At 52.1% G+C, this 269,757-nt stretch overlaps 3 protein-coding genes and 1 long non-coding RNA gene across 5 annotated transcripts; 1 reads left to right on the top strand and 3 right to left on the bottom strand.

The window, feature by feature from the left end:
• Positions 1-26,896: 26,896 nt before the first annotated feature.
• LOC147104916 (uncharacterized) lies at positions 26,897-28,927 on the top strand. The gene is made up of 2 exons (XR_015072403.1): positions 26,897-28,256; positions 28,378-28,927. It is a non-coding gene; the product is annotated as an uncharacterized LOC147104916 (long non-coding RNA).
• Positions 28,928-35,253: 6,326 nt separating this feature from the next.
• On the bottom strand, positions 35,254-51,631 carry LOC147104917 (protein PML-like). Its single transcript, XM_085962053.1, has 4 exons — positions 51,222-51,631; positions 47,351-47,403; positions 45,460-45,580; positions 35,254-36,236 (listed from the first exon to the last, which is right to left on the bottom strand). Exons 1-4 carry the CDS (start codon positions 51,325-51,327, stop codon positions 35,683-35,685), a joined length of 834 nt encoding a protein of 277 aa, XP_085818179.1. The 5' UTR covers positions 51,328-51,631; the 3' UTR covers positions 35,254-35,682.
• Positions 51,632-77,170: 25,539 nt separating this feature from the next.
• LOC147104918 (protein PML-like) lies at positions 77,171-150,093 on the bottom strand. Of its 2 annotated transcripts, XM_085962054.1 has the most exons (10): positions 149,614-150,093; positions 140,059-140,570; positions 125,399-125,982; positions 123,388-123,434; positions 122,340-122,415; positions 105,463-105,671; positions 95,167-95,395; positions 89,930-89,985; positions 85,973-86,186; positions 77,171-80,599 (listed from the first exon to the last, which is right to left on the bottom strand). In XM_085962054.1, the coding sequence occupies exons 1-10, from the start codon at positions 149,926-149,928 to the stop codon at positions 79,785-79,787; spliced, it is 3,057 nt and encodes a 1,018-aa protein (XP_085818180.1). In that variant the 5' UTR covers positions 149,929-150,093; the 3' UTR covers positions 77,171-79,784. The 2 variants fall into 2 exon arrangements, with proteins under 2 accessions (XP_085818180.1, XP_085818181.1); XM_085962055.1 differs by lacking the exon at positions 123,388-123,434 and having other exon boundaries at positions 125,484-125,982.
• A 3,473-nt stretch (positions 150,094-153,566) lies between these two features.
• ddx51 (DEAD (Asp-Glu-Ala-Asp) box polypeptide 51) lies at positions 153,567-241,636 on the bottom strand. The gene is made up of 16 exons (XM_085962056.1): positions 241,518-241,636; positions 235,993-236,405; positions 232,919-233,124; positions 229,435-229,585; positions 224,846-224,991; positions 221,682-221,753; positions 214,482-214,588; positions 211,412-211,520; positions 210,881-211,026; positions 206,215-206,428; positions 205,198-205,313; positions 204,982-205,098; positions 201,405-201,506; positions 198,477-198,540; positions 179,952-180,086; positions 153,567-153,762 (listed from the first exon to the last, which is right to left on the bottom strand). Exons 1-16 carry the CDS (start codon positions 241,538-241,540, stop codon positions 153,736-153,738), a joined length of 2,148 nt encoding a protein of 715 aa, XP_085818182.1. The 5' UTR covers positions 241,541-241,636; the 3' UTR covers positions 153,567-153,735.
• Between the last annotated feature and the right edge of the window lie 28,121 nt (positions 241,637-269,757).

Consider the following 269,757-nt stretch of genomic DNA (forward strand, 5'->3'; position numbering starts at 1 on the left):
TCATGTTCTTTCATTGGCACAAGCCATGCCCTGACAGGGGGCCTAGAAGTGACGTTCAATAAGCCGCCGACGGGCGGCCCTTGGACTTTGTGCCTCCCTCCTGGCCTGGTACTCTGCCTCCTCCTCCTCCTCCTCCTCCTCATGCTCCTCCTGCTCCTCCTCCTGAGGTGGTGCTCCAGCGTGAGGTGGCAGTGCCTGAGTCCTGCGGATAGCCAGGTTGTGCAGCATGCAGCAAACGACCACGAACTGGGAAACTCGCTCCGGCGAATACTGCAGAGATCCGCCGGAACGATCCAGGCAGCGGAACCGTTGCTTGAGGACGCCAATTGTTTGTTCTATGATGTTCCTAGTCGCTTGATGGCTCTCGTTGTATGCCTCTTCAGCAGGGGTCCTGGGCGCGCGGAGCGGGGTCATGAGCCAGGTACACAAAGGATAACCTTTGTCCCCGATAAGCCATCCTCTTGGGTGAGGCTGTGCCTGGAAGATATCAGCCACAGTAGTCTGTCGCAGGATAAAGGCATCGTGGCTGCTGCCTGGAAAGCGGGCATTGACAGCTAGGATGCGCTGCCTGTGGTCACACACCAGCTGTACGTTGAGGGAATGGTAGCCCTTCCGGTTGCGGTAATCCTCGGGATGGTCCAGAGGTGCCCGCAAAGCCACATGCGTGCAGTCAATGGCGCCCTGCACCATGGGGAAGTCCGCGATTCTTGCAAATCCCACTGCACGCTGCTGCTGCCTCTCCAGGGTCATGGGGAAGGAGATGAATTGGCGTCTCCTTCTGAAAAGGGCATTGGTGACCTGGTGGATGCAGCAATGGACGGTGAACTGGGATATGTTAGCAATGTCCCCAGCAGCTGATTGGAAGGAGCCGGTGGCATAGAAGTTCAGAGCCACCGTCACCTTCACTTCCACCGACAGAGACGTCCTGCAACTCAGCTGTGGACGCAGATCTCTGTGAAGCAGATGGCAGATCTCTGCAACCACCTCCCTTCTGAATCGCAGCCTCCTAACACATTGCGCGCCAGTCATGTTGAGATACGAGACCTGCTGGCGGTATTGCCTGAGTGGGTAAGGCCCACGTTGCCGACGCCTGTTGCCCCCTCTGCGTCTAGCCAGGGCTGCCCCTCTAACCCAGCGTCTGCGAGCCCTTCCGACACAATCCTGAAACTCAGCATTGGCACCCCATGCAGCCCCCATAATATGCTGGCAAACAATGAGATATCAGTGAAGGTGAATTGCCAAGCTCTGGCCTGAAGCCAAAAATACCTGTCCTAGTGTTGGCCCAAAGCAGTAAGCTCCCTTCCTTGGTTTTTTTCAAAAAATCCATTGCACAGGAGTGATTGCTGCAAAATGGCAGCCCTTTATAGTGCAGGGTAAGTGCCCTTTAATTTGCGCTCCCCGCGGCCCGCTTCGGCTGTGTACCGTTCCACTCCACAGTCGTTAGGGCCGCCCGGCGCACAATGGGCCGGCGCAACTGAAGTTCCGGTTTGGGGCGCACAAAGGGCGTTGCACGAGGAAATGACGTCATAATCTGCGCGCGCAGCAGGGCGCGCGCAAAGACTTTGCGCCGGCGCTAAATGTCTACTGAAGTTGGGGCGAGGCGCAGATCGCGCTGCGCCCGGGCGCTAAGCGCCTAGCGCTCGAGATCTACTCCTCCTAAGGCGCTAACGGCTGGCGCACGCTACTGAATTTCTAGGCCATTAGATTTAGGACCTATGGTGAAGCGTATGGGCTCTCTACCCACCTCGAAAACTTGGTGTAGGGGTGGCGCCACACTTACAGAATACGGAGATAAGGGATTTTCCGTTAGATTAAATCAGAAAATAACTTTCAACGGACTCCTGACAAGAGAAGAAAAATTGGAAGCAAGAACGTGGCTATGCCAAGAGGCTGAAATGCTTTTAAAACAAGTACCCGATATTTTGTGGGCAAAACACCCAAACGAAGTGGGAAAGATGTATACTGCGCAGCCCTATAAAGTTACAATTAATCCAGCTGCACCATTACCCAAAAGGTCACAGTATCCATTGTCAGAGAAAGCAGAAAAAAGGAATTGAGCCAGTGATGGAATCATTGTTAAAACAGGGAATTAACACCGGATAGAATAAAGGTCGTTTGCAACACGCCGTTGCCAAAGACTAAAAGAGAAATGAAGCATTTTCTAGGAATGACTGGCTATTGTAGACAATGGATATTGAACTATTCAGAAATAACCAGACCACTATTAGACATGAGCATGTCATCACTTCCGGAAGAATTAAATTGGATACCTGAGTCACAGGACGCCTTTCGTCAACTGAAACAAGCCATGGTTTCAGCCCCCGCGTTGGGACTGCCAGACTATGCTAAACCCTTTAATCTATTTGTCCACCAAAAATCTGGCTTTGCCCAATCAGTCCTGACGCAGTTATATGGGGATAAGCAACGACCGGTAGCTTTCTTTAGTATTCAGTTGGATCCAGTGGCAAGAGGATTACCTGGATGCCTTCCAGCCCTGGCGGCAGCATACTATGCCGTCCAACAGGCACAAACTATCAGCTTAGGACATCAAACCACCTTATATGTCCCTCATTCTGTAGAGATCCTCCTTACCAAATGCGCTACACAACACCTTACCTCCGCCAGAGCCACTAAATACGAAGTTGAATTGTCGTCAAATCCGAGACTGATAATCAAAAGATGCACCACTCTAAACCCAGCTACATTATTGCCAACAGAGGAAGATGGAGATCCACATTCATGTGAAGAAGTTACGCAATCAGTTTCGAAACCTCGTATCGATCTAACCGATGTTCCCCTGTCCAGCCCAGACTTGTTTATTGAAGGACATTGTGCCTCGCTTTGGGATACCAGCAAAATTGTCAAGTGACAATGGGTCCCACTTTATGGGGACAGTGATTAAAGAACTATGCAAAGCCTTACAGATTAACCAGCACCTTCATTGCATCCACAGTCGGCTGGACTAGTGGAAAGATACAACGGGATGCTAAAAAAAAAATAAGCTTGCAAAGCTGTGTAAAGAAACTGGACTTAAATGGGTTGAATTGTTGCCCATAGCTTTAATGACAATGCGGTCTGCTACCAACAGAACTACAGGATTGTCGCCTTACGAGATCGTCATGGGAAGACCACAGAGATTGCCCTTCTCGGCACCTTTAACAGCTAAACAAATGGACATTCATAAAATGGAGGAAGATATGTTGAGTTATTGCATTGCACTAACCAAATGCATTTCTAGTTTCCATCAACAGGTAAAGGAAGCCCAGGTTGACCTCGCTGAAGGAAAGTGCCATACTTTCGAGCCAGGAGATAACGTCTACATAAAAATCTTTAAGCGAAAGAATAGCCTTCAACCCAGATTTGAGGGACCCTTCCAGGTACTCCTGACCACAAACACCGCTGTAAAAGTAAAGGAGCGACCAACATGGATACACGCGTCCCATTGTAAGAAGGCATCAGCTGGAGACGATACACTGCCAAGATGAACTGGACTTGGACTCTAATAAGACTGTTCCCTTTGTTAACGATAATTGAAACTGCCATATTGATTTACCCAGATCCCCTGAAGGGCAAACCATGCACAGAAGAATGTGTACTTTTAAATAGTAATCTCTTTTATATTATATGCTATAATGAGACTATGAAGGTTCAGCTTCAGGATCACACTATGCAGGTACCCCCGTATCAACCCCTGAGTCTTAGGATTAGGCAGGATAAGATAGTAGAAGAAGATAGTGGACAGAAGCTTGATAAGCTATGGGTTACATGCCCAGATACTGTGTCACCAAGTGAAAGAATTGCGAATGAAGGAGTTATCTGTAGTGGTAATCCAAAGGGTGGACTGGCCCTGACAGCCAGGCCAATGTTTTTGTAACAATCCAGTTACACAGCCCTTTATTTCAACATTAGCCACTCAGAAAAGAAAACTTAATAGGACAGATAAGAAACAGGGAAGAAGAGGAAGAAGGCTGTTAAACAAGCATGGCTATACATGAGTTATTTGTATGCCAAAAGACAGAACCTTACTAAATGCTGGATATGCAGTCACATCCCTATACATGCAGAGGGTGGAATACCCCTACGGCCCATTCCCTTTGGAATGGAGGAGATGGTAGGGTGGTTATTACAATCTAATACTACCTGGAACAATGAGGATGCCCCTGGTACAGTGTCCCAAAATAGTTTGAATCCAGAACAACTGGAAGATGAGTGGAAGGAAGCAGGATATAACCTAACGAAATTCGAAGGATGGTTTCATCCCCAATATGATAATCAAAGGAATCCAGAAAGTTTATTAGTCACCTCAATGGGGACGTTAAACAATACAAAAAGAGAGGTCTGCCTGGTCAAGGGAAGGAGGCACATGTGCAATCATAGGAACTGAATGTTGCACCTATATTCCAGATAGCTCAGGAAATATCACCAATTTGGTAAACCACATAAAGGAGGCCGTAAAGAAACTATACCAAACTGAACAATGGTCCATTTGAGATTGGATTTCAGGATGGGGAGGAGCACTAGGAAAACAAATACTGGAAGTCCTGATTGCAATAGTTATAATAATCATTTTGATTAGTCTACTAATTGGATGTTTAAAATTGTTGTGTACTAATGCCCTCACAGTGATGACCTCAACTACCCCAGCCCCCATGATGACAGTTCAGGAATATGAGAATATTGATGGAGACACTTTTGAAACAGAATTTGCTAAGTTAGGACAGATAGAAATTCCGTAAGATTGTCCTTGGTAAGGACAAAAGGGGGGAATGTGGAAATATAAAATATCCTGTATAGTTTTGTGTCAATTTCGTAAAGCATGATGGACTAGTTGACCTGCAGCGGGTAGTCAAAACTGCCCAACGCATTACCGGCACCCGGCTACCGACCATAGAGCACATATACCAGAAACGCTGTTTACGGAGGTCACGGTCCATCATCAAAGACCCTACCCACCCCAGCCACAGTCTGTTCACCCTCCTGCCATCTGGGAGACGCTACAGATGCATTTGCACCCGTACGACCAGATTTAGGAACAGCTTCTTTCCCAGGGCTGTCATCCTACTGAACTCCACAAATAAACTCTAAAGCCTGCACATCTGCCAATGCACTTTATTATGGTTATGTTTATGTTAATGTATTACAAGCCAAATGTATGTTGAATGTTTAAATGTCTTAATCTAAATGTACACTCTCGGGAGCCGCAAGCCTACATTTCGTTGTACTGCACTTGTGCACTAACAATGACAATAAAAGTTGATTTGATTTGATGGGTTAAAAGTTCAAGTATTGAAATAGCTGATGCAAGACTGTTGGAACATGGCCAGAACAGAATGTGCTAGGTACCAAAACCGCTCCCAAGGTACAGCCTGTAGATAAAAGGAACTGAAGAATGTAAGAAGAACAGGAGTAAGTCTGTGGTGACAGATGTCTTTGTGTATGTAGCAATGATTAACTATGTGTACGTACAGGAATGTGATAAGATGTTCTATTCATTGTTCTTGTGCATGAAACGGTTTGATGTATGATAATGATGTGTCAATCAGGAGTTGTTTGTTACACTGTATAAATATAGAGTCCGAAAGAGTGCTCGTTGGAGTTGTTGCCTTAGCCATTGACTGAGACACGCTTCCCTTGTGCAAGTAAAACATTAAAGCGTTACTTTTCTGACGGAACCCGGTGTCTAGAGTCTTACTCGGAGTCGAGATTTCGACACCCCCTCCTGCTTCCATTCTTTTCTACCATCCATGCTTCCCTTCATCTTGCGTATTTTTCCCTTTTGTTTATTCACCTCCCCTCGGTCGGATTTAAAAGTCAGAGTCAGTTTCCTTAACACGCCTGGCTCTGTATTATTAACATCCTCGGAGTCAAACCATGATTCCACCCTAGCCCTGATCCGTGGCAGGCTGTTAGTCACTAGGGTCCTCAACCAATGATTCCTGGGAGCCCCTAACAACTGTGCTCAGGCTAGATATCCCCCCGTCGCTTTCAGATACACGGGCCACAACCTGTCTGCGAATGCATCCGGTGCCTCGCCAGCCCACTGTCTGGTTTGCTCGACCTGCAAGAACGGGCTGTCCTGGCTATGTCCCAGCGCCATTAAAATTTCATCCTTTACCCCATCCAGGGTACCCCCTCCTAACTGAATGGCTGCCGACAAACCCTGGTACAGCTTCCCATCTAGAGAGAACAGTATCAGCTTTTTCCGTTCGTCGTCGTCACAATTATTGATCCACCCTACCTGCTCTACATTGGCAAAATGAACAGAGGCATCCCCTCCCTGCTTCAGTCTCGGCACACTGGCCAGCATTTCCTGCAACTGAAGGGACGTATAGGGCAGCCCATAATCGCTCTGTAATGGCCCCTGACCGCCATCTTGTGGGGGTGGACCGAACTTTTGCTGTCGCAAGTGACACATCGGTCTCGGTGGTCCCTGTGCTTCGGGAATCGGTCAAACCTCTCTATACTGGATCCCATCATCGGGCTCCTTTTCCCCCCTCATTCCAGTCTACCCCAACTTCCCCTGGTGCCATGAGACACACCATACCCCTGGCCCTGGATAATACTCGGGTCAACTTACGGATTTTATCATTACAGGGCCCGTGATCGGCCTCTTCGTGTACCCGGTGTTTGGCTACCCTGTATGCCACCTTTATATCTTTTAACTGCTCCTCAGCCTTGTCAGCTCTCTCTGAGTTCCTATTACCTGCCTCACGCTGAGCCTGACACTGCCTTCTACTTTCAGTGACCTGACATTGCAGGTGCTCGAACGTGTTTCTAGCTGTTTCTTCCTGCGCTTTTCTCTTCTGCCTTTCAAAGCTCTAATCTTCTGTCAGCCAGTTCGCTACGGCCTCTCTCTCTCCTTCCCTACTTTGTGATTCCTGTTTCTCTTTTCCTAAATACTCAACTTTCTCTGTGAGCATCTGAATTTGCTTCTGCATACATATTAGCCAAATCGCCTTTTCCTTTGACTTCTTATGTATACCACTACACGTCCACACTACCGCTTTCTCATACGGACTGTCAGAGTGTAACATTCCCCGCACCCAGTGCTCGGAAATGTTTACTTTCCCAAACACATATGAGGATATCCTATCCTCCATCGCAGGTTTCTTGCACTTAACACTGTTCATAATTTTGTTCTAAACCTTGACGTCCTGCCGCGGTCGCCAGATTCTATAAGGGGTTTTCTCCGATACTGGTTCCCCGTTACACACAGTTCTTGGATGTCAGGATTTATAAGAACAAAATACACACGGCACAGGGTGTTGGCTCAACCTTTGATTCGTTTGTTTATTGAACACACATACACACAATTACCTTCCCAGTATAAATCCCTACAATTTATATCAGGCTAACAACCCCAAAATACAAACCCCTACGCAAGGGTCATTTGCATCGACACAATATGACACAGTTAAGCCCGTCCGCGATTTGATTGTTACATATAAAGTTACCCAGACTCAATCACAAAGCTCTTATTGTGATCTGACTGAAACTCACAAACTTACTCAGACTCAATCATAAAAGCCCCCTCTATGATTTGGCTGAAACATACAATCACCACTCCCGATCGGCCGTCTCTTGGAGTTGATTGTCGGCCAGAATCTTTCTGTTCGCTGTTCTGCCGCCGGCTTCCCCCACACGCTGTCTTTGAAGTGATCTCACTTTACACCAAAACCAACTTGCAGTATTTCCTGGCCCCCTCTTGAGCATACGATTCGTTTCAAAATGTGTGAATTGTTCCTGGTATTGTCCATTGATTTGAGATATCTTTCTGACAATGCAACCCTCCCAAAGTGACTGCATGTGTGAAGTTGTTGGTTTCTGTTAGCATTCGTATTCTAGAGGTTCGAGGCCCGGCCCAGTGTCTAGGCCTGCACTGAAACTAGTTATTCAGGGGCCATGGTCTAAGGTGGACAATGTAACCCCTTAAGGTAAATTAATTTGCAAATGTTCTTGTTCAGAAGCATTCATATTTTAGATTGTCTGTGATCCAGTTTCAGCTGCAGTGTTTGAATTAACCCTTTATTGCCGAGCCCTTTTTGCTGGCTCGGCAGTTCTAGGTTTTTATATTTCATTGTGCAATTTTTACCATGGGGGGGGGGGGAATCCTACAGAACTGACGATCTGGTTAAGACCAACACTGATTGGGTTTGCCTGCTATTCTGATGGCCATCCGTGCCACACCAGTGAGCTCTACGGAAACAGCCCATTTGAGCTGATGACAGGCCGACAGGTGCAAATTGCTCATCCAAATGGGGTTCCGCTCCCCATTGCTACTCACCAGATCCATAACCAGTTCCTCCAGAACCTCCAACAATCTCTAGAGTCCACTCTGCTCCATGCAGTGGAGAAGATGGGTGCCACTCATTTTAACACCACCAGGGACAACCACGCTGTGATAAAAATAATAACTTCCGGGAAGTTATGTCATCACTTCCTGTGAACTATGAACTGTGTACATACCTCACTTCCTGTCATGTGTCACTTCCTGTTGGACTGGTATAAATACTGGTCTGTTCAGTATTGTAAGAGGCTTCTACCAGAGGCATGGTAAAGACCTCTCTTGTATATAGTGTGTTTATAAGTTACTTAAAGCTTACTTTAAAGTTACTTGATGGTAAGCCTCCTTTTTCTTACATCAATTTAAGTAACTTAGTATTTACACTCACGAATACTAGACCTTCGGACAAACTCGGAATTAAGGATCCAGGGAACCACCCATCATGGAGAAAATCCTTAGACCTATTCGTCTGGACTTGGACCCGAATGCACCAGCAGCTGGCAGGGTATGGAAGCATTGGTACCGTACTTTTGAGAATTTTCTGGATGAATGTGAAGCGGATGCTCCTGCTAGATTGAAGATACTTATCAATTATGTGACCCCAAAAGTGTTCGAATATGTTGATGAATGGGATAATTATGATGAGGTGATTCGGGCACTTAAGAAACTGTATGCCAAGACCCCAAATGAGGTCTATGCTAGACATCTACTGGCCACAGCCCGACAAGGGCCAGGGGAATCAATTGACGAATTCCTGCAAGAACTTCGCAGGCTCAGCGTAGATTGTAACTTTCAGGCAGCCTCAGCTGAGCTGTACCGCCAAGAAATGATTCGTGATGCTTTCATCTGCGGGATTGCCTCTCCATTTATACGCCAGCGTCTACTAGAAAGTAAAACACTTGAGCTACAAAAAGCTTTTGACCTAGCTTGTTCACTGGATTTGGCAAAGAGAAATGCAGACCTCTATCAGCTGCCCAGATCTCGATCTGCTGCTGTAGCTGCAACCAGACAACTCAAGCGGTCTCAGGTGAACCCTATCATGGGGGAATCTAATTCTGATAATTCTGATGAAGAAGAGGAGGACGACCCCACTTTAGCAGCCTCTTGGCAATCTAGGAAGGAATGTTTCTTTTGTGGAGATGCTTTTCACCCTAGGAAAACCTGCACTGCTCGCAATGCAATCTGCAGTTATTGCGGGAAAAAAGGACACTTTGCTAAAGTTTGCCTATCAAGGGCCTCTACGAGGGCCAATACAGCTAAGGCCTACCGAACTGCCCCAATTAGGGCCTATCAAGATGCTCCAGCTAGGACCTATCAAGCTTCCTCTTGAGCTCTCTCCCGAAGAAGCACACCGAGAGTTTTAGCCACTCTCTGTGCAACGACACCAATTACAGCTGCTTGCCCACAGAATCTGTCTCATGCTGCCACAAAAATTTCAATTAAAGGGCATACCTTAGATGCCTTAATTGACTCAGGAAGTACTGATAGTTTCATTAAGGAACAGATTGTTGCGAAATTGAAACTACATGTCTTCCCATCGGACCAGGCAATTGCGATGGCCCAGTCATCACTTAATACCAGAATCTCCGGCTTTTGTGTTGTTGATATGACACTTCATGGTCGTATGTATCCCTCCACCCGACTTTCGGTGCTCAAGGACTTATGTAGTGATCTCCTCTTAGGATTGGACTTCCAAAAACAGCATAAGAAACTCACCATTGAGTTTGGTGGATCCAAACCCGGACTTACTATTTCTAATATACCGTCTAAATTACCATTTTGTGCATTATCAGCAGCTTCACTTGATGAACCCTCATTATTTGCCAGTATTCCGCCTCAATGCCAACCGATAATAACGAAATCGCGGCGCTTTAATCAGGAAGACCAATCTTTTATTGCGGCTGAAATCTCTCGACTTCTAGCAGAGGATATCATTGAACCATGTTCGTCGCCCTGGCGGGCTCAAGTCGTCATTGTCAAGAACCCTCTAAAACCTCACAAACAGCGACTATGCATCGATTATTCGCAAACCATCAATCAATATACCGACTTGGACGCCTACCCATTGCCACGCATTGATGATATGGTTAATAAACTGGCCGAATACAAAGTGTTCTCAACTTACGATTTAAAAAGTGCCTATCATCAGTTACCCTTGAAGGTCTCAGATAAGCAGTGCACAGCCTTTGAGGCTAATGGACGGCTGTACCAATTTCGTCGCCTCCCATTCGGGGTTACTAATGGAGTGGCTGTCTTTCAACGGGCAATGGATGGCCTGGTTAAGCAGGAAAACCTAAGGGACACTTTTCCCTATCTTGATAACATTACCATTGCAGGTCACGATCGACAGGAACACGACTCCAACCTCCAAAAATTTCGGGATGCCCTCCATCGCCGTAATTTGACCCTGAATGAATCCAAATCTGTTGAGTCGCAACCGACCATCAACATCCTTGGCTACTGCGTAGGCAATGGTATCATTAAGCCAGACCCAGAAAGACTTCGCCCGCTCCAAGAGCTCCCGTCACCTAAGAATCCGGCTTCTTTACGTCGGGCTCTCGGTCTGTTTGCATACTACGCTAAATGGATTCCTCATTTTTCGGACAAAATCCAACCCTTGCTGCATGCTAGATCATTTCCACTGGGAACAGCAGCTGTTGCAGCCTTTAACCTTCTCAAAAAACAGTTGGAGAAAGCGGCTCTTCACTCCATTGATGAGAATCTCCCTTTCGTGGTTGAATGTGATGCCTCGGAGGTGGCGATCTCGGCTACTCTGAATCAGGAAGGTCGTCCTGTAGCATTTATGTCCAGGACCTTACAAGGTGCCGAGCTACATTATCCTCCGGTTGAGAAAGAAGCCACAGCCATCATAGAGGCAGTACGGAAGTGGAACCATTTTCTAGCTCGCCAGCACTTTACATTGATCACGGACCAACGATCAGTCGCCTTCATGCTCGATAATCGAAAACGAACCAAAATTAAGAATAATAAAATACAACTTTGGAGGATGGAACTGGCCTCTTTTGGTTATACCATTCTCTATCGGCCTGGCAAGGAGAATGTGGCCCCGGACACCCTCACATGGGCATTCTGCTCCACTATGTCATCCTCCACCCTCATGGATGTCCACAATGGTTTGTGCCATCCTGGCGTTACGCGCATGCTACATTTCGTACGATCACGGAATCTCCCTTTTTCCACTGGAGATGTAAAGAAAATATGCTCAGAATGCCGGCTTTGTGCGGAATTAAAACCTCAGTTCTTCCGCCCCTCAGATGGCATACTCATACATGCAACCCAACCGATGCAACGACTTAGCATCGATTTTAAGGGCCCAGTGCCCTCTTCAACTCGGAACACATATTTGCTCGCCATGATTGACGAATATTCACGTTTTCCATTTGCCTTCCCCTGCTCCAATATGCTGGCGTCCACAGTAATCTGCTGCCTTGAGCAGGTATTTTCTCTCTGTGGCATGCCGGCTTATATTCACTCAGATCGGGGTCCATCCTTTATGTCGAGGGAACTCAAGGACTACCTCTCAGAACGGGGAATTGCTACAAGCAAAACAACACCATACCATCCCATCGGAAATGGGCAGGTAGAGAGGTATAACGGTATCATCTGGAATTCCGTACGTCTCGCTTTAAGATCTCGGGGCCTACCAGACCAGCAATGGGAAACAGTGCTTCCGGATGCATTGCACTCTATACGGTCCCTGCTTTCTACAGCCACAAATACTACACCTCATGAGCGGTTCTTTGGATTCCAGCGTCGCTCATCTCATGGGACATCACTCCCGTCATGGCTAACTACTCCTGGACCTGTATTACTCCGAAGATACGTTCGGACGTCTAAAAATGACCCTCTTGTAGACGAGGTCGAACTAACCGATGCCAACCCCACCTATGCAAACATACGATATTCCGACGGCCGAGAATCTACCGTATCATTACGGGATCTGGCTCCCTGCCCACCAGGACCTAGTGGGACGTCGGGTGATGGCATTTCACCAGGAAACTCTTGGGACCTATCGGGTACCCCTCTCCAGGATCCTGATCGGACACCAACTAGCTTGGTGCCGGTAGAACCCCGTGCTCAAGGTTGCGACCCTCCCAGTACCACGCATGAAAGTACTGGTCTGCCACAGACCAGCTCTGCACCTCCCTCTGAACAGAGGCAGTCTGACTTTGAACCTATTGGGGCTCGTACTCGAAGCCATGATCTCCCCGACCCTTCACAGGGCAATCCAGGCCACACGGACTCTGGCCAATGGCCAACCGCATGTAAGCGGACCAGCGACCCTCTACGACGGGAATCCAAACGGGTGCGACTCTTCCTTGTTCGGCGGCTGCAGACCAAAAGGTAGACCACAGCCTCCTAAACCTGCAGGAGGGAAGAATGTGATAAAAATAATAACTTCCGGGAAGTTATGTCATCACTTCCTGTGAACTATGAACTGTGTACATACCTCACTTCCTGTCATGTGTCACTTCCTGTTGGACTGGTATAAATACTGGTCTGTTCAGTATTGTAAGAGGCTTCTACCAGAGGCATGGTAAAGACCTCTCTTGTATATAGTGTGTTTATAAGTTACTTAAAGCTTACTTTAAAGTTACTTGATGGTAAGCCTCCTTTTTCTTACATCACACGCTGAACACTTTTTTAAAAGGGCGGGCCTGGGAGGCTAATTGGGAAGGTCCGTATGAAATCATGGACAAATTGGGAGAAACAAACCTTAAATTGGCCATTTGCAAACGAGGGAAGAAGCCACAATATGGGTGGTATCATGGACGTCAGTGTAAACTGAGCAAGAAAAAGAGGTCAGATAACTAGATGGAGAATAAATGCTGCGTTTGATTTGATTTTAACAGGAACAGGATGTGGTGGGTCATTGTACTACTGCTGACCTCTACCAGCGTGAAACAACAACTGGAAAGAAGATGGAACTGTGTAACAAGCCCGGTCGGGCTGGACGGGTCCAGTGATGAAACAACTGGAGGGTACAAGTACCAGAAGGGGATGGGCTATAAATACAATGTCGTTTTATGGGAAATAATACTTTCGGTGCAGCTAAGAACACTTTTAAGTGGATCCAAACTCAAGGACCTATCAGCAGCAAAATAGGGGACTTGGGGATCCCGTATAAAGGAGTCTTAATAATTAATGCTAATTACAGTGAGTTGAAACAAATATTGAACTGGTGGAGAATCTGGAAACACAGCTTTCCCAAAGACGCACTAGGAGTGGGATGCTCCGTCATGGACAGTGCTAGCCATTTAACTGCAGTATCTGGAAATGTTGTTTATAATGGCCCAGAAATTCGGGTCGGGGGCTTCCTGTGGGTGCAAGCCTCTGACCTGCACTTACCTAGCGCGCCAGCCATTGAGCTGTGGGCCCACGTGGGATTCCGATCCTGGGCCTCCTCCAACTGCCGGCGCGCAGTGCTTGCGTATCCCAGGGGCGCAGTTAGTTCGATGCGTCCCCTGGGATCACGTGGGCCATGGAGAGCCAATGGTAGCAGGGAATGCTTCATTCATAAGTTTGACAGGAAGAGCTGTCAAACCTATAAATACTATAAGCCCCAAAACATCACTAAATCTTCAAATTTTTTAAAAATCACATTTTTAAAATAACTATAAATTACATGAAATAACTATTTTAAACAATCATTTAAATTTTTGAAAATATTAATTACATTTTCTAACGGGGCTAAAAATAAACTTACCTTTCTTTAAAGTATTTAAAAATAATAAACCTGTGGAAAAATGTTTTAATTTTAATTAATTCACCACTTACCTTGTTAAAAGCAAGCCTTGCGCCTGCTTTTTATATGTGTAACTCCTGGAGACTTACCCTCCCGGGAAAACCTGCAAAAAAAACGTACGTTCAATGCGCACGCGCTGCCTCTCCGGCGCACGCGTTCCACCTCTCAACCCCTTCTTTCAGGGGAACGGAAGTGCCGGTTTCCCACGCATGCGCAGTGCATGCAGGAAACCGGCACTTCCATTGGGCTTACGGCTAAGTACCCTGTGCGTACTCACCCGTGGAGACCTGAATTTCTGGGCCATTAATGTAACAGTTGTTGAGAAAAAGCTTGAGCATGTGTTCAACTCAAGCTCACAAGATTATACCTGCCCACCTCAGCGACCAAACCCAAATAAAAACAGACTCAAAGTAATCGAATCTGGGACTGTGCTATTTAATGATGTCCGTTTTGAGATTGTACCAGTGTTATTGAATATGAAACTGGACATGCCCAATAAACTCTGTCATTGTAATTATACAGATCTCTTGCATAGAACGTTGCAAGCCTTGGTGGAAAAGGAGACAGAGAAGTGTAAGGGATCAGAAGAAGAGTCAGACTGGTGGGAAGGTCAACACAAGGAGGGTAAGAAATGAAGGAACAGGGGGCTAATGGATTGGATGGGCACAGGAGCAACAGCAGGTTTGTCTGGGATGAGCCAAGCTGATATAGAGGGAATGTGGGAACATGATAAGGAAGCAATTGAAAGACATTTTATCCAAAATGAACCAAGGAGGGGGAGATGATTTAGTGGAACAACAAAATACCTTATTATCTACTGAGGAGTTAGTGAGAGAATTGGGCAAAGTACAGAAGAGAATTAGTCAGTAAATAGATAATAATGAGGCCAATGAAAAGCAGGAGACAACGAGAGGCATTATGTGTAGCCTGTGTACTGCTTTGTGATGAACGTAATCCAGAAAGGAATGGATCAAATAAAGAGACATGAGGAGCCCCTGTTTATTCATGAGACACAAATGAGAAGGTGGTTTAACAACTCGAAGAATTCAGAGAATGAATGGGACTATGATTTGATGCAGCAAATGGGAATGGTGTTTCTGGCCCCTAGGGAAAGGGAAAGAAATGAAGATATTAGGCCTGTGGGATTGGCCTTGCCTTTGTTAATGAAAAATGGAAATGAAACAAAACCTTGGAAAGTGTATAGGGCAGAATCGTCTGGAATGGGGGAAGACTCTGAGTTTGGTCTGATCCATAAACAGAATGAGGAATAGCCAAGATATCTGATTAATGGAGGAACTTGGATAGCACCAGATCTGCAGTGTTGTACTCTGAAAGGGACAACATGGGTTTGTAGATGTGACGTAGTCCATCAACCTACTGTTCCAGCTATGGGTTTGTGGTAAACCACTGTTATACCTATCTGTATGTGTATGTGTATTCCACTAGGTACAGGTCTGGACATGCCTCGGCTGACTCCTCCCACTATTCCAGGTATATAAGTGACTACCTCCCAGTCCCTTAGTATTCTGGACGGGTCGACCACTCGAGACTAGACCTTCATTCTTTAGCTAATAAAAGCCTGGTTGTTACTCGCTTAACCTCAGTCTTTTGAGTAATTGATGGCGCATCAATTTTATTAACTAAATTTTTTATAATGGAGAAGATCCTCACACCAGCATTTACGAGATCTTGTACCGGCCTGGGAAGCTCAATGAACCCCCAGATGCCCTATCGCGTGGCACCTGCGCCAGCGCGCAGATCGATAGGCTGAGGGCCCTCCACAATGACCTCTGCCACCCGGGGGTCACCAGGTTCTTCCACTTCATCAAGGCCCGCAACCTGCCTTACTCCATTGAGGAGGTCAGGACCATGACCAAGAACTGCCAAGTCTGCGCTGAGTGCAAACCGCACTTTTATAGACCAGACAGAGCCCACCTGATAAAAGCCACTCGCCCTTTCGAACGCCTGAGCGTCGATTTTAAAGGGCCTCTCCCCTCCTCCGACCGCAATGTGTACTTCCTCAACATCATTGACGAGTACTCCCGTTTCCCGTTCGCTATCCCCTGCCCGGACATGACCAGTGCCACGGTCATTAAATGTCTGAACAGCCTCTTCACCCTGTTCGGTTTCCCCAGCTATATCCATAGCGACCGGGGCTCATCGTTTATGAGCGACGAACTCCGCCAGTACCTGCTCACTAGGGGTATAGCCACAAGCAGGACCACCAGTTACAACCCCCGGGGGAACGGACAGGTGGAAAGAGAGAATGCAACAGTTTGGAAGGCCGCCCTACTAGCCTTAAAGTCTAGGGGCCGTCCGACCTCCCGCTGGCAGGAGGTGCTCCCCGATGCGCTCCACTCGATTCGGTCACTGCTCTGCACTGCCACCAATGCCACCCCTCACGAGAAAATGTTTGTCTTCCCAAGGAAGTCCACATCGGGGATAGCGTTACCGCCATGGCTGACGTCCCCAGGGCCGGTACTACTGAGAAGACACGTGAGGACCAATAAAATGGACCCCCTGGTCGAGAGGGTCGACCTCCTCCACGCCAACCCCCAGTACGCTTACATTGCGTATCCGGACGGGCGGGAGGACACAGTCTCCATACAAGACCTCGCACCCTCGGGGACCGCTGTAACCCACTACCCATTACCACCTCCCCCCCCACGACACCCTCGGGGACCGCTGTAACCCACTACCCATTACCACCCCCCCCCCACGACCCGATATCCAACCCCAGCAGCTGGCTCGCCTTGGACCGTCACCCACGAGGACTACACTCCAGTGCCCCAGCCTACACGGGACGCAACGCCGGAAGCTGCACCACCCCTGCCGTCGCCACGTCGATCACAGCGGCAGACAAGACCTCCGGAGAGACTCCAATACACGAACTTTTAAATACACTTCACCCCGCCGGACTCATTTTTAAACAAGGGGTGAATGTGGTAAACCACTGTTATACCTGTCTGTATGTGTATGTGTATTCCACTAGGTACAGGTCTGGACATGCCTCGGCTGACTCCTCCCACTATTCCAGGTATATAAGTGACTACCTCCCAGTCCCTTAGTATTCTGGACGGGTCGACCACTCGAGACTAGACCTTCATTCTTTAGTTAATAAAAGCCTGGTTGTTACTCGCTTAACCTCAGTCTTTTGAGTAATTGATGGCGCATCAGGGTTCACCCTCGACAAAGAATCACCAAAATGTCAGATTGGAATAAATAAATGGGGCGAAAACCAAACTAAAACCATGTATATAGGAAAAGGACAGTGTTGTGTGACTACCACGGCTACTCATATGATTGTGGGTTCACCCCGATGCCCATACTAGAACGCCAGTTTGTTTAACTCCAATGAGAAACACTGGTATCGGTGCTAAAACACTGGTACCGGTACATCATCATAACACCACTTACCTGCAGATGAGACTGCCTCTGGAGGATGAAGCCATTCGAGCCATTCCACATATGGGACACTATATACCTCCTCTGTCTCTGGCTTTAAAGGGCATAATTGAGCGAATTAAGACATCCCAGAAACACACAGTGCAAATGATACAGACAAATAGAGAGACAGAACAGGCAATCCCCAGACTGGTTGCCGAGAGAACGTTTGTGAAGATAAAACTGCTGTGGTTGTAAGCTGTGTAAGTTTCATGGAACAGTTTGGCCCCAGCATAAGGGCATGAAACGGTTAAACTTCAAGGCACAGAAAAGGTGCCAGTCATTAAAGTCTGCAGTTCTTGGAGAACACATTGATACTGGACAATGAAAGCTTTGACTTATGATTAACTCTGAAAAGGACATTGACATTGAACTGTGAGGCCTTGAATCATGATTGGTTTCTATAGTGTATGTGCCTTTAAGTCAGAACTACTTTTACAGCTCCTGTATACTGTAGTACCGGCAGTGACCACACCGGTATATAAGCTTTGCGCATGCCTCTGTACCCCCAGTCTAGAGATTACCCTCCTCCAGTAAAAGACCTGTTATTTGTTAATGTACAGCATCCGTGTGATTATTTATCCATTGAACCACGGGTCCAACAGTGGCGACGAGTGTCGATTCGAATCTACCTGCAACATAAAAAAAGAAAAAAAAAAATAGTCGAGGCCAGGAACACGGGCGTCGACCACGAGCAACCGCCCAGCAGTCAGGCAGAGATCCAACTTCACAGGGGAGGCTGTGGAGAGCCGGGCTTGGTTCCCCAGCCACAACGAGCAGTAAGAGACCGACGACAGGTCCAGCGCAGACCCTTCCCGAGCAGCGGCGGCTGGAGCCGACCGACGGCAGAGAGAGAGCCGAGCAGCGTCGACAGGGTAAGACAGAGGGTGAAGAGCGCAGGGCGCAGCCGGGGGTTGAACACCGAGCGGCGTCGAGGAAAATAAAACAAACCGGAGAGAGAGAGGGTAAGAAACAGCCGGGTTCTAGACAGAGCGGCGTCGAAAAATATCAAAAGAAGAACGCGCAGAGCACAGCCAGTGCTCACGGGCTGAACAGGGTCTGCGGGGCGAAGAAAGGGGAGACGCCATTGAGCCGCGGACAAGCAGGGAGAGCGCGGGAGACGCCATTGAGCCGCGGAGAAGCAGGGAGAGCGCGGGAGACGCCATTCAGCCGCGGAGAAGAAGGAAGAGCACGGGAGACGCCATTTTGAGAAGCCGCAGCGGAGAAGAAGGGCGAGCGCGGGAAGGAAGGAAAGCACGGGAGACGCCATTTTGTGCCAGCGGAGAAGAAGGGGAAGCGCGGGAGGCGCCATTGGTGATAGTTAACGCACACCCAAGGATGCCGAAGAGTGGCAGTATCTCTACGTTCGACAATGAAGTCGAAGATTGGACGACATATGTGGAATGTATTGAGGTGTACTGCAGGGCAAATGAAGTGCCAGATGCTAATAAAGCACTGGTTCTGTTAAATTCCATGGGTGAAAAAACTTATGGGTTACTGCGAAATCTAATTGTGGTAAACCACTGTTAACCCTGTACATGTCTGTGTGGTAAACCACTGTTAACTCTGTACAAGTCCGGGCATGTCTCCACCCCTGGCTCCACCCCTAAGCCCGGGTATAAAGGTGACTCACCACCCTTCCCCCGGGAGCTCTTAGGATGGATCCACTAGCAGAGGCATGCTCCAGTTCTTAGTCAATAAAAGCCTACTTCGTATAAGTTCAACTCGTAGTCTTTGGTGTTGTTGATAGTGCATCAATTTTATTGACTAATTTTCGACGTGGAGCAAATCTTGAAGCCGGAACGTTTAGACCTGGATCCTCAAGCAGCAGATGCAGCCAATAACTTTGAACACTGGCTGAGCTGTTTCGAAGCCTTCCTGGAGGCCTCCAGCACTACCGTCACTACAGATGACGCGAAACGGCTTGTCTTGAACTCACGGGTGAGCCACCGAGTCTACTCGATCATCCGAGACGCCACAACTTACGTGGCCGCCATCGCGACGCTAAAGGAACAATATGTGAGGCCTGTTAACAAGGTCTACGCCAGACACCTCCTGGCTACCCGAAAACAGCGCCCCGGGGAATCGGGCGCCGAATATTTACTGGCACTGAGAGTCCTCGGCCGGGACTGTAATTGCAAAGCGGTGACGGCCAAGGAATGCACGGAAGACCTGATCCGAGACGCCTACGCAGCCGGCATCAGGTCCAACTATACTCGGCAGAGGCTGCTGGAACAGAGGGGGCTCGACCTGCAGAAGACAGTGGCCCTCGCTAACTCGTTAGACGTGGCCCTCCAGAACATGGACGCCTACCCCCCTGACCGGATGGCCACGTGGATGCCACGGGAGCAGCCATCTTGGGACCCGGTAAGGCCACAAGCCGCCAGCAGCCCAACTACAGCTGTAATGACCAGAGGCCAGAAATGCTACTTCAGCGGCCAGGCCAAGCACCCCAGACAGCAATGCCCAGCAAAGGACACGACCTGCTCCAAATGCGGCAAGAAAGGCCACTACGCGAGAGTGTGCAGGGCGAAATCGACCCCCAATTCCAGCAGCGCCGCGTGTGTACCGTACAGGCCGCCATTTTGGACCCCACCAACCACGTGTGAGCCATGCGGGCCGCCAGTTTGGGCACCGTCAGCCGAGGGGGAGCCGCCATCTTGGACACCATCTCGGGACCAGGCCCCCGGCGTGGGCGAATACTACAGCGACCCACCGACCTTGACGATGGCCTCCATCACCCTGGACCAATCTAGGCCCCATCAACTAGCCAGGTCCATGATGAACGTAAAGGTAAATGGCCACGCCACAAATTGCCTTTTCGACTGCAGAAGCATGGAGAGCTTCATCCACCCCGACACGGTGCGACGCTACTCCCTATCGGTTATGCACACACACCACCAGGTCTTTATGGCCTCAAAGTCCCATACGGCGGACGTCGGCGGCTACTGTGTAGCGACTCTGACAGTGAACGGCGTGGAGTACGGAGGTTTTTAATTCCTCGTCCTGCCACAGCTCTGCGCTCCCGTACTGCTAGGATTAGACTTCCAGTGCCATCTGGAGAGTGTCACGATGGCATATGGCGGGCCCCTGCCCCCACTTACAGTTTGCAGCCGGCAGAATTTAAACACGGTGCCGCGCAAAGTATGCAGCCTGTCCACCCTGAAGGTCAAGCCCCCCCCCCCGTTGTTCGCTAACCTCGCCAAAGACTGCAAGCCAATTGCTACTAAAAGCAGGCGGTACAGTGCCGGGGATAGGAGCTTTATTAAATCAGAAGTAGAAAGACCCCTGAGGGAAGGGATTATCGAGGGCAGCACCAGCCCATGGCGAGCCCAAGTGGTGGTAGTAAAGACTGGCGAAAAACAGCGCCTGGTTATTGATGACAGCCAGACGATCAATCGATACACGCAATTAGACGCATACCCACTTCCCCGCATATCTGACATGGTCAACCAGATAGCACAATACCGGGTATTCTCGACGATTGATCTGAAGTCGGCATACCACCAGCTCCCCATCAGGCCTGAGGACCGCCAGTACACGGCCTTCGAGGCTGACGGTCGCCTCTACCACTTCCTCCGAGTCCCCTTCGGCGTCACCAACGGGGTCTCGGTCTTCCAAAGGGAGATGGACCGGATGGTTGACCAGAACGCGCTGCAGGCCACCTTCCCCTATCTAGACAACGTCACCATCTGCGGCCATGACCGGCAGGACCACGACACCAACCTAGAAAAATTCCTCCGTACGGCCCAACGGCTGAATCTGACATACAACAGAGAAAAATGTATGTTCCGCACCGCGCACCTCGCTATTCTTGGCTGCGTGGTGGAAAACAGAGTCATCGGCCCCGACCCCGACCGAATGCGCCCCCTCCTGGAACTACCCCCCCCCCACTGCCTAAAAGCCCTGAAGAGATGCCTAGGGTTCTTCTCTTACTACGCCCAGTGGGTGCCCAACTATGCGGACAAAGCCCGGCCCCTCATCAAGTCAACCTCCTTCCCCCTGACGGCAGAGGCCCGTGCGGCCTTTACCCTCATAAAAGAGGACATTGCGAAGGCCACAATGCACGCAGTGGATGAGTCCATCCCTTTCCAAGTGGAGAGCGATGCATCCGACTTCGCCCTAGCCGCAACCCTTAACCAGGCGGGGAGACCCGTGGCCTTCTTTTCACGGACCCTCCAGGGCCCCGAAATTCGACACTCCTCAGTCGAGAAGGAGGCCCAGGCGATAGTGGAGGCTGTACGGCACTGGAGGCATTACCTGGCCGGTAAACGTTTCACCCTGCTCACTGACCAACGGTCAGTAGCATTTATGTTTAACAACAGACAAAGGGGGAAAATCAAAAATGATAAGATATTGCGGTGGAGGATCGAGTTATCCACCTACAACTACGATATCTTATACCGGCCCGGGAAACTTAATGAGCCCCCAGACGCCCTATCCCGTGGGACATGTGCCAACGCACAAGTCGATAGGCTACGGACCCTCCACAATGATCTCTGCCACCCGGGGGTCACCAGGTTCTTCCACTTTATTAAAGCTCGCAACCTGCCTTACTCCATCGAGGAGGTCAGGACCATGACCAGGAACTGCCAGGTCTGCGCTGAATGCAAACCGCATTTTTATAGGCCAGACAGGGCACACCTGATTAAAGCCACCCGCCCCTTCGAACGTCTCAGCGTCGATTTCAAGGGGCCCCTTCCCTCCTCTGACCGCAACACGTACTTCCTCAATATTATTGACGAGTACTCCCGTTTCCCCTTCGCCATCCCCTGCCCGGACATGACCAGCGCCACAGTCATCAGGTGCCTCAACGACCTGTTCGCCATATTTGGCTTCCCCAATTACATCCACAGCGACAGGGGCTCGTCGTTCATGAGCGACGAGCTGCGCCAGTACCTGCTCGAGAAGGGCATAGCCACGAGCAGGACTACCAGCTACAACCCCCGGGGTAACGGACAGGTAGAGAGGGAGAACGCAACGGTGTGGAAGACCGCCATGCTCGCCCTAAAATCCAAGGGCCTCCCAATCTCCCGCTGGCAAGATGTCCTCCCCGATGCGCTCTACTCCATACGATCACTGCTCTGTACTGCCACAAACGCCACCCCTCACGAGAAGATGTTCGTCTTCCCCAGGAAATCCACCTCGGGGACATCACTACCGCCATGGCTGACGTCTCCGGGACCCGTCCTGCTCAGGAAACACGTGAGGAGCCATAAGACGGACCCCCTGGTCGAAAAGGTTCACCTCCTCCACGCCAACCCACAGTACGCCTACGTGGCGTATCCTGACGGGCGGGAGGACACAGTCTCAATTCGAGACCTCGCACCCTCAGGTACCACCCGAAACACCATCGATCACCATCCACTACCTCCACCCACCACCACTACCCACGACGCACCACCGGGGTGTCTACCACGAACTGACGACATGCCGGTGCCATCCCTACCCCGAGAGGACGACACGCCAGTGCTCCGTCCCACGCGAGAAGCGGCCGCGGGCAAAGAACCGCCGCAACCGGCACCACGAAGATCATTACGGCAGAAAAGACCCCGGAGAGACTTTCGTATACGAACTTTTGAAACACTTCACCCCGCCGGACTCTTTTTTAAACGAGGGGTGAATGTGGTAAACCACTGTTAACCCTGTACATGTCTGTGTGGTAAACCACTGTTAACTCTGTACAAGTCCGGGCATGTCTCCACCCCTGGCTCCACCCCTAAGCCCGGGTATAAAGGTGACTCACCACCCTTCCCCCGGGAGCTCTTAGGATGGATCCACTAGCAGAGGCATGCTCCAGTTCTTAGTCAATAAAAGCCTACTTCGTATAAGTTCAACTCGTAGTCTTTGGTGTTGTTGATAGTGCATCACTAATAACCCCAGAGAAGCCGGTAAACAAGAATTTTGAAAGCATAGTAGAAATCCTACAGGACCACTTAAACCCCACACTGCTGCTGATAGCAGAACGATTTAAGTTCCATAAAAGGAACCAACACAAAGACGAAAGCAATGCTGAGTACCTAACGGAACTGCGCAAGCTATCGAAACACTGCCAGTTTGGAGCGGGACTAGCAGACACGTTAAGGGACAAGTTTGCGTGTGGGCTACAAAGTGAAGGAACCCAGAAACGGCTTCTATCAGAAAAGGACCTTACGCTGGACAAATCTTTCAGTATGGCAGTATCACACGAAGCAGCCGCAAGGGGCGCTGCAGAGATACAACGGAGACCGCAAGAATATGGCACCAATGAAATGTCCTATGGAACAGGGAAGTGCTATCGCTGCGGCAGAACAACACATGACCAGAAAGATTAAAAATAACAACAGAAAATGCTGGAAAAACTCAGCAAGTCAGGCAACATCCGTGGAGAGAAATTTGAGTTGACGTTTCGGGTTTGACCCTTCTTCAAATTTCTCTCCACGGATGTTGCCTGACTTGCTGAGTTTTTCCAGCATTTTCTGTTGTTATTTCGGATTTCCAACATCTGCAGTATTTTGCTATCTGACCAGAAAGATTGTTGGTTCAAGGACCAAGTGTGCAGACAGTGTGGGAAAGCAGGACACATAGCAAGAGTCTGCAGGTCTGGGAAGAAAACCAACAGTAAGAAATCTCCACAGGAGAAGTACAAAAAGGTACACCAGGTGATGGACAGTGGTTCAGACGAACAGAAAAGTGACACAGACTCTGGAAGCAAGGAGCTGGGTTGTCTGAAACTACATAAGGTAACCGAAATGGAGGATCACCAGACTATCTGGGTTACACTCAAGATAGACGGAGTCCAAGTGGAAATGGAATTGGACACAGGGTCAGCTCTAACAGTCATAAATCAAAGAGACTACAAGCGGCTATTTTCACACATACCCTTGAAAGCTACAGAGATTGTCTTGAAGGCGTATACGGGGCAAAAAGTCTACCCCAAAGGAAAAATAAGGGTGAAAGTGACATATAAAGGCCAGGAAATACCTAAAATGGATATGTATGTATTGCCAAATGGAGGACCACCACTGCTAGGACGTGAATGGATCCGGAAGATACAATTAGATTGGCATTCCATACAGGCACTGAAGGTTGAGGCCAAAAAGGATGACGACGTCACACCTGGACGACTGTCAAAAATGCTAACTGACGCAAAAGAAGTGTTCCAGGAGGGACTAGGAACACTAAAAGGAATAACAGCAACGATTAAAATAGAGGAAAATGCAAGCCCAAAGTTTCTGAAGGCCAGATCAGTGCCTTATGCGATCAGACCAGCTGTTGAAGCAGAGCTGGAAGGGTTGGAATGTTCAGGAGTACTGTCCAAAGTGGACTGGAGCGAGTGGGCTACACCCATCGTTCCTGTAATGAAGAGGTCGTTGAGTAATACGCCTGGGGAACCAAAGAAGGTCCGCATCTGTGGGGATTTTAAGGTGACAGTGAACCCAGTCCTTCACACGTGCAATATCCGCTTCCACGAATTGAGGATATTTTCGCCTCGCTATCTGGAGGTAAACGCTTCACCAAAATTGATCTAGCCCAGGCGTACTTGCAAATGGAGGTAGAAGAAGCTTTGAAACATTACCTTACGATCAACACTCATAAAGGTCTCTATCAATACAACCGGCTGGTGTTTGGAGTAGCCTTGGCTCCGGCTATCTGGCAAAGGGCGATGGATCAGGTCCTGCAAGGGATTCCAGGGACCCAGTGTTATTTGGACGACATCTTGGTCACGGGCGAAAATGATGGTGATCACCATGCCAACTTGGAGAAGGTGCTCACCAGATTAAAGGAGTATGGGCTATGAGCTAATCGCCACAAGTGCGAGTTTTTCCAGAAACCGATCTCGTATTGTGGCCACGTCATCAATGAAGAGGGGTTACATAAGTCCCCTGACAAGATTGAGGCAGTAGTCAAGGCTCCAGCACCGGAAAATGTGTCACAACTGAGGTCGTTCCTCAGGCTGGTAAACTATTACCACAAGTTCTTACCAAATTTGTCTACGGTATTACACCCGCTGAACACCCTACTGCAAACAGGGGTACCATGGAAGTGGGATGACGACCGTAGACGAGCTTTCCAGAAGTGTAAAGAATTGATCACACCAAAAGAGGTGTTGGCCCATTTCAACCCAGCACTACCAATTCGTTTGGCATGTGATGCATCACCCTACGGTATTGGAGCGGTGCTGTTGCACAAATTCCCAGGCGGGTTGGAGAGGCCAGTAGCCTTTGCGTCTCGGTCACTAACCTCAGCCGAGCGCAACTACACCCAGATTGACAGGGAGGCCCTCAGCCTAGTATGGGGAGTAAAAAAATTCAACCACTATCTGCATGGGCAGAAGTTCACCTTGCTGACTGACCACCAACCACTTGTCTCCATCTTTAATCCTAAGAAGGGCGTTCCAGTGATGACTGCACAGCGGTTACAAAGATGGTCCCTGTTTCTAGGGGCGAATCAATATGAAATAGAATATAAAGGCATGAAACAGCATGGGAACGCTGATGGGCTATCGTGCCTGCCACTGCCTACTGTGGAGGAAGCACCAGCAGTGGACCCTATCGAGATATTTTATTCGTCAATAATTGAACGATTGCCAGTAACAAACGCGGATATAGAGAAGGAGACCCGCAATGATCCAACGCTGTCACGGGTATATGAATTGACGGTGAGGGGATGGCCAACACATGGCGACTCACTGTTGCCAGCATTCTCATCCAGAAGAGAACAGCTGTCAGTATGCCAGGGGACAGTGATGTGTGGATCCAGAGTGGTGATTCCACCCAAGTTAAGGGAGAGAGTGCTAAATGAACTACATGAAGGTCATCTGGGGGGAGTGAAAATGAAAAGCCTTGCTAGGGCTTATGTGTGGTGGCCGGGAATCGATCAACAAATCGAAGACCTAACTAAGAGCTGCCTAGGATGCCAGAAGGTCCAAAATGCACCACCACATGCCCCTCTACACTCATGGGAGTGGCCCGCCTCTCCATGGCAACGGGTGCATATTGATTTTGCTGGTCCATTCATGGACTCAATGTTCTTAATAGCAGTGGATGCTCATTCAAAGTGGCCTGAGGTGATAAAAATGTCTTCAACCACTACAGAGAAAACGATTGCAGTCCTACGGACCATATTTGCCAGAAACGGTTTGCCAGAGCAGATTTGCTCTGATAATGGATCACAGTTTGTGTCCGCCGAGTTCCAAAAATTCATGAAAAGGAATGGGGTAAGGCATTACACATCCGCCCCGTATCATCCAGCCACAAATGGATTGGCTGAGAGGTTCGTACAAACCTTTAAGAAGGCGATAAAGGCCATGTGCGACGATGAAATTCCACTACAGCATAAGATGGACAATTTCTTATTAGCCTACCGAAACGCGACACATGCAGTTACCAACCAGACCCCGGCCATGATGTTCTTTAACCGAAGGTTGAGATCTCGTCTGGACTTGCTCAGACCAAATGTGCGAAGAAATGTTGAGGACAAACAATTCCAGCACATCAATGAGAAGCCAACAAGGAGCTTCAATGTAGGGCAACCAGTCTTGGCCCGGGACTATCGAACAGAGAAGTGGCAACCCGGAACGATATGTACAAGGCAGGGGCCATTGATGTACACAGTGGATGTCGGGGAGAACATTGTGAGACGCCACGTCGATCAGATCTTAGCGTCACAGGAACGCATCAACCCCATGTCTCGAGTACCTGGGGATGAGCCCGACATACCGGTAGCATCTACTTCAGACCCAGTAGCAGTGGAACCCGATGAACTACCCGATGAAAAGGGGTCAGAATCGCCCCTGCACCAAGAACAAGAACCTCTGGAAAGGCGCTATCCCAAAAGGATCAGGAAGCCGCCCCAAAGACTGAATCTATAAATGGACTTTTGTTGTTTAATGTACATGTAAAAATGTTAATTGTTATTTGAATATTAGGGGGTATTATTAATCTAAAAGGGGAGGAATTGTCGTGTATGTGCCTTTAAGTCAGAACTACTTTTTACAGCTCCTGTATACTGTAGTACCGGCAGTGACCACACCGGTATATAAGCTTTGCGCATGCCTCTGTACCCCCAGTCTAGAGATTACCCTCCTCCAGTAAAGACCTGTTATTTGTTAATGTACAGCATCCGTGTGATTATTTATCCATTGAACCACGGATCCAACAGTTTCGATGTGAAAAATTAACATCTGGACAATGCTCTGAGTTTAACTGAAACAATGGGGTCACGATCGACTTCCTGACATGAATGGAAGGTACACAAGTCAATCAGCTAACCGGCCATCAACAGTAATAGAAATCACATTGAATATGCGTTACAGAAAGCGGGAGAGGAAATAAGGAGTTATCTTCGATCTCGCAACTCTGTACACCTCCGGTGATTGAATTACAGGTTGACGAGGTGTGAATGTCGGACAGTTCAGCAAACCGACAACTGAAACTGGTTGGGGGAGGCCCAGCATGGGGCCAGATGACTAAAAGAACTAACCACACCCACAGCTCTCTCTCCTTTTCGCTCGGAAGCTCTCCCTCTCTCTCTCGGAAGCTAGCTCTGACTACAGGATCTGCCAGGTGTAAGAAGGAAGCGAAAACGGTCATCTCCAGCTTCCAGCCTGCAATCGACGTTGGCCACAACCAGCCGGATGGGTGACTGTAAATATCAGTTGACTCTACAAGGGGTTTGCGCTGTGTAGGCAGCTGCAGTCAGATAAAGGAGGACAGGGACAGGTCATCCCCGATCCAGGCCTACAATCCACAACGGTAACGACTGGCCGTTTGGGTGATTGTAAGTTTCAGCCAAATCTCAACAGGTTTTTGTCTGTGTTTTGTTGGTTTTAATAAACTAACAGTTTTGGGTTGAATCTAAACCTTTGTGTCATCTACCATTTTATTCCTGTAAAACCCAGAGTCAAAGAACCCCTGTAAGGACGAGGAAACCAAACACCTTACAGCTGTGAAGTTCTTCCCAGATAAGTAACAGACCTTGAGAGTTCACTGCAAAAACAGGAACATCTTCAGACCATGAAGTAACCGGCCTTGAGGCACACTGACTAACTAACAAAACAGATAAGGAAGAGAGAGAGAGAGAGAGAGATAACAACTGCTGACCATTATTTGGGACATGAATGCTGTGGGCGGGTTGCCAAGTTTTAGTGCTGCTAAAAGAGGCTCGGGGCTGCAGCAAGTCGGGCAACTTGGTCAGTTGCCAGCTGAAGAAGTACTGCTCGTCACCGCCGAACCGAACCGAACCGAACCAACCACTCGTGGGTGTTAGTGTAAATGTGCTTGCTTATGATCACTTGAACTTAAAGTAAATGAATCGATCCATGCGTGCTTACTTGTAATAAGTGAATGAACGAGTACGGGTTGTAGACTTTTACTATATGTAACAGTTTTGTGTGTGCTTACTTGTAACCTCTTGCTGATTTTTAAGTAAAGGAGTAGTTTTCCCTGAAATCTTTGTCTCGAGTTGTTTGTTCCGCTGGGTCTGAACTCGATAAACTGTTGGACGGGGTAAAGGTAATTTGCACGTCCTACATATAAAAAAGTCATATAAAATCATAGAATCATAGAATGATTACAGCACGGAAGAAGGCCATGTGGCCCGTCGAGCCTGTGCCGACTCTCAGCTAGTCCCACTCCCCTGCCCTTTCCCCGTAGCCCTGCAATTTTCCCCCCTTCAGATACTTATCCAACTCCCTTTTGAAAGATAAGATTGAGTTTACCTCCACCCTTTCAGGCAGTGCATTCCAGATCTTAACCACTCGCTGCGTAAAAAAGTTTTTTCTTGCGTCGCCTTTGGTTCTTTTGCCAATCACCTTAAATCTGTGTCCTCTGGTTCTCGACCCTTCTGCCAATGGGACCAGTTTCTCTCTATCTACCCTGTCCAGACCCCTCATGATTTTGAACACCTCGATCAAATCTCCTCTCAATCGTCTCTGCTCCAAGGAGAACAACCCTAGCTTCTCCAGTCTATCAATGTAACTGAAGACCCTCATTCCTGGAATCATTCTCGTAAATCTTTTCTGCACCCTCTCTAAGGCCTTCACATCCTTCCTAAAGTGCGGTGCCCAGAATTAGACACAATACTCCAGTTGGGGCCTAACCAATGGGCCGGATTTTTCGATCGGAGGCTTCCTACGGGCGGATGCCTCTGATCAGAAAAAATCTACGAACTTACCTGTTGGCACCGCAGGTCCCGAGACTTCCGATCCTGGGCCTCTGCTCTACGAAATGCACTTAGGCCCAGGTATCCCAGGGGCGCATGCGGTTCACAAGCGTCCCTGGGATCACGTGGGCCAGGCGAACCAATGAAAGAAGGGAATCCCCCTTCATACTTTTGACAGGTCTCTACGGACTGATCTGTCAAAGGTATGAATGGGGATCACTTAAAAAACAGTTAAACATTAAATAATTTTTTTAAATCACGTATTTAAAATTAGTTAAAATTACATTAAATGAAATATTTTAAACAAAAATTAAATTTTTGAAACAAAGAATTAAAGTTTTTAACGGGGCTAAAAATAAACTTACCTTTATTAAAAGTATTTTTAAATTATGAATGAGTGATTTAAAAAAAAAACTCTTATGCTGGTAAATGCAGGCCTGATGCCTGCTTTTACCAGGCGTAAGATTTTTAAAGGCTTTCAGCGGGCGGAGGTTGTGCAGAGAGCGGAACTCTCCGCCCGCGGAGGCCCCTTTCCCGGGCAGGCATGCGATCTGTCAAGATGCGCTTCGCATGCCTGAAACCGGCACATGCGAGGCCCCTACGGGCGCGTACACGCATCGTACCCACCCATGGGGGTCAGAAAATCTGGCCCAGTGTTTTATACAGGTTCATCATAATTTCCACACTTTTGTACTCTAAGCCTCTATTCATGAAGCCCAGGATTCCGTAAGCCTTTTTTAACTGCTTTCTCAACCTGCCCTGCCACCTTCAACAATTTGTGCACACATATCCCTAGGCCTCGTGCACCCCCTTAGAATTGTGCCCACTAGTTTATATTTCTTCCCCTCATTCTTTCTACCAAAATGTATCACTTCACACTTTTCTGCAATAAATTTCATCTGCCACGTGTCCGCCCATTTCACCAGCCTGTCTATGTCCTCTTGAAGCCTATCACTATCCTCCGCACTGTTCACTATACTTCCAAGTTTTGTGTCATCTGCAAATTTTGAAATTGTGCCCTGTACACCCAAGTCCAAGTCATTAATATATATCAAGAAAAGCAGTGGCCCTAGAACTGACCCCTGGGGAACACCACTGTATACCTTCCTCCAGTCTAAAAAACAACCGTTCGCCACTACTCTCTGTTTCTTGTCACTTTGCCAATTTCGTATTCATGCTGCCACTGTCCCTTTTAGTCCATGGGCTTCAATTTTGCTGGCAAGCCTATTATGTGGCACTTTGTCGAACACCTTTTGGAAGTCCATGTACACCACATCAACCGCATTACCCTCATCAACCCTCTCTGTTACCTCATCAAAAAACTTGATCAAGTTGGTTAAACACAATTTGCCTTTAACAAATCCGTGCTGGCTTTCCTTAATTAATCCACACCTATCCAAGTAACTGTTGATTTTGTTTACTGTTTCTAAAAGCTTCCCCACAGGTTAAACTGACTAGCCTATAGTTGCTGGGTTTACCTTTACACCCTTTTTTGAACCAGGGTGTAACATTTGCAATTCTCCAGTCCTCTGGCACCACCCCCGTATCGAAGGAGGATTGAAATATTATGGCCAGTACCTCCACGATTTCCGCCCTTAATTCCCTCAGCATCCTAGGATGCACCCATCCGCTCCAGGTGATTTATCTACTTTTGATTTATCTACTTTAAGTACAGCCAGCCTTTCTAATACCACTTCTTTATCAATTTTTATCCTATCAAGTGTCTCCACTACCTCCTCCTTCACTATGTCTGTGGTAGCATCCTCTTCCTTGGTAAAGACAGATGCAAAGTGCTCATTTAGTACCTCAACCATAGCCTCTGCCTCCATGCGGAGGTCTCCTTTGTGATCCCTAACCGGCCCCACCACTCCTCTTACTACCCGTTTACTATTTATATGCCTGTAGAAGACTTTTGGGTTCCTTTTATGTTGGCTGCTATTCTATTCTCATACTCTCTCTTTGCCCCTCTTATTTTCTTTTTCACTTCTCCTCTCGCCTTTCTATATATAGCCTGATTTTCAGATGTATTTGCAACCTGACATCTGTCATATTCTCTATCTCTTTCGTCATCCAGGGAGCCCTGACTTTAGTTGCCCTGCCTTTCCCCCAGTGGGAATGTACCTCAACTGTACCTGAACTATTTCCTCTTTACTTGCTTTTACTTTACTCCTCTTTTACTTTACATTGGGGAAAGGATTTCCAAGGGGCTTCTCCTGATGTCCCGCAGGGTAACTTCGGCAGAAACCTTGGAGTAACAGTGTGCCGCTCTAAGTGACTACAAATTCCAAGATCCCCTTCAGCCATGTCCAGTTTCTGGTGTTTCTGGTGTGATGGGCTCTATTTCTTTCTTCCACTGGTGCTTCCCATTGGTGACATTACACACTGAGGGGTCGATTTTCCCGCAGGTGAGGGGAATTGTCGGGTTCCCCGAATGTCGGGGCTCCCACACGAATCTAAATGGGTCTGCCACATCGATGCAATTTTCCCTCAATTGGCCAATTCATTTCCAACGTGTGGGAACCCTTGCTAATTGACTATTTCCAGTCAGAAAGTCCCACAGTATGATGTCATCATTCGTGGTGCTTTCAAGGTCCACAGCAAGCACTGCATCCTCTGAAGGCTTCCAAACGAACCATACAGGATGGCAGATGAGCCTGCAGCAGCTGTGGTCAGTGCCAGACCCCGAGCTGCCTCCAAATTCAACGAGGCTTCACTGCAGGCATTATTGGATGGGGTTAGGGCCCACAGGGAGGTCCTCTTCCCTAGGTCAGGCAGGAAGAGGCCTCCCACTGAGACCAAGGCTGCATGGATGCAGGTGACAGCAGATGCCAACTCGCTGGGAGTCACCAGAAGAACCTTGGCATTACATCTCTAACTCCTTCCTTTACTCCCCCACAGTACCATCCAGAGCCCCCGTCCCCACTGTGGAGGAGGAAGAGGCTGTGCAGCTAGACTCCTCAGAGGAAGCTCCAACCCCTGAGGGCGCAGCGTCAGCAGAAGTAAGCGCACCCAGCACCAGCGCAGACACTCACACCTCGGGGGGACCTTCGGGACATAGAGTAGTGTTGTCACCTGGTGTATCGCAGCTCACAAGTGAGCATCAGCAGATTGTGGAGACAGGGACAGCAGTGGAGAGTCCTCGTCAGAGGGCGCAGGACTCTGCCAGCTCAGCTCAGCTGCGCTGCATGTCGACCCTCTGCCTCTGGGTCCACCCGCAAGAGAAGAGGTGATGGATCTCCATGCACAGATGCAGGAGTCTGGCAGGTTTTGTCTCCAGGGTCACTGCGAGTGTGGAGCGAATGGAGGAGTCCATAGCGAAGATGAGCTGAGCCTTTGCGTAGTCATTGGCGCATGAACGCATCACCATGGAAAGGTTGGCAACCTCCATGGCGGAGATAACTCACCAGGGTATGGAAAACATGGTGAGTGTTCATAATAGAATGACATCTCTTGAGGAGCGATGGGCATCTATTGAACAGAGAAACCAGACCTTCATGGAAGTCCTTCTGAGTAGGACTGCCAGTGCAGAAACGGGTCCCCATGGCCCCCTAAAGCGCAGCAAAGTGCTCTCAAGCCACTTCCAAGCGCTGGCCCCTTCTGGCCTGTGCAGCTTCAAGTGAGTGAGCAGCAGCCTGGTGCTCCTGGTGCTCATCATGCTGTTCCTGGTTCTGCTGCTGCCGCCTCTGCTGCTGGAGATCCTCTAATAGCATGAAAGGAAGGAAGAAAAGGCCTCCCATACTTCTGGTAGATGCCTCCGTTGAGGAAGCGCTGAGTGAGGGTGGCGAGAGGTGCTTCCCAGGAGTTCACATTGGAGAAGTGTGTGAGGCTCCAACCTGCCACAGCTGTGCCTAAGCCTGGAACAAGTTGCCCCAAGCCTGAAACAACAAGGTCCTGCAACCTACAAATGATGTCTGATTAAATCTCTTCTTTCCTGATTGGCCTGCAGCTGATAGTCAGCAAGCCGATATTGTTCACACCAGGTTTAATCAGCGGGGTTCCCACCAGGCGTGTTTAGCGTGGGAAAAGGCTGAAAATAGCAAGGGCCCCTTAAAATGGCATTATAGATGCCAATTATTGGTGATTAGGCTGCCTAAAGACCAGTCCCGCCTGCTGCGGGCGGGACTGATTCGGGTCGGATTGAAACGCCGGAGTGAAAGTCGGACGGGGCGGGGAATCAGGCGGGGGGGGGGGTCGCGACCCCTATTTTGGAGATTTCCCCCCCCCCCCCCCACGCCTGAAACCCTGCCTGACGACTCCAGGAAAATCGGCCCCTGAGTGTCTCCTCCAGCCCGGCCCCAGTCCCCACCCTCCAGCCCGGCCCCAGTCCCCACCCTCCAGCCCGGCCCCAGTCCCCATCCTCCACCCCGGCCCCATCCTCCACCCCGGCCCCACCCTATAGCCTCCCGGCCCACTGAATCTCCACCAGTTTGTAGACTTGGGCTGGATTTTATCAATGGAGGCGAGTAGCTAGAGGTGGGACTCCCACTTTTGGGGTTGTAGTCCCGCCTCCATCGAGTTGTGGCCAACCCACTCGATTTTCCCTTGATTGACCTTGTTGAGCCCACCCAGCAGGCTCAGCAGGCCAATTAAGGGCCACCCGGCAACAGGTGACGTCACAGATTGACATTTCATCTGTCAAGAGCTTTTGACAGATGAAATATCAGCGTTCGACAGCTGTTTGTAGCTGTCAAACACTGACAATCTGTACTCTAAGTTAATTCCTTCCTCTCAGGCTGATTCAGAGATCTCTCCAGACCAGAAAGCTGAATGCTGCAACTTTTGACAGCTCGCGGCCATTCTGCTTTCTGTGCCGGTGAGATGAGGGACTCCCGAGACCTGAAGGAAAGAAGCCTGCATTAGTAAGTAAAGGTAAGTAAAACTTCTTTAAATACGTTACACAGACCAAACACACTTACCTCTTCACTCATGCACCCATCACTCACCTGAACACCGGACATCTCGAACCCTCCAAGCCCTTCAGCCCGATGGTCCGCCTCCTCTAACTTGCCGTGGTTTGGAGCCATCGGGCAGCCCACACTTCAGGGATAAAAATAGGGATTAGGCTAAAAGCTGCCTGCTGACTACCTGTTAACAGGCAGTTAATTGGCACTAATCCCCTTCCCGCCTCGGGGAGGCGGCTCCCAGCACAGGTCGGGTACCCGCCTCCTGGGAAATGGGCATGGAGGTGGGTTGGGGCCGGGATGAGTTCATGCCCCCCGATTTCACGATTTTAACACCCCACACACCTCCATTACCGCCTCCACGGCCCTGGGAAGTTCTAGCCCCATGAGTCTAAGCTCACATCTGAAGAATGGCTCTTGGACAAGATACCTGGGGCAGGCTTGTGCCTGTGGAACTTTGCCCGAGCAGGAGTCAGCACCTTCAGCCTACATGAGGGAGCATACGGTGCGAGCCCTCGTGCCTCCGGTGTCTGGCTGCGATATTGCCCAGTAATGTCCCCTCACCAGGCTTTCCATTCACTGACCCACTCACACCTCAGCACTGCCCTGCTGCCCTGAGTCAGGCAGCTGCTCTCCGGTTTCTCTCACACACTCACTCTGTGCCCACACTGCAGGCGGGTCCGCAGGCTACCCTTAGTAAACAACAGTCACCATTTAAAAAATATTGTTTATTGAAGATTTACAAATTGTAACTTTGCATCGATAAAACAGTAAAATGGGTTCCAATTAGCAAGCAAGTTTAAAAAAAGGTGAGGAAGTGGTATGTGTCTTGGGAATTTGGAAGAGGATAGTTTGTGTACGTTGTTTATTGGGAGGAGGACGCAGTGATTGTTAGTGTGTTCTATCTGTCAACTCCGTGGCAGGTTAACAAAGCCTGAATAAAACTGCGGCCCTTTCACCTACTGAAAAAGTTTGAGAGTCTGAGGCAGGTGGGTGCCCAGTGTCCCAGAGTTTGGAAAAGGGTTCTCAGCCCTGAATCACCGCCTTGCTGGTGTGCTGACTGTAGCTTTTCCAGACTAACTTCCTGCATGGCAAGTTTTATCAGTTAACTGATAGAATAGTATTTTATCGTCAACGAGAGGCTACAGGGACACTTTGTGTTCCAGCCGAGAGAAGGAAAACTGACTGCGCCGCTTCTGTTCTGCAGTACATTTCAGAACAGAGTACAGCTCCTGCAAACTCTTTACATCTGCTATAGCATTGTGAGATTCATAACTTTTCTGAAGAAAAGTTTGCACCAATTCAATTTGCTTATAGCTGTTGACCTCTGACCTGGGAACAATAATCTTGGCCAGCCATAATGTATCCAGGAATCCAGTCACACATCTGGCAAATTGATCTTTCATGGAGAGCTCTTCCCAGACTCTAAAAATGATCGGACTGTCAAAGTTCCAGATGTTGTGGCCTGCTAACAGAGGCCTGTCCATGGACTGCAGGAACTGGAGGAAAGCAGCCATGGCGTCCCGGAGGCTGTAGGTCATCTGAGGTTCTCCTCTCAGGTACACGGTTCCATTCATGACCTCCAATCCATGAACGGCTGTAGCACCTGCCGAGATGGGGCAGCGAGGCATGATGTACTTCGCAAACACCTTCTCACCACTCACAGCTGCCAGCTGCACAATATCACAATTTATTCCTAGAAGACAGATAAAATGTTAAAGTACAACTTTCACAGAATCACCAGTGCAGATAGAGGCCATTTCGGCCCATCGAGCCTGCACTGACACATATCCCACCCTATCCCCGTAACCCCACATATTTAATCCCCTAACACTAAGGGTCAATTTATCATAACCAAATCAACCTAACCTGCACATCTTTGGACTGTGGGAGGAAACTGGAGCACCCGGAGGAAACCCACCCAGACACGGGGAGAATGTGCAAACTCCACACAGACAGTCGCCCGAGGCCAGATTGAACCCGGGTTCCTGGCGCTGTGAGGCAACAGAGCTAACCACTATGCCACCGTGCCCCTCTTTACAGACTGGATTTTACAGACTGACCGATGCTGCACTGCAACATCAAATCCCCACTTTGTGGTTTCATTTCGATAGTTTCTGGCTGGAGAGTGAAAGGGAGTGAGCCTGCAATCGAGATAGTGAAAGTCTAATATTAAACCTCCGCTCCAGCAGTTTCAATAGGAGCCCCTCAAAGCTCGGTGAATGAGCTCTACACACACCACAAAGGAAATCAATGGCTCCCAGCGGATGAGACACAGGTAGACTGGGCTGGGAGAGAGACACGGGTAGACTGGGCTGGGAGTGAGACACGGGTAGACTGGGCAGGGAGTGAGACACAGGTAGACTGGGCTGGGAGAGAGGCACGGGTAGACTGGGCTGGGAGTGAGACACGGGTAGACTGGGCAGGGAGTGAGACACAGGTAGACTGGGCAGTGAGTGAGACACGGAGAGACTGGGCTGGGAGTGAGACACGGAGAGGCTGGGCTGGGAGTGAGACACGGGTGGATTGGGCTGGGAGTGAGACACGGGTAGACTGGGCAGGGAGTGAGACACGGGTAGACTGGGCTGGGAGAGAGACACGGGTAGACTGGGCTGGGAGTGAGACACGGGTAGACTGGGCTGGGAGAGAGACACGGGTAGACTGGGCTGGGAGTGAGACACGGGTAGACTGGGCTGGGAGTGAGACACGGGTAGACTGGGCTGGGAGAGAGACACGGAGAGACTGGGCTGGGAGTGAGACACGGAGAGACTGGGCTGGGAGTGAGACACGGGTAGACTGGGCTGGGAGTGAGACACGGAGAGACTGGGCTGGGAGTGAGACACGGGTAGACTGGGCTGGGAGTGAGACACGGGTAGACTGGGCTGGGAGTGAGACACGGAGAGACTGGGCTGGGGTGAGACACGGAGAGACTGGGCTGGGAGTGAGACACGGGTAGACTGGGCAGGGAGTGAGACACGGAGAGACTGGGCTGGGAGAGAGACACAGGTAGACTGGGCTGGGAGAGAGACACGGGTAGACTGGGCTGGGAGTGAGACACGGAGAGACTGGGCTGGGAGTGAGACACGGGTAGACTGGGCTGGGAGAGAGACACGGGTAGACTGGGCTGGGAGTGAGACACGGGTAGACTGGGCTGGGAGTGAGACACGGGTAGACTGGGCTGGGAGAGAGACACGGGTAGACTGGGCTGGGAGTGAGACACGGGTAGACTGGGCTGGGAGTGAGACACGGAGAGACTGGGCTGGGAGTGAGATACGGGTAGACTGGGCTGGGAGTGAGACACAGGTAGACTGGGCAGGGAGTGAGACACGGAGAGACTGGGCTGGGAGTGAGACATGGAGAGACTGGGCTGGGAGTGAGACACGGGTAGACTGGGCTGGGAGTGAGACACGGAGAGACTGGGCTGGGAGTGAGACACGGGTAGACTGGGCTGGGAGTGAGACACGGAGAGACTGGGCTGGGAGTGAGACCTGGAGAGACTGGGCTGGGAGTGAGACACGGGTAGACTGGGCTGGGAGTGAGACACAGAGAGACTAGGCTGGGAGTGAGACACGGAGAGACTGGGCGGGGAGTGAGACACGGGTAGACTGGGCTGGGAGTGAGACCTGGAGAGACTGGGCTGGGAAACATAGAGAAACATATAAACATAGAAGATAGGAGCAGGAGTAGGCCATTCGGCCCTTCGAGCCTGCTCCGCCATTCAATGAGATCATGGCTGATCATCCAAATTCAGTACGATAGCAAAATACTGCAGATGTTGGATATCCGAAATAACAACAGAAAATGCTGGAAAAACTCAGCAGGTCAGGCAACATCCGTGGAGAGAAATTTGAGTTGACGTTTCGGGTTGGACCCTTCTTCAAAACTGGAAAGAAAAGAAACTAGATCGAAGGCAGGGCTGCGATCGGATAAAAGAATAAAAGAAACAAAAGAAGTAAAAGAGATTAGAAGCTAGACGAGATGGTAATAGGCTGGGATTAGGTGTAAAGTGTACTGGCAAGGCAAAAGATAGCTGCCAGGTGTGAGAGAGAAACAAAAGGATTTATAATGGAAAAGATCCTCACACCAGCATGCCTGGACTTAGACCATCGGGAGGCGGACGCATCCACCAAGTTTGCTCACTGGCTTAGGTGCTTTGAAAGATTCCTGATCGCCTCCGCTGCAACGGTCAAATCGGATGAGGACAAACTGGATGTCCTGACCTCCAAAGTGAACCACCGAGCGTACTCGGTCATCCAGGACGCGACTTCGTACACGGCTGCTCTCAAGCTCCTCAAGGACCAGTACACGCGCCCAGTGAACGAGGTGTACGCCAGGCACCTCCTGGGGAGTCGTAAACAACAACCTGGGGAATCGACCGAGGAATACCTTCAGGCACTGTCCCATTTCATTTTCTCTTGTAATTGTTCCACTCCTTTCCCCCCGCACCCCCCCTTTCCTTTTGTTTCTCTCTCACACCTGGCAGCTATCTTTTGCCCTGCCAGTACACTTTACACCTAATCCCAGCCTATTACCATCTCGTCTAGCTTCTAATCTCGTTTACTTCTTTTGTTTCTTTTATTCTTTTGTCCGATCGCAGCCCTGCCTTCAATCTAGTTTCTTTTCTTTCCAGTTTTGAAGAAGGGTCCAACCCGAAACGTCAACTCAAATTTCTCTCCACGGATGTTGCCTGACCTGCTGAGTTTTTCCAGCATTTTCTGTTGTTAATCCAAATTCAGTACCCTGTCCCTGCCTTCTCCCCATATCCCTTGATCCCTTTAGCCTTAAGAAGTATATCCAACTCTTTCTTGAATATACTTAATGAACTGGCCTCCACCGCCCTCTGTGGCAGAGAATTCCACAGGTTCACCACGCTCTGGGTGAAGAAATTCCTCCTCATTTCAGTCCTAAATGGCTTACCCCTTATCCTTAGACTATGACCCCTGGTTCTGGACTCCCCCGCCATCGGGAACATCCTTCCTGCATCTAGTCTGTCCAGGCCTGACAGAATTTTATAGGTTTCGATGAGATCCCCTTTCAATCTTCTAAACTCCAGTGAGTAAACTCCAGTGAGTCCTGGAGAGACTGGGCTGGGAGTGAGACATGGGGAGACTAGGCTGGGAGTGAGACATGGGTAGACTGGGCTGGGGATGAGACAGGGGTAGACTGGGCTGGGAGTGAGACACGGGTAGACTGGGCTGGGAGTGAGACATGGGTAGACTGGGCTGGGAGTGAGACAGGGGTAGACTGGGCTGGGAGTGAGACAGGGGTAGACTGGGCTGGGAGTGAGACACTGGTAGACTGGGCTGGGAGTGAGACACGGGTAGACTGGGCTGGGAGTGAGACACAGAGAGACTGGGCTGGGAGTGAGACACGGAGAGACTGGGCTGGGAGTGAGACACGGAGAGACTGGGCTGGGAGTGAGACACAGGTATACTGGGCTGGGAGTGAGACACAGGTAGACTGGCATGGGAGTGAGACACGGAGAGACTGGGCTGGGAGTGAGACACGGAGAGACTGGGCTGGGAGTGAGACCTGGAGAGACTGGGCTGGGAGTGAGACACGGGTAGACTGGGCTGGGAGTGAGACACAGAGAGACTGGGCTGGGAGTGAGACACGGAGGGAATGGGCTGGGAGTGAGACACGGAGAGACTGGGCTGGGAGTGAGACACGGAGAGACTGAGCTGGGAGTGAGACACATGTAGACTGGACTGGGAGTGAGACACGGAGAGACTGGGCTGGGAGTGAGACATGGAGAGACTGGGCTGGGAGTGAGACACGGGTAGACTGGGCTGGGAGTGAGACGCGGGTAGACTGGGCTGGGAGTGAGACGCGGGTAGACTGGGCTGGGAGTGAGACACAGAGAGACTGGGCTGGGAGTGAGACACGGAGAGACTGGGCTGGGAGTGAGACACGGAGAGACTGGGCTGGGAGTCAGACACGGAGAGACTGGCATGGGAGTGAGACACGGGTAGACTGGGCTGGGAGTGAGACATGGGTAGACTGGGCTGGGAGTGAGACACGGAGAGACTGGGCTGGGAGTGAGACCTGGAGAGACTGGGCTGGGAGTGAGACACAGGTAGACTGGGCTGGGAGTGAGACACGGAGAGACTGGGCTGGGAGTGAGACACGGAGGGACTGGGCTGGGAGTGAGACACGGAGAGACTGGGCAGGGAGTGAGACAGGGGTAGACTGGGCTGGGAGTGAGACACGGAGAGACTGGGCTGGGAGTTAAACATGGGTAGACTGGGCTGGGAGTGAGAGACGGAGAGACTGGGCTGGGAGTGAGACACGGAGAGACTGGGCTGGGAGTGAGACACGGAGAGACTGGGCTGGGAGTGAGACACGGAGAGACTGGGCTGGGAGTGAGACACGGAGAGACTGGGCTGGGAGTGAGACACGGAGAGTGGTCTGGGAGTGAGACACGTGTAGACTGGGCTGGGAGTGAGACATGGGTAGACTGGGCTGGGCGTGAGACACGGAGAGACTGGGCTGGGAGTGAGATAGGGGTAGACTGGGCTGGGAGTGAGACACGGGTAGACTGGGCTGGGAGTGAGACACGGGTAGACTGGGCTGGGAGTGAGACACGGGTAGACTGGGCTGGGAGTGAGACACGGGTAGACTGGGCTGGGAGTGAGACACGGGTAGACTGGGCTGGGAGTGAGACACGGAGAGACTGGGCTGGGAGTGAGACAGGGGTAGACTGGGCTGGGAGTGAGACACGGGTAGGCTGGGCTGGGAGTGAGACACGGGTAGACTGGGCTGGGAGTGAGACACGGGTAGACTGGGCTGGGAGTGAGACACGGGTAGACTGGGCTGGGAGTGAGACACGGAGAGACTGGGCTGGGAGTGAGACAGGGGTAGACTGGGCTGGGAGTGAGACACGGGTAGACTGGGCTGGGAGTGAGACACGGGTAGACTGGGCTGGGAGTGAGACACGGGTAGACTGGGCTGGGAGTGAGACACGGGTAGACTGGGCTGGGAGTGAGACATGGAGAGACTGGGCTGGGAGTGAGACACGGAGAGACTGGGCTGGGAGTGAGACACGGGTAGACTGGGCTGGGAGTGAGACACGGGTAGACTGGGCTGGGAGTGAGACACGGAGAGACTGGGCTGGGAGTGAGACACGGAGGGACTGGGCTGGGAGTGAGACACGGGTAGGCTGGGCTGGGAGTGAGACACGGGTAGACTGGGCTGGGAGTGAGACAGGGAGAGATTGAGCTGGGAGTGAGACCTGGAGAGACTGGGCTGGGAGTGAGACACAGAGAGGCTGGGCTGGGAGTGAGACACGGAGAGACTGGGCTGGGAGTGAGACACGGGTAGACTGGGCTGGGAGTGAGACACGGGTAGACTGGGCTGGGAGTGAGACATGGGGAGACTGGGCTGGGAGTGAGACACGGGTAGAATGGACTGGGAGTGAGACACGTGTAGACTGGGCTGGGAGTGAGACATGGGTAGACTGGGCTGGGAGTGAGACACGGGTAGACTGGGCTGGGAGTGAGACACGGAGAGACTGGGCTGGGAGTGAGACACGGAGAGACTGGGCTGGGAGTGAGACACAGAGAGACTGGGCTGGGAGTGAGACACGGAGAGACTGGGCTGGGAGTGAGACACGGAGAGACTGGGCTGGGAGTGAGACACGGAGAGACTGGGCTGGGAGTGAGACACGGAGAGACTGGGCTGGGAGTGAGACACGGAGAGACTGAGCTGGGAGTGAGACACGGAGAGACTGGGCTGGGAGTGAGACACGGAGAGACTGGGCTGGGAGTGAGACACGGAGAGACTGGGCTGGGAGTGAGACACGGAGAGACTGAGCTGGGAGTGAGATACGGGTAGACTGGGCTGGGAGTGAGACACGGGTAGACTGGGCTGGGAGTGAGACACGGGTAGACTGGGCTGGGAGTGAGACACGGGTAGACTGGGCTGGGAGTGAGACACGGAGAGACTGGGCTGGGAGTGAGACACGGGTAGACTGGGCTGGGAGTGAGACACGGGTAGACTGGGCTGGGAGTGAGGCACGGGTAGACTGGGCTGGGAGTGAGACACGGGTAGACTGGGCTGGGAGTGAGACACGGGTAGACTGGGCTGGGAGTGAGACACGGAGAGACTGGGCTGGGAGTGAGACACGGGTAGGCTGGGCTGGGAGTGAGACACGGGTAGACTGGGCTGGGAGTGAGACACGGAGAGACTGGACTGGGAGTGAGACACGTGTAGACTGGGCTGGGAGTGAGACACGGAGAGACTGGGCTGGGAGTGAGACACGGAGAGACTGGGCTGGGAGTGAGACACGGAGAGACTGGGCTGGGAGTGAGACACGGAGAGACTGGGCTGGGAGTGAGACACGGAGAGACTGGGCTGGGAGTGAGACACGGAGAGACTGGGCTGGGAGTGAGACACGGGTAGACTGCGCTGGGAGTGAGACACGGGTAGACTGGGCTGGGAGTGAGACACGGGTAGACTGGGCTGGGAGTGAGACACGGGTAGAGTGGGCTGGGAGTGAGACACGGGTAGACTGGGCTGGGAGTGAGACACGGGTAGACTGGGCTGGGAGTGAGACACGGAGAGACTGGGCTGGGAGTGAGACACGGAGAGACTGGGCTGGGAGTGAGACACGGAGAGACTGGACTGGGAGTGAGACACGTGTAGACTGGACTGGGAGTGAGACACGGAGAGACTGGGCTGGGAGTGAGACGCAGAGAGACTGGGCTGGGAGTGAGGCACGGAGAGACTGGGCTGGGAGTGAGACACGGGTAGACTGGGCTGGGAGTGAGACACGGAGAGACTGGGCTGGGAGTGAGACACGGGTAGACTGGGCTGGGAGTGAGACACGGAGAGACTGGGCTGGGAGTGAGACACGGGTAGACTGGGCTGGGAGTGAGACACGGAGAGACTGGGCTGGGAGTGAGACACGGGTAGACTGGGCTGGGAGTGAGACACGGGTAGACTGAGCTGGGAGTGAGACACGGGTAGACTGGGCTGGGAGTGAGACACGGGTAGAGTGGGCTGGGAGTGAGACACGGGTAGACTGGGCTGGGAGTGAGACACGGGTAGACTGGGCTGGGAGTGAGACACGGGTAGACTGGGCTGGGAGTGAGACACGGAGAGACTGGGCTGGGAGTGAGACACGGAGAGACTGGGCTGGGAGTGAGACACGGAGAGACTGGACTGGGAGTGAGACACGTGTAGACTGGACTGGGAGTGAGACACGGAGAGACTGGGCTGGGAGTGAGACACGGAGAGACTGGGCTGGGAGTGAGACACGGAGAGACTGGGCTGGGAGTGAGACACGGGTAGACTGGGCTGGGAGTGAGACACGGAGAGACTGGGCTGGGAGTGAGACACGGGTAGACTGGGCTGGGAGTGAGACACGGAGAGACTGGGCTGGGAGTGAGACACGGGTAGACTGGGCTGGGAGTGAGACACGGAGAGACTGGGCTGGGAGTGAGACACGGGTAGACTGGGCTGGGAGTGAGACACGGGTAGACTGGGCTGGGAGTGAGACACGGGTAGACTGGGCTGGGAGTGAGACACGGGTAGAGTGGGCTGGGAGTGAGACACGGGTAGACTGGGCTGGGAGTGAGACACGGGTAGACTGGGCTGGGAGTGAGACACGGAGAGACTGGGCTGGGAGTGAGACACGGAGAGACTGGGCTGGGAGTGAGACACGGGTAGACTGGGCTGGGAGTGAGACCTGGAGAGACTGGGCTGGGAGTGAGACACGGGTAGACTGGACTGGGAGTGAGACACGTGTAGACTGGACTGGGAGTGAGACACGGAAAGACTGGGCTGGGAGTGAGACACGGAGAGACTGGGCTGGGAGTGAGACACGGAGAGACTGGGCTGGGAGTGAGACACGGAGAGACTGGGCTGGGAGTGAGACACGGAGAGACTGGGCTGGGAGTGAGACACGGGTAGACTGGGCTGGGAGTGAGACACAGAGAGACTGGGCTGGGAGTGAGACACGGGTAGACTGGGCTGGGAGTGAGACACGGCGAGACTGGGCTGGGAGTGAGACATGGAGAGATTGGGCTGGGAGTGAGACACGGAGAGACTGGGCTGGGAGTGAGACACGGAGAGACTGGGCTGGGAGTGAGACACGGAGAGACTCGGCTGGGAGTGAGACACGGGTAGACTGGGCTGGGTGTGAGACACGGAGAGACTGGGCTGGGAGTGAGACATGGAGAGACTGGGCTGGGAGTGAGACACGGAGAGACTGGGCTGGGAGTGAGACACGGAGAGACTGGGCTGGGAGTGAGACACGGGTAGACTGGGCTGGGAGTGAGACACAGTGAGACTGGGCTGGGAGTGAGACACGGAGAGACTGGGCTGGGAGTGAGACACGGAGAGACTGGGCTGGGAGTGAGACACGGAGAGACTGGGCTGGGAGTGAGACACGGAGAGACTGGGCTGGGAGTGAGACACGGAGGGACTGGGCTGGGAGTGAGACACGGAGAGACTGGGATGCGAGTGAGACACAGGTAGACTGGGCTGGGGTTGACTGAGTATTGGGTTGACCTCTCGTTCAATCTCTCTCTTAATTCACACATTGACCTCTCACTCAGTCTCTCTCCTCACTCACACACTGACCTCTCACTCAGTCTCTCTCCTCACTCATACACTGACCTCTCACTCTGTCTCTCTCCTAATCCTTTCACTACCCCTTTCTGAGTCTCTCTCGTCAGTCATATACTACCCCTTAGCCCGTCTCCTTCCTAATTCTCATACTATCCCTCCGTTAGTCTCTCTGCCAAGTTCTAATTTGCTCTCTCTCTCTCCTGTGATGTTCCTATGTTTGTTTTATTATGGTGAAGTCTGTGCCCGAAGGCAAACTGTTGTATCCAGAAAGCAAAACCGTGTCACCGTGTGACGCAGCACCTGAGCACAAAGCAGAGGGGGTCTCCCTCAGATCAGACAGTCGGTACCTAGGCCTGTGGTTTCCAAGTCAAAGAACACCAGGGTCTCCTTCTCCTCTGTGCTCCCTGGAGGGGCGCTGGCTCTGTCACTGGCTGCAGCCCTCACTCCATCCTCTGGAACCTGCAGTTTCTAAAGTAAACAGACAGGGTTCAGCAGCCGAACTAATTCTGTAATTTTTAGTCACCTTAATAAGATCATTTTGTAATTGTGTGGGAGCCAGATGGAGTGTTCTGCTCAGATCTGGTGGTGACTAACTATCTAACTGGAGCAGGACCTGTGCTGTGTGTGTCGCAGTCACGGTGCTGACTGTCATGCTGCAAGAACAATCCTAAATGCTTGTTTACTAAAATCAACGTTACCGCCGCTGGTTACCACTAAACATCAGGGATAAAGGTTAAACCCCACAGAATAAAGAAGCTTTATTTTCTTTCCAACATACGCTGTGAAAAGCATTTTGAATACTTTGGACAGACTGTGATTAAAGCTAAAACAAAAGCACAATACTGCGGATGCTGGGAATCTGAAATAAAAACAGAAAATGCTGGAAACATTCAGCAGGTCATGGAGCATCTGGAGAGAGAAACAGAGTTAACGGTTCAGGTCAATGACCATTCGTCAGGGCTGGAAAAAGTTAGAGATGTAACAGATTTTTAAGGAAGTACAGGGGCAGGGGGAGAACAAAAGGGAAGGCCTGTGATAGGAAGGAAGGCAGGAGAGATTAAATGATAAAAGGGATGATGGGGCAAGGTGAAAGGGGGTGACAATGGGACAAGTAAAGGTGGGTCTAGAGGGTAAATAGTTACAGCAGAATAGGGGTGGGGGAGCCTAGAAAATGTGACAAAGAGGAGAAGGCTCTGTGGCCCAGGAGTGTGGCAGCAGTAAGAGCACAGCTTGCCCTGTCTGAAAGGGTTAAAAGGGCTAAGATGAGGGGAGTACGGAACAGAGCCTATATCCAACCATATAAGGAATTGGTATGAACAATGTCCAGAAGGAAAGTCTGGTGTAGTTGTGGCCAAAGTGCACAAACCCTGAATCACTAACTGAGGAATGTATTGAGAGATAACGTATGGGGTCACAAGACCAATGCACACAGGTCACAAGAATTTGCACCCGAAGCCAACTGTATGATGAAAGAAATGTATACGTGTAATGCACCAAATTGCAAACAGTAGCCACGACTCAGAACAAAACCTGTATATAAGGCAGGAGATTTTCAACGATCAGGGAGCATTCATTCCAGCAGGAGTGTCTTCCCTGTTGACTTGTAACTAAAGTTGCTTTACTGAATGAACCTCCGGACTCCGAGTGATTGATTGGGAATAAGGTGGACGTCGACCCTTTATATCAGAGGGTCCGTCTCGGGGAGAAGAAGCTCTCCCGGTTTACCTTACACTGTCCTAATAACATGCCACAGTCCCAACAGCAAGAAAAATGCCCTCGACTGCACTAAAGTAATATTTTCCATTGGTCACATCCATGGGGGTTCTCCCAACCCCTGTAGTTGGAACCCCAAGGGGAAGCAACGGTTGCTTTCCCCCGGGTGTTGGTCCAGTCTCCCACCGGAGCTGTGCCGAGATCCCAATAGAAAGCTCACAGTATTTCTGGCCCTTTCCAGTTAGTGCCCGTTTAACTCCATCTGCAACTAGACTGAGCCTGCTGCAAACTTACAGCAGCCCCTGACGATGGAGACTTTTATCCCGGTATTCTAGCCTGGGTCTCAGCTGAAAAGGCAGTGAAATCTCAGGGGTACCGAGATCTATAAAATACATCATTTATTTCCACTGACACCAGCCTCACGAACTGGTTTGCGAATGGTCTAGCGATAAGGCGCCCAGAACCCTTTTATATATTTCCCAGCCTGACAGGCCAGGTGTGCAGGAGCCTCTCCCAAACGCTTACCACAGCAGATGCCATCTCACGCTCAGCGATATCGCCAACTCTCACCGCAAGACCTGCAACAAAAAACAACTCTAGCTCAGAGATGAACCATTTCGCCCTTTTTTTTCCTCTCAGTTCTCTCCCCTCGTCTCCCGAAAACTCCTCAGGAATGCCAGTTCCACAGCTATCAGCAGCCATCCAGGACCTTCTCCAAGTGAAGGCCTTAGAGAGGGTGCAGAAAAAATTTACCAGAATGATTCCAGGGATGAGGGACTTCAGTTATGTTGATAGACCGGAGAAGCTGGGGTTGTTCTCCTTGGAGCAGGGAAGGTTGAGAGGAGATTTGATAGAGGTGTTCAAAATCAGGAGGAGTCTAGACAGAGTCGATAGAGAGAAACTGTTCCCATTGGCAGAAGGGTCGAGAACCAGAGGACACAGATTTAAGGTGATTGGCAAAAGAACCAAAGGCGACGTAAGAAAAACTTTTTTACGCAGCGAGTGGCTAAGATCTGGAATGCACTGCCCGAAAGGGGTGGAGGCAGATTCAATCTTATCTTTCAAAAGGGAATTGGATAAGTATCTGAAGGAAAAAAAATTGCAGGGCTACGGGGATAGGGCGGGGGAGTGGGACTAGCTGACAGTCGGCACGGGCTCGACAGGCCGAATGGCCTTTTTCCATGCTGTAACCATTCTATGATTCTATGTTTCTAAGTGGTCAGTTTTCATGTGTGGGTCCAATGAGTGTGTCAACCATGTGAAGCGTCCCACCCGAGCCTGGTCCCACTCTCGCCCGGTCCCACCCGAGCCTGGTCCCAGCCACCAACACACCTACACTTGCCAGTGTTGTCTTTGTGTGAGACAGTGAGAAGGTTCTGAGGAGCTGCTATTCCACCACGAGGTGGAAATAGTCCAGCCTCCCACAGAGAGAGACACCAGGAGCAGGATGCACATTCCCATGGGGGAGCACTGGGCCCTTACAGGCGCCTTAGTGACAGTGCAGTCGGTATAAAGCCCATCATTCCAAGGGTGCTAAGCCGCCTCGGTCACACTGGCACCAGCTCCTGGTCGCCGTGTAATGAGCAGTCCTGCTTCCCAGCAGCCGTTTCCTCGTTGGTCTAAACTTTGTGTTGTCTTTCATCCCCTGAACTCTCCCACTGCATCAGTGTGGCCTTTCCCCATTTCCCACGCCAGCTGTCCTGGAACCTCGCTGAGTCAGATTGCCACTTCGGGCTGGGTAGGCGCAGACATGCCCACAGGGAACTGAACTGAGACTGCCCAAGCTCATTTGGCACAGGAACTGTGCAGCCCGCAGACAGGGGAAGCTTTCACCCCACCCAGCTGGGCTCGATCCAGACTGAGGTGTGGAGAGCAGCTTCTAACCTGCTGCCAGATCCACCTCTCCCCTGTGACTTGTGGCCCCGATTTTCGGCTTGTCTGGGAAATGGTCGGGTTTCCCCAAATGTGGGGTTTCTGACACACATAAAAAAGTGTCAGCCAGCTCCACGCAATTTTCCCTCAATTGGCCAATTAATTCCCAGCATGTGGGAAGCCTTGCTAATTGCCCAATTCGTGTCAGAAATCCCCACAGTATGATGTCATCATCCGTGGTGCTTTCAAGGTCCATAGCAAGCACTGCATCCTCTGAAGGCTTCCAAACGAACCATACAGGATGGCAGAGGATCCTGCAGCAGCTGTGGCCAGTGCCAGACCCCGAGCTGCCTTCAAATTCGACGAGGCTTCACTGCAGGCATTATTGGATGGGGTTAGGGCCCACAGGGAGGTCCTCTTCCCTAGGTCAGGGAGGAAGAGGCCTCCCACTGAGACCAAGGCTGCATGGATGCAGGTGTCAGCAGATGCCAACTCGCTGGGAGTCACCAGAAGAACCATGGCATTACATCTCTATCTCCTTCCTTTACTCCCCCCACAGTACCATCCAGAGCCCCCGTCCTCACTGTGGAGGAGGAAGAGGCTGTGCAGCCAGACTCCTCAGAGGAAACTCCAACCTCTGAGGGCGCAGCGTCAGCAGAAGTAAGCGCACCCAGCACCAGCGCAGACACTCACACCTCGGGGGGGCCTTCGGGACATAGAGTACTGCTGTCACCTGGTGTTTCACAGCTCACAAGTGAGCCTCAGCAGATTCTGGAGACAGGGACAGCAGTGGAGAGTCCTCGTCGGAGGGCGCAGGACTCTGCCAGCTCAGCTCAGCTGCGCTGCATGTCGACCCTCTGCCTCTGGGTCCATCCGCAAGAGAAGAGGTGATGGATCTCCATGCACAGATGCAGGAGTCTCTGGCAGGTTTTGTCTCCAGGGTCGCTGCGAGTGTGGAGCGAATGGAGGAGTCCATAGCGACCATGAGCAGAGCCTTTGTGGAGTCATTGGCGCATGAACGCATCACCATGGAAAGGTTGGCAACCTCCATGTAGGAGATAACTCGCCAGGGTACGGAAAACATGGTGAGTGCTCATAAGAGAATGACATCTCTTGAGGAGCGTTGGCCATCTGTTGAACAGAGAAACCAGATCTTCATGGAAGTCCTTCTGAGTAGGACTGCCAGTGCAGAAACGGGTCCCACTGGCCCCCTAAAGCGCAGCAAAGTGCTCTCAAGCCACTTCCAAGCGCTGGCCCCTTCTGGCCTGTGCAGCTTCAGGTGAGTGAGCAGCAGCCTGGTGCTGTTCCTGGTTCTGCTGCTGCTGCCTCTGCTGTTGGAGATCCTCTAATGCCAGGAAGGGAAGGTACCAAAGGTCTCCCATACTTCTGGCAGATGCCTCTGTTGAGGGGGCGCTGAGTTAGGGTGGCGAGAGGGGCTTCCCAGGAGCTCACACTGGAGAAGTGTGTGAGGCTCCAACTTTCTACAGCTGTTCCTAAGGCTTCAAAAAGTTCCCCCAAGCCTTGATCAACAAGGTCCTGCAGCCTGTAAATGTTGCCTATTTAAATCTCTTCAGCCCTCAGCGACCTGCTGCTACAAGCAGGCCAACTGTTTTCGCGCCAGCTCCTTCCGGTGGGGTTCCCCGCAGGCGGGTTTCATGTGGGGAAAGCCCCAAAGTCGCAACGGCCCCGGAAAATCTTCCATAACAAGGTGATCACTGGTGATTCGTGCTCCGACCAGCAGCCCCGCCAGCGGCGGCCGGGACTGAAGCGGGTCGCGGGGAAGCGGCGGTCCGAAAGTGGGATGGGGCGGGGAATCAGGCGGGGGGGTCCCGAACAGGGGGGGGTCCCGAACCGCTTTTTCGCCGATTTCCGACCCCCGGAAATCGGGGCCGTCATGTTTCAGTAGGTCCTGCCCGCGGCCGCCCACACCCCATTCCCTGCCCTTTCCAACATTCCCTGGACAGGGGACAGAACTTGGCCACCACCCCCTAACCCAGGTCAGTCCTGGCCCCAACTCTTGTCCCACTAGGGACCGGTGAACTGAGTGCAGGCCGGGGACTGAGACTGGCACCTTCCAGTTACCCTGATCTTAAATTACAGGTCAGGGAAATAAATCACTCCCTGCTGCTGCTGCTGAGTCGCTGCTTAACCCATCACCTGCCCCAAGGTCCCATAGCTCCACTGGCAAAGGGACAGAGAGAGACAGAGAGAGAGGGGGGGGGGGGGGGGTCTTGCTGGTCCTACAGCGATCTGCTGCTGCCTTAGCCCATTGCAACAGCTCAACCTTCCCCTCATGAAGCCCCCCAGTCCCCTGACTGAGAATTACCCCCCATCGCTGAGCACCGCCAGCCCGCCCGCACCCCTAGTCTGACCCTCTGTCTGCCACCTGTGATCGAGCTGATGGCCTGTAACCTTATTATTGTATAAAACAAGGGAAATAAAGTCTCTCCACAGGCCGGTAGAGCACCTATCCCCAACACAGGACCCCCCAAAGACCCCTTCACTTCACAGCAGTGCCACTCACAGCTTGGCGCCGGTCCCCTGCTCCCAGTTGCTGCTCCTGTGCCTCCAGCAGTCCCTCGCCAGATGCTCCCAGCCTGTTTCAGAAAGGCTGAGCTGAGTGAGGTCATGACAATATGTTATATCCCCTGTGATTGGTTTAGAAACCCGCGTCCTCACTGACTGCCGAAACAAGCCGGGACATGCACCGAGCAAGTGTCATCTCAGAGGCCCAGACCGAGGAGCTTGCAGGCACCGACACTGCCTCGGACATGCTGCCGCCAAACTCCAGCCCCTTCCCCACTGAGGACTGCTTCCCCTCCAGCTGTGTCCTGTGTCCTGTGTAGGCGGGAGGGAGCGACTCCACAATGTCGCAGGGCTGTAACTGGGTCGGCCGACAGCGAGAGCGGAGCAACAGTAGAGGGTAAAGGATTCCAGAGAGTCTTCCGGCAGTGACAGGATCGTCAACTGTCAGCACACAGCACAGCGGGGAGCATGAGACAGTATTAACCGCAGCTCAGAACCCAGACCCTGAGCTGGAGAGACTCCAACACCACCCTCACTGACCCCCCCCCCCATCACCATCACTGCCCCCCCATCACCCTCACTGCCCCCATCACCCTCACTGCCCCCATCACCCTCACTGCCCCCCATCACCATCACTGCCCCCCATCACCCTCACTGCCCCCCATCACCCTCACTGCCCCCCATCACCCTCACTGCCCCCCATCACCGTCACTGCCCCATCACCCTCACTGCCCCCATCACCCTCACTGCCCCCATCACCCTCACTGCCCCCCCATCACCCTCACTGCCCCCCATCACCCTCACTGCCCCCATCACCCTCACTGCCCCCCATCACCCTCACTGCCCCCCATCACCCTCACTGCCCCCATCACCCTCACTGCCCCCATCACCCTCACTGCCCCCCCATCACCCTCACTGCCCCCATCACCATCACTGCCCCATCACCCTCACTGCCCCATCACCATCACTGCCCCCATCACCCTCACTGCCCCCCATCACCCTCACTGCCCCCATCACCATCACTGCCCCCCCAATCACCATCACTGCCCCTCATCACCCTGACTACCCCAATCTCCCTGACTACCCCCAATCACTGACTGCCCCCAATCACTGACTGCCCCCCATCACTGACTGCCCCAATCACTGACTGCCCCCAATCACTGACTGCCCCCCAATCACACTGACTGCCCCAATCACTGACTGCCCCCCAATCACTGACTGCCCCCCAATCACACTGACTGCCCCCATCACTGACTGCCCCCCAATCACTGACTGCCCCCAATCACTGACTGCCCCCCATCACTGACTGCCCCAATCACTGACTGCCCCCAATCACTGACTGCCCCCCAATCACACTGACTGCCCCAATCACTGACTGCCCCCCAATCACTGACTGCCCCCCAATCACACTGACTGCCCCAATCACTGACTGCCCCCCAATCACTGACTGCCCCCCAATCACACTGACTGCCCCAATCACTGACTGCCCCCAATCACTGACTGCCCCCAATCACTGACTGCCCCATCACTGACTGCCCCCAATCACTGACTGCCCCCCAATCATACTGACTGCCCCATCACTGACTGCCCCAATCACTGACTGCCCCCCAATCACTGACTGCCCCAATCACTGACTGCCCCCAATCACTGACTGCCCCCAATCACACTGACTGCCCCCATCACTGACTGCCCCAATCACTGACTGCCCCCAATCACTCTGTCTGCCCCAATCACTGACTGCCCCCAATCACTCTGTCTGCCCCAATCACTGACTGCCCCCAATCACTGACTGCCCCCAATAACTGACTGCCCCACAATCACTCTGACTGCCCCCAATCACTGACTGCCCCAATCACTGACTGCCCCCCATCACTGACTGCCCCCAATCACTCTGTCTGCCCCAATCACTGACTGCCCCCAATCACTGACTGCCCCAATCACTGACTGCCCCCCATCACTGACTGCCCCCAATCACTCTGTCTGCCCCAATCACTGACTGCCCCCAATCACTCTGACTGCCCCCCATCACTGACTGCCCCCAATCACTCTGTCTGCCCCAATCACTGACTGCCCCCAATCACTCTGTCTGCCCCAATCACTGACTGCCCCCAATCACTCTGTCTGCCCCAATCACTGTCTGCCCCAATCACTGACTGCCCCCAATAACTGACTGCCCCCCAATCACTCTGACTGCCCCCCAATCACTGACTGCCCCCAATCACTGACTGCCCCCCATCACTGACTGCCCCCAATCACTCTGACTGCCCCCCAATCACTGACTGCCCCCAATAACTGACTGCCCCCAATCACTGACTGCCCCCCATCACTGACTGCCCCCAATCACTCTGTCTGCCCCAATCACTGACTGCCCCCAATCACTCTGACTGCCCCCCATCACTGACTGCCCCCAATCACTCTGTCTGCCCCAATCACTGACTGCCCCCAATCACTCTGTCTGCCCCAATCACTGACTGCCCCCAATCACTGACTGCCCCCAATAACTGACTGCCCCCCAATCACTCTGACTGCCCCCCCATCACTGACTGCCCCCAATCACTCTGACTGCCCCCCAATCACTGACTGCCCCCAATCACTGACTGCCCCCAATCACCCTGATTGCCCTGTAGTTGTGGGCAAGAGGAAAGTGGAGGCTCAATCCATCACTAATGCTCCACAGGCTGTGTTAAACCTAAGAAGTCACACAACACCAGGTTATAGTGAAATCACAAGCTTTCGGAGCGCTGTCAGGTGAAGTGACGAAGGAGCAGCGCTCCGAAAGCTTGTGATTTCAACTAAAGCTGTTGGACTATAACCTGGTGTTGTGTGACTTCTTACATTTGTCCACCCCAGTCCAACTCCGGCATCTCCACACCATGTGTTAAACCTGACTGCAAACTCGGAGAAAACCCTGAGCTGCTTCCACCGATAGCTCAAGTAGTTTATCCATTGCGTAGCCGAGTCCGAAAGACCAGGAACCCCTGGGTTTCATTCCCAGTACGGGTGGAGATTTCTGATCTCAGTCTGGGTGGTGATAGGAGTTCCACAATTGGCCTCAGTGCCCCTGTGTTAGATGGACGGGTCAGTATTTCCCGCCTCCCCCTTGTCAATCACTATCCTGGACCCTGTGGAAAGGGCCTGTTTGTCGAGAGAGATAAAAACCCGCACTTGGGTGCGGTGCTGGAGAGCACCGCCCCCACCATGAGCCAGCGCCCCCCGAGCAGGGGCAGCGAAATAAACGCCCCAACTATTCATTAAATAGAGATAGGCATTCTTTTATCAGTATTAACCTGTTGCTGCGGGTTAAAAGAAATCGACAGAAAGTGACAGACTGAGTGACTTCCTATAGGTGAAACCGACATGTCATTGACAAAGTGGCGGGGAGGGCAGTTTAACCTGCGTCACTTCTACAAAAAATAACTTTCAGTTCCTGCGCTACACACTGAAAATGGAACTGAAATTCCAGTGTAACTGGGAGAGTGGATCTTCTCTTTAACTCTCTGTTCAGGGAGGCCTGCTGGAATGTACTTCTCCAGACATTGGCTGAGGGCAGGCTGTGATTAGGCTGTAATGCCTCCTGCTGACACTCACTGTCAAGACATGAAGAATGGCCATTTGGGTGGTGTATCCTGGAGGGTCAGGGATGTACTTGGAACCGTACCCCGCTAGTAGCCAACACCTTCAGGAGGAGAGGGGAAGATTGGAGTCGTGGATAAGCACATGGGTCAGAGCAGTACTGAGCCACACAGAGCAGCCCAGTTCAAAGCAAGGTAGCTGGTCTCACCCTGGATCTAGGTTCAATCCCCACTGTACTGTAAGAAATAGCTATTAGATTCATAGATGAAGTTTGACTCTTAGAACAGAAATTAAACTGCAGTCAGGAACAAATGGGGGAAGTGTCAGCGAGGTCAATTAACAAACACCAAAATGACAAGAAGGTCATAAAATGCAAGAAAACACCGGAGGATAGTCATAGCTGGACAATAAGGAGCCACGAAGCCATAAAATGTCCTTAAAGAAACATAACAAAACATTCCTCAGAAAGATAAGAGAAAACCTCTGCAGCCATGTAGAAAGAGGCAGTGAGGGATGTTTTCCTGCACCACACTTGGGATATAGATGAGTATAGGTGATTGACATTAGATAGATCATGGCCCACCGAAATAACGATTCAAATCAAATCAACTTTTATTGTCATTGTTAGTGCACAAGTGCAGTACAATGAAATGTAGGCTTGCGGCTCCCGAGAGTGTACATTTGGATTAAGACATTTAAACATTCAACGTACATTTGGCTTGTAGTATATTAACATAAATATGACCATAATAAAGTGCATTGGCAGATGTGCAGGCTTTAGAGTTTATTTGTGGAGTTCAGTAGGATGACAGCCCTGGGAAAGAAGCTGTTCCTAAATCTGGTCGTACGGGTGCGAATGCATCTGTAGCATCTCCCAGATGGCAGGAGGGTGAACAGACTGTGGCTGGGGTGGGTAGGGTCTTTGATGATGGACCGTGACCTCCGTAGACAGCGTTTCTGGTATATGTGCTCTATGGTCGGTAGCCGGGTGCTGGTAATGCGTTGGGCAGTTTTGACTACCCGCTGCAGGGCTGAGAGAGGGAGTCAGACAGCGAGGGGCGAAGGCTTCTTCGAGGTGGATCAATGCTGGCTCACACCTAACACCTCTAACAGCTCGGGGAACGAATGAACAGAAGTGACTGCTGTTACTGACTGCAGAGACCCGCTGGCCCAAGACCTCCACGCTGTCTCATCAGGCATCTAGCCAACCGTCCGTCCAGTCGTGGCGTTCCGCTTCGGGAGTTGTAGATCACTCTCTACTGTCACGGGTTGTGTGTCTATTATACTCAGCTTAAACCATATGTAATACTGGATTATGCTTTAAAACTGTAGCTCTTTAATAAAAGCCTTGCAACTTCTAAAACCCATTGGGTAATCTGTGTGTGAGCCTGTGATCCTAATCTTACAGTGGTGTCAGAAGTGGGATCACAGAGTTGGGCGTTGTAAGGTTCCGGTCGGGGTGACCAGAGGGACTCGGTCAAATGCACATGATCATTGTTTAGACTGAGTATAGTGTTTTATTCTCTCTGAAAGAAGGGAGCAGTAAAGAGCTTGTTGAAAGGTTAAACCAGACATTCAATGGCTTTAGCCTATCATCGAGAATTATTAATAGACAGCCTGGCAGAAAAGGTCAGTAAGGCTGCGGCCATGGGAGCTCAGGAACTTGAGAAGATAGTAGCGGGAACTATGATTGCATGCTTGACAAACTTTCAGCAGACATCCACCAACACAAACTTAAGTTGAAGAAGGGCCGGGGACAGTTGGCGTATGGCGCACACCTATTTGCTGGGCAGCTAAATCAGGAGGCTAAAGGGTTAAGGGAATCAATGTGTCAGCTTCAGCAGGACAACTCCAAGCTCCGCACCCAGCTGGCCTGGGAGCAAAGAGAACATGAGAAAGCACAGCACGCCCAAAGGAAGCTGGACCAGATCCTAGAAAATGACATTGAGTTACAGGCAGAGAACCGTAGGCTGAGGGAGGTGTTGGAAGATGCGAGAGGGGCAGTAAGGGAATCAACAGCAAAGCACCATTTCCCCTGGGGCAGACCACGCCCTGTGCCTAGAAAAAATCCAACAGCTTCAGGCACAAATTGGCCAACAGCGAGCAGTAGTGGTTCCAAAGTTAAACTGTCAGACCCCGACTCTTGTTGGGACAGTTTGGGACAGAGCCTTCATTGTTAAGGGGGGGCGAGGCAGACAAGATGCCAGTGTGCGTGGTCACCCGGTCAAAGGCGGAATCGGAGCCCAAGGAAGCAGAAGGCGCGGAGACCCCCTCGTGCACTGGCAGGATAGAGACAGTTATCCGACGGCCCCTTACTGCGGTCGAGGTCGGGATACTAAAAACGAACTTGGGAGCGATGGGAGTCTGCACCGACCCCCTCGAGCTCAGGCAGCATTGGAGGATTTTTAAAATTACTCATCCAGAACTAGAAGGGAGTGACCTTAAACAGGTCCTCCTGGAGGCATGTTCCACAGAACTGAAACAATAAATGGGTCAGGGCACTTTAGAAGAGGGCGATGTTGAAGATATTGAGGTGGAGCTATGCTGAGTGTTGGGGGAGGAGAGCCTCGACTTCCACCAACTCCTTGTCAACACCAAGCAGGGCCCTACTGAGAGCCCGAGCGCTTTCGGGCAGAAACTTCACGATATCTTTCAGTGTACCAGAGGGGGACAGGGGAACACTACGACAACCCGGCTTCAAAACCCTCTTCCTTAATGGCCTCCAACCATTGGTCCACAAGGCGCTAGGCATTTACATCTCTAAAGACACCAGGCTGCATAGGACCAGATCCGTGCCAATATCCCCCAACGTGCAGTAGCGGCCATTGAAGGCCTGCTGACTAACCAGAGGTCAGGGGAGTCCAGAACATCTGCGCCGGGGAAAAACAGCTCAATACGCTGCTATCGCTGTCACCGCCTAGGCCACTGTGCCCGTCAATGCCACAATTCCCCAAGGCAGTGTAACGATCAATAACATGTCATTCTATAGTGGACACTAGGTGGAGCCGAAGAGCTGTATATAGCTGTATGTATAAGACTACACTACCCAGCTGTATATATATTAAGACTACATTACCCATGAGGCACTAGGCTACCCACAAGGCAACAGTCAAGATGGCAGCCTGCACACAGGAGCACACATGCTGCATCTCTACAGATACTGTACCTAGAGAACATGTACTGAATAAATGACTAGCTAGAAGCTAGCTGTGTTCATAATAAGAATGTCTAGTTATTAATGAACATAACATGGTACCAGGATGGTGAAGATCTGCTGAAAATTGTGAAAAGCGACATGGAGAATTTGAAGCCACCAGAGCGTTTGAATCTCACAGAAAAAATCGACTACAATTGGCAGACTTTTAAACACCAATTCGAACTCTACATTGCTGCCATCGGATTCGGTACGAAGCCAGACGCAAGGAAGATAGCATTGCTGCTTATGGTTGCAGGCCCACAGGCGATAGAGGTATTTAATACATTTGTATTTAATCCAGCGGAGAACAGAGAAAAATTTGAAGATGTGCTAAAAAAATTTGATTCGCATTGCTCTCCCAAAAAGAATGAGACGTATGAAAGATACATCTTCCGTTCTCAGACACAGCAACAAAATGAGACTTTTGATAGCTTTATAACTGATCTGAAACTGAAAGCACAGACATGTAATTTCTCTGAGCTGAAATCATCCATGATTCGTGACCAGATTGTGTTTGATATTCATGATAAAAAAGTCAGGGAACGTCTGTTGAGAGAAACCGAACTAAATTTGGAAAATGCGGTGAAAATATGCCAAGCCAGCGAGCTAGCTCAAAAGCACGCGAAGACTTTCAGTGAAATCAATAATGATGCGATTGTAATGAGTGAAAATGCTGCTGTCGGTGCTGTGTCCTACAAGGGGAAGAAACGTGGGCAGAACAGAAATGAAAAGCAATCGGAGGATGACATTTTTAATTGTAAGCGCTGTGGTTACAAACACCAGTTAAGACAATGCCCAGCATTTGGAAAAATGTGCACAAAGTGTAATGGAAAGAATCACTTTGCCAAACAATGCTTTTCAAAAGTAAAAACAACGAAAGGGCAACAAGTTAATGTGATTGAGGACACTGATTTAAGTGAGACATTTTTTGTAGGAATGGTGTCATGTGACGATATCAAAAAAGATACAGAAAATGTGCAGCCCTCAGAAATGGACAATGCTGAACATAAAGTCAATGCAGTAAAAGTGGACAAATGGATGATCCCACTGCAGATAAATGGAGCATTAGTTACATTGAAACTGGACACTGGGGCAAAAGCAAACTTAATCAGTATGAGTGACATAAAAAATATGAAAGAAAAACCCAAAATACAGAAAAAGTCAGTACTACTGAAGAGCTATAATGGACAGAAAATAGATAGCTTAGGTGTATGCAGACTTAAAGTGACAGTCAAAGACAAAGTGCATCATCTCATGTTTTCTGTTGTGGCTGAAAGACTTGGTTCGATACTAGGTGACAAAGCTTGTGAAGACTTAGAACTGGTCAAGAGAGTCTACCATATAAACTGTGCCATAAGCAGACCAGATGACTCAGGTGATGAAGCAGAGAGCCCATCAAGGATGAAAAGGCCAAAGGGTATCCATGTCTTCAAAAAGTCTAGTTTCTCCAAGAAGAAAGAAAAAGACTTTAAGGTCAAAGAGAAGCCAAAGGAAGAAAAGCACAAAGAGGAAAAACACAAGGAGAAAAAGTCCAAAGATATAACCGCAGCAGATGTTGTTAAGCAGTGGAAAGAGAAAAAGAAAAAGAAGAAGCCTGCACCAGAGCAGGAAGCAGTTCCGGTGGATACTCCTTCTTCCCTCAGGCCAATCTTTGGTGTTCCATTAGCCGAGGCTGCTGAGAGGACTATGCTGTATGATGGGATCCAGCTGCCAGCAGTTTTTTGAGAGTGCATTGACTACATTGAGAGTTATGGCATGAAGAGTGAAGGAAACACTGAAACCCTCTCCAAGCAAAGATCGCAAGGAGACCTCGATCTATACAAGACCAGATTGATGACAATGCCGCAACTGCATCTTGTCATTCACCGCCAGAACAATCTCATGAAGACACATCAGACTTACCCATGTTGAGAAGATCCACACGTGAAGTAAAAGAGCCTGATAGACTTAATCTTTGAGTACAATGTAAAGCTTTGAAAATGTGTTGACTGTTTTGAAAATGTTTATGTTTATAGAGCACTAACAAAAGTGTTACTGATATTATCTTTATTGTTTTCTTGAAAGTTGATTGATATTGATTTTGTTAAACCTCAAAGAAAGGGGGATGTAACGATCAATAACATGTCATTCTATAGTGGACACTAGGTGGAGCCGAAGAGCTGTATATAGCTGTATGTATAAGACTACACTACCCAGCTGTATATATATTAAGACTACATTACCCATGAGGCACTAGGCTACCCACAAGGCAACAGTCAAGATGGCAGCCTGCACACAGGAGCACACATGCTGCATCTCTACAGATACTGTACCTAGAGAACGTGTACTGAATAAATGACTAGCTAGAAGCTAGCTGTGTTCATAATAAGAATGTCTAGTTATTAATGAACATAACAGGCAGGTAGGCCCCGACACAGTTGACCAGTGGCTTGAGAGGGCAGAGGCAGCCCTCGCCACCCTAAGCGCCAGTCAGAAAGCCCTACCGGTCTCTGTGGTACAACAGCAGAATGGGTCATTTCCACCGCCACCTTCATTATGATTCACAGTGTTAACAGAAGGAGGAGGGGCTTCCCCTCTCCAACACAATGGTCACAGGTGGCCGGTAGTCCACAGTGTTAATTCAGGAGGCCATCAACAACTAATGCTGGTCGACTCTGGCTCCTCTGTCACCATCATCCACGATCCCCACCCCGACCCCACTAAGGGTGTGGCCCAGCTCCTATCAGGCTTCAACAATTCAACCCAGGCGACAGTACAAGGGTCTCTTCCCATAGTACTGGACATAGGAGGGGCGCAGGTCGCGGTTCAAAACCCTGTCTATATGTCCATGCATACCAGCCAGGGCCTTTTGTCTCCACGGGCCCATTACCATCTCATCTGGCTTCGCATACCTTTTATTGTCTCTTTTTCTTCTTTTGTTCGATCGCAGCTTTGCCTTCGATCTTTTTATTTTCTTTCCAGTTTTGAAGAAAGGTTTCAACCCGAAACGTCAAATCAAATTTCTCTCCACGTATGTTGCCTGACCTGCTGAGTTTTTCCAGCATTCTCTGTTGTTATTTTGGATTTCCAGCATCTGCAGTATTTTGCTATCGTACGAATATTAGATAGCGATGTGCTCGACTGTCATCGGGCAGTGATTGATTATACCAACAATTGTATCTGGTGGAACCTTCAAAATGGACCCCCCACCCCAGTGTCCAGCGCGCACTCGGTATTCGCGATTTAAAAATCAGAGGACTACGAACCAGTTACCTCTGCAGACCCGGAAGTCCGGGCGATCCTAGAGTCAGTCCCGGGAGTATTCACAACCCACAAACATGATGGCGGAGGCAACGCCGAACCCGAGGAGATTAACGGTCTGGTCCACGCCCCCGTGAAACAGCCCTCATACCCAGCCGAGAGTAGACCATCCATTCGAGCTCCCATCGAGTCATTGTTAAAGCAGAGTGTTGTCCGCAAAGGCACATTTACAACTAACTCCCCCGTCTGGCCAATCAAAAAACAGGATGACAGTTGGCAGTTAACTATCGACTATCGTAAGCTCAATTCAGTTACCCCCGCGTGCGCTCCGGTGGTTCGGGAGACACCCACCCTACTCTCACAGATCCCCAACACCAGCAAAGTCTTCTCCACCCTCGATATCTCTAATGGATTCTGGAGTATCCCCGTAAGGCAGGAAGATCAGTTTAAGTTTGCTTTTACGTTCGAGGATCAGAGTTATACCTGGACATGCCTGCCACAAGGGTTCCATAACGCCCCCACCATTTTCCACAATTAGGTGTCCGAATTGGAGCTTCCGGCATCAGCCCGGATCAGCATCAGATCGAAACCATTCAGCGCCTCCCCCTGCCCACTTCAAAGACCGCCCTACGTTCCTTCCTCGGGCTGGTGGGAGATCAGTGGACTTTCATTCCACGATTTGCAGAAACAGCTGCGCCGCTTTACCAGCTACTTAAAGGAACGACGACCAAGTCCGACTCGGCTGGACCGAGGACTGTCCAAATGCAGTGACGCTACTGAAGCAAGCTGTCGCACAGGCTACGTGTCTGGTTTCACCCAAGCCCAGCGAGCCCTTCCACATGGAGGGAGGGGCCACAGAGCAAAGCCTCGCAGCCGCCCTATGCCAGCGTGACTTGGAGGTCACTCCCAAACAAACTACTTTGCTGCCCCAACGACCCTTATACGACGGACCCCCGCACGAATGTTCCCCTCCTCCGCTGGACTTCACACCTCCGCGGTCCAGGCAGAACCGATTATGGGGGCACCGGATGTCTTTATTGCCGGATCATCATTCCACAAGGATGGCAAACCACACACCGGGTTTGCTGTTATCCTACCGAATGAGGTTATCCAATACAGTTGCACCCCTCAAAAAATATATAAAAATGGATTGTAAAAACTTCTATAGGTGTGTGAAAAGGAAAAGACTGGCGAAGGTAAATGTAGGTCCTTTACAGTCAGAGATGGGAGAATTTATAATGGGGAATGAGGAAATGGCTGAGAGATTAAATAAATACTTTGTTTCTGTCTTCACGGAGGAAGACCCAGAAATAGGAGAAAACCAAGGGTGTGACGAGAATTAGGAACTTAAAGAAATTATTATTAGTAAAAAAACAGTACTCGCAAAATTAATGGGACTAAAAGTCGACAAATCCCAAGGACTGGATGACCTACATCCTAGGGTTTTGAAAGAGGTGGTTAGAATCAATGATAGAACAGATTCAGAGAACGAATGAGTTCATAGCCCAGCAGACCGGGAAAAGCCAACAGCAGATAAAAAAGTACTTTGACAAAAAGGTTCAGCCCTTGGAGTATCAGATTGGGGATGTGGTTACGGTCCTAAATTACCTAAGGAGGGAACATGCCTTTGAACCTAAATGGGTGGGACCCTGCCCGATCATAGACCGAGCCAGCCTCGCGGTAAACTTAGTCCAGATCCCAGATAAGAGGGGGATGAAGAGGCCCAAGTGGTACCACATTAATCAGCTGAAAACTGTGAAAGAATAAATATTCCACATCTTCTGTCGTAGGTCACGACACAGGATGGCTCCGCTCAAGATTCTGATAGAACTGGCAGCAACCATCGTCATCATTCACCCGATCATCGTGAGACAAGGATCGATCCTGCGACCTACTAACGAGTCCACAGAGGACAACATTTGGACTATTCCAGAGGATGGGTGTAATATGACTTTCTATTGTAATTATTGCAGCTGGGAGAGGCCCTATGCCGACGGACCCCCTGTAGTACAAGCACAGGAGGGAGAGGGGCTAAAGGTAGCGTGTCAGTGTATTAAAGATCAAATTAGCGCAACACCAAGATTCCAGCTGGGAAAGGGGAGCTATGGAGTCCGGGGATTCGGGTTCGAGGATTCGGTTAGGATCACCCCAAAAAGCGTAGGAATCCCCTACCTAGGGCAAAACCAGGACACACTAAACTGGCCAAAGCTGAGCAAGAGACACAGAGGGATGGTAGGATGTTTTACTGCAGGCCCCCTGGACCATATGGGTAGCAGGCAGGGAAGGATCCAACAGATTGAGATACAGAACGAGGAAAAAGGCAAGAGCCAGGAAACAAGCTGCACCAGAGTGAGGAAATGCCCACTGCTAGAGAACGGGCCAAGGAATGGGTTAGTGGTCACCCGCACCTAGAAGAAGCTGCACAACGACGTGAGGTACGAGATAGTGCCCGTTCTACTCCACTTCAGGAGCATCCCTCTCCCACGGGGGGGTGTCCCCACAGGATACCGTACCTACTTCAATCAGCTTATGGGGAAACAGTGAGGGATTTCTTAGCAAAGAACCAGGTGCAGGATAACTGGGGATCGTGGGACGAGAAAGAGGTAATAGCGGAAGTAAACGTGGCCAAAGCCAGGAGGAAACCAAGAACGAGAAGGGGATTGGGGGAGTGGGTCGGAATAGGGGCAGTGGCAGGGACAGCTGCCTGGAACCGGGTCAATGTAGAGAACATGTGGGAACACAACGAGGCAATGAGGCAACGAGGAGTTAATTAAAAGGGATTCTATCAGGAACAAACAAAGAAGGGCGGGATGTGATCCAAGAACTATCCCAAAGTCTCTTGACAGTCAGAGGCGAGGTAAAGGTGTTCCAGCAAATAGAAAAAACAGTTAATAAAATCATCAAGGGTAAAGAGGAAGCAGAGAAAAACATATCCAGGGCTATAGTCTGTTCTGTTTATGGGAGTTATATGGTCAGTCAGATCGCAGACGGACTCAGAGATATAGGAGACAATCGAATTCCATCCTTCATAAATGACAGCCTGATTAGTAGATGGTTCACTGGGCACAACTACACCAGAGCCCGACAGCATGGGCTATCTTACCGAGTCAAAGGGAACAGTGTTCAGGGAAGTGTGGTACCAGTGGTCTTGTGGCTACCCCGCCTCCAGGTAGAAGGCGAGTGGGAAGTATTCAAGGTAGAATCCATAGGGACCATGGACTGGGACATTCACACGTCATATGAAACGCCCCCCCCCCCCACCGATCCTGATCAACCAAGCTCAGGCATGGGATAGCCGCAACACCGAGTGCTGCTCCGATCGAGGAGGGGCCTATTTGTGCCGATGCGATGTAAGGAACCGGTAAAGCCAGCCTGTGGCTTCACCCTGGACCTGGAGTCACCCACGTGCAACATAAGCATCCGGCGGTGGGGGCTAGATAGCGCAAAATATACGTACCTCCAGATGGGGAAGTACTGCGTCACTACCAATGCCGGGACGATGAAACATGGGAATCAGGAATGTCCCATCCAGAGCTCTACATTCTGCTTTAAGCCGACCCAAACAACCATAATAGGGGGTCAGGTCCTACTCCCATCTCAACTCACAACATCACAGAACTCAGAGTTAACACCTCCATGCAGAACGAGGCGCTCGAGGCCTTAGCCCAGTTCAACCACCGATTCCCCCATTGTCCCTGAGCCTCAAATCAATCTTAGATAGGACTAGCGCCTCGTAAGCTCATCCAGTCAAAATGACCCAGCAGAATGAGGAGATGGAATCAGAAATCCAAAAGCTAGGGGAACGGAAGTGGTATGAATCAGTCTACAATGTTAGCCAAACTCCTTGGTTAAGGATGCTGACCCTGTTCTCAGTAATAGGGCAAGGATCCATACTGATAATCTTGGTAATCCTGGTATGCTACCCACGGCACCTAATCAAATGGATGGGGAGACGAGCCAATAACTTAGAATTAGCTAGAATAGTTAGGAGAAAGTTGTGAGAAGTCAATCAGGATATTTCCTTCTCAAAGAAGGGATTTGTAAGAAATAGCTATTAGATTCGTAGATGAAGTTTGACTCTTAGAACAGAAATTAAACTGCAGTCAGGAACAAATGGGGGAAGTGTCAGCGAGGTCAATTAACAAACACCAAAATGATAAGAAGGTCATAAAATGCAAGAAAACACGGGAGGATAGTCATAGCTGGACAATAAGGAGCCACAAAGCCATAAAATGTCCTTAAAGAAACATAACAAAACATTCCTCAGAAAGATAAGAGAAAGGCCTCTGCAGCCATGTAGAAAGAGGCAGTGAGGGATGTTTTCCCGCACCACACTTGGGATATAGATGAGTATAGGTGATTGACATTAGATAGATCACGGCCCACTGAAATAACTATAAATATAGTGGGCTGAGAGAGGGAGTCAGACAGCGAGGGGCGAAGGCTTCTTCGAGGTGGATCAATGCTGGCTCACACCTAACACCTCTAACAACTCGGGGGACGAATGAACAGAAGTGACTGCTGTTACTGACTGCAGAGACCCGCTGGCCCAAGACCTCCACGCTGTCTCAGCAGACATCTAACCAACCGTCCGTCCAGTCGTGGTGTTCCGCTTCGGGAGTCGTAGATCACTCTCTACTGTCACGGGTTGTATGTCTATTATACTCAGCTTAAACCATGTGTAATACCTGGTTATGCTTTAAAACTAGCTCTTTAAAAGCCTTACAACTTCTAAAACCCTTTGGGTAATCTGTGTGTGGCCTGTAATCCTAATCTTACAGTACCAAGGAAGCTGGTCTCACCCTGGATCTTGGTTCTAAAAAGCTAGGTGGGCGTGTGTGCTGTGAGGCGGATGCCGAGAAACTCCAGTATGATTTGGACAGGTTGGGTGATTGGGCAGATGCATGGCAGATGCAGTATAATGTGGATAAATGCGAGGTTATCCACCTTGGTGGCAAAAACAGGAAGGCAGATTATTATCTGAACGTCAATAGATTGGGAGAAGGGGAAGTGCAACGAGACCTGGGTGTCCTTGTGCACCAGTCACTGAAGGTAAGCATGCAGGTGCAGCAGGCGGTTAAGAAGGCAAATGGTATGTTGGCCTTCGTAGCAAGAGGGTTTGAGTACAGGAACAAGGATGTCTTGCTGCAGTTGTACAGGGCCTTGGTGAGACCACATCTTGAGTATTGTGTGCAGTTTTGGTCGCCTTATCTGAGGATGTTCTTGCCATGGAGGGAGTGCAGCGAAGATTCACCAGGCTGATACCTGGGATGGCAGGAATGACGTAGGAGGAGAGATTGGGTCGATTGAGCTTATACTCGCTGGAGTTTAGAAGAATGAGAGGGGATCTCATTGAAACGTATAAAATTCTAACAGGACTGGACAGACTAAATGCAGGAAGGATGTTCCCGATGGCCAGGGAGTCCAGAATCAGGGGTCACAGTCCAAGGATAAGGGGTAAGCCATATAGGACAGAGATGAGGAGGAATTTCTTCACCCAGAGAATCACAGAAACCCCACAGTGCAGATAGAGGTCATTTCGGCCCATCGAGCCTGCACCGACACATATCCCACCCGATCTCCGTAACCCCTACATCAACACATATCCCACCCTATCCCCACGTATTTAATCCCCCCTAACACTAAGGGTCAATTTATCATAGCCAATCATCCTAACCCGCACATCTTTGGACTGTGGGAGGAAACCGGAGCACCCGGAGAAAACCCACGCAAACACGGGGAGAATGTGCAAACTCCACACAGTCACCCGAGGCCGGATTCGAACCCGGGTCACTGGCGCTGTGAGGCAACAGTGCTAACCACTATGCCACCATGCAGAGAGTGGTGAACCTGTGGAATTCTCTACCACAGAAGGCAGTTGAGGCCAATTCATTAAATATATTCAAGAAGGAGTTAGATATATTTCTTAAGGCTAAAGGGATCAAGGGATATGGGGAGAAGGCAGGGACAGGGTATTGAATTTGGATGATCAGCCATGATCTCATTGAATGGCGGAGCAGGCTCGAGGGGCCGAATGGCCTACTCCTGCTCCTATCTTCTATGTTTCTATCCCCGCTGTGTACCAAGGTAGCTGGTCTCACCCTGGATCTAGGTTCAATCCCTGCTGTGTACGAAGGTAGCTGGTCTCACCCTGGATCTAGGTTCAATCCCTGCTGTGTACCAAGGTAGCTGGTCTCACCCAGGGCGGTGGTGGATTCCTCGGTCTAAAGAAGGAAAAACAAAATCCTGATCGCTATCCAGTGACCAGCTGCTGAGAAGTACATTTGGGGAGCACTGGATTGGGACTCGCTGTGATGCTTTCAACAGTTGAGCAACCTCTTAGTCTTAATGTCAAGGGGTGGATGACAATTGGAGGTCAGGTGCTTCCATACAGAAGCGACAGAAAATTAATTGTCCAGCACCTCCTACAGTCTGCCTGGCTGCAGAAATGGTTCGATTATAGCTAATAAAAGGGAGTCACTGTGTGAGGTGAATGTGAGTTCACTGGAGTGTTTCACTGGACGGAATCCAAACATTCCCATCATAACTGAAGTGATGAGCGCTAAAAATAAAATGGCTGCTTCTCATGGGGCTCCGCCAGCTCCCACTGGAAAGGTGCTGCTCGGACTCGATCCAACAATGATGGGTCTGATAACCTGAGGCAAAGAGCAACTCAAAAAAGCACCTATATGTTTATTTTGAGGACTTTTACAGTCATTCAAAAACCAACATTAGCAGAGACAGGATGTGAGCCTGCATTCACTCAACACACACCTTCCAGGAGGCACAGCTGTTGTGAATTTCAGTTATTGCTCAGTTCAAGATCATGTCTTAACAATGAAAACAGTCACTGGGACTGCAGTGAGAAAGGGAATTCGATTACAGTCAGCACTGGGACTGCAGTGAGAAAGGGATGTCGATTACAGTCAGCACTGGGACTGCAGTGAGAAAGGGATGTCGATTACAGTCAGCACTGGGACTGCAGTGAGAAAGGGATGTCGATTACAGTCAGCACTGGGACTGCAGTGAGAAAGGGATGTCGATTACAGTCAGCACTGGGACTGCAGTGAGAAAGGGATGTCGATTACAGTCAGCACTGGGTCTGCAGTGAGAAAGGGATGTCGATTACAGTCAGCACTGGGACTGCAGTGAGAAAGGGAATTCAATTACAGTCAGCACTGGGACTGCAGTGAGAAAGGGATGTCGATTACAGTCAGCACTGGGACTGCAGTGAGAAAGGGAATTCGATTACAGTCAGCACTGGGACTGCAGTGAGAAAGGGATGTCGATTACAGTCAGCACTGGGACTGCAGTGAGAAAGGGATGTCGATTACAGTCAGCACTGGGACTGCAGTGAGAAAGGGAATTCGATTACAGTCAGCACTGGGACTGCAGTGAGAAAGGGAATTCGATTACAGTCAGCACTGGGACTGCAGTGAGAAAGGGATGTCGATTACAATCAGCACTGGGACTCCAGTGAGTAAGGGATGTCGATTACAGTCAGCACTGGGACTGCAGTGAGAAAGGGAATTCGATTACAGTCAGCACTGGGACTGCAGTGAGAAAGGGATGTCGATTACAGTCAGCACTGGGACTGCAGTGAGAAAGGGATGTCGATTACAGTCAGCACTGGGACTCCAGTGAGAAAGGGATGTCGATTACAGTCAGCACTGGGACTGCAGTGAGAAAGGGATGTCGATTACAGTCAGCACTGGGACTGCAGTGAGAAAGGGATGTCGATTACAGTCAGCACTGGGACTCCAGTGAGAAAGGGATGTCGATTACAGTCAGCACTGGGACTGCAGTGAGAAAGGGATGTCGATTACAGTCAGCACTGGGACTGCAGTGAGAAAGGGATGTCGATTACAGTCAGCACTGGGACTGCAGTGAGAAAGGGAATTCGATTACAGTCAGCACTGGGACTGCAGTGAGAAAGGGAATTCGATTACAGTCAGCACTGGGACTGCAGTGAGAAAGGGATGTCGATTACAGTCAGCACTGGGACTGCAGTGAGAAAGGGATGTCGATTACAGTCAGCACTGGGACTGCAGTGAGAAAGGGAATTCGATTACAGTCAGCACTGGGACTGCAGTGAGAAAGGGAATTCCATTACAGTCAGCACTGGGACTGCAGTGAGAAAGGGATGTCGATTACAGTCAGCACTGGGACTGCAGTGAGAAAGGGATGTCGATTACAGTCAGCACTGGGACTGCAGTGAGAAAGGGATGTCGATTACAGTCAGCACTGGGACTGCAGTGAGAAAGGGATGTCGATTACAGTCAGCACTGGGACTGCAGTGAGAAAGGGATGTCGATTACAGTCAGCACTGGGACTGCAGTGAGTAAGGGATGTCGATTACAGTCAGCACTGGGACTGCAGTGAGAAAGGGATGTCGATTACAGTCAGCACTGGGACTGCAGTGAGAAAGGGAATTCGATTACAGTCAGCACTGGGACTGCAGTGAGAAAGGGAATTCGATTACAGTGAGCACTGGGACTGCAGTGAGAAAGGGATGTCGATTACAGTCAGCACTGGGACTCCAGTGAGAAAGGGATGTCGATTACAGTCAGCACTGGGACTGCAGTGAGAAAGGGATGTCGATTACAGTCAGCACTGGGACTGCAGTGAGAAAGGGATGTCGATTACAGTCAGCACTGGGACTGCAGTGAGAAAGGGATGTCGATTACAGTCAGCACTGGGACTCCAGTGAGAAAGGGATGTCGATTACAGTCAGCACTGGGACTGCAGTGAGAAAGGGAATTCGATTACAGTCAGCACTGGGACTCCAGTGAGAAAGGGATGTCGATTACAGTCAGCACTGGGACTGCAGTGAGAAAGGGATGTCGATTACAGTCAGCACTGGGACTGCAGTGAGAAAGGGATGTCGATTACAGTCAGCACTGGGACTGCAGTGAGAAAAGGAATTCGATTACAGTCAGCACTGGGACTGCAGTGAGAAAGGGATGTCGATTACAGTGAGCACTGGGACTGCAGTGAGAAAGGGATGTCGATTACAGTCAGCACTGGGACTGCAGTGAGAAAGGGATGTCGATTACAGTCAGCACTGGGACTGCAGTGAGAAAGGGATGTCGATTACAGTCAGCACTGGGACTGCAGTGAGAAAGGGATGTCGATTACAGTGAGCACTGGGACTGCAGTGAGAAAGGGATGTCGATTACAGTCAGCACTGGGACTGCAGTGAGAAAGGGATGTCGATTACAGTCAGCACTGGGACTGCAGTGAGAAAGGGATGTCGATTACAGTCAGCACTGGGACTGCAGTGAGAAAGGGATGTCGATTACAGTGAGCACTGGGACTGCAGTGAGAAAGGGATGTCGATTACAGTCAGCACTGGGACTGCAGTGAGTAAGGGAATTCGATTACAGTCAGCACTGGGACTGCAGTGAGAAAGGGAATTCGATTACAGTCAGCACTGGGACTGCAGTGAGAAAGGGATGTCGATTACAGTCAGCACTGGGACTGCAGTGAGAAAGGGATGTCGATTACAGTCAGCACTGGGACTCCAGTGAGAAAGGGATGTCGATTACAGTCAGCACTGGGACTGCAGTGAGAAAGGGATGTCGATTACAGTCAGCACTGGGACTGCAGTGAGAAAGGGATGTCGATTACAGTCAGCACTGGGACTGCAGTGAGAAAGGGATGTCGATTACAGTCAGCACTGGGACTGCAGTGAGAAAGGGATGTCGATTACAATCAGCACTGGGACTGCAGTGAGAAAGGGATGTCGATTACAGTCAGCACTGGGACTGCAGTGAGAAAGGGAATTCGATTACAGTCAGCACTGGGACTCCAGTGAGAAAGGGATGTCGATTACAGTCAGCACTGGGACTGCAGTGAGAAAGGGATGTCGATTACAGTCAGCACTGGGACTGCAGTGAGAAAGGGATGTCGATTACAGTCAGCACTGGGACTGCAGTGAGAAAGGGAATTCGATTACAGTCAGCACTGGGACTGCAGTGAGAAAGGGATGTCGATTACAGTCAGCACTGGGACTGCAGTGAGAAAGGGATGTCGATTACAGTCAGCACTGGGACTGCAGTGAGAAAGGGAATTCGATTACAGTCAGCACTGGGACTCCAGTGAGAAAGGGCTGTCGATTACAGTCAGCACTGGGACTGCAGTGAGAAAGGGATGTCGATTACAGTCAGCACTGGGACTGCAGTGAGAAAGGGATGTCGATTACAGTCAGCACTGGGACTGCAGTGAGAAAGGGATGTCGATTACAGTCAGCACTGGGACTGCAGTGAGAAAGGGATGTCGATTACAGTCAGCACTGGGACTGCAGTGAGAAAGGGATGTCGATTACAGTCAGCACTGGGACTGCAGTGAGAAAGGGATGTCGATTACAGTCAGCACTGGGACTCCAGTGAGAAAGGGATGTCGATTACAGTCAGCACTGGGACTGCAGTGAGAAAGGGATGTCGATTACAGTCAGCACTGGGACTGCAGTGAGAAAGGGATGTCGATTACAGTCAGCACTGGGACTGCAGTGAGAAAGGGATGTCGATTACAGTCAGCACTGGGACTGCAGTGAGAAAGGGATGTCGATTACAGTCAGCACTGGGACTCCAGTGAGAAAGGGATGTCGATTACAGTCAGCACTGGGACTCCAGTGAGAAAGGGATTTCGATTACAGTCAGCACTGGGACTGCAGTGAGAAAGGGATGTCGATTACAGTCAGCACTGGGACTGCAGTGAGAAAGGGATGTCGATTACAGTCAGCACTGGGACTGCAGTGAGAAAGGGATGTCGATTACAGTCAGCACTGGGTCTGCAGTGAGAAAGGGATGTCGATTACAGTCAGCACTGGGTCTGCAGTGAGAAAGGGATGTCGATTACAGTCAGCACTGGGACTGCAGTGAGAAAGGGATGTCGATTACAGTCAGCACTGGGACTGCAGTGAGAAAGGGATTTCGATTACAGTCAGCACTGGGACTGCAGTGAGAAAGGGATTTCGATTACAGTCAGCACTGGGACTGCAGTGAGAAAGGGAATTCGATTACAGTCAGCACTGGGACTGCAGTGAGAAAGGGATGTCGATTACAGTCAGCACTGGGACTGCAGTGAGTAAGGGATGTCGATTACAGTCAGCACTGGGACTGCAGTGAGAAAGGGATGTCGATTACAGTCAGCACTGGGACTGCAGTGAGAAAGGGAATTCGATTACAGTCAGCACTGGGACTGCAGTGAGAAAGGGAATTCGATTACAGTCAGCACTGGGACTGCAGTGAGAAAGGGATGTCGATTACAGTCAGCACTGGGACTGCAGTGAGAAAGGGATGTCGATTACAGTCAGCACTGGGACTCCAGTGAGAAAGGGATGTCGATTACAGTCAGCACTGGGACTGCAGTGAGAAAGGGATGTCGATTACAGTCAGCACTGGGACTGCAGTGAGAAAGGGAATTCAATTACAGTCAGCACTGGGACTGCAGTGAGAAAGGGATGTCGATTACAGTCAGCACTGGGACTGCAGTGAGAAAGGGAATTCGATTACAGTCAGCACTGGGACTGCAGTGAGAAAGGGATGTCGATTACAGTCAGCACTGGGACTGCAGTGAGAAAGGGAATTCAATTACAGTCAGCACTGGGACTGCAGTGAGAAAGGGATGTCGATTACAGTCAGCACTGGGACTGCAGTGAGAAAGGGAATTCGATTACAGTCAGCACTGGGACTGCAGTGAGAAAGGGATGTCGATTACAGTCAGCACTGGGACTGCAGTGAGAAAGGGATGTCGATTACAGTCAGCACTGGGACTGCAGTGAGAAAGGGAATTCGATTACAGTCAGCACTGGGACTGCAGTGAGAAAGGGAATTCGATTACAGTCAGCACTGGGACTGCAGTGAGAAAGGGATGTCGATTACAGTCAGCACTGGGACTGCAGTGAGAAAGGGAATTCGATTACAGTCAGCACTGGGACTGCAGTGAGAAAGGGAATTCGATTACAGTCAGCACTGGGACTGCAGTGAGAAAGGGATGTCGATTACAGTCAGCACTGGGACTGCAGTGAGAAAGGGAATTCGATTACAGTCAGCACTGGGACTGCAGTGAGAAAGGGATGTCGATTACAGTCAGCACTGGGACTGCAGTGAGAAAGGGAATTCGATTACAGTCAGCACTGGGACTGCAGTGAGAAAGGGATGTCGATTACAGTCAGCACTGGGACTCCAGTGAGAAAGGGAATTCGATTACAGTCAGCACTGGGACTGCAGTGAGAAAGGGATGTCGATTACAGTCAGCACTGGGACTGCAGTGAGAAAGGGATGTCGATTACAGTCAGCACTGGGACTGCAGTGAGAAAGGGATGTCGATTACAGTCAGCACTGGGACTGCAGTGAGAAAGGGATGTCGATTACAGTCAGCACTGGGACTGCAGTGAGAAAGGGATGTCGATTACAGTCAGCACTGGGACTGCAGTGAGAAAGGGAATTCGATTACAGTCAGCACTGGGACTGCAGTGAGAAAGGGATGTCGATTACAGTCAGCACTGGGACTGCAGTGAGAAAGGGATTTCGATTACAGTCAGCACTGGGACTGCAGTGAGAAAGGGATGTCGATTACAGTCAGCACTGGGACTGCAGTGAGAAAGGGAATTCGATTACAGTCAGCACTGGGACTGCAGTGAGAAAGGGAATTCGATTACAGTCAGCACTGGGACTGCAGTGAGAAAGGGATGTCGATTACAGTCAGCACTGGGACTGCAGTGAGAAAGGGATGTCGATTACAGTCAGCACTGGGACTGCAGTGAGAAAGGGATGTCGATTACAGTCAGCACTGGGACTGCAGTGAGAAAGGGATGTCGATTACAGTCAGCACTGGGACTGCAGTGAGAAAGGGATGTCGATTACAGTCAGCACTGGGACTGCAGTGAGAAAGGGATGTCGATTACAGTCAGCACTGGGACTGCAGTGAGAAAGGGATGTCGATTACAGTCAGCACTGGGACTGCAGTGAGAAAGGGAATTCGATTACAGTCAGCACTGGGACTGCAGTGAGAAAGGGATGTCGATTACAGTCAGCACTGGGACTGCAGTGAGAAAGGGATGTCGATTACAGTCAGCACTGGGACTGCAGTGAGAAAGGGAATTCGATTACAGTCAGCACTGGGACTCCAGTGAGAAAGGGATGTCGATTACAGTCAGCACTGGGACTGCAGTGAGAAAGGGAATTCGATTACAGTCAGCACTGGGACTCCAGTGAGAAAGGGATGTCGATTACAGTCAGCACTGGGACTGCAGTGAGAAAGGGATTTCGATTACAGTCAGCACTGGGACTGCAGTGAGAAAGGGATGTCGATTACAGTCAGCACTGGGACTGCAGTGAGAAAGGGATGTCGATTACAGTCAGCACTGGGACTGCAGTGAGAAAGGGATGTCGATTACAGTCAGCACTGGGACTGCAGTGAGAAAGGGATGTCGATTACAGTCAGCACTGGGACTGCAGTGAGAAAGGGATGTCGATTACAGTCAGCACTGGGTCTGCAGTGAGAAAGGGATGTCGATTACAGTCAGCACTGGGACTGTAGTGAGAAAGGGATGTCGATTACAGTCAGCACTGGGTCTGCAGTGAGAAAGGGAATTCGATTACAGTCAGCACTGGGACTGCAGTGAGAAAGGGATTTCGATTACAGTCAGCACTGGGACTGCAGTGAGAAAGGGAATTCGATTACAGTCAGCACTGGGACTGCAGTGAGAAAGGGATGTCGATTACAGTCAGCACTGGGACTGCAGTGAGAAAGGGAATTCGATTACAGTCAGCACTGGGACTGCAGTGAGAAAGGGATGTCGATTACAGTCAGCACTGGGACTGCAGTGAGTAAGGGATGTCGATTACAGTCAGCACTGGGACTGCAGTGAGAAAGGGATGTCGATTACAGTCAGCACTGGGACTGCAGTGAGAAAGGGAATTCGATTACAGTCAGCACTGGGACTGCAGTGAGAAAGGGATGTCGATTACAGTCAGCACTGGGACTGCAGTGAGTAAGGGATGTCGATTACAGTCAGCACTGGGACTGCAGTGAGAAAGGGATGTCGATTACAGTCAGCACTGGGACTGCAGTGAGAAAGGGAATTCGATTACAGTCAGCACTGGGACTGCAGTGAGAAAGGGATGTCGATTACAGTCAGCACTGGGACTGCAGTGAGAAAGGGATGTCGATTACAGTGAGCACTGGGACTGCAGTGAGAAAGGGATGTCGATTACAGTCAGCACTGGGACTGCAGTGAGAAAGGGATGTCGATTACAGTCAGCACTGGGACTGCAGTGAGAAAGGGATGTCGATTACAGTGAGCACTGGGACTGCAGTGAGAAAGGGATGTCGATTACAGTCAGCACTGGGACTGCAGTGAGAAAGGGATGTCGATTACAGTCAGCACTGGGACTGCAGTGAGAAAGGGATGTCGATTACAGTGAGCACTGGGACTGCAGTGAGAAAGGGATGTCGATTACAGTCAGCACTGGGACTGCAGTGAGAAAGGGAATTCGATTACAGTCAGCACTGGGACTGCAGTGAGAAAGGGATGTCGATTACAGTCAGCACTGGGACTGCAGTGAGAAAGGGATGTCGATTACAGTCAGCACTGGGACTGCAGTGAGAAAGGGATGTCGATTACAGTCAGCACTGGGACTGCAGTGAGAAAGGGATGTCGATTACAGTCAGCACTGGGTCTGCAGTGAGAAAGGGATGTCGATTACAGTCAGCACTGGGACTGCAGTGAGAAAGGGATGTCGATTACAGTCAGCACTGGGACTGCAGTGAGAAAGGGATGTCGATTACAGTCAGCACTGGGACTCCAGTGAGAAAGGGATGTCGATTACAGTCAGCACTGGGACTCCAGTGAGAAAGGGATGTCGATTACAGTGAGCACTGGGACTGCAGTGAGAAAGGGAATTCGATTACAGTCAGCACTGGGACTGCAGTGAGAAAGGGATGTCGATTACAGTCAGCACTGGGACTGCAGTGAGAAAGGGATGTCGATTACAGTCAGCACTGGGACTGCAGTGAGAAAGGGATGTCGATTACAGTCAGCACTGGGTCTGCAGTGAGAAAGGGAATTCGATTACAGTCAGCACTGGGACTGCAGTGAGAAAGGGATGTCGATTACAGTCAGCACTGGGACTCCAGTGAGAAAGGGATGTCGATTACAGTGAGCACTGGGACTGCAGTGAGAAAGGGATGTCGATTACAGTCAGCACTGGGACTGCAGTGAGAAAGGGAATTCGATTACAGTCAGCACTGGGACTGCAGTGAGAAAGGGATGTCGATTACAGTCAGCACTGGGACTGCAGTGAGAAAGGGATGTCGATTACAGTCAGCACTGGGACTGCAGTGAGAAAGGGAATTCGATTACAGTCAGCACTGGGACTATAGCTCCCATCAGTCCATTTTTCATATTCTGTGCACCTCGAGTTTTAGGTTGTGATATTTTCCACTCCTGTTCAGGAAATGCCGTTAATACACGAGGACAAAGTGACGAGTGACTGAATGCCTCCGAATAACTGTTTGTATAAAATCTACAGAGAGCAGCACAGGATTTAATCACAACCTGCTCAATGTATAAGATTGAAAGGAAACCCTGACATGTGATGCGCTATCGATTCTAATAAAAGGCTGAGCAGAGTTCAGAACGACAGGCTTTTATTAACTACTGAATTGCACTTCAGACAGATCAGGACTATGCCTCTAGTGGACGACCGAATGCCAGGAGCTGCCATGCGGCCGCTCTTATACTCGGTAGCCCAGGGGCGGAGTCAGCTGAGGCATAGTCAGGCACAACAGTGAAACAAGAGTGAACGACAACAACAAGTGAACTACAGTGGTTTACCACAACATGTAACCACCATCACCCCTCAGTAACAAGAACAGCTAGACAGATTCCCCAGTGACCCAACTGACCAATAGAACAAATATTAAACCACTTTTATAGTATTTAATGAATACTTGTTTATTTCAAAAATTGCAATGAATACGTTTGCATATTTTACATTTTGACGTTTGTTGATCTCTATGTTCCAACGCAGAGCCACAAATTTGGAAGAGCGAGTGCAATAGATTTAATGACTTCACACTGAGGCCGGTGACTGTATTGAATGGAGTGTTGGGCAGACAGGGGCAATCAGCCAATTCGAGGGAGAGGTATGTAGCCGTGATAAATCTGGTCGAGGGGTATGGCTGGCACCATGGGAGACGTGCCCAAATGGCCTCGGCAGTTGTGCAGGCTCTCCCCCAATCCTGGGGGAATCCTCGTTGCCTTTTAAGGGATGCAAACCCTGTCCACTCCTTAGGGACGGGGACTCCCTACACTGGGAGTTCCTGCTTCTCAGGCTCAGTGCTTCACACCAGACGTATCCGTGGAGGATGGAACGGCCAATGAGGTGATGTGGGCCCCACAGTGCCAACCAGGCCAGCCAATTAGCCTGGACTCCTGAAGAAGAGGTTTTTATTTTCTAATTTTGATTTTGCACATCTTTACCAAGTGGGCCGAGCGGAATGCTGCCTGGAAACTCTCCGCACCCGTCCCCACAAGAAAGGGCATGCAAACCCCAAAGATTCCAGTTACAATGGGCAAATGGGCTCCATACTGGTGCTTGAGCCCACTTGCCTCTTGCCAATTAGAGGCCCTCGCACTGACCCCACTCCGGTGGGATCAGCGCTGATGATTGGCCGAGTAATCAATGGGATCTTGTCCTGAGGGCCGTGATATTTCTACAACACGGTACTAGGCAGGTGGATGCGATGGTCATTTCTGATCCTGTACATCCCTCTGTTCCTATATTAACCATTCAGCTTCCTCTCACTGATGGCCTCCTGGCTCCTGACTGAACTTTCTAAACCCCTTGTGCGACTGTAACAAGGGGGGAGGAGCCCTGACTGACTGAGGGGCGGGTGGGGTGGGGGGAACCTTCAGGTTGGGCTGGGGGCTGGTTGGAATGATGGAGAAATCTGAGCCTTGCTCAGATGTTGGTCCCAGGCTTTCCTTGTCCTGCTGTCCTTTCTGTGGGGGTCAGGGTGGTGGTGGTGGGGGCGGGGCAAGTGTCCCAGTGTGTCCGGGATATACTGCTCAGTCTGGCCAATACCCAAACTGATCGCTGATGGGCGATCCATCGCCCTGCTTGTCATGTGCCCAGCTTTAGGCCCTGGTGGCTTTGACTGCCGAACGAGAAGCCAACCTGGCTGAAGAACATCCTTCCCTACAACTCCCGCTAACACCCACTGCATTGATTCCTGCTGGCAGCAAATCTGAATATTACATGTTAGCGCCAGAATGGCCAATATCCAGGTACAAAAGAGCTTGGCTTTGTGCCCACAACTCAGACTATTGGGTGAATGACCTTCAAAGTAGTCAATGTGCGTTTTCTGAAGATTGTCGGCCCCCTCCTCTCCTGACATACTGCCTCCTGCTGGGATACAGGTGCTGACCGCCCTCTGTAACCTCCACCCGAGTGGCCATTCTTCATGTGTGAATGTCAGTGGGCTATTGTACCACTTGGGGCATCACAGCTCAGCCCAATCCTGTTCTCGCCCAACGTCTACATGCACTTTCCACTGCCGGGACGGTCACTAGACAGCGACCAAGAGCAGGATCCCTAGCTGATTCTCTCCACCCCCCCCCCCACCACCAGGGGTCCTGAGATCAGTAAACTCAGCACAGACGGATAATTGAGCCTGAACCTTTCTGGCCTTACACCAACCTAGAGGGACATGGCCTGGAGGGTGTTGCACGGAGCAGTCCCGTGCAATAAGGTTTTAAGTAGGTTCACGGACTCCCAGGCCGCCCGCCTTTTCTGCGGCCTGGAGGAGTCCGTGTTCCACGTATACATGGAATGAGAGAGGTTGCAGCCCCTCTTCCATTATTTAAAGAGGCTGCTCCTCGATTTTTGGCTGCACTTCAGTCCCACGCTCCTGGTCTTTGGTCACCCGGTGCGGAGGGGGAGCGGGCAGATCAGGGGAACCTCCTCCTAGGACTGCTCCTGGGCCTGGCCAAAGTGGCCATCAACTGGTCCAGGCAGCGGGCGGTCGAGGGGGGATGTTCGGCCTGACTATCTGCCTCTCTTCCGCGGCCATGTTCACGCCCGGGTGGCCCTGGAGATGGAGCACGCGGTGTCCGCCGGCACGCTCAAGGCCTTCCGCGACCGGTGGGCGCCGTGGTGACTGGAGTGCAGCATTACCCCCGGAAACCAAATTCCAATTTAAGTTGTTAAGTTTCATTTAATGGTTTTTTAAGTTACAGTTTATTTGTTTATGGTCCATACAAAAGAGTACACCATCCTAGAATGGAGAGTGAAGGACCGCTGTGCTGCCAGGCGTCAATCACAGGGCTTGCCCCAGGCACGCAAACCATCTAAGGGCCTCAATCCAGCACTCGAGCGCTGAAGGGCTGAGCCTCACTTAATGATCTGCCCACACTCCAGAACACAGCTCAGCAGACAATCTACTATCAGGAGCTTCCTGCATCCCACAACTGGATAATCGAGTGACTCTCTGACCTCCCGCAGGGGTCACACATGCCGCAGCCCCCGGTTGGCCATTGCTCTATTCAGTCTCTAACTTCAGGCCCCAGCACTCGCTCCTGCGCTGTCGGCACTTCTGCTTCCGAAGCTGTAAGAAGGACCGGATTTTGCTAATGACCTGCTGGGGGTTTGTGAGTCGCAGGTTGCCGTTGGCGCGGACCAGGTTCCTCAGGCCGGTCTGTGGGTCACTGAGGTGGGCCAGCTGCAGGATGTTCAGGCTGATCTCCTCAAAGGCAAGTTTATCCGCAACCAGGCGGGATATCACTTCCTGGTCAAAGAGAGGCTGCAGGCTCATTCGGCATTCAAGCTGATAGAGAGAAAACTGACTCCTCTGTGTCTGCCCCGGAGTAGGTTTTAGAACAGAGTACAGCTCCTGCAAGGCCCTCACATTGTCCAGAGCACCATCGGCAAGAACTAACTCCCCAACGCAGGCCGCTACTAAATGCTTCAGCTTATAGTTCTTGACCGTTGACCTGGGAACAATTTCCCTGGCCAGCCATATCGTATCCAGGAATCCAGTCACACATCTGGAAAACTGATCTTTCATGAAGAGGTCTCCCCACGCCTTGTAAACAATTTGACAGTCGCGGATCCAGATGTTGTGACCTGCTAACAGAGGCCAGTCCATGGACTGCAGGAAGTGGAGGAAAGCAGCCATGGCGTCCCAGAGGCTGCAGGTCGTCTGAGGTTCTCCTCTCAGGTACAAGGTTCCATTCATGACCTCCAATCCATGAACGGCTGCAGCACCTGCCGAGATGGGATTGCTAGGCACGATGTACTTCTCAAAGATCTTCTCACCACTCACGGCCGCCAGCTGCACAATATCACCACTTCCTTCTAGGAATAAAAAATAATATACTGTGCGTTAGTGATATTGTGAACACAGCGGGAGGAATTATTCAGTAGAGGTGGCTTTACTCTGTATCTAACCCGTGCTGTACCTGCCCTGGGAGTGTTTGATGGGACAGTGTAGAGGGAGCTTTACTCTGTATCTAACCCGTGCTGTACCTGCCCTGGGAGTGTTTGATGGGACAGTGTAGAGGGAGCTTTACTCTGTATCTAACCCGTGCTGTACCTGCCCTGGGAGTGTTTGATGGGACAGTGTAGAGGGAGCTTTACTCTGTATCTAACCCTGTGCTGTATCTGCCCTGGGAGTGTTTGATGGGACAGTGTAGAGGGAGCTTTACTCTATGACGATAGCAAAATACTGCAGATGTTGGAAATCCGAAATAACAACAGAAAATGCTGGAAAAACTCAGCAGGTCAGGCAACATCCGTGGAGAGAAATTTGAGTTGACGTTTCGGGTTGGACCCTTCTTCAAAACTGGAAAGAAAAGAAACTAGATCGAAGGCAGGGCTGCGATCGGAGAAAAGAATAAAAGAAACAAAAGAAGTAAAAGAGATTAGAAGCTAGACGAGATGGTAATAGGCTGGGATTAGGTGTAAAGTGTACTGGCAGGGCAAAAGATAGCTGCCAGGTGTGAGAGAGAAACAAAAGGAAAGGGGGGGGGGGTGGAAAAGGAGTGGAAAATGCTGGAAAAACTCAGCAGGTCAGGCAACATCCGAGGAGAGAAATTTGAGTTGACGTTTTGGGTTGGACCCTTCTTCAAAACTGGAAAGAAAAGAAACTAGATCGAAGGCAGGGCTGCGATCGGACAAAAGAATAAAAGAAACAAAAGAAGTAAAAGAGCTTTACTCTATATCTAACCCGTGCTGAACCTGCCCTGTGAGTTTTGGATGGGGCCGTGTACAGGGAGTTTTGGATGGGGCCGTGTACAGGGAGTTTTATTCTGTATCTAACCCAAGCTGTACCTGCCCAGACGGCTGAAGGCACAGCCACCGATGGTCGGGTGAAATGAGTGCGGGATTCACAAGAGGCCAGAGTTGGGAGAATGCAGAGTTCTCGGAGGTTTGTAAGGCTGGAGGAGGTTGCAGAGATAGGGAGGGGCAAGGACTGATTTGAACACTAAGAAGTGAATTTTAATTTGAGGCGTTGCCGGACCGGGAGCCAATGTAGGTCAGCGAGCACAGGCGTGATGGGTGAACGGGACTTGGTGCGAAATAGGACACAGGCAGCCGAGTTTTGGACCAGCTGAAGTTATGGAGGGTGGAAGCAGGTTGCCGTGGTGATGGAGAGGATATGGGAGTGAAAGCTCAGCTCAGGGTTACGTAGGACGGCGAGGTTGCGAACTGGTGGCGAGGGTATGGAGTTTGCAGGGGGGGGAAGGCGGAAGATGATGGCTTCGTGAAGGACGAGGAGGGATAGTGCACCAGGGTCACAGTCACTGGGGATGTCATTTGTGATTTCGATTTGGGCCGTTCTATATGAGCTACTTCTACAGGAATGAATAACACATTCTTAAAAAAAAGCACATTTATGATTTGACATGGGGTTTACAATCTGCCTCCAACATCTGATCCCTTCTAACCCACAAATGAACTGAACAAGCCACCAAAGATCACACTTGACCCCCTGTCCCCCGCCCCCGCCTCCAGCTAAACAACTGTCACAGCAGAAAAAATACTGATCCTGGCAATTGCTCCCAGACACGGTTCACCGGGCTGCAGAGACAATGGGTGGAATTTTAACCCCCATAAACGGGTGGGTTTGGGTCAGGTGGGAAGTTAAAATATTAAAAATCTCAAATCTGAACCCAACCCGCCTCGAACCCGCCCACTTCCAGTTTTAAGGGAGGGCGGGCAAGGGGCGGGCGACCGGTCACTCTCGGGAGGTGGGTAGGTCATTGAAAGCTTTTAAGGAGGCTGTGTGCCTCCATTTTAACAAGGTTTTATATTTTTCAATCCATGTCAGCTGGGATTCCCGGGCCTCGGGAAATCCGGCAGGTAAAAGGAAGCGACAATGGCTGAATCCATGAGGTGAGTGCCTTTACAGCACAGCTTGTGGGCCAGGAGGAGCAGGATGTCTCCTCCCAGCCAAACAAACTAACCTGTGAAACCCCCTGCGATCTGTCCGCTCCTGCACCCTCCCCTACCCCCCGTGATCACCGACTCCTCCGTGATTTCGCCCCCCTCGATCTCTCCGCTCCCCCACCGATCTATCCGCCCCCCGATCTCTCCGCTCCCCCCGATCTCTCCGCTCGACCCCCACCGATCTCTCCGCTCCCCCACCGATCTATCCACCCCCCGATCTCTCCGCTCCCCCCGATCTCTCCGCTCGACCCCCACCGATCTATCCGCTGCCCCCCGATCTCTCCGCTCCCCCACCGATCTATCCGCCCCCCGATCTCTCCGCTCCACCCCGATCTCTCCGCTCGACCCCCCGATCTCTCCGCTCCCCCACCGATCTATCCACCCCCGATCTCTCCGCTCCCCCGATCTCTCCGCTCCCCCCGATCTCTCCGCTCCCCCCGATCTCTCCGCTCGACCCCCCGATCGCTCCGCTCCCCCCGATCTCTCCGCTCCCCCCGATCTCTCCGCTCGACCCCCCGATCGCTCCGCTCCCCCCGATCTCTCCGCTCCCCCCGATCTCTCCGCTCCCCCCGATCTCCCCCCCGATCTCTCCGCTCGACCTGATCTCTCTGCTCCCCCGATCTCTCCGCTCCACCCCGATCTCTCCTCTCCCCCCGATCTCTCCGCTCCCCCCGATCTCTCCGCTCCCCCATCTCTCCGCTCCCCCCATCTCTCCGCTCCCCCCCGATCTCTCTGCTCCCCCATCTCTCCGCTCCCCCGATCTCTCTGCTCCCCCGATCTCTCCGCTCGACCCCGATCTCTCCGCTCCCCCCCGATCTCTCCGCTCGACCCCGATCTCTCCGCTCCCCCGATCTCTCCGCCCCCCCCGATCTCTCCGCTCGACCCCGATCTCTCCGTTCGATCCCCCGATCTCTCCGCTCCCCCGATCTCTCCGCTCGACCCCCCGATCAACCCCATGAGCCCTTATCTTGTATAACAACCTTTTATTACCTTATCGAATGCCTTTTGGAAATCCAAATATACTACATCCACTAGTTCCCCTTTATCTAACCTGCTAGTTACATCCTCAAAAAACTCTAATAAATTTGTCAAACACGATTTCCCTTTCATAAAACCATGTCATCTCTGCCTAATCATATTATGAATTTCTAAGTGCCCTGTTACCACTTTTTAAAAAATGATTCCAGCATTTTCCCGATGACGGATGTCAGGCTAACTGTCCTGTAGTTCCCTGTTTTCTCTCTCCCTATTTTCTTGAATAGCGGTGTTACATTTGCGACCTTCCACTCTGCTGGGACCGTTCTACAATCTAGGGAATTTTGGAAGATCACAGCCAATGCATCCAGTATCTCTGCAGCCACCTCGTTTAGAACCCGAGGATGTAGGCCCTCGGGTCCAGGGGATTTGTTGGCTTTTAGTCCCATTAGTTTCTCAAGTACTTTTTCTTTACTGATATTAATTTCTTTAAGTTCCTCGCTCTCATTAGCCCCTTGGTTCTCACTATTTTTGGTATGATTTTTGTATCTTCTACTGTGAAGACAAATACAAAATATTTGTTTAAAATCTTTGCCACTTCCTTATTCTCCAATATAATTCTCCTGTCTCAGCCTCTAAGGGACGAACGCTTACTTTTTCTACTCTCTTTGTTTTTCCATACTTGTAGAAGCTCTTCTAATTTGTTTTTATATTTCATGCTAATTTACTCTTATATTCTATTTTCTCCCTTTTTATCATTTTTGGTCATCCTTTGCTGGTTTCTAAAGTTCCCCCAATCCTCAGGCTTACTACTATTCTTCGCAACATTATAGGCCTCTTCGTTTAATCTAATATTATCCTTAATTTCTTTAGTTAGCCATTTTTCCCGTGGATTTTTTATTTCTCAATTGAATGTATATTCGTTGAGAATTATTTCTTTAAATGTTTGCCACTACCATCATACCTTTTAATCTAATTCCCCAATCTACCTTCGCCAACTCGCCCCTCATACCTATGTAATTGACTTTATTTAAGTTTAAGGGGGAAAAATTCGGTTGCTTTGCGTCTCCCGTTAGGCGTTAATGGGGCGCAAAACAACTAGCGCCCGGGCGCGGCGATGTTTGCGCCGCTTGCAAAATCGACCAGACATTTTGCGGCAGCGCTAAACGCTACCGCCATGATCTCCTGCGCCGGCAGATCGTGACGTCAGTCGAGTGTGCAACGCCCCGGACCGGATATTAAGTGGCGCCCCCTACCTTACCGCCTGCCGCTAGCAACGACAGGTTGAGGGGAGCGTTTTGCAGTCGGGAAGGGACTGGGGGGGGCGCTATTTAAAGGCGACCGCTTCCTGCCTTTTTTTGTCGGCGACATTTTTGCACCACCCATTCTGAGAGAGAGAGAGAGACTTCTGGAGAGATTCAATGCTGTGTGGAGGAGTTTTGGGTACTGAGCAGCACTTTGCAGGTTCATTTTGATTTGAGCTTCCTTGCATCGATTTAGAAGAGACTGTGGGGGCTGCACTCTGAGCTCTTTCCCTGGGCCTCTCCATTGTTCTTTCCAGCAGAATTGATGTACAGGTCTCTCCAGGCCAAGATTCAAGGCTGCAATGAGCAGGGTGAGGATGGAGAGCAAGATCGACCCTCCCCTTTAAGAACTGGCCGGCTCTAGTGTGCCTGTGTTCCATTGCTGACTGACATCACATGAGCTTCGCCAGCGCTCTGAGGTAGCGCCTCGCTCCTTGGCGTTAGTGCCTTAAGAGAGGTGTGTAGCGCCTGATTTAGTGCTCCAATCACCTCCAGGGGTGATAGAAGCCAAGTTTGCAGTCAGAGGCGATAATTAGCGCCAGGTGCTAAACTTTGTGCTCGGCCGATAATTGCGCCCCAAACGGGGCGGTACCGAATTTCACCCCCTAAGACTCTAGTTTTGGACTTAAGAATGTCACTCTCAAACTCAATGTGAAATTCTATCATATTATGATCACTCTTCCCAAGAGAAGCCTTTACTATGAGATTACTAAACAAAATCTAAAATAACCTGTTAGCTGGTTGGTCCCACGACATAAAGCAATACTATTATGGTACAAGGAGATGTGGGACACTCCAAAACAGCAACCTCCTGATTAAAGAGAAAACCAGAGCCCAGACTAACTGCATCACCCGTTAACCAGAGCCCAGTCTAATTAATTATTCCACTAACCAGAGTCCAGACTAACTGTATCTCCCAGTTACTGGAGACCAGAATACCAGCCAGTGACAGTACACAGCGGGTGGAAGGGGGAAACTGAAAATTATAAAATAAACTCACCCATTCCTGTGGTTTGAAGTTGGAAGAACACCAGTGGATTTCCACCCATCTCCTGACAGAGCTGTATCCCTGCCGCCTTACCTCGACACTGGTCTCCACTGCTCCAATTAGACATATTGTGCCCCAAGTGACCATGTGGTGTCACAGTGCTCTCACTAGTTATCGCCGCTGAGGATGCCTCGTTCTGCACTTCAGTCTTGGACACCAATACGTGCTGAAAAAGATGCACAGAATATCGGTCAAACCCCATAACCCCAGGATATCTATCAATCCTAGGCCTAGGCCCAACCATCTTCAGCTGCTTCATCAATGACCTTCCCTCCATCACAAGGGCAGAAGTGGGGATGTTTGCTGAAGATTGCACAGTGTTCAGTTCCATTTGCAACTCCTCAGGTAATGAAGCAGTCCATGCCCGCTTGCAACAAGGCCTGGATCACATTCAGGCTTAGGCTGATAAGTGGCAAGTAACATTCGCGCCACACAAGTGCCAGGCAATGGCTATCTCCAACAAGTGGGATGGCAGTACTGGTTAAGGAGAATGTTACAGTGCTGGAGAGAGAGGATATCCTGGAGGGGTCAAGGACAGAATCTATTTGGTTAGAGTTGAGAAACAATAGAGGTGCCATTACACTACGAGGTGTATTCTATAGGCCACCAACTAGTGGGAAAGATATAGAGGAGCAAATTTGCTGGGAAATTACAGAGGTGCAGGAACTACAGAGTAGTGATAATGGGGGATTTCAACTATCCTAATATAGACTGGGATAGTAATAGTGTAAAGGGCAGAGAGGGGGAAGAATTTCTGAAGTGTGTTCAGGAGAACTTTCCTGATCAGTACATTTCTGGCCCAACAAGTAATGAGGCATTGCTGGATCCGGTTCTGGGGAATGAGGTAGGTCAAGTGGAGCAAGTGTCAGTAGGGGAACATTTAGGGAACAGTGATCATAGTGTCATATGGTTTAGATTAGCTATGGAAAAGGACAGGGAGCAATCTGGAGTAAAAATACTTAACTGGAGGAAGGCCAATTTCAGTGGGATGAGAATAGATCTGGACAAGGTAAACTGGAATCAAAGATTGGCAGGCAAAACTGTAATCAAGCAATGGGCTGCCTTTAAAGAGGAGATGATTCGGGTACAGTCGAGGTACATTCCCACGAGGGGGAAAGGTAGGACAACCAAAGTCAGAGTTCCCTGGATGACGAAAGAGATAGAGAGTAAGATGAAGCAGAAAAAGGGGGCGTATGACAGATGTCAGGTTGAAAATACAGGTGAGAACCAGGCTGAATATAGAATGTTCAGAGGGGAAGTGAAAAAGGAAATAAGAGGGGCAAAGAGAGAGTATGAGAATAGATTGGCAGCTAACATAAAAGGGAATCCAAAAGTCTTCTATTGGCATATAAATAGTAAACGGGTAGTAAGAGGAAGGGTGGGGCTGATTAGAGACCAAAATGGAGACCTATGCATGGAGGCAGAGGGCATGGCTGAGGTGCTAAATGAGTACTTTGCATCTGTCTTTACCAAGGTAGAAGATGCTGCCAAAGTCATAGTGAAAGAGGAGGTAGTTGAGGTACTGGATGGGATAAAAATTGCATCCTAGGAGGCTGAGGGAAGTAAAGGTGGAAATTGCGGAGGTACTGGTCATAATCTTCCAATCCTCCTTAGATATGGGTGTGGTGCCAGAGGACAGGGGAATTGCAAATGTTACACCCTTGTTCAAAAAAGGATAAACCCAGCAACTACAGGCCAGTCAGCTTAACCTCGGTAGTGGGGAAGCTTTTAGACAAGTGTGGATTAGTTAAAGGCAAATCGTGTTTTACTAACGTGGTTGAGTTTTTTGATGAGGTAACAGAGAGGGTTGATGAGGGCAATGCAGTTGATGTAATGTACATGGATTTCCAAAAGGCATTTGATAAAGTGCCACATAATAAGTTTGCCAGCAAAGTTGAAGCCCATGGAATAAAAGGGACAGTGACAGCATGGATACGAAATTGGCTAAGCGACAGGAAACAGAGAGTAGTGGTGAACGGTTGTTTTTTGGACTGGAGGAAGGTATACAGTGGTGTTCCCCAGGGGTTGGTATTAGGACCACTGCTTTTCTTGATATATATTAATGACTTAGACGTGGGTGTACAGGGCACAATTTCAAAATTTGCAGATGACACAAAACTTGGAAGTATAATGAACAGTGAGGAGGAGAGTGATAGACTTCAAGAGGACATAGACAGGCTGGTGGAATGGGCGGACACGTGGCAGATGAAATTTAACACAGAAAAGTGCAAAGTGATACATTTTGGTAGGAAGAATGAGGAGAGGCAGTATAAACTAAAGGGTACAATTCTAAAGTGGGTGCATGAACAGAGAGCCCTGGGGGTATATGTGCACAAATCATTGAAGGTGGCAGGGCAGGTTGAGAAAGCAGTTAACAAAGCTTATAGGACCCTGGGCTTCATAAATAGAGGCACAGAGTACAAAAGCAAGGAAGTTATGAAGAACCTTTATAAAACACTGGTCTGACCTCAACTGGAGTATTGTGTCCAATTCTGGGCACCGCACTTTAGGAAGGATGTGAAGGCCTTAGAAAGGGTGCAGAAAAGATTTACAAGAATGATTCCAGAGATGAGGAACTTCAGTTATGTGGATAGATTGGAGAAGCTGGAGTTGTTCTCCTTAGAGCAGAGAAGATTGAGAGGAGATTTGATAGAGGTGTTCAAAATCATGAGTCGTCGAGACAGAGTAGATAGAGAGAAACTGTTCCCATTGGCGGAAGGGTCGAGAACCAGAGGACACAGATTTAAGGTGATTAGAAGAACCAAAGGTGACACGAGGAAAATCTTTTTTATGCAGCGAGTGGTTAGGATCTGGGATGCACTGCCTGAAAGGGTGGTGGAGGGAGACTCAATCACGGCTTTCAAAAGGGAGTTGGTTAAGTACTTGAAGGAAAAAAATTTGCAGGGCTACGGGGAAAGGGCGAGGGAGTGGGACTGACTGAAGTGCTCTTGCAGAGAACCGGCACGTATTTGGGGGGCTGAATGGCCTCCTTCTGTGCCCTAACCATTCTATGATTCTATTCTATGATTCTAAGCGAGAGTCTAACCACTGCCCCTTGACATTCAATGCCATTACTATTGCCAAATCCCCCACTATCAATATCCTGGGGGTCACCATTGACCGGGAACTTAACTGGACCAGCCACATAAATACTGTGGCAACAAGAGCAGGTCAGAGGCTGTGTATTCTGCGGCAAGTGTCTCACCTCCTGACTCCCCAAAGCCTTTCCACCATCTACAAGGCACAAGTAAGGAGTGTGATGGAATACTCTCCACTTGCCTGGATGAGTGCAGCTCCAACAACACTCAAGAAGCTCAACACCATCCAGGACAAAGCAGCCCGCTTGATTGGTACCCCATCCACCACCTTAAACATTCACTCCCTCCACCACCGGCGCACCGTGGCTGCAGTGTGTACCATCTACAAGATGCACTGCAGCAACTCGCCAAGGCTTCTTCGACAGCACCTCCCAAACCCACGACCTCTTCCACCTAGAAGAACAATGGCAGCAGGCGCATGGGAGCACCACCACCTGTAAGATCCCCTCCAAGTCACACACCATCCTGACTTGCCATTCCTTTATCGTCGCTGGGTCAAAATCCTGGAACTCCCTCCCTAACAGCACTGTGGGAGTACCTTCACCACACGGACTGCAGCGGTTTAAGAAGGCGGCTCACCACCACCTTCTCAAGGGCAGTTAGAGGTGGGCAATAAATGCTGGCCATGCCAGTGATGCCCACACCCCAGGAACAATTTTTTTTTAAATCTGCATAATCCCAGGATATCTCCGAGGGTTTGACTGATATCCTGGGGTTCTAGGGTTTGGGTGTAATGCTCTTGTGTATATATACAGCCAGTCTCTTCAGTGTGGTGTAAATAGCTTCACCCAGAAGAGCAGGGAGTCCTTACCATGCAGGAGAGCCCATCGTCTTCACTCTCTTCCGATGATATTTTTATTGTCTCCTCTGTGTAAAGATAATAAAGCATAATTATGTAGGCAAGGCTGAGTTTCCAACACTAGATTTGCTTGCTCCGTGTTTTACTGAGTGGTTATATGCTCCACAACCTGTGGTTTACAATCAGTGATATCAGAGGTCCTGTCAATCCAGGGCTCCCAAGGTGACTCAGAAAAACACTTGCTTTTAAATGCTTCACTTATTCCTCTTTAAACCTAAAGTAACTGCATGCGGAAACTTCAGGACTGGTGTTTTACTGCAGCATTTACTGGAATTAATGCCAGATTACACGTTCAATCTATGAAAAGCCTTTAGCCAATCATAGCAGAATGGGTGGTGGATGTCGCAGCAACGTCGAGAGAATTATTTGGCTAGATTTTCCAATCAGTATTATTTCAAGATAAATGAGCTGCTGCTGGTGCTAAAATAACAGAATGGGAAAATCTAAAGAACTTGCGTTTATATGGCACCTTTCACATCCAGAGAATGTCCCAACGTGCTTCACGTACAATCAATTACATTTTTGTAGTCATGGTTGTTGTGGAGCCAAACATGACAGCCAATTTCGAGGCCACTAACTGCCTACAATTCACACGCTGGAACACTTTGAGATGTTGTGGCAAATATTGGGATCGCAGATTGCAAAAAATATAGGCCACAGCGCACACTGAATGGAACTGAATTAACACAGAAAGACTTAGAAAGGCCCCTGCGAGTAGACTGATCACATTTAATGTGTGTTGAAGCAGGTAAAAAAAACTAATAGGACCAGGATAGTGCACGCCTATAGAGGTTACGCTGAGGCTTTGCAACACACTGGTCAGGCTCACTTAGTGCACTGTTCTCAACGCTGATTACCGTGCCACAATAAACGTAGACAATCACTGGAGAGAGTGCAGACAAGAACAACAAGACTGATCACAGTGTAAAGGGGATGGACGGGCAGTAAAGATTGGAGACCCTTCAACTTTCCATTCTAGAAAGAAGCTGGGGTTAGGGTACTGGAGGGCTGGGGGTCAAAGGGAGAGTTGGGGAACTGGAGGGCTGAGAGTCAAAGAGAGAGTTGGGGTACTGGAGGGCTGGGGGTCAAAGGGAGAATTGGGGTACAGGAGGGCTGGGAGTCAAAAAGAGAGTTGGGGAACTGGAGGGTTGGGAGTCAAAGGGAGAGTTGGGGTACTGGAGGGCTGGGGGTCAAAGGGAGAGTTGGGGTACTGGAGGGCTGGGGGTCAAAGGGAGAGTTGGGGTACTGGAGGTCAAAGGGAGAGTTGGGGTACTGGAGGGCTGGGGGTCAAAGGGAGAGTTGGGGTACTGGAGGGCTGGGGGTCAAAGGGAGAGTTGGGGTACTGGAGGGCTGGGGGTCAAAGGGAGAGTTGGGGTACTGGAGGGCTGGGGGTCAAAGGGAGAGTTGGGGTACTGGAGGGCTGGGGGGTCAAAGGGAGAGTTGGGGTACTGGAGGGCTGGGGGTCAAAGGGAGAGTTGGGGTACTGGAGGGATAGGAGTCAAAGGGAGAGTTGGGGTACTGGAGGGCTGGGGGTCAAAGGGAGAGTTGGGGTACTGGAGGGCTGGGGGTCAAAGGGAGAGTTGGGGTACTGGAGGGCTGGGGGTCAAAGGGAGAGTTGGGGTACTGGAGGGCTGGGGGTCAAAGGGAGAGTTGGGGTACTGGAGGGCTGGGGGGTCAAAGGGAGAGTTGGGGTACTGGAGGGCTGGGGGTCTGGAGGGATGGGAGTCAAAGGGAGAGTTGGGGTACTGGAGGGCTGGGGGTCAAAGGGAGAGTTGGGGTACTGGAGGGCTTGGGGTCAAAGGGAGAGTTGGGGTACTGGAGGTCAAAGGGAGAGTTGGGGTACTGGAGGGCTGGGGGTCAAAGGGAGAGTTGGGGTACTGGAGGGCTGGGGGTCAAAGGGAGAGTTGGGGTACTGGAGGGCTGGGGGTCAAAGGGAGAGTTGGGGTACTGGAGGGCTGGGGGTCAAAGGGAGAGTTGGGGTACTGGAGGGCTGGGGGTCAAAGGGAGAGTTGGGGTACTGGAGGGCTGGGGGGTCAAAGGGAGAGTTGGGGTACTGGAGGGCTGGGGGTCAAAGGGAGAGTTGGGGTACTGGAGGGATAGGAGTCAAAGGGAGAGTTGGGGTACTGGAGGGCTGGGGGTCAAAGGGAGAGTTGGGGTACTGGAGGGCTGGGGGTCAAAGGGAGAGTTGGGGTACTGGAGGGCTGGGGGTCAAAGGGAGAGTTGGGGTACTGGAGGGCTGGGGGTCAAAGGGAGAGTTGGGGTACTGGAGGGCTGGGGGGTCAAAGGGAGAGTTGGGGTACTGGAGGGCTGGGGGTCAAAGGGAGAGTTGGGGTACTGGAGGGCTGGGGGTCTGGAGGGATGGGAGTCAAAGGGAGAGTTGGGGTACTGGAGGGCTGGGGGTCAAAGGGAGTGTTGGGGTACTGGAGGGATGGGGGTCAAAGGGAGAGTTGGGGTACTGGAGGGCTGGGGGTCTGGAGGGATGGGAGTCAAAGGGAGAGTTGGGGTACTGGAGGGCTGGGGGTCAAAGGGAGTGTTGGGGTACTGGAGGGATGGGGGTCAAAGGGAGAGTTGGGGTACTGGAGGGATGGGGGTCAAAGGGAGAGTTGGGGTACTGGAGGGCTGGGGGTCAAAGGGAGAGTTGGGGTACTGGAGGGATGGGGGTCAAAGGGAGAGTTGGGGTACTGGAGGGATGGGGGTCAAAGGGAGAGTTGGGGTACTGGAGGGATAGGCTTTGATGAGAGAATTAGGGTACTACAACAACAACAACAGTTTGTATTTATATAGCGCCTTTAACACAGTAAAACATCCCAAGGCGCTTCACAGGAGTGTTAGAAGACAAACATTTTTTTGACACCGAGCCACATAAGGAGATATTAGGTCAGGTGACCAAAAGCTTGGTCAACGAGGTAGATTTCAAGGAGTGTCTTAAAGGAGGAGAGAGAAGCGGAGAGGTTTAGGGAGGGAATTCCAGAGCCTAGGGTCTAGGCAGCTGAAGGCATGGCCGCCAATGATGGAGCGATTCAAATCGGGGATGTGCAAGAGGCCAGAATTGGAAGGGCGCAGAGATCTCGGAGGGTTGTAGGGCCAGAGGAGGTTACAGAGATAGGGAGGGGTGAGGCCATGGAGGGATTTGAAAACAAGGATGAGAATTCTAAAATTGAGGCGTTACCGGACCGGGAGCCAGTGTAGGTCAGCGAGCACAGGGGTGATGGGTGAACGGGACTTGGTGCGAGTTAGGACACGGGCAGCCGAGTTTTGGATCACCTCAAGTTTACGTAGGGTAGAATGTGGGAGCCCAGCCAGGAGTGGGTTGGAATAGTTACGTCTAGAGGTAACAAAGGAATGGATGAGGGTTTCAGCAGCGCATGAGCTGAGGCAAGGTGGGAGACGGACGATGATACGGAGGTGGAAGTAGACGGTCTTGGTAATGGAGTGGATATGTGATCGGAAGCTCATCTCACGGACAAATGTGACACCAAGGTGGTGAACAGTCTAGTTCAGCCTCAGACTGTGACCAGGGAGAGGGATGGAATCAGTGGTTAGGGAACGGAGTTTGTGGCAGGAACCGAAAACAATGACATTGGTCTTCCGAGTATTTAGTTGGAGGAAATTTCTGCTCATCCAGTACTGGATGTCGGACAAGCAGCGTGACAATTTAGAGACCGTGGAGGGGTCGGGGGAGGTGGTGGTGAGGTAGAGCTGGGTGACGTCAGCGTACATGTGGAAACTGACGCTGTACTTTCGGATGTCGCTGAGGGGCAGCAGGTAGATGAGAAATAGGAGGAGCCAAGGATAGGCCAGAGGTAATGGCGCAGGAGCGGGAAGAGAAGCCATTGATTCTCTGGCTACGACTGGATAGATAAGAATGGAACCAGGCGAGTGCAGTCCCACCCAGCTGGACGATGGTGGAGAGGCATTGGAGGAGGATGGTGTAATTAACCGTGTCAAAAGCTGCAGACAAGTCGAGAAGGATGAGGAAGGATAGTTTTCTGCAGTCACAGTCACATATTTGTGACTTTGATAAGGGCCATTTCAGTGCTATGGCAGGGTCGAAAACCTGTTTGGAGGGATTCAAATATAGACTTAGGTTTTGATGGGAGAGTTCGGGTACTAGAGGAATGGGCTTCGATGGGAGAGTTCGGGTACTAGAAGGATGGACTTCAATGGGAGAGTTCGGGTACTAGAGGCTGAACTTCGATGGGAGAGTTCGGGTACTAGAGGATGAACTTCGATGGGAGAGTTCGGGTACTAGAGGATGAACTTCGATGGGAGAGTTCGGGTACTAGAGGATGAACTTCGATGGGAGAGTTAGGGTATTGGAGGGTTGGGCTTTGATAAGAGAGTTAGAGTACGAGAGGGATGGGCTTCGATGGGAGAGTTCAGGTACTAGAATGATGGACTTCGATGGGAGAGTTCGGGTACTAGAAGGATGGACTTCGATGGGAGAGTTCGGGTACTGGAGGGTTGGGCTTTGATGAGAGAGTTAGGGTACGAGAGGGATGGGCTTCAATGGGAAATGAAGGGCAATGGAGAGGTGAGTTTCGATGGGAGAGAAAGCGATTTGGAGCTGGGGAACAGATAGACCAAAAACCATCAAGTTAATGGCTTAAAGAACTAAACACAGTATGTTGCTGTGAAACAAAACTGATCATAATTATATCAACCCGGAGGCATTAAATCAACAAGAGAGAAGCTGTCAGTTCAAATTTAAAATGAATCAGAAAAAAACGTCTAAATCTTGCTACTTTCACAAGTATCTAACCCATGCTGTACCTGCCCTAGGAGTGTTTGATGGGACAGTGCAGAGGGAGCTTTACTCTGTATCTAACCCATGCTGTACCTGCCCTGGGAGTGTTTGACGGGACAGTGTAGAGGGAGCTTTACTCTGTATCTAACCCGTGCTGTACCTGCCCTGGGAGTGTATGATGGGACAGTGTAGAGGGAGCTTTACTCTGTATCTAACCCGTGCTGTATCTGCCCTGGGAGTGTTTGACGGGACAGTGTAGAGGGAGCTTTACTCTGTATCGAATCCATGCTGTAGCTGCCCTGGATACTCATGCATTACATTTATGGTTATATGACTTCCTCTTTATGTTCTACACTACGAGACATGCCTGTGGTTGACTGGGAGCTGAATGTTCTTTACTCCCTGCCTTTCACAATGAAATACGAACATCTTGCAGCCTGACCTGCTGGAGGTTGCCAGGGGTCCTCATCACTGAGATCAGTAGAAATGTTCAGCATGGTCTCCCCTATGCTGTTCCATGAGAGGAGCTCGGGTTTGCTTTCGGAGGTTGTCCTGGGTGAACCCTTCACACTATAATTGTGTTCAGAGTGCCGGCACTGCTTTTTGACATCCGTTGTATTTTTGTCCTCCGCTGACCAAGATCTTTTGCCTCGCAGTTTCTCTGGGGCTTCCTGGATAAAAAGAAAAATAGCTCATTATTTGGCCGAAGCTCCGCCCTCTGTAGGGCCATGGTAACCAGAGTGTTTCCAGATCACTGCTGGCAGAGTTATGTGTTTCTTTTCTCTCGGTGCCATGCGGTTAACTCCAGCTGGGAGGTCAGGACTCTGTGCCGTTGCCTATGTCAGTCCTGTTTCATAAACAGTTACTAGGTATCAGCTTTGGCTCGGTGGTAGCTCTCTCGCCTCTGAGTCAGGAGGTTGTGGGTTTAAGCCCCACTCCGGAGACTTGGGCACATTATCCAGGCTGACAGCTCACTGCAGTGCTGAGGGAGTGCTGGACATTCGAAGGTTGCGTCTTTCGGATGAGACATTAAACCGAGGCGCCATCTGCCCTTCCAGGTGGATGTAAAAAGATCCCATGGCACTATTTCGAAGAAGAGCAAGGGAGTTCTCCCCGGTGTCAATATTAATCCCTCACTCAACATCACCAAAAACAGATTATCGGGTCATTATCACGTTGCTGTTTGTGGGAGCTTGCTGTGCGCAAATTGGCTGCTGCGTTTCCTACATTACATCAGTGACTACACTCCTAAAGGTACTTCATTCGCTGTAAAGTGCTTTGGGACATCCTGAGGTCATGGGCGATGCCACAGAAATGCAAGTCTTTTCTACAAATTTCCACACTCCTGCTGAGGGAAGGGGCTGGTGTCCACTCGCACCTCCTGCAGCGCAGGCAGAGAGGGAGAAGTGGGGCACACAGCAGAGGGATGAATCACGGAGAGGGCACCGCAGCCTTGGTCACCCCACTTCCACCTGTCACCCCAAGAGCCTGGTGTTGTTTGAAAGCAGCAGGCCTGTGGTTTCTGGCTGGGGAAGGAACATCGCTCCAGGAAACTGCAGGAGGGAGGCAAAAGAAATTAAAAAATAAAATGATTTCAAGAATGGAATATTCTTTAGTGATGCTTGGACTCAGTTCATCTCTTCGAAGCCCTAAATAAGGCAGTTGTCATAGAACGCAAATGGTTTATAACAAACTGTGATTGGCCTGGATTGTCCAATCACGTTCAGACACCATGATCACTGACCCTGCTGTAGATTCTGGGGTCGAGCTCATTATAATACCTCAGGCAAACGCCAGGTAACTGCCCTCTGACTGGGGGCTTTCCCATTGGCGGGGAGTGGGGGCGGGGGGTGGGGGGGGGAGAATTAGCATTGCTGTTGCAGGATTTAAAGGCCTGCAGCAGCTTAAAGGGGCAGGCACCGTTACACTTATTTTTTGCTGCAACAAAAAAAAGGTTCAAAGAATAACGAGTCTCCAACAGGTCTGCAGGAGGGTAGAGTTTGTGATGAACTTTGCCTTCGCAGCCTGTATTATGGTCAACAAACCATATCATGAAATCTCCATGTTACTCCTACTGTGAACTCTGCTCCTCGGAAAACTATTACTAACCCCTCTTCCTTCTTTAGATGTGTCAGAGGAAGATTACACAGACCCCAGTCCGTTCAGCTCTTCACGGCACGCGCCACCGCTCACTCCGTCCCTCCCAGCTCAGGGAGCTCCACCCCTGGGCAGTTAGACGGCGAGCCAGACAGGAGTGCGCCGGGTGACAAACAGAGCAGCAGCAGCTGGGCCAGCCCACGGAGAGGGGGAGCTCGCTGGCTGTGGGGCCTGGATCTCATGGGTCCTGCTTTTAAAAGAACATTGCTGGCAGAGTGTTGGTGCTGTCAGACAGTGGGCTACGGGTGGTGGCCTGGCTGGAGGAGTCCGCCAGCAGCAGCAACAGCAACTTGCATTTTATACAGCACCTTTAACGTATTAAAACGTCCCAAGGTGCTTCACAGGAGCGTAGTCAGACGAAAATTGACACCGAGCCACATAAAGAGATATTAGGACAGGTCAAAGAGGTCGGTTTTAAGGAGTGTCTTAAAGGAGGAGAGGTGGAGAGGTTTAGAGAGAGAATTCCAGGGCCTAAGCAGCTGAAGGCACGGCCACCAATGGTGGAGTGACGGAAATCACCGGAGGACCCTTTAACAGCTCCACAGCCCACCATGAAGCACGTGGCAGCTCCAGGGACATCCATAGTGCTGGTCCCTATGAGAGAGACCTAAAGACAGTCTATACTCCATCTATGGACGCTCAGACTCTTGCTATAGAGGCCTTGGATGCCAGATCAGAGAAGGCTGCCTCTTCTAGCCTACAAAGGATTGGGGTCAGCTTGCACACAAGCACCTTACAGGGTTTCCATGATCTGATTGGGACCATTAGGTTTACTTTCCTGCAGATCCTTGGCCATGCTGAGCTAGTGCCCAGTACTAGTGGCGTGGCAGTAATGGGCAAGGACGATCGTGTTGCCAATATGGTTGCTCATTAAAATTATGGCTGCACTAAAGTTGTTGAGCATGCAGACATTGGTTCTGAGGTTCTACAGGGATTCTCCTGGTCTCCTGCTGTAACCTTGGTGGGAAACCAGCGCAACACCTAAGGAGACGAGAGGGATCCAGTTCCATCGATTCTTTGTGGTTTCTGCCAGTTTCTGCATTGCCTTGTAAAGGGCGATCTGCCTCTTACAAGGCAAATGATTGGCTGGGGTGGGGGTGGGGGGAGGAGCGAGGGGCAGGGACTCTCCAAGCCAGAGTTCCCTTTCCTAAGGCTCACTGGGGACAGTAGCAGCAGCTAGTGACATCAGTCATTCATGAAAGAAAGACTTATGAAATAATACTGAGCGGCCTGCAGGTGGCGCTGTCCAGGGAGGGTATAAATACTCGGGCACGGGCCCAGCTTGCGCAGGACAGTCTTAACAGGAACTAGTGAAGGACACAACTAGATCTCCATGTTGTAAAACAGTTGATTAAAGCTTTAACGCTTAGACCAAGTGCCTAGTAGTTTTCTTACGTCAGCTGGTACACAGGGCACAGGTGGGCACCACGAGTTAGGTCCATGCCTGGAAAGCAGCCTGGGCCTCCTAAGAAGAAAAATTATTATCCTGCATCAGTCCCCTTGCTTGGGGGCCAATCAGAGCATCGCCAGGGTCGGGGAAGAGACCTGGGCAACCCCCCTCCCCCAACCCTCACCACAGGTGGGCAGTCGGACAAATTTCTGTTGGGTAGGCAGATGCCAACGAAGCATCCCAAGAGGTACTTGCACCCACCTTCCCCATGCAAGTTCAGCCGGAGGTCAGAGTTGAAGGGTGTGTTTTGGTGCAAGCACCAGGATTGTTGACCATGGATTTTTGGCACCATTCATTGTCCTGTAAGGTTTGGAGTAGATTTAATGAGGTGGCCTGAATGGGAACTGGGAATTGACGCGCCCAGAGAAGGGTCTGTCGATGATGGCGGGAAGGGCGCTCCCTCCAGTGGTCGTCAGGAAAAGGTCTCCCGTATCTGTAATGTATGCAATGTATATATACCTTAAGGGAGAGAACTACTTTTTACAGCTCCTGTATACTGTAGTACCGGCAGTGACCACACCTGTATATAAACCCTGAGTAGTGATCTGTACAGTTAGTTCTAGAGTAACCCTCATTCAGTAAACACCTGTTGATCGTTCCCTGCAGTCTGTTGTCTGATTATTGAAGGACACAACATTAAGATACACGGATATAACATTGGCGACGACGCAGATTCGAACCTACCTGCAACTCTGCATCACCTCCCAGGGATTCGCTCCTGGAGAACAGTGGAAGGAGGTCGAGTCCAGAAGCACGGGTGTCGATCACGGGCAACCGCCCAGTCATCCAGCGGAGATTTGAGCATCGCAGGGGAGGCTGTCAAGAGCCAGGCTTGGCTTTCCAGTCACGGTGGTCCAGCGAAACAGGCTGGCAACAGGTACTGCGCAGACCCTTCCCGGACAGCGGCGGCTAGAGCCGACCGAGCGGCACAGAAAAAGGCCGAGCAGCGTCGACGGGGGAGAGAGGGCAGAGCGCACAGGGCGCAGCCGGTGTTCAGGACCGAGCGGCATCAACGGGGAGAGAGACGAGAGAGAGCAGAGCGCAGCCGGTGTTCAAGGGCCGAGCAGCGTCAACGGGGGAGAGAGGCGCGCAGGAAAACGCGAGGCGCTGCCATTGCCACGAGGACCGCAGAGAGCGGCATTGGCAGCAGCGCAGGAGCAGCGCACGAAACCCACAGGGCGTCGCCATTTGCCACGAGGACCGCCGAGAGCGGCGTTGGCAGCAGCGCGGGAGACGCCATTTTAAGCCGCAGCGGGGAAGAAAGGAAAGCGCGGGAGACGCCATTTTAAGCCGCAGCGGGGAAGAAAGGAAAGCGCGGGAGACGCCATTTTAAGCCAGTCTAACCACACCCAAAAATGCCGAAGATTGGCAGTATCACAGCGTTCGACAATGAAGTCGAAGATTGGACGACATATGTCGAACGCATAGAAGTATACTGCCAGGCGAATGAAGTGCCAGATGACAAGAAAGCGCTGGTATTGTTGAATTCAATGGGTGCAAAAACGTATGGCTTACTACGAAACCTAGTAACCCCAGAGAAGCCAGTAGAAAAGGATTTTGAAAACATAGTGTCAATCCTACAGGACCACTTAAACCCCACACCGCTGCTGATAGCAGAAAGATTTAAGTTTCACAAAAGGAACCAGCATAAAGATGAAAGTAATGCTGAGTATTTAACGGAACTGCGCAAGCTATCGAAACACTGCCAGTTTGGAACGGGACTAGCAGATACTTTAAGGGACAAGTTTGTGTGTGGGCTTCAAAGTGAAGGAACCCAGAAACGGCTTCTATCAGAAAAGGATCTTACGCTGGACAAGGCTTTCAGCATTGCAGTATCACACGAAGCAGCAGCACGGGGCGCTGCAGAGATACAACGGAGACCGCAAGAATATGGCACAAATGAAATGTCATACGGAACAATGAAGTGCTATCGCTGCGGCAGAACAACACACGACCATAATGATTGCTGGTTCAAGGACAAAGTGTGCAGACAGTGTGGAAAAGTAGGACACATAGCAAGAGTCTGCAAGTCGGGAAAGAAAACCAGCAGCAAGAAATCTCCACAGGAGAAGTACAAGAAGGTACATAAGGTGACGGAGAGTAGTTCAGACGAACAGAAGAGTGATAGACTCCGGAAGCAAGGAGCTGGGTTGTCTGAAACTACATAATGTGATCAAAACGGAGGATCACCAAACTATCTGGGTCACGCTCAAGATAGCAGGAGTCCAAGTGAAAATGGAATTGGACACAGGATCAGCCCTAACAAGTCATAAACCGAAGCGACTACAAGCGGCTATTCTCACATATACCCTTGAGAGATACAAAGATTGTCTTGAAGACGTACACGGGGCAAAAAGTCTATCCCAAAGGAAAAATAAGGGTGAACGTTATATATAACGGCAAGGAAACACCAAAAATGGACCTATATGTATTGCCAGATGGAGGACCACCACTACTAGGACGTGAATGGATCCGGAAGATACAGCTAGATTGGCATTCCATACAAGCACTGACTGTAGATGCCAAAAAGGATGACGACGTCACACCTGGACGACTGTCAAAAATGCTAACCGACGCACAAGAAGTGTTCCAGCAGGGACTCGGAACACTAAAAGGCATAACAGCGACGATCAAAATAGAGGAAAATGCAAGCCCAAAGTTTTTTAAGGCCAGACCGGTACCTTATGCAATCCGCCCAGCCGTCGAAGCAGAGCTGGAAGGTTTGGAACGTTCAGGAGTACTGTCCAAAGTGGACTGGAGCGAGTGGGCTACACCCATCGTTCCTGTAATGAAGAGGTCGTTGAGTAATACGCCTGGAGAACCAAAGAAGGTTCGCATCTGTGGGGACTTTAAGGTGACAGTGAACCCAGTCCTTCACACTGTACAATATCCGCTTCCGCAGATTGAAGATATTTTCGCCTCGCTATCTGGAGGGAAACGCTTCACTAAGATTGATCTGGCCCAGGCGTACCTGCAAATGGAGGTAGAAGAAGCCTCGAAACAGTACCTCATGATCAACACTCATAAAGGTCTCTACCAATACAACCGGCTGGTGTTCGGGGTAGCATCAGCTCCGGCTATTTGGCAAAGGACAATAGAACAAGTCCTGCAAGGGATTCCAGGGACCCAGTGTTATTTGGACAACATCCTGGTCACGGGCGAAAATGACAGTGATCACCTCGCCAACCTGGAGCAGGTGCTCACTAGATTGAAGGAATATGGGCTCCGAGCTAATCGCCACAAATGCGAGTTTTTCCAGAAGCAGATCTCGTATTGTGGCCATGTTATTGATAAAGAGGGGTTACATAAGTCCCCTGAAAAGATTGAGGCAGTAGTCAAGGCTCCAGCACCGGAAAATGTGTCACAACTGAGGTCGTTCCTCGGGCTGGTGAACTACTACCATAAGTTCTTGCCGAATTTGTCTACCGTACTACACCCACTGAACACCCTACTGCAAACGGGGGTACCATGGAAGTGGAGTGACGAATGTAAACGAGCTTTCCAGAAGAGCAAAGCATTGATCACATCAAAAGAGGTGTTGGCTCATTTCAACCCAGCACTACCAATTCGGTTGGCGTGTGATGCATCACCCTACGGCATTGGAGCGGTGCTGTCGCACAAATTCCCGGACGGCTCGGAGAGGCCAGTAGCCTTTGTGTCTCGGTCACTAACCTCAGCTGAGCGTAACTACACCCAGATTGACAGGGAGGCCCTCAGCCTAGTGTGGGGAGTGAAAAAGTTCAATCACTATCTGCACGGGCAGAAGTTCACCTTGCTGACTGACCACCAACCACTTGTCTCCATCTTTAATCCAAAGAAGGGCGTTCCGGTGATGACTGCGCAACGGCTACAAAGATGGTCACTTTTTCTAGGGGCGCACCAATATGAAATCGAGTATAAGGGCACGAAACAGCATGGAAACGCTGATGGGCTATCACGCCTGCCACTGCCTACTGCGGAGGAAACACCAGCAGTGGATCCTGTCGAAATATTTCATTCGACTATAATTGAATGCTTGCCAGTAACTAACGCTGGTATAGAGAAGGAGACCCGAAATGACCCGACACTGTCTCGGGTATATGATTTGACGGTGAAGGGATGGCCAGCACATGGCGACTCACTGTTGCCAGCATTCTCATCCAGAAGAGAACAGCTGTCAGTATGCCAGGGGACCTTGATGTGTGGATCCCGAGTGGTAATTCCACCCAAGTTAAGGGAGAGAGTGCTCAATGAGCTTCACGAAGGTCATCTGGGAGGGGTGAAAATGAAAAGCCTTGCTAGGGCTTATGTGTGGTGGCCGGGGATCGATCAGCAAATCGAGGACCTGACAAAGAGCTGCTCAGGATGCCAGAAGGTCCAAAATGCACCACCACATGCCCCTCTACACCCATGGGAGTGGCCCTCATCTCCATGACAACGGGTGCATATTGATTTTGCTGGTCCATTCATGGACTCAATGTTTTTAATAGCCGTGGATGCGCACTCGAAATGGCCTGAGGTGATCAAAATGTCCTCCACCACCACGGAGAAAACTATTGCAGTCCTATGGACCATTTTTGCCAGGAACGGCTTGCCAGAGCAGATTTGCTCTGATAACGGACCACAGTTTGTGTCCGAAGAGTTTCGAAGATTTATGAAAAGGAATGGGGTAAGGCATTACACATCCGCCCCGTATCATCCAGCCACAAATGGATTGGCTGAGAGGTTCGTACAAACCTTTAAAAAAGCAGTAAAGGCCATGTGCGATGACGACATTCCATTGCAGCATAAGGTGGACAATTTCCTGTTAGCCTACAGAAATGCGACACATGCAGTCACCAACCAGGCCCCGGCCATGTTGTTCTTTAACCGAAGGTTGAGATCTCGTCTGGATTTGCTCAGACCAAATGTACGAAGAGATGTTGAGAGTAAGCAATTCCAGCACATCAATGAGAAGCCGACAAGGAGCTTTAATGTAGGGCAACCAGTCTTGGCCCGCGACTACCGAACAGAGAAATGGCAACCAGGAACGATATGCACACGGCAGGGGCCACTAATGTACACAGTGGATGTTGGGGAGAACATTGTGAGACGCCATGCTGACCAGATCCTAGAGTCACAGGAACGAGTCAACCCCATGTCTCGGCCATACGTACCTGGTGAGGAACCCGACGTACAGGTCGCATCTACCTCAGAAACAATAGCATTGGAAGCTGATGAATCAACTGACGACAGGGTGCTAGAATCGCCTCCGCACCAAGAGCGAGACACTTGGGAAAGGCGTTATCCAGAAAGAATCAGGAAGCCTCCCCAGAGACTGAATATATTAATGGACTATTTTCATATAACATTGTATATTAAAAATGTTAATTGTTAAATGAGTATTATGGTACAGGTAGACTACCCTTTATCCGAACTTCCGAAAACTGAAACCCTCTAAAAACCGAAGGTTTTTTCGTTCAGCGTAAGTCGTGCGCACGACCCCCCGCGGACCCCCCCGCCGCGGACCCCCGCCGGCCCCGACCCCCACGCGGCCCCCCGCCGACCCCAACGACTTACGCTGAGCGTCAGCGTAAGTCGTGCGCACGACCCCCCCGCTGACCCCCGCCGGCCCCGACCCCCGCCGACCCCCCCCCGCGGACCCCCGCCGACCCCGACCCCCGCCGACTTACGCTGAGCGTCAGCGTAAGTCGTGCGCACGACCCCCCGCGGACCCCTACCGACCCCCCCGCCGACTTACGCTGAGCGTCAGCGTAAGTCGTGCGCACGACCCCCCGCGGACCCCCCCGCGGCCCTGACCCCCGCCGACCCCCCCCAGCCCCGACCCCCGCCGACCCCGACCCCCCCGCGGACCCCCGCCAACCCACCTTCCGAAATCCGAAATTCTCCGAAACACGGCTGGTCCCGAGGTTTTCGGATAAAGGATAGTCTACCTGTACTGTTAATCTAAAAGGGGAGGAATTGTAATGTATGTAATGTATAATATACCTTAAGGGAGAGAACTACTTTTTACAGCTCCTGTATACTGTAGTACCGGCAGTGACCACACCTGTATATAAACCCTGAGTAGTGATCTGTACAGTTGGTTCTAGAGTAACCCTCATTCAGTAAACACCTGTTGATCGTTCCCTGCAGTCTGTTGTCTGATTATTGAAGGACACAACATTAAGATACACGGATATAACAGTATCAAACTGGCACAAATGTCTCTTGTGGCCAGCAACAGGTTGTCCTCTGCATTCTCTTCAGGTCACTGCTGTCACAGAGAACCATTCCATTAAACAATGCCCACTCCCACCTACCATCTCTCATCAGAATACCATCTCCATACAGTGGAGGCCCCACTATTAGCACTGCCTCCTGCTTTCATGCTGATTCGACAGATTGTGCGCCCTCCCCCAAGAGAACAGCATTGAAACAACAAAAGGGAAAATAGAGTTTCATCGTTTATTCAGGTGCTCACACAAACCCGGCCGTATCTATGTTCTACCTCTTGGTGACTGATCTACTTCTGAACCTTAAACTTGGCTGAAGTGGTCCCTGAGGGACACCTGTTGTGATGGGTGGAAGTGGGGCATTGCAATCTTCCTGGCAGAGTCATGGCTGTGATTCTCTGGGTGCAGGGGGTCGATATATCCCTCCGACAGTTGGAGCCACGCGTGACAATACTGCGGCTGCCGCTGCCTGCCCGCTCTCGGGCGCTGCCTGGCTCGATGTGCGGCCACCTTGAGAAGAAGCCACCTTGTCGGGGCTTCCTGCGGTCACGCCGCTGATGCTGGCCCCCACGGCTGGAGGCCTGGCGAGCTGCGTGAGAACAGTCCGCAGGGTGTCTCTGAGGCCACTGAAACCCACTGTCACTGCCCGTTCTAGACGATCACCTATTCTTTCCAAGCTGGCAGTGATGGACTGGATGCCCGTGGCCTGCACAGCTTCGGTTGCAATGCTCCCAAGAGAATGCTGCTCTGTGCTCGGTCCCTTCCTGTCGTGGGACTCCCCTGCAGATGGCTGTGAAGGTGACACTAGCTCCATGATGCTCTGCATTGCTGAAAATTCCTCCCACATCCCCGCAGTGCTATGGGACGCGCGCTGCCGCTTATTCCCGGACACCTGCTGCGTCGTGCTCGAGGCGGACTCTAAGGTGGAAGCTAATACCTTGTGCTTCTGCATTAACTCGCGTCGGAAAGAAGGTCCACTTGGACACCAATCCCCTCCGTTGGAGCCAGGACCCGGGCTCACAGGCTGCTCCGACCTCTCCTCTTCCTCTCCTGCCCATTCCAGCTGCCCTTCCACATGTGTGTCAAATGGTGCTGTGCGAGAGTCCGCCGTGCCACTTGGTCCTGGGCCTACGCCTTGGGAAGAGCCTACAGGAAGAGACAAGAACAACCCATTAAATTGCAACCCCCGGGACATGCCTCCATGGAGGGAGAGTTCTTGTGTCCCAGTGACAGCTACTCTGCCAGCCGCCACTGCGCCAAAACTGATGCGCAACAGGAACACGTAAAATTGGTCATCGGGATATGGCTAGTGTGCTGGGGACCCCAATCACGCCCCAGGAAGCAGTGGGCCAGAGGATGAAAGTCGGCCAGAACCAGGCCCACAGTGATTCTGGGGGAGGGGGAGGGTGGCGAACAGTGTCCAATAGCTGCCCGCAGTTTCAATATGGAGCCAGGAGAAGCATTCCTGCTCCTTCTGACCCCACGTTCAGTTAAGGTGAAATATGTTGTTACTTACCTTTTCCTGGCAGCCTCCTTTAGAAACCACTAGTTTGGCTGCTTTAGGCCCAAGAAAACTGCGCTGCGGTCAGTCTCGATCGGATATAGGAAAGGGGCCTGGAGCCAGTGTTAGTTCCTGGATTTACATAGGAAATAGGCCTAACGCTGGTTTCAGGTGTGTGGCCTGACCAATCTGGCATGCGGTGATTGCCCGGGTCAGAATAAGTGCGCGCACGCCGATGCTTATTGGACCCTCCAGCAACCGGGCGTTGTACGGTCCAACTTCTGGGCCAGAGTTCTTTAAGGAGCTGACAGATACTGTGCATGGGGAGGGGGGGTGGGGGGGGGTGGGGGGCGGTGTGAAATGCAGTGGATGTGGTGTACAAGGACTTTCAGAAAGTCTTTGACAAGGTAAAACACAGGAGACTATTGGAGAAGATTAAAGAGTATGGAATTCGGGGAAGGGTAGCAAACTGGATTAAAAACTAGATAGAAGGGTGAAACAGGGAGAAGGAGTTGAAGGCAGTTCTTCAGAGTGCATGGAAGTGGTGTCTCACAGGGTTCTGCTCTGGGACCGCTTCAGTTCATTGTCCACATCAATGATTTGGATAGAGGGTTTAGAGGGAGTGATGTCCAGATTTGCAGATGATACTAAAATATGAGGCACAGTAAATAATTCTGAGGACTTGTAGATATTGATAAGATGGTGGAATGGGCAAAAAAGTGGCAGGTGGAATTCAATGTCAGCAAACATGGGGTGATACATTTAGGTAAAATAAATGAAAGTAATAATTATATTTTGAAGAGGAGAGAGCTAGTGGATATGGAAGAACAGAAAGTAGAGGGGAGATCTAAAAAAGGGAATAAGAAGGGCAAAAAGAGAGTATGAGAATAGATTAGTGGGTAACATAAAAGGGAACCCAAAAGTCTTTTAGAAACATAAATAGTGAACGGGTAGTCAGAGGAAGGGTGGGGCCGATTAGGGGCCAAAAAGGAGATCTTCTTGTGGAGGCAGAGGACATGACTGAGGTACTAAGTGAGGACTTTGCATCTGTCTTCACTGGAGAAGAGGATGCTGCCAATGTAGCAGTGAAGGAGGAGGCAGTTGCGATATTGGATAGGATAAAAATAGATAAAGGAGGTACATTGGGCAGTCCACAAAGTAGAAAAGTCACCCAGGCTAGATGAGACGCATCCTCGGTTACTGAGGGAAGTAAGGGTGGAAATTGCGGAGACTCTGGCCCAAATCTTCCAATACTCCTTAGATATGGGGGTGGTTCCAGAGGACTGCAAATATTGCAAATATACCCGTTCAAAAAAAGTGGCGCGGGAAAACTTTTAGAGACAATAATCCGGGACAAAATTAATTGCTACTTGGAAAAGTATGGGCTAATAAATGGAAGTCAGCATGGAATTGTTAAAGACAAATCGTGTTTGACTGACTTGATCGGGTTCTTTGATGAAGTAACAGAGAGGGTTGATGAGGGCAGTGCAGCTGATGTTGTATATGGACTTTCAAAAGGCGTTTGACAAAAGTACCACATAATAGACTTGTTAGCAAAATTAAATCCCATGAGATTAAAGGGACAGTGGCTGCGTGGATACAAAATTGGCTAAGGGACAGAAAGCAGAGAGTAGTGGTGAACGGTTGTTTTTCAGACTGGAGGGAGGTATACACTGGTGTCTCCAGGGGTCAGTAGTAGGACCACTGCAGCTTAAAATTTTTTTTTTAACGGGCCCGCTCCTGTAATGAACCAGAAGCGTGCTTGCACAGAACGCTTCTACGCAGCTTCCGGTTTGTTGGCAGTAGTCGCGTCCTTTGTGAAATCACCTTTGTATTAACCAAAAATGTACCTGATGACAACTAACAGATTGTGAGCACTTGTTATAACCTCACACGTGCACCTTGAGTCATTGTACCACATGTATTTTCGATCTGTAACTTTTACAGTTCGCTATACGATCACCTTTTTCATATTAATCAAACAAGTATACAGTAGTCATTAAAACCTAAAATTTGTCAAGCTTTGCAAAACTATGAGAAAAAGCAGCATTCTGCCTTCACGCAATTAACACAGTGTGAGAATCAACTAACGGCCTTGGGACTAGATAAGACAGTGTCTCTGTTTACAATAGGGCCTTAGAATTGCCAGGCCTGGGACCAGACAATGTCTGTAGAACAGGAGATAATAGGTCCTGAAGTTGCTGGCTAAGGCCTTGAGAAAAAGCAAGAGCTAGATAAGATGGAGGAACAGCCCTCTTCCTCTGTTGTAGGCTGATGATTGGTCAGCCATAAAGGTACGACATCTTGAGGACCAGTCAATCACCCCTTGTCCATTAACGGTAGGGATGGGGAGTGGGCTGACTCTTTCCTTTGTCTGAAAGATACTCGACGCCCTATTGGCCACCCCACCCTTTGGAAAGACCCCGATAGGGTAGATACCTGTGTCAATATCGACCCCTGTAACCACCCTCAAAAGTGGCATTAAAGGGGGACCACTAACGAGAGTTAGGCTGTAGAGCACCAGGAGCAAGGGCTGACCCTGGAGAGGAACCAGGCTGCAGTGGCCCAAGAGAGGAGGATCCAGATCCGAACAGAGGATACCCCAGGCAGGGTGAGGCCAAGGCAAGGGCCAATGAACAGAGGATACCCCAGGCAGGGTGAGGCCAAGGCAAGGGCCAATGAACAGAGGATACCCCAGGCAGGGTGAGGCCAAGGCAAGGGCCAATGAACAGAGGATACCCCAGGCAGGGTGAGGTGGAAGAGACCCCAGGCGGGGTGGAAGCTTCCTTCAAGACTCCTATCAAGAGGGCACGAACTCTACCCAGGGTGGCACGGGTGATATAATTCTCATTCTGTCCTGTAAACTACGGCTGAGGCACATATAAGTGCTGGCCTTTGTGTAATACCTAAAATACCACTGTACCATATTGGAGTCATGTCGAACAATTAGGAAAGGGTGCAAATAACCCTGACAACAGATTAGTGAAATGGGCAGACACATGGCAGGTGAAATTTAAAGCAGAGAAGTGTGAAGTGATACATTTTGGTAGGAAGAATGAGAGGCAATTTGAGCTAAATGGTACAAGTTTAAAGGGGGTGCAGGAACAGAGAGACCTGGGGGGGTATGAACACAAATCATTGAAGGAGGCAGGACAAGTTGGGAAGGCTGTTAAAAAAGCATCTGGGATCCTCGTCTTTATTAATAAAGACATAGGGGGAAAAATTGGGTTGCAAAGCAGCTCGCGCCCGGGTGCGGCGATGTTAGCGCCGCTCGCGAAGTTGACCAGTCGTTTTGCGGCGGCGCTGAACACTACCGCCACGATCTCCTGCGCCCACAGATCGAGACGTCAGTCAAACGTGCAGCGCCCCAGACTGGATATTGAGTCGCGCCCCCTGCCTTAGCGCCTGCTGCTAGGAACGACAGGTAGAGGGGAACGTTTTCAAGTCGGGAAGGGGCTGGGGGAGCGCTATTTAAAAAGGTGGGCGCTTCCTGCCTTTTCTTGGCGGCAACATTTTTGGTTTTAACGCTGCCCTAAGGAGTTTTGGCCCTCAGCACCACTTTTGAGGCTCCTAAGCGCCGAGCTCTTTCCGTGGGCCTATCCATTAGTGCTTTCAACACAATTGCTTTGAAGGTCTCTCCAAGCCGAGATTCAAGGCTGCAATGAGCAGGGTGTGGCTGGCCAGCAAGGTGGCCCCTCCCCTTTAATGGCACCAGCCTGTCTGGCTTCCATGGTAATGGTCATCGCCTGAGCTTCAGTAGCATTCTGAGGTAGCGCCTCGCTCCCTGACGTTAGCGCCTTAAGAGAGGTGTGTAGCGCCTGATTAGCGCTCAAATCATCTCCAGGGGCGATAGAGGTGAATTTTACAGTCGGAGGCAATAATTAGCGCCAGGCGCTAAACTTTGCGCCCGGCCGATATTAGCACCCCAAAATGGGCGACACCGAATTTTTCCCCCATAGAGTACAAAAACAAGGAAGTTATGCTTTATAAAACACTGGTTAGGGCTCAGCTGGAGTATTGTGTCCAATTCTGGGCACCGCATTTTAGGATGGATGTCAAGGTCTTAAGAGAGGGTGCAGAAGAGATTTACTAGAATAGTATCAGGAATGAGGGATTTCAGTTATGTGGATAGACTGGAGAAGCTGGGGTTGTTTTCCTTAGAGCAGAGTAGGTTAAGAGGAAATTTGATAGAGGTGTTCAAAATCATGAAGCGTTTTGATAGAGTAAATAAGGAGAAACTGTTCCCATTGGCAGAAGGGTCGGTAACCAGAGGACACAGATTTAAAGTGATTGGCAAAAGAACCAGAGGTGACATGAGGAAACATTTTGTTACGCAGCGAGTTGTTGTGATCTGGAACGCACGGCCTGAAAGGGCGGTGGAAGCAGATTCAATAGTAACTGTCAAAAGAGAATTGGATAAATACTTGAAGGGAAAAAAAAATGACAGGGCTATGGGGAAAGAGCGGGGGAGTGGGACTTATTGGATAGCTCTAGCCAAGAGCCGGCACAGGCACAGTGGGCTGAATGGCCTCCTTCTGTGTTGTATCATACTGTAGGAATTAACGGATTCCAACGAATAACGGAGATCGACACAAGAGAACAACTAAACAGGTCTTTACTCAACGGAGATGCCACGAGAACTGCCTGTGCAGCTCCGTGGTTTGCGACGTGACGTCATCGCGTTTGCCCGCGCTCTTAAAGGGGCCACGCCCCGTACATGCAAACTCTATATACAAAACGCAGTAATGCCTAACACAATGGTACAGGTTTAGGCTGGTGTTAGAACATCGTTAATGAGAATTATATACAGTTAGCCAGAGTCATTCAGTGGTTCTGCCACATGCGCCCTCCCCAGAATTCGCTTTAACGGACAAAGTCAAACGGTGAGGGGGTCTGACGAGCCTGTCAGAACGACTCCTGTACTCTCGAGGCGGAGGCTGCTGGTCTGTCGCACTCGGTCTGCTGTAACGACGATGGGTGGCCGACCCCGTCTCGGTGGTTGTGCTGTCTCGACGGGGCGGTCGAGGTCTAAGTGTGCTGGCTTTAAGCGGTCGACCGAAATGTGGTCCGGTTTACCACCGACATCTACCGTGAAGGTTTTGTCCCCTGCTTCCAACACGCTGAAGGGACCGGTATATGGGGCCTTGAGCGGATCCCTATGTGTGTCATGGCGAATAAAAACGTATTCAGCCTTGTGAAGCGCCGTGGGAACGTGTGACCTCTGCAGCCCGTGGTGCGAAGTGGGCACCGGTGCAAAACATCTGGCCGCCTCTTGGTGACTAGCAAGCTGGGCAGACACGGACCATGGCTCCGTCGATGTCGGTAGGAAGTCCCCTGGGACTCGCAGTGGCTGACCATACACAAGCTCCGCTGATGAAGAGTGAAGGTCTTCTTTGGGGGCCGTGTGAAGGCCCAACAGGACCCACGGTAGCTTGTCTGCCCATCCAGCGTCCTGGAGGCTGGCCCTTAGGGTGGCTTTCATTGACCGGTGGAAGCGTTCGCAGAGGCCATTCGCCTGTGGGTGGTAGGCTGTGGTGCGGTGTAATTTGACACCGAGTCCTTGGGCCACTGCATTCCAGAGTTCGGAGGAAAACTGCGGTCCCCTGTCTGACGAAATATCTGCGGGCACTCCGAAACGTGCGATCCAGGAGGAAATGAACGCCCTGGTCACGTCCGCCGAAGTAGTGGATGACAGGGGGACCGCCTCCGGCCATCTGGTGGTGCGGTCAACCATGGTCAGGATGTGTGAAAAACCATGGGAGGGTGGGAGTGGTCCTACCAGGTCCATGTTGACATGGTCAAAACGTCGCTCCGGAACTGTGAAGGTGGCCAACGGAGCTTTGATGTGGCGCTGTACCTTGGCCTTTTGGCAGACCACGCAGGTGTTGGCCCAGTCGCGGACATCTTTATGCATGCCATGCCATACAAATTTCGCTGACATCAGTTTCTGAGAGGCCTTCATTCCTGGGTGTGACAACCCATGTATGGCGTCGAACACTTTACGGCGCCAGATGACCGGCACGACAGGGCGAGGATCCTGCACGGAGACGTCACACAACAGCGTGGTACCTGCCGAATGGAACTTGACATCAGCCAACTGGAGGCCAGTGATGGCCGTTCTGTAAGCTTGGACTTCCGGGTCTGAGGCTTGGTCCGCTGCCATGAGGGCGTAGTTGATGCCCAAATGAACCGTATTGACGATCGTGCAGGAGAGGCAGTCTGCCACCAGGTTGTCCTTACCGGCCACGTGCTGTATATCCGTGGTGAATTCGGATATGTAGGTCAGTTGACGCTGTCGGGCTGACCACGGTTCGGCGGTCTTGGCCATTGCAAAGGTTAGCGGCCTATGTTCCACAAAGGCGGTGAAAGGACGTCCTTCTAGCAGGAACCGAAAATGGCGGATGGTCAGAAAAAGGGCGAGCAACTCCCGGTCGAACGTGCTGTATGCTCTCTCGTTCTGCCGTAGTTGACGGCTGAAGAATGCCAACGGCTGCCACGTCCCGTTCACCCACTGCTGTTGCACGGCACCGACTGCGTAGTCCGACACGTCGGTGGTGAGGGCGATGGTGGCTCCTGGCAGCGGGTGCGCCAGCATAGTCGCGTTGGCTAAGGCGCTTTTGATGTTGGCGAATGCTCGGGCCATGTCATCCATCCAGTCTACCGGGTTCTTGCCAGTCTTGCACTTGAGGGCCTCGTACAGGGGCTGCATGAGTAGTGCCGACTTAGGCACGAAACAGTGGTAAAAGTTTACCATGCTTAGGAATTCCTGCAGGGCCTTTACGTTCTGCGGGCGTGGAAAGGATGTCACCGCCTCTACTTTCGAAGGTAAAGGAACCGCTCCCTCTGAGGTGATGCGATGCCCCAGGAAGTCAATTTGGTGCAGGCCAAACTGACACTTGGCTGGGTTGATAATCAGCCCGTGTTGGCTGAGGCGTCGAAAAAGGGTGCGTAGGTGACAGGTATGTTCTTCCTTAGTAGGACTGGCAATTAGAATATCATCCAGGTAGACGAAGAGGAACTTGAGGTCCTGCAGCACGGAGTCCATCAGGCGTTGGAAAGCCTGGGCGGCGTTCTTTAACCCAAACGGCATTCGTAAAAACTCGAAGAGGCCGAATGGGGTGATGACTGCGGTCTTCTGGACGTCTTGTGGATGAACTGGGACCTGGTGGTAGCCCCGGACGAGGTCGACTTTTGAGAACACGGTGTTCCCTGCCAAATGGGCAGAGAAATCCTGGATGTGGGGGATCGGGTACCGATCAGGAGTGGTGGCGTCGCTGAGGCGTCGATCGTCGCCGCATGGCCGCCATCCGCCGCCAGGCTTCGGGACGATATGGAGGGGTGAAGACCAGGGACTATTCAAGCGGCGAATAATCCCTAACCGTTCCATGGTTGCGAACTCCGCCTTTGCGACCGCCAGCTTGCCAGGTTCCAGGCGCCGGGCCCGCGCGTAGACCGGGGGCCGTTGGTGGTGATGTGGTGTTCCACACCATGTTTCGTGGCTGTGGAGGAGAACATGGGGCTTGTCAGGTCGGGGAATTCGCCGAGCAGGCGAGCGAACTCATCAGGAGTCGGGAACGCACAGGAGACGGTGCGTGACGTAGTGTTACTGCGGTAACACGGAAGAGAATTAAAAGTTGCTGCGTTGATCAGCCGCCGGTTCCTAACGTCGACCAGGAGGCTGTTGGTGCACAAGAAATCCGTGCCGAGGAGGGGCTGGGAAACTCTGGCCGTAACAAACTCCCAGTGAAAACGTTGCCCCCCGAGGCACACCTCCACTCGCCGTCTGCCGAAGGTCCGAATTGTTCCGCCATTGGCTGCTTCAAGGGTGGGGCCGTGATTCCCCGTCTGCACATCGAGGGCGAACGCGGGTAAAATGCTCCACTGCGCCCCGGTGTCGCACAGAAAACGACGACCGGAGAGAGTATCAGTGATGAACAGCAATTATCCCGCGTTGCCGATCGCCGTCGTGGCCGCGGGGTGCCCGTTAGACCCGTTCCTCGGTGGTCGCAGTGTCAGTTGTTGTTTGTTTTTTTGGGGAAAACTGCATGAAGGGCGGCAACGCTTTGCCTTCGCGCTGAACTGCGTGTGGTAGAAACACAGCCCAGCAGGCTGACGAGCTGGGGCGGCATCTGTGGGGGATGGGTGCCTCGTGACGGCGCAGTGCTGCCGAGTTACAGTGAAAATTTTGTCAGCCTCCGCAGCGAGTGTTGCGCAGTCTTCAATTTCAGATATGGCCAGGGCAGCTTGTACCTGTTCAGGCAGTTGGCTGAGGAAAATCTCGCGGAATAGGAAACATTCCCGTTCTGAGCCCAGGAGTGTAAGCATTTGGCTCATCAACTCTGAAGGCTTGGAGTCCCCGAGCCCGGGCATAGCGAGTAATCGACGGGCGCGCTCCAATTTTGTGAGCCCGAAAACCTGCAGTAACCGCGCTTTGAGGGTTTCATACTTGCGCTCCGTTGGGGGGTTTTCGAGGAGGCTGACGATCCGAGAGGCGGTAGAGCTGTCGAGTGCGGAGACCACATAAAGGTACTTGGTCTGATCCGCATCGATGTTCCTCAGGGTGAACTGGGCCTCGACCTTGTGGTAAACCACTGTTATAACCTGTCTGTGTCTGTATGTGTATTCCACTAGGTACAGGTCTGGACATGCCTCGGCTGACTCCTCCCACTATTCCAGGTATATAAGTGACTACCTCCCAGTCCCTTAGTATTCTGGACGGGTCGACCACTCGAGACAAAACCTTCATTCTTTAGTTAATAAAAGCCTGATTGTTACTCGCTCAACCTCAGTCTTTTGAGTAATTGATGGCGCATCAATTTTATTAACTAAATTTTTTATAATGGAGAAGATCCTCACACCAGCATGCCTGGACCTGGACAGTCGGGAAGCGGACGCTTCCACCAAGTTTGCTCACTGGCTCACGCGCTTCGAGACATTCCTGACTGCCTCCACTGCAGTCAAAACGGATGCGGACAAACTGTCTGTCCTGTTCTCCAAGGTGAACCACCGAGTGTACTCAGTCATCTGGGACGCGACCTCGTACACAGCCGCCCTCCAGCTCCTCAAGACCCAGTACACGCGCCCTGTGAACGAAGTATACGCTAGGCACCTTCTGGGGAGTCGCAAGCAACAACCTGGGAAATCGACTGAGGAATACCTCCAAGCACTGTCCGTGCTTGGCCGGGCCTGTGGGTGTAAGGCGGTAATGCCCACTAAGTACACGGAGGAACTGATCCGGGATGCCTTCGTAGCGGGCCACAGGTCCAACTACACCCGACAGCGACTGCTGGAGCAGAGTGGCCTCACCCTCGACAAAGCCTCCGACATCGCACTAACGCTGGACGCAGCCTTCCGGGGCATGGATGCCTACTCCTCTGCACCGTGGACGCCGCGGGGAACGACAACCTGGGACACGGTAGGACAGCCCCATAGCACCGTGCCACCCCAGCCATAGCCCAACAACGGCCCAACTACCGCAGCAGTGTCCCAAAGCCAGACAGCAGTATCCCAAGGCCAGAAATGCTACTTCTGTGGCCAGGCCAAACACCCCAGAGCACGCTGCCCAGCGAAGAATGCGACCTGCTCGGGCTGCGGGAAAAAGGGACACTACGCCAGCGTCTGCAAGGCCAAAGCCACCCCGAACGCCAGCAGTGCCGCGTGTGGGCCGTGCGAGCCGCCATCTTGGGCCTCCCCAGCCATGTGCGAACCACCGCAGCAGCAGCCATCTTGGACGACTCCAGCCACATGGGAATCATGGACGCCGCCATCTTGGACACCAGCCGGGACGCAGCAGATCGCCAACCCCCCCCCATCTGATACTCGCAGCGACACACCGACCCCTACGCTGGCCTCTGTGACGCTGGACCAAACGAGACCACACCAGCTAGCTCGGTCCAAAATGGACGTTAAGGTAAACGGCCATGCAATAAACTGCCTTTTTGACTCCGGGAGCACAGAGAGCTTCATCCACCCCGACACGGTGCGGCGTTGCTCTCTCCCAGTCCTGCCTGCGCACCAGCGGATTTCTATGGCCTCCGAGTCCCAGTCAGCGGACATTGGCGGCTACTGCGTGGTGACACTAGTAGTAGACGGGACTGTGTTCAATAATTTTAAACTCCTGGTCCTGCCTGACCTCTGCGCTGCCGTTCTACTGGGGTTGGATTTCCAGTGCCACCTCAAAAGCGTTACGATGGCGTACGGTGGCCCCCTCCCCCCACTCACAGTCCGCAGCCAGCAGCCTCCAAATTGCCCGCCGCGCACCAGATGCAACCTCTCCACACTCAGAGTCCCACCCCCCCCACTGTTTGCTAACCTCACCCCCAACTGTAAGCCCATCGCCACAAAGAGCAGGCGATACAGTGCCGGGGACAGGGTTTTCATCAAAACCGAAGTGGAGCGACTCCTGAAGGAGGGGATTATTGAGGGCAGCTCCAGCCCCTGGCGAGCCCAGGTTGTGGTCGTTAAGACCGGCGAGAAACAACGCCTGGTCATCGACTACAGCCAAACAATAAACCGCTACACCCTGCTGGACGCCTACCCACTCCCCCGCATAGCTGACATGGTCAACCAGATCGCGCAGTACCGCGTCATTTCGACCATTGACCTGAAATCAGCGTACCACCAGCTCCCCATCCACCCTGAAGACCGCCAGTATACTGCTTTTGAGGCAAACGGCCGCCTCTATCACTTCCTTTGGGTTCCCTTCGGCGTTACTAACGGGGTCTCCGTCTTCCAAAGGGAGATGGACCGGATGGTCGATCAAAACGAGCTGCAGGCCACTTTCCCTTACCTAGATAATGTGACCATCTGCGGCCATGACTTGCAGGACCACGACGCAAACCTCGAGAAATTCCTCCGCACCGCCCAACTCCTGAACCTGACATATAACAAGGAGAAGTGCATATTCCGCACAGACCGCCTCGCCATCCTTGGCTGTGTTGTGGAACACGGGGTCATCGGTCCCGACCCGGACCGGATGCGTCCCCTTATGGAACTCCCACTGCCCCACTGCCTAAAAGCTCTGAAGAGGTGCCTAGGGTTTTTTTCCTACTACGCTCAGTGGGTCCCCTACTATGCAGACAAAGCCCGTCCGCTGATCAAGTCCACCTCTTTTCCCGTGACGGCAGAGGCCCGCTTAGCCTTCCACCGTATCAAGGAAGACATTGCCAAAGCCACCATGCACGCAGTGGACGAATCCATCCCCTTCCAGGTGGAAAGCGATGCGTCCGACTTCGCTCTGGCCGCCACCCTTAATCAGGCGGGGAGACCTGTGGCATTCTTCTCACGAACCCTCCAGGGCCCGGAGACCAGACACTCCGCGGTCGAGAAGGAGGCCCAGGCTATCGTGGAGGCTGTGCGTCATTGGAGGCACTACCTGGCCGGAAAACGATTTACCCTGCTCACTGACCAGCGTTCAGTTGCTTTTATGTTCAACAACAAGCAGAGGGGCAAAATCAAAAATGACAAGATCTTGAGGTGGAGAATCGAACTTTCCACCTACAATTACGAGGTCTTGTACCGGCCTGGGAAGCTCAATGAACCCCCAGATGCCCTATCGCGTGGCACCTGCGCCAGCGCGCAGATCGATAGGCTGAGGGCCCTCCACAATGACCTCTGCCACCCGGGGGTCACCAGGTTCTTCCACTTCATCAAGGCCCGCAACCTGCCTTACTCCATCGAGGAGGTCAGGACCATGACCAAGAACTGCCAAGTCTGCGCTGAGTGCAAACCGCACTTTTATAGACCAGACAGAGCCCACCTGATAAAAGCCACTCGCCCTTTCGAACGCCTGAGCGTCGATTTCAAAGGGCCTCTCCCCTCCTCCGACCGCAATGTGTACTTCCTCAACATCATTGACGAGTACTCCCGGTTCCCGTTCGCTATCCCCTGCCCGGACATGACCAGTGCCACGGTCATTAAATCTCTGAACAGCCTCTTCACCCTGTTCGGTTTCCCCAGCTATATCCATAGCGACCGGGGCTCATCGTTTATGAGCGACGAACTCCGCCAGTACCTGCTCGCTATGGGTATAGCCACAAGCAGGACCACCAGTTACAACCCCCGGGGGAACGGACAGGTGGAAAGAGAGAATGCAACAGTTTGGAAGGCCGCCCTACTACCCTTAAAGTCTAGGGGCCTTCCGACCTCCCGCTGGCAGGAGGTGCTCCCCGATGCGCTCCACTCGATTCGGTCACTGCTCTGCACTGCCACCAATGCCACCCCTCACGAGAAAATGTTTGTCTTCCCAAGGAAGTCCACATCGGGGACATCGTTACCGCCATGGCTGACGTCCCCAGGGCCGGTACTACTGAGAAGACACGTGAGGGCCAATAAAACGGACCCCCTGGTCGAGAGGGTCGACCTCCTCCACGCCAACCCCCAGTACGCTTACATTGCGTACCCGGACGGGCGGGAGGACAGTCTCCATACGAGACCTCGCACCCTCGGGGACCGCTGTAACCCACTACCCATTACCACCCCCCCCCACGACCCGATATCCAACCCCAGCAGCCGGCTCGCCTTGGACCGTCACCCACGAGGACTACACTCCAGGACCCCAGCCTACACGGGACGCGACGCCGGAAACTCCACCACCCCTGCCGTCGCCACGTCGATCACAGCGGCAGACAAGACCTCCGGAGAGACTCCAATACACGAACTTTTAAATACACTTCACCCCGCCGGACTCATTTTTAAACAAGGGGTGAATGTGGTAAACCACTGTTATACCTGTCTGTATGTGTATGTGTATTCCACTAGGTACAGGTCTGGACATGCCTCGGCTGACTCCTTCCACTATTCCAGGTATATAAGTGACTACCTCCCAGTCCCTTAGTATTCTGGACGGGTCGACCACTCGAGACTAGGCCTTCATTCTTTAGTTAATAAAAGCCTGATTGTTACTCGCTCAACCTCAGTCTTTTGAGTAATTGATGGCGCATCAGACCTGAATAAACCATGAGGGCGCTTGCTGCTCCCAGAACTGCGGTAGCTTTAGCGAAACGGCGTTCGCTTCCATGCTGTGCTCTTCTTATGTGAAAAAGTTCACAAAAATCGGGGTCACCAATGTAGGAATTAACGAATTCCAACGAATAACGGAGATCGACACAAGAGAACAACTAAACAGGTCTTTACTCAACGGAGATGCCACGAGGACTGCCTGGGCAGCCCCGTGGTTTGCGACGTGTCGTCATCGCGTTTGCCCGCGTTTTCCCGCGCTCTTAAAGGGGCTACGCCCCATACATGCAAACTCTATCTACAAAACACAGTAATGCCTAACACAATGGTACAAGTTTAGGCTGGTGTTAGAACATCGTTAAAGAGAATTATATACAGTTAGCCAGAGTCATTCAGTGGTTCTGCCACATGACTATGATTCTATGAGACTGGGAACAGAAGGATTTGGAGTGCAGGTTCACAAGACATTAAAAGCAGCACCTCAAGTAGATAAGGCCATAAAAAAAGCTAACAGAATTCTGGGCTTTATGGTGAGAGGTACAGAATATAAAAGTGGAGATGTGATGGTGAATCTATATAAAACCTTAGTAAGACCACAGTTGGAGTACTGTGTTCAGTTTTGGGCTCCACACTACAGGGAGGATGTTGTGGCAACAGAGCGGGTGCAGCACAGATTCACTGGGGTGCTGCCTGGTAAGAGAAAGTACAAACGCAAAGAAAGACACAAAAATTGGGGTTGTTTACATCCGAAGAGAGGAGATTATGGGATGATTTGATGAAGGTGTTTCAAATTATGATGGGACGGGACAGGGTAGATAGAAACAGACTGTTTCTGGTGATCGTAGGGTCGAGAACGAGGGGACATAGATTTAAGATGAAATGTAAGAGGTTTAGGACAGAGAGCGGGAGAAACTATTTGACACAGAGGGTTGCGAGACTGTGGAATGCACGACCAGAGTTAGCGACTGAATCAGACAGCATGTCAACATTTAAGAATAGGTTAGATAGGAGGATGAAGGAAAGGGGAGTAAAGGGATATGGGAACAGGGCAGGCACACGGGATTCGAAGTACTGTTACTGTGGAGAATAAACACCGTGGGTGGGCCTGGTTTTCGGTGCTGTAATTTCTAAACGATTCTGTGGCAAGAACATAAGACATTTTGCAAAGGATTCCACAGAAGGTCGAAGGTGGTCAGTCAGGGACCTATTCCACCCGCTCCCTGGCATCCAGCACCACGTCTAGTATTTCCTGCCATACATGACCATGGACAATGAATACGTCCTATACTTGGGCGGGGAATTCAAATTAGATGTTAATGATGGGAAAACAGTCAGTATCGCCTTAGCAACCCCGGTGCGTTGCTGCAATCCTGCGTTGTTAAGGCGCCAGAGATTGGGGTTTAAAATTGAAAGGGGCCGTCTTGCAAGGCGGGGAAATCCATCCAAAAATGTTTCTGATCTTCAGCCAGCATCTCCAGCCACGCTGCACCACAGCAGGGGTGCCAGCTGTCTGCCGCCCCTCCACCTGAGCTGGGCCGCCAAGCAGTGGGCACACACCGCCGGGAGCCCACCAGCAGGTCAGTGAACCTGGCCCCGAAGATTCACTGGGGCCAGCACTCAGCAGGATCGGTCGGCATTCAGCCTGTCCCAGCGGCAATCCGGCCGGACTCCTGTCTTTTTTAACGTGACACAGCTGCTTAGCCAGTGTGGCTCATGGGGAGGAGCAGATCAGGGAATGTGGGAAAACTCACAGAATTAAACAGCACAGACGGAGGCCATTAGGCCCATCGTGCCTGTGCCAGCTCTTTAAAGAGCTCTCCAATTAGTCCCATCCCCTGCTCTTTCCCCATAGGCCAGCAAATGCTTCCTTTTTAAATACATATCCAATTGCCTTGTGAAAGTTACTATTCAATCTGCATCCACCTCATAACAACTCACTGTGTAAAGAAATATCTCTTCATATTGGATATTGGACTACAAAGTAGAATTTCTAAATTTGCCGATGACACCAAATTTGGAGGTGTGGCAAACAGTGAGGATGATACCAATCGACTGCAACGGGACATAGAAAGGCTAGCAGAATGGGCAGACAAGTGTCAGATGGAATTTAATACAGAGAAGTGTGAGGTGATGCATTTTGGCAGAAGGAACAGGGAGAGGCAATATACACTTAATGGGACAGTTTTAAAGAATCTGCAGGGACAGAGGGAGCTGGGAGTTAATGTGCATAGGTCCCTGAAGGTGGCAGGACATAGAGAGAGTGGTTAGCAAAGCATATGGGATCTTGGGCTTCATAAATAGAGGTATTGAGTACAAAAGTAGAGAAGTTATGCTGAACCTTTATAAAGCGCTGGTTAGGCCACAGTTGGAGTATTGCGTCCAGTTCTGGTCACCACACTTTAGGAAGGATGTGAAGGCCCTTGAGAGGGTGCAGAGGAGATTTACCAGAATGGTTCCGGGAATGGGGGATCTTAGCTACAAGGACAGGTTGGAGAAGCTGGATTTGTTTTCATTAGAGCAAAGGAGGTTGAGGGGTGATTTGATAGAGGTGTACAAGATTATGACGGGTTTGGATAGGCTAGACGGGGAAAGGCTGTTCCCACTAGTTGATGGTACAAGGACTAGGGGACACAGATTTAAGGTTTTGGGCAAGAGATACAGGGGGGGAGGGGGGGATGTGAGGAAAAACTTTTTTAAGCAGCGAGTGGTGAGGACCTGGAACTCGCTGCCGACGGAAGTGGTGGAAGCGGAGACACTCAATGTTTTCAAGGGGAGACTGGATAGGCACTCGAGGGAAATAAACTTGCAGGGCTACGGGATAGAGCGGGGGAATGGGACTGACTGGATTGCTCTACAGAGAGCCGGCACGGACTCAATGGGCTGAATGGCATCCTTCTGTGCCGGTATGACTCTATGACTCATCTACCCCCTGGCTTTTTTGCCAATTACCTTAAATCTGTGTCCTCTGGTTACCGCCCCTCCTGCCAGTGGAAACAGTTTCTCCCGATCTACTCTATCAAAACCCTTCAAAATTCTGAACACCTCTATTAAACCTTCCCTTAACCTTCTCTGCTCTAAGGAGAACAGTTCCAGTTTCTCCACATAACTGAAGTCCTTCATCCCTGGAACCATTCTAGTAAATCTCCTCTGCACTCTCTCCAAGGCCTTGACATCCTTCCTATAGTGCGGTGCTCAGAATTGGACACAATACTCCAGCTGAGATCTAACCAGTGATTTACAAAGATGTCAAAAAGGAAAGAGATACTTGCTGGATGGTGGCACCACACCTCCAAACTCGGCCTCATCAGTGTTGACCACGGTTGCTCTGAGCAACAGAGGGAGGACCATCTCTTTACCTGCTGGGAGGGTCTTGAGGTTAGCCGGGCCCTCTCCTGTCGAGTTCCTCTCCTGGTGGTGATGCGAAAACTTGGCCTGCAAGCAGAACAACAGCAAGGAATACTAGAGGAACTGATAGAACGCCACTGTGACAAGAGTCCCTCCCTCCTGGGGCCAACACTTTACAAAGGTGCTAGCCTGTTCTTTGCGGTGGAGGAACTAAGTTGGAGCAAAACTTGCTGTTGCTAACTGATGGAGTGTGTCCTGTGCCTCGTGCTGTGTTGCTTTGGGAAGGGAAACATGTTATCATCCTACATCCTTGAGGGGCAATGGTTTATCAAATCCTGTGGGCCACACCATCCATGTGTCACCTTGGCTCAGTTGGGAGCACTCGTGCCTCGGAGTCAGAAGGTTGTGGGTTCATAGTCCCACTCGAGATTGAGCACAAAATCCAAGCTTATATTTCAGTTCAGTGCTGAGGGAGTGCTGAACTGTCAGAGGTGCTGTCATTCAGATGAGATGTTAAACCGAGGCCCTGTCTGCCCTCACAGGCTGACGTAAAAGATCCCATGGCACTATTTCGAAGAAGAGCAGGAGGAGTATTTATCCCACAACCAACATCACTAGAACATTTATCTAATTTGTTATTTGTGAACAAATTGGTTGCTGTGTTGCCTACATAACAACAGTGTGTACACTTCCAAAAAAAGTAATCCATTGATCAGAAAGTACTTTGGGACATCCTGAGGATGTGAAAATGCAATTTACTTTTTCTATCTTCCATGGAGAAAGACTCAAGTATGCAAAGGAAGGTCCACCCACCCTGAAACTTCTTCAGTTATCTAGCAGCTTTTTTCAAACTAGTCCCAGGTCCAAAGCAGACCATGTTAACCTGCTCCAGCCCCTCTGAAATGTATGATGTTTGCAAAACGTGTTCTATTAACACCAAAGAGTTGGCCATCACACGTGTGGCATAAATGGTCAACCAATCAGATCACAGCTTCAAACCAGCCTCCCTCTCCCCTCAGCACCCAATTCAATTCAAATCGCTTTATTGGCACTACTTACCACCAGAGCCGCCTCAACTTCAGAATCTCCAGCTCCCCCACTCTGCTCTGAAAGCAACAAAATACAATCAGACGGAGATGGTGTTTACAAAGGTCAGTTTTCAGTAATGCCGGTGGAATTGGACAAACCAAGCATGGTGCTCATTGCTTAGCAGAAGCAAGCTACACAGATCAATAATGCGATTGGATGAGTATCAGTGAGGCGCCCAATTCGTCAGAGCTACAGCAATGCACATTATAGCAGAGAGCATTAGAGTAAAGACTGGAGTTTCAGGGAAGCTTCACATATCAAAAGCATCAAATGCTCCCAGGCAGGTACAGCACGGGTTAGATACAAAGTAAAGCTCCCTCTACACTGCCCTGACAAACACTCCCAGGGCAGGTACAGCACGGGGTTAGATACAGAGTAAAGCTCCCTTTACACTGTCCCATCAAACACTCCCAGGGCAGGTACAGCATGGGTTAGATACAGAGTAAAGCTCCCTCTACACTGCACCATCAAATACTCCCAGGCAGGTACAGCACGGGTTAGATACAGAGTAAAGCTCCCTCTACACTGCCCCGACAAACACTCCCAGGGCAGGTACAGCACGGGTTAGATACAGAGTAAAGCTCACGCTACACTGTCCCATCAAACACTCCCAATGCAGGTACAGCATGAGTTAGACACAGAATAAAGCTCCCTCTACACTGTCCCATCAAACACTCCCAGGGCAGGTACAGCATGGGTTAGACACAGAATAAAGCTCCCTCTACACTGTCCCATCAAACACTCCCAGGGCAGGTACAGCACGGGTTAGATACAGAGTAAAGCTCCCTCTACACTGTCCCATCAAACACTCCTAGGGCAGGTACAGCACGGGTTAGATACAGAGTAAAGCTCCCTCTACACTGTCCCATCAAACACGCCCAGGGCAGGGACAGCATGGGTTAGATACAGAGTAATGCTCCCTCTACACTGTCCCATCAAACACTCCCAGGGCAGGTACAGCATGGGTTAGACACAGAATAAAGCTCCCTCTACACTGTCCCATCAAACACTCCCAGGGCAGGTACAGCACGGGTTAGATACAGAGTAAAGCTCCCTCTACACTGTCCCATCAAACACTCCTAGGGCAGGTACAGCACGGGTTAGATACAGAGTAAAGCTCCCTCTACACTGTCCCATCAAACACGCCCAGGGCAGGGACAGCATGGGTTAGATACAGAGTAAAGCTCCCTCTACACTGCCCTGACAAACACTCCCAGGGCAGGTACAGCACGGGGTTAGATACAGAGTAAAGCTCCCTTTACACTGTCCCATCAAACACTCCCAGGGCAGGTACAGCATGGGTTAGATACAGAGTAAAGCTCCCTCTACACTGCACCATCAAATACTCCCAGGCAGGTACAGCACGGGTTAGATACAGAGTAAAGCTCCCTCTACACTGCCCCGACAAACACTCCCAGGGCAGGTACAGCACGGGTTAGATACAGAGTAAAGCTCACGCTACACTGTCCCATCAAACACTCCCAATGCAGGTACAGCATGAGTTAGACACAGAATAAAGCTCCCTCTACACTGTCCCATCAAACACTCCCAGGGCAGGTACAGCACGGGTTAGATACAGAGTAAAGCTCCCTCTACACTGTCCCATCAAACACGCCCAGGGCAGGGACAGCATGGGTTAGATACAGAGTAAAGCTCCCTCTACACTGTCCCATCAAACACTCCTAGGGCAGGTACAGCACGGGTTAGATACAGAGTAAAGCTCCCTCTACACTGTCCCCATCAAACACTCCCAGGGCAGGGACAGCATGGGTTAGATACAGAGTAAAGCTCCCTCTACACAATGTGAACAATTTATGTTGACCCCCAACTTCAGAAGACGGCATGTATTGTATTAAGAATTTATCCTTTCCGAACACCAACCAGTTCATGACCGACTGCACCAACCAACCGTTGTTCATTTTGCCATCCAGTGCCTGGCCCATCATCCAGCCCCCAGATTTTTATATTAAGTGTTATTTACCTTTCTGGAGGATGAAAGATCCGAGTAGATTCTGTGCATCCTGTGTGTATTCCACACACGTTATCAAAGTGGCTCCCTTACTCACATCAACAGGCGTCTCTCCCACCAAGACGGTCAGCGCTGATTCGATGGTTTTGTACATCTCCATCATCTCCTCATTAGTGCCAAACTTTAGCATTTTTCTTGCCAGCTCATTCCCGGCTCCCATTCTTTTAATTATCCGTTCTGTTTGATCCAGGCTCTCGGCCAATCTGCTGTGCTCCGAGTTGTGCTCGGTCTCCAGCTCCTTCAGCAATGCGTCCCCTTGCTCGTTGATCTCTTGTATCGTGGCAGAAGCCTTTTGCTTTATCAATGCTTCGGTGTCCTTTTTTTCAAAGTCCAGACTGCCCTTCAGGGACTTCAGACCGGTGTAGATTTCAGTAAATTTATTGTGATTTTCTTGGGTTGCATCCATCATTTGTTTCAACTCTCCCTTCTTCAGGACAACCTCCTGCTTAATATCGTGGTAACAGTGATCTGGGGGAATGTGATAAAGCAGCAGGCAGTTGCAACAAATGCTTGTGGAACACGTCTTACAGAAAAACCTGAAAAAAATCAAACACATAAAGACCAATTTTTAAAAATTCATTCATGGGATGTGGGTGTCACTGGCAAGGCCAGCATTTATTGCCCGTCCCTAATTGCCCTTGAAAAGATGGTGGTGAGCCGCCTTCTTGAACCGCTGCAGTCCGTGTGGTGAAGGTACTCCCACAGTGCTGTTAGGGAGGGAGTTCCAGGATTTTGACCCAGCGACGATGAAGGATCAGCGATATACTTCCAAGTCAGGATGGTGTGTGACTTGGAGGGGAACTTGGAGGCGGTGATGTTCCCATGCGCCTGCTGCCCTTAGAGTCAGAGTTATACAGCACAGAAAGAGGCCCTTTGGCCCATCGTGTCTGCACTGGCCATCAAGCCCTATCTATTCTAATCCCATTTTCCAGCCCTTGGTCCGTAGCCTTGTATGCTATGGCATTTCAAGTGCTCATCTAAATGCTTCTTGAATGTTGTGAGGGTTCCTGCCTCTACCACCCTTTCAGGCAGTGAGTTCCAGATTCCAACCACCCTCTGGGTGAAAAAGTTTTTCCTCAAATCTCCTCTAAACCTCCTGCCCCTTACCTTGAAACTATGCCCCCTGGTTATTGACCCCTCTACTAAGGGGAAAAGTTCCTTTCTGTAACGTCCGTGTGTAATTGAGACACGGACTGCAGAAGTTGGTTATAACAGGTGTTTACTGAATGGAGACAAAACTGGAACGACTATACAAAGTTACTGCACAGGCGTATATACAGGGGTGGTCACTACTGGTACTGCAGTATACAGAGGCTGCAGAATATAGTTCCTTCTTCAAAGTACATACACTACAATTCCTCCCCTTTTAGCTGAACAGTACATAACATTCGATTAATAATTAAATAACATATTTACAATTACAGTTGCTATATACATTAGCTGAAGTTAATCAATTATAAATTCAGTCTTTGAGGAGGCTTCCTGATTCTGTCCGGATAACGCCTCTTTGGGGTATCAGGTTCTTCTGGCAAAGTTGATTCGGGATCAACGTCGTTGTTTGGTTCGTCTGCTTCCAATATCACCGATTCTGAGGTAGATGCAATTGGTACTTCGGTTTCATCACCAGGTGTATAGGATCGTGGTGTAGATTTGACGTTTTCCAGTGACTCTAGAATCTGGTCAGCATGGCGTCTTACAATGCTCTCTCCAACGTCCACGGTATACATTAGAGGTCCTTGCTGTGTGCAGATCGTCCCTGGCTGCCATTTCTCTGTGCGGTAGTCCCGGGCCAAAACTGGTTGACCTATCTTGAAACTCCTGGTTGGCCTTTCATTCATATTCTGAAACTGCCTGTTCTCCACATCTCTTCTGATGTTTGGCTTAACCAAATCCAAGCGGCATCTTAGTCTTCGATTGAAGAACATCATGGCTGGAGTTTGGTTGGTAACCGCATGTGTCGCATTCCGGTAGGCAAACAAGAAGTTATCCACCTTGTGTTGTAGGGGTATGTCTTCATTACACATTGCCTTGATAGCCTTCTTGAATGTTTGAACGAACCTCTCAGCCAATCCATTGGTGGCTGGATGATATGGGGCGGATGTGTAATGCTTAACACCATTGATCTTTAAGAACCTCCGGAACTCTTCAGACACAAACTGTGGTCCATTGTCAGAGCAAATCTGTTCAGGCAGCCCATTTCTGGCGAATATGGTTCGTAAGACTGTGATAGTTTTTTCTGTGGTGGTTGAGGACATTTTTATTACCTCTGGCCACTTTGAATGTGCATCCACCGCAATTAAAAACATCGAGTCCATAAATGGACCAGCAAAATCAATGTGTACCCTTTGCCATGGAGATGAGGGCCACTCCCATGGATGTAGAGGGGCTTGTGGTGGGGCGTTTTGGACCTTCTGGCATCCTGTACAGCTCTTGGTCATCTCTTCGATTTCTCTATCGATTCCCGGCCACCACACAAACGCTCTGGCTAAGCTCTTCATTTTCACCCCCGCCAGATGACCCTCATGAAGCTCATTGAGCACTCTATCCTTCAATTTGGGTGGAATTACTACTCTAGATCCACACATCAAGGTTCCTCGGCACACTGACAGCTGTTCTCTTCTCGGCGAGAATGCTGGCAACAGTGGTTCGCCATGTGCTGGCCATCCCTTCACCGTTAAATCATAGACTCTGGAGAGTGTTGGGTCATTTCATGTTTCCTTTTCTATGTTTGCATTCGTCACAGGTAGACATTCGACTATGGTCGAGTGGAATATCTCCACAGGATCCACTGCAGGTGCTTCTTCCACCGTCGGCAATGGTAGGCGCGACAATCCATCAGCATTCCCATGCTGTTTAGTTCCTTTGTGCTCGATGTCATATTGGTGTGCCCCTAGGAAAAGGGACCACCTCTGTAGCCGTTGTGCTGTCATTATCGGGACGCCCTTCTTGGGGTTGAAAATGGAGACAAGAGGTTGATGATCAGTTAGTAGAGTAAATTTCTGTCCGTGCAGGTAGTGATTGAACTTCTTCACCCCCCACACCAGGCTGAGGGCCTCTCTGTCAATCTGGGCGTAGTTACGCTCGGCTGCAGTTAACGAGCGTGACGCAAAAGCTATCGGCCTCTCTGAACCATCAAGGGATTTATGTGACAGTACCGCTCCAACGCCGTAGGGAGACGCATCACACGCCAGTCTTATCGGTAGTGATGGGTTGTAGTGAGCCAATACTTCTCTTGAAGTGATCAGGCCTTTACACTTCTGAAAGGCCCGCTTACATTCATCGCTCCATTTCCATGCTACTCCAGTTTGTAGCAGGGCGTTCAGTGGGTGCAGAATTGTGGACAAATTCGGCAAAAACTTATGGTAGTAATTCACCAATCCGAGGAATGACCTCAGTTGCGACACATTTTCAGGCGCTGGAGCCTTAACTACCGCTTCAATTTTGTCAGGGGACTTATGTAACCCCTCTTCATCAATCACGTGGCCACAATACGATACTTGTTTCTTAAAAAACTCGCACTTGGGGCGATTGGCTCGTAGCCCATGTTCTCTTCGTCTAGTGAGCACCTGCTCTAGGTTGGCAAGGTGTTCACTGTCATTTTCACCTGTCACTAGGATGTCGTCCAAGTAACACTGAGTCCCCGGAATCCCTTGTAGGACTTGTTCCATCGCTCTTTGCCATATAGCTGGAGCTGATGCAACTCCGAATACCAGTCGATTATACTGGTAAAGACCTTTGTGAGTGTTTATCGTGAGATATTTCCTAGAGGATTCTTCAACCTCCATCTGCAAATATGCTTGCGCTAGGTCAATTTTTGTAAAACGTTTCCCTCCAGATAGTGAGGCGAAAATATCTTCTATCCTCGGAAGAGGATACTGTACTGTGTGAAGGACTGGGTTCACAGTCACCTTGAAGTCCCCACAGATGCGAACCTTCCTTGGCTCCTCAGACTTATTGTTTAACGTTTTCTTCATGACAGGAGCGATGGGTGTCGCCCACTCGCTCCAGTCTACCTTAGTTAACACGCCTGCATGCTCCAGATTCTCCAGCTCTGCCTCGACGGCTGGGCGAATTGCATACGGTACCGGTCTTGCTTTGAAAAACTTGGGAATTGCATTCTCTTCTATTTTTATCGAGGCGGTTACGCCTTTAAGAGTTCCCAGTTCACAGAATCACAGAAACCCCACAGTGCAGATAGAGGCCATTTCGGCCCATCGAGCCTGCACCGACACATATCCCACCCGATCCCCGTAACCCCTACACCAACACATATCCCACCCTATCCCCGTAACCCTCTTGTTGAAATACCTCTTTAGCGTTAGCCAAGATTTTTGACAATCGTCCAGGTGTGACGTCGTCATCCTTTTTACCAGCCACAGTCAGTGCCTGAATGGAGTGCCAGTCTAAACTTATCTTTCTGATCCATTCACGTCCCAATAACGGTGGTCCACCATCTTGCAGTATGTACAGATACAATTTCTGTCTTTCCTTGCCGTTGTATTCGACAGGCACCCTTATTTTCCCTCTGGGGTATACTTTCTACCCCGTATATGTCTTCAAGACAATGGATGTGTCTTTCAAGGGTATGTGTGAGAATAGCCGCTTGTAGTCTCGTCGATTCATGATGGTCAGGGCTGATCCTGTATCCAATTCCATTTTGACTTGGGACCCTGCTATCGTGAGGGTGACCCAAATGGTTCGGTGATCCTCTTTTGTGATTACGTTGTGTAGTTTGAGACAGCTTAGTCTCTTGTTCCCGGATTCACTATCGCTCTTCTGGTCTTCGGAACTACTGTCCGTCATCTTTTGTACTTTCCTGTACTTTTCCTTAGTAGTCTTTTTGTTGTCGTTAGTCTTCTTCCCGGACCTGCAAACTCGTGCAATGTGTCCCATCTTTCCGCATTGCCTGCATGTTTTGTCCTTGGACCAGCAGTCCTTCTGGTCATGGGTTGTTCTGCCGCAGCGATAACATTTTTCAAATCCTCGTGTCATTTCATGGGTGCCGTATTCCTGTGGCTTTTGCTGTATTTCCGCAGCTCCCCTTGCTGCTGCTTCGTACGATACTGCCACGCTGAAAGCCTTATCTAGCGTCAGCTCTTTCTGTTGTCACTCAGGAGCCAACAGACAAATTTGTCCCGTAGGGTATCTGCCAGTCCTGCTCTGAACTGGCAGTGCTTTGATAGCTTGCTTAGTTCCATCAGGTAATCAGCATTGCTCTCATCTTTATGCTGATTTCTCTTGTGGAATTTAAATCTTTCTGCTATCAGCAGCGGTGTAGGATTTAGGTGTTCCTGTAGGATATGAACAATTTCGTTAAAACTCTTCTCCATCGGTTTGACTGGAGTGATCAGGTTCCGCAATAGGCCGTACGTTCTTGCGCCCATTAAGTTTAGTAGTACCGATGCCTTTTTCTCATCGGCTACTTCATTTGCCTTGCAATATACTTTGACTCTTTCCACATACATGGTCCAGTCTTCTATTGCATTATCGAAGGCAGTGATATTGCCAGTCTTCGGCATCTTGGAGATCTAAGATGGCACCTCCCGCGCTTTGCCTTCTTCCCCGATTGAACAAAATGGCGCCTCCCGCGCTTTGCCTTCTTCCCCGCTGGATTAAGATGGCGCCTCCCGCGCTTTCTGCCTTTTTCGCTGCTGCCAGCGCTGTTGCTGGTGTTTTTATACCTTGATGGCGACGCCCTATGGTCTTTGTGCACTTCCCCCCGCGCTGCTGCCAACGCCGCTCTCCGCGGCAAACTGCAGCCCCTCGCGGCTTTCTGCGCTTCTAATTTCTTTTATTTCAATTACTGTTCCCGTCGTCAGAGCAGACCCTATGGGACACTTTCCTCCCTCTTCTTGGGTCTGTACGCTGCCCGGCTTTGTAGCACCGGCCACGCCCTGTGTGCTCCACCCTCTCTCTCTCTCTCCTCTTCCCGATAACGCTGCTCGGTCCCGTTGAAAAGCCACCCGATCGAGCTCTAGCCCGCCGCAGCCCAGGAAGGATCAGTGTACTACCTGCCACCAGCCCGATTAGCTGGAACACCATAGACTGGATAACCAAGCCCCGCTCTCGACAGCCTCTCCTGCAAATCTTCGAATTCGATGAATCAGAGGGCGGTTGCCCACGGTCGATGCCCGTTTCTTCTGTTTGTTTTTTTTTTCTTTTTGGATTTCTTCCTTCTGGCCTCGACCTCGAACAACTTCGCTTCAGGGATGGATCCCCGTGAGGTGGTGCAGAACTGTAGGTAAGTTCGGATCTGTTCGTCGCCAATGTAACGTCCGTGTGTAATTGAGACACGGACTGCAGAAGTTGGTTATAACAGGTGTTTACTGAATGGAGACAAAACTGGAACTACTGTACAAAGTTACTACACAGGCTTATATACAGGGGTGGTCACTACTGGTACTGCAGTATACAGGGGCTGCAGAATATAGTTCCTTCTTCAAGGTACATACACTACACTTTCTATCTACCCTATCTATGCCCCTCATAATTTTGTACACCTCAATCAGGTCCCCCCTCAGCATTCTCTGCTCTAAGGAAAACTGTCTAGTCTCTCTTCATAGCTGAAGCGCTCCAGCCCAGGTAACATCCTGGTGAATCTCCTCTGCACCCTCTCTAATGCAATCACATCCTTCCTATAGTGTGGCGACCAGAACTGCACACAGTATTCCAGCTGTGGCCTAATTAGCGTTTTGTACAGCTCCATCATAACGGGTTTGGCTAGGCTAGATGGGGAAAGGCTGTTCCCACTAGTTGATGGTACAAGGACTAGGGGACACAAATTTAAGGTTTTGGGCAAGAGATACAGGAGGATGTGAGGAAAAACTTTTTTACGCAGCGAGTGGTGAGGACCTGGAACTCGCTGCCGACGGAAGTGGTGGAGGCGGAGACACTCAATGTTTTCAAGGGGAGACTGGATAGGCACTCGAGGGAAATAAACTTGCAGGGCTACGGGATAGAGCGGGGGAATGGGACTGACTGGATTGCTCTACAGAGAGCCGGCACGGATTCGATGGGCCGAATGGCTTCCTTCTGTGTCGTTATGACTCTATGGGGGGGAAATTCGGTGGGCTGCGCCACCAGTTAGTGCCTAAAGAGGGCACTCAGCGGCTTTAGCGCCACTGGCCACGCCTCCCGCGATATTTAGCTGGGGCGCTAATGGCGGCGTTAGCCTGTTGCGCTGCGCCGCCACCGATGACGTCATCAGTGTGCGCAGCGCCCCGCTACCGCCCCGATCTCGATATTTGGCAGCGACTGCCTCTGTAGCGCCGTTCGCTAATCGCGCCCGGTTCACGGGGCCTACCAGTGGCAGCAGTGGCGCAAATTAAGGAGGTGGTGCCGGGCGGCCGTTTTTTTTGGCGGCCGCCTGCCAGCACCTCCGTCCCCGGCCTCCTGATCGCCCCCCACGGCATTGCCAGCTGTTTTCCGAGAGCCCGGCACTTCTCCTCGGTGCCGGGCTCTTTTGCCGGCACTCGCGATCTCTGATCGCGCTGGTGCAGGCCCCACCCCCTTAAGAATGGGAGGAAGGCCTGCAGTACCGCAGCGCGCCGTGCCGCAGCGTGTGGTTCAGCGGCACGTTGCGCTGCGATATTCAGTTTCAGCGCCCTAAGAGGGACGCGGAGCGCCTCGAGCCTCGCCCCGTGTCCCTCTTGGGGCGCTCAAGCTGAATTTCCGGCGATCGCTGCTGCTCCGATCGTAGCGCGAAATCCGGCGCCCAGGCGAGCTTGGCGCCCCGTTTGCGGCTCCACCCAATTTCTCCCCCTATGACTCTAAGATGACTCCCTGCTCATATTCTATGCCTCGGCTAATGAAGGCAAGTATCCCATATGCCTTTTTAACCACCTTATCTACCTGTCCTGTTGCCTTCAGGGATCTATTCCATGCACACCAAGGTCCCTCTGATCCTCTGTCCTTCCTAGGGTCCTACCATTCATTGTGTATTCCCTTGCCTTGTTAGTCCTCCCAAAATGCATCACCTCACACTTTTCAGGGTTAAATTCCATTTGCTACTGTTCTGCCCATCTGACCAACCCGTCTATATCGTCCTGTAGCCTGAGACTTCCCTCCTCGCTATTTACCACTCCACCAATTTTCGTGTCATCTGCGAACTTACTGATCATACCTCCTACATTCATATATAAATCATTAATTAATGTACACTACAAACAGCAAGGGACCCAGCACCGATCCCTGCGGTACACCACTGGACACAGGCTTCCAGTCACAAAAACAACCATCACCCTCTGCCTCCTGCCACTAAGCCAATTTTGGATTCAATGTGCCAAATTGCCCTGGATCCCATGGGCTTTTACCTTCTTGACCAGTCTCCCATGCGGGACTTTGTCAACAGCCTTACTGAAGTCCATGTAGACTACATCAACTGCACTACCCTCATCCACACACCTAGTCACCCCTTCAAAAAATTCAATCAAATTGGTTAGACATGATCTCCCCCTGATAAAGCCATGCTGACTATCCTTGATTAATCCTTACCTCTCCAAGTGGAGACTAATTCTGTCCCTCAGAATTTTTCCAATAATTTCCCTACCACTGATGTTAGGCTCACTGGCCTGTAATTCCCTGGTTTATCCCTACTACCCTTCTTGAATAATGATACTACGTTAGCTGTCCTCCAGTCTACTGGCACCTCCCCTGTGGCCAGAGAGGTTCTGAAAATTTGTGTCAGAGCCCCTGCAATCTCCTCCCTTGCCTCACACAGCAGCCTGGGATACATCTCGTCTGGGCCTGGGGATTTATCCACTTTTAAGCCTGCTAAAACCGCTAGTACCTCCTCCCTCTCGATGCTAATTTGTTCAAGTATATCACAATCCCCCTGCCTGATTTCTATGCTTACACTGTCCTTCTCCATAGTGAACACTGATGCAAAATATTAATTTAAAACCTCACCTACATCTTCTGGCTCTACACACAGATTGCCACTTTGGTCCCTAATGGGCCCTACTCTTTCCCTGGTTATCCTCTTGCCCTTAACATACGTATAAAACACCTTGGGGTTTTCCTTTATTTTGCCCGCCAGTGTTTTTTCATGCCCCCTCTTCGCTCTCACAATTTCTTTTTTAAGTACCCCCCTGCACTTTCTATACTTCCACTGTTTTTAGTCCTTTGTATCTGCCAAAAGCCTCCCTTTTTTTCCTAATCCATTCTTGGAGATCCCTTGACATCCAGGGTTCCCTGGACTTGTTGGTCCCACCCTTGAACTTTATGGGAACATTTTGGCGCTGTACTCTCTCTATTTCCTTTCTGAATGACTCCCACTGCTCTGCTGTGGATTTTCCTACAAGTAGCTGATCCCAGTCCACTTTGGCCAGATCCTGCCGTATCATGTTAAAATCGGCCTTCCCCCAATTTAGAACCTTTATTTCTGGTCCATCTTTGTCCTTTTCCATGACTACCTTAAATCTCACCGAATTATGGTCACTGTCACCAAAATGCTCTCCTACTGACACTTGCCCGGCTACATTCCCTAGAATTAGGTCCAGTACCGCCCCCTCTCTTGTAGGACTTTCTACATGCTGGCTCAAAAAGCTCTCCTGGATGCACTTTAAGAATTCCGCACCCTCTAAGCCTTTCACACTCTTGACTATCCCAGTTAATATTGGGGAAGTTGAAATCCCCTACTATTATTACCCTATTATTTCTACACTTCTCTGAGATTTGCCTACATATCTGTTCCTCTATCTCCCCCTGACAGTTTGGGGGCCTATAGTACACCCCCAGCAAAGTGTTTCCCCCCTTTTTGATTTTAAGTTCTACCCATATGGCCTCATTAGAGGAACCTGCTAAGATATCATCCCTCCTTACTGCAGTAATTGACTCCTTGATTAATATTGCGACACCCCCTCCTCTTTTACACCCCCCTCTGTCTTGCCTGAAGATTCTATGCCCCGGAATATTGAGCTGCCAGTTCTGCCCCTCCCTCAACCATGTCTCTGTGATAGGTGTCCTTCTAGGTGTAAGAGGTCGCTGGTTTGGGAGGTGCTGCCGAAGAAGCCTTGGCGAGTTGCTGCAGTGCATCTTGTAGATGGTACACACTGCAGCCACGGTACGCCGGTGGTGGAGGGAATGAATGTTTAAGGTGGTGGATGGGGTGCCAATCAAGCGGGCTGCTTTGTCCTGGATGGTGTCGAGCTTCTTGAGTGTTGTTGGAGCTGCACTCATCCAGGCAAGTGGAGGGTATTCCATCACACTCTTTACTTGTGCCTTGCAGATGGTGGAAAGGCTTTGGGGAGTCAGGAGGTGAGACACTCACCGCAGAATACCCAGCCTCTGACCTGCTCTTGTTGCCACAGTATTTATGTGGCTGGTCCAGTTAAGTTTCTGGTCAATGGTGACCCCCAGGATGTTGATGGTGGGGGACTCGGCAATGGTAATGCAGTTGAATGTCAAGGGGAGGTGGCTAGACTCTCTCTTGTTGGAGATAGTCATTGCCTGGCACTTGTGTGGCGCAAATGTTATTTGTACTTATCAGCCCAAGCCTGAATGTTGTCAGGTCTTGTTGCATGTGGGCATGGAATGCTTCATTATCTGGGGAGCTGTGAATGGAACTGAACACTGTGCAAACATCAGCGAACATTCCCACTTCTGACCTTATGATGGGGGAAGGTCATTGATGAAGCAGCTGGAGATGGTTGGGCCTAGGACACTGCCCTGAGGAACTCCTGCAGCGATGTGCTGGGGCTGAGATGATTGACCTCCAACAACTACAACTATTTTCCTTTGTGCTAGGTATGACTCCAGCTAGTGGAGAGATTTCTCTGATTCCCATTGACTTCAATTTTACTAGGGCTCCTTGATGCAACACTTGGTCAAATGTTGCCTTGATGTCAAGGGCAGTCACTCTCACCTCACCGCTAGGATTCAGCTCTTTTGTCCATGTTTGGACCAAGGCTGCAATGAGGTCTGGAGCCGAGTGGTCCTGGCGGACCCCGAACTGGGCATCAGTGAGCAGGTTATTGGTAAGTGCAGCTTGATAGCACTGTTGATGACACCTTCCATCACTCTGCTAATGATTGAGAGTAGACTGATGGGGCAGTAATTGGCCGGATTGGATTTGTCCTGCTTTTTGTGGACAGGACATACCTGGGCAATTTTCCACTTTGTCGGGTAGATAGAAGATAGGAGCAGGAGTGTTGTAGCTGTACTGGAACAGCTTGGCTAGAGGCGTGGCTAGTTCTGGTGCACAAGTCTTCAGCACTACAGCCGGGATGTTGTCAGGGCTCATAGCCTTTGCTGTATCCAGTGCGCTCAGCCGTTTCTTGATATCACGTGGAGTGAATCGAATTGGCTGAAGACTGGCTTCTGTGATGGTGGGGACTTCTGGCTGAAGATGGTTGCAAACGCTCCAGCCTTGTCTTTTGCATTCACGCGCTGGGTTCTGCCATCATTGAGGATGGGGATGTTCATGGACCCTCCTCCTCCAGTTAGTTGTTTAATGATCCACCACCATTCACGACTGGATGTGGCAGGACTACAGAGCTTTGATCTGATCCGTTGATTGTGGGATCACTTAGCTGTCTATAGCATGCTGCTTCTGCTGTTTAACATGCATGTAGTCCTGTGTTGCAGCTTCATCAGGTTGGCACCTCATTTTCGGTACACCTGGTGCTGCTCCTGGCATGCTATTCTACACTCCTCATTGAACCAGTGTTGGTCCCCTGGCTTGATGGCAATGGTAGAGTGAGGGATATGCTGGGCCATTAGGTTATAGATTGTGGTGGAATACAATTCTGCTGCTGCTGATGGTCCACAGCGCCTCATGGATGCCCAGTTTTGAGCTGCCAGATCCATTCTGAATCTATCCCATTTAGCACGGTGGTAGTGCCATAGAGCACGATTAAGGGTGTCCTCAGTGTGAAGACGGGACTTCGTCTCCACAAGGATTGTGCGGTGGTCACTCCTACCAATACTGTCATGGACAGATGCATCTGCGACAGGTAGATTGGCGAGGACGAGGTCAAGTAGGTCTTTCCCTCTTGTTAGTTCTCTCACCATCTGTCGCAGGCCCAGACTGGCAGTTATGTTCTTCAGGACTCAGCCAGTAGTGGTGCTACCGAGCCACTCTTGGTGATGAACATTGAAGTCCCTACCCAGAGTACATTCTGTGCTTCTTCCAAGTGGTGTTCAACATAGAGAGTAATGATTCATCAGTTGAGGGAGGGCGGTAGAATCAATGTTGAGGGCTCTAGGGCCACTCCCTCCCAACTGTATATCACTGTGCTGCCACCGGTGGGACAGGACAGACCCAGGGATGGTGATGGAGGAGTTCGGGACATTGGCTGAAAGGTATGATTCTGTGAGTATGACTATGTCAGGCTGTTGCTTGACTAGTCTGTGGGACAGCTCTCCCAATTTTGGCAACAGAGCCCCAGATGTTAGTGAGGAGGATTTTTCAGGGTTGACTGGGCTGGGTGTGCCTTTGTCACGTCCGAATCCGGTGCCGAGGTCGATGCCGGGAAGCCCATCCGGTTTTATATTGATTGTTTTTCCTCGTGGTTTGCTACAACTGAGTGGCTTGCTAGGCCTTTGCCAGAGGGCCACGCTCAACCACCTTGCTGTGGGTCCAGAGTCAGATACAGGGGTAGATACCGGACAGCAGATTTCCTTCCCTAAAGGGCATTAGTGAACCAGATGGGATTTTACGACACCATCACTGATACTAGCTTATTCATTTGAAATTTATTTAGTTGAATTTAAATTCCACAGCTGCCATGAACTCATGTCTCTGGATCATTGGTCCGGGCCTCTGGATTGCTAGTCCAGTCACATAACCACCATGTTACCATTCCTGTTAAATGGTGAAGTAGAGATGTAACAACCATAACTTGCATTTAGATAGCACCCTTAATGTAGTTAAACATCTCAAGGGGCTTCACAGGAGTGTAATCACACAAAGTTTGACACCGAGCCACATAAGGCGATATTCGGACAGGTGACCAAACATCCTGAGGCACTTCACAAACACCGAGCATAAACGGGGAAGAGGCAGCCTGGGCATCGGTTTTGAGACGCTTGGCATTTTGAAAGGGCGCAGATTTTCCTCTTATGGTGCTGAGATGGAGCGAACAGAGAAAGATCAGGCGGTAAGGCTGGCCCTTCTGTGGAGGTATTATAGAATAGTGTAATACATCCTTTACCTCTAATACAAGAACAAGGACTAGCAATCCCAGAAATGTCTTGTTAATACTCTTTGTTAAATCAAACCAATGATATAATAAAACAAAAGCCCTTACATACAGTGCCCATGAGATCGGTACCGATCATAACTCACGAGCAAAGGACTCATCGTTAGGAGGTTACAAGCGTGTCGTCTTGACTGCTTACGCTAGCCTCAGCAAGACTAGGTTGAAATCCCCAATGAGCTCTCGTGTCTGTATCTTTTATAGGGTTAAACGTGGTTACAATACATCATCATCTTCTGTCTGTATGCTGCTGATGTGTCAGCTCCTTTAGGAGTAAGGTTAGCTGCTGTCATTTGTTGTGCATGATCATTATTGGCCCAGTAATTCCGGGCACAACGCGCGAGTAAGGACAGGGTACTCACGCGTGTGCCCGGAGGAATTGCCGGTTTTCAGCATGCACAGTGCATGCGCTGAAAACCGGCATTTCCTGTCCTCTGACCCAAGGGGTTAAGCAGCAGTACGCGCGCGACTGCACAGGCAGCACGTGCGCAGTGAAATTCCTTTTTTTTTCCAGAGTTGCGCGCGTGTAAAGGCCTCCGGTCTTTACGCGTGGAAAAACCAGACGTAAGTACTTAGTTTTTCAGGTAAGTGGGCTTTTAGTACAATGTAGAAATTTTTTTCCCACAGGTTTGTTATTTTTAAAGGATTTACATTAAGGTAAGTTTAGTTTTAGACCCTATTTTTAAAAAATTTATTTTTTACAAAAAATTGATTAATTGTTTAAAACATTTTTTTAAACTTATTTATAGTTAATATAATCAGTGGGATGTTTTTTAAAATTTTATTTAAAGTTAAAGTAGTGTTTTGGCAGCCCATACTTTTCATGAGTTTGACAGCTCTTACTGTCAAACTCATGAATGAGTTTCCCCTCCCCTGATTGGCTGCAGTGCTCACCTGATCCCAGCCGGCACATCGCACTAACTACGCTGCTGGATCAGGTTAGCACAGCACGCCAACATCTGAACCAGGCCAGTGACAGGAAATGCGAGCAGGCCCGGGCTTCAGATGTCGGCGCGCAGGGTGAGTGCACATCGGGGGCTTGCACGCGCGGCAAGCTCCCGATCCTAATTTCAGGGCCTTAAGTTACTCCCCTCCGTATTATTGACTGATTTACTATGTACCTACGTTATTTCTTACCTCTTCTGGTGGCTGGTTAATGAGGTCATTGCTACCATACTCTAGGCCCGACCTTGTATAGCCATTGCAGAATGCGCCTTTAATATGTGGATATATATGTTTTATATTAAGGAAAGCTTACTCTGGCAGTTCGACCTAGTATACCTGTACTTACCCCCACCCTGTCAATTAGGGGATAGTGCATGATGTGAGGAGACCTGAAGGCCAAGGTGGCGGTGGGGGGATATAATCTGTGGGATCATCCACCTGTACCGTGAGTAGAGGGGACCGTATTACCTGATGTGCTGCTCCTTGTGGTCTGGACAAATTGTCTGTTTCTCATTCCTTGCCAAAGTAACAAAGTCTTCACAGCCGAACGTCCTCAGATTATCCAGGGTCTTCGCCAAGTGTCCGTACCTCTCCGTCAACACCTGGTGGGAATGGCAGCATCTCAGGCACAAGAACCGATCGCACTCAAAGCACAGGGAAGTGGCGGGCCTGTCGTCATCACACACCTGGCACAGACTGCACCAGATGTCCAACCCCATCCCAATCCTCCTCCTTAGCTCCAGTTTGCTCACCAGGTTCGCCACGAACGTGTTGTCCTGTAAGCTGGTGACGTCTCCGTCTGTGGGGGCACTGCAGACGGGGCAGGCGGCAGCGCTTTGACCGGCCCACTCATTCCGCAAGCACTCCTGGCAAATACTGTGCAGACACGGGAGCAGCTTGGGTCTGTCGAGCTGCTTACAGCAAACTCCACACTCAAATTGTTCTGCCGCTAGACTCGCCTCGGATCCAGTTTCCATCACCTTAATTTTAAAAAAAGAATGAACAATATGGTTTGTTGATAATTAGCACAAAGAATTATTGGGCAACTCTCTGTACAACATTGAAGGACGGAGATTTCATTGTGAAGAATTAAATCACTGGGACAGTCCTTTGCTCATTCCCAGTCACAGCAGAACCCCTGTAATACTGCCCAGAAACAGCTCCACTGACCATCTGAACTCATGCCTTGCTCCTCCAGGTTTTAACAAATGCTGTCTGGGCTCAGCCATCAGCAGCATCTCTTCCCCTAGTAACAACAACTTGCATTTATATAGCACCTTAAATGTAGCAAAACATCCCAAGGTGCTTCACAGGAGCATAATTAGACAAAATTTGAAACCGTGCCAAAGAAGGAGACTTTAGGGCAGGTGACCAAAAGCTTGGTCAAAGAGGTAGGTTTTACGGAGCGTCTTAAAGGAGGAGAGAGAGGTAGCGAGGCGGAGAGGTTTAGGCAGGGAATTCCAGAGCTTAGGGCCCAGGCAGCTGAAGGCACAGCCACCAATGGTGGGGTAATGGAAATCGGGGGTGCACAAGAAACCAGAGTTCGAGGAGCGCAGAGATCTCGAAGGGTTGTAGGGCATTAGGAGGTTACAGAGATAGGGAGGGGCGAGGCCACGGAGGGATTTGAACACAAGGATGAGAATTTTAAAATCGAGGCGCTGCTGGACCGGGAACCAATGTAGGTCAGTGCGCACAGGGGTGGTGGATGAACGGGACTTGGTGCGAGTTAGGATACGGGCAGCAGAGTTTTGGATGAGCTGAAGTTTACGGAAGATGGGAGGCTGGCCAGGACAGCGTTGGAATAGTCGAGTCTGGAGGTAACAAAAGCATAGATGAGGGTTTCAGCAGCAGATGAGCTGAGGCAGGGCGGAGGCAGGCGATATTGCGGAGGTGGAAGTAGGCAGTCTTGGTGATGGAGAGGATTTTGGGGTCGGAAGCTCATCTCAGGGTCAAATAGGACGCCAAGGTTGGGAACAGTCTGGTTCAGCCTGAGAGAGTGGCCAGGGAGAAGGATGTAAACGGTGGCCAGGGAATAGAACTGATGGATAAAGGGAATGACTGGGGTTAGAATGCCTGGTGTGGGTATTCATAGATTGTCCAGCCAAACAAAACATTCAGTCAAAGAATAAATGAACCAATTAAACACTTTGGAAGAACACAATTGACCTGCATCTGGCTTTCGGGAGGAACAGTAAGCACTCGCTGACTGCAAGTATTCTGCGTGTATCATGCTACAGAGGCAGCCCCTCCCCCATCCTGCACTCTGTGCCCAGGTGACCCACTCCAGCCCCTCCCCCATCCTGCACTCTGTGCCCAGGTGACCCACTGCAGCCCCTCCCCCATCCTGCACTCTGTGCCCAGGTGACCCACTCCAGCCCCTCCCCCATCCTGCACTCGTTGTGCCCAGGTGACCCACTCCAGCCCCTCCCCCATCCTGCACTCTGTGCCCAGGTGACCCAGTCCAGCCCCTCCCCCATCCTGCACTCTGTGCCCAGGTGACCCAGTCCAGCCCCTCCCCCATCCTGCACTCCCTGTGCCCAGGTGACCCACTCCAGCCCCTCCCCCATCCTGCACTCGGTGCCCAGGTGACCCACTCCAGCCCCTCCCCCACCCTGCACTCGGTGCCCAGGTGACCCACTCCAGCCCCTCCCCCATCCTGCACTCGGTGCCCAGGTGACCCACTCCAGCCCCATCCCCATCCTGCACTCGGTGCCCAGGTGACCCACTCCAGCCCCTCCCCCATCCTGCACTCGGTGCCCAGGTGACCCACTCCAGCCCCGCCCCCATCCTGCACTCCCTGTGCCCAGGTGACCCACTCCAGCCCCTCCCCCATCCTGCACTGTGCCCAGGTGACCCACTCCAGCCCCTCCCCCATCCTGCACTCTGTGCCCAGGTGACCCAGTCCAGCCCCTCCCCCATCCTGCACTCTGTGCCCAGGTGACCCACTCCAGCCCCTCCCCCATCCTGCACTCCCTGTGCCCAGGTGACCCACTCCAGCCCCTCCCCCATCCTGCACTCTGTGCCCAGGTGACCCAGTCCAGCCCCTCCCCCATCCTGCACTCCCTGTGCCCAGGTGACCCACTCCAGCCCCTCCCCCATCCTGCACTCCCTGTGCCCAGGTGACCCACTCCAGCCCCTCCCCCATCCTGCACTCTGTGCCCAGGTGACCCAGTCCAGCCCCGCCCCCATCCTGCACTCCCTGTGCCCAGGTGACCCACTCCAGCCCCTCCCCCATCCTGCACTGTGCCCAGGTGACCCACTCCAGCCCCTCCCCCATCCTGCACTCGGTGCCCAGGTGACCCAGTCCAGCCCCTCCCCCATCCTGCACTCTGTGCCCAGGTGACCCACTCCAGCCCCTCCCCCATCCTGCACTCTGTGCCCAGGTGACCCACTCCAGCCCCTCCCCCATCCTGCACTCGTTGTGCCCAGGTGACCCACTCCAGCCCCTCCCCCATCCTGCACTCGGTGCCCAGGTGCTCCACTCCAGCCCCTCCCCCATCCTGCACTCTATGCCCAGGTGACCCACTCCAGCCCCTTCCCCATCCTGCACCCTGTGCCCAGGTGACCCACTCCAGCCCCTCCCCCATCCTGCACTCCCTGTGCCCAGGACGTAAGGGGTGTTCTACGCGGAGTGAACACACGAAAGGCTGCTGGACCGGATAGCATCCCTGGACGGGTACTCAAAGAATGTGCTGATCAGCTGGCTGATGTCTTCACCGCCATCTTCAATCTGTCACTGGCCCAGGCAGTAGTCCCTACATGCTTCAAGACCGCTACCATTATTCCTGTGTCAAAACAAACGGCTATGACGTGCCTGAACGACTATCGACCTGTCGCACTCACACCCATCATAATGAAGTGTTTCGAGAGACTGGTCCTGGCTCACATCAAAGCCAGTGTTCCCGCCTCTCTTGACCAACACCAGTTTGCCTATCGTGCAAACAGATCAACGGAGGATGCAATCACAACTGCTCTACAGTTGGCACTGAATCAATTAGATGGTAAAGAGACCTACATCAGAGAAGCTATTCAAAGAAAAACTGAACCACCTATCACTGACGCTGGCCAAGCTCATCTTAAAGACTTACACTGGGGAAACAGTCCCAATGCTGGGTAAGACAGAGGTCAAGGTGGAGCTTAATGGATAAACCGTGATGCTGCCAGTTTACGTGGTCAAGGGTGACTATCCATCCCTGATGGGCAGGCCATGGTTGGAGAAAATTCATCTGGATTGGAAAAAAGTGAATGCGGTGTCAGTCGAAGAGGCGGGGCTAGCGGCAGTGTTGACAAAGCATGCGGCTGTCTTTGACGGAGAATTGGGGAGTATGAAGGGGATTACGGTCAAACTCAAGGTGAAGCCTGACAGCCAGCCACGATTCCTGAAGGCCAGGAACGTTCCCTACGCCCTCAGACCAAAGGTGGAGGCTGACCTGGAGCGTCTGGTCAAGATAGGGGTCCTGGTGCCGGTTTCGCACAGTGAGTGGGCCACGCCCGTGGTACCAGTGATGAAGAGTGACGGCGCGGTTCGCTTATGTGGAGATTTCAAAGTAACAGTGAATCCTGTGCTCTCAGCTGAACAGTACCCCCTCCCCATCATTGAAGATCTTTTCACGGGTCTAGCAGGCGGTCAAAGTTTAGCAAGGTTGATCTATGCCAAGCCTACTTGCAGGTGCATGTAGAAGAGGACTGACAGAAGTACCTCACCATCACCACCCACAAGGGCCTCTACAGGTACTGCCGCCTACCCTTTGGTATAACATCAGCACCAGCATTGTTTCAGCGGGCTATGGACCAGATCTTAAGCGGCATTCCAGGGGTACAATGTTATCTCGACTGTTGAGTCTGTGTTTACAAGTGCAGTTATACTGAATAACAGGACACAGACTACAGAAGTAAGTAAACAGGTCTTTAGTGATTGAGGGTCAGGGCGGAACTGAGGTACACTTTGCTCCGCAGGGTTTATATACCGGTGTGGTCACCACCGGTACTACAATGTACAGGAGCCGTTAAAAAGTAGTCCATCACCTTAAGGTATCCTCTTAAGGTAGTACAGGTTACATACACTACATCGACGATATCCGTGTCACAGGAAAGGACGACAACGAGCATCTGCAGAACCTGACGAAGACACTGGGAAGACTTGAAGAATATGGCTTACGCGTTCGCAAGGACAAATGCGAATTTTTCAAGCCATCAGTGGAGTACCTAGGCCATGTCATCGACGCGGACAGCCTACACACAGCACCGTCGAAAGTGAAAGCCATTGCCGATGCTCCTGCACCTACAAATGTCGGCCAGCTGCGATCATTCTTAGGTCTCCTGAACTATTACGGAAAGTTTATTCCACAGCTGGCATCAGTGTTGAAGCCATTACATGAGTTGCTGTGTCAGGGCAAGGCCTGGGCGTGGACGAAGGAGTGCGAAGCTGCATTCAAGAGAGCCAAAGCAGCTTTGACTGACCCCAGAGTGTTGACGCACTTTGACCCGTCGTTGCAGATTCAGCTGGCCTGTGACGCGTCGCCTTATGGCGTCGGCGCGGTCGTGTCCCACATCTTTCCCTCAGGCGAAGAGAAGCCGATTGCATTCGCGTCAAGGTCCCTGAGCAAGGCGGAGGTGAAATACCCGCAGATCGAAAAAGAGGCTTTGGGCATCATCTTTGGAATCAAAAAGTTCCATCACTACTTGTTCGGAAGGAAATTCACCTTGCTGACGGATCATCGTCCTCTGACATCGATCTTTGGTCCACACACAGGAATACCCTCCCTGGCAGCGTGCAGGATGCAGCGCTGGGCGCTGATGTTAAGCGCTCACAATTACAACATCAAATACCGGAGGTCAGCAGCACATGGCAATGCGGACGGATTGTCAAGACTTCCGCTGCCTGTGCCCTCTGAAGGCTGTGAGCAGAAGATTTTCTACTTTGACATGGTGAGCAATGCCCCTGTCACGGCCCGGCAGGTCAAGAAAGAGACCAGAGTGGACCCGACGCTATCCAAGGTGCTGGATCGGGTGATGCGAGGAGACGGATCACGGGTGTCAGGCGCACCACCTGAGCTCCTACCTTACCTGTCAAGAGGGAAGGAGTTGTCTGTCACGTCAGGATGCCTCCTTTGGGGCATGCGAGTGATCATACCACCAAAGCTGCGGAAACATGTCCTCAATGAGCTGCACTCAGGACATCGTGGTTTGTCCGGATGAAGGAGCTGGCACGAAGCTACTTCTGGTGGCCCGGTCTGGATCATGAAATTGAAGTTGAAGCGAAATCATGCCCATCATGCGAGACAACCAGGGATACGCCAAGAGCAGCGCCACTGCATCCATGGGAATGGCCGGCGACACCGTGGCAACGGATCCATCTGGACTTCGCGGGACCAGTGGAAGGAGCGATGTTCCTGGTCGCGGTGGACTCCCATTCCAAATGGCCGGAGGTTGCAGCAATGTCCACTACCACTACGGAGAAAACCATCGAGACTCTGAGAGAGATGTTCGGAGCGATTTGGTCTGCCGGAGCAGATCGTAACCGACAATGGAACACAGTTCACATCCCAGGAGATGGAGGAGTTCCTCAAGAGCAATGGAATCCAGCACACGTTCTCCGCGCCTTATCATCCATCCACGAATGGATTGGCGGAGAGATTTGTCAGAACGCTGAAACGCGCGTTGAAAGCGGCAAGAAGTGATGCTCCTCTAAAGCAGCGCCTGAATGCTTTCTTGCTGAAATACCGAAACATGCCTCATGCTACGACTGGAGCATCTCCTGCTTACCTACTCATGGGAAGGCAGCTACAGGCACGCCTTGACCTGCTGAGGCCAACGTCCACAGAAGCAGTGGCGCACGCCAATCAGCAGGATCAAGACAGCAGACGAGCTCAGAGGTCCAAAGAACAACACTTTGTGGTGGGGGCAAAGTCCTCGCGCGTAACTACACCACCCCGGAGCGGTGGGTCCCGGCTACGGTCATTCAAAGACGGGCCCCGTTTCATACCGAGTCCGCACCGGAGACGACCGAACATGGAGACAGCATGTAGACCAGTTACTGCCAAGACAGTCGCCACAGGTAACCCAAGAAACAGAGGATCAAGGACCTGCTGGGGGCTCCAGCAGGGACTGGTCGTCTGACCCTGAGACGGTGGCACCATCCACTCTTGTGCCATCGAGGAAGGAAGCCACGCCTGCAGGGTCACGGGAGAGCCAGCCAAAGCCTGCTCCTGAGACTAGGCGTTACCCCCAAAGAGAAAGGCAGCCTCCAGAGCGCCTTAGTTACAGTTAGTGCTAACCTGTGTGCATGGGGCAGAATAATCCCCAGGGTTAGCAGAATGTAGAGGCAGTCTACCCTCTCTTCCATAGTTATAGTCATTTTCAGTTATTCTGTTTTGTGGACATTCTATTTTAAGGGGGAGGAAATATGTTGTGTATTTTGAATGTGTATTAGAATTGTCCCACATGGGATACTGTAGTGGTGATTTGCAATGCACTATGGGAAATGTAGTGCATTGAGTGAAGAAGCACATTGTAAATAAAATGGCCGTTAACTAAACTCTCCACCCCGGAGTCCTTCTTAATTGTTATATAGGTAAGGGTATAAAACCCCTTGAGACACAACAGAGATCATGGCTGATCATCCAAATTCAGTACCCTGTCCCTGCCTTCTCCCCATATCCCTTGATCCCTAGCCCTGTGAATTCTCCATAGCCCTGTGAATTTTTCCTTTTCAAGTATATATACAATTCCCTTTGAAAGTTACTACTGAATTTGCTTCCATCACCCTTTCAGACAGTGTGTTCTAGATCACAACTCGCTGCATAAAAAAATTCTCCTCCTCTCCCCCTGGTTCTTTTGCCAATTACCTAAAATCTGTGTTCTCTGGTTACTGACCCTCCTGCCGGCAGTGGAAACAGCTTTTCCCGATCTACTCCATCAAAACCCTTCATCATTTTCAACACCTGTATTAAATCTCCCTTAATACAGAGAAGGGTGAAGTGATGCATTTTGGAAGGAAGAATGAGGAGAGGCGATATAAACTAAGTGGTTATATTCTGCTTGACAGGGCCCTCGACTGTGTCTGTCCCATTTCCTGCACTTCTGTCCTCACCCCTTCCCCTCCCTCCCAGAACCACGATAGGGTCCCCCTTGTCCTCACCCCTTCCCCTCCCTCCCAGAACCACGATAGGGTCCCCCTTGTCCTCACCCCTTCCCCTCCCTCCCAGAACCATGATAGGGTCCCCCTTGTGCTCACCCCTTCCCCTCCCTCCCAGAACGACGATAGGGTCCCCCTTGTCCTCACCCCTTCCCCTCCCTCCCAGAACGACGATAGGGTCCCCCTTGTCCTCACCCCTTCCCCTCCCTCCCAGAACCACGATAGGGTCCCCCTTGTCCTCACCCCTTCCCCTTCCCCTCCCTCCCAGAACCATGATAGGGTCCCCCTTGTCCTCACCCCTTCCCCTCCCTCCCAGAACCACGATAGGGTCCCCCTTGTCCTCACCCCTTCCCCTCCCTCCCAGAACCATGATAGGGTCCCCCTTGTCCTCACCCCTTCCCCTCCCTCCCAGAACCACGATAGGGTCCCCTTGTCCTCACCCCTTCCCCTCCCTCCCAGAACCACGATAGGGTCCCCCTGTCCTCACCCCTTCCCCTCCCTCCCAGAACCACGATAGGGTCCCCCTGTCCTCACCTTCCACCCCACCAGCCTCCACATTAAAAAGCTCATTTTCCACCACCTTCACTGTGATTCCACCACCAAACATATCTTCCCCTCTCTTTCCCTTTCAGCATTCCAAAGGGACTGTTCCCTCTGCGACGCCCTGGTCCACTTTTCCATCAACCCCAGCACCCCTCCCCTTCCCCCGGCACCTTCCCGTGCAAGCGCAGGACATGCCCTTTCACCTCCACCCTTCCCACTGTCCAGGGCCCCAAACACTCTTTCCAGGTGAAACAGCGATTTACTTGTACTTCTTACAATGTAGTAAACTGTATTCGCTGCTCATGATGCGGTCTCTACATTGGGGAGACCAAACTCAGATTGGGTGACTGCTTTGCGGAACACCTCCATTCAGTCCGCAAGCGTGACCCTGAGTTTCCAGTTGCTTGCCATTTTAATTCTCCGTCCCAGTCCCACCTCAGCCTCCTACACTGTTCCTCTGTTTCTCTCGCCACAGATGCTGCCTGACCTGCTGAGTATTTCCAGCATTTTCTATTTTTAAAAACTAAATGGTACAATTTTAAAGGGGGTGCAGGAACAGAGAGACCTGGGGGTTCTCGTACACAAATCATTGAAGGTGGCAGGACAAGTTGAGAAGGCTGTTACTAAAGCATACGGGATCCTGGGCTTCATAAACAGAGGCACAGAGTGCAAGGAAGTTAGGCTAAACCTTTATAAATCACTGGTTAGGCCTCAGCTGGAGTATTGTATCCAATTCTGGGCACCGCACTTTGGAAAGGATGTCAAGGCCTTGGAGAGGGTGCAGAGGAGATTTACTGGAACGGTGCGGGGATGAGGGATTTCAGTTATGTGGAGAGACTGGAGAAACTGGGATTGTTCTCCTTAGAGCGGACAAGGTGAAGGGGAGCATTAATAGAGGAGTTCAGAATTATGAAGGGTTTTGATAGATTTGATAGGGCGAAACTGTTTCCACTGGCAGGAGGGTCGATAACCAGAGGACACAGATTTAAGGTCATTGACAAAAGAACCAGAGGAGATGAGAATATTTTTATTCAGCGAGTTGTTGTGATCTGGAACGCTGCCTGGAAGGGTGGTGGAAGCAGAGTCAATTGTAACTTTCAAAAGGGAATTGGATAAATACTTGAAAAGGAAACATTTGCTGGGCTATGGAGAAAGAGCAGGGGAGTGAGACTAATTGGAGAGCTCTTTCAAAGAATTTTCAAAAATCCCCAATCTTTGTGTCATCAGTTCCCAGACCTTGTCCTCTCCTTTACCCCTGGCTGGAGTCCTGCTCTGTGGCCTTTGCCCCACCACCGCTGCCTCTGTAAGAAACACCGTATTCTGTTATGAAACCAAATACTTACTGGAAGCGTGTATTTGAGCCTCGCCAGGCCAGCAGCTTGTGAAGTTCGGAGTGTTGGCGGTGCGATGGTGAAAGGAGCCCGTTGGACCGGGAGACGATGCGGAGGCTCTCGGTCCCGTTTCACTGGAACTTGCGTCTGGCGGCGATTGAAGCGGGGATCGGAGGGCGGAGGCCGGTTCAGCTGGGCTGGGGCCTCGGTACCAGTTTCCCTCGATTTGTTACTAGCTCGGGGAAAGTGAAAGTGAAAGTGAAGGCTCCCAGGTTCCGGCCCAGCCCGCACTCCCCCACCAGTCCATCGGTCAAACCAACATTTCATTGGCAGCTTGCACCAACTTCGTGCCGCCCAGAGTTATCCCAGACTGGCAGGCCTTGAACTCCTGGGCAAGCTCCAGGTCATTCCCATATCCAACTCTCAGACACCCAGCAGCTGGGACAGGAACATAGGAACAGGAGGAGGCCATTCACTTAGATCATGGCCGATCTGTATCTTAACTCTTTACCTGCCTTGGTTCCTTAACCCTTAACCAACAAAAATCTATCAATGTTTTTAAATTTTCAACTGACCCCCCCACAAGCCTCAACAGTTTTTTGGGGGAAGAGTTCCAGATTTTCACCACCCTTTGTGTGAAGAAGTGTTTCCTGACATCCCCGTAACAGCCTAGCTCTAATTTGAAGGTTATGCCCCCTTGTTCTGGACTGTCCCACCAGGGGAAATCGTTTCTCTCGATCTACTCTTGCAAATCCTTTCATCATCTTCAACACCTCAATGAGGATGTCTCTGTCTGAGTTACCAGTGGCACAGCTGGGTTTGTCCAACTGGGGGAGGTGGAGTCGAACTTGAAATTCATCCGACTCAACAGGAAAGGGAGCGGGTTGGGAACTGGGGAAGCGCATTGGGAAGTTTTAGTGCGTTAAAGGTGCTATATAAATGCCAGTTGTTGTTGTTGAATGCCGACTTACTTGGTCCTCCAAAGACTCGTCATGAACCCCCCCCACTGTAGATTACTTCACAGTTCATTTCTATCACCAAGCCCACTGTCACATTATTCAACTGCAAAAGGCCTCACCAGTGAACACCTATAAAGTAGAAAGGCGGCCCCAAAGCGCTTTAGGGAGGAGAAAAGGGGCAGGCGGGCGCCCAGAGGGATAGCTGAGACAACCAAAAGCTCAGTTAAAATACATTGTGAGAAAGGTGGTGAGGGACATGGAGAGCGGAGGGATTTGAAGGGAGTTCCAGACAGTAAGGCCCAGGCGGCTGGACGCTCTACATCAAAGGTGGTGATGGGGCACACAGGAGTCCGAGACCATGGAAAGGTATGCAGGCTGGAGCAGGTTACAGAGGTAGGGTGGGGTGAAGCCGTGGAGGAAGTTGTAGATTAGGATTGTAAATTTGATTCATTGGGTACAGTCTCCTCATGTAGGGCGGGGTGATGGGCAAGGAGGGGTTATTGTGGGACAGGATGTAGTTACGTGGTTTGGATGATTTGAAGTTTTGTGGAGATTGACTTTGGCAGCATCTTCCTTGCTGGCCATCCAATTCTATAGATGGCAAAGGGACAGATAAAGAATTCTGGCAGTTGGGGGGGGGGGGGGGGGGGGGGGTGAGGGTAGTAAGGTAGGGGCAGAGCACAGTAATGTTGCAGAGGTGAAGTGAGCAGTCTTGGTGGGAGATAGGATGGTTGAAGTTTAGCTCTGGGTCAAACACGGAGGTTGCAGGCAATCGGCCTCAGCCTGAGTGAGCAGCCAGAGAGGGGAGTGGCATGGTATGGAATGGAACATTTTACTACGTTAAAGGCGCTATGTAAATGCAAGTTATTGTTTTTGGGGGCCACAATGACGTGTCTTCACCGTGCGTAATTGTAGGAAATGCTGGCTGATCCACAATTTAGTGCCAGACAGGCAGTACCGAAGTAACACACCCCAATATTAAAATACACTCCTAATACTTCAGTAATACACACCTACCCTCGCATTGCCTTCAAAGTCAGTCATACTTGGAAAAGCTTTTCTAAAGATGATATATCTGGCCTGATTGTAGATGGGGACCATGTGGATTCCATAGGTTAGAAATCTGGTCGACGTTCCTGCTCTCCACAATCAGGTTTCCTGCTCCTGATCGCTACCCTGTGACTGTTATTTGATAAAGTACACGTCAACTGAGGTCAGGCATGGCTTGGACCATGATGACTGTGGAGTAGCCTACTAACAGTCACAGAAAACACACCCACCGAGATGGGGTACTGGAGGGCACTGGTTCCTGTGCTATTGAAGCTCAGCAGCTTCTTCAGTGCAAGTATTATCTTTGCTTCCCTTGTGATTGATGGCAGCAGTTTGATCGGTCAATAAGCTATCAGTGTTCTGGATGCCAAGGTTCTGGACAGTTTTACAGGCAAGCTGCAAAATCGTTAGAGACGACACCTGTGCTCTGATCAATATTACAAGCTACAGTAACAGTGACATCTTATTGTGGTACAGGTGTGAGTGCCAAAACCATTACACTGTCTACCAGGATAACACACACTGTCCATTACCCCCAAAACACACACACTGTTAACTTAATGTGGCTTTGTGTTTTGCGGGATACTCCTATTTTCCCCTCTTCCAGTCCCCCCTTCTACCGTTTCACCTTATTCTATCATCTCATTCCCCTCAGTTTCTCTATGGGTTTTCCAGGAGTTTTTCTCGTCTATTTTAGACACGTTCCAGTAGAATACACTCCAGTGGGCCAGAGAATGCCTTTGAGGAATTTCCAGTGCACAACAGTCCACGGTATATCTGAACCCAGCTACAAACACGGTGCTGCACCACATCAATCTCAGCCAAGACAACAAACTTTCATGTGGAATTTCACTCCCAGCTTCCTTGATGCCTCAGGGAGTTTTCCCAATGAGCAGCTGAGCCATAGAAAGGGGCGGCCAGGACCTGTGGGATTGGAAACCAGCAAGAGAGCAACGCCTTATGAAGAGGAGGAGATGAGAAATTAGAGTGGGTGGGGGGGGGGGGGGTGGGGGGGAGGAAATTCAGTAACGCTATTGAAAGATGTGCCTCTCATGTTAACAAGTTGCTGGTTCAATGTTGGCCAATGACCAACATTGGGCCAAGGTTCTGGACAGTTTTACAGGCGAGCTGCAAAATCCGTTCGAGACCAAATCTGTGCCTCTGATCAATATTACAAGCTACAATGACACTGATATCTTATTGTGGTAGAGGCGTGTGTGCCAAAACCGTTAGACTGTCCGTCACCCCCAACACACACACACACACAGTCCATCGCCCCAGAGCACTGTCCGTCACCCCCAACACACACAGTCCATCGCCCCAGTGCACTGTCCGTCACCCCCAACACACACAGTCCATCGCCCCAGTGCACTGTCCGTCACCCCCAACACACACAGTCCATCGCCCCAGTGCACTGTCCGTCACCCCCAACACACAGTCCATCGCCCCAGTGCACTGTCCGTCACCCCCAACACACACAGTCCATCGCCCCAGTGCACTGTCTGTCACCCCCAACACACACAGTCCATCGCCCCAGTGCACTGTCCGTCACCCCCAACACACAACAGTCCATCGCCCCAGTGCACTGTCCGTCACCCCCAACACACACAGTCCATCGCCCCAGTGCACTGTCCGTCACCCCCAACACACACAGTCCATCGCCCCAGTGCATTGTCCGTCACCCCCAACACACACAGTCCATCGCCCCAGTGCACTGTCCGTCACCCCCAACACACACAGTCCATCGCCCCAGTGCACTGTCCGTCACCCCCAACACACACAGTCCATCGCCCCAGTGCACTGTCCGTCACCCCCAACACACACAGTCCATCGCCCCAGTGCATTGTCCGTCACCCCCAACACACACAGTCCATCGCTCCAGTGCACTGTCCGTCACCCCCAACACACACAGTCCATCGCTCCAGTGCACTGTCCGTCACCCCCAACACACACAGATTGTCCATCAAAATAGTTTATTGCTTGTAATAGACATTTTATATATAAAAATATCTCTGTTTGTGAAAGGCAAAATTAAGAGTTTTCTAATCAAGGCTCCCTCATAAATCCAGGTGGGCATCGGATTTTCTCTGTCCCGATAAATCCCGACATTCCTGGTTCTTTCGGTTCAGAGATGTTTCTTCCTCTTTTCATCCTGTGTAAAAAATATTATAAATTTAAATACTGACAATACAGACTGAATGATAAGCTGCTGGACGAACAACATCATACCACCGTCCCCACCACTCCCACAGCTGGCAGTCAGCATCTGAAGAGAGGAGACAAGGAAACAAACAGTAAACTTGGCTTCTCCCCATTCAGACGCTGACACACCTGTTGCAGGTTTCCAGTTTCTTGTTTTTATTTTAGATTTTCATAATTCAGCCTTTTTCTTTTCTTTGCTATTTCTGTGCATCTATTCAATCCCTTTTCTTTGAGGGAGAGACTCTCCTCAAAGGTATTTTTCACTCCTGCTTTCTCTCAGCTATCGAGTGATCAGTTCCGAGGTTTCTGCGTGTACAGTGATGGGAGAGTCCCTCCTTATACTGTGTACAGTGATGGGAGAGTCCGTCCTTCCACTGTGTACAGTGATGGGAGAGTCCCTCCTTATACTGTGTACAGTGATGGGAGAGTCCCTCCTTATACTGTGTACAGTGATGGGAGAGTCCGTCCTTCTACTCTGTACAGTGATGGGAGAGTCCCTCCTTCTACTGTGTACAGTGATGGGAGAGTCCCTCCTTATACTGTGTACAGTGATGGGACAGTCTCTCCTTATACTGTGTACAGTGATGGGAGAGTCCCTCCTTATACTGTGTACAGTGATGGGAGAGTCCGTCCTTCTACTGTGTACAGTGATGGGAGAGTCCCTCCTTATACTGTGTACAGTGATGGGAGAGTCCCTCCTTATACTGTGTACAGTGATGGGAGAGTCCCTCCTTATACTGTGTACAGTGATGGGAGAGTCCCTCCGTATACTGTGTACAGTGACGGGAGAGTCCCTCCTTATACTGTGTACAGTGACGGGAGAGTCCCTCCTTATACTGTGTACAGTGATGGGAGAGTCCCTCCGTATACTGTGTACAGTGACGGGAGAGTCCCTCCTTATACTGTGTACAGTGATGGGAGAGTCCCTCCTTATACTGTGTACAGTGATGGGAGAGTCCGTCCTTCTACTGTGTACAGTGATGGGAGAGTCCCTCCTTCTACTGTGTACAGTGATGGGAGAGTCCCTCCTTATACTGTGTACAGTGATGGGAGAGTCCCTCCTTATACTGTGTACAGTGATGGGAGAGTCCCTCCTTATACTGTGTACAGTGATGGGAGAGTCCGTCCTTCTACTGTGTACAGTGATGGGAGAGTCCCTCCTTATACTGTGTACAGTGATGGGAGAGTCCCTCCTTATACTGTGTACAGTGATGGGAGAGTCCCTCCTTATACTGTGTACAGTGATGGGAGAGTCCCTCCTTCTACTGTGTACAGTGATGGGAGAGTCCCTCCTTATACTGTGTACAGTGATGGGGGAGTCCCTCCTTATACTGTGTACAGTGATGGGAGAGTCCCTCCTTATACTGTGTACAGTGATGGGAGAGTCCGTCCTTCTACTGTGTACAGTGATGGGAGAGTCCCTCCTTATACTGTGTACAGTGACGGGAGAGTCCCTCCTTATACTGTGTACAGTGATGGGAGAGTCCCTCCGTATACTGTGTACAGTGACGGGAGAGTCCCTCCTTATACTGTGTACAGTGATGGGAGAGTCCCTCCGTATACTGTGTACAGTGATGGGAGAGTCCCTCCTTGTACTGTGTACAGTGATGGGAGAGTCCCTCCTTATACTGTGTACAGTGATGGGAGAGTCCCTCCTTATACTGTGTACAGTGATGGGAGAGTCCCTCCTTATACTGTGTACAGTGATGGGGGAGTCCCTCCTTATACTGTGTACAGTGATGGGAGAGTCCCTCCTTATACTGTGTACAGTGATGGGAGAGTCCCTCCTTATACTGTGTACAGTGATGGGAGAGTCCCTCCTTGTACTGTGTACAGTGATGGGAGAGTCCCTCCTTATACTGTGTACAGTGATGGGAGAGTCCCTCCTTATACTGTGTACAGTGATGGGAGAGTCCCTCCTTATACTGTGTACAGTGATGGGAGAGTCCCTCCTTATACCGTGTACAGTGATGGGAGAGTCCCTCCTTATACTGTGTACAGTGATGGGAGAGTCCCTCCGTATACTGTGTACAGTGATGGGAGAGTCCCTCCTTATACTGTGTACAGTGATGGGAGAGTCCCTCCTTATACTGTGTACAGTGATGGGAGAGTCCCTCCTTATACTGTGTACAGTGATGGGAGAGTCCCTCCTTATACTGTGTACAGTGATGGGAGAGTCCCTCCTTATACTGTGTACAGTGATGGGAGAGTCCCTCCTTATACTGTGTACAGTGATGGGAGAGTCCCTCCTTATACTGTGTACAGTGATGGGGGAGTCCCTCCTTATACTGTGTACAGTGATGGGAGAGTCCCTCCTTATACTGTGTACAGTGATGGGAGAGTCCCTCCTTATACTGTGTACAGTGATGGGAGAGTCCCTCCTTGTACTGTGTACAGTGATGGGAGAGTCCCTCCTTGGACTGTGTACAGTGATGGGGGAGTCCCTCCTTGTACTGTGTACAGTGATGGGAGAGTCCCTCCTTGTACTGTGTACAGTGATGGGGGAGTCCCTCCTTCTACTGTGTACAGTGATAGGAGAGTCCCTCCTTATACTGTGTACAGTGATGGGAGAGTCCCTCCTTATACTGTGTACAGTGATGGGAGAGTCCCTCCTTATACTGTGTACAGTGATGGGAGAGTCCCTCCTTATACTGTGTACAGTGATGGGGGAGTCCCTCCTTATACTGTGTACAGTGATGGGAGAGTCCCTCCGTATACTGTGTACAGTGATGGGAGAGTCCCTCCTTATACTGTGTACAGTGATGGGAGAGTCCCTCCTTATACTGTGTACAGTGATGGGAGAGTCCCTCCTTATACTGTGTACAGTGATGGGAGAGTCCCTCCTTATACTGTGTAGTGATGGGAGAGTCCCTCCTTATACTGTGTACAGTGATGGGAGAGTCCCTCCTTATACTGTGTACAGTGATGGGGGAGTCCCTCCTTATACTGTGTACAGTGATGGGAGAGTCCCTCCTTATACTGTGTACAGTGATGGGAGAGTCCCTCCTTATACTGTGTACAGTGATGGGAGAGTCCCTCCTTGGACTGTGTACAGTGATGGGGGAGTCCCTCCTTGTACTGTGTACAGTGATGGGAGAGTCCCTCCTTGTACTGTGTACAGTGATGGGGGAGTCCCTCCTTCTACTGTGTACAGTGATGGGAGAGTCCCTCCGTATACTGTGTACAGTGATGGGAGAGTCCCTCCTTATACTGTGTACAGTGATGGGAGAGTCCCTCCTTATACTGTGTACAGTGATGGGAGAGTCCCTCCTTATACTGTGTACAGTGATGGGGGAGTCCCTCCTTATACTGTGTACAGTGATGGGAGAGTCCCTCCTTATACTGTGTACAGTGATGGGAGAGTCCCTCCTTATACTGTGTACAGTGATAGAGTCATAGAGTTATACAGCACGGATAGAGGCCCTTCGGCCCATCGTGTCCGCGCCGGCCATCAAGCCCTGTCTAATCTAATCCCATATTCCAGCATTTGGTCCGTAGCCTTGTATGCTGTGGCATTTCAAGTGCTCATCCAAATGCTTCTTAAATGTTGTGAGGGTTTCTGCCGCCACAACCCTTTCAGGCAGTGAGTTCCAGACTCCAACCACCCTCTGGGTGAAAAAGTTCTTTCTCAAATCCCCTCTAAACCTCCCGCCCTTTACCTTGAATCTATGCCCCCTAGTTATTGACCCCTCTACTAAGGGAAAAAGCTCCTCAGCATCCATCCTATCTATGCCCCTCATAATTTTGTACACCTCAATCATGTCCCCCCTCAGCCTCCTCTGCTCCAGGGAAAACAATCCCAATCTGCCCAGTCTCTCTTCATAGCTGAAGCGCTCCAGCCCTGGTAACATCCTGGTGAACCTCCTCTGCACCCTCTCTAACGCGATCACATCCTTCCTGTAGTGTGGCGACCAGAACTGCACACAGTATTCCAGCTGTGGCCTAACCAGTGTTTTATACAGCTCCATCATAACCTCCTTGCTCTTATATTCAATGCCTCGGCTAATGAAGGCAAGTATCCCATATGCCTTTTTTACCACCTTATCCACCTGTTCCGCCGCCTTCAGGGATCTGTGTACTTGCACACCCAGATCCCTCTGACCCTCCGTCTTGCCTAGGGTCTTTCCATTCATTGTGTATTCCCTTGCCTTGTTAGTCCCCCCAAAGTGCATCACCTCGCACTTTTCCGGGTTAAATTCCATTTGCCACTGTTCCGCCCATCTGACCAACCCATCTATATCGTCCTGCAGACTGAGGCTACCCTCCTCGCTATTCACCACCCTACCAATTTTTGTATCATCCGCGAACTTACTGATCATACCTTTTACATTCATATCCAAGTCATTAATGTAGACCACAAACAGCAAGGGACCCAGCACCGATCCCTGTGGTACCCCACTGGCCACAGGCTTCCAGTCACAAAAACAACCTTCGACCATCACCCTCTGCCTTCTGCCACTAAGCCAGTTTTGTATCCAATGTGCCAAGGCACCCTGGATTCCATGGGCTCTTACCTTCTTGACCAGTCTCCTGTGCGGGACTTTATCGAAGGCCTTACTGAAATCCATGTATACCACATCCACTGCGTTACCCTCATCCACACACCTAGTCACCCCCTCAAAAAATTCAATCAAATTAGTCAGACATGATCTTCCCTTGACAAAGCCATGTTGACTATCCCTGATTAATCCTTGCCTCTCCAAGTGGAGACAAATTTTGTCCCTCAGAATTTTTTCCAATAATTTTCCTACCACTGATGTTAGGCTCACTGGCCTGTAGTTCCCCGGTTTTTCCCTACTACCCTTCTTGAATAATGGTACTACATTAGCGGTTCTCCAGTCCTCTGGCACATCCCCTGTGGCCAGAGAGGTCCTGAATATATGTGTTAGAGCCCCCGCAATCTCTTCCTTTGCCTCACACAGCAGCCTGGGATACATTTCATCCGGGCCTGGGGATTTATCCATTTTTTGGCCAGCTAAAACCGCCAATACCTCCTCCCTCTCGATGTTAATATGTTCGAGCATATCGCAGTCCCCCCGCCCTATTTCTATGTCTACATCGTCCTTCTCCATAGTGAAGACAGGTGCAAAAAATTCATTTAGAACCCCTCCTACATCTTCCGGCTCCACACACAGATTGCCACTTTTGTCCCTAATGGGCCCTATTTTTTCCCTGGTTATCCTCTTACCCTTAATATACTTATAAAACATCTTAGGATTTTCCTTTATTTTGCTCGCCAGTGTTATTTCATGGCCCCTCCTTGATCTCCTAATTTCTTTTTTAAGTATCCCCCTGCACTTTTTGTACTCCTCTAGGGCTTCCTCCGTCTTTAGCCTTTTGTATCTACCAAAAGCCCTCCTTTTTTTCCTAATCCATTCTCGTATATCCCCTGACATCCAAGGTTCCCTGTGGTTTTTGGAACCACTCTTGACCTTTACGGGAACATGTTGCCATTGTATGATCTCAATCTCCCTTCTGAAAGCCTCCCATTGCTCCGATGCGGATTTTCCTACAAGTAGCTGATCCCAGTCCATTTTGGCCAGATCCTGCCTTATCCTATTAAAATCGGCCTTCCCCCAATTTAGAACCTTTATTTCCGGCCCATCCCTGTCCTTTTCCATGACCACCTTAAATCTTACCATATTATGGTCACTATCACCAAAGTGCTCACCTACCAGCACTTTTTCCACTTGGCCGGCCACATTCCCTAGAATTAGGTCCAGTACCGCCCCCTCTCTTGTAGGACTTTCTACATGCTGGCTCAAAAAGCTCTCCTGGATGCACTTTAAGAATTCTACACCCTCTGAGCCTTTCACACTCTGACTATCCCAGTTAATATTGGGGAAGTTGAAATCCCCCATTATTATTACCCTATTATTTGCACATTTCTCTGAGATTTGCCTACATATCTGTTCCTCTATCTCCCCCTGACTGTTTGGAGGCCTATAGTACACTCCCAGCAAAGTGCTTGCCCCCTTTTTGTTTTTAAGCTCCACCCATATGGCCTCATTAGAGGAACCTGCTAATATATCATCCCTCCTTACTGCAGTAATTGACTCCTTAATTAATATTGCGACACCCCCTCCTCTTATACCTCCCCCTCGGTCTCGCCTGAAGATTCTGTACCCCGGAAAAATTGAGCTGCCAGTCTTGCCCCTCCCTCAACCATGTCTCCGTGATAGCAACAATATCATACTCCCATGTGTTTATCAACACCTTCAGTTCATCCACCTTATTTGCAAGACTCCTTGCATTAAAATAGATGCCATCCAGCCTTGCCCTTATATATTTGCCCTGTCTACCAAGCTGACTTGTTTTTTTCTCTATAATTGGCAGCACATCACCCCCTATTTCAGCTCCCCTCTGTATCCCATCCCCCTGCCAAGTTAGTTTAAACCCCCCCCAACAGTGCTAGCAAACCTCCCCGCAAGGATATTTGTCCCGCTCTGGTTCAGGTGCAACCCATCCGACTTGTACAAGTCCCACCTTTCCCAGAAGCAGGCCCAGTGATCCAGGAAAGTAAAACCCTCCCCCCTACACCAACTCTTTAGCCACGCATTCATCTGCTCTATCCTCCCATTCCTATACTTACTAGCACGTGGCACTGGGAGTAATCCAGAGATTACAACCTTCGAGGTCCTGCTCTTTAATCTGTTACCTAGCTCCCTAAATTCTTGATGCAGGACCTCATCCCCCTTCCTTCCTATGTCGTTGGTCCCAATGTGGACCACGACCTCTGCCTGCTCACCCTCCCCCTTAAGAATGCCCTGTAGCCGCTCAGTGACATCCCAGACCCTGGCCCCAGGGAGGCAACAAACCATCCTGGAGTCACGTTTGCGGCCACAGAAACGCCTATCTGTGAGAGTCCCTCCTTATACTGTGTACAGTGATGGGAGAGTCCCTCTTTGTACTGTGTACAGTGACGGGAGAGTCCCTCCTTATCCTGTGTACAGTGATGGGAGAGTCCCTCCTTATACTGTGTACAGTGATGGGAGAGTCCCTCCTTATACTGTGTACAGTGATGGGAGAGTCCCTCCTTATACTGTGTACAGTGATGGGAGAGTCCCTCCTTGTACTGTGTACAGTGATGGGGGAGTCCCTCCTTGTACTGTGTACAGTGACGGGAGAGTCCCTCCTTATCCTGTGTACAGTGATGGGAGAGTCCCTCCTTATACTGTGTACAGTGATGGGAGAGTCCCTCCTTATACTGTGTACAGTGATGGGAGAGTCCCTCCTTATACTGTGTACAGTTATGGGAGAGTCCCTCCGTATACTGTGTACAGTGATGGGAGAGTCCCTCCTTATACTGTGTACAAGTGATGGGAGAGTCCCTCCTTATACTGTGTACAGTGATGGGAGAGTCCCTCCTTATACTGTGTACAGTGATGGGAGAGTCCCTCCTTATACTGTGTACAGTGATGGGAGAGTCCCTCCTTATACTGTGTACAGTGATGGGAGAGTCCCTCCTTATACTGTGTACAGTGATGGGAGAGTCCCTCCTTATACTGTGTACAGTGATGGGAGAGTCCCTCCTTGTACTGTGTACAGTGATGGGGGAGTCCCTCCTTGTACTGTGTACAGTGACGGGAGAGTCCCTCCTTATCCTGTGTACAGTGATGGGAGAGTCCCTCCTTATACTGTGTACAGTGATGGGAGAGTCCCTCCTTATACTGTGTACAGTGATGGGAGAGTCCCTCCTTATACTGTGTACAGTTATGGGAGAGTCCCTCCGTATACTGTGTACAGTGATGGGAGAGTCCCTCCTTATACTGTGTACAAGTGATGGGAGAGTCCCTCCTTATACTGTGTACAGTGATGGGAGAGTCCCTCCTTATACTGTGTACAGTGATGGGAGAGTCCCTCCGCATACTGTGTACAGTGATGGGAGAGTCCCTCCGCATACTGTGTACAGTGATGGGAGAGTCCCTCCGTATACTGTGTACAGTGATGGGAGAGTCCCTCCGCATACTGTGTACAGTGATGGGAGAGTCCCTCCTTATACTGTGTACAGTGATGGGAGAGTCCCTCCTTATACTGTGTACAGTGATGGGAAGAGTCCCTCCTTATACTGTGTACAGTGATGGGAGAGTCCCTCCTTATACTGTGTACAGTGATGGGAGAGTCCCTCCTTATACTGTGTACAGTGATGGGGGAGTCCCTCCTTATACTGTGCACAGTGATGGGGGAGTCCCTCCTTATACTGTGTACAGTGATGGGGGAGTCCCTCCTTATACTGTGCACAGTGATGGGAGAGTCCCTCCTTATACTGTGTACAGTGATGGGAGAGTCCCTCCTTGTACTGTGTACAGTGATGGGAGAGTCCCTCCTTATACTGTGTACAGTGATGGGAGAGTCCCTCCTTATACTGTGTACAGTGATGGGAGAGTCCCTCCTTATACTGTGTACAGTGATGGGGGAGTCCCTCCTTATACTGTGTACAGTGATGGGAGAGTCCCTCCTTATACTGTGTACAGTGATGGGAGAGTCCCTCCTTATACTGTGTACAGTGATGGGAGAGTCCCTCCTTGTACTGTGTACAGTGATGGGAGAGTCCCTCCTTACACTGTGTGCAGTGATGGGAGAGTCCCTCCTTATACTGTGTACAGTGATGGGAGAGTCCCTCCTTATACTGTGTACAGTGATGGGAGAGTCCCTCCTTATACTGTGTACAGTGATGGGGGAGTCCCTCCTTATACTGTGTACAGTGATGGGAGAGTCCCTCCTTATACTGTGTACAGTGATGGGAGAGTCCCTCCTTATACTGTGTACAGTGATGGGAGAGTCCCTCCTTGTACTGTGTACAGTGATGGGAGAGTCCCTCCTTGGACTGTGTACAGTGATGGGAGAGTCCCTCCTTGGACTGTGTACAGTGATGGGGGAGTCCCTCCTTGTACTGTGTACAGTGATGGGAGAGTCCCTCCTTGTACTGTGTACAGTGATGGGGGAGTCCCTCCTTCTACTGTGTACAGTGATAGGAGAGTCCCTCCGTATACTGTGTACAGTGATGGGAGAGTCCCTCCTTATACTGTGTACAGTGATGGGAGAGTCCCTCCTTATACTGTGTACAGTGATGGGAGAGTCCCTCCTTATACTGTGTACAGTGATGGGGGAGTCCCTCCTTATACTGTGTACAGTGATGGGAGAGTCCCTCCGTATACTGTGTACAGTGATGGGAGAGTCCCTCCTTATACTGTGTACAGTGATGGGAGAGTCCCTCCTTATACTGTGTACAGTGATGGGAGAGTCCCTCCTTATACTGTGTACAGTGATGGGAGAGTCCCTCCTTATACTGTGTACAGTGATGGGAGAGTCCCTCCTTATACTGTGTACAGTGATGGGAGAGTCCCTCCTTATACTGTGTACAGTGATGGGGGAGTCCCTCCTTATACTGTGTACAGTGATGGGAGAGTCCCTCCTTATACTGTGTACAGTGATGGGAGAGTCCCTCCTTATACTGTGTACAGTGATGGGAGAGTCCCTCCTTGGACTGTGTACAGTGATGGGGGAGTCCCTCCTTGTACTGTGTACAGTGATGGGAGAGTCCCTCCTTGTACTGTGTACAGTGATGGGGGAGTCCCTCCTTCTACTGTGTACAGTGATGGGAGAGTCCCTCCGTATACTGTGTACAGTGATGGGAGAGTCCCTCCTTATACTGTGTACAGTGATGGGGGAGTCCCTCCTTATACTGTGTACAGTGATGGGAGAGTCCCTCCTTATACTGTGTACAGTGATGGGAGAGTCCCTCCTTATACTGTGTACAGTGATGGGAGAGTCCCTCCTTATACTGTGTACAGTGATGGGAGAGTCCCTCCTTGGACTGTGTACAGTGATGGGGGAGTCCCTCCTTGTACTGTGTACAGTGATGGGAGAGTCCCTCCTTGTACTGTGTACAGTGATGGGGGAGTCCCTCCTTCTACTGTGTACAGTGATGGGAGAGTCCCTCCGTATACTGTGTACAGTGATGGGAGAGTCCCTCCTTATACTGTGTACAGTGATGGGAGAGTCCCTCCTTATACTGTGTACAGTGATGGGAGAGTCCCTCCTTATACTGTGTACAGTGATGGGGGAGTCCCTCCTTATACTGTGTACAGTGATGGGAGAGTCCCTCCTTATACTGTGTACAGTGATGGGAGAGTCCCTCCTTATACTGTGTACAGTGATAGAGTCATAGAGTTATACAGCACGGATAGAGGCCCTTCGGCCCATCGTGTCCGCGCCGGCCATCAAGCCCTGTCTAATCTAATCCCATATTCCAGCATTTGGTCCGTAGCCTTGTATGCTGTGGCATTTCAAGTGCTCATCCAAATGCTTCTTAAATGTTGTGAGGGTTTCTGCCGCCACAACCCTTTCAGGCAGTGAGTTCCAGACTCCAACCACCCTCTGGGTGAAAAAGTTCTTTCTCAAATCCCCTCTAAACCTCCCGCCCTTTACCTTGAATCTATGCCCCCTAGTTATTGACCCCTCTACTAAGGGAAAAAGCTCCTCAGCATCCATCCTATCTATGCCCCTCATAATTTTGTACACCTCAATCATGTCCCCCCTCAGCCTCCTCTGCTCCAGGGAAAACAATCCCAATCTGCCCAGTCTCTCTTCATAGCTGAAGCGCTCCAGCCCTGGTAACATCCTGGTGAACCTCCTCTGCACCCTCTCTAACGCGATCACATCCTTCCTGTAGTGTGGCGACCAGAACTGCACACAGTATTCCAGCTGTGGCCTAACCAGTGTTTTATACAGCTCCATCATAACCTCCTTGCTCTTATATTCAATGCCTCGGCTAATGAAGGCAAGTATCCCATATGCCTTTTTTACCACCTTATCCACCTGTTCCGCCGCCTTCAGGGATCTGTGTACTTGCACACCCAGATCCCTCTGACCCTCCGTCTTGCCTAGGGTCTTTCCATTCATTGTGTATTCCCTTGCCTTGTTAGTCCCCCCAAAGTGCATCACCTCGCACTTTTCTGGGTTAAATTCCATTTGCCACTGTTCCGCCCATCTGACCAACCCATCTATATCGTCCTGCAGACTGAGGCTACCCTCCTCGCTATTCACCACCCTACCAATTTTTGTATCATCCGCGAACTTACTGATCATACCTTTTACATTCATATCCAAGTCATTAATGTAGACCACAAACAGCAAGGGACCCAGCACCGATCCCTGTGGTACCCCACTGGCCACAGGCTTCCAGTCACAAAAACAACCTTCGACCATCACCCTCTGCCTTCTGCCACTAAGCCAGTTTTGTATCCAATGTGCCAAGGCACCCTGGATTCCATGGGCTCTTACCTTCTTGACCAGTCTCCTGTGCGGGACTTTATCGAAGGCCTTACTGAAATCCATGTATACCACATCCACTGCGTTACCCTCATCCACACACCTAGTCACCCCCTCAAAAAATTCAATCAAATTAGTCAGACATGATCTTCCCTTGACAAAGCCATGTTGACTATCCCTGATTAATCCTTGCCTCTCCAAGTGGAGACAAATTTTGTCCCTCAGAATTTTTTCCAATAATTTTCCTACCACTGATGTTAGGCTCACTGGCCTGTAGTTCCCCGGTTTTTCCCTACTACCCTTCTTGAATAATGGTACTACATTAGCGGTTCTCCAGTCCTCTGGCACATCCCCTGTGGCCAGAGAGGTCCTGAATATATGTGTTAGAGCCCCCGCAATCTCTTCCTTTGCCTCACACAGCAGCCTGGGATACATTTCATCCGGGCCTGGGGATTTATCCATTTTTTGGCCAGCTAAAACCGCCAATACCTCCTCCCTCTCGATGTTAATATGTTCGAGCATATCGCAGTCCCCCCGCCCTATTTCTATGTCTACATCGTCCTTCTCCATAGTGAAGACAGGTGCAAAAAATTCATTTAGAACCCCTCCTACATCTTCCGGCTCCACACACAGATTGCCACTTTTGTCCCTAATGGGCCCTATTTTTTCCCTGGTTATCCTCTTACCCTTAATATACTTATAAAACATCTTAGGATTTTCCTTTATTTTGCTCGCCAGTGTTATTTCATGGCCCCTCCTTGATCTCCTAATTTCTTTTTTAAGTATCCCCCTGCACTTTTTGTACTCCTCTAGGGCTTCCTCCGTCTTTAGCCTTTTGTATCTACCAAAAGCCCTCCTTTTTTTCCTAATCCATTCTCGTATATCCCCTGACATCCAAGGTTCCCTGTGGTTTTTGGAACCACTCTTGACCTTTACGGGAACATGTTGCCATTGTATGATCTCAATCTCCCTTCTGAAAGCCTCCCATTGCTCCGATGCGGATTTTCCTACAAGTAGCTGATCCCAGTCCATTTTGGCCAGATCCTGCCTTATCCTATTAAAATCGGCCTTCCCCCAATTTAGAACCTTTATTTCCGGCCCATCCCTGTCCTTTTCCATGACCACCTTAAATCTTACCATATTATGGTCACTATCACCAAAGTGCTCACCTACCAGCACTTTTTCCACTTGGCCGGCCACATTCCCTAGAATTAGGTCCAGTACCGCCCCCTCTCTTGTAGGACTTTCTACATGCTGGCTCAAAAAGCTCTCCTGGATGCACTTTAAGAATTCTACACCCTCTGAGCCTTTCACACTCTGACTATCCCAGTTAATATTGGGGAAGTTGAAATCCCCCATTATTATTACCCTATTATTTGCACATTTCTCTGAGATTTGCCTACATATCTGTTCCTCTATCTCCCCCTGACTGTTTGGAGGCCTATAGTACACTCCCAGCAAAGTGCTTGCCCCCTTTTTGTTTTTAAGCTCCACCCATATGGCCTCATTAGAGGAACCTGCTAATATATCATCCCTCCTTACTGCAGTAATTGACTCCTTAATTAATATTGCGACACCCCCTCCTCTTATACCTCCCCCTCGGTCTCGCCTGAAGATTCTGTACCCCGGAAAAATTGAGCTGCCAGTCTTGCCCCTCCCTCAACCATGTCTCCGTGATAGCAACAATATCATACTCCCATGTGTTTATCAACACCTTCAGTTCATCCACCTTATTTGCAAGACTCCTTGCATTAAAATAGATGCCATCCAGCCTTGCCCTTATATATTTGCCCTGTCTACCAAGCTGACTTGTTTTTTTCTCTATAATTGGCAGCACATCACCCCCTATTTCAGCTCCCCTCTGTATCCCATCCCCCTGCCAAGTTAGTTTAAACCCCCCCCAACAGTGCTAGCAAACCTCCCCGCAAGGATATTTGTCCCGCTCTGGTTCAGGTGCAACCCATCCGACTTGTACAAGTCCCACCTTTCCCAGAAGCAGGCCCAGTGATCCAGGAAAGTAAAACCCTCCCCCCTACACCAACTCTTTAGCCACGCATTCATCTGCTCTATCCTCCCATTCCTATACTTACTAGCACGTGGCACTGGGAGTAATCCAGAGATTACAACCTTCGAGGTCCTGCTCTTTAATCTGTTACCTAGCTCCCTAAATTCTTGATGCAGGACCTCATCCCCCTTCCTTCCTATGTCGTTGGTCCCAATGTGGACCACGACCTCTGCCTGCTCACCCTCCCCCTTAAGAATGCCCTGTAGCCGCTCAGTGACATCCCAGACCCTGGCCCCAGGGAGGCAACAAACCATCCTGGAGTCACGTTTGCGGCCACAGAAACGCCTATCTGTGAGAGTCCCTCCTTATACTGTGTACAGTGATGGGAGAGTCCCTCTTTGTACTGTGTACAGTGACGGGAGAGTCCCTCCTTATCCTGTGTACAGTGATGGGAGAGTCCCTCCTTATACTGTGTACAGTGATGGGAGAGTCCCTCCTTATACTGTGTACAGTGATGGGAGAGTCCCTCCTTATACTGTGTACAGTGATGGGAGAGTCCCTCCTTGTACTGTGTACAGTGATGGGGGAGTCCCTCCTTGTACTGTGTACAGTGACGGGAGAGTCCCTCCTTATCCTGTGTACAGTGATGGGAGAGTCCCTCCTTATACTGTGTACAGTGATGGGAGAGTCCCTCCTTATACTGTGTACAGTGATGGGAGAGTCCCTCCTTATACTGTGTACAGTTATGGGAGAGTCCCTCCGTATACTGTGTACAGTGATGGGAGAGTCCCTCCTTATACTGTGTACAAGTGATGGGAGAGTCCCTCCTTATACTGTGTACAGTGATGGGAGAGTCCCTCCTTATACTGTGTACAGTGATGGGAGAGTCCCTCCTTATACTGTGTACAGTGATGGGAGAGTCCCTCCTTATACTGTGTACAGTGATGGGAGAGTCCCTCCTTATACTGTGTACAGTGATGGGAGAGTCCCTCCTTATACTGTGTACAGTGATGGGAGAGTCCCTCCTTGTACTGTGTACAGTGATGGGGGAGTCCCTCCTTGTACTGTGTACAGTGACGGGAGAGTCCCTCCTTATCCTGTGTACAGTGATGGGAGAGTCCCTCCTTATACTGTGTACAGTGATGGGAGAGTCCCTCCTTATACTGTGTACAGTGATGGGAGAGTCCCTCCTTATACTGTGTACAGTTATGGGAGAGTCCCTCCGTATACTGTGTACAGTGATGGGAGAGTCCCTCCTTATACTGTGTACAAGTGATGGGAGAGTCCCTCCTTATACTGTGTACAGTGATGGGAGAGTCCCTCCTTATACTGTGTACAGTGATGGGAGAGTCCCTCCGCATACTGTGTACAGTGATGGGAGAGTCCCTCCGCATACTGTGTACAGTGATGGGAGAGTCCCTCCGTATACTGTGTACAGTGATGGGAGAGTCCCTCCGCATACTGTGTACAGTGATGGGAGAGTCCCTCCTTATACTGTGTACAGTGATGGGAGAGTCCCTCCTTATACTGTGTACAGTGATGGGAAGAGTCCCTCCTTATACTGTGTACAGTGATGGGAGAGTCCCTCCTTATACTGTGTACAGTGATGGGAGAGTCCCTCCTTATACTGTGTACAGTGATGGGGGAGTCCCTCCTTATACTGTGCACAGTGATGGGGGAGTCCCTCCTTATACTGTGTACAGTGATGGGGGAGTCCCTCCTTATACTGTGCACAGTGATGGGAGAGTCCCTCCTTATACTGTGTACAGTGATGGGAGAGTCCCTCCTTGTACTGTGTACAGTGATGGGAGAGTCCCTCCTTATACTGTGTACAGTGATGGGAGAGTCCCTCCTTATACTGTGTACAGTGATGGGAGAGTCCCTCCTTATACTGTGTACAGTGATGGGGGAGTCCCTCCTTATACTGTGTACAGTGATGGGAGAGTCCCTCCTTATACTGTGTACAGTGATGGGAGAGTCCCTCCTTATACTGTGTACAGTGATGGGAGAGTCCCTCCTTGTACTGTGTACAGTGATGGGAGAGTCCCTCCTTACACTGTGTGCAGTGATGGGAGAGTCCCTCCTTATACTGTGTACAGTGATGGGAGAGTCCCTCCTTATACTGTGTACAGTGATGGGAGAGTCCCTCCTTATACTGTGTACAGTGATGGGGGAGTCCCTCCTTATACTGTGTACAGTGATGGGAGAGTCCCTCCTTATACTGTGTACAGTGATGGGAGAGTCCCTCCTTATACTGTGTACAGTGATGGGAGAGTCCCTCCTTGTACTGTGTACAGTGATGGGAGAGTCCCTCCTTGGACTGTGTACAGTGATGGGAGAGTCCCTCCTTGGACTGTGTACAGTGATGGGGGAGTCCCTCCTTGTACTGTGTACAGTGATGGGAGAGTCCCTCCTTATACTGTGTACAGTGATGGGAGAGTCCCTCCTTATACTGTGTACAGTGATGGGAGAGTCCCTCCTTATACTGTGTACAGTGATGGGAGAGTCCCTCCTTATACTGTGTACAGTGATGGGGGAGTCCCTCCTTATACTGTGTACAGTGATGGGAGAGTCCCTCCTTATACTGTGTACAGTGATGGGAGAGTCCCTCCTTATACTGTGTACAGTGATAGAGTCATAGAGTTATACAGCACGGATAGAGGCCCTTCGGCCCATCGTGTCCGCGCCGGCCATCAAGCCCTGTCTAATCTAATCCCATATTCCAGCATTTGGTCCGTAGCCTTGTATGCTGTGGCATTTCAAGTGCTCATCCAAATGCTTCTTAAATGTTGTGAGGGTTTCTGCCGCCACAACCCTTTCAGGCAGTGAGTTCCAGACTCCAACCACCCTCTGGGTGAAAAAGTTCTTTCTCAAATCCCCTCTAAACCTCCCGCCCTTTACCTTGAATCTATGCCCCCTAGTTATTGACCCCTCTACTAAGGGAAAAAGCTCCTCAGCATCCATCCTATCTATGCCCCTCATAATTTTGTACACCTCAATCATGTCCCCCCTCAGCCTCCTCTGCTCCAGGGAAAACAATCCCAATCTGCCCAGTCTCTCTTCATAGCTGAAGCGCTCCAGCCCTGGTAACATCCTGGTGAACCTCCTCTGCACCCTCTCTAACGCGATCACATCCTTCCTGTAGTGTGGCGACCAGAACTGCACACAGTATTCCAGCTGTGGCCTAACCAGTGTTTTATACAGCTCCATCATAACCTCCTTGCTCTTATATTCAATGCCTCGGCTAATGAAGGCAAGTATCCCATATGCCTTTTTTACCACCTTATCCACCTGTTCCGCCGCCTTCAGGGATCTGTGTACTTGCACACCCAGATCCCTCTGACCCTCCGTCTTGCCTAGGGTCTTTCCATTCATTGTGTATTCCCTTGCCTTGTTAGTCCCCCCAAAGTGCATCACCTCGCACTTTTCTGGGTTAAATTCCATTTGCCACTGTTCCGCCCATCTGACCAACCCATCTATATCGTCCTGCAGACTGAGGCTACCCTCCTCGCTATTCACCACCCTACCAATTTTTGTATCATCCGCGAACTTACTGATCATACCTTTTACATTCATATCCAAGTCATTAATGTAGACCACAAACAGCAAGGGACCCAGCACCGATCCCTGTGGTACCCCACTGGCCACAGGCTTCCAGTCACAAAAACAACCTTCGACCATCACCCTCTGCCTTCTGCCACTAAGCCAGTTTTGTATCCAATGTGCCAAGGCACCCTGGATTCCATGGGCTCTTACCTTCTTGACCAGTCTCCTGTGCGGGACTTTATCGAAGGCCTTACTGAAATCCATGTATACCACATCCACTGCGTTACCCTCATCCACACACCTAGTCACCCCCTCAAAAAATTCAATCAAATTAGTCAGACATGATCTTCCCTTGACAAAGCCATGTTGACTATCCCTGATTAATCCTTGCCTCTCCAAGTGGAGACAAATTTTGTCCCTCAGAATTTTTTCCAATAATTTTCCTACCACTGATGTTAGGCTCACTGGCCTGTAGTTCCCCGGTTTTTCCCTACTACCCTTCTTGAATAATGGTACTACATTAGCGGTTCTCCAGTCCTCTGGCACATCCCCTGTGGCCAGAGAGGTCCTGAATATATGTGTTAGAGCCCCCGCAATCTCTTCCTTTGCCTCACACAGCAGCCTGGGATACATTTCATCCGGGCCTGGGGATTTATCCATTTTTTGGCCAGCTAAAACCGCCAATACCTCCTCCCTCTCGATGTTAATATGTTCGAGCATATCGCAGTCCCCCCGCCCTATTTCTATGTCTACATCGTCCTTCTCCATAGTGAAGACAGGTGCAAAAAATTCATTTAGAACCCCTCCTACATCTTCCGGCTCCACACACAGATTGCCACTTTTGTCCCTAATGGGCCCTATTTTTTCCCTGGTTATCCTCTTACCCTTAATATACTTATAAAACATCTTAGGATTTTCCTTTATTTTGCTCGCCAGTGTTATTTCATGGCCCCTCCTTGATCTCCTAATTTCTTTTTTAAGTATCCCCCTGCACTTTTTGTACTCCTCTAGGGCTTCCTCCGTCTTTAGCCTTTTGTATCTACCAAAAGCCCTCCTTTTTTTCCTAATCCATTCTCGTATATCCCCTGACATCCAAGGTTCCCTGTGGTTTTTGGAACCACTCTTGACCTTTACGGGAACATGTTGCCATTGTATGATCTCAATCTCCCTTCTGAAAGCCTCCCATTGCTCCGATGCGGATTTTCCTACAAGTAGCTGATCCCAGTCCATTTTGGCCAGATCCTGCCTTATCCTATTAAAATCGGCCTTCCCCCAATTTAGAACCTTTATTTCCGGCCCATCCCTGTCCTTTTCCATGACCACCTTAAATCTTACCATATTATGGTCACTATCACCAAAGTGCTCACCTACCAGCACTTTTTCCACTTGGCCGGCCACATTCCCTAGAATTAGGTCCAGTACCGCCCCCTCTCTTGTAGGACTTTCTACATGCTGGCTCAAAAAGCTCTCCTGGATGCACTTTAAGAATTCTACACCCTCTGAGCCTTTCACACTCTGACTATCCCAGTTAATATTGGGGAAGTTGAAATCCCCCATTATTATTACCCTATTATTTGCACATTTCTCTGAGATTTGCCTACATATCTGTTCCTCTATCTCCCCCTGACTGTTTGGAGGCCTATAGTACACTCCCAGCAAAGTGCTTGCCCCCTTTTTGTTTTTAAGCTCCACCCATATGGCCTCATTAGAGGAACCTGCTAATATATCATCCCTCCTTACTGCAGTAATTGACTCCTTAATTAATATTGCGACACCCCCTCCTCTTATACCTCCCCCTCGGTCTCGCCTGAAGATTCTGTACCCCGGAAAAATTGAGCTGCCAGTCTTGCCCCTCCCTCAACCATGTCTCCGTGATAGCAACAATATCATACTCCCATGTGTTTATCAACACCTTCAGTTCATCCACCTTATTTGCAAGACTCCTTGCATTAAAATAGATGCCATCCAGCCTTGCCCTTATATATTTGCCCTGTCTACCAAGCTGACTTGTTTTTTTCTCTATAATTGGCAGCACATCACCCCCTATTTCAGCTCCCCTCTGTATCCCATCCCCCTGCCAAGTTAGTTTAAACCCCCCCCAACAGTGCTAGCAAACCTCCCCGCAAGGATATTTGTCCCGCTCTGGTTCAGGTGCAACCCATCCGACTTGTACAAGTCCCACCTTTCCCAGAAGCAGGCCCAGTGATCCAGGAAAGTAAAACCCTCCCCCCTACACCAACTCTTTAGCCACGCATTCATCTGCTCTATCCTCCCATTCCTATACTTACTAGCACGTGGCACTGGGAGTAATCCAGAGATTACAACCTTCGAGGTCCTGCTCTTTAATCTGTTACCTAGCTCCCTAAATTCTTGATGCAGGACCTCATCCCCCTTCCTTCCTATGTCGTTGGTCCCAATGTGGACCACGACCTCTGCCTGCTCACCCTCCCCCTTAAGAATGCCCTGTAGCCGCTCAGTGACATCCCAGACCCTGGCCCCAGGGAGGCAACAAACCATCCTGGAGTCACGTTTGCGGCCACAGAAACGCCTATCTGTGAGAGTCCCTCCTTATACTGTGTACAGTGATGGGAGAGTCCCTCTTTGGACTGTGTACAGTGATGGGGGAGTCCCTCCTTGTACTGTGTACAGTGACGGGAGAGTCCCTCCTTATCCTGTGTACAGTGATGGGAGAGTCCCTCCTTATACTGTGTACAGTGATGGGAGAGTCCCTCCTTATACTGTGTACAGTGATGGGAGAGTCCCTCCTTATACTGTGTACAGTGATGGGAGAGTCCCTCCTTGTACTGTGTACAGTGATGGGGGAGTCCCTCCTTGTACTGTGTACAGTGACGGGAGAGTCCCTCCTTATCCTGTGTACAGTGATGGGAGAGTCCCTCCTTATACTGTGTACAGTGATGGGAGAGTCCCTCCTTATACTGTGTACAGTGATGGGAGAGTCCCTCCTTATACTGTGTACAGTTATGGGAGAGTCCCTCCGTATACTGTGTACAGTGATGGGAGAGTCCCTCCTTATACTGTGTACAAGTGATGGGAGAGTCCCTCCTTATACTGTGTACAGTGATGGGAGAGTCCCTCCTTATACTGTGTACAGTGATGGGAGAGTCCCTCCTTATACTGTGTACAGTGATGGGAGAGTCCCTCCTTATACTGTGTACAGTGATGGGAGAGTCCCTCCTTATACTGTGTACAGTGATGGGAGAGTCCCTCCTTATACTGTGTACAGTGATGGGAGAGTCCCTCCTTGTACTGTGTACAGTGATGGGGGAGTCCCTCCTTGTACTGTGTACAGTGACGGGAGAGTCCCTCCTTATCCTGTGTACAGTGATGGGAGAGTCCCTCCTTATACTGTGTACAGTGATGGGAGAGTCCCTCCTTATACTGTGTACAGTGATGGGAGAGTCCCTCCTTATACTGTGTACAGTTATGGGAGAGTCCCTCCGTATACTGTGTACAGTGATGGGAGAGTCCCTCCTTATACTGTGTACAAGTGATGGGAGAGTCCCTCCTTATACTGTGTACAGTGATGGGAGAGTCCCTCCTTATACTGTGTACAGTGATGGGAGAGTCCCTCCTTATACTGTGTACAGTGATGGGAGAGTCCCTCCGCATACTGTGTACAGTGATGGGAGAGTCCCTCCGTATACTGTGTACAGTGATGGGAGAGTCCCTCCGCATACTGTGTACAGTGATGGGAGAGTCCCTCCTTATACTGTGTACAGTGATGGGAGAGTCCCTCCTTATACTGTGTACAGTGATGGGAAGAGTCCCTCCTTATACTGTGTACAGTGATGGGAGAGTCCCTCCTTATACTGTGTACAGTGATGGGAGAGTCCCTCCTTATACTGTGTACAGTGATGGGGGAGTCCCTCCTTATACTGTGCACAGTGATGGGGGAGTCCCTCCTTATACTGTGTACAGTGATGGGGGAGTCCCTCCTTATACTGTGCACAGTGATGGGAGAGTCCCTCCTTATACTGTGTACAGTGATGGGAGAGTCCCTCCTTGTACTGTGTACAGTGATGGGAGAGTCCCTCCTTATACTGTGTACAGTGATGGGAGAGTCCCTCCTTATACTGTGCACAGTGATGGGGGAGTCCCTCCTTATACTGTGCACAGTGATGGGAGAGTCCCTCCTTATACTGTGTAGTGATGGGAGAGTCCCTCCTTGTACTGTGCACAGTGATGGGAGAGTCCCTCTTTATACTGTGTACAGTGATGGGAGAGTCCCTCCTTATACTGTGTACAGTGATGGGAGAGTCCCTCCTTGTACTGTGTACAGTGATGGGAGAGTCCCTCCTTACACTGTGTGCAGTGATGGGAGAGTCCCTCCTTATACTGTGCACAGTGATGGGAGAGTCCCTCCTTATACTGTGCACAGTGATGGGAGAGTCCCTCCTTATACTGTGTACAGTGATGGGAGAGTCCCTCCTTATACTGTGTACAGTGATGGGAGAGTCCCTCCTTATACTGTGTACAGTGATGGGAGAGTCCCTCCTTATACTGTGCGCAGTGATGGGAGAGTCCCTCCTTATACTGTGTACAGTGATGGGAGAGTCCCTCCTTATACTGTGTGCAGTGATGGGAGAGTCCCTCCTTACACTGTGTACAGTGATGGGAGAGTCCCTCCTTATACTGTGCACAGTGATGGGTGAGTCCCTCCTTATACTGTGTACAGTGATGGGAGAGTCCCTCCTTATACTGTGTACAGTGATGGGAGAGTCCCTCCTTATACTGTGCACAGTGATGGGAGAGTCCCTCCTTATACTGTGTACAGTGATGGGAGAGTCCCTCCTTATACTGTGTGCAGTGATGGGAGAGTCCCTCCTTACACTGTGTACAGTGATGGGAGAGTCCCTCCTTATACTGTGTACAGTGATGGGTGAGTCCCTCCTTATACTGTGTACAGTGATGGGAGAGTCCCTCCTTATACTGTGCACAGTGATGGGGGAGTCCCTCCTTGTACTGTGTACAGTGATGGGAGAGTCCCTCCTTATACTGTGTACAGTGATGGGAGAGTCCCTCCTTATACTGTGTACAGTGATGGGAGAGTCCCTCCTTATACTGTGCACAGTGATGGGAGAGTCCCTCCTTACACTGTGTACAGTGATGGGAGAGTCCCTCCTTATACTGTGCACAGTGATGGGAGAGTCCCTCCTTATACTGTGCACAGTGATGGGAGAGTCCCTCCTTATACTGTGTACAGTGATGGGGGAGTCCCTCCTTATACTGTGCACAGTGATGGGTGAGTCCCTCCTTATACTGTGTACAGTGATGGGGGAGTCCCTCCTTATACTGTGTACAGTGATGGGAGAGTCCCTCCTTATACTGTGTACAGTGATGGGAGAGTCCCTCCTTATACTGTGTACAGTGATGGGAGAGTCCCTCCTTATACTGTGTACAGTGATGGGGGAGTCCCTCCTTATACTGTGTACAGTGATGGGAGAGTCCCTCCTTATACTGTGTACAGTGATGGGAGAGTCCCTCCTTATACTGTGTACAGTGATGGGAGAGTCCCTCCGTATACTGTGTACAGTGATGGGAGAGTCCCTCCTTATACTGTGTACAAGTGATGGGAGAGTCCCTCCTTATACTGTGTACAGTGATGGGAGAGTCCCTCCTTATACTGTGTACAGTGATGGGAGAGTCCCTCCTTATACTGTGTACAGTGATGGGAGAGTCCCTCCGCATACTGTGTACAGTGATGGGAGAGTCCCTCCGTATACTGTGTACAGTGATGGGAGAGTCCCTCCGCATACTGTGTACAGTGATGGGAGAGTCCCTCCTTATACTGTGTACAGTGATGGGAGAGTCCCTCCTTATACTGTGTACAGTGATGGGAAGAGTCCCTCCTTATACTGTGTACAGTGATGGGAGAGTCCCTCCTTATACTGTGTACAGTGATGGGAGAGTCCCTCCTTATACTGTGTACAGTGATGGGGGAGTCCCTCCTTATACTGTGCACAGTGATGGGGGAGTCCCTCCTTATACTGTGTACAGTGATGGGGGAGTCCCTCCTTATACTGTGCACAGTGATGGGAGAGTCCCTCCTTATACTGTGTACAGTGATGGGAGAGTCCCTCCTTGTACTGTGTACAGTGATGGGAGAGTCCCTCCTTATACTGTGTACAGTGATGGGAGAGTCCCTCCTTATACTGTGCACAGTGATGGGGGAGTCCCTCCTTATACTGTGCACAGTGATGGGAGAGTCCCTCCTTATACTGTGTAGTGATGGGAGAGTCCCTCCTTGTACTGTGCACAGTGATGGGAGAGTCCCTCTTTATACTGTGTACAGTGATGGGAGAGTCCCTCCTTATACTGTGTACAGTGATGGGAGAGTCCCTCCTTGTACTGTGTACAGTGATGGGAGAGTCCCTCCTTACACTGTGTGCAGTGATGGGAGAGTCCCTCCTTATACTGTGCACAGTGATGGGAGAGTCCCTCCTTATACTGTGCACAGTGATGGGAGAGTCCCTCCTTATACTGTGTACAGTGATGGGAGAGTCCCTCCTTATACTGTGTACAGTGATGGGAGAGTCCCTCCTTATACTGTGTACAGTGATGGGAGAGTCCCTCCTTATACTGTGCGCAGTGATGGGAGAGTCCCTCCTTATACTGTGTACAGTGATGGGAGAGTCCCTCCTTATACTGTGTGCAGTGATGGGAGAGTCCCTCCTTACACTGTGTACAGTGATGGGAGAGTCCCTCCTTATACTGTGCACAGTGATGGGTGAGTCCCTCCTTATACTGTGTACAGTGATGGGAGAGTCCCTCCTTATACTGTGTACAGTGATGGGAGAGTCCCTCCTTATACTGTGCACAGTGATGGGAGAGTCCCTCCTTATACTGTGTACAGTGATGGGAGAGTCCCTCCTTATACTGTGTGCAGTGATGGGAGAGTCCCTCCTTACACTGTGTACAGTGATGGGAGAGTCCCTCCTTATACTGTGTACAGTGATGGGTGAGTCCCTCCTTATACTGTGTACAGTGATGGGAGAGTCCCTCCTTATACTGTGCACAGTGATGGGGGAGTCCCTCCTTGTACTGTGTACAGTGATGGGAGAGTCCCTCCTTATACTGTGTACAGTGATGGGAGAGTCCCTCCTTATACTGTGTACAGTGATGGGAGAGTCCCTCCTTATACTGTGCACAGTGATGGGAGAGTCCCTCCTTACACTGTGTACAGTGATGGGAGAGTCCCTCCTTATACTGTGCACAGTGATGGGAGAGTCCCTCCTTATACTGTGCACAGTGATGGGAGAGTCCCTCCTTATACTGTGTACAGTGATGGGGGAGTCCCTCCTTATACTGTGCACAGTGATGGGTGAGTCCCTCCTTATACTGTGTACAGTGATGGGGGAGTCCCTCCTTATACTGTGTACAGTGATGGGAGAGTCCCTCCTTATACTGTGTACAGTGATGGGAGAGTCCCTCCTTATACTGTGTACAGTGATGGGAGAGTCCCTCCTTATACTGTGTACAGTGATGGGGGAGTCCCTCCTTATACTGTGTACAGTGATGGGAGAGTCCCTCCTTATACTGTGTACAGTGATGGGAGAGTCCCTCCTTATACTGTGTACAGTGATGGGAGAGTCCCTCCTTATACTGTGTACAGTGATGGGAGAGTCCCTCCGTATACTGTGTGCAGTGATGGGGGAGTCCCTCCTTATACTGTGTACAGTGATGGGGGAGTCCCTCCTTATACTGTGTACAGTGATGGGGGAGTCCCTCCTTATACTGTGTACAGTGATGGGAGAGTCCCTCCTTATACTGTGTACAGTGATGGGAGAGTCCCTCCTTATACTGTGCACAGTGATGGGAGAGTCCCTCCTTATACTGTGTACATTGATGGGGGAGTCCCTCCTTATACTGTGTACAGTGATGGGAGAGTCCCTCCTTATACTGTGCACAGTGATGGGAGAGTCCCTCCTTATACTGTGTACAGTGATGGGAGAGTCCCTCCTTATACTGTGTAGAGTGATGGGAGAGTCCCTCCTTATACTGTGTACAGTGATGGGAGAGTCCCTCCTTATACTGTGTAGAGTGATGGGAGAGTCCCTCCTTATACTGTGCACAGTGATGGGAGAGTCCCTCCTTATACTGTGTACAGTGATGGGAGAGTCCCTCCTTATACTGTGTACAGTGATGGGGGAGTCCCTCCTTATACTGTGTACAGTGATGGGGGAGTCCCTCCTTATACTGTGTACAGTGATGGGAGAGTCCCTCCTTATACTGTGTACAGTGATGGGAGAGTCCCTCCTTACACTGTGTACAGTGATGGGGGAGTCCCTCCTTATACTGCGTACAGTGATGGGGGAGTCCCTCCTTATACTGCGTACAGTGATGGGAGAGTCCCTCCTTATACTGTGCACAGTGATGGGAGAGTCCCTCCTTATACTGCGTACAGTGATGGGAGAGTCCCTCCTTATACTGTGCACAGTGATGGGTGAGTCCCTCCTTATACTGTGTACAGTGATGGGGGAGTCCCTCCTTATACTGTGTACAGTGATGGGAGAGTCCCTCCTTATACTGTGTACAGTGATGGGAGAGTCCCTCCTTATACTGCGTACAGTGATGGGGGAGTCCCTCCTTATACTGTGCACAGTGATGGGTGAGTCCCTCCTTATACTGTGTACAGTGATGGGGGAGTCCCTCCTTATACTGTGTACAGTGATGGGAGAGTCCCTCCTTTTACTGTGTACAGTGATGGGAGAGTCCCTCCTTACACTATGTACAATTGATCACATCTGGAGCACTGCAGTGTGTTTTGGGCACCGTACCTCAGGAAGGATATATTGGCCCCGGATGGGGTGAGGCACAGATTCACCAGAATGATACCAGGGCTAAAAGGGTTAAATTATAAAAACAGGTTGCTTCGACTCGACTTGTATTCCCCCTTGAGTATCTAATTGAGGTGCTGAAGATGATTCAAGTATTTGCTCGGGTCGATGGAGAGAAACCATTTCCTCTGGTGGGAGAGTCCAGGAACTTTAAAGTAGAGCCCGGCCGTTCAGGGGTGATGTCAGGAAGCACTTCACACAAAGGCTAGCGGAAATCTGGAACTCTTTTCCCTCAAAAAGCTGTTGAGCCGGCCATGCAGATGAGGCTCAAGCCCAGACTCCCCTCAGTAGTTATACTGCCACCTTCGTGTCAGTGCTCACTCAAAACCAATTTGCGTTGACCCCAAAAGTGGCAGTAAAAGTGCAGCCAGTAAAGCGGAGGGACAGTAGAGGAATGAGTTACATTTTAACCATTAACAGAACTTGTAATAAGATACTGTGTGAGCCCCGAGTTACCTTAAGAACCCGCTGAAGCTCTTGCAAAGCTCCCTCATAGCGCTGGATCAGTGGCGTCAAGTGTTCTTGCTTCACCAACTGCTTCTTCAACTCTTTGCTGCCAGCATCCCTCAGCATCTGAAGAAACTGGTGTTCCTGCAAATACAGTGTCTGAATGTTCAACCCAGCAAAACACAAAACACAGAACACTTCCACAGGCATGAATGGAAAGGCCGTAATGGCACAGACCCCCCTTTAAAACACAAAACTCTGATCAGCTTGAACATGCCTTTCAGCAAATCATTGCATTGTTTTTGTTTAAAAAGTTCCTCCTACGACCAGGGCCACAGGTATTGATGTTACAGAGTAACCAGGAGCAGTGTATTGATGTCACAGAGTAACCAGGAGCATTGTACTGATGTCAGAGTAACCATGAGCAGTGTATTGATGTCACAGAGTAACCAGGAGCAGTGTATTGATGTCAGAGTAATCAGGAGCAGGGTATTGATGTCAGAGTAATCAGGAGCAGTGTACTGATGTTACAGAGTAATCAGGAGCAGTGTATTGATGTCAGACTAATCAGGAGCAGTGTATTGATGTCAGAGTAATCAGGAGCAGTGTATTGATGTCAGAGTAATCAGGAGCAGGGTATTGATGTCAGAGTAATCAGGAGCAGTGTACTGATGTTACAGAGTAACCAGGAGCAGGGTATTGATGTCACAGAGTAACCAGGAGCAGGGTATTGATGTCAGAGTAACCAGGAGCAGTGTATTGATGTCAGAGTAACCAGGAGCAGTGTTTTGATGTCAGAGTAATCAGGAGCAGTGTATTGATGTGAGAGTAATCAGGAGCAGTGTATTGATGTCAGAGTAATCAGGAGCAGTGTATTGATGTCAGAGTAATCAGGAGCAGTGTATTGATGTTACAGAGTAACCAGGAGCAGTGTACTGATGTCAGAGTAATCAGGAGCAGTGTACTGATGTTACAGAGTAACCAGGAGCAGTGTACTGATGTCAGAGTAATCAGGAGCAGTGTATTGATGTCACAGAGTAACCAGGAGCAGTGTATTGATGTCAGAGTAACCAGGAGCAGTGTATTGATGTCAGAGTAATCAGGAGCAGTGTATTGATGTTACAGAGTAACCAGGAGCAGTGTTTTGATGTCAGAGTAATCAGGAGCAGTGTATTGATGTTACAGAGTAACCAGGAGCAGTGTACTGATGTCAGAGTAATCAAGAGCAGTGTATTGATGTCAGAGTAACCAGGAGCAGTGTATTGATGTCAGAGTAACCAGGAGCAGTGTATTGATGTCACAGAGTAACCAGGAGCAGTGTATTGATGTTACAGATTAACCAGGAGCAGGGTATTGATGTCAGAGTAATCAGGAGCAGTGTATTGCTGTCACAGAGTAATCAGGAGCAGTGTATTGATGTCAGAGTAACCAGGAGCAGTGTATTGATGTCACAGAGTAACCAGGAGCAGTGTATTGATGTCAGAGTAATCAGGAGCAGTGTATTGATGTCAGACTAATCAGGAGCAGTGTATTGATGTCACAGAGTAACCAGGAGCAGTGTATTGATGTCAGAGTAATCAGGAGCAGTGTACTGATGTTACAGAGAAACCAGGAGCAGTGTATTGATGTTACAGAGTAATCAGGAGCAGTGTATTGATGTCACAGAGTAATCAGGAGCAGTGTATTGATGTTACAGAGTAATCAGGAGCAGTGTATTGATGTCAGAGTAACCAGGAGCAGTGTATTGATGTCAGAGTAATCAGGAGCAGTGTATTGATGTCAGAGTAACCAGGAGCAGTGTATTGATGTCAGAGTAACCAGGAGCAGTGTATTGATGTCAGAGTAACCAGGAGCAGTGTATTGATGTCAGAGTAACCAGGAGCAGTGTATTGATGTCAGGGTAATCAGGAGCAGTGCATTGATGTCAGAGTATTCAGGAGCAGTGTATTGATGTCACAGAGTAATCAGGAGCAGTGTATTGATGTCAGAGTAATCAGGAGCAGTGTATTGATGTTACAGACTAATCAGGAGCAGTGTATTGATGTTACAGAGTAACCAGGAGCAGTGCACTGATGTCAGAGTAATCAAGAGCAGTGTATTGATGTCAGAGTAACCAGGAGCAGTGTATTGATGTCAGAGTAACCAGGAGCAGTGTATTAATGTTACAGAGTAACCAGGAGCAGGGTATTGATGTCAGAGTAATCAGGAGCAGTGTACTGATGTTACAGAGTAACCAGGAGCAGGGTATTGATGTTACAGAGTAATCAGGAGCAGTGCATTGTCAGAGTAACCAGGAGCAGTGTATTGATGTCAGAGTAACCAGGAGCAGTGTATTGATGTCACAGAGTAACCAGGAGCAGTGTATTGATGTCACAAAGTAATCAGGAGCAGTGTATTGATGTTACAGAGTAACCAGGAGCAGTGTATTGATGTCAGAGTAACCAGGAGCAGTGTATTGATGTCAGAGTAATCAGGAGCAGTGTATTGATGTCAGAGTAATCAGGAGCAGTGTATTGATGTTACAGAGTAACCAGGAGCAGTGTATTGATGTCAGAGTAATCAGGAGCAGTGTATTGATGTCAGAGTAATCAGCAGCAGTGTATTGATGTCAGAGTAATCAGGAGCAGTGTATTGATGTTACAGAGTAACCAGGAGCAGTGTTTTGATGTCAGAGTAATCAGGAGCAGTGTATTGATGTTACAGAGTAACCAGGAGCAGTGTACTGATGTCAGAGTAATCAAGAGCAGTGTATTGATGTCAGAGTAACCAGGAGCAGTGTATTGATGTCAGAGTAACCAGGAGCAGTGTATTGATGTCACAGAGTAACTAGGAGCAGTGTATTGATGTCAGAGTTAGCAGGAGCAGTGTATTGACGTCACAGAGTAACCAGGAGCAGTGTATTGATGTTACAGATTAACCAGGAGCAGGGTATTGATGTCAGAGTAATCAGGGGCAGTGTACTGATGTCACAGAGTAACTTGGAGCAGTGTATTGATGTTACAGAGTAATCAGGAGCAGGGTATTGATGTCAAGACTAATCAGGAGCAGTGTATTGATGTCACAGAGTAACCAGGAGCAGTGTATTGATGTCAGAGTAATCAGGAGCAGTGTACTGATGTTACAGAGAAACCAGGAGCAGTGTATTGATGTTACAGAGTAATCAGGAGCAGTGTATTGATGTCAGAGTAATCAGGAGCAGTGTATTGATGTCAGAGTAACCAGGAGCAGTGTATTGATGTCAGAGTAACCAGGAGCAGTGTATTGATGTCAGAGTAACCAGGAGCAGTGTATTGATGTCAGGGTAATCAGGAGCAGTGTATTGATGTCAGAGTAATCAGGAGCAGTGTATTGATGTCACAGAGTAATCAGGAGCAGTGTATTGATGTTACAGACTAATCAGGAGCAGTGTATTGATGTTACAGAGTAACCAGGAGCAGTGTACTGATGTCAGAGTAATCAAGAGCAGTGTATTGATGTCAGAGTAACCAGGAGCAGTGTATTGATGTCAGAGTAACCAGGAGCAGTGTATTGATGTTACAGAGTAACCAGGAGCAGGGTATTGATGTCAGAGTAATCAGGAGCAGTGTACTGATGTTACAGAGTAACCAGGAGCAGGGTATTGATGTTACAGAGTAATCAGGAGCAGTGTATTGATGTCAGAGTAACCAGGAGCAGTGTATTGATGTCACAGAGTAACCAGGAGCAGTGTATTGATGTCAGAGTAATCAGGAGCAGTGTATTGATGACAGAGTAATCAGGAGCAGTGTACTGATGTCAGAGTAACCAGGAGCAGTGTATTGATGTCAGAGTAATCAGGAGTAGTGCATTGATGTCAGAGTAACCAGGAGCAGTGTATTGATGTCAGAGTAACCAGGAGCAGTGTATTGATGTCACAGAGTAACCAGGAGCAGTGTATTGATGTCACAGAGTAATCAGGAGCAGTGTATTGATGTTACAGAGTAACCAGGAGCAGTGTATTGATGTCAGAGTAACCAGGAGCAGTGTATTGATGTCAGAGTAATCAGGAGCAGTGTATTGATGTCAGAGTAATCAGGAGCAGTGTATTGATGTTACAGAGTAACCAGGAGCAGTGTATTGATGTCAGAGTAACCAGGAGCAGTGTATTGATGTCACAGAGTAACCAGGAGCAGTGTATTGATGTCAGAGTAATCAGGAGCAGTGTATTGATGTCAGAGTAATCAGCAGCAGTGTATTGATGTCAGAGTAATCAGGAGCAGTGTATTGATGTTACAGAGTAACCAGGAGCTGTGTATTGATGTCAGAGTAACCAGGAGCAGTGTATTGATGTCAGAGTAACCAGGAGCAGTGTATTGATGTCAGAGTAATCAGGAGCAGTGTATTGATGTCAGAGTAATCAGGAGCAGTGTATTGATGTCAGAGTAACCAGGAGCAGTGTACTGATGTCAGAGTAACCAGGAGCAGTGTATTGATGTCACAGAGTAATCAGGAGCAGTGTATTGATGTTACAGACTAATCAGGAGCAGTGTATTGGTGTCAGAGTAACCAGGAGCAGTGCATTGATGTCAAGAGTAACCACGAGCAGTGTATTGATGTCACAGAGTAACCAGGAGCAGTGTATTGATGTCAGAGTAATCAGGAGCAGTGTATTGATGTCAGAGTAACCAGGAGCAGTGTATTGACGTCAGAGTAATCAGGAGCAGTGTATTGACGTCAGAGTAATCAGGAGCAGTGTATTGATGTCAGAGTAACCAGGAGCAGTGTATTGATCACAGAGTAACCAGGAGCAGTGTATTGATGTCACAGAGTAACCAGGAGCAGTGTATTGATGTCAGAGTAATCAGGAGCAGTGTATTGATGTCACAGAGTAATCAGGAGCAGTGTATTGATGTTACAGACTAATCAGGAGCAGTGTATTGATGTTACAGAGTAACCAGGAGCAGTGTACTGATGTCAGAGTAATCAAGAGCAGTGTATTGATGTCAGAGTAACCAGGAGCAGTGTATTGATGTCAGAGTAACCAGGAGCAGTGTATTGATGTTACAGAGTAACCAGGAGCAGGGTATTGATGTTAGAGTAATCAGGAGCAGTGTATTGATGTCAGAGTAACCAGGAGCAGTGTATTGATGTCACAGAGTAACCAGGAGCAGTGTATTGATGTCAGAGTAATCAGGAGCAGTGTATTGATGACAGAGTAATCAGGAGCAGTGTATTGATGTCAGAGTAACCAGGAGCAGTGTATTGATGTCACAGAGTAATCAGGAGCAGTGTATTGATGTTACAGAGTAACCAGGAGCAGTGTATTGATGTCAGAGTAATCAGGAGCAGTGTATTGATGTCAGAGTAATCAGGAGCAGTGTATTGATGTTACAGAGTAACCAGGAGCAGTGTATTGATGTCAGAGTAACCAGGAGCAGTGTATTGATGTCACAGAGTAATCAGGAGCAGTGTACTGATGTCAGAGTAATCAGGAGCAGTGTATTGATCACAGAGTAATCAGGAGCAGTGTATTGATGTCACAGAGTAATCAGTAGCAGTGTATTGATGTCACAGAGTAACCAGGAGCAGTGTATTGATGTCACAGTGTAATCAGGAGCAGTGTATTGATGTCACAGAGTAATCAGTAGCAGTGTATTGATGTCACAGAGTAACCAGGAGCAGTGTATTGATGTCACAGAGTAATCAGGAGCAGTGTGTGATAAAAATAATAACTTCCGGGAAGTTATGTCATCACTTCCTGTGAACTATGAACTGTGTACATACCTCACTTCCTGTCATGTGTCACTTCCTGTTGGACTGGTATAAATACTGGTCTGTTCAGTATTGTAAGAGGCTTCTACCAGAGGCATGGTAAAGACCTCTCTTGTATATAGTGTGTTTATAAGTTACTTAAAGCTTACTTTAAAGTTACTTGATGGTAAGCCTCCTTTTTCTTACATCAATTTAAGTAACTTAGTATTTACACTCACAAATACTAGACCTTCGGACAAACTCGGAATTAAGGATCCAGGGAACCACCCATCATGGAGAAAATCCTTAGACCTATTCGTCTGGACTTGGACCCGAATGCACCAGCAGCTGGCAGGGTATGGAAGCATTGGTACCGTACTTTTGAGAATTTTCTGGATGAATGTGAAGCGGATGCTCCTGCTAGATTGAAGATACTTATCAATTATGTGACCCCAAAAGTGTTCGAATATGTTGATGAATGGGATAATTACGATGAGGTGATTCGGGCACTTAAGAAACTGTATGCCAAGACCCCAAATGAGGTCTATGCTAGACATCTACTGGCCACAGCCCGACAAGGGCCAGGGGAATCAATTGATGAATTCCTGCAAGAACTTCGCAGGCTCAGCGTAGATTGTAACTTTCAGGCAGCCTCAGCTGAGCTGTACCGCCAAGAAATGATTCGTGATGCTTTCATCTGCGGGATTGCCTCTCCATTTATACGCCAGCGTCTACTAGAAAGTAAAACACTTGAGCTACAAAAAGCTTTTGACCTAGCTTGTTCACTGGATTTGGCAAAGAGAAATGCAGACCTCTATCAGCTGCCCAGATCTCGATCTGCTGCTGTAGCTGCAACCAGACAATTCAAGCGGTCTCAGGTGAACCCTATCATGGGGGAATCTAATTCTGATGAAGAAGAGGAGGACGATCCCACTTTAGCAGCCTCTTGGCAATCTAGGAAGGAATGCTTCTTTTGTGGAGATGCTTTTCACCCTAGGAAAACCTGCCCTGCTCGCAATGCAATCTGCAGTTATTGCGGGAAAAAAGGACACTTTGCTAAAGTTTGCCTATCAAGGGCCTCTACGAGGGCCAATCCAGCTAAGGCCTACCGAACTGCCCCAATTAGGGCCTATCAAGATGCTCCAGCTAGGACCTATCAAGCTTCCTCTCGAGCTCTCTCCCGAAGAAGCACACCGAGAGTTTCAGCCACTCTCTGTGCAACGACACCAATTACAGCTGCTTGCCCACAGAACCTGTCTCATGCAGCCACAAAAATTTCAATTAAAGGGCATACCTTAGATGCCTTAATTGACTCAGGAAGTACTGATAGTTTCATTAAGGAACAGATTGTTGCGAAATTGAAACTACATGTCTTCCCATCGGACCAGGCAATTGCGATGGCCCAGTCATCACTTAATACCAGAATCTCCGGCTTTTGTGTTGTTGATATGACACTTCATGGTCGTATGTATCCCTCCACCCGACTTTCGGTGCTCAAGGACTTATGTAGTGATCTCCTCTTAGGACTGGACTTCCAAAAACAGCATAAGAAACTCACCATTGAGTTTGGTGGATCCAAACCCGGACTTACTATTTCTAATATACCGTCTAAATTACCATTTTGTGCATTATCAGCAGCTTCACTTGATGAACCCTCATTATTTGCCAGTATTCCGCCTCAATGCCAACCGATAATAACGAAATCGCGGCGCTTTAATCAGGAAGACCAATCTTTTATTGCGGCTGAAATCTCTCGACTTCTAGCAGAGGATATCATTGAACCATGTTCGTCGCCCTGGCGGGCTCAAGTCGTCATTGTCAAGAACCCTCTAAAACCTCACAAACAGCGACTATGCATCGATTATTCGCAAACCATCAATCAATATACCGACTTGGATGCCTACCCATTGCCACGCATTGATGATATGGTTAATAAACTGGCCGAATACAAAGTGTTCTCAACTTACGATTTAAAAAGTGCCTATCATCAGTTACCCTTGAAGGTCTCAGATAAGCAGTACACAGCCTTTGAGGCTAATGGACGGCTGTACCAATTTCGTCGCCTCCCATTCGGGGTTACTAATGGAGTGGCTGTCTTTCAACGGGCAATGGATGGCCTGGTTAAGCAGGAAAACCTAAGGGACACTTTTCCCTATCTTGATAACATTACCATTGCAGGTCACGATCAACAGGAACACGACTCCAACCTCCAAAAATTTCGGGACGCCCTCCATCGCCGTAATTTGACCCTGAATGAATCCAAATCTGTTGAGTCGCAACCGACCATCAACATCCTTGGCTACTGCGTAGGCAATGGTATCATTCAGCCAGACCCAGAAAGACTTCGCCCGCTCCAAGAGCTCCCGTCACCTAAGAATCCGGCTTCTTTACGTCGGGCTCTCGGTCTGTTTGCATACTACGCTAAATGGATTCCTCATTTTTCGGACAAAATCCAACCCTTGCTGCATGCTAGATCATTTCCACTGGGAACAGCGGCTGTTGCAGCCTTTAACCTTCTCAAAAAACAGTTGGAGAAAGCGGCTCTTCACTCCATTGATGAGAATCTCCCTTTCGTGGTTGAATGTGATGCCTCGGAGGTGGCGATCTCGGCTACTCTGAATCAGGAAGGTCGTCCTGTAGCATTTATGTCCAGGACCTTACAAGGTGCCGAGCTACATTATCCTCCGGTTGAGAAAGAAGCCACAGCCATCATAGAGGCAGTACGGAAGTGGAACCATTTTCTAGCTCGCCAGCACTTTACATTGATCACGGACCAACGATCAGTCGCCTTCATGCTCGATAATCGAAAGCGAACCAAAATTAAGAATAATAAAATACAACTTTGGAGGATGGAACTGGCCTCTTTTGGTTATACCATTCTCTATCGGCCTGGCAAGGAGAATGTGGCCCCGGACACCCTCACACGGGCATTCTGCTCCACTATGTCATCCTCCACTCTCATGGATGTCCACAATGGTTTGTGTCATCCTGGCGTTACGCGCATGCTACATTTCGTACGATCACGGAATCTCCCTTTTTCCACTGGAGATGTAAAGAAAATATGCTCGGAATGCCGGCTTTGTGCGGAATTAAAACCTCAGTTCTTCCGCCCCTCAGATGGTATACTCATACATGCAACCCAACCGATGCAACGACTTAGCATCGATTTTAAGGGCCCAGTGCCCTCTTCAACTCGGAACACATATTTGCTCACCATGATCGACGAATATTCACGTTTTCCGTTTGCCTTCCCCTGCTCCAATATGCTGGCGTCCACAGTAATCTGCTGCCTTGAGCAGGTATTTTCTCTCTGTGGCATGCCGGCTTATATTCACTCAGATCGGGGTCCATCCTTTATGTCGAGGGAACTCAAGGACTACCTCTCAGAACGGGGAATTGCTACAAGCAAAACAACACCATACCATCCCATCGGAAATGGGCAGATAGAGAGGTATAACGGTATCATCTGGAATTCCGTACGTCTCGCTTTAAGATCTCGGGGCCTACCAGACCAGCAATGGGAAACAGTGCTTCCGGATGCATTGCACTCTATACGGTCCCTGCTTTCTACAGCCACAAATACTACACCTCATGAGCGGTTCTTTGGATTCCAGCGTCGCTCATCTCATGGGACATCACTCCCGTCATGGCTAACTACTCCTGGACCTGTATTACTCCGAAGATACGTTCGGACGTCTAAAAATGACCCTCTTGTAGACGAGGTCGAACTAACCGATGCCAACCCCACCTATGCAAACATACGATATTCCGACGGCCGAGAATCTACCGTATCGTTACGGGATCTGGCTCCCTGCCCACCAGGACCTAGTGGGACATCGGGTGATGGCATTTCACCAGGAAACTCTTGGGACCTATCGGGTACCCCTCTCCAGGATCCTGATCGGACACCAACTAGCTTGGTGCCGGTAGAACCCCGTGCTCAAGGTTGCGACCCTCCCAGTACCACACATGAAAGTACTGGTCCGCCACAGACCAGCTCTGCACCTCCCTCTGAACAGAGGCAGTCTGACTTTGAACCTATTGGGGCTCGTACTCGAAGCCATGATCTCCCCGACCCTTCACAGGGCAATCCAGGCCACACGGACTCTGACCAATGGCCAACCGCATGTAAGCGGACCAGCGACCCTCTACGACGGGAATCCAAACGGGTGCGACTCTTCCTTGTTCGGCGGCTGCGGACCAAAAGGTAGACCACAGCCTCCTAAACCTGCAGGAGGGAAGAATGTGATAAAAATAATAACTTCCGGGAAGTTATGTCATCACTTCCTGTGAACTGTGAACTATGAACTGTGTACATACCTCACTTCCTGTCATGTGTCACTTCCTGTTGGACTGGTATAAATACTGGTCTGTTCAGTATTGTAAGAGGCTTCTACCAGAGGCATGGTAAAGACCTCTCTTGTATATAGTGTGTTTATAAGTTACTTAAAGCTTACTTTAAAGTTACTTGATGGTAAGCCTCCTTTTTCTTACATCACAGTGTATTGATGTCAGAGTAACCAGGAGCAGTGTATTGATGTCAGAGAGTAACCAGGAGCAGTGTATTGATGTCACAGAGTAATCAGGAGCAGTGTATTGATGTCACAGAGTAATCAGTAGCAGTGTATTGATGTCAGGGTAACCAGGAGCAGTGTATTGATGTCACAGAGTAACCAGGAGCAGTGTATTGATGTCACAGAGTAATCAGGAGCAGTGTATTGATGTCACAGAGTAATCAGTAGCAGTGTATTGATGTCAGGGTAACCAGGAGCAGTGTATTGATGTCACAGAGTAATCAGGAGCAGTGTATTGATGTCACAGAGTAACCAGGAGCAGTGTATTGATGTCACAGAGTAACCAGGAGCAGTGTATTGATGTCACAGAGTAACCAGGAGCAGTGTATTGATGTCACAGAGTAATCAGGAGCAGTGTATTGATGTCACAGAGTAATCAGGAGCAGTGTATTGATCAGAGTAATCAGGAGCAGTGTATTGATCACAGAGTAATCAGGAGCAGTGTATTGATCACAGAGTAACCAGGAGCAGTGTATTGATGTCACAGAGTAATCAGGAGCAGTGTATTGATGTCACAGAGTAACCAGGAGCAGTGTATTGATGTCACAGAGTAACCAGGAGCAGTGTATTGATGTCACAGAGTAACCAGGAGCAGTGTATTGATGTCACAGAGTAATCAGGAGCAGTGTATTGATGTCACAGAGTAATCAGGAGCAGTGTATTGATCAGAGTAATCAGGAGCAGTGTATTGATCACAGAGTAATCAGGAGCAGTGTATTGATCACAGAGTAACCAGGAGCAGTGTATTGATCACAGATTAATCAGGAACAGTGTATTGATCACAGAGTAACCAGGAGCAGTGTATTGATCACAGAGTAACCAGGAGCAGTGTATTGATCACAGAGTAACCAGGAGCAGTGTATTGATCACAGAGTTATCAGGAGCAGTGTATTGATGTTACAAAGATTTTTATAAATTAATTAACAGGATGTGGGCGTCGCTGCCATGACCTGCATTTATTGTCTAGTCCTAGTTGCCCTCGAGAAGGTGGTGGTGAACCACCTTCTTAAGCCGCTGCAGTCCCTGTGGTGAAGGTACTCCCAGAGAGCTGTTAGGGAGGGAGTTCCAGGATTTTGACCCAGCGACTATGAACAAACGGCGATATATTTCCAAGTCAGGATGGTGTGTGACTTGGAGGGGATCTTGCAGGTGATGGTGTTCCCATGCGCCTGCTGCCCTTGTCCTTCTAGGTGGTAGAGGTCACGGGTCTGGGAGGTGCTGCAGTGCATCTTGTAGATGGTACACACTGTAGCCACGGTACGCCGGTGGTGGAGGGAGTGAATGTTTAAGGTGGTGGATGGGGTGCCAATCAAGCGAGCTGCTTTGTTATGGATGGTGTCGAGCTTCTTGAGTGTTGTTGGAGCTGCACTCATCCAGGCAAGTGGAGGGTATTCCATCACACTCCTGACTTGTGCCATGTAGATGGTGGAAAGGCTTTGGGGAGTCAGGAGGTCAGTCACTCACTGCAGAATACCCAGCCTCTGACCTGCTCTTGTAGCAACAGTATCTATGTGGCTGGTCCAGTTAAGTTTCTGGTCAATGGTGACCCCCAGGATGTTGGTGGGGTATTAGACAATGGTAATGCCATTGAATGTCAAGGGGAGGTGGCTAGACTGTCTCTTGTTGGAGATGGTCACTGCCTGGTACTTGTGTGGCGTGAATGTTACATGCTACTTATCAGCCCAAGTCTGAATGTTGGTCTTGCTGCATGCGGACACAGACTGCTTCATTGCAGTGTATTGATGTCACCATGTGACCGGGAGCAATGGGTCGATGTCAGAGTGCCCAGGAACAAAATGCCCTCCATTTTCAGAGGGAAATGGAAACTGACCACATATATGAGGGAAGTAGATAGCATTCAAAGGAGTCCGAAAAATGAAATGTTTGTGGTTGGGAATCGCTGACAGAATTCAGTTAGAGTAAATACATGATGAAGTATACATGGATACAAAAGGGACGAGGTCCGCACCAGTGCGAAAGGGAAACCCGTTTACCCAGCATTTCCCTTAAAACCTCATACTGTAATCCCAGCTATCACTTGCTGGCCTAGAAATTGGGTATAGCCCCGCTTGAGGCGTTAGAACTGGCACTGCGCAAAGTTTATAGCCAGACGAAACTTATCGCCGCCTGGCGCGATATTGGGTTGCATCGCCCCCAAAGGGGATTGAGGCGCTAATTCAGCCGTTGCACGGTGCTCCGAAGGCGCAAAAGTTCAGGCGCTACTCAATATCGATGCGGACGGGCGCAGCGGTGATCTCAATTACGGGAAACCACGAGACTTCCAGGCGCTGGCCGGCTCTTAAAGGGGTGAGTCAGTCAGCCTGAGCTTCAACACCTAACGCCCTGTAGGCCTCAGAATCGGCGCTCACCCTTCTCTGGCGTTAGAAACTTGTTGAGCATGGAGAAGGTTAGACAGAGAGCAGAGCGCTTCAGCACTGAGGCTCTGGACCACTTGGTGGCTGCAGTTGAGCGCCGTCGAGAGGTCCTGTATCCAGACAATGGCAAGAGGCCGAATCAGAAGGCTTACCGACGATCTTGGAGGGAGGTTGCTGTGAGGGTCAACTCCAGCAGCATGGCTACCAGGACCCCTGTTCAGTGCAGGAAGAAATTCAACGACCTCACACAGATCGTTAGGGTGAGTGATGGTTTACCAAACTTCTGATTCCCTCCATCTGCAGCTGACTTCGGGCACCCTGTTGCAATGATGCCCCAATGGCCATCTGCCTGCAAGCACCCATGGCCCTTTCTGGCCACACACATGGACAGATGTCTCAAGGCCTCATGTAAGGGCTCTTGCACCATGGGGGGCATGCGATGATCTCTCAAGGCATCATGTTGCAGAACTTCCCCTTCTTTCCCCTGCAGTCCAAGCTGGCGATGATCCGGAAGGAGCAGCGTCGAACTGGCGGCGGTCCTCCACAAGTGGTCACTCTCACAGATCTGGAGGAGAGTGTGCACCAGATTCTTGGAGGACGTCTGTCTGGTCCTGTGACCACTGCATCTGCCGACCCCATTTCCGACAGCGAGGGTAAGACTCTCACCTTTCTCACCTGTTGCCTTCCACTTGGTCCCCCCGCCAGCATGCATCCTCAGTGTGCAGCCATGTGAGAGCCTTGCCGCAATCTGGCATGCCTTTCCGCAAACCTGTCCTTTTGCTAAAGCCACTCTTCCACTTCCCTACTTTCAGATGAATCAGCACCAACTCGGGCTCAACGCACTGAAGCTGCCAGTGCCAGTGCCACCGGAGGCGAGGAACAGGAGGACTCCGGACCAGCTGTTGCAGAATCCGGGGGGCGGACACATCTACAGACTGGGGATAGTAGTCCCCTGGAGGGGAGGGGGGGGCTCTGAGGATGAACCAGTTGCCGGACCAAGCCGCATGCAGCAACGCAAGGGGGATAGGCAAGTTCGGCCGCCGTCTCCCCGGAGGGCAAGGCAGGTAGTCATGACTGCTGCACAGAGTGCAGATGAGGTGCGTCGCCTGGTTGAAATGAGCAAACAGGCCCGGGTCAGACACACGGAGCTGATGGCTGCAGTGGAGAAGGTGCCTGAGTCAATAGATTCATTGGCTAAGAGTATGTTGGACTTCGGGGCAACAATGGAGAGGACTCTCCAGGTCTTCGGGGAAACAATGGACAGGTCTATCCAGGGCTTCAGGGCAACAATGGACAGGACTATCCAGGGCTTCGGCCCAACAATGGAGAGGACTGTCCACGGCTTTGAGTCGGCTATGGAAAGGACTGTTCAGGGCTTCGGACAATCCCTGGAAAGGTCTGTCCAGGGCTTGTCCGAGGCAGTGGAGCGGTCGGCACCTGCCTTGTCCGAAGCAATGGGAAGAACTGTCCAGGGCTTCTCCGAAGCACTGGCACCTGGCACACAGGTCCTCACTGTTGCCACGCAGTCACTTGCTGGGCTCCTCCACTCCCAGATTGAGGCAACGCGATCTCACTGCAGCCACCCTCTCTGCATCAGTTAGGATCACCCCAGACCCTTCCAGTCCCATACAAGGCCAGGAATCAGTGGAGCATGCGATTGTGGCAGATGAGCCGAGCCGCTCCCCTCAGATAGCCAGTGTGTCGTCCGACTATGGTGCAGGTGTCCTCTCTCGGCAGGAGACCATTGCACGTCAGCACTGGTATGTCTGCAGTGCAGCTGCCACCACCTGCAGGGCACACTGCTTCCAGCCATGGTCACATCAAGCATCCTGCGTCCGCACCCTCCAAGTCCAGAGGTCGGCCAGGCCGTCCCTCAGGGGCTTCTGCGCTTCCACACAGTGAGCAGGCGTCCCCCAGCCTTGAGCCCGCCACTGGGGTCCAATTACGTAGGAGCAGCAGGGAGGGAAGGGGCCGGGCGCGAAAGAGAAGTCGTTCTCCCTCAAGGGGCCAGTTGTAGAGGGAGGTGCTGAGACGTTTCTTTGTCCAAATTCAAGGACACCCTCACCTGTTGTTATATTTGCAGAAGGTTTGTTGAGTTTTGCAGCTTTGCCGAAGAGTTCACAGTTATTTAGTAACTTATGGTTTCTGTTGACATTACGTTGTTTTGCTGTAATGAAAGACTTTTGTGCCAATAAACAGAAGTTTCAATGTGGCATGGTGCACGTGACTACTTTCAGTGATGCTGGCATTCAGAGGCCGTCAAACATCCAAAGTGCGCATGAGTTAAGACTCTCATCATTCCGCCACAGGGGTCTCGACACGAGTCCAGATGAGCCTGACGTATGGCCCTTCCACCTTCAGCAGCCCTTCCATCTTCCTCCTCCTCCTGCTCTTCCTCCTCCTCCTGCTCTTCCTCCTCCTCCACCTGCTCATCCTCCTCCTCCGCCTGCTCTTCCTCCTCCTCCTCCGCCTGCTCTTCCTCCTCCTCCTCCGCCTGCTCTTCCTCCTCCTCCGCCTGCTCTTCCTCCTCCTCCTCCGCCTGCTCTTCCTCCTCCTCCTCCGCCTGCTCTTCCTCCTCCTCCTCCGCCTGCTCTTCCTCCTCCTCCTCCGCCTGCTCTTCCTCCTCCTCCTCCGCCTGCTCTTCCTCCTCCTCCGCCTGCTCTTCCTCCTCCTCCGCCTGCTCTTCCTCCCCCTCCGCCTGCTCTTCCTCCTCCTCCGCCTGCTCTTCCTCCTCCTCCGCCTGCTCTTCCTCCTCCTCCGCCTGCTCTGCTGGTCGTTGAGGGACAGCTGGAATTGGCTGGGTGCGTCGATTCGCCAAGTTGTGGAGCATGCAGCAGACGACGACGATGTGTCCCACTTGCTGCGGCGAGTACTGGAGGGATCCCCCCAAATGTTCCAGACATTGGAAAGGCTTTTTGAGAAGACCAATAGTGTGCTGTTTACTGTGCCTAGTCGCCTGATGGCCGCTGATCAGCTCTTCTGCTGGGGTGTCGGTCACACGGAGTGTTGTCATCAGCCATGGCCAGAGAGGATAGCCCTTGTCCCCAGTAAGCCAGCCTCATCTTCGAGCCAGCCCCTCAAAAAGGTGACAAACTGAGGTCAACCGCAGGGTAAAGGCATCGTGGCTGCACCCTGGGAAATGCGCGGTGACTGCCATGATGATTTGGCGGTGGTCACAGACCAGCTGCATGTTGAGGGAGTGGAGCCCCTTGCAGTTGCGGAAGTCCTAAGGATGATGGCATAGCGCCCTCAAAGCCACGTGTGTGCTGTCAGTCGCCCCCTGCACCATGGGGAAGTCCGCAATAGAAGCGATACCCTGCGCGCTCCGCCTGCTTGTGCAGGGTCAGAGGCAAGGTCATGAATTGACGCCTTCGCCTATAAAGGGCATCTGTAACTTGCCGGATGCAACAGTGGACTGCAACCTGAGCGACAGTCGCAATGTCCCCAATGGCTGACTGAAAGGATCCGTTGGCATAAAAATTGAGGCCATCAGTCAGTTTAGCGATCACGGACAGTGAGGTTCTGCACCGTTCACGCGGCTGCAGATCCTGACCAAGCAGGTGGCACAGATCAGTAACAATGTCCCTCCGGAATCGGAGCCTTACCAAACACTGCTCCTCCGACATGTCAAGGCTTGTCACCTGCTGCCTAAAGACCCTCGCAGCATCCCGTCGGTTTGGCCGACCTCCATTGCCCCTCCTCCTTCTGGCCAATCCCGGCCCTGTCTCCCGCCGTCTCTCTGCCCCTTCACAGTGTTGGGCGATGAGGCCGTCGCCCTACAAAGAAGCTCCCATTCCGATGCAAGTTGGTCAAAAGGCTTTTAGGTGTAGTGCTGCAAGTGCTTCGGTTTGAAGGTCCCAAGTACTGTAAAGCTCAATTCCCAAAACTCCGCTCCACAGTAGCTCGCCAACTCTATCCAGCAGCGATCGCAATGAGCAGGCCAAGTGGCTGAGGATTCTGCACTAGAGCTGTCCCCTTTAAATAGCGCCCCCCCTACTCCGAGAAGGGCCTGCTAGCCCTCCCTCGAACCGTCACTAATAGCGCTAGGCGTTAAGGCTCCGGGCGCCACCCAATATGTGCTCAGGCGCTCCTAGAAGGCGTTGCACACTGAAATGACGTCATGATCTGCTTGCGCTCGCGGGCGCGCGCAAACACTTAGCGCAGGCGTTAAATGTATAGTCAATATCTGAGTTGTCGCTATCTTCATAGCGTCCGCCCCAATTCTAGGTCTCTTTAGGCGCTCAGCGCCGGCGCTACCAACCGAATTTCTAGGCCGCTGTCTCTCACACCTCCCTGCAATAGCTTTCCTTAAAATACGACTCAGTCTCGATTATTCAGCACAGATTTTACCTGCAGGTTATTTGACAGCATAAGTAAACAGAGCAGAAAGCAAGGATGTGGATTTATTTCAGGACTTGATTACTCTATTAATAGTAAGTAAAATCGCACCTAAATCTCTCTCCAGCGTGACCTGTGCCTATCCCTGCCTGAGCTGGTGGTAGGGTTGCCAAGCCTTCTGATTGTCCAGGAGTGCCCAGGAATGCTGGTTTAATCTCCCGGGCACTGCTGCGAGCAACCCAGGAGTTTAATGTAAACTTTTCACTTCGGGCGTTTGCGGATCACTCGCGGCTGTGGACTTTCTTCACCTGCTCGCATGTGGCCTCCCGGGCTGGTTCTCCAGCAATCGAGCAACTAGACATAGACTAAACAAGCACCTCCAGTCTGACCGTGCTCAAGCAATCAAGCTCAGAGATGGGGAGGGGAGAGACGGAGCACAAGTTGCTGAACTGGAAAGGTGAGGATCCAGGGGAAAGAGAGTCAGTCTCAGAGTCATCTCAAAATGTCCGGGGGTGAATCAGCAAGAATTGAGCCCCCTGGGTGAGGTACTGGAGAGCGCCCTGGGACAAAACAGGGAAGCATATTAGGAGCTGCCTGATTCAAGTGAATTCAGACAAGTGTCCTCTCCCTCAGGGTTGTTCTGTTGTTTATTCTCACTGACCCTGGAGGACGTGGAGTTAGAATCGGCAGAGATAGATACTCCCTCAGGAATTAGGGGATGTGGAGGGAGGAGAGTGAGTTGGGATTGAAGCAATCCGGTCCAGCCATGGCCAACAAGAAGGCAATTTAAGTACAGGCTGAAAGAAACCGCGAGCAAAGACACTCGACTACAGGGGAGCCAACTTTTACAAGGTAAAAATAACATTTGCAAACTGGACAAATGTCACGTGATCAAATGCTTTGTGATCAGTCATCACGTGACGTGACATTTGATCACTTATCAAACCTCCAGGCATATGTCCAATCAGAGCTGGCAATTCTCACTGATCCACCCCCCGGACATTCGGAGATGACTCTGAAGCTGACTCTTTTCCCCCTGGATCCTCACCTTTCCAGATCAGCAACTTGTGCTCCGCCTCTCCCCATCCCATCTCTGGTCTGCTCCCAGTTCTTTGGTGACGCCACTTTGACCTAACTTAAAGAGTTTTCTGTCTGGCCTCCGTGCAGCATTCTTTCCCCAGAGTGAGCACAGGTATTGGCAGCTCACTGTGTGGGCTGGGGTGTCACACACAGACTTATGTTCTACAACACTCCATCTGGGCACTGCTCCTCAACCCTCTCCTCACCGCCCAGCCCAGCCCCCCAAATGCAAATATTTTAAAGACTCACCTGAATGAATAAGTCCAGCGCTGCCTTTGTACAATTACACTCCCTTGTCCAGCACTGAATTTTCCAGTTACTACTCATAGAGAACAAGTAACCTAGTGGCTATAACTAGCTATAGCTGTAAGAGGCTGGTGAAAGGATTAAAGGTTCATCAGTGACAACTTCAATAAAATAGGAAGCACAGGCAGCGAGCGTGGCTCCTAGTAACTCACCTGCACTTTTAGGAGGAGTGTGAAAGCCAGCCCAGCTTTCCCAGCTCGAGCAGTTCTACCGACTCTGAAAAACACAAGTCAGTGCAGGAACTTACAGCGAGCACAGGACAAAATATGAACACAGGAAACAGACCGCAGACTTAGCAGCATCTGAAGAGAAAGGAACAGGCTGAGACTGTCCAAAACTCAAACTGGGTCGATCCGTCCAGTGTCCTGACGAACCCCTTTACCCCGCAATTAATATATCCAAAGGCAATGGCATTCAAAGTAAAGGCTGCCTGCAGGAAGCCCTCAAAACAACGTGTGGCTCAATTATCCGGCAGCCCAGAGGTGCAGTATCAACAACATCCTAGAGAACGCTAAACTGTGGTCACCCGGTCTGCCCGAAACACTGCCTTCAGCTCCAGATTGCTTGTGATAGAAAGAACGCCGCAACAGGAGGAACTGAGAAGATAACACGTTGCTCAAATTTAAAGCTGGTTTAGCTCAGCACCGACATTCTTAAAGGCCCCCCTGCGCGCGCGCGCGCACACAATTTTCTCCCCTTTTCCTCCTGAAAGCGCTAACTCTTGCTGTGGTTCAGTTCCACGGTTAATTTAATGTGATGAATTAATCACGTAACATTAAAAAGTAGGCTGGCTTCAGTGCTATTTACCCACGTAGCCATTCATTGTCCTCAACACTCACAGCTATCAGGCTATTAGCCTGCGGGCGTTACACGGTTGAGCCCGATTCTGCTGGCAGCCAATATCCATACCCACCCACTTTCCTGCAGGGGGGGGTCACTGAACAGTGATCAGGAGTGCAGCCTTTGCCGATTCGTTTTCCTCCTCCCTAGCAATTGCAGTTTCCCCCAAGGTTGTAACTTTAGATTACTGCACATTTCTCTGAAATCAGCAGCAACGATTCAGTCATACAATGCAATATATCGCACTGCACGAACGCCAAACAGACAGTAAAACCGGGGCATCCAGTTGCAGGGATTGGCACTGACAGGAACTGCGCTTCTTCCATCAGAAGCCACTTTGGACTGATTGTTAACAGAGAGCTGCAAGCAGTACTGAGTGTATCACTAGTGGGGGGCTTGCTAAACATAGGATGCTTCATAGTGCTTCTATGTTAGAGAGGGAGCCAGAAATCGGGTCAGGGGGCGTCTACATGACAACTTTCTGACACCGTCACACCGATTTTTATGACCTGGAAACCCAGGAATTGGGAGCTACAAATATTTCCAAATGTGGACATGATGCACATCAGTCCCCCAATGTTCTACTGTCCTCCAGCCTTACAACCCTGCTCCTCCGAACCTTCAGCTGCCTGGGTCTCACTCTCCAGGATTCCCTCACTAAACCCCTCCACTTCCCTTCTGTAAGACCACCTCTTCACCCAGCTTATCACCACCCCACCTAACCCCTCCTTCTTTGGCTTGGTGTCCCTTTTCCTCAAGCCCCTGAAGCACCTTGGGAGTTGGGACGTCTTTCGAGATAAATACAAGTTGTTTTTATGTAAGAGAAATTCTGCATTAACGGGAAAATCTGCTCCATAATAAGTGTTAAATCCTTGATTTGTGACCTGAAGGGCCAACAGCTTCAGGTAGAGTCAGATTTACACACGCGTGATGCATCAGCTGGAGAGTCTGGACAGCAGCCTCTCGCTCTACCTGTTACGTGTCTAATACGCTGCTTTCATGGGTGCCACCTTTCGCTTAACACTTGGTGCCACAGATGCATCTTGTCCCGAGCTTTATTTCTCTTCTCTCTTAGGCAGTCCCTTGGAACGGAGGATGACTTGCTTCCACACTAAAAGTAAGTTCTCAGGTGACTGATGAGTCCAATGTGGGACCTACAGTCTCTGTCACAGGTGGGGCAGACTGTGGTTGAAGGGGCAGGTGGGTGGGGTGCTTGGGTTGACATGCGCTCCTTCCGCTGTTTGAGCTTGCTCCTGGCGAAGAGGCGCGAGGTGTTCGCCGCCTTCCCGGATGCTTGTCTTCCACTTTGTGCGGTCTTGGGCCAGGGATTCCCAGATGTCAGTGGGGATGTTGCACTTTTTCAAGGAGGATTTGAGGGTGACCTTGAAGCGTTTCCTCTGCCCACCTGGGGCTCTCTTGCTGTGCCGGAGCTCCGAGTAGAGCGCTTGTTTTGAGAGTCTTGTATCGGGCATGCGGACATACTATACTAGGCTTTGGATAGACATTGGCGAATAATACTTGACACAGAGGGAAAATATCAACCAAAGGTGCTCCTCTACACCTCCCCGTGGTCAGTTGAAGAATGAACCATTCACGACTTGCCTTCACAATGCTGCGTGACCGGAGTGTACTTGGAAGCTTGAAGGAGGTTCAGAGGCCAAAAAAAATTCAAATTTACACACCAACATGTACCCAAAATTAAAAATAAAATACCGACTTTCAATTAACACCACACGTTCGAGAAGCTCAGTAAAGCAGGCCCCAGGAGGGTGTCCTTGAAGCGTTTCCTCTGTCCACCTGGGGCTCTCTTGCCGTGTCGGAGCTCCGAGTAGAGCGCTTGCTTTGGGAGTCTCGTATCGGGCATGCGATGTAGCCCGTCCATCGGAGCTGATCGAGCGTGGTCAAAGCTTCGATGCTGGGGATGGTGACCTGAGCGAGAACACGGACGTTGGTGCGCCTATCCTGCCAATGCTTTATTAATAACCGACTGGGGAAAATGCACTTCAGACAGTCGGCTTCAGTGTTGCGTGGTGCCCTTAATACATCTCCTCGGATTAATCCCACTGCTAGTGACAGATCTGTACCCAACTGTTTGTTACAGCTCACTGGGCTCTCCCCAGGTACAGACTGGAAGGACAGAATGTGTAATTTCAGTACTGGGTGTTTTTCATAGTCGGAGTGGAAACAGAGTGAAGCTGGCAGGGAGGGGCGAGGGGTTTCAGGCTGGGACCGCTGCTTACCTGTGGATGTATGTCCTGATGAACTGTGGGGCGTCATAATTAACCACACACGTGACACCTTGAACATCAATTCCTCTGGCAGTTGCATCAGTGCTGATCAGTCTGTGGGGAAAATGTGACACATGCTCAAAGGGAATAATTAGTCATTTTAGTGACCAGACGCAGAATCCCAGTAAACAAAAATCACACAATGAGTATTTGCACATCAGCATTGGAGATAAACAGATAAACCCAGCCTCAACCTCTCTGTCCTTGCAAAGTCCCACTCCATTGCCAACCTCCCATTCATCTCCAAAGTCCTTAAACTTCCCAGATCCGTGCCCACCTCTGCGGCTACTTCATGTTGGAATCTCTTCAATCCGCCCTGCCACATCTCTGAAACAGCCCTAATCAGTCAGAAATGGCATTCATAGTGACTGTGGTGCACTATCCCTCCGCATCCTCTCTGCAGCCTTTGCTATGGTCGCCCACACCATTCTCCAATGTCTCTCTTCCATTGTCCAGCTCAGTGAGACTGTCCTCACTTAGTTCCACTCTCACCTATCAAATCATAGGCAGAGCATCTGCAACAATGCCTTCTTTTCCCACCCCCACACTGTCACCTTGGGAGGGGGTCCAAGGATCTATCCTTGGTCCCCTCATCATGTGGTGATGTCATCCACAGAAATGGGGCCAGTTTCTACATGTATGCAAATGACACTGGGCTCTACCTCTCCACTGCCTCTGTGCTGTCAGACTGTTTGTCCAACATCCAGTCTTGGATGAACTGCAGTTTCATCTAGTTAAACATTGGGAAGACTGAAGGCATTGTCATTGATCCCCACCACAAACGCTCTACTCTTGCCACTGACTTTAGTCCCTTGCTGCTGTCTCAGGCCTGATTGTTCGCAATCTCGGCGTCCTATTCAACCCAAGCTGAGCTTCTGACTCTGTTTTCACCCCCGTTCCATCACAAAGACCGCCTACTTCCACATCCGTAATCTTGCCCGTCTCCGGCCCTGCCTCATCACATCTGCTGGTGAAACCCTCACTGATGCTGTTGTCAGTTCCAGACTCAACTATTCCAACGCTCCTAGCCAGAGTCCCATCTTTCACCCTCCATAAACATCAACTCATCCAAAACTCTGCTGTCCGTATCCTAACTCGCACCAAGTTCCATTCACCTAACACCTCTGCGCTCACTGACCTACATTGGCTCCCGGACTCTTAAGTGACTTAAATCTAAAATTCTCATCCTCGTGTTTAAATCCTTTCATGGCCGACCTCTCGGACACACGAAGGCCGACCTCTCGGACACATGAAGGCCGACCTCTCCTCTCGGACACACGAAGGCCGACCTCTCCTCTCGGACACCCGCGCACACAGAAAGAGGAGCAGGCCAATTAGCCCCTCAAGCCTGTTCCGCCATTCAGTGAGATCATGGGTGATCTGCGACCTAACTCCATATACCCATAACCCTTAATACCTTTGGTTAACAGAAATCTATCAATCCCAGATTTAAAATTAACAATTGACCCAGCATCAACTGGCGCTTGCGGAAGAGAGTTCCAAACTTCTACCACCCTTCGTGTGGAGAAGTGTTTCCTAATTTCACTCCTGGCCTTAATTTTTAGACTATGTCCCCTAGTTCTAGATTCCCCAACCAGCAGAAATAGTTTCTCTCCAACTATCCCTTAACCATCTAAATTCCAGGGAATACAACACTAGTTTGTGTAATCTCTCCTCGTAATTTAACCCTTGGAGTCCGGGTATCATTCTGGTAAACCTACGCTGCACTCCCTCCAAGGCCAATATAACCTTCCTAAGGTGAGGTGCCCAGAACTGCTCACAGTGCTCCAGGTGTGGTCTAACCAGGGTTTTGTACAGCTGCAGCATAACTTCTACCCCCTTGTATTCCAGTCCTCGAGATATAAAGGCCAGCATTCCATTAGCCGTTTTGATTATTTTCTGTACCTGTCCATGACATGTTAATGATCTATGTACCTGGACCCCCCCCCCCAGAGTCTCTCTGGACCTCCACTGTTTCTAGTTTTTCACCATTTAGAAAGTACTCTGATCTATCCTTTTTAGGCCCAAAGTGGATGACCTCACACTTGCCTATATTGAAATCCATTTGCCAGTTTTGCCCATTCACTCAATCTATCAATATCTCTTTGTAATTTTATGCTTCCATCTACACTGCTTACAATGCCACGTACCTTTGGGTCATCAAACTTGGATATGTGGCTCTCCATCTCGTCATCTAAGTCATTAATAAATACAGTGAATAGTTGAGGCCCCAACACAGATTCCTGTGGGACGCCACTAGTCACATCCTGCTAATTAAGAGTACCTGCCCATTATTCCTACTTTCTGTCTCCTGCCGCTCAATCTCCTAACCAGGTCAATGATTTGCACTCAATCCTACGAGCTTCAACTTTAGCCAACAGTCTCTTATGAGGGACTTTGTTGAATGCTTTCTGGAAGTCCATATAAATAACATCCATAGACATTCCCCTGTCCATTACTTTAGTCACCTCTTCAAAAAATTCAATCAGGTTTGTCAGGCATGACCTACCTTTTACAAATCCATACTGGCTCTCTCTGATCAGCTGAAAATTTTCAAGGTGTTCAGTCACCCCATCCTTAATTATAGACTCGAGTAATTTCTTGGCCATAATTCCCCGGTTTCCCAGTTTCACCTTTCTTACGCAAACCCACACAGGCACCGGCGCGCAAACCCACACAGGCACTGGCGCGCAAACCCACACAGGGCACTGGCGCGCAAACCCACACAGGGCACTGGCGCGCAAACCCACACAGGGCACTGGCGCGCAAACCCACACAGGGCACTGGCGCGCAAACCCACACAGGGCACTGGCGCGCAAACCCACACAGGGCACTGGCGCGCAAACCCACACAGGGCACTGGCGCGCAAACCCACACAGGGCACTGGCGCGCAAACCCACACAGGGCACTGGCGCGCAAACCCACACAGGGCACTGGCGCGCAAACCCACACAGGCACTGGCGCGCAAACCCACACAGGGCACTGGCGCGCAAACCCACACAGGGCACTGGCGCGCAAACCCACACAGGGCACTGGCGCGCAAACCCACACAGGCACTGGCGCGCAAACCCACACAGGGCACTGGCGCGCAAACCCACACAGGCACTGGCGCGCAAACCCACACAGGCACTGGCGCGCAAACCCACACAGGGCACTGGCGCGCAAACCCACACAGGGCACTGGCGCGCAAACCCACACAGGGCACTGGCGCGCAAACCCACACAGGGCACTGGCGCGCAAACCCACACAGGGCACTGGCGCGCAAACCCACACAGGGCACTGGCGCGCAAACCCACACAGGGCACTGGCGCGCAAACCCACACAGGGCACTGGCGCGCAAACCCACACAGGCACTGGCGCGCAAACCCACACAGGGCACTGGCGCGCAAACCCACACAGGGCACTGGCGCGCAAACCCACACAGGCACTGGCGCGCAAACCCACACAGGGCACTGGCGCGCAAACCCACACAGGCACTGGCGCGCAAACCCACACAGGCACTGGCGCGCAAACCCACACAGGCACTTACATTTGGAGTTTTCCTTGTTCAAATTCTTTCAGTGTTTTTTGTCTTTCACGGGGGGAAAGTCTGGAAGAAAATTCTGCCACTTGTATACCACCAAAGGCACGGAGTAACAGATACATCCTGCAACACACGGGAAACAGCTCACTGTCACACTGCTCATCCGTTAAACTTGAAGCAGAACAAATAATGCACAATGGAACAATAGCACAGACTGGTTACCTGTGAGATGCATCCCTGGAGTTAGTGAAACACAGGATACGACTGAACTTCATTCTCAAGAGAAAGTAGAGGATTATCAGAGGCTTCTTGTTGAGGTGGCACGGGACATAGAACTCCTGCACGGACAGAAAAATACCTCATTTTCTTTTGGGAAGATTCAAAATTTGATATCTTGTAACACGTGAATACAAACCGGTTTGAAATACCTGCTCCAGAGCAGCCTAGGCCCATTACTGAGTCTATCATAGTTGTGGCAGGGAGGGAAGGAAGGAAAGTGGCTTCAGGTTAAAGATCACCTGCATTCGTTAAGTAACCCAAACAAGCCCATAAAGGGAAGCCTAAGAAACTATTACCAGGTAGCCCACCACCAGGGGATCATCACCACAACACGGTTTGCCAAAGCGTTGCTCAACTATATCTCCGTAGCCACATCTCCTCCTGGATGGCATGTAACATTGATATCTACAAAGGAAATGAGAACAAACATGGACCCCTGACAGGGAAGAGCTGGAGGAAAGAGAGAAAAAGGGCCCACCGCGGTTCAGTCAGTAGCACTCTCGTATCTAGGAGTTAGAAGGTCGTGGGTTCAAGTCCCAGTCCAGAGACTTGAACACATTATTCAGGTTGACACTTCACTACTGAGAGAGTGCTGCACAGTCGGAGGTGCCGTCTTTCATTAAACCGAGGCTCTGTCTGCCCTCTCAGGTGGATGTAAAAGGCCCGTTTCGAAGAAGAGTAGAGGAGTTATCCCCGGTGTTTCGGCCAATATTCATCCCTCAACTAACATCACTAAAACAGATTATCTGATCATCATCACATTGCTGTTTGTGGGATCTTGCTGTGCTCAAATTGGGTGCCGCGTTTCCCACATTACAACAGTGACTACACTTCAAAAAGCACTTCATTGGCTGTAAAGCGCTTTGGGCCGCCCTGAGGTCGTGAAAGGCGCTATAGAAATGCAAGTCTTTCTTTCTATGGCAAGAAAGAGGAAATGAGTCTGAGTCTGACAGCACGCACCGTCAGCCCCTCGGGCAAGGTGTACTTGTTTTCAACGGTTCCCGCTGGTTGTTGGTGCTGACTCTGGGTCACGTGTGGCTCCTGCTGCAGCAATGTGTAATTGGAGGTGAAGAGCTGCGGCTGGTGCAGCGCCAACTGCTGCAGCTTCTCGGAATCCTGGGTGAGGGTGGCAGAGAACAGCAGTTTCTGTAGGGGCATCTGCAGGCGGGAGTGGCTGTGGAACAAAGCTCAAGGTTACGGACTGTGAATATAGATACAGTGCTATAGATACGGAGTTAATAGACAACAATTAGACGATAGGTGTACAAGTCAGCAAATCCTCCTGTAAAAGTGAGCTGGTAACACTGCAGAGCACGAGCCGAGTGTAGCTACACTACTGCATAGCGAGCTGGCTTCATGACAGAAAGCAGAGAGTAGGGGTAAAGGGTAGCTATTCACAGTGGCAGAAGGTGGGAAGTGGTGTTCCACAAGGATCAGTGCTGGGGCCACTGTTGTTCACAATTTATATTAACGATTTGGACTTTGGAATCAAAAACACAAATTCTAAATTTGCAGATGATACCAAATTGGGGGGATAGTCAATACTGAGGAGGACTGCAACAAATTACAGGAAGACATTAATAAACTTGCAGAATGGGCATATAATTAGCAAATGAAGTTCAACACAGATAAATGTGGGGTTGAGGGGCAAAGGGATCTCAGAGTACAGATACACAAATCACTAAAAGTAATGACACAGGTTAGCAAGGCCATAAAAAAAAACAAGCACTAGGGTTTATTTCTAGAGGGATAGAATTGAAAAGTAGTGAAGTTATACTAAACTTGTATCGAACCTTGGTTAGACCACACTTGGAGTGCTGCGTACAATTCTGGTCGCCATATTATAAAAAGGATAGAGAGGCACTGGAGAGGGTGCACAGTACATTTACAAGGATGATACCAGAAATGCGAGGGTATACATATCAGGAAAAGATGAACAGGCTGGGTCTCTTTTTGCTTGAAAAAAGGCTGAGGGGTGACCTAATAGAGGTCTTTGAAATTATGAAAGGTTTTGATAGAGTGGATACATAGAGAATGTTTCCACTTGTGGGGAAGAGTAACACTAGAGGCCATCAATATAAAATAGTCACCAAGAAATCAAACAGGGAATTCAGAAGAAACTTCTTTACCCAGAGAGTGGTGAGAATGTGGAACTCGCTACCACAGGGAGTGGTTGAAGCGAACAGTATAGATGCATTTAAGGGGAGGCTGGACAAACATATGAGGGAGAAGGGAATAGAGGGGTATGCTGATAGATTTAGATGAGGAAAGACGGGAGGAGGCTCGAGTGGAGCATAAACACCGGCAATGATTCCAGAACTTAGGGATTCAAGTTACACGGAGACTCAGGGAGTGGAATTTGCTTGCACTGCAGTGAAGAAGTTTGAGTGTGGACATGATCCAGGTCTTTAAAACACTTAGAGGTAGGGATAACCTAGCTGTAGATAGTCAACCTTGGTCTGTTAGGGCAGAACTACAGGATGAGTACAAAACCAACAAGCTTCAAGCAAGGTGTGAAATATTTTTTAAACTCTTCCCCTCCCCTCCCTCTGAGCTATGAATATCAGAAAGACACTCAGCAATGGCTGAGCGGGTTAGTCCAAAGATGTGCGGGTTAGGTTGATTGGCTATGATAAATTGACCCTTAGTGTTAGGGGGATTAAAATATGTGGGGTTACGGAGATAGGGTGGGATATGTGTTGGTGTAGGGGTTACGGGGATCGGGTGGGATATGTGTCGGTGCAGGCTCGATGGGCCGAAATGGCCTCTATCTGCACTGTGGGGTTTCTGTGATTCTGTGAATGGCAGTTCATGCCATGTCAATTTACTCATTCAAAAGCAGCTGGATAAATACTTGGTTAGAATCATTTCAGCCCATCGTGTCCGCGCTGGCCAACAAAGAGCTATCCAGCCTAATCCCACTTCCCAGCTCTTGGCCCGTAGCCCTGCAGGTTAGAGCATCCCAAGTGCACATCCAAGTACTTTTTAAATGTGGTTAGGGTTCCTGCCTCTACCACCCTTTCAGGCAGTGAGTTCCAGACCCCCACAACCCTCTGGGTGAAGAAATTTCCCCTCAAATCCCCTCTAAACCTTCCACCAATTACTTGAAATCTGTGACCCCTGGTTTTTGACCCCTCTGCTAAGGGAAACAGGTCCTTTCTATCCACTTTATCTATGCCCCTCATAATTTTATACACCTCAATAAGGTCTCCCCTCAGCCTCCTCTGTTCCAAGGAAAACAGACCCAGCCTATCCAGTCTTTCCTCATAGCTCAGATTCTCTACTCCCGGCAACATCCTTGTAAATCTCCTCTGTACCCTCTCTAGTGCAATCACATCTTTCCTGTAATGTGGTGACCAGAACTGTACGCAGTACTCTAGCTGAGGCCTAACTAGTGTTTTATACAGTTGAAGTATAACCTCCCTGCTCTTGTATTAGGATTGAAAGATGATTAAATAATCCAGGGAACATGTTGAGGCTAGGATAGAGGCATGAGTCAATCAGGGCGGGAGGCTAGTTAGATATTTCCTGGTTGCAGGAAGGGAGAAACTTTGTAGAATTATCTTCCCTCAATGTAAGTAAATTGGAGAGCCCATGATAGGCTAGGTCACACAGGGTCTTTGGAAGGAACAGATGGGCCGAATAGCCTTCAATCCTTCCGTTTACATTTTATTTTGGCCTCTACAATCAAGTGGCAGGTGACAATTTTACTTCATCCCACTGGAATATTTCTAAAAAAAAAAGCACACTTTCAAAATAAAAAGTAATTTGCTCCCAATGCCTCCATCCATCCGCCGCCCTCCCACCCCGCCCATCCCCACCGAATGCTGGGATAGGGAAGGGGCTCTTTGCTCAAGCCCATGATCTTGCTTCTGTCTGCACAGGTGTTATAACTGCACTGGCAGGAGGAGGCCATTCAGCCCATCAAGCCTGTTAGCCCTTCAATTAGATCATGGCTGATCTGTACTGTAACTCCATTTACCTGCCTTTGCTTCATATCCCTTGATGCCCTTACCTAACAAAACTCTAGCGATCTCAGTCGTGAAAGCTCCAATTTGTCCCAGCATCCACAGCCTTTTAGCGGAGAGAGTTCCAGATTTCCACCACCTGTGTGTGAAGATGGGTTTCCTGATTTCCCCCCTGAATGGCCTCATTGTGCCTCGTCCGACTGCTCCTCCAACCTCACTAAAGTGACTCCACTTCACCCTGAACCTCCTGCAGAAGCCAGGGGAGATCGATCTGTGCTGTGTGTGTGTTCCCTCATGTGGCAAATTTCTGCCACCGGACATTAACCATGCTCCGGTGTTCGGCAAACCACTTTTTCCTGTTTGTATTTGCGGCCCCAGCTCCATCCCCATCCCCTACCCCGACTCCACCCCCTGCCCCGGCTCCACCCCCTGCCCCTGCCCCGGCTCCACCCCCTGCCCCGACCCCGGCTCCACCCCCTGCCCCGACCCCGGCTCCACCCCCAGCCCCGGCTCCGGCTCCACCCCCTGCCCCGACCCCGGCTCCACCCCCAGCCCCGACTCCACCCCCTGCCCCGACTCCGGCTCCACCCCCAGCCCCGGCTCCGGCTCCAGCCCCTGCCCCGGCCCCGGCTCCACCCCCTGCCCCGACCCCGGCTCCACCCCCTGCCCCGACTCCGGCTCCACCCCCAGCCCCGGCTCCACCCCCTGCCCCTGCCCCGGCTCCACCCCCTGCCCCGGCTCCACCCCCTGCCCCGGCTCCACCCCCTGCCCCGGCTCCACCCCCTGCCCCGGCTCCACCCCCTGCCCCTGCCCCACCCCCTGCCCCGGCTCCACCCCCTGCCCCAGCCCCGGCTCCGGCTCCACCCCCTGCCCCGACCCCGGCTCCAGCCCCTGCCCCGACTCCGGCTCCACCCCCAGCCCCGACTCCGGCTCCACCCCCTGCCCCGGCTCCACCCCCTGCCCCGACCCCGGCTCCACCCCCTGCCCCGACCCCGGCTCCACACCCTGCCCCGACCCCGGCTCCACCCCCAGCCCCGACTCCGGCTCCACCACCTGCCCCGATTCCGGCTCCACCCCCTGCCCCTGCTCCGGCTCCACCCCCTGCCCCGACCCCAGCTCCACCCCCTGCCCCGACCCCAGCTCCACCCCCTGCCCCGACCCCGGCTCCACCCCCTGCCCCGACCCCGGCTCCACCCCCAGCCCCGACTCCGGCTCCACCCCCTGCCCCGATTCCGGCTCCACCCCCTGCCCCTGCTCCGGCTCCACCCCCTGCCCCGGCTCCACCCCCTGCCCTGGCTCCACCCCCTGCCCCGGCTCCACCCCCTGCCCCGGCCCCGGCTCCACCCCCTGCCCCGACTCCGGCTCCACCCCCTGCCCCGACTCCGGCTCCACCCCCTGCCCCGACTCCGGCTCCACCCCCTGCCCCGACCCCGGCTCCACCCCCTGCCCCGACCCCGGCTCCACCCCCTGCCCCGGCTCCACCCCCTGCCCCGGCCCCGGCTCCACCCCCTGCCCCGACCCCGGCTCCACCCCCTGCCCCGACTCCGGCTCCACCCCCAGCCCCGACTCCGGCTCCACCCCCTGCCCCGATTCCGGCTCCACCCCCTGCCCCGACTCCGGCTCCACCCCCAGCCCCGACTCCACCCCCTGCCCCTCACCTTGCAGCCGTGCAGGCTCCTGGCTCTGTCCTCTGGAACAAAATGTCTGCAGCTGAATGTTGTTCCACTCGGTACACGGCCTTCACCACCCGTTTCAGCCAGTCCTGGTGCATACTGTCAATCATTCGATCCGCTTCATCGATTACCTGCAACACAGCCGTATAACAGGTTACCAAGCTCACCTTGCCTGTGACCTTTGACACACCTGTGCTTTGTAACAAGCGGCAGGGGAAAGTTCTGCATCATTCCCCAGGACAGGAACAAGCCTTGTTGCTATCCAGTGACAAGTACATATCGGGACATCAGGCGAGGACCTTGACTGGGATGCCTCCAAAGTCAAATATCCCGCCAACACTCGCCTCCTTGGCTCGCATGAAGAATGGTCACTTGGGCGAGGTACTGGAGAGCGGCCAGCACTTGTGAACCAATCGGCAGCATTAGTCAACGGCTTCAGGAGAGGAGGAGGCAGAAAGCTGCAGTTATTGAGAGAGAACTATCCGTCGCCTTTTGACAAGCTGGTTGAAGCCTTACCAGGTATCGGAGATGGTGCAGGCTGAATCCATCCGTTTTGGCAATGTGGTCAACCAGACGTCCTGGAGTTGCAACCATGATGTCTGCCAGGCTGCGGTATCCCGTAATGCTGCGGTAATGAAAACAGGAAAACTGACTTATAATCACAGGCAGTGAGGAGTCTCAGCTTCTCAATCTCAGCACTGCAACTCCAATCAGGCATTAGTGCACATGTCAGAAAACAGGGGGCGGCCACAGGTATTTCAAACCCAAGAGCATTACTTGAAAAGTCAGTTAACTGATAACTAGTGAAGCAACAGGGCAGGTTGGGGTTCTAGTTTTTTTATGTCCCTGTTCAGGTTAATGTTACCAGCCTGGCTCCTCCAGCTCTTCACTGGAGAGCATCTCCTGTAATGGCTTCTCTTTCTGCACTGCAGCATTACTTCCAGAGTCTTGCAAGGATCTATCCTTGCCCCCTCGTCTTCCTCATCTATATGCTGCCTCTTGGCGACATCATCCATGGACATGGGGCCAGTTTCCACATGTACAATGCTGCCACTTAGCTCTACCTCTTCATTACATCTCGCAACCTCTCCACTGCCTCTGTGCTGTCAGACTGTTTGTCCAACAGTCAGTCTTGGATGAGCTGCAATTTCCTCCAACTAATCATTGGGAAGACCAAAGCCATTGTCTTTGGTCCATGTCACAGACTCTCTATCTATATCCTTGCCAACTACTGCATTCCCTTCCCCGATCTCTGTCTCAGGCTGAGTTATTCAACCGAGCTGAGCGTCCAAAACTCTGCTGCCATGTCCTATCCCAAGACCCATTCATCCTGTCCTTGCTAACCTACATTGGCTCCCAATCAACCCCAGCACCTCAAATATAAAATTCTCATCCTTCATCGTGTCACCGCTCCCCATCTCGGTAACCTTCTCCACTACGACAATCCTCAGAGAACTCTACGTTCCTCCAACTCGGGCCTTGTGCATCCCCCCCTCTTTGTCCCACCACTGGCGGCCATGCCATCAGCCACCTAGGCCCCACGCTCCGGGTTTCCCTCCATAAACCCCTCCTTCTCCACCTCCCTCTCCTCTTTGAGACCCTCCTTAAAACCCACCTCTTTGACCACGTGTTTGGTCATCACCGTAATATCTCCTCCTTTGGCTTAGCGCCCATTTTATTTCTACCTTGCACCTCTATGAAGCGTCTTGGGGGGCTTTTCTGTTTGAGGTGCAAATTAAATGCAAGTTGTTCCACTTTACTCACTCCATCGCCACATTCTGCCGTGGGAGCTGCTCATTGTCAAAAAATGCAGCAACTGTGCAAGTGTGTCTGCCAAACTGATAATTTCTGTTTAGGGTGATGACTGGACGTGAGTATTGTTATTAAAAGCTGTCATGAACGGTGAAAATTACAGCATATTTCTACTAACTGATGTCAGAAGCTCAAATATACCCAGTGACATGAATCAGTCATTCATGAAAGACTTATGAAATAAGATTGAGCGGCCTACGGGTGGCGCTGTCCAGGGAGAGTATAAATACTCGGGCATGGGCCCAGCTGGCGCAGGACCTTCTTAACAGGAACTAGTGAAGGACACAACTAGACCGCCATGTTGTAGAACAGTTGATTAAAGCTTTGTTTAACGCTTAGACCAAGTGCCTGGTAGTTTTCTTATGTCACCCAGCTTTTTCCCCAAAAGGTGAATGGAGTCTGGTGTGTTAACATACGCAAACAGTGAACTGTGACCGTGGTTCCGGTTTGATTTAAAGGTTCAAACAATTCCAAACTTTCAATGTGCTGTATATTTTTTTACTCTGAATCCATCTTTCATATCAATTTAATTTTCCCAACCACTGATTTTAATCCTAAGTGTCAGCTTGGCTCAGTGGTAACTCTCTCACTGGAATGCTGTGGGTTCAAGTTACATTCAGAACTTGAGCACATAATCTAGGCCGATTCTCCAGTGTAGTTCTGATGGAGCGCTGCATTTGTGGGGGTGAAATCCTTTGAGGCATTAAACCGTGGTCCCATCTGCCTGTTCTGGTGAATGTGAAAGGTCTCGAGGCACTATTCGAAGGTCTTCTGGTAACCATTCCTCCCTCAGCCAACACCACCAAAAACTGATCATCACACCGCTGTTTATGGGACCTCGCTGTGCGCAAAATGGCTGCTGTGTTGACCTACATAACTGCACTTCAAAATGATTCATTGTATGTGAAGTGCTCGAGACTTTGCTGAAGGGGAGGTGAAGTGCTCTGTAAAAGCAACTCCGTTCGTTTCTCTCTCTTTGTTAAAGTATTTACTGTAATGGTTATGATTTTGCTCCTGTCTTATAGGCGAGCCCCCCCGGCACTGATACTTTCCTTGGTTTCAAAGATGCTGAGTGAGCTATGTTAAAGTGGCAGGTGCCCCTCGCCCCCACATTACCCCACACTGATGCCCTGACCATGCCAGTGGGTGGGGCTGGGGGCAGCTAATGCCAATCCCACTCTGACACCACCTCGTGCACAGCTTCAGAGCAGCACTGGGTAAGGCGGTGGTCACCCTTAGCCATGAATGGTGAGTGGGATGAAGGGACCAATGAGGATGAAACAGAGAAGGAGGGAAGCTCACCGTCCAAAGAACAAGGGTCTCACGCTACATTTAAATCTCTCTACACTGTTGGAGAATCGCCTTCCTCACTCGCATTCGCCTTTCACACACAGTTACCATGCAGCAGTCGGACTTGACCCGAGGAGGCACAACCCCGATCTCGAGCTAGAAGAGGGAAGGTGAATGACTTAAGATTTAACTACTTCACAATCAGACTGCCGGGGGAGACAGCTGAAGCTAATAGTGGCGACGAAGAGGGAGCTTAGGTTTCAGGCTGAAGAATGATTGAGGGGCGTTAGAGACAGACCATTGCATGGCGTTCTCTTTTAACTTTGGAACCAACCAGATGTAGTGAAATGGTCTTTTGTGATCCTGTACGTTCCAATGACATGGATCAGTTGCTCTGCTCCAGTTATACAACAATTCTAAAATCCTACCAATAAATCAGTCTGTGCAATTTTTAAAAAATCACAAAAAAGTTAGAATTACTTACGTCTGCTCAACAAGAGAGGTCTGCTCCACAGCAAATGGTTTCTGTCCAGCAATGATCACTACTCTCAGACCCATGCCTTCAACATACCTATTGAAAATTTTAAAGACCTGAGGAAAATAATAATCATTTAAATAAAGGGTACTGGGTTATTTGAGCCTTTCAAATCAATCGGTCAATATCGAGGGATGGTTTATTAGCCACAGTTTTAGATACCAGTCTGTTCCTACAGTTTCAGCACACACGGGACGTGAGCTGCAAGTTAGGACGGGTTCAGCTCACGTCCTTGGAAGTTGGAATAAACGGGTCTTTTTCCGAGTGGCAGGCAGTGACTAGTGGGGTACCACAGGGATCGGTCCTTGGACCCCAGCTATTCACAATATATATTAATGATCTAGACAAGGGAACTAGATGTAATATCTCCAAATTTGCAGACGACACAAAGCTGGGTGGGCGTGTGTGCTGTGAGGAGGATGCCGAGAAACTCCAGGATGATTTAGGCAGGTTGGGTGATTGGGCAGAAGCATGGCAGATGCAATATAACGTGGATAAATGTGAGGTTATCCACTCTGGTAGCAAAAACAGGAAGGCAGATTATCTGAATGGCAATAGATTGGGAGAAGGGGAAGTGCAACGAGACCTGGGTGTCCTTGTGCACCAGTCGCTGAAGGTAAGCATGCAGGTGCAGCAGGTGGTTAAGAAGGCAAATGGTATGTTGGCCTTCGTAGCGAGAGGGTTTGAGTACAGGAACAAGGATGTCTTGCTGCAGTTGTACAGGGCCTTGGTGAGACCACATCTTGAGTATTGTGTGCAGTTTTGGTCGCCTTATCTGAGGAAGGATGTTCTTGCCATGGAAGGAGTTCAGCGAAGATTCACCAGGCTGATACCTGGGATGGCAGGAATGACGTATGAGGAGAGATTGGATCGATTGGGCTTGTACTCGCTGGAGTTTAGAAGAATGAGAGGGGATCTCATCGAAACTTATAAAATTCTGTCAGGTCTGGACAGACTAGATGCAGGGAGGATGTTCCAGATGGTCGGGGAGTCCAGAACCAGGGGTCACAGTCTAAGGATAAGGGGTAGGCCATTTAGGACAGAAATGAGGAGGAATTTCTTCACCCAGAGAGTGGTGAACCTGTGGAATTCTCTACCACAGAAGGCAGTGGAGGCCAATTCATTAAATATATTCAAGGAGGAGTTGGATATATTTCTCAAGACTAAAGGGATCAAGGAATACGGGGAGAAAGCAGGGACGGGGTACTGAATTTGGATGATCAGCCATGATCGCATTGAATGGCGGAGCAGGCTCGAGGGGCCGAATGGCCTACTCCTGCTCGTATCTTCTATGTTTCTATGAGGGATGGTTTATTAGCCACAGTTTCAGATACTGATCTGTTCCTACAGTTTCAGCACACACGGGACGTGAGCTGCAAGTTAGGACGGGTTCAGCTCGGGATGAGGCAGGCCCCATGTCGAGGAGTCTGAGCCCACTGGTGGCGACTTCTCCTTTCTATGTTCGCTTGTGGCAAACACAAAATGGTCCACCGACACTGCTGGAACAAACGGCTGACAGCTCGAGCTGCTCACACCATCAGCACAAACACACTTCCCACCTTGGGAGTGCTGCTGGACCGGTAACAGCTTGGCAAAAGCACAGGCATGCTTTCCAACCTGGAAAAGGCGGCGAGTGGCTAAAAGGTGCACGTTTGTGCCGGGGTCGCTTCATGCAGAAAGCTCCTGATGTTTGGGTTCACAGAGCGGATCAACGTAAAACATAATAAGAACATAAGAAATAGGAGCAGGAGTCGGCCATTTGGCCCTTGAGATCATGGCTGATCTTCTACCTCAACTCCACCTTCCTGCACTATCCCCGTATCCCTTGATTCCATCTATCGATCTCTGTCTTGAATATACTCAATGACTGAGCCTCCACAGCCCTCTGGGGTAGAGAATTCCAAAGATTCACAACCCTCTGAGTGAAGAAATTTCTCCTCATCTCAGTCCTAAATGGCTGGCCCCCTACTCTGAGACTGTGACCCCCTAGTTCTAAACTCCACAACCAGGGGAAACATCCTCCCTGCATCTACCCTGTCAAGCCTCTCAAGAATTTTATACATTTCAATGAGATCACCTCTCATTCTTCTAAACTCTAGGGAATATAAGCCTAGTCTACTCAATCTCTCCTCATACGACAATCCCCTCATCCCAGGAATCAATCAAGCGAACTTTCATTGCACTCCTTCTAAGGCAAGTATAGAGTCATAGAGTTTTACAGCGCAGAAAGAGGCCCTTCGGCCCATCGTGTCTGCGCCGTCCATCAATCCCTGTCCAGTCTAATCCCATTTTCCAGCATTTGGTCCATAGCCTTGTATGCAATGGCATTTCAAGTGCTCATCCAAATGCTTCTTGAATGTTGTGAGGGTTCCTGCCTCTACCACCCTTTCAGGCAGAGAGTTCCAGATTCCAACCACCCTCTGGGTGAAAAAGTTCCTCCTCAAATCCCCTCTAAATCTCCTGCCCCTTACCTTGAATCTATGCCCCCCTGTTATTGACCCCCCTGCTAAGGGGAAAAGTTCCTCTTTATCTACCCTATCTATGCCCCTCATCATTTTGTACACCTCAATCAGGTCCCCCCTCAGCCTTCTTTGCTCCAATGAAAACAACCCCAGCCTGTTTAGTCTTTCTTCATAGCTGAGGCGCTCCATCCCAGGTAACATCCTGGTGAATCTTCTCTGCACCCTCTCTAAAGCAATCACATCCTTCCTATAGTGAGGCGACCAGAACTGCACACAGTACTCCAGCTGTGGCCTCACCAACGTTTTGTACAGCTCCATCATAACCTCCCTGCTCTTATATTCTATGCCTCGGCTAATGAAGGCAAGTATCCCATATGCCTTTTTAACCACCTTATCTACCTGTTCCGCTGCCTTCAGGGATCTATGTACATGCACACCAAGGTCCCTCTGACCCTCTGTACTTCCTAGGGTCCTACCACTCATTGTGTACTCCCTTGCCTTATTTGTCCGTCCAAAATGCATCACCTCGCACTTTTCAGGGTTAAATTCCATTTGCCACTTTTCCGCCCATCTGACCAACTCGTTTATATCTTCCTGTAGCCTGAGGCTTTCCTCCTCACAATTTACCACCCCACCAATTTTCGTGTCATCTGCGAACTTACTGATCATACCTTTTACATTCTCATCCAAATCATTTATGTAGATCACAAACAGCAAGGGACCCAGCATCGATCCCTGAGGTACCCCACTAGACACAGGCTTCCAGTCACAAAAGCAACCTTCGACCATCACCCTCTGCCTCCTGCCACTCAGCCAGTTTAGGATCCAACGCGCCAAGGCACCCTGGATCCCATGGGCTCTTACCTTCTTGACCTATGCGGGACTTTGTCAAAAGCTTTACTGAAGTCCATGTAAACCGCATCCACAGCATTTCCCTCATCCACACACCGAGTCACCCCCTCGAAAAATTCAATCAGATTTGTCAGACATGATTTACCCTTGACAAAGCCGTGCTGACTAGCCCCGATTAATCCTTGCCTCTCCAAGTGGAGACTAATTTTGTCCCTCAGAATTTTTTCCAATAATTTCCCTACCACAGATGTTAGGCTCACTGGCCTGTAATTCCCTGGTTTATCCCTGCTACCCTTCTTGAATAATGGTACGATAGCTGTTCTCCAGTCCTCTGGTACATCCCCTGTGGCCAGAGAGGTTCTGAAAATTTGTGTCAGAGCCCCTGCAATCTCCTCCCTTGCCTCACACAACAGCCTGGGATACATCTCGTCCGGGCCTGGGGATTTATCCACTTTTTGGCCTGCTAAAACCGCTAGTACCTCCTCCCTCCCGATGCTAATATGTTCAAGTATGTCACAGTCCCCTTGCCCGATTTCTATGTCTACATCATCTTTCTCCATAGTGAACACAGATGCAAAAAATTCATTTAAAACCCCGCCTACATCATCTGGCTCTACACACAGATTGCCACTTTCGTCCCTAATGGGCCCTACCCTTTCCCTGGTTATCCTCTTGCCCTTAATATACTTATAAAACATCTTAGGATTTTCCCTTATTTTGCTCGTCAGTGTTATTTCATGGCCCCTCCTCGCCCTCCTAATTTCTTTTTTAAGTATGCCCCTGCACTTTTTATACTCCTCTAGGGCTTCCTCCGTCTTTAGTCTTTTGTAACTGCCAAAAGCCCCCCTTTTTTTCCTAATGCATTTTCGTATACCCCTTGTCATCCAAGGTTCCCTTTGCTTGTTGGTCCCACCCTTGACCTTTACAGGAACATGTTGGCGTTGTACTCTCTCTATTTCCCTTCTGAAAGCCTCCCACTGCTTTGATGTGGATTTTCCTATAAGTAGCTGCTCCCAGTCCACTTTGGCCAGATCCTGCCTTATCATATTAAAATCGGCCATCCCCCAATTTAGAACCCTTATTTCCGGGCCGTCATTGTCTTTTTCCATGACCACCTTAAATCTCACCGAATTATGGTCACTGTCGCCAAAATGCTCTCCTACTGACACTTCCACCACTTGCCCGGCTACATTCCCTAGAATTAGGTCCAGTACCGCCCCCTCTCTTGTAGGACTTCCTACATGTTGGCTCAAAAAGCTCTCCTGGATGCACTTTAAGAATTCTGCACCCTCTAAGCCTTTCACACTCTGACTATCCCAATTAATATTGGGGAAGTTGAAATCCCCCACTATTATTACCCTGTTATTTTCGCACTTCTCTGAGATTTGCCTACATATCTGTTCCTCTATCTCCCCCTGACTGTTTGGGGGCCTATAGTACACTCCCAGCAAGGTGCTTGCCCCCTTTTTGTTTTTAATTTCTACCCATATGGCCTCATTAGAGGAACCCGCTAATATATCATCCCTCCTTACAGCAGTAATTGACTCCTTAATTAATATTGCAACACCCCCTCCCCTTTTACACCCCCCTCTGTCTCTCCTGAAGATTCTATACCCCGGAATATTGAGCTGCCAGTCCTGACCCTCCCTCAACCATGTCTCCGTGATAGCAACAATATCATACTCCCATGTGTTCAACAACAACTTCAGTTCATCCACCTTATTTGCAAGACTCCTTGCATTAAAATAAATGCCTTCCAGCCCTGCCATATTCCCTTTTGCCCTCACATATTTTCTCTGCCTTCCCAGCTGACTTGTTTTTTCCTCTGTATTTGGCTGTAAATCACCCCCTACTATAGCTCCACTCTGTATCCCATCCCCCTGCCAAGTTAGTTTAAACCCCCCCCAGCAGTGCTAGCAAACCTCCCCGCAAGGATATTGGTCCCCCTCTGGTTCAGGTGTAGACCGTCCGACTTGTACAAGTCCCACCTTCCCCAGAAGCAGGCCCAGTGATCCAGGAAACTAAAGCCCTCCCCCCTGCACCATCCCTTTAGCCACGCATTCATCTGTTCTATCTTCCTATTCCTATACTCACTAGCACGTGGCACCGGGAGTAATCCAGAGATTACAACCTTTGAGGTCCTGCTCTTTAATCTTCCACCTAGCTCCCTAAATTCTTGCTGCAGGACCTCATCCCTCTTTTTATCTATGTCGTTGGTACCAATGTGGACCACGACCTCTGCCTGTTCACCCTCCCCCTCCAGAATGCCCTGCAGCCGCTCAGTGACATCCTTGACCCTGGCACCAGGGAGGCAACAAACCATCCTGGATTCACGTCTACGGCCACAGAAACGCCTATCTGTTCCCCTTACTATAGGATCCCCTACCACTATTGCTCTCCCACTCTTTTTCCTCCCTTCCTGGGCAGCAGGAGCACCCCCAGTGCCAGGAAGTTTGCTGCTGCTGCCTTCCCCTGGTGAGTCATCCCCCTCAACAGTATCCAAATCGGTATACCTGTTTGAGGGGGGAATGGTCACAGGGGTCTCCTGCACTACCTGCCTGCTTCTATTGCTCCGCCTGGTGGTCACCCATTTCCTTTCTTCCTACGCAACCCTTCCCTGCGGTGTGACCAACTCACTAAACGTGCTATCCACGACCCTCTCAGCATCGTGAATGCTCAACAACCCATCCACCCGCAGCTCCAGCGCCTCAATGCGGTCTGCTAGTAGCTGCAGATGGATGCATTTCCTGCACACGTTGTCATCAGGGGCAGTGTCCCTGAATTCCCACATAGAGCAAGAGGAGCACATCACGGGGCTGGGCTCTCCTGGCATGACTTACCCTTTAATTAATTTAAATTAAATTCACTATCACCAATTAAAGATACCTCTAGGGCGCTTGTATAGTCTACCTACAGTCTCTTCGGTAAGGAGACCAAAACTGTACACAATACTCCAGGTGTGGTCTCACCAGGGCCCTATATAATTGTAGTAGACTTTACTCTTGTACTCCAAACCCTTTGTAATAAAGGCCAACATACCATTTGCTTTCCTAATTGCTTGCTGTACCTGCATCTGCATATTAACTTTCAGTGATTCGTATGCCAGGACACCCAGGTCCCTCTGAACAACAACATTTCCCAATCTCTCACCATTTATAAAATGGTCTGTTTTTCTAGTTTCACCAAAGTGGATAACTTTGCACTTCTCCACATTGTCCTCCATCTGCCGTGTTCGCGCCCACTCACTTAATCTGCTTTGCGTCCTCCTCACAGCTTACTTTCCCACCTAACTTTGTATTATCAGCAAACGTAGATAGATTCCACTCGGTCCCCTCATCTAAGTAGGCTGCTCTTACACGCCTCCTGGCGGTTTGTTCGCAGAGTGGAACTGACAGAAGGTTGACAACAGTACTGGAGAATGCAACTCGTTCAATTTTTGCACCCTCCCCCATCAAGGAGTGAGGCAAAATTCAGTGGGAACAGGAGGAATTAATTTTTACAGAGTGGGCGTTTATTTTTATTGAGGGCGGGGCCCCAACTTTTTAAAGTATTCTGTTCTCTTCCATGTTCTGGGTTATGAATTACTTTGAGGTCGCCACCAATGCTGGTCTGAGCTCCATGGTTAGGTGGCATGCAAGAGCGGCCTGGTCAACTCTCCTTCGCTGCGGGTCTCTGCTCAGAGCTTTCCACAGTGACGAGGCCGTGCTGGGGAATTTAAACCCACGGCCTGCCCACTGCATGCCATGGATCACCGGGATCCCAAAACCCCACTTGTCAAAACGGACCACGGAACCCACAGTTTTCTCACTTCTCCCAAGCAGCACCTTCCCCTTACCTGCTGAGCCAGTTCTTTGGTAGGCAATACGGCCAGGGCTCGAACTCTGCAGACCACGCGGTCCATCAGCGCCTGTAAATTAAGCCAAGGTTTACTCGGGAAGCACAGGACGAACACGCATTTATAAGTCGCTTTTCATGACCTCAGGACATCCCAAAGCCAATGAAGTATTTGAAGTGTAATCACTGTTGGAATGTAGGAAACACGACAGCCAATTTGTGCACAGCAAGCTCCCACAAACAGCAATGTGATAATGACCAGATAATCTGTTTTTAGTGATGTTGGTTGAGGGATAAATATTGGCCTGGACACTGGGGATTACTCCCCTGCTCTTCTTCGAAATAGTGCCATGGGATCTTTTACATTCACCTGAGGGGGCTGACAGGACCTCGGTTTAACGTCTCACCCAAAATACGGCACCTCCGACAGTGTAGCACTCCCTCAGCACGGCACTGGAGAGTCAGCCTAGATTTAGTGCTCAAGTTTCTGGAGTGGGGCTTGAACCCACAACCTTCTGGCTCAGAGGCGAGATCGCTAGCAATTGAACCACGGTTGACAGCTGCTGCTCAGCAGTGCCTCCGAGAAAGGAGTACACATACTTTTCAGTCAGCAAGAAGCACAGATATAATGGGGCAGTATCGGCCAATACAAGATGACCTGTGACGTAGCAATCAGCCGGCAACTGATCACATTCAATCTGCTGCCCTCTGTTTATTACAGTACCCACCTTCAACATGCGTCACGGAGAGGAAGTTCAGTCCACCATCCCTTCCACAGGCCATGGACAAGTTGTGCCATCGTGGCGCCTGCCTAATTTACCTAATCTCCCGAGAGAGGCAAAACACAGGCTTAGCTGCCAAGAGAAGCTCTGTAAAGTTGCTGCCCCTGTTGAAAGCAATGGAACAAAATAACCCCAGGATAATTGTTCCGCACTGAGAAATCCCTTGGGATTCTGGTTACTCGTGTCGCTGCCTTGCGGGTGGTGTTGAGGAAAATCCTTTGTAGGCTGGCCCAAGGAGTGGGCATCACAAACAGGATGAGATTCATTTCTCACATGCTCAAAGGTGTATGTGCAGTAAACAGCGGGCGGAAGGAAAAATTGATCCACTTAGTGACACTGAAAATCTGCGATGTGTGAGCAAAGAAACCATTAAATGTTTAGTCCACATCTACCTTTACTCCAAAGAGAGGGTTAGCTGAGCCAGGTATCAGATTTCCAGGGACTGCAGGGGAGAAGCCAGAATTTATGAAAATAATGACAGCTATGCATGGGTTATAAAAAGATTAGATACTCAAGTACCTGGGTCAAACAACGTGCACCCGTCTGGCTCAGAGGTGTTGGGTACTGAATTTAGTGAAGCTATAGCTGACACTTTTTTTGTAACTTTGCTATTCCTGTCAATTGGGTGTGGCCAACATAACATTATTTAAAAGTGTCAAGAGAGATATCTGGATCTACAGATCAGTTTAAAATTATATTAGATCAAAGTGATTGACAAAGCATAGCTTATTAAATAGCAATTAGCATGGATTCCAGAAAGCAAGATCATGGTTAGCTTCTCAGATACATGGTGGGCAGAGTAAATATCTGCTGATTCTCAAACAACTTCTGGCAATGTTCACATCAGCAATCAATGGTTATGGCAGTGACAAAATTGGCTTAAAAATAAAAAAAAGGAGGGTTGCCATCAATGGTAATTTTTCAGACTACTAATCCCACGCGTTGGAGCAGGGTGAAGGTGTGGTAAACAAAGTTTTCAAGCGTGCAACATAGGAGACAGAGTGAATAGTGAAAAATAACCCAACCAGATGCAGAAGGATTTAGATCTTTTACATACATGGGCCAATAAGTGGCAGATGCAGTTCAATGTGGAGAAGTGTAAAGTCATTAATATGCAAGCAGGGAATCAAAAGGCAGAATATGTGTTAAATGGAACAAAGCTCCAGTGCGCTGAGCGGGAAAGAGATCCATGAGGTAGAATGAATAAACAGTGCTTGACAAGAGTTCTTAAAAAAGAACAAGTAAGGTAATGGGTTGTATTAACAGAGGGATAGAGAACAAATCTAAAAAGGTTGTTTCAGGTACAGTTCAGAACCAGCCTGGTTGATGAGGTTTGAAGAAGTAGGGTGGGAGGAGGCTCGTGTGGAGCATAAATACCGGCACAGACCTGTTGGGCCGAATGGCCTGTTTCTGTGCTGTAAATACTATGTACTACGGTTCTGATCACCTAATTACATGAAGGACATTATTGAAAGCATACAGAAGAGCAACAAAGGTGACACTGGATTTAGGAAATTAAGTTGAGGGAAGGTTAAAGAAGTTTTTTTCTTTGGGGAAGAGGAGACTTTGAAGTGACCTAATTGATATTTTCAAGATTACGAAAGGAATTGACAAAACTGACCCAGGCAAATTATTCACTGTAGTGAAGGATTTGAATACCAGGGGGTTAAGCGTGTTATAAGTAGGAGAAGTCAAGCAGAACTTTTTCATTTAAAGGGGAATAGAGGTGTGGAATAAGTTACCAGGAAAGGCCAGTGCAAAAGACAGCGTAAATGGGTCAAGAGATAATTAGACATGTTTCTAGAGAGGGAACAGGTTGAAGGATACGGTGAGAATGAGATTAGATCTCTGAAAAAAGGGAGTCTTGTTGGGCTTAATACTTTTTCCTGTTCCTAAATTTTTTTACGGTGCTACTGTAACACAGCGGTGTGGCTCCATCTGCTAGCGAGGTAGGGGTGGAGGCTACTGATTTTGTGCAGCGGGTAGGTGGGGCTAGAGACTTGCTTTCTATTCTCGTGTTGCCATGGCTGCCTCAATGAGCCAGGGACAAATCCCGTCGCTACGCTAGTACAGGCTATAAATACACAGGCGCAGCCTGGTTTTACAGCACTGACGCAGCCATTTCATATATCGGAGGTTGCCACAAAGTACGACCTTACAGGATATCCAGAGTAATGAAGGACCATAGGGGGCATGGGTTAAAGGGCTCAAGTGAAAACGTTTTGATGAAGGCTCCTTACCAAACTGGCGCAAGCGCACCCATTAACCATTTAAACAACAGAGAGGGGATTAGCCGTGGTTTATTAAAAATATTAAATGGATGTATTTTTGTAAACTTCAGCTGAAGAAACAGAAACAGAAAGAGGTCATGTTTCAGACTCACCTGAACAACGGGGATAATGAAAGCCAGGGTCTTGCCACTGCCAGTTGGTGCCGATACACAGATATCACTCGGCCTGTAGCCCCCTCTGCCCAGCATCAGCCCGTGCTTTGTGCTCTCCAGCAAGGTGGGGATCACCTCGGCCTGAACTGCAGGGAGCAAAACAGAATAAAATACAACAAAGGTTAATAGCCGGACACTCGGGGTGATATACTGGAACAAGCAGCATACATAGTCCAGTGGGAAGTAATGATTCTGCGTAATACTGCAATACTCGACTGGTCAGCAAGGATTTCCCAGACCTCAACCTGCAAATGGCATCCACAGGAACAGGAGTAGGCCATTCAGCCCCTCGAATCTGTTCCACCATTTATCTGACTTTGCTCCATATTCCTCAACAACCTCATCGAAAAAATTCTACTTATTTTGAAGTTTTCAATTGCCTCAACTACTTTTTTTTTTGGAGGGGGGGAGGGGGGAGGGAGGAGGAGGGGAAAGAGTTCCAGATTTCCACCACCCTTCGTGTGAAGAATTGCTTTCTGACATCACCCCTGAATGGCCGAGCTCTAATTTTAAGGTTATGCCCCCTTGTTGTGGACTCCCGCACCAGAGGAAATAGTTTCTCTGTCCAATCACAGAAAACACGAAAACAAGATATTGTTAAGAAAGTCCTCAACTCATTTTATTTATTTTATAATACACTTTCTCCTCCATGGATACTCCCCCAGTTCAGTCACATACTCCAACTACACCCTGTCTGTCAGTGGGCCCCAAGCATTCATAGCCACGCTCACTAATGGCTGTTCACACACGCACGGTCAGAGCTACTGGCTCAATCGCACGTACCAATCGCTCCTACAACTGGAGGGGAAATGATTAGACTGCTGAAAAATATCTAAACAGATCCCATATAACCCAATCACACGTTTCAGCAACAAATTGCATTTATAAAGCGCCTTTAACATAGTAAAACATCCCAAGGCACTTTACAGGAGTGTTACAAAATGTGACACGAGCCAAAAAAGGAGACTCAAGGGCAGGTAGTTTGGTCAGAAAGCTATGTTTTAAAGAGCATTTTAAAGGAGGAGCGAGAGGTGGAGAGGTTTAGGGAGGGAATTCCAGTTTATGGGCCTAGGCACAGCCGCCAATAATGGGGCGATGAAAATCGGGAATGCACAAGAGGCCAGAATTGGAGTAATGCAGAGATCTCGGAAGGTCGTAGGGCTGGAGGTTAGAGATAGGGAGGGGCGAGGTTAAGGAGGGATTTGAAAATAAAGATGACTGTAAAAGCTTTTATAGGTATGTGAAGAGACAAAGATTGGTGAAGTCAAGCGTAGGTCCCTTGCAGTCAGAATCGGGGGAATTTATAATGGGGAACAAAGAAATGGCAGACCAACTAAATACATATTTTGGTTCTGTCTTCACAAAGGAGGACACAAATAACCTCCCAGAGATGCCGGGGAACATAGGGTCTGATGAAAGGGTGGAACTGAAAGAAATCAGTATTTGTAGGGAAATGGTGTTAGGAAAATTGATGGGACTGAAGGCCGATAAATCCCCTGGGCCTGATAATCTACATACCAGGGTACTTAAGGAAGTGGCCCTAGAAATAGTAGATGCATTGCTGGTCATCTTCCAGAACTCGATAGACTCTGGAACGGTACCCATGGATTGGAGGGTAGCTAATGTTACCCCACTATTCAAAAAAGGTGGCAGAGAAAAAGCGGGGAATTATAGGCCGGTAAGCCTGACATCGGTAGTGGGGAAAATGCTAGAGTCCATTATAAAAGATGTAATAGCAGAGCACTTGGAAAGCAGTGACAGGATCGGACAAAGTCAACATGGATTTACAAAAGGTAAATCATGCTTGACTAATCTACTGGAATTTTTTGAGGATGTAACTGGTAAAATAGATAAGGGAGAACCAGTGGATGTGGTGTATTTGGACTTTCAGAAGGCTTTCGATAAGGTCCCGCATAAGAGATTAGCGTGCAAAATTAAGGCACATGGGATTGGGGGCAAGGTATTGACTTGGATAGAGAACTGGTTGGCGGACAGAAAGCAAAGAGTTGGAATAAACGGGTCGTTTTCCGAGTGGCAGGCAGTGACTAGTGGGGTACCGCAAGGATCGGTCCTAGGACCCCAGCTGTTCACAATATATATTAATGATCTGGACGAGGGAATTGGATGTAATATCTCCAAATTTGCAGACGACACAAAGCTGGGTGGGAGGGTATGCTGCGAGGAGGATGTCATGAAACTCCAGTACGATTTAGACAGGTTGGGTGACTGGGCAGAAACATGGCAAATGCACTATAATGTGGATAAATGTGAGGTTACCCACTTTGGTGGCAAAAACAGGAAGGCACATTATTATTTGAATGGCAATAGATTGGGAGAAGGGGAAGTGCAAAGAGACCTGGGTGTTCTTGTGCACCAGTCGCTGAAGGTAAGCATGCAGGTGCAGCAGGCGGTTAACAAGGCAAATGGTATGTTGACCTTCGTAGCAAGAGGGTTCGAGTACAGGAACAAGGATGTCTTGCTACAGTTGTACAGGGCCTTGGTGAGACCGCACCTTGAGTATTGTGTGCAGTTTTGGTCGCCTTATCTGAGGAAGGACGTTCTTGCCATGGAAGGAGTGCAGCGAAGATTCACCAGGTTGATACCTGGGATGGCAGGAATGACGTATGAGGAGAGATTGTGTCGATTGGGCTTATACTCACTGGAGTTTAGAAGATTGCGAGGGGATCTCATCGAAACCTATAAAATTCTGTCAGGTCTGGACAGACTAGGTGCTGGAAGGATGTTCCGATGGTCGGGGAGTCCAGAACCAGGGGTCATAGTCTAAGGATAAGGGGTAAGCCATTTAGGACTGAAATGAGGAGGAATTTCTTCACCCAGAGAGTGGTGAACCTGTGGAATTCTCTACCACAGAGGGCAGTGGAGGCCTGTTCATTAAATATATTCAAGAAAGAGTTGGATATATTTCTTAAGGCTAAAGGGATCAAGGGATATGGGGAGAAGGCAGGGACAGGGTACTGAATTTGAATGATCAGCCATGATCTCATTGAATGGCGGAGCAGGCTCGAGGGGCCGAATGGCCTACTCCTGCTCCTATCTTCTATGTTTCTAAGTCGAGGCGTTGCCGGACCGGGACCCAATGTAGGTCAGCAAGCACAGATGAACATTGCAAAGCAGGATATCACGCGTGCTGTCATCAGCTTGCCTCCACATTCACACTGGGGGAAAGGTCGAAGGTTCGGTACCGGGGAATGAGCTACAAGGCTGGAGCCCATTTGCAAACAGAGGGCGCTTCCCCCATGCTGGGGAAGGTGCCGAGCGAGAGGCCAAGAACTTGTTCTGGCTAGGAGGAGGAAGTATCCCTGGCCATAGCCACACATCAGGATATGGGTGGCGAAGATTGTGCAATGGGAAGACAAACAAATTAAGAACTAAATCATGCATTACTTTTTAAATTAAGCTTTTTAAATTAAATTAAAGCACAATTTGCAAACTTTGTTCTGTTCAATCCATGATGATTATTAAAATAGTTTTGTTTAAACATCATGCTAATCACATCAGCAGCAGTACTACCTTCATAAATTATGATACCGTACCCAACTATGGATTGTTCACATGCTGGCCTAGGCAGTGAGTATCAGCGGACTATTCGACTAGGAGTGCATCACCACCAGGCCCGCTTGCGTCTACAAACGTGTACTTTCCGACAGGGATTCACTGGATTTGGGAACCCTGGCTCATTTTTCTCCCTCCTTCTTAGCCCAAGGGCACCAAAGCCAATTGTAGCACCCCTGGTATTGGCCCAGCTGAGAGCGGCTAACTTAGTACAGGCCAGGAATCACACCTGGGAGCTTCTGTTCTGTACGGTTCAGGGTCACACCACTGAATCATTTTACTTCCATCAGTATGTTAGCAAGATTTCTGTTAATCACCAACTGTAACACTGCTTTCACACTGATACAATGCTGGTGGTGTAACCAGGACACAAGGGGATCATTTCCATTGTTACCATTGTTCTGTAAGGGGCTTGCGAACCTCCTCCGCCAGGTTTCCCTTTCCGCACTACACCCGGGCAATACAGATGGAATCTACCCCCAGGCCCCAGTGTGCTCCACAGCAGCAGCAACTCTCCACCTGCGACACCATACCTCAGAGTTTCACAGCACAGGAGGAGGCCATTCGGCCTGTCGTGCCTGTGCCGGCTCTTTGAAAGAGCTCTCCAGTTAGTCCCACTCCCACTCCTGAATCTGCTTCTACCGCCCTTTCAGACAGTGCATCCCAGACCACAACTCGCTGCACTAAAAAATGATCATCTTCCCGCTGTTTCTTCTGTCAATTGTCTTAAATCTGTGTCCTCTGGGTTACCGACGCGCCTGCCAGTACTCGATCAAAATCCTTTATAATTTTAAACACCTCTATTAAATTTCCCCTTAACCTTCTATGATCTAAGGAGTACAATCTCAGACTCTCCACATAACTGAAGTCCCTCATCCCTGGTACCAGTCCAGTAAATCTCCTCTGCACCCTCTACAAGGCCTTGACATACTTCCTACAGTGTGATGCCCACATACCTGGGAAGAAGGAATGGATACCATTGGCTCGAAGTTTCTGAAGCAGTTTTGGGTGGATTCCTGGAACATCCTCGATCGCTCTCAGATTCTGTTTGATGTCTTTGTTGACCAGCATGGGCTTGGAGAGCCACTGAGGCAAGACCCGCCGCACCTGTAGAAAGATTAAATGGGGATCAGGGGTGAGGGGACAGGACAGTGATCTAACTACCACCCGAGGCATCATTTACCGTAACCCAGCGTTAACCATTTGTCTCAAACAAGAGGGTTCAACCGCTAGTGACACCAAATACACAGGCACCTGATGGGTTGGGGAAGTGAAATTGTCATGTCGTTAATGACAGTACTGAATTTGGGCCATGATGTTCCCTCTACACTGTCCCATCAAACACTCCCAGGGCAGATACAGCACGGGTTAGATACAGAGTAAAGCTCCCTCTACACTGTCCCATCAAGCACTCCCAGGGCAGGTACAGTACGGGTTAGATACAGAGTACAGCTCCCTCTACACTGCCCCAATAAACACTCCTGGGTAGGTTCAGCACGGGTTAGATACAGAGTAAAGCTCCCTCTACACTGCCCCTTCAAACACTCCCGGGTAGGTACAGCACGGGTTACTCAATTACTGAGTAAAGCTCCCGTTATACAAACCAAAGAATGTGCTTCAATGCCAGCCTCACGACAGCATCTTTCCCAGCCCTGTTGTTGATCAGTTTTGTACTCTGGGCTGACACGACCAAAATCTCCTTTGGTTGATCCCTTGAACGATCATTTTTTTTTTGACGAATAATATTCAATACTCAGGAAAGACAGGCAAAAAGGAAAATGAGGTGGGGTGGCATTGCTGGTTAAAGAGGAGATTAACACAATAGTAAGGAAGGATATTAGCTCTGATGATGTGGAATCTGTATGGGTAGAGCTGAGAAATACCAAGGGGCAGAAAACGTTAGTGGGAGTTGTATACAGACCCCCAAACAGTAATGCTGAGGTTGGGGATGGCATTAAAGGGGAAATTAGAGACGCGTGCAATAAGGGCACAGCAGTTATCATGGGTGACTTTAATCTACATATCGATTGGGCTAACCAAATTAGTAACAATACTGTGGAGGAGGAATTCCTGGAGTGTATACGGGATAGTTTCCTGGACCAATATGTCGAGGAACCAACTAGAGATCAGGCCATCTTAGACTGGTTATTATGTATTGAGAAAGGATTAATTAGCAATCTTGTTGTGCGAGGCCCTTTGGGGGCAGAGCGATCATAATATGATAGAATTCTTCATTAGATGGAGAGTGAAGTATTTGATTCAGAGACTAGGGTCCTGAATTTAAATAAAGGAAACTACGATGGTATGAGGCGCGAGTTGGCTAGGATGGATTGGGGAACGTTACTTGAAGGGTTGATGGTGGATAGGCAATGGCAAACATTTAAAGATCGCATGGATGAACTACAGAATTTGTTCATCCCTGTTTGGCATAAAAATAAAACAAAAAATGTGACTCAACCGTGGCTAACAAGGGAAATTAGGGATAGCATAAGATCCAAGGAGAGGACATATAAATTGGCCAGAAAAAGCAGCAAACCTGAGGATTGGGAGCAGTTTAGGATTCAGCAAAGGAGGACAAAGGGATTAATTAAGAGGGGGAAAATAGAGTATGAGAGGAAGCTTGCGGGAACATAAAAGCTGACTGTAAAAGCTTCTATAGATATGTGAAGAGAAAAAGATTGGTAAAGTCAAGCGTAGGTCCCTTGCAGTCAGAATCAGGGGAATTTATAATGGGGAACAAAGAAATGGCAGACCAATACATACTTTGGTTCGGTCTTCACAAAGGAAGACACAAATAACCTCCCAGAGATGTCGGGGAACATAGAGTTTAATGAGAGGGAGGAACTTAATGAAATCAGTTTTTGTAGGGAAATGGTGTTAGGGAAATTGACGGGATTGAAGGCCGATAAATCCCCAGGGCCTGATAATCTACATCCTGGGTACTTAAGGAAGTGGCCCTAGAAATAGTAGATGCATTGCTGGTCATCTTCCAAAATTCTATAGACTCTGGAACAGTTCCCATGGATTGGAGGGTAGCTAATGTTACCCCACTATTCAAAAAAGGTGGTAGAGAGAAAATGGGGAATTATACTACCGGTAAGCCTGACATCGGTAGTGGGGAAAATGCTACAGTCCATTTTATAAAAGATGTAATAGCAGAGCACTTGGAAAACAGTGACAGGATTGGACAAAGTCAACATGGATTTACAAAAGGTAAATCGTGCTTGACTAATCTACTGGGATTTTTTGAGGATGTAACTGGAAGAATGGTGTATTTGGACTTCCATAAGGCTTTCGCTAAGGCCCCGCATAAGAGATTAGCGTGTAAAGTTAAAGCACATGGGATTGGGGGCAAGGTACTGACTTGGGCAGAGAACTGGTTGGCAGACAGGAAGCAAAGAGTTGGAATAAACGGGTCTTTTTCCGAGTGGCAGGCAGTGACTAGTGGGGTACCGCAGGGATCGGTGCTAGGGCCCCAGCTATTCACAATATATATTAATGATCTAGACGAGGGGACTAGATATATCTCCAAGTTTGCAGACGACACAAAGCTGGGTGGGCGTGTGCTGTGAGGAGGATGCCGAGAAACTCCAGTATGATTTGGACAGGTTGGGTGATTGGGCAGATGCAGTATAATGTGGATAAATGCGAGGTTATCCACTTTGATGGCAAAAACAGGAAGGCAGATTATTACCTGAATGGCAATAGATTGGGAGAAGGGGAAGTGCAACAAGACCTGGGTGTCCTTGTGCACCAGTCGCTGAAGGTAAGCATGTAAGTGCAGCAGGCGGTTAAGAAGGCAAATGGTATGTTGGCCTTCATAGCGAGAGGATGAGAGTACAGGAGCAAGGGTGTCTTGCTGCAGTTGTACAGGGCCTTGGTGAGACCACACCTTGAGTATTGTGCGCAGTTTTGGTCGCCTTATCTGAGGATGTTCTTGCCATGGAGGGAGTGCAGCGAAGATTCACCAGACTGATACCTGGGATGGCAGGAATGACGTATGAGGAGAGATTGGGTTGATTGGGCTTATATTCGCTGGAGTTTGGAAGAATGAGAGGGGATCGCATTGAAACTTATAACATTTTAACATGACTAGACAGACTAGATGCAGGAAGGATGTTCCCGATGGCAGGGGAGTCCAGAACCAGGGGTCACAGTCTAAAGATAAGGGATAAGCCATTTAGGACAGAGATGAGGAGGAATTTCTTCACCCAGAGAATGGTGAACCTGTGGAATTCTCTACCACAGAAGGCAGTTGAGGCCAATTCATTAAATATATTCAAGAAGGAGTTGGATATATTTCTTAAGGCTAAAGGGATCAAGGGATATGGGGAGAAAGCAGGGACAGGGTACTGAACTTGGATGATCAGCCATGATCTCATTAAATGGTGGAGCAGGCTCGAGGGGCCGAATGGCCTACTCCTATCTTCTAATACTAACCTTTTGAAACTTTTTCTTCTCGAAGCCCCCTAAGATGGTCAGGCTGGATTTGGGAGCAGCCTGCTTTTGGTTCTGACCCTGATCATTTTCTTCCTTCACTCCTTTCTGCTCCAAGTCTCCATTCCCCTTCTCTTCTTGTGACTTACTTTGTTCCCCGGATGTGTCCAACGGTCTTGCCTCATTGTCAGTAGTTTCATCTACGGTCTCTGTGGGACATTTTTAGCAAGGAAGTATCATTAGAATAATAGTAACACCAGCGTTGACATAGCACCTCTTCATACTAAAACAACTCAAAGTGTTTGATGCATCAAATGTCATTTTTGGATTGCACTGACTGTTAGGTTGGGAAACACAGTTGCCATTTTCTACCATCATCATCCCACAAACAGCCATGAGATGAATCACAGGCAAATCTGTTCTGGTCGAGATATGAACGTTGGCCGAGAGAAGTCCCAGCTCTTCCCCAAACAGGATCTTTTGAATCCACCTGAACAGCGAGATGGGACTTCAGTTCATCGTCTCATCTGAAGGACAACATTCCCATCAGCACAGCGTCCCTCAGTACAGGAAACTTTGTGATATCCAGAACCGACGGGACCGAGCTGTTGCCGTCCCATCAAAACTGCCGGACAAACCAGCGCTAATGTTAAAACATACGGAAGCTTTTGAGCTCCGTATCTAGCAACAGACCCTGCTTCTAAACAGTCGGCCGTAGCTTGCAAGCGTCTCTGTAGCTAAGCAACAGCTTTAGCTAGACCTTGCAGAGCCTGACTAGTGGAAAAAAAAGCAACGAAAAGAAAAAAAACTTACTGAACCGACTCCTGAATTTTGCCGGTGGCTCGAGCATTCCGGACAGTTAACCTCCGGATAAACCAAGTTTCCTGTACTGTAGGGAAGTGTCACCAAGTGTGCTCAAGACCTGGAGTTGAGCTGAACCCACAACCTAGAGGCGAGAGTGACACTACAGCCGAGCTTACAGGGTAGACTCCAGCAACAGACTGCTAGCACACACCAGTGCCGCTGGAAGTCTTTGCTGACTTCCGATTGAAAATATTGTCTCTCTTTAGTTAAAATAAAGACATCACACCACTGATTCGAACAGGTTTTACCAGCCTGATTCCAAGGCTTAGAGGGTTAAATTAGGACGGCCGTGTAATCTTGGTTTGCATTCCCTTGAGTATAGAAGATTGAGGTGTTTCAAATATTAATAGGGTAGATTCAGAGAAATTATTTCCGCTGGTGGGGGAATCTAGATCGAGGGGACATAAAATGAGTGCCAGGCGATTCTAGAGTGAAATCAGGGAGCACTTCGTCACACAAAGGGCAGTGGGAATCTGGAACTCTCTTCCCTCCCCAAAGGCTGTGGATGCTGGAGGACAATTGAAGCTTTCAAGACTGAGATTGATAGATTTTTGTTAGGCAAGGGAATCAAGGGGATATGAAGCAAAGGCGGGTAAATGTGTTGAGGTGCAGATCAGCCATGATCTGGTTGAATGGCAGAACAGGCTCGAGGGGCTGAACGGCCTTCTCCTGTTTCTATGTCATAAATAACCAGCATTTTTCATAAAGAGAGAACTTGCATTTACTTGCACAGGGGGTTAGAAACTGATTCAATATCCAACAACTGCCCGCAAAGCATCTGCGTGAGAACAAACTCCACACAATCTGACAGCCACAAAGGGCAGGCTGAAAACATGATGTGTTATATTTATACTCTCATGAACAGACACACAACAACCAGCCAGAAGATACAATATTTCTCTGGTCCCGTTTATTTGCAACACCAGATTTCTGATTGGTCCCCTTGGAGGATAAGGCCAGATTTCTGATTGGTCCCCTTGGAGAACAAGACACACCCAACAATTTGTCTGGAATGTGTAATTTGATCCAGTCCACAGTCATACAGACTCTAGAATGTGGAAGTCTAGTTAGCCTTGTGAAGATCCTCTGTTAATAATATTCTGCAATTGCAATTATCACTGTCCTTGGCTGGTGAAATAAAAGATTGTATACTCTAATTAGTGGGTTAGTACTGTAATTCTCTGGAGCTTTATTCTTTTTTCCCTTCTGGAAGTGATAAAAATTATTTAATTCTGATTGAGGGAACTGTGTCTGGGGTCCGTGTGTGTGTGATGTGCGGGGGTTTTGCTTATAAATGCTGCTAAGGTTTCCCCTGGGGTTTGGTGGTGTCGGGGCCCTGCTCGCTCCACCACCTCTCGCGCTCTCCGGCCCGTCGCAGGGTCCTGGGCACTTGCAGAGTGTTATGAGGATCTCGGGGTTTGGCGGTGTCAGGGCTCAGGACTCTGCTCGCTCTGCCGCCTCTCACGCTCTCTGGCCCGCGCCCAGGAGCTGCGCATGCGCCGTTCTGGTGAGGGGTGGGACATTGTTTAGGCTTGCCCCCATCCAGGCACATACGCAGAAGGACACGGAAGACCGCGCAAATAATCAGTGCACTTCTCCAGAAACAGACACACAACGACCAGCCATTAAGATACAATACTTCTCCATCGAGACACACACAATGAGCTATTAGATTCAATACTTATCCTACAGGTTGGCCAACCACACAGCTGTTCCACTGACTTTATTCAGGTGGCTCAGCCCATTAGATAAACATTGCGACAGATCCCACCTTCCACCAGCAGGCTGCCAGTGATTACCTGGTATCATAGGGAACTATTGATTGCATTTCAAAGTCAAAGTGCATCATTACATTGGCACTCTTGCTTGTGTCTGGTTTAGGGTGTGTGGGGCGGCTGGTGAGAGCGCTAGGATTAGCTACACCTAAGATCCAGATCAATATCACATGGACAAGCTCCACCTTGTTTGGTGTACGGTCACAGGCCACCGAGTGATGGTCGAATGACAACAGCACAACAATGAGAAAAGGACAGGCAGAGCATACGCCTCTTGTCCCAGTTCTCAGTGTCTCTCTACTCCCCGTTTAATCAGGAATCTATCCGCTTCCTTTTTTAATTCTCTTTAACTGGGCTTGCATTCAATTCACTGGGTGACAATGTCTGAGAATGCATGCTCGCTGCACTGGAGAGCAGGCCAAGAGGCAAACTGTGTACCTGTATCATTTGTGCCTCGATGCTTTAGTTTGCCTTTTCTCTCTGCTCTGACACTGTCCCTCTTCACCTTCTCCTTGTGCTCAGTACTGAACCCTGCATCACCCTTCTCCTCTGGCTTCAGCACTCGGCAATCAGGCTTTCTCCCACTTTTCTTCGACAGTCGCTTTGCTTTCTTTCCGCTTTTCTCTGAACTCGCTGCCTCTTCCTTGGCTTTCCTTTTCCCCTTTCTGTCCCGCACTCCTTCATCCTCATCTCTTCCCTGGCTCCTGCCCCCCTGTCCATCTGTGGGGCCTGTGTTGACTCCCAGCTGCTGCTGCTGCCTGGCTTTGGCCTCTTGGCGAAGCCTCTGTAGCAAAGTCTGGGATCGGGACTGGTCGTGCAGACTGTTGGCAGGTTCGTCGTCGCCGAGATACCTGAGGTTCGAGAGAAAGGCGATGAGAAAGGTTATTAGCCGGGGACCACCAGTCAGAACCTGCTGGAGGTGAAAATCAGTCACTGCGGCTTCTGCATTTAGCGCTGAATGACAGTCTGCTCCATTAGGTTCCCACATCACCCAGGAAACTGCTCCCACACACTTGTATACGTAAAGCACATTCTTTCACAAGTCACATCCTCCACACCAGTGACCAGGCACTGAACACAGATTCTGTGAAAAATCATAGGAATTAAGAGCAGGAATAGGCCGAACGGCCCCTCGAGCCTGCTCCGCCATTCAATAAGATCACGGCTGATCTTCAACCTCAACTCCACTTTCCCGCCCGATCTCCATATCCACTGATTTCCCAAGAGTCCAAAAATCTATCGATCTGAGCCTTGAATATACTCAACGACTCAGCATCCACAGCCCTCTGGGGCAGAGAATTCCAAAGATTCACCACCCTCTGAGTGAAGAAATTCCTCCTCATCTCAGTCTTAAATGGCCGACCCCTTATCCTGAGACTATGGCCCCTAGTTCTAGACACTCCAGCCAGGGGAAACAACCTCTCAGCATCGACCCTGTCAATCCCCTTCAGAATCTTGTATGTTTCAATGAGATCACCTCTCAATCTTCCAAACTCCAGAGAGTAGAGGCCCATTCTACACAATCTCTCCTCATACGACAGCCCACTCACCCCAGGGATCACATTGCGGGACAACCTCCTTTCAAGACATTTTGTGACTCCATGATGACACTGTGTGACCAGCCTGCTTCTGTCCAGTATCTTGGGCCCTGCCCTGCCCTGAAACATCAGTTCATTTCTCCCAGCCATGGTGATGCACCCTCACTTCTCACACACTATTAGAAAGACTCGCATTTCTATAGCGCCTTTCAGGACCACCAGACGTCTCAAAAGCACTTTACAGCCAATGAAGTACTTTTGAAGTGTAGTCACTGTTGTAATATGGGAAACGTGGCAGCCAATTTGCGCACAGCAAGCTCCCACAAACAGCAATGTGATAATGACCAGATAATCAGTTTTTGTTATGTTGATTGAGGGATAAATATTGGCCAGTACACCGGGGATAACTCCCCTGCTCTTCTTCGAAATAGTGCCATGGGGTCTTTTACGTCCACCTGAGAGAGCAGACGGGGCCTCGGTTTGACGGCACCTCAGACAGTGCAGCACTCCCTCAGCACTGCACTGGAGTGGAGTGTCAGCCTAGCTTTATGTGCTCAACTCCCTGGAGTGGGACTTGAACCCACAACCTACTGAGTCAGAGTCGAGTGTGCTATCCACTGAGCCACAGCCGACAGAGCCCCGCTGTTTTCAAATTCAAACACTATGATGGTACCACTGGTACTGATCCACACTTTAGAACACAAGACACTGGATAAAATATATTACTGTTAAAATTTGTTTTGGATATTTTAACACCTTATTGTATTTTTGTTCAATTTAATTAAATTTGTTCTCGGCACGTGTGTACCACTGGCAAGGCCCCATTTGTTGCCCAGAGAAGGTGGGGGTGGTGGACCTTCTCCCTGAACAGCAGCAGTCCTTGTGACTGTGCTCCCACAGTGGCGTTAGGCAGGGGATACCAGGGTTTTGACTGGCGACAATGAACGAGCAACGATATATGTTCAAATTCGGATGGTTTGTGACCTAGAGGGGAGCTTTGAGGTGATGGTGTTTCCACAACATTGCTGCTCTTGTCCAACTTGGTGGTAGAGGTCACATGGGAGGGGGGGTGCTGTCACAGTAAAGTGGAGGAATAAATTCTTCATAATTTTTCATACATTTGGAGAAGGGGCTCGTCATCAAACATGGCTTCGTCGGGAGCAGGGTTTAAGTAGTGAGAAATGGTCTTGCACATTTATAGCGGCCAACAGCCTTTGTTAGCTGGGGACAAGGCATGACATTAACTCCTCGGAAGTCTACCTAAGCTTTTCCTTCCACACCAGACAGTCTGAATGAGAAACAAGTTCTGAGGGTGGAAAGCCAGAGGGCCAGAATTCCCTGGGGCCAATAGTCAGTTTGAATCAACCACTCGTTCAGCCCCATCTTGAGTAGTGTAGAATTCTTCTCATCATACTACACTGGGGTATCCTGGCTTTACACAGGACCTGATACTGCATAGAAGGCACCTGAGCTACAAGAGATCGAGAAATCTGGGAATGTTTACACTGGAGAAAAAGTAGCTCATGGGAGACATTACTGAAGTTTTCAAAACTCTCAACAGGTATAGATAAACCAAACCCTAAACTATCACAAACTGTTACCACAAACGCTGTAACCAGAGGCACAAACATAGAATCATAGAACTTTACAGCACAGGAGGCCATTCGGCCCATCGTGTCTGTGCCAGCCGACAAAGAGCTCTCCGGCCTAATCCCACTTTCCAGCTCTTGGTCCGTAGCCCTGTAGGTTACGGCACTTCAGGTGCACATCCAAGTACTTTTTAAATGTGATGAGTGTTTCTGCCTCTACCACCCTTTCAGGCAGTGAGTTCCAGACCCCCCACCACACTCGGTGAAAACATTTCTCCTCAATTCCCCTCTAAACCTCCGACCAATTACTTTAAATCTGTGCCCCCTGGTTATTGACCCCTCTGCTAAGGGAAATAGGTCCTTCCTATCCACTCTATCTCAGCCCCTCGTAATGTTATACACCTCAATTAGGTCTCGCCTCAGCCTCCTCTGTTCCAAAGAAAACAACCCCAGCCTATCCAATCTTTCCTCATAGCTAAAATTCTCCAGCCCAGGCAACATCCTCAGAAATCTCCTCTGCACCCTCTCTAGTGCAATCGCATCCTTCCTGTAATGTGGTGACCAGAACTGCACGCAGTGTTCTAGCTGTGACCTAACTAGTGTTTTATACAGTTCAAGCATAACCTCCCTGCTCTTATATTCTGCGCCTCGGCTAATAAAGGCAAGTATCCCGTATGCCTTCTTAGCCACCTTATCTCCCTGTCCTGCTACCTTCAGGAATCTGTGGACATGCACTCCAAGGTCCCTCTGATCCTCTGCACTTCTCAGTGTCCTACCATTTAATGTGTATTCCCTTGCCTTGTTAGCCCTCCCCAAATGCATTACCTCACACTTCTCCGGATTGAATTCCATTTGCCAGTGTTCTGCCCACCTGACCAGTCCATTGATATCTTCCTGCAGTCTACAGCTTCCTTCTTCGTTATCAACCACATGGCCAATTTTTGTATCATCTGCAAGCTTCCTAATCATACTTCCTACATTCAAGTCCAAATCATTGATGTACACCAGAAAAAGCAAAGGACCCAGTACTGAGCCCTGCGGAACCCCACTGGAAACAGCCTTCCAGTCACAAAAACACCCTTCGACCATTACCCTTTGTTTCCTGCCTCTGAGCCAATTTTGGATCCAACTTGCCACTTTGCCTTTGATTCCATGGGCTTTTACTTTCGTGACCAGTCTGCCATGCGGAACCTTATCAAAAGCCTTGCTAAAATCCACATAGATTACATGAAACGCACTACCCTCATCGACCCTCCTTGTTACCTCCTCAAAAAATTCAATCAAGTTAGTCAGACACGACCTTCCCTTAACAAATCCATGCTGACTGTCCCTGATTAATCCGTGTCTTCCGTGAGCTCAGAAAAGGAAAGGTGAAGCAACATTCTAGATTGAAACTACTTCACATATTGGTGTATAAGAGGAACAATGTGCCCAGGAGACAGTTGAGGTGGATGTCTGGAAATTCAAAAGAGCAAGATAGTTTTTTCATTAAACAGGTAGTGGAGGATCGAAAGAGACAAAGAAAAAAAGGTTTGGTATCTTGTGGGAACTGCCACATATTCACATTGTTTTTTTCTGGTCCTAAGCATTCCGATGTTTCTCAATATGCTGCTGCTTTTCTCTCCTCTGGCACCCACCGAATCCATTGACTGGCCACCTGGCATGACTGTGACCATTTGCTGCGAGGCCCGCAAAGTTAACAGCTTCATTTATTGAGACAAGCACTTCTCAATCGCCATAACTGTATAGCGAGGAGGATAGGGATAGACTTCAGGAAGACATAGACAGGCTGGTGGAATGGGCGGACACGTGGCGGATGAAGTTTAACGCAGAAAAGTGCAAAGTGATACATTTTGGTAGGAAGCACGAGGAGAGGCAATATAAACTAAATCCTAAAGGGGTGCATGAAGAGCGAGACCTGGGGGTATATGTGCACAAATCGTTGAAGGTGGCAGGGCAGGTTCAGAAAGCGGTTAAACAAGCATACGGAATCCTAGGCTTTATGAATAGAGGCATAGAGTACAAAAGCAGGGAAGTTATTATTAACCTTTATAAAACACTGGTTCGGCCTCAACTGGAGTATTGTGTCCAATTCTGGGCACTGCACTTTAGGAAAGCTGTGAAGGCCTTAGAGAGAGTGCAGAAAAGATATACAAGAATAATTCCAGGGATGAGGGACTTCAGTGACATGGATAGACTGGAGAAGCTGGGGTTGTTCTCCTTAGAGCAGAGATAATCGAGAAGAGATGTGACAGCAGTATTCAAAATTATGAGGGGTTTGGACAGAGTAAATAGAGAGAAACTGTTCCCATTGGCAGAAGGGTCGAGAACCAGAGGACACAGATTTAAGATGATTGGCAAAAGAACCAAAGGCAACATGAGGAAAAACTTGTTTACTCAGCGGGTGGTTAGGGTCTGGAATGCACTGCCTGACAGGGTGGTGGAGGCAGATTCAATCGTGGCTTCCAAAAGGGAGTTGCATAAGTACCTGAATTAAAACATTTTGCCGGGCTATGGGGAAAGTGCGGGGGAGTGGGATGAGCTGAACTGCTCTCGCAGAGAGCCAGCACAGCCTCAATGGGCCGAATGGCCTCCTTCTGTGCTGCAGCCATTCTATGATTCTGTGACTTGCCTCTGAGTCGGGTTTAAACACCGGGAGAAATGAACATTCACAGTGACTGACAACATGGAGCTTCCACTCCAGCCAGGTTACTGTAGATGTGCCGCCGGCCCCGCTCTCACCCTCCCGGGGCCTCGGCACGGTCGCAGCTACAACACAGCTTCAACACAGCACAGGGCCTCGGCCACGATCAGCTCAAACCAACCGCGCTCCTACCGGTTAATGTGGAACAGCGCCATGTGCGGCCCGCTCGCTCACTGGGCCCGGTCTCCGCACGTCTCCCGGCAACAGCGCCCGGCCTCGGCGGCGCAACCGCATGGCGTCAGAGCGGAGCGCCGGCACCGACAGCGCCCCCTGGCGGAGGGGAGGAGAGACTGACAGCGCCCTCTGGCGGAGGGGGAAGAGAGACTGACAACGCCCCCTGGGGGAGGGGAGCAGAGACTGCGAGCGCCCACTGTCGGAGGGGAGGAGAGACTGACAGCGCCCCCTGGTGGACGGGAGGAGGCACTGACTGCGCCCCCTGGTGGAGGGGAGGAGAGACTCACAGCGCCCCCTGGTGGACGGGAGGAGGCACTGACTGCGCCCCCTGGTGGAGGGGAGGAGAGACTGACAGCGCCCCCTGGCGGAGGGGAGGAGAGACTGACAGCGCCCCCTGGCGGAGGGGAGGAGAGACTGACAGCGCCCCCTGGCGGAGGGGAGGAGAGACTGACAACGCCCCCTGGCGGAGGGGAGGAGAGACTGACAGCGCCCCCTGGTGGAGGGGAGGAGAGAGTGCCAGCGCCCCCTGGCGGAGGGGAGGAGAGACTGACAGCGCTACCTGGCGGAGGGGAGGAGAGACCGACAACGCCCCCTGGTGGAGGGGAGGAGAGAGTGCCAGCGCCCCCTGGCGGAGGGGAGGAGAGACTGACAGCGCTACCTGGCGGAGGGGAGGGGAGACTGACAGCGCCCCCCTGGCGGAAGGGAGGAGAGAGTGCCAGCGTCCCCTGGCGGAGGGGAGGAGAGACTGACAGCGCCCCCTGGTGGAGGGGAGGAGAGAGTGCCAGCGCCCTCTGGCGGAGGGGAGGAGAGACTGACAGCGCTACCTGGTGGAGGGGAGGGGAGACTGACAGCGCCCCCCTGGTGGAAGGGAGGAGAGACTGACAGCGCCCCCTGGCGGAGGGGAGGAGAGACCGACAGCGGCCTCTGGCGGAGGGGAGGAGGCACTGACAGCGCACCCTGGCGGAGGGGAGGAGAGACTGACAGTGCCCCCTGGCGGAGGGGAGGAGAGACTGACAGCGCCCCCTGGTGAAGGGGAGGAGAGAGTGCCAGCGCCCCCTGGCGGAGGGGAGGAGAGACTGACAGCGCCCCCGGCGGAAGGGAGGAGAGACTGACAGCGCCCCCGGCGGAGGGGAAGAGAGACTGACAGTGCCCCCGGCGGAATGGAGGAGGCACTGACAGTGCCCCCTGGCGAAGGGAGGAGAGACTGATAGCGCTCCCTGGCGGAGGGGAGGCGACACTGACAGCGCCCCCTGGCGGACGGGAGCAGAGACTGACAGCGCCCACTGGTGGAGGGGAGGAGAGACTGCCAGCGCCCACTGTCAGAGGGGAGGAGAGACTGACAGCGCCCCCTGGCGGAGGGGAGGAGGCATTGACTGCGCCCCCTGGCGGAGGGGGAGGAGAGACTGACAGCGCCCCCTGGCAGAGGGGAGGAGAGACTGACAGCGCCCCCTGGTGGAGGGGAGGAGAGACCGACAGCGGCCTGTGCCGGAGGGGAGGAGACACTGACAGCGCCCCCTGGTGGAGGGGAGGAGAGACTGACAGTGCCTCCTGGCGGAGGGGAGGAGAGGCTGACAGCAACCCCTGGTGGAGGGGGAGGAGAGACTGACAGCACCCCCTGGCGGAGGGGAGGAGAGACTGACAGCGCCCCCTGGAGGAGGGGAGGAGAGGCTGACAGCGCCCCCTGGCGGAGGGGAGGAGAGACCTACAGCGCCCTCTGCCGGAGGGGAGGAGACACTGACAGCGCACCCTGGCGGAGGGGAGGAGAGACTGACAGCTCCCCATGGCGGAGGGGAGCAGAGATTGACAGCGCCTCTTGGCAGAGGGGAGGAGAGACTGACAGCGCCCCCCTGGCGGAGGGGAGGAGAGACTGACAGCGACCTCTGGCGGAGGGGAGGAGAGGCTGACAGCGCCCCCTGGCGGAAGGGAGGAGGTACTGACTGCGGCCCCTGGAGGAGGGGAGGACAGACTGACAGCGCCCCCTGGCGGAGGGGAGGAGACACTTACAGCGCCCCCTGGCGGAGGGGAGGAGAGACTGACAGCGCCCTCTGGTGGAGGGGAGGAGAGACTGACAGCGCCCCCTGGCGGAAGGGAGGAGACACTGACTGCGGCCCCTGGAGGAGGGGAGGAGAAACTGACAGCGCCCCCTGGCGGAGGGGAGGAGAGACTGACAGCGCCCCCCTGGCGGAGGGGAGGAGAGACTGACAGCGCCCCCTGGCGGATAGGAAGAGAGACTGACAGTGCCCCCGGCGGAACGGAGGAGGCACTGACAGCGCCCCCTGGCGGAGGGGAGGAGAGACTGATAGCGCCCCCTGGCGGAGGGGAGGCGACACTGACAGCGCCCCCTGGTGCAGGGCAGCAGAGACTGACAGCGCCCCCTGGTGGAGGGGAGGAGAGACTGCCAGCGCCCACTGTCGGAGGGGAGGAGAGACTGACAGCGCCACCTGGTGGAGGGGAGGAGAGACTGACAGCGCCCCCTGGCGGAGGGGAGGAGAGGCCGACAGCGGCCTGTGCCGGAGGGGAGGAGACAATGACAGCGCACCCTGGTGGAGGGGAGGAGAGACTGACAGTGCCTCCTGGCGGAGGGGAGGCGACACTGACAGCGCCCCCTGGCGGAGGGGTGCAGAGACTGACAGCGCCCCCTGGTGGAGGGGAGGAGAGACTGCCAGCGCCCACTGTCGGAGGGGAAGAGAGACAGACAGCGCCACCTGGTGGAGGGGAGGAGAGACTGACAGCGCCCCCTGGCAGAGGGGAGGAGAGACTGACAGCGCCCCCTGGCGGAGGGGAGGGGGCACTGACTGCGCCCCCTGGCGGAGGGGGAGGAGAGACTGACAGCGCCCCCTGGCAGAGGGGAGGAGAGACTGACAGCGCCCCCCTGGCGGAGGGGAGGAGAGACCGACAGCGGCCTGTGCCGGCGGGGAGGAGACACTGACAGCGTCCCCTGGTGGAGGGGAGGAGAGACTGACAGTGCCTCCTGGCGGAGGGGAGGAGAGGCTGACAGCACCCCCTGGCGGAGGGGGAGGAGATACTGACAGCGCCCCCTGGCGGAGGGGAGGAGAGACTGACAGCGCCCCCTGACGGAGGGGAGGACAGACCAACTGCGCCCTCTGGCGGAGGGGAGGAGACACTGACAGCGCCCCCTGGCGGAGGGGAGGAGAGACTGACAGCGCCCCCTGGTGGAGGGGAGGAGAGACTGCCAGTGCCCACTGTCGGAGGGGAGGAGACACTGAAAGCGCCCCCTGGTGGAGGGGAGGAGAGACTGACAGTGCCTCCTGGCGGAGGGGAGGAGAGGCTGACAGCACCCCCTGGCGGAGGGGGAGGAGAGACAGACAGCGCCCCCTGGCGGAGGGGAGGAGAGACTGACAGCGCCCTCTGGCGGAGGGGAGGAGAGACCAACTGCGCCCTCTGGCGGAGGGGAGGAGACACTGACAGCGCCCCCTGGCGGAGGGGAGGAGAGACTGACAGCGCCCCCTGGTGGAGGGGAGGAGAGACTGCCAGCGCCCACTGTCGGAGGGGAGAGACTGAAAGTGCCCCCTGGCGGAGGGGAGCAGAGACTGACAGCGCCCCCTGGTGGAGGGGAGGAGAGACTGCCAGCGCCCACTGTCGGAGGGGAGGAGAGAATGATAGCGCCACCTGGTGGAGGGGAGGAGAGACTGACAGCGCCCCCTGGCAGAGGGGAGGAGAGACTGACAGCGCCCCCTGGTAGAGGGGAGGAGAGACTGAAAGCGCCCCCTGGCGGAGGGGAGGAGAGACCGACAGCGGCCTGTGCCGGAGGGGAGGAGAGACTGACAGCGCCCCCTGGCGGAGGGGAGGAGAGACTGACAGTGCCCCCTGGCGGAGGGGAGCAGAGACTGACAGCGCCCCCTGGTGGAGGGGAGGAGAGACTGCCAGCGCCCGCTGTCAGAGGGGAGGAGAGACTGACAGCGCCACCTGGTGGAGGGGAGGGGAGACTGACAGGGCCCCCTGGCAGAGGGGTGGAGAGACTGACAGCGCCCCGTGGCGGAGGGGAGGAGGCACTGACTGCGCCCCATGGCGGAGGGGGAGGAGAGACTGACAGCACCCCCTGGCAGAGGGGAGGAGAGACTTACAGCGCCCCCTGGCGGAGGGGAGGAGAGACCGACAGCGGCCTGTGCCGGAGGGGAGGAGACACTGACAGCGCCCCCTGGTGGAGGGGAGGAGAGACTGACACTGCCTCCTGGCGGAGGGGAGGAGAGGCTGACAGCACCCCCTGGCGGAGGGAGAGGAGAGACTGACAGCGCCCCCTGGCGGAGGGGAGGAGAGACTGACAGCGCCCCCTGGCGGAGGGGAGGAGAGACCAACTGCGCCCTCTGGTGGAGGGGAGGAGACACTGACAGCATCCCCTGGCGGAGGGGAGGAGAGACTGACAGCGCCCCCTGGCGGAGGGGAGGAGAGAATGACAGCGCCCACTGGCGGAGGGGAGGAGAGACTGAAAGCGCCCCCCTGGCGGAGGGGAGGAGAGACTGACAGCGACCTCTGGCGGAGGGGAGGAGAGACTGACAGCGCCCCCTGGCGGAAGGGAGGAGGCACTGACTGCGGCCTCTGGAGGAGGGGAGGACAGACTGACAGCGCCCCCTGGCGGAGGGGAGGAGACACTTCCAGCTCCCCCTGGCGGAGGGGAGGAGAGACTGACAGCGCCCCCCTGGCGGAGGGGAGGAGAGACTGACAGCGCCCTCTGGCGGAGGGGAGGAAAGACTGACAGCGCCCCCTGGCGGAAGGGAGGAGGCACTGACTGCGGCCCCTGGAGGAGGGGAGGACAGACTGACAGCGCCCCCTGGCGGAGGGGAGGAGACACTTACAGCGCCTCCTGGCGGAGGGGAGGAGAGACTGACAGTGCCCCCTGGCGGAGGGGAGGAGAGACTGACAGTGCCCCCTGGCGGAGGGGAGGAGAGACCGACAGCGCCCCTTGCCGGAGGGGAGGAGAGACTAACAGCGCCCCCTGGTGGAGGGGAGGAGACACTGACAGCGGCCCCCCTGGCGGACGGGAGGAGAGACTGACAGCGCCCCCAGGCGGAGGGGAGGAGGCACTGTCTGCGGCCCCCAGAGGAGGGGAGGACAGACTGACAGCGTCCCCTGGTGGAGGCGAGGAGACACTTACAGCACCGCCTGGTGGAGGGGAGGAGAGACTGAGAGCGCCCCCTGGTGGAGGGGAGGAGAGACTGACAGCGCCCCCTGGCGGAGGGGAGGAGACACTGACAGCGCCCCCCGGCGGAGTGGAGGAGACATTGACAGCGGCCTGTGCCGGAGGGGAGGAGACACTGACAGCGCCCCCTGGTGGAGGGGAGAAGAGACTGAAAGTGCCTCCTGGCGGAGGGGAGGAGAGGCTGACAGCACCCCCTGGCGGAGGGGGAGGAGAGACTGACAGCGCCCCCTGGCAGAGGGGAGGAGAGACTGACAGCACCCCCTGGCGGAGGGGAGGAGAGACTGACAGCGCCCCCTGGCGGAGGGGAGGAGAGACCAACTGCGCCCTCTGGCGGAGGGGAGGAAACACTGACAGCGGCCCCTGGCGGAGGGGAGGAGAGACTGACAGCGCCCCCTGGTGGAGGGGAGGAGAGACTGCCAGCGCCCACTGTCGGAGGGGAGGAGAGACTGACAGCGCCACCTGGTGGAGGGGAGGAGAGACTGACAGTGCCCCCTGGCGGAGGGGAGCAGAGACTGACAGAGCCCCCTGGTGGAGGGGAGGAGAGACTGCCAGCGCCCACTGGCGGAGGGGAGGAGAGACTGACAGCGCCACCTGGTGGAGGGGAGGAGAGACTGACAGCGCCCCCTGGCAGAGGGGAGGAGAGACTGACAGCGCCCCCTGGCAGAGGGGAGGAGAGACTGAAAGCGCCCCCTGGTGGAGGGGAGGAGAGACCGACAGCGGCCTGTGCCGGAGGGGAGGAGACACTGACAGCGCCCCCTGGTGGAGGGGAGGAGAGACTGACAGTGCCTCCTGGCGGAGGGGAGGAGAGGCTGACAGCACCCCCTGGCGGAGGGGGAGGAGAGACTGACAGCGCCCCCTGGCGGAGGGGAGGAGAGACTGACAGCGCCCCCTAGCGGAGGGGAGGAGAGACTGACAGCGCCCCCTGGCGGAGGGGAGGAGAGACCAACTGCGCCCTCTGGTGGAGGGGAGGAGACACTGACAGCACCCCCTGGCGGAGGGGAGGAGAGACTGACAGCGCCCCCTGGCGGAGGGGAGGAGAGATTGACAGCGCCTCTTGGCGGAGGGGAGGAGAGACTGACAGCGCCCCCTGGCGGAGGAGAGGAGAGACTGACAGCGCCCTCTGGCGGAGGGGAGGACAGACTGACAGCGCCCCCTGGCGGAAGGGAGGAGGCACTGACTGCGGCCCGTGGAGGAGGGGGGGACAGACTGACAGCGCCCCCTGGCGGAGGGGAGGAGACACTTACAGCGCCCCCTGGCGGAGGAGAGGAGAAACTGACTGCGCCCCCTGGTGGAGGGGAGGAGAGACTGCCAGCGCCCACTGTCGGAGGGGAGGAGAGACTGACAGCGCCACCTGGTGAAGGGGAGGAGAGACTGACAGCGCCCCCTGGCAGAGGGGAGGAGAGACTGACAGCGCCCCCTGGCGGAGGGGAGGAGGCACTGACTGCGCCCCCTGGCGGAGGGGGAGGGGAGACTGACAGCGCCCCCTGGCAGAGGGGAGGAGAGACTGAAAGCGCCCCCTGGCGGAGGGGAGGAGAGACCGACAGCGGCCGTGCCGGAGGGGAGGAGACACTTGCAGCGCGCCCTGGTGGAGGGGAGGAGAGACTGACAGTGCCTCCTGGCGGAGGGGAGGAGAGGCTGACAGCACCCCCTGGCGGAGTGGGAGGACAGACTGACAGCGCCCCCTGGCGGAGGGGAGGAGAGACTGACAGCGCCCCCTGGCGGAGGGGAGGAGAGATTGACAGCGCCCCCTGGCGGAGGGGAGGAGAGACCAACTGCGCCCTCTGGCGGAGGGGAGGAGACACTGACAGCATCCCCTGGCGGAGGGGAGGAGAGACTGACAGCACCACCTTGCGGAGGGGAGGAGAGATTGACAGTGCCTCTTGGCGGAGGGGAGGAGAGACTGACAGCGCCCCCTGGCGGAGGGGAGGAGAGAATGACAGCGCCCCCTGGCAGAGGGGAGGAGAGACTGACAGCGCCCCCCTGGCGGAGGGGAGGAGAGACTGACAGCGACCTCTGGCGGAGGGGAGGAGAGACTGTCAGCGCCCCCTGGCGGAAGGGAGGAGGCACTGACTGCGGCCCCTGGAGAAGGGAGGACAGACTGACAGCGCCCCCTGGCGGAGGGGAGGAGACACTTACAGCGCCCCCTGGAGGAGGGGAGGAGAGACTGACAGCGCCCCCCTGGCGGAGGGGAGGAGAGACTGACAGCGCCCTCTGGCGGAGGGGAGGACAGACTGACAGCGCCCCCTGGCGGAGGGGAGGAGACACTTACAGCGCCCCCTGGCGGAGGGGAGGAGAGACTGACAGCGCCCCCCTGGCTGAGGGGAGGAGAGACTGACAGCGCCCCCCTGGCGGAGGGGAGGAGAGACGGACAGCGCCCTCTGGCGGAGGGGAGGAGAGACTGACAGCACCCCCTGGCAGAGGGGAGGAGAGACTTACAGCACCCCCTGGCGGAGGGGAGGAGAGACCGACAGCGGCCTGTGCCGCAGGGGAGGAGACACTGACAGCGCCCCCTGGTGGAGGGGAGGAGAGACTGACACTGCCTCCTGGCGGAGGGGAGGAGAGGCTGACAGCATCCCCTGGCGGAGGGTGAGGAGATACTGACAGCGCCCCCTGGCGGAGGGGAGGAGAGACTGACAGCGCCCCATGGCGGAGGGGAGCAGAGATTGACAGCGCCTCTTGGCGGAGGGGAGGAGAGACTGACAGCGCCCCCCTGGCGGAGGGGAGGAGAGACTGACAGCGACCTCTGGCGGAGGGGAGGAGAGACTGACAGCGCCCCCTGGCGGAAGGGAGGAGGCACTGACTGCGGCCCATGGAGGAGGGGAGGACAGACTGACAGCGCCCCCTGACGGAGGGGAGGAGACACTTACAGCGCCCCCTGGCAGAGGGGAGGAGAGACTGACAGCGACCCCTGGCGGAGGGGAGGAGAGACTGACAGCGCCCTCTGGCGGAGGGGAGGAGAGACTGACAGCGCCCCCTGGCGGAAGGGAGGAGGCACTGACTGCGGCCCCTGGAGGAGGGGAGGACAGACTGACAGCGCCCCCTGGCGGAGGGGAGGAGACAATTACAGCGCCGCCTGGCGGAGTGGAGGAGAGAATGACAGCGCCCCCTGGCGGAGGGGAGTAGAGACTGACAGCGCCCCCTGGCGGAGGGGAGGACAAACTGACAGCGCCCCCTGGCGGAGGGGAGGAGAGACTGACAGCGCCCCCCTGGCGGAGGGGAGGAGAGACTGACAGCGCCCCCTGGCGGATAGGAAGAGAGACTGACAGTGCCCCCGGCGGAACGGAGGAGGCACTGACAGCGCCCCCTGGCGGAGGGGAGGAGAGACTGATAGCGCCCCCTGGCGGAGGGGAGGCGACACTGACAGCGCCCCCTGGTGGAGGGCAGCAGAGACTGACAGCGCCCCCTGGTGGAGGGGAGGAGAGACTGCCAGCGCCCACTGTCGGAGGGGAGGAGAGACTGACAGCGCCACCTGGTGGAGGGGAGGAGAGACTGACAGCGCCCCCTGGCGGAGGGGGAGGAGAGACTGACAGCGCCCTCTGGCGGAGGGGAGGAGAGACTGACAGCGCCCCCTGGCGGAGGGGAGGAGAGACCGACAGCGGCCTGTGCCGGAGGGGAGGAGACAATGACAGCGCACCCTGGTGGAGGGGAGGAGAGACTGACAGTGCCTCCTGGCGGAGGGGAGGCGACACGGACAGCGCCCCCTGGCGGAGGGGAGCAGAGACTGACAGCGCCCCCTGGTGGAGGGGAGGAGAGACTGCCAGCGCCCACTGTCGGAGGGGAAGAGAGACAGACAGCGCCACCTGGTGGAGGGGAGGAGAGACTGACAGCGCCCCCTGGCAGAGCGGAGGAGAGACTGACAGCGCCCCCTGGCGGAGGGGAGGGGGCACTGACTGCGCCCCCTGGCGGAGGGGGAGGAGAGACTGACAGCGCCCCCTGGCAGAGGGGAGGAGAGACTGACAGCGCCCCCCTGGTGGAGGGGAGGAGAGACCGACAGCGGCCTGTGCCGGAGGGGAGGAGACACTGACAGCGTCCCCTGGTGGAGGGGAGGAGAGACTGACAGCGCCCCCTGGTGGAGGGGAGGAGAGACTGCCAGTGCCCACTGTCGGAGGGGAGGAGAGACTGAAAGTGCCCCCCGGCGGAGGGGAGCAGAGACTGACAGCGCCCCCCTGGCGGAGGGGAGGAGAGACCGACAGCGGCCTCTGCCGGAGGGGAGGAGACACTGAAAGCGCCCCCTGGTGGAGGGGAGGAGAGACTGACAGTGCCTCCTGGCGGAGGGGAGGAGAGGCTGACAGCGCCCCCTGGTGGAGGGGAGGAGAGAGTGCCAGCGCCCCCTGGCGGACGGGAGGAGAGACTGACAGCGCCCCCTGGCGGAAGGGAGGAGGCACTGACTGCTGCACCTGGAGGAGGGGAGGACAGACTGACAGCGCCCCCTGGCGGAGGGGAGGAGACACTTACAGCGCCCCTGGCGGAGGGGAGGAGAAACTGACTGCGCCCCCTGGCGGAGGGGAGGAGAGACTGACAGTGCCCCCTGGCGGAGGGGAGGAGAGACTGACAGCGCCCCTTGCCGGAGGGGAGGAGAGACTAACAGCGCCCCCTGGTGGAGGGGAGGAGACACTGACAGCGCCCCCTGGCGGACGGGAGGAGAGACTGACAGCGCCCCCAGGCGGAGGGGAGGAGGCACTGACTGCGGCCCCTGGAGGAGGGGAGGACAGACTGACAGCGTCCCCTGGCGGAGGGGAGGAGACACTTACAGCGCCGCCTGGTGGAGGGGAGGAGTGACTGAGAGCGCCCCCTGGCGGAGGGGAGGAGAGACTGACAGCGCCCCCTGGCGGAGGGGAGGAGACACTGACAGCGCCCCCTGGCGGAGGGGAGGAGAGACCGACAGCGCCCCCTGGCGGAGCGGTGGAGAGACTGAGAGCACCCCTTGCCGGAGAGGAGGAGAGACTGACAGCGCCCCCTGGCGGAGGGGAGGCGAGACTGACAGCGCCCCCTGGCGGAGTGGAGGAGACATTGACAGCGCCGTATGGCGGAGGGGAGGAGAGGCTCACAGCGCCCCCTGGAGGAGGGGACGAGACACTGACAGCGCCCCCTGGTGATGGGGAGGAGAGACTGACAGCGCCCTCTGGCGGAGGGGAGGAGAGACTGACAGTGCCCCCTGGCGGAGCGGAGGAGAGAATTACAGCGCCCCCTGGCGGAGGGGAGGAGAGACTGACAGCGCCCCCTGGCGGAGGTGAGGAGAGACTGACAGTGCCCCCTGGTAGAAGGAAGGAGAGGCTGACAGCGCCGCCTGGCGGAGGGGAGGAGCGACTGACAGCACCCCCGGCGGAAGGGAGGAGAGACTGACAGCGCCGCCTGGCGGAGGGGAGGAGAGACTGTCAGTGCCCCCTGGCGGAGGGGAGGAGAGACTGACAGCGCCCCCTGGCGGAGGGGAGGAGAGACTGACAGTGCCCCCTGGCGGTGGGGAGGAGAGACTGACAGCGCCCCCTGGCGGAGGGGAGGCGAGACTGACAGCGCCCCCTGGTGTAGGGGAGGAGAGACTGACAGCACCCCCTGGCGGAGGGGAGGAGAGACTGACAGCGCCCCCTGGCGGAGGGGAGGAGAGACTGAAAGCGCCCCCTGGCGGAGGGGAGGAGAGACTGAAAGTGCCGCCTGGCGGAGGGGAGGAGAGACTGACAGTGCCCCCTGGCGGAAGGGAGCAGAAACTGACAGCGCTACCTGGCGGAGGGGAGGAGAGACTGACAGCGCTACCTGGCGGAGGCGAGGAGAAACTGACAGAGCCCCCTGGCGGCGGGGAGGAGAGACTGACAGCGGCCCCTGGCGCAGGGGAGGAGAGGCTGACAACGCCCCCGACGGAAGGGAGGAGAGTCTGACAGCGCCGACTGGCGGAGGGGAGGAGAAACTGACAGCGCTCCCTGGCGGAGGGGAGGAGACGCTAACAGCGCCGCCTGGTGGAGGGGAAGAGAGACTGACAGTGCCCCCGGCAGAAGGGAGGAGGCACTGACAGCGCCCCCTGGCGGAGGGGAGGAGAGACTGACAGCGCCCCCTGGTGGAGTGGGGGAGAGACTGCCAGTGCCCACTGTCGGAGGGGAGGAGAGACTTACAGCGCCCCCTGGTGGAGGGGAAGAGAGACTGACAGTGCCCCCGGCAGAAGGGAGGAGGCACTGACAGCGCCCCCTGGCGGAGGGGGAGGAGAGACTGACAGCGCCCCCTGGCGGAGGGGAGGAGAGACTGACAGCACCCCCTGGCGGAGGGGAGGAGAGACTGACAGCGCCCCCTGGCGGAGGGGAGGAGAGACCAACTGCGCCCTCTGGCGGAGGGGAGGAGACACTGACAGCGGCCCCTGGCGGAGGGGAGGAGAGACTGACAGCGACCCCTGGTGGAGGGGAGGAGAGACTGCCAGCGCCCACTGTCGGAGGGGAGGAGAGACTGACAGCGCCACCTGGTGGAGGGTAGGAGAGACGGACAGTGCCCCCTGGCGGAGGGGAGCAGAGACTGACAGAGCCCCCTGGTGGAGGGGAGGAGAGACTGCCAGCGCCCACTGTCGGAGGGGAGGAGAGACTGACAGCGCCACCTGGTGGAGGGGAGGAGAGACTGACAGCGCCCCCTGGCAGAGGGGAGGAGAGACTGACAGCGCCCCCTGGCGGAGGCGACGAGGCACTGACTGCGCCCCCTGGCGGAGGGGGAGGAGGGACTGACAGCGCCCCCTGGCAGAGGGGAGGAGAGACTGAAAGCGCCCCCTGGTGGAGGGGAGGAGAGACCGACAGCGGCATGTGCCGGAGGGGAGGAGACACTGACAGCGCCCCCTGGTGGAGGGGAGGAGAGACTGACAGTACCTCCTGGCGGAGGGGAGGAGAGGCTGACAGCACATCCTGGCGGAGGGGGAGGAAAGACTGACAGCGCCCCCTGGCGGAGGGATGAGAGACTGACAGCGCCCCCTGGCGGAGGGGAGGAGAGACTGACAGCGCCCCCTGGCGGAGGGGAGGAGAGACTGACAGCGCCCCCTGGCGGAGGGGAGGAGAGACTGACAGCGCCCCCTGGCGGAGGGGAGGAGAGACCAACTGCGCCCTCTGGCGGAGGGGAGGAGACACTGACAGCGGCCCCTGGCGGAGGGGAGGAGAGACTGACAGCGACCCCTGGTGGAGGGGAGGAGAGACTGCCAGCGCCCACTGTCGGAGGGGAGGAGAGACTGACAGCGCCACCTGGTGGAGGGGAGGAGAGACGGACAGTGCCCCCTGGCGGAGGGGAGCAGAGACTGACAGAGCCCCCTGGTGGAGGGGAGGAGAGACTGCCAGCGCCCACTGTCGGAGGGGAGGAGAGACTGACAGCGCCACCTGGTGGAGGGGAGGAGAGACTGACAGCGCCCCCTGGCAGAGGGGAGGAGAGACTGACAGCGCCCCCTGGCGGAGGCGACGAGGCACTGACTGCGCCCCCTGGCGGAGGGGGAGGAGGGACTGACAGCGCCCCCTGGCAGAGGGGAGGAGAGACTGAAAGCGCCCCCTGGTGGAGGGGAGGAGAGACCGACAGCGGCCTGTGCCGGAGGGGAGGAGACACTGACAGCGCCCCCTGGTGGAGGGGAGGAGAGACTGACAGTACCTCCTGGCGGAGGGGAGGAGAGGCTGACAGCACATCCTGGCGGAGGGGGAGGAAAGACTGACAGCGCCCCCTGGCGGAGGGATGAGAGACTGACAGCGCCCCCTGGCGGAGGGGAGGAGAGACTGACAGCGCCCCCTGGCGGAGGGGAGAAGAGACCAACTGCGCCCTCTGGCGGAGGGGAGGAGACACTGACAGCACCCCCTGGCGGAGGGGAGGAGAGACTGACAGCGCCCCCTGGCGGAGGGGAGGAGAGATTGACAGCGCCCCCCTGGCGGAGGGGAGGAGAGACTGACAGCGACCTCTGGCGGAGGGGAGGAGAGACTGACAGCGCCCCCTGACGGAAGGGAGGAGGCACTGACTGCGGCCCCTGGAGGAGGGGAGGACAGACTGACAGGGCTCCCTGGCGGAGGGGAGTAGACACTTACAGCGCCCGCTGGCGGAGGGGAGGAGAGACTGACAGCGCCCCCCTGGCGGAGGGGAGGAGAGACTGACAGCGCCCTCTGGCGGAGGGGAGGAGAGACTGACAGCGCCACCTGGCGGAAGGGAGGAGGCACTGACTGCGGCCCGTGGAGGAGGGGAGGACAGACTGACAGCGCCCCCTGGCGGAGGGGAGGAGACACTTACAGCGCCTCCTGGCGAAGGAGAGGAGAAACTGACTGCGCCCCCTGGCGGAGGGGAGGAGAGACTGACAGTGCCCCCTGGCGGAGGGGAGGAGAGACCGACAGCGCCCCTTGCCGGAGGGGAGGAGAGACTAACAGCGCCCCCTGGTGGAGGGGAGGAGACACTGACAGCGCCCCCCTGGCGGACGGGAGGATAGACTGACAGCGCCCCCAGGCGGAGGGGAGGAGGCACTGACTGCGGCCCCTGGAGGAGGGGAGCACAGACTGACAGCGTCCCCTGGCGGAGGGGAGGAGACACTTACAGCGCCGCCTGGTGGAGGGGAGGAGAGACTGAGAGCGCCCCCTGGCGGAGGGGAGGAGACACTGACAGCGCCCCCTGGCGGAGGGGAGGAGAGACCGACAGCGCCCCCTGTCGGAGCGGTGGAGAGACTGAGAGCACCCCTTGCCGGAGGGGAGGAGAGACTGACAGCGCCCCCTGGCGGAGGGGAGGAGAGACTGACAGCGCCCCCTGGCGGACTGGAGGAGACATTGACAGCGCCGTATGGCGGCGGGGAGGAGAGGCTCACAGCGCCCCCTGGAGGAGGGGACGAGACACTGACAGCGCCCCCTGGTGATGGGGAGGAGAGACTGACAGCGCCCCCTGGCGGAGGGGAGGAGAGACTGACAGCGCCCCCTGGCGGAGGGTAGGAGAGAATTACAGCGCCCCCTGGCGGAGGGGAGGAGAGACTGACAGCGCCCCCTGGCGGAGGGGAGGAGAGACTGACAGTGCCCCATGGTGGAGGGGAGGAGAGACTGCCAGAGCCCACTGTCGGAGGGGAGGAGAGACTGACAGCGCCACCTGGTGGAGGGGAGGAGAGACTGACAGCGCCCCCTGGCAGAGGGGAGGAGAGACTGAAAGCGCCCCCTGGCGGAGGGGAGGAGAGACCGACAGCGGCCTGTGCCGGAGGGGAGGAGACACTGACAGCGCCCCCTGGTGGAGGGGAGGAGAGACTGACAGTGCCTCTTGGCGGAGGGGAGGAGAGGCTGACAGCACCCCCTGGCGGAGGGAGAGGAGAGACTGACAGCGCCCCCTGGCGGAGGGGAGGAGAGACTGACAGCGTCCCCTGGCGGAGGGGAGGAGAGACTGACAGCGCCTCCTGGCGGAGGGGAGGAGAGGCCAACTGCGCCCTCTGGCGGAGGGGAGGAGACACTGACAGCAGCCCCTGGCGGAGTGGAGGAGAGACTGACAGCGCCCCCTGGCGGAGGGGAGGAGAGATTGACAGCGCCTCTTGGCGGAGGGGAGGAGAGACTGACAGCGCCCCCTGGTGGATGGGAGGAGAGAATGACAGCGCCCCCTGGCGGAGGGGAGGAGAGACTGACAGCGCCCCCCTGGCAGAGGGGAGGAGAGACTGACAGCGACCTCTGGCGGAGGGGAGGAGAGACTGACAGCGCCCCCTGGCGGAAGGGAGGATGCACTGACTGCGGCCCCTGGAGGAGGGGAGGACAGACTGACAGCGCCCCCTGGCGGACGGGAGGAGACACTTACAGCGCCCCCTGGCGGAGGGGAGTAGAGACTGACAGCGCCCCCCTGGCGGAGGGGAGGAGAGACTGGCAGCGCCCTCTGGCGGAGGGGAGGAGAGACTGACAGCGCCCCCTGGCGGAAGGGAGGAGGCACTGACTGCGGCCCCTGGAGGAGGGGATGACAGACTGACAGCGCCCCCTGGCGGAGGGGAGGAGACACTTACAGCGCCCCCTGGCGTAGGGGAGGAGAAACTGACTGCGCGCCCTGGCGGAGGGGAGGAGAGACCGACAGCGCCCCTTGCCGGAGGGGAGTAGAGACTAACAGCGCCCCCTGGTGGACGGGAGGAGACACTGACAGCGCCCCCCTGGCGGACGGGAGGAGAGGCTGACAGCGCCCCCAAGCGGAGGGGAGGAGGCACTGACTGCGGCCCCTGGAGGAGGGGAGGACAGACTGACAGCGTCCCCTGACGGAGGAGAGGAGACACTTACAGCGCCGCCTGGTGGAGGGGAGGAGAGACTGAGAGCGCCCCCTGGCGGAGGGGAGGAGAGACTGACAGCGCCCCCTGGCGGAGGGGAGGAGACACTGACAGCGCACCCTGGCGGAGTGGAGGAGAGACCGACAGCGCCCCCTGGCGGAGCGGTGGAGAGACTGAGAGCACCCCTTGCCGCAGGGGTGGAGTGACTGACAGCGCCCCCTGGCGGAGGGGAGGAGAGACTGACAGCGTCCCCTGGCGGAGGAGAGGAGACACTTACAGCGCCGCCTGGTGGAGGGGAGGAGAGACTGAGAGCGCCCCCTGGCGGAGGGGAGGAGAGACTGACAGCGCCCCCTGGCGGAGGGGAGGAGACACTGACAGCGCCCCCTGGCGGAGTGGAGGAGAGACCGACAGCGCCCCCTGGCGGAGCGGTGGAGAGACTGAGAGCACCCCTTGCCGCAGGGGAGGAGTGACTGACAGCGCCCCCTGGCGGAGGGGAGGAGAGACTGACAGCGCACCCTGGCGGAGTGGAGGAGACATTGACAGCGGCCTGTGCCGGAGGGGAGGAAACACTGACAGCGCCCCCTGGTGGAGGGGAGGAGAGACTGACAGTGCCTCCTGGCGGAGGGGAGGAGAGGCTGACAGCACCCCCTGGCGGAGGGGGAGGAGAGACTGACAGCGCCACCTGGCGGAGGGGAGGAGTGACTGACAGCACCCCCTGACGGAGGGGAGGAGAGACTGACAGCGCCCCCTGGCGGAGGGGAGGAGAGACCAACTGCGCCCTCTGGCGGAGGGGAGGAGACACTGACAGCGCCCCCTGGCGGAGGGGAGGAGAGACTGACAGCGCCACCTGGTGGAGGGGAGGAGAGACTGCCAGCGCCCACTGTTGGAGGGGAGGAGAGACTGACAGCGCCACCTGGTGGAGGGGAGGAGAGACTGACAGTGCCCCCTGGCGGAGGGGAGCAGAGATTGACAGCGCCCCCTGGTGGAGGGGAGGAGAGACTGCCAGCGCCCACTGTCGGAGGGGAGGAGAGACTGACAGCGCCACCTGGTGGAGGGGAGGAGAGACTGACAGCGCCCCCTGGCAGAGGGGGAGGAGAGACTGACAGCGCCCCCTGGCGGAGGGGAGGAGGCACTGACTGCGCCCCCTGGCGGAGGGGGAGCAGAGACTGACAGCACCCCCTGGCAGAGTGGAGGAGAGACTGAAAGCGCCCCCTGGCGGAGGGGAGGAGAGACCGACAGCGGCCTGTGCCGGAGGGGAGGAGACACTGACAGCGCCCCCTGGTGGAGGGGAGGAGAAACTGACAGTGCCTCCTGGCGGAGGGGAGGAGAGGCTGACAGCACCCCCTGGCGGAGTGGGAGGAGAGACTGACAGCGCCCCCTGGCGGAGGGGAGGAGAGACTGACAGCGCCCCCTGGCGGAGGGGAGGAGAGACTGACAGCGCCCCCTGGCGGAGCGGAGGAGAGACCAACTGCGCCCTCTGGCGGAGGGGAGGAGACACTGACAGCACCCCCTGGCGGAGGGGAGGAGAGACTGACAGCGCCCCCTGGCGGAGGGGAGGAGAAATTGTCAGCGCCTCTTGGCGGAGGGGAGGAGAGACTGACAGCGCCCCCTGGCGGAGGGGAGGAGAGAATGACAGCGCCCCCTGGCAGAGGGGAGGAGAGACTGACAGCGCCCCCCTGGCGGAGGGGAGGAGAGACTGACAGCGACCTCTGGCGGAGGGGAGGAGAGACTGACAGCGCCCCCTGGCGGAAGGGAGTTGGCACTGACTGCGGCCCCTGGAGGAGGGGAGGACAGACTGACAGCGCCCCCTGGCGGAGGGGAGGAGACACTTACAGCGCCCCCTGGCGGAGGGGAGGAGAGACTGACAGCGCCCCCCTGGCGGAAGGGAGGAGAGACTGACAGCGCCCTCTGGCGGAGGGGAGGAGAGACTGACAGCACCCCCTGGCGGAAGGGAGGAGGCACTGACTGCAGCCCCTGGAGGAGGTGAGGACAGACTGACAGCGCCCCCTGGCGGAGGGGAGGAGACACTTACAGCGCCCCCTGGCGGAGGAGAGGAGAAACTGACTGCGCCCCCTGGCGGAGGGGAGGAGAGACTGACAGTGCCCCCGTGGCGGAGGGGAGGAGAGACCGACAGCGCCCCTTGCCGGAGGGGAGGAGAGACTAACCGCGCCCCCTGGTGGAGGGGAGGAGAGACTGACAGCGCCCCCCTGGCGGAGGGGAGGAGAGACTGACAGCGACCTCTGGCGGAGGGGAGGAGAGACTGACAGCATCCCTTAAGGAAGGGAGGAGGCACTGACTGCGGCCCGTGGAGGAGGGGAGGACAGACTGACAGCGCCCCCTGGCGGAGAGGAGGAGTCACTTACAGCGCCCCCTGGCGGAGGAGAGGAGAAACTGACTGCGCCCCCTGGCGGAGGGGAGGAGAGACTGACAGTGCCCCCTGGCGGAGGGGAGGAGAGACCGACAGCGCCCCTTGCCGGAGGGGAGGAGAGACTAACAGCGCCCCCTGGTGGAGGGGAGGAGACACTGACAGCGCCCCCCTGGCGGACGGGAGGAGAGACTGACAGCGCCCCCAGGCGGAGGGGAGGAGGCACTGACTGCGGCCCCTGGAGGAGGGGAGCACAGACTGACAGCGTCGCCTGGCGGAGGGGAGGAGACACTTACAGCGCCGCCTGGTGGAGGGGAGGAGAGACTGAGAGCGCCCCCTGGCGGAGGGGAGGAGAGACTGACAGCGCCCCCTGGCGGAGGGGAGGAGACACTGACAGCGCCCCCTGGCGGAGGGGAGGAGAGACCTACAGCGCCCCCTGGCGGAGCGGTGGAGAGACTGAGAGCACCCCTTGCCAGAGGGGAGGAGAGACTGACAGCGCCCCCTGGCGGAGGGGAGGAGAGACTGACAGCGCCCCCTGGCGGAGTGGAGGAGACATTGACAGCGCCGTGTGGTGGAGGGGAGGAGAGGCTCACAGCGCCCCCTGGAGGAGGGGACGAGACACTGACAGCGCCCCCTGGTGATGGGGAGGAGAGACTGACAGCGCCCCCTGGCGGAGGGGAGGAGAGACTGACAGTGCCCCCTGGCGGAGGGGAGGAGAGAATTACAGCGCCCCCTGGCGGAGGGGAGGAGAGACTGACAGCGCCCCCTGGCGGAGGGGAGGAGAGACTGACAGTGCCCCATGGTGGAGGGGAGGAGAGACTGACAGTGCCCCCTGGCGGAGGGGAGCAGAGACTGACAGCGCCCCCTGGTGGAGGGGAGGAGAGACTGCCAGCGCCCACTGTCGGAGGGGAGGAGAGACTGACAGCGCCACCTGGTGGAGGGGAGGAGAGACTGACAGCGCCCCCTGGCAGAGGGGAGGAGAGACTGACAGCGCCCCCTGGCGGAGGGGAGGAGGCACTGACTGCGCCCCATGGCGGAGGGGGAGGAGAGAATGACTGCGCCCCCTGGCAGAGGGGAGGAGAGACTGAAAGCGCCCCCTGGCGGAGGGGAGGAGAGATCGACAGCGGCCTGTGCCGGAGGGGAGGAGACACTGACAGCGCCCCCTGGTGGAGGGGAGGAGAGACTGACAGTGCCTCCTGGCGGAGGGGAGGAGAGACTGACAGCGCCCCCTGGCGGAGGGGAGGAGAGACTGACAGCGCCCCCTGGCGGAGGGGAGGAGAGGCCAACTGCGCCCTCTGGCGGAGGGGAGGAGACACTGACAGCACCCCCTGGCGGAGGGGAGGAGAGACTGACAGCGTCCCCTGGCGGAGGGGAGGAGAGATTGACAGCGCCTCTTGGCGGAGGGGAGGAGAGACTGACAGCGCCCCCTGGCGGAGGGGAGGAGAGAATGACAGCGCCCCCTGGCGGAGGGGAGGAGAGACTGACAGCGCCCCCCTGGCGGAGGGGAGGAGAGACTGACAGCGACCTCTGGCGGAGGGGAGGAGAGACTGACAGCGCCCCCTGGCGGAAGGGTGGAGGCACTGACTGCGGCCCCTGGAGGAGGGGAGGACAGACTGACAGCGCCCCCTGGCGGACGGGAGGAGACACTTACAGCGCCCCCTGGCGGAGGGGAGGAGAGACTGACAGCGCCCCCCTGGCGGAGGGGAGGAGAGACTAACAGCGCCCTCTGGCGGAGGGGAGGAGAGGACTGACAGCGCCCCCTGGCGGAAGGGAGGAGGCACTGACTGCGGCCCCTGGAGGAGGGGATGACAGACTGACAGCGCCCCCTGGCGGAGGGGAGGAGACACTTACAGCGCCCCCTGGCGTAGGGGAGGAGAAACTGACTGCGCCCCCTGGCGGAGGGGAGGAGAGACTGACAGTGCCCCCTGGCAGAGGGGAGGAGGAGACCGACAGCGCCCCTTGCCGGAGGGGAGTAGAGACTAACAGCGCCCCCTGGTGGACGGGAGAAGACACTGACAGCGCCCCCCTGGCGGACGGGAGGAGAGGCTGACAGCGCCCCCAAGCGGAGGGGAGGAGGCACTGACTGCGGCCCCTGGAGGAGGTGAGGACAGACTGACAGCGTCCCCTGGCGGAGGAGAGGAGACACTTATAGCGCCGCCTGGTGGAGGGGAGGAGAGACTGAGAGCGCCCCCTGGCGGAGGGGAGGAGAGACTGACAGCGCCCCCTGGCGGAGGGGAGGAGACACTGACAGCGCCCCCTGGCGGAGGGGAGGAGAGACCGACAGCGCCCCCCTGGCGGAGTGGAGGAGACATTGACAGCGGCCTGTGCCGGAGGGGAGGAGACACTGACAGCGCCCCCTGGTGGAGGGGAGGAGAGACTGACAGTGCCTCCTGGCGGAGGGGAGGAGAGGCTTACAGCACCCCCTGGCGGAGGGGGAGGAGAGACTGACAGCGCCGCCTGGCGGAGGGGAGGAGAGGCTGACAGCACCGCCTGACGGAGGGGAGGAGAGACTGACAGCGCCCCCTGGCGGGGGGAGGAGAGACCAACTGCGTCCTCTGGCGGAGGGGAGGAGACACTGACAGCGCCCCCTGGCGGAGGGGAGGAGAGACTGCCAGCGCCCACTGTTGGAGGGGAGGAGAGACTGACAGCGCCACCTGGTGGAGGGGAGGAGAGACTGACAGTGCCCCCTGGCGGAGGGGAGCAGAGATTGACAGCGCCCCCTGGTGGAGGGGAGGAGAGACTGCCAGCGCCCACTGTCGGAGGGGAGGAGAGACTGACAGCGCCACCTGTTGGAGGGGAGGAGAGACTGACAGCGCCCCCTGGCAGAGGGGAGGAGAGACTGACAGCGCCCCCTGGCGGAGGGGAGGAGGCACTGACTGCGCCCCCTGGCGGAGGGGGAGGAGAGACTGACAGCGCCCCCTGGCAGAGTGGAGGAGAGACTGAAAGCGCCCCCTGGCGGAGGGGAGGAGAGACCGACAGCGGCCTGTGCCGGAGGGGAGGAGACACTGACAGCGCCCCCTGGTGGAGGGGAGGAGAGACTGACAGTGCCTCCTGGCGGAGGGGAGGAGAGGCTGACAGCACCCCCTGGCGGAGTGGGAGGAGAGACTGACAGCGCCCCCTGGTGGAGGGGAGGAGAGACTGACAGCGCCCCCTGGCGGAGGGGAGGAGAGATTGACAGCGCCCGTGGCGGAGGGGAGGAGAGACCAACTGCGCACTCTGGCGGAGGGGAGGAGACACTGACACCACGCCCTGGCGGAGGGGAGGAGAGACTGACAGCGCCTCCTGGCGGAGGGGAGGAGAGATTGACAGCGCCTCCTGGCGAGGGGAGGAGAGATTGACAGCGCCTCTTGGCGGAGGGGAGGAGAGACTGACAGCGCCCCCTGGCGGAGGGGAGGAGAGAATGACAGCGCCCCCCTGGCAGAGGGGAGGAGAGACTGACAGCGCCCCCCTGGCGGAGGGGAGGAGAGACTGACAGCGACCTCTGGCGGAGGGGAGGAGAGATTGACAGCGCCCCCTGGCGGAAGGGAGGAGGCACTGACTGCGGCCCCTGGAGGAGGGGAGGACAGACTGACAGTGCCCCCTGGCGGAGGGGAGGAGACACTTACAGCGCCCCCCTGGCGAAGGGGAGGAGAGACTGACAGCGCCCCCCTGGCGGAGGGGAGGAGAGACTGACAGCGCCCTCTGGCGGAGGGGAGGAGAGACTGACAGCGCCCCCTGGCGGAAGGGAGGAGGCACTGACTGCAGCCCATGGAGGAGGTGAGGACAGACTGACAGCGCCCCCTGGCGGAGGGGAGGAGACACTTACAGCGCCCCCTGGCGGCGGAGAGGAGAAACTGACTGCGCCCCCTGGCGGAGGGGAGGAGAGACTGACAGTGCCCCCTGGCGGAGGGAGGAGAGACCGACAGCGCCCCTTGCCGGAGGGGAGGAGAGACTAACAGCGCCCCCTGGTGGAGGGGAGGAGACACTGACAGCGCCACCCTGGCGGACGGGAGGAGAGACTGACAGCGCCCCCAGGCGGAAGGGAGGAGGCACTGACTGCGGCCCCTGGAGGAGGGGAGGACAGACTGACAGCGTCCCCTGGGGGAGGGGAGGAGACACTTACAGCGCCGCCTGGTGGAGGGGGAGGAGAGACTGAGAGCGCCCCCTGGCGGAGGGGAGGAGAGACTGACAGCGCCCCCTGGCGGAGGGGAGGAGTGACTGACAGTGCCCCCTGGCGGAGGGGAGGAGAGAATTACAGCGCCCCCTGCCGGAGGGGAGGAGAGACTGACAGCGCCCCCTGGCGGAGGGGAGGAGAGACTGACAGTGCCCCCTGGTGGAGGGGAGGAGAGGCTGACAGCGCCGCCCTGGCGGAGGGGAGGAGAGACTGACAGCGCCCCTGGCGGAGGGGAGGAGCGACTGACAGCGCCCCCGGCGGAAGGGAGGAGAGACTGACAGCGCCGCCTGGCGGAGGGGAGGAGAGACTGACAGCGCCCCCTGGCGGAGGGGAGGAGAGACTGACTGCGCCCCCTGGCGGAGGGGAGGAGAGACTGACAGTGCCCCCTGGCAGAGGGGAGGAGCGACCGAGAGCGCCCCTTGCCGGAGGGGAGTAGAGACTAACAGCGCCCCCTGGTGGACGGGAGAAGACACTGACAGCGCCCCCCTGGCGGACGGGAGGAGAGGCTGACAGCGCCCCCAAGCGGAGGGGAGGAGGCACTGACTGCGGCCCCTGGAGGAGGTGAGGACAGACTGACAGCGTCCCCTGGCGGAGGAGAGGAGACACTTATAGCGCCGCCTGGTGGAGGGGAGGAGAGACTGAGAGCGCCCCCTGGCGGAGGGGAGGAGAGACTGACAGCGCCCCCTGGCGGAGGGGAGGAGACACTGACAGCGTCCCCTGGCGGAGGGGAGGAGAGACGGACAGCGCCCCCTGGCGGAGCGGTGGAGAGAGTGAGAGCACCCCTTGCCGCAGGGGAGGAGTGACTGACAGCGCCCCCTGGCGGAGGGGAGGAGAGACTGACAGCGCCCCCTGGCGGAGTGGAGGAGACATTGACAGCGGCCTGTGCCGGAGGGGAGGAGACACTGACAGCGCCCCCTGGTGGAGGGGAGGAGAGACTGACAGTGCCTCCTGGCGGAGGGGAGGAGAGGCTTACAGCACCCCCTGGCGGAGGGAGAGGAGAGACTGACAGCGCCGCCTGGCGGAGGGGAGGAGAGGCTGACAGCACCGCCTGACGGAGGGGAGGAGAGACTGACAGCGCCCCCTGGCGGGGGGAGGAGAGACCAACTGCGTCCTCTGGCGGAGGGGAGGAGACACTGACAGCGCCCCCTGGCGGAGGGGAGGAGAGACTGACAGCGCCCCCTGGTGGAGGGGAGGAGAGACTGCCAGCGCCCACTGTTGGAGGGGAGGAGAGACTGACAGCGCCACCTGGTGGAGGGGAGGAGAGACTGACAGTGCCCCCTGGCGGAGGGGAGCAGAGATTGACAGCGCCCCCTGGTGGAGGGGAGGAGAGACTGCCAGCGCCCACTGTCGGAGGGGAGGAGAGACTGACAGCGCCACCTGGTGGAGGGGAGGAGAGACTGACAGCGCCCCCTGGCAGAGGGGAGGAGAGACTGACAGCGCCCCCTGGCGGAGGGGAGGAGGCACTGACTGCGCCCCCTGGCGGAGGGGGAGGAGAGACTGACAGCGCCCCCTGGCAGAGTGGAGGAGAGACTGAAAGCGCCCCCTGGCGGAGGGGAGGAGAGACCGACAGCGGCCTGTGCCGGAGGGGAGGAGACACTGACAGCGCCCCTGGTGGAGGGGAGGAGAGACTGACAGTGCCTCCTGGCGGAGGGGAGGAGAGGCTGACAGCACCCCCTGGCGGAGTGGGAGGAGAGACTGACAGCGCCCCCTGGTGGAGGGGAGGAGAGACTGACAGCGCCCCCTGGCGGAGGGGAGGAGAGATTGACAGCGCCCTGTGGCGGAGGGGAGGAGAGACCAACTGCGCACTCTGGCGGAGGGGAGGAGACACTGACACCACGCCCTGGCGGAGGGGAGGAGAGACTGACAGCGCCTCCTGGCGGAGGGGAGGAGAGATTGACAGCGCCTCTTGGCGGAGGGGAGGCGAGACTGACAGCGCCCCCTGGTGTAGGGGAGGAGAGACTGACAGCACCCCCTGGCGGAGGGGAGGAGAGACTGACAGCGCCCCCTGGCGGAGGGGAGGAGAGACTGAAAGCGCCCCCTGGCGGAGGGAGGAGAGACTGAAAGTGCCGCCTGGCGGAGGGGAGGAGAGACTGACAGTGCCCCCTGGCGGAAGGGAGCAGAAACTGACAGCGCTACCTGGCGGAGGGGAGGAGAGACTGACAGCGCTACCTGGCGGAGGCGAGGAGAAACTGACAGAGCCCCCTGGCGGCGGGAGGAGAGACTGACAGCGGCCCCTGGCGCAGGGGAGGAGAGACTGACAACGCCCCCGACGGAAGGAGGAGAGTCTGACAGCGCCGACTGGCGGAGGGGAGGAGAAACTGACAGCGCTCCCTGGCGGAGGGGAGGAGACGCTAACAGCGCCGCCTGGTGGAGGGGAAGAGAGACTGACAGTGCCCCCGGCAGAAGGGAGGAGGCACTGACAGCGCCCCCTGGCGGAGGGGAGGAGAGACTGACAGCGCCCCCTGGTGGAGTGGGGGAGAGACTGCCAGTGCCCACTGTCGGAGGGGAGGAGAGACTTACAGCGCCCCCTGGTGGAGGGGAAGAGAGACTGACAGTGCCCCCGGCAGAAGGGAGGAGGCACTGACAGCGCCCCCTGGCGGAGGGGGAGGAGAGACTGACAGCGCCCCCTGGCGGAGGGGAGGAGAGACTGACAGCACCCCCTGGCGGAGGGGAGGAGAGACTGACAGCGCCCCCTGGTGGAGGGGAGGAGAGACCAACTGCGCCCCTCTGGCGGAGGGGAGGAGACACTGACAGCGGCCCCTGGCGGAGGGGAGGAGAGACTGACAGCGACCCCTGGTGGAGGGGAGGAGAGACTGCCAGCGCCCACTGTCGGAGGGGAGGAGAGACTGACAGCGCCACCTGGTGGAGGGTAGGAGAGACGGACAGTGCCCAGAGACGGACAGTGGCCCCCTGGCGGAGGGGAGCAGAGACTGACAGAGCCCCCTGGTGGAGGGGAGGAGAGACTGCCAGCGCCCACAGTCGGAGGGGAGGAGAGACTGACAGCGCCACCTGGTGGAGGGGAGGAGAGACTGACAGCGCCCCCTGGCAGAGGGGAGGAGAGACTGACAGCGCCCCCTGGCGGAGGCGACGAGGCACTGACTGCGCCCCCTGGCGGAGGGGGAGGAGGGACTGACAGCGCCCCCTGGCAGAGGGGAGGAGAGACTGAAAGCGCCCCCTGGTGGAGGGGAGGAGAGACCGACAGCGGCCTGTGCCGGAGGGGAGGAGACACTGACAGCGCCCCTGGTGGAGGGGAGGAGAGACTGACAGTACCTCCTGGCGGAGGGGAGGAGAGGCTGACAGCACATCCTGGCGGAGGGGAGGAAAGACTGACAGCGCCCCCTGGCGGAGGGATGAGAGACTGACAGCGCCCCCTGGCGGAGGGGAGGAGAGACTGACAGCGCCCCCTGGCGGAGGGGAGGAGAGACTGACAGCGCCCCCTGGCGGAGGGGAGGAGAGACTGACAGCGCCCCCTGGCGGAGGGAGGAGAGACCAACTGCGCCCTCTGGCGGAGGGGAGGAGACACTGACAGCGGCCCCTGGCGGAGGGGAGGAGAGACTGACAGCGACCCCTGGTGGAGGGGAGGAGAGACTGCCAGCGCCCACTGTCGGAGGGGAGGAGAGACTGACAGCGCCACCTGGTGGAGGGGAGGAGAGACGGACAGTGCCCCCTGGCGGAGGGGAGCAGAGACTGACAGAGCCCCCTGGTGCGCAGGGGAGGAGAGACTGCCAGCGCCCACTGTCGGAGGGGAGGAGAGACTGACAGCGCCACCTGGTGGAGGGAGGAGAGACTGACAGCAGCCCCCTGGCAGAAGGGAGGAGAGACTGACAGCGCCCCCTGGCGGAGGCGACGAGGCACTGACTGCGCCCCCTGGCGGAGGGGAGGAGGGACTGACAGCGCCCCCTGGCAGAGAGGGGAGGAGAGACTGAAAGCGCCCCCTGGTGGAGGGGAGGAGAGACCGACAGCGGCCTGTGCCGGAGGGGAGGAGACACTGACAGCGCCCCCTGGTGGAGGGGAGGAGAGACTGACAGTACCTCCTGGCGGAGGGGAGGAGAGGCTGACAGCACATCCTGGCGGAGGGGGAGGAAAGACTGACAGCGCCCCTGGCGGAGGGATGAGAGACTGACAGCGCCCCCTGGCGGAGGGGAGGAGAGACTGACAGCGCCCCCTGGCGGAGGGGAGAAGAGACCAACTGCGCCCTCTGGCGGAGGGGAGGAGACACTGACAGCACCCCCTGGCGGAGGGGAGGAGAGGACTGACAGCGCCCCCCTGGCGGAGGGGAGGAGAGATTGACAGCGCCCCCCTGGCGGAGGGGAGGAGAGACTGACAGCGACCTCTGGCGGAGGGGGAGGAGAGACTGACAGCGCCCCCTGACGGAAGGGAGGAGGCACTGACTGCGGCCCCTGGAGGAGGGGAGGACAGACTGACAGGGCTCCCTGGCGGAGGGGAGTAGACACTTACAGCGCCCGCTGGGCGGAGGGGAGGAGAGACTGACAGCGCCCCCCTGGCGGAGGGGAGGAGAGACTGACAGCGCCCTCTGGCGGAGGGGAGGAGAGACTGACAGCGCCACCTGGCGGAAGGAGGAGGCACTGACTGCGGCCCGTGGAGGAGGGAGGACAGACTGACAGCGCCCCCTGGCGGAGGGGAGGAGACACTTACAGCGCCTCCTGGCGAAGGAGAGGAGAAACTGACTGCGCCCCCCTGGCGGAGGGGAGGAGAGACTGACAGTGCCCCTGGCGGAGGCGGAGGAGAGACCGACAGCGCCCCTTGCCGGAGGGGAGGAGAGACTAACAGCGCCCCCTGGTGGAGGGGAGGAGACACTGACAGCGCCCCCCTGGCGGACGGGAGGAGAGACTGACAGCGCCCCCAGGCGGAGGGGAGGAGGCACTGACTGCGGCCCCTGGAGGAGGGGAGCACAGACTGACAGCGTCCCCTGGCGGAGGGGAGGAGACACTTACAGCGCCGCCTGGTGGAGGGGAGGAGAGACTGAGGAGCGCCCCCTGGCGGAGGGGAGGAGACACTGACAGCGCCCCCTGGCGGAGGGGAGGAGAGACCGACAGCGCCCCCCTGTCGGAGCGGTGGAGAGACTGAGAGCACCCCTTGCCGGAGGGGAGGAGAGACTGACAGCGCCCCCTGGCGGAGGGGAGGAGAGACTGACAGCGCCCCCTGGTGGACTGGAGGAGACATTGACAGCGCCGTATGGCGGCGGGGAGGAGAGGCTCACAGCGCCCCCTGGAGGAGGGGACGAGACACTGACAGCGCCCCCTGGTGATGGGGAGGAGAGACTGACAGCGCCCCCCTGGCGGAGGGGAGGAGAGACTGACAGCTGCCCCCTGGCGGAGGGTAGGAGAGAATTACAGCGCCCCCTGGCGGAGGGGAGGAGAGACTGACAGCGCCCCCTGGCGGAGGGGAGGAGAGACTGACAGTGCCCCATGGTGGGAGGGGAGGAGAGACTGCCAGAGGCCCACTGTCGGAGGGGAGGAGAGACTGACAGCGCCACCTGGTGGAGGGGAGGAGAGACTGACAGCGCCCCTGGCAGAGGGGAGGAGAGACTGAAAGCGCCCCCTGCGGAGGGGAGGAGAGGACCGACAGGGGAGGAGACACTGACAGCGCCCCCTGGTGGAGGGGAGGAGAGACTGACAGTGCCTCTTGGCGGAGGGGAGGAGAGGCTGACAGCACCCCCTGGCGGAGGGAGAGGAGAGACTGACAGCGCCCCCTGGCGGAGGGGAGGAGAGACTGACAGCGTCCCCTGGCGGAGGGGAGGAGAGACTGACAGCGCCTCCTGGCGGGGGAGGGAGAGGCCAACTGCGCCCTCTGGCGGAGGGGAGGAGACACTGACAGCACCCCTGGCGGAGTGGAGAGAGACTGACAGCGCCCCCTGGCGGAGGGGAGGAGAGATTGACAGCGCCTCTTGGCGGAGGGGAGGAGAGACTGACAGCGCCCCCTGGTGGATGGGAGGAGAGAATGACAGCGCCCCCTGGCGGAGGGGAGGAGAGACTGACAGCGCCCCCCTGGCAGAGGGGAGGAGAGACTGACAGCGACCTCTGGCGGAGGGGAGGAGAGACTGACAGCGCCCCCTGGCGGAAGGGAGGATGCACTGACTGCGGCCCCTGGAGGAGGGGAGGACAGACTGACAGCGCCCTGGCGGACGGGAGGAGACACTTACAGCGCCCCCTGGCGGAGGGGAGTAGAGACTGACAGCGCTCCCCCTGGCGGAGGGGAGGAGAGACTGGCAGCGCCCTCTGGCGGAGGGGAGGAGAGACTGACAGCGCCCCCTGGCGGAAGGAGGAGGCACTGACTGCGGCCCCTGGAGGAGGGGATGACAGACTGACAGCG

The sequence above is a fragment of the Somniosus microcephalus genome, chromosome 19, assembly GCF_052327205.1.
Source record: "Somniosus microcephalus isolate GS21.2 chromosome 19, FLI_Smic_1.0, whole genome shotgun sequence".
In the NCBI taxonomy this organism is placed as follows: domain Eukaryota; kingdom Metazoa; phylum Chordata; class Chondrichthyes; order Squaliformes; family Somniosidae; genus Somniosus; species Somniosus microcephalus.

Coding starts and splice junctions, on each gene's coding strand:
- LOC147104917 (XM_085962053.1), bottom strand. CDS start 51,327: ATGACCTCACTCAGCTCAGCCTTTCTGAAACAGGCTGGGAGCATCTGG. Junction 45,581..47,350: donor GTGAGATGGCATCTGCTGTG/GTAAGCGTTTGG, acceptor TGTTTACTTTAG/AAACTGCAGGTTCCAGAGGA. Junction 36,237..45,459: donor CTTGGAAACCACAGGCCTAG/GTACCGACTGTC, acceptor TCTGTCTTCTAG/GAATAAATTGTGATATTGTG.
- LOC147104918 (XM_085962054.1), bottom strand. CDS start 149,928: ATGAAATGTTGGTTTGACCGATGGACTGGTGGGGGAGTGCGGGCTGGG. Junction 125,983..140,058: donor CACAAGGAGCAGCACATCAG/GTAATACGGTCC, acceptor GATTTTTTTCAG/GTTTTTCTGTAAGACGTGTT. Junction 105,672..122,339: donor CCTCAAGACCCTCCCAGCAG/GTAAAGAGATGG, acceptor CTCTTCCTGTAG/GCTCTTCCCAAGGCGTAGGC.
- ddx51 (XM_085962056.1), bottom strand. CDS start 241,540: ATGGCGCTGTTCCACATTAACCG. Junction 224,992..229,434: donor TATCCATTCCTTCTTCCCAG/GTATGTGGGCAT, acceptor TGCTCCCTGCAG/TTCAGGCCGAGGTGATCCCC. Junction 214,589..221,681: donor CCAAAGAACTGGCTCAGCAG/GTAAGGGGAAGG, acceptor TATTTTCCTCAG/GTCTTTAAAATTTTCAATAG.